This window comes from Mastacembelus armatus, chromosome 8, assembly GCF_900324485.2.
Source record: "Mastacembelus armatus chromosome 8, fMasArm1.2, whole genome shotgun sequence".
Lineage (NCBI taxonomy): Eukaryota > Metazoa > Chordata > Actinopteri > Synbranchiformes > Mastacembelidae > Mastacembelus > Mastacembelus armatus.
Window position 1 is genome coordinate 6,981,270 of NC_046640.1, and position 286,246 is coordinate 7,267,515.

A 286,246-nucleotide genomic window follows, 5' to 3' on the forward strand; every position below is an offset into this window, starting at 1 on the left:
GTGACATATTTAAAAACTTTCTTCTCAGTACGTGATGCTTTATGTATTAGTTCATAATACATAGGTGTGGAGTGTTTAGCTGAGTCTTCATCCACAAAGTAGAATGAAAAGAAAAAACAACTTAATGAGCAGATGTGTACAAACATGTCACTGGTATTTAAATCTCACTTGACAACATTCCAGCACCAAAGTCTGGTTTAAATTATCTGATCTCCTGTCAGATGTACCTGAACAGTTTTTACAACTTGCATTTTTTCATATACCTCTATTTGTTTTACCACTCAGATGTCCTATTTACACTTGTTCAGAACATAATGACTTTGGTTATGAACCGTTGCAACCAGTCGTCCTGTCCCTGCAGCTGAAAAACACCCTGAAGGTTCATAACCAATAATGACTTTCAGTTCATTATTGGTTGAAGTCGGAGTTTAAACCTGCCGTAGATACATAATACACTAGTGGTAACTTTTATTACTTTTATTTTAAGTTTGTTCTTTTTCATTTTATAAGTACAAGTAGTACTCCAAAACTAACTTTGGATTGCCAAATTAAATATCATATTACTGTAGAAGACCTGCTGTATAATAACTCTGAATGGGTATGAGCATGGGTTTGCATTTTCTCCCGTCTGTGTGGATTTTCTTCAGGTACTCCATCTTCTTGCCGCAGCCCAAAGACATGCAGGTTAATAGCTTAGCATAGATTAATTAGTGCCTGTGGTATGAATGTGAGTCTTTGTCTGTTACATCACTAAACAAAACACAAGCCAAATTCACTTACAAGTCTTTGAATGCAACAACTGGCCCCGGACAACTGGCAATGGACAGTATCTGGATCTGAATATTTTTTTGTTGTACACAGCTACAGTAATTACTGGTTGCTGTAATAATTCTTCCTGTTATTGGATAAGGAATCGTGGGTAAGTGTGACTGCCAAGTCACTTAGTTGCTTCCTCAACTCATGTTCACATGGTTACATGATGGGAAAATGTTCTTATTTACCTTTTCTAGCTCTTCAGATAAAACTGGTAATATGTTTTAAACCATTTTTCACTGAATGAAGAAGGCACAGGAACAGAAGGAATAAGTACTGTGTTGGTATACATGTGAGTACTGTATTAAAGAATTTTAAAAAAAATACAAGCACAAATGTTTAACTGGAAAACAGATCAGCCTTTTCAACAATGATCAGGTGAAGAAAATATGTGACTAAAGCTGAGGAGTTACTCACAAGACCGGCCAATCAGACCTTTATGGTTTCAGTCAACAGCCAGTATTTCCAGTATGCTGTTTATTATGTGTATGTGAAGAATGAACATATCACTGATCAGGCCCTGGACTGACACTGACCGGCAGAATGAATGACAGTTCACGTTTGACCGCCACCTATTTTCAATAGCATCTGGATGGAGACATGGAGAAATGTCTCAATGGGTCTGTTATCAGCTCAGGATTTAACTTGTCAAACTGCATCAGATTTCCAGTAAACAAATGACTTTGAGACCTTGTCAGCTTCATCCGTCACTGCTTTCAGAACAAGTGACACCAGAAAAATATGTTGAAACCCTAAAAGCCAAACGTCACAGTTTACATCTTAAAACTACTAATCTCTGTGTATCAGACATGACGAAAGAACATCTCAGGTGAGCATTTTAAATACGAAAAGTCTAATAACAGCTAACAAGCTGAATCACAGGCAAATGTAACACATAAGACATAGCCTTGTAATGTTTTACAAAGTTGAATCAAGGCAACATAAATGTGTATTTTGTGACATTTCTAAACATGAGGGGACCATGTAGTGCCCCAAGAGGGTCACCAGATAAATCTGAGGGCCAGATTACATATTTTCTCCACTTTGGACCTGAACAAGTTATTTAAATGAAAGTAAGGGATGACAGAAGTTGAGTTGGCTACAGGTAATAGATACAGTTGAAATGTAATGTATGATACAAAAGTTTGAAGCAGTGGAAGTTAAATAGTTTGCTAAAACTGCTGGCTATATTGTGCTAATGTTATAAGTAACTAATGTATAGTTAACGTAGGGCAAGATTAAAGGTAACACGTCCTTGAAATACAGTGTGTACGGAAAGTATTCAGACCCCTTTAAATGTTTCACTCTTTGTGTCATTGCAGCCATTTGCCAAAATCAAAAAAGTTCATTTTATTTCTCATTAATGTACACTCAGCACCCCATCTTGACAGAAAAAAACAGAAATGTAGAAATTTTTGCAAATTTATTAAAAAAGAAAAACTGAAATATCACATGGTCATAAGTATTCAGACCCTGTGCTCAGTATTGAGTAGAAGCACCCTTTTGAGCTAGTACGGCCATGAGTCTTCTTGGGAATGATGCAACAAGTTTTTCACACCTGGATTTGGGGATCCTCTGCCATTCTTCCTTGCAGATCCTCTCCAGTTCTGTCAGGTTGGATGGTGAACGTTGGTGGACAGCCATTTTCAGGTCTCTCCAGAGATGCTCAGTTGAGTGTACATTAATGAGAAATAAAATGAACTTTTTTGATTTTGGCAAATGTCTGCAATGACACAAAGAGTGAAAAATTTAAAGGGGTCTGAATATTTTCCATACCCACTGTAGATAGCTTTAAGTAATGCTTACATACCTGCAACAGTGAACTAAACATGTCAGATAAATAATAAATGCAAAAGCATAAAGTAAAAGTTGGGAAGCACTTACCCGGGATGTTCTTTTACCTTCATGGCAGACTCACCCAATGCTGGACCTTCCATATACAGGTGTAATTATAGTAGCTACAATCAGGTGAAACCGTCTAACTCCTTATACAGTAACTAAATATGCAATATGTGACCCCTCTCCAAATAAAACATGCTACAACAGTGCAACAGTGAATACTTAAGCAAATATGGATTTTGCATTTCTAATTAAATCAGAATATTCTGTAGAAATTTTCTTTCACTTTGATGTTAAATTTCTGCAGATCAGTATCAGGTGGTAATACTTTCAAAGGCTCTGCCATTAAAACATGGTCGTCTTACATAAGCATCATTCACTCAGTATCGGTGCTTAAGCATCAGCGCGAAATATGGGACGTCCAAAATGATTAAGGAATTTCAATGGCAGTGTTTATTCCAGGAACATGAGTAATGATCTCATATGTGAAGGCAAACTGGATCTGCCAGTTGACATAAGGAAGTTTTTAGCTAAAGTCTGCAAAGCACCAGGAAATGTCAACACGACAGGAGCTGGAAAAACCAGTGAAACCATTTACAGTAAATGGAACGAGGTCAGTAAAGCATCCACTGGAAATATTGTTCATGTTGGTCCTCTCATATGAAACCATTTATCCACATCCACTGTAAACCTCACACACCTACAAGTGAAATGCTCTTATATATACACCAGTGAAATAAGAGTAGAAAGAAATGGGAGGTGTGCAGTGTATAAACCAAGGGTAAAGTTGATCACAGGTGGTAGCCAAACAAGTTTATCAAAAGCCTCAGGCGCTGAGAAGGAAACTGTGCCAGTGTCATAAATCAGACACTTCTTGAAGCCGGTAATCTTTCCCATCATTTTAATAAATCAAAGTCAATTAGAATCTGTAGATTCCACATTTTGTTTTATTAACACATTCATTTGAAAACCAGGTCATGCACAATACAAAAACTGTAAAATGATTACATAACTAAGAATTCAACAACACATTTCTTAAATACAACCAGACACATGGGCCCTCATTTATAAAAGTGGATTTCAGGTGACAGCAAACTTTAGATGTTTTCCTATGACACTTTAAATATTGAGAACTGTTAAATGTACAACTGGACCTTGTGAAAGATTACTCAACACCTCAGGTTAGCCAACACTGTAACTGTAAACTCCTTTTGTCTGATAAATTCCAGTTTTGGTCTTATTCTTCATGTTCTTAATTGTTTCATTGTTATATTGAGCATGGTACTGTTTGTAAAATCTACCTTAATTTAGCATTTCTACTGGTCATTTTTACTGTTTTACACTTTTATCAACAGGCACCTTCTAACGCTGTTTGGAGAAATTATTAATATTATTATTATTATTATTACAACAGTTTCTTCACACACATGACTTCACAAACTAAAGAAACAGTAGCATTTATCGCCACACATTTACCATAAATTCTCAAGTTGTCAGACAGGTTTTTGAGTCCCCAGGTTACCAAACCTCAAAGTGAAAACAGGGATTAATGTTTTCATTTACATGCTATAATGTGTCTACAGTACAGCAGGGCAAAGATCAAGCTAGGTCTGACAGTTACAGCAACAGCTTTTGGGGGGGGGGGGTTTCAATTTGCAATTTCATTGTTGAATGAATGAATCCACACCAAAAGAAACTGCAGCAAAAAGCCAAATTTAAAGTGAAAATTCTTTTAAATCTGCAGAAAATGGAACTGGAAACATACCCTCCCTGCAGAGGTAATAAGTTATATTTCAAATGTTTCTGATAGTACATATGAGTACATTATTATCATAATCCTTAATTTCCCTTTGGATGATAAAGTTCGTTTTATCTTACAATCAAGTGGATTGTTGGTGTAAGTGACGTCAAATTTGGGTTTTAAGAAACAAAAAAAACTGATTGATTCTGAGCTTATTTTTCTAAGTGAGGCCCCAACAAACAGAAGGAATTGTGGATGTGAGAGACATAAGCATGAGCAAACACAAAAAAGCAGCAGTAACAATAGCCCCATTTTTCTACACACTTAATCCCTAAGGTCAAAGTTAGCAGAGGTTATATAAAAGATGAAAGGTGTGGGCTTGGCCCAGCATGAATGGGGTGAAACACACTGGTCTTTGTACTGAGGTGAGAAGGGGGAGTGTTTGTCCTTTAAGAATGATTTAGTAGGGGCGGCCCCGTCGCTCCTGTCTGCGGTCACCCCTGGAAATAACAACACAGCATTAACATCATCAGCATCCAATTGATGAGCAGAGTCTACTGGGTGAACAGGTGCATGTGTGTGTGTGTTTGACACAGCCGATAAGCTGATGTGTGGAACTCGTGCATCTGTCCATTCATGGAATATTCAAACATTTGCATCAAAATACTGCAAAAGAAAAGTCTGTATTTAAGCCACATGCCAAGATTTTCAAGTTTCCAGCTCACAGGTGATGTTCTGAAACTCAACACAATCTGCAATCTGGGAAAAAAAAATTCAAACAACTACAGCAGGTGCAGATGCTTTCAAAGGTCAAGGTGACACATAGCCAGCATGTCAATAATTTTATTTCTACTTCCAGTAGGTTTCACAGGTTCTAGCATGAGGTGGAGCATGTATATTGAAAATTCATGCTGGAACAAGCAGTTAAACAATGGCTTTAAGCTTATTCACAGAGTTTCAAATTTTGCATACTTTATTGTGTTATAAATGTAATTGCAATTGCAATTGATTCGACATTAGTTAGAAAGGCACACTGTGTGTAGTGATGCTACTGAAGAACCTTGCCAATTGGGGCAATGAGTGAAACCACATTTTCTTTTTACTGACATGTCTGGTTAACAAATGGTGGAGCAGTCAAAACCTCCGGTACGCCAAGACGGTGCCAAAGGGTGTGTTGACATTTGTTCATGGCCAAATATGAAAGAGGCAATTAGACTCAATCAAGTGTGCCCAGTTTCATGGGAACTGGTGTTTATACAATTTTATGAGTTTTATGAGTGAAGTCAGAGTTGGTTGAATCTGGCCTTCTGACTAGTAATCAGTAACCAGTGACCAAGAAGTCAAATACCATATTAGTCTTTAAATTAATGTTCATCAGTTTAATGCAGTAAATATATTAATATATCTATAACACAACAAAGTGTACAAAAATCAAGGGGTCTTCCCAAAGTTACTGTAGCTCCCCTTAACGTCTAAACGTTTGTCAATTAATCTAACCTTGCATCCATCTTTCCAGGGCCGTATCCCCCCCGCTCGCCTCCTCGGCCCCCTCGGAAGCCACCACGGTCACCACCACGGCCCCTGAATCCACCACGATCAAACCCCCCTCTGCGCTCTCCTCCATAGCCTCCTATCAGCAGAAGTAATTTGGTGATTTGTAAAATGCAGACAGAAACAGAGAACTTTACTATTTTTGAACTATTTGTACACATAAAAATATGATCTACCCACGACAGACTTTCAAATAAAGTGGTATAAAACATTTCATCTGTAGCTATAAATGCCTAACCTCTTTCCATTGGGGGCATCCCACCAGCATCCTCGGGTTTAGGAGCCTTGCACTGGTTACACTCATTACGCCATGAGAAGTTCAGGTTACCACAATTGCTGAAGAGAAAAGTGCAAAAAAGAAAACAGTCACTAAATAGTCACTAAATAATTACAAAACAATATTTAAAAAAATAACAATTGAATGCTTCTTTTTTGAATTTAGTAGTATATGCAGACTTACAAACATTGTACAAAATGTTAATGTCCAAATCCCTCTAGAAGTGAAAATCTATTCACAGCATTAGATTCTGACTCACGGGTTTGAACACTTCCAGTCTCCAGCCCTCTGCTGTCCTCCTCCTCCACCTCCACCATTGCCTCCTGGGAAACCTCCACCTCGACCCCCTCCAAAACCTCCACGTCCCATTGGCCCTTCACAGAGAAAACAACAGCACAGTCAGATGTCATCAGCGTAACACATGTGACCAGTGGTGTCCTCCCTGGAATCATCAAGCCTCTGCCCCTGGCAGCTACTAAACAGATACAAAACGTTGACATTGTGGTGACGTTGTTTTGCCAGCTACCAAAGTTGAGATGAATTCTCTGTCCCAGTTTGTCTCAAATGAGACAGAATTTCTATGGAACATCTGATACAGCCATTACAAAATGAAGTGGGCTCACCTCCTCGCCCTCGACTTCCCCTCATGCCACCTCGGCCCCCAAAGTCAGCCCTGCGGGTGGCAAAGGACACCTTAATAGGATTTCCATTGAAGTCCTTACCTGAGGAGAAAAAAAATTTATATCAAAGGTCATCAGGAACTGAGCAGAGACAAGACATAAATGTCTGTTGACTTGAAGATAAACAACCTACCATCAAACCAGTCGATGGCAGCCTTAGCTGAAGGGGGGTCATCAAAAGAAACAGTGGCCTCCCCCTTCAGCTTCCCTGTCTCTCTGTCTGTGTACAGATTTATCATGGGCAGGCCTGTTTTCTTGTTAACCTAAGTGAGTGGACAGAGGGAAGAAACAGAGAAAAATCAGAGTTGACTTGATGTCATACAATGAGATAATACACAGTCAGAAAGGTGTCAAATATATTGTGTTAGGAGGTAGAGTGGAGAAATTGTGCATTTATGAGTCTTCATTTCATCCATTGTTCTATTCATTCATCTCTGCCCACATCCCTGTAAGTACTGTCTTTAAGTTTAATCAAAATTTGAAATTCACTGCACCACAACAACAAATATATTTAAATGTTTTTTTTTTTTAAAGCCAGGACGATCTCAATGTGAGTCTCAACATATTAAAAGTGCAAGTTCATATTTAACAAATTCACATTTCTCCCAGATCCAAGGCTTCATCTGTGCTGGTCACCGTACTGTGGGCATGTTATTCATACTGTAAATACATGACATAAACGATGAAATGTATACATATACAAATGATTGATTGATGACTAGGGGAGATCAAATACTGGAGAGCTACCTTAATGATCCCAATCTGCTTAAAAAAGTCTGCCACAGACTCAACAGTGTAGTCATCTCCCAGGCCTTGCACAAAGATGGTGTTATTATCAGAGTTATCCTGGTCTTGCACTGTTAGAAGATAAAATATACAGATGTTAAGAAAACAACAACATGATTACTGCAGCTTTGAAGTACTAAAATCATAATCCTTTTGTTGCTAGCAGGGCAAAAATAAAACAGTCCAAGACTTACTAAAACCAGGTCCTCCATGTCCATGTCCCAGGTCTCTTGGTCCTTGAGAGGACAAAAACAGATATCAGGTTCTGGAAAATATTATCTGTTGAAACACACTTTTATCACCATGATCATACAAACTGTAAATTCTGTTCATTCACATCTTCCCACCAAAATAGTACCAGCATGACAGACTGCATACTGATAATAACATAACGCTTAGCTTCGTGATCACCGTATTTCACAGCACCTGAACGCAGACAACAGCAACTGATATCTTTAAAACGTATCAAGGCTGTCAACATTATTGAAATAGTGCTTTCATGTTGAGGTTGTGCCTCAGATAAACCACAATATATCTCATAGTACATCATTGTACTGGTTTAAGTACCTACTTTGCTCAAATATGTGAGTCTATAACATTTGACAGAGAGACACTCAGACTGGGCTCTTGGATCCTGATGTTAAACAGTCTACGCATTTGTGTTGCTGCATTTCCCAAAACACTATGAATCATTTCCTTTCACTTGAGATCGACAACTCTTGAACTCAAAAACAATCTCTTTTGAGCATATACACCTTCAGCTGTCATGTTAAATCATGTCATAAATTCACTCCTTTGTCTGCTTTAGTTGTCACATAACTTTAACATCAACATACAGATTGGTAGTATGTTGGTAGTTCTAAGATCATGACAGATTTCTAGCCGTTTTGTGATTTAGTCCCACACTCATTCCCAATCATCAGACCCATTCATCAGACCAAGTTCCAATGTTTGTTTTCAGAGGATAACAGAAACACCTCAGAAATGCTCAGGCATGATTAGTATCATTACCTTTGTGAAGGTGGACTTCAATATTGTGTAACCGGCAGCCTGATTTACCAGAATATATGGTACTGCATAAAATGTTACTCCTTTAAAATAAACTTTGCTTTGTTATTAGAAGCAAGAGATGATCACCTTTCAACAACATAACACGGCTTGGATACAGTGAAACCAGGTGAGACCTGGGTCACAGACCTCAGACCTGCTGATTCTTCTTACTTTGAAGAATGATGCTAAGAAAACAAATCACAGCACTAATCCTGGCACATTCAGTACCACATTCTTACAACTTCTTTGAATAACCTCAGATTTCACAAACTCCCTAGTGACTAAGTGTTTGATGCTGTAATGGATCATTTTTTAAATCAAGAGTTCATCTATATATTTTAAATGCAATGGCACCAAGTGGCTCAGCTCAGGACCATGGAGTGCTACACGTAGCGGTGTAGCCATCTTCACTCCCCGCTTTGCTGGACTTAGTAGTAGGTGTAAAACCAGAACTAGCAGGATTATAAAGGATTCTCACCATCCCAGCATTACACTTTTTCAACTTCTGTGCTCAGGCAAACACCTCAACACCACAAATCAATCACAGAATAACTCAGAGAAAGCTTCATGCCTCACACCATGAGGACGATCAACTTTAACTTCGTTATATCTAAGCCGTTCTCTAGCACATCGTCCCCTGTGAATCTTTTGTGAATTTATATATATATATATATATTTGCATTTGAGTTTATACTACATTTTATGATGCAGTTCTTACAACTGTGACTTGTTTATTCACTGAAAAAAAATGCTCAGCCTCCCTACACACTACACTGACATAACACACATTTATTAGTCATTCAACTATATTTATAACAGATTTAGGAAAAAGATTTTCTTATATTTTGTTTTCATTATTATTCTCTACACAGATTTCTGTATGTAAAGTAAAAACTTTTGAGTCCTTTGATCAGGATCACTGGCACAGACAAGAGCAACTGCACAGGTTCTGCTTCCAACACTAAACACTACAGCACTTTAACTGCTGTAATTCGACATAATCAATACTGTAAATCCTGGAGAGCTTTCTTGATTTGCTGTACATTCATGAAGAGCTTTATCTTCACCATCCTAATAATTTTCTGCTCATTCAAAAGACCCGTGTTCTTCTGTCTGTTTTCTCGTCTTCCTGTGCGTGCTTGGTATTCTTAGCATGTACCCAACTGTTGATTTTGGCAAACCAGCCTACCTTTGATCTGTCTTTGACATTCACTTTTTTTTTTATTTTACTCATCACAATGTTTGTTTGTTGTTGTTTTTTTTTTGTTGCAGTTACATCTTTACTGCTCATACTGACAGACAGAGCTACTTCAAACCAAACGGCACCTCTGAGTCCACTCTCAGCCACATGTGCGCTCTCTTGTCCGTGAACCCGTGCTAAAATGACACACAGCTGTCAAAGAAACATTGTGCCAGAGGCTACATCTCTCACATGGTTCTTTCAACATTGACAAAAGCCACCTTCTACTTAAAAGGTGTATCTGTAATTGTTTTTTTCAAATGAATGTGCTGACACTCATAACAAACATGTAACTAAAAAAAGCAATAATAACACACACGTAAATGCCAAATATTCCTGTCCCAAGAACAGAAGTGAGATCACACCATTACATAAAATCTTTTCAATTCAACCTACTTTGGATTTGACTTATTCTAACAACAGAAACAATCGTGTAACACCGAGCACATGATCCGTCTGTCCAAAGAGATTATCGGGCTGTTGCGAAACCACAAACCACCCTTTGTACAGTGTGTACTATATAAAGTGGTTTGCTTGACAACATTCCCGGTTTTAATCAGTCAAACCAGTTTTTACCATTAACCTCGTCTTTGAAAAGCAGAACCGACCCCTCCTTACTCAGGTTTAACAGTGTTGCTGCTACTGGTCAGCGTTCATTTCTTACACCTGAAGAGCATAAACATTATTTCATCCGCTGACGTGGGACTCACAACCTGAACCACGATTGCAAAGTCTGAAGAACAGAGCGTTCTCACACACTGCAGTTGAAAGGTCAGAGATGATGATACTTTTTTTTTCTTTTGTTGAGTTTGAACACCCATTCATCAAATTCCAACGCCAACAATGCAAAACAGAGAACTACAGCTGCAAGGTTACCATAAACCCCCATCTGCTCAGCAAAAGTACACTTGCAGTACCCTCAGGTTTTAGCCCATTCACAGAACAGAGCACGAAAGTCTCAAGAATACACTCGACCTACGCTGTCCTACTTCAGCTCTTGCAGCAGCTGAAAACCTCTTTACATGGCACATTTTTCGTTGCATGTGTTTACACTGTTCAGCAATAATCAGTTCAGTGTAATAATAAATAATTCAAAGTAAATTTTCTTCTCCCAGCATTTATGTTACTTCAAAAACACAATTACATTACCTTTTTTTTTTTACCCACTTTATGATTCCAGTATAATGATTTCCCTTCCCATTAGCTTTGACTCTTCAAACTCAACAAACCTTTTTGCCAAAATGTTTTTTTTTTTTGGTCACTTACCACCAAACTTATTGAATCCTCCGCGATCGCCCATTCTGATGAAGAGGAAGAGAAAAACGACACACATTGAAGGCTGGTGCTGACAGCGATTTGGCTTTACGGCTTGTGGGTAACCTTCACTCTCACAGTCTCTTCAATAAACCCACCCCTCTTCATTTGGCACTTGACTTACTGAGCCCCTACTTAATTTCAATCTGAGTCTGTTGAATTTAACTTGAAGAAAGGAGATCAGGTTAAAGAGCTTGTGTTTAAATGCTCACAAGTGGCTGAAATTCATCATTTTTAACCCAAATGTCCTATCAGTCCTGTCAGTGACTTGTATGTACCCATTTTATTGCATTATCCAACTTGGCTTTGTGTCAATTATCAAACCAGAACTTTACCATATTCGCCCCATAGAAGGATGTTGGGTATGTTTTAGGCTGCAGATAACCCTTACTCCTCACACAAATTGCAGCAAAGCCCAAAATAGGTGTTCTTTGAGGCTTTTCTTGTGTATCGCAAATTATCAGCATTTTTAAATCATTCTTTCTTCCAACTAAAAGAAATAAAAATAAAAAAAAGACTATTTTCTGTCTGTAGACCTCCCCCCATTTGTAATTTTCCAAAATGATGGCTTAAGAGCAGAAAGTCAGCCTGGAGAGAAGGTAAAGGCCTAGGAGAAGATTCAAAGATTGATTAAAGCAGGGCATGACACAGATATCTGTAAGAGCTGGTTGGAGACGAGGTGGTAACAGATTGTTGGCAGATGATGAGAATGTCTTGTGGCATGTTAGCATGTGGACAGAGTCAAGGCCCCAGTTTACTTGTTGTGGAAACACATTTTGGCAAGTTGCAAAGAATAAAATAAAATTAAATCCCACCATGTTGGCTTTGGACTTCACAATGTATAAAGGCTTTACTGGCCGAGCTAGCTGAATTTTTTTAAACAATATCTAAAACATAAGGTAACAATTTAACATAGCAAATAATTTGTTACTCAGTTCTTCATGTTGTGCTTAAGTTTTGGGTACATTTGTCCCTGCCTCCAGCTTACACTAAAACACTTGCTGCTTTTTAATAAAAAGCACATGCACTTCAGCATACTGGGAAATTGTGTTTGGTATTAATAAAAACAAAAGATGGGTGACAGGCAAGCACCAGTAGCTTTTTACATGTTCATTGAGAAATGACTCAGAAGACACAAACATTTTTTCCCACTGTCTGAAATTAAATCAGACTAAACAGACTAAACAGAGAGAGAATATTTTAGAGAGATTTTTATTACTTTCCTCGAAGTCAGAACTTTCCATACACAAAGATTACTATGTCTTTGGACATAGGCATCAGCTGCAGCTAATCCAGAATGCTGCTGCCAGAGTCCTTACTAACACCAGGAAACTGGACCATATCACACCAGTTCTCAGATCACTACACTGGCTTCCCGTTAGTCAAAGGATAGATTTTAAAATCTTATTGCTAGTTTATAAAGCACTAAATGGTTGTGGACCAAAATATATTCAAGATGTATTAGTTCCCTATGAGGTTTCCAGACCCCTCAGGTCATCTGGGACAGGTCTACTGTGTGTTCCCAGAACCAGAACCAAACAAAGTGAAGCAGCATTCAGTCACTATGCTCCTCACTTGTGGAACAAACTTCCTGAACACCTGAGGTCTGCTCAAACTGTCAGCTCATTCAAATCAGGACTGAAAACACTGTTGTTTACTGCTGCCTTCAAATAACTGTTCATCCTTGTTTTCTTAATGTGCTTTTATGTTTTATTTTAATTTACTTTACTTGATTTAAATTTATTTTATGTTAAATGTCTCTATTTTTAAATGCTCTTTTCAATGCTTTTAATGTAATTATATGCCTTGTAAAGCACTTTGAATTGCATAGTGTATGAATGGTGCTATACAAATAAATTTGCCTTTGCCTTTAAACAATGTGGGAAAGCCCAGATGATGATGATGACATGGCTTTAGAAGCTTCTGATAGGTTAACTGACAACATTTGAGTTAATTGGAGGCACACCTGTGCATGTATTTTTAAGGCCACACTCAAACACACTACTTCCTTGTTTGACAGTGTGGGAAAATCAAAAGAAATCAGCCACGTTCATCTGTTCAAACAATTATCCGCAAGTATAAACAACATGGGAATGTCCAGCCATCATACCGCTCAGGAAGGAGACGGTTTCTGTGTCCCAGAGATGAACGGATTTTGGTCCGAAACGTGCAAATTAATGCCAGAACCAAAGCTAAAGACCTTGCGAAGATGATGGCTGGAGCTGGTAAGAGTGTGTCATTATCCACAGTCAAACGAGTCCTGTACAGACATGGGCTAAAAGGCCACTCAGCCAGGAAGAAGCCATTACTCCAGAAGCAGCATAAAAAAAAGCCAGATTACAGTTTGCAAGCGCACACAGGGACAAACACCCGGAGTTTTTGAGACATGTCCTATGGTCTGATGAAACTAAAGTGGAACTGTTTGGCCATAATGACCATCGTTACATTTGGAGGAAAAAGGGGGAAGCTTGAAAACTTGAGAACACCATCCCAACTGTGAAGTACGGAGGTGGCAGCATCATATTGTGGGGCTGTTTTGCTGCAGGAGGAACTGGTGCACTTCATAAGATAGATGGCATCATGAAGAAAGAACATTATGTGGAAATATTGAAGCAACATCTCAAGCCATCAGCCAGGAAGTTGAAGCTTGGGCGCAAATGGGTCTTCCAAATGGACAATGACCCTAAGTATACCGCCAAAATAGTCACAAAGTGGCTTAGGGAAAGTCAATGTGTTGGAGTGGCCATCACAAAGCCCTGATCTCAATCCCATAAAAAATTTGTGGGCAGAATTGAAAAGGTGTGTGCGAGCAAGGCGGCCTACAAACCTGACTCGGCTACACCAGTTCTGTCAGGAGGAATGGGCCAGAATTCCAGCAAACTATTGAGAGAAGCTTGTGGAAGGATACCCAAAACGCTGTATGACCCAAGTCATACAGTTTAAAGGCAATGCTACCAAATACTAAGGATATGTATGTAAACTTCTGACTTTGAAGAAAGTAATAAAAATCTCTCTAAAATATTCTCTCTCTCATTACTGCAGCATTTAGCAAATTGAAATAATTTTGGCAATCCTAACTGACATAAAACAGGAGAAGTTTAGTCTGATTTAATTTTCAGACAGTGGGAAAAAATGTTTATGTGTCTTTTTACACAGTGTATGTAAATTTCTGGTTTCAACTGTAAATAAAAATGATTTACTCAGTGATTTAGCCAGTGTTTTGATGAGCATACTGTACAGCTGGATGTCAGCTGGTAAGTGCTCAGTGCCAATGGTCTAATTAAAGGATACTGTAATTACCCAGTGGGGGCTGGGTTCCATGTAATGCAGTGGTGAGGAAGGAAATTTAAATGAAGTCCATGATGGATGAGAAAACATAATGAAATGGCAAACTAATTTATTGGAGTTCATCGCCTACATTATGAAGTTACAAAGATGTGCATGAAACTATGTGCGACCTCCAGAAGGAAAACAAAACCATCAACTTACCATAAAACTTTCTGATTCATAGTTTCACTTCAATCATTTAATGATGATGATCCTGCTGTAAAATCTTTGTTGTCACTTGACTCTGTTCCATAGAATTTGCTTGTTTTCTATGGGTTTGGCCAACCCATGATCTATTTTTTATTTGTGCAAGTATGGTTCTTTCTTATGTTTGGACAGAAATGCAGTTTAAAGAACAGTCTGTTTAGTTAGTGAAATATCACTTTGCACAAATTCTAAATCAAAAAGTAGCTTGTGAATGCAGTGCTGTGCTGCGGACAGCTCACACTGGTTTTTCTGAGCCGCACACAAACAGCCACCCCAGTTTCATCCTCAATATGTGCTCAGAGCTACAAGTTTAGTTGACCTTTGGGTTTAACTGAAACTCCTCTCAAAAAAACTTCTGGCTTTCAGGCAACACCAAGTTTGAGTATCATCACACCATAATTTTTGCAATAATAAACTGAAAGTTTGGGACCAGAAATTTTGTCCTTTTCTTTTTTTACAACCTCTACCTTTCAGCATGAGAGCACCCTGCTCGTCTCTGTTTGGATCATCACACAGGCAGTGGAGTCTGCTGTACACAAGATTTTTGTGTTTACAGCAATGTAAAAAAGGCAAACAAGACCATTAATAGGACAAAGGTTTCATACCTCCTATTGTCATATGCATATGCTATAGAGGTAACTGCAGACACATCAACACAAACAACCAAATCATGTGGTCGTTTGTTGGATTTCAGTTCAAATGTGGTTTGCTTGCTGTTGATTTTACAGTGAGACACCGTTCTGATGCAGATATTTGCTGTTAAGAACCTCATATTTGTGCTACTGACAGTTCAAAATATAACTTTGAGGCACATATAATAGACCTGTTTATGGCGGAACATGTCCATCATTCCAGCCCAGAGTCTCTCTTGTTGTTGTATGTATAGCATAACTAAAACAGTGATGTCAGTGAAGGGAGTTTGAATACTTTCTAAATGCAATGTCTTTTTGTGAGGTCTTGGCAATTCACGTTTTCTGAACAAACATCTTCAAGAAAGGTGCAGAAGGTTCTGTTTCACTCACATGGAGAGTTTTTCCTGAAGCATTGCACATCAGTGGATCACAATTCATTGCATAACCATCAGTTTAAAACTTTTCACAATGGATTTATTTTACCATAATGTTACTCTAAATATTAATATTGGAAAGATATTCTTATTGAGGTTGTGATATTGCCTGTCCTCACCATCCAGGCAATGAAAGGTTTGTGTCAGCACTAAGGTTGGCCAGACTCATACCATATTAACAAAATTATGCCCTGCTTAGAATTTAGAGTATTGGTATCAGTGCTATAAAAACAAAAATTCAAAGTGTTAGAGCATGTTATGTGCACATGATGACTCTTCATAGTTCTGTTTCTCTGCATGTGTACAGCAATCAACATGTCAGGTTAAATAATTTATACAAGTCTGCTGTTTTTTTAACATGACCATGATTAGGACACTGAAAGAGTAAAAATAAAATGTCTGATGGTTGTAGAGTCACTCAGTTGATACAGAATTAGCCTATTCATGATGCATTTACTTTATAATGACAGATATGCTCTACCTCTGTAATGGTACAGTAGCAGTTTGTAATAATCAAAAATATTGGGATTGTTTTTAGTGACTCTTGCCCTGGTATTACTTACCAACAGATCATAACAGGTTTGGCAAAGGACTCTATCCCTGGAGTAAAGGTATGTGTTCACCCAAAGGTTCATGGATCAGAAAATCAAAATTTGCTGCTGTCCAGCCAAACAGAAACCCTATGAATAGCTTTGGGGCTGGGATTCATTTTCTTCAAAATCAAGTGAGAGGCAAAATCTTGATAAATCAACATACATTTCTCAACAGCACAAATGTAGGACAGTCTGTCCCCTCTCACATTTTACGTCAATCTTATTTTTACCTCTACTTTAGTTCCACCAACTGTAGCCAAGGTAAAGAAACATTTAGATGCACCACTCATATTCAGTGTAGTTTTGACAGATAACATGGACATTGGATGATTTTTAAACACTTACCCCATGCCTCCTCTTCCTCTTGGTCCACCTCGGCCACCTCGGTCAAAACCACGGTCATATCCACCGCCACCGCCACGACCCCCAAATCCACCCCCACGGCCTCTGCCGCCACGGCCATCCTGACCGCCATAACCTCCATCAGGACCACTGTACCCTCCACTTCCTCCTCCTCCACTCATTGGTGGGCTTTCATCTCCGTAACCTGAGATGAAGTTGAAACAAACAGATTTACCCTCTGGGACTACTTCTCTACTAAAGAAACTGGAAACTGACAGAAAAATTTGCAATAATAAGTCATGTATAACTTTGTCCATTGTTGAGTTCATATTAGCTTCATTTCACATGGACACAGAACATTTATATAAAGAGCAAACACAAAGCCATCCCTCACCTCCACCCTGACTGTACTGGCTCTGCTGACTGTAGGTTTGTGGAGGGGGGGAGTTATAGCTTGTAGGCTGGTTGTAGTGACCTCCTCCATGCTGCGATGGTTGTTGGTGGCACCCACTAGCCCCATAGCTTCCAGTCTGACCTCCACTGCTCCCATAACCCCCTCCACTCTGCCCACCACTGGGTGGCTGGTTGTAACCAGGGGCCTGAGAGTTACCTTCATAGCTGGTGAGAACAGGGAGTAAGAGAAGCACTTCAAAAACTGAAGAGCATTTAAGTGGAAACACCTCTGTCACTGTTGCATAACTGGTGTCTAAATAGTGCATTACCTTGCAGAGGACGAAGAAGGCGGCTGCTGCTGGCTGTACCCAGAGAAGGATGACTGCTGGTTGTAGGTCATGTTGGATGGCTGGTTGCTGCTGCTGCTGCTGCTGCTGCTGTAGCCTCCAGAGCTATAGGACTGACTGGAATGACTATAACCACCCCCACCACTCTGGTTAGAGGGTGGAGAACCATATCCTCCTGGGAGAAAAAAGGAAATGTAACTAAGCCATGGCACAATGTGTGGCTGAAAATCTGCATGTTTTTTGATATTTAATGAGTCTGCCTCTACCTGACTGGGTCTGTCCATAACTGCCATATCCTCCTTGGCTGTAGGATCCAGGGCTGCTGTCAGAGCCCTGGTTATATCCTCCATAGCCTTGCTGGCTGTAGCTCTGGCCAGAGGACTGACCATAGCCTTGGCTAGCACCACCAGCTCCACTATAAGATCCATAACTACAAGTGGTTGAAAAGAAAACTCACACACCAAATATATAAATAAACTGCTTATGAAATATTATCCACTAAAATTTACCACCTTTCATTAGGTTCCTAAGATAATAGGAATGAAGTAAACTGTAAGTCCTTTGGTTTCTCTTACATGCATACTGAGGCAGTTGAGGGTGAATCATATTGGTATATTCGTATATGGCAGTTTATTAGGGACACCTAACTAAAGTTAATAAGAGAGCCCTGCACTAAATCCCCCTTTTATAAAGAAGATAATGTTGAGTTTTTATACAAACAGCCTCAGAGAGGAGTTAATCCAACTGTATGGTGGTTCTGCAGGCTGCAGTGTGTGCTGTTGTTGAAGTGCACTGAATTATTCAGAGAGGTGTTTCTGTGGTTTAGCCCAGCTCCACTGACATGAATGGGCTGGACAAAATAACAGAAACAACAATCATATCAGTCGGTACAGTACACAATACAAATCAACAGCAATACAATCTACATCATCAAAAGTGATCACACGGTCTCAAAGTATCATTATAATTTATCTTTTTTAAATGTCTATTCTTGATGATTTTAACACAATGCAGGGACCTCTTGATGTGCTGTGCTGTACTGTACAGAGATGTTTCCAATCTAAACTGATGTATAGTTGTTGCATAAAAAGCCGAGAAACTGTTTTATGATTAGGTTAGTATTTGAATACTTACCCCGGAGCAGAAGATTGGGAATAATCTATGGAATAAACAAAATAGACGATAATATAAAATCATATTTTGTAGTTTCTAATAGCATACATCAAATTAGTTAGGTCCAAATGTTGCTGGGCTTTGTCTGGAAGGTACAGCAAGGATCACCAACATTAGAGAGATTCATTTATTGATAGTGAGGGTTTATTAGCTAGTACACATGCAGCCACATACAGTGTTTAACATCATGCTCTTTAACAAATATAAACAAAAACACATGTATCTATAACTAGTCTAATGGACAAACCGCAGACCGGAAGACACTGAGACAGAAACTGGGTCAGCAGTGACAGGAGACTGAACCGGATTATTTACATGTAAACAAATGAACCGTGGCAACAACACATCAGGTTACACCAGTTTACTTCTGTTTTCTCTTCCCGGGAGCTCTTTCTAAACCACACGGTGAATTAAAAAGAACACCACGCCTTTCGACACTAATGCTACTACAACACGTTAGACCTAGCAGCTAACCATCGACCATGAATGAGCCTTTACGGTAATTTGCTCACTAACTAACTAGTCTTATCTCTAACCAGTCAGCTGCATCTTTTCACGGTGTTTTCTAATATCTGCTAACCAACTCTGACCTGTACTGCTCGACAACCAAACACTGCAGAAATATCAAAGTGTCTGTTTCCTACCGTTAGACGCCATTTCACCAACGAGCAGCCTCGAACCGAAAACCGGATCAGTCTGTGAGACGGTGCAGTTACCGGGCTGACTGGACCACGCAGGCCGAAAATGGATGCTCAGACGCCGGTGTCGTGTTACCAGGCGTCCCCTACAGTTCCTCCGCAGGCCGCTGGGCGCTGACAAACACTAAGACGCTTTACGGCAGGTGGCGTCATCACGTTGCATCACGGCCGCCTACTGTTCACAGCCCAGTCCTCCTCATTCTGTTAAATAACTGTCCAGATGATAATTTACTTTTTAAACTCATCTCTGATCATCCTAATTCCTGCATCTGTGAAATCATAGCTTCCCTTTTCCAGAATTTGTACTGCATAATGACACGTTTCATTGTTCCTGCCTCTTGACAAATTAAATAATAATAATGTTAATAATAATTATGATGATGATGATAATGATGATAACTACCTTTAAAGTGTGTCCGTTAAATTGACAGATACTGCTTCAAAGAAATGAGGCCGTTCAGAGCTGTAAATAAAACATAATTTATAGAGCACATTTCGTTATTAGGCCCGAGCACCGCAGGGACTATTATAACTGCTCTAGACAGCGTCTAGTGTTGACCCACACCCCACCATGACGTGGGGATGCGCGAGAGCTTTCACGAAAATGTATGTGATGTGATTGTCAAGTGGCGCGTGGGTCTGGAAATCGTTAGGATTATTCTTCTTCCCTATTATTTAACGACCTCAGATTTGACCCCCTGTCGAGCTCATGTGACCAACAGGAAGTCCACCAGCTGGGAGTTTATCTTGAGGTCATTGAGTTCGTTGATTTTGCTCACCTCGAACTTGAACGAACTCCTCCTTGGGCTTTTGACCGAAAGAGCTCATTCTTGGTCAGCCTCCTCTATACGAGAGAGGCAGCTAAACTTATGCAAATTTCGTTTTACGGATTTCCTTTGGCGGACCCGACAAGTTGACCTATTTTTCGAGTTCATCAAACCTTCGAGTTGTGATAAATCGCACACGCATTGTCGGATTTGATTCTGACCAATTGATTAATTTTAGACCCCGGGGGCCTGAATGCAGATGATTGAACAAAATCACAACAGGCGTAATAGTGCCCCCTGTATAACGTTTTGAAAATGTGAATGGAGAGCCAAACATTTAGTTTTGTCAGAACTTTACCAAATTTGGCACATCAAAAAAGCCAATTGGCCCCATGCTCTATTTTCAACGCTGTTGCTTTGGAGATGACAGACACCGACCATTGTTTTCCAATGGGAGATCTGTACTGAAGGATGAAAATGCATGTAGAGCCAAAATTTAGTTTGTCAGAACTGTACCAAATTTGGCAGAAAAATTCTTTAGGGCATCCTGATCACAAAAGCCAATAAGACCCATGCTCTATTTTCCACTTTGTTGCCATGACAATGACCGAGAGCCACCATTCTATTTCAGTGACAGATGTACACTGGAAGATGAAATTGCTGTAGAATTGCCTGCTGCTGCTGCCGTCCTGCATTTCTGTGTGTCTGTATGTGCCTGTATCACTGTGACCTCAGAAATGTGCCCTCTGTGGCCAAAATCCCCCACCTCAACTTTCCGGGCCCAAATTCTGGTCTCATTTAAAGGGCTCCCAGTGAGGTGACTGGAACCACGGTTTCACCTTGGTACTGAATAAATCTTGTGGTTTTATTCTTCTTAATATGTGTGTCTGTGTGTTTTTGTGTCTCAGTACATCTGGAAATGTGCATCTAAGTTTACAACTGCTGCTCTGGTTACTATTATTATTATTATTTTACAGTAAGATGAAATAGAAGAAGAAAAGCAATCAATATTGATTAACATGTCATAAATACAGTCTAGTCAGACACACATCCAATTGCCAGTGTGATACACCAATTTTGCAATAAATCCTCCTTGTGTGAAGGTGATACTAATACTGATAATGAAGCTGATCAATAGAGAAGGCATCAAAACCAGAGATTACTGTAAAGTGCATTATAGGGACAAAAATAAATAAATAAATAAATGACATGATTTGTAGATATAAATCAGCATGCCCACAGTAAAATGACACCCAACAGCACCACTAACTTCATCCTTCATACAGTTAAATCAACAAAAAATCCAAACTATGGGCTATTACAGGGCTGTCGCATTTACTGTTTAGTTTTAATTAAATGTACCTAATACAACGACAACAGATTTTATATAACATGTATAACACATTAATATAGAAATTATCCATGTAAAACTAACACAATTTTTTTAGGTAAAGTTACTCTGTAAAGTGACTTTTCTTAAAATCCTTATTTAGTCATTGAACCTTGAGATGCATTGTCTTTTTCTACATTGCCATTATCAAAGAGGCAGTTACATAAACAATTACTTTACAATATTGACATTCAGCATATAGACTATATATTCTTCAAAGCAGTTCCAATATAAGTCTCATTTTCAATGCTTTTGTTTGACATTTGCAGGATGTAAATTCAAACAGCAGCCTTCTTTGTTTTCTCATCACCATGACACCAACATTTCCACAGAAGCAGCCTGAACACACACCAGGTAAGTAACAACACAGCAGATGATGAATATAATTAACTTCATTTCTTAATTTAATTGTTTCTGACTCTTCACTCTACATGGATCTTATTTTTACTTTAACATGTAATATGTTAGGTTTAATACGTCTGAGAGTCACATCTGTAGAGTATATGTTAAAGTGAATCTCTGAGATTTCAGCAGCCACTGTACAACATCACTGACCCACATGCAAATTAAAAAACTGAAAGAAGAAAAGAGCTGTGAAGATGATACTTTCTGGTCTTCCTGTTGTACCAAAAACAGGACATCATGAACAGCTTATTGAATGGTAACCAGACTTTAAACCACTGTAGTCGGCATTTCCAAAGTAAAGCAAAGAACTCTAGACCAAGGCATCTGCATCAGAGCACCCTAAACTTGGGTGACACAGCACCCTGCTACACCACCATCCATAGCCAGGTCAGCCTTAAAACTTCTCCACATCTGTAATCAATTTCATACCACATTTTACTTTATTTACTGTAGTGCTCAGTGTGCCCAATGTATTAAGTGAGGGCTCAGAGCCACCTTCTCAGGCCTTGTCTGTTCCTTTGATATTTGTCAGAGTTATTCAGGCAGGTCCACTGATGGACGTCCTCTCATCTTCCATCTTAGAGATCCCAGCTTCCCTTCCCAGCATCATACCTGTCTGGATCTCAGTAACAGCCTCACACCGCTGCAGTTTCCACTGCTGTCACACACTAAAGAGGTGCACAGCCCCAAACACATCACTCCGGTAAGATGACAGCATAATACAACTCCAAACATATAATATCACCCACAGAACTTATTCTGCGCATTCCTGTATTGTGTTTTTATGGTATTTGATAGTTCTTGTGTTGTTTTTATTTAGATTGTTTAAAGGATTATGTGAAATTCTCATTTAGGGGCATAATTTGTGTTACTTCAACTGGATTTTGCTGACAGGCCCTCTGGCCAACCTAGTACAATTAGTATGGCATTATGCTGTCTTAACTCCATGTCTTCTTTTAACAACTCCTTTACTATCACACGCTAGTATATTTCCATCTTTCACCAGAGAGTCGACTTGAAGGTGGAAAACTGGACCCGGTATCACAGTGGTCAGACTGTCAGAGAGCTCACCAACCCACAAAATCCATCTGAGTACTGGACCACCTACAAAACCAACCACACACCCCCAGGAACTGGCAGCCTGCCACAGTTGGCCAGCGGCACACCAACACAGTGGCATCAGCATGATATACTGACAGGTAGCATTTATTCCGCAGAACTTTATACATCAAGAAACAAGAAAAAATTTGGTACTGACTCTGTTGTGTCAGCTCCAACTACATTAGGTACATCAAGTCATACAGTAGGGATTTTAGTCAATAAGAGTGAGAATAGGACTTGTAGTTATATATGCTGTTACAAGTTGGCTCAAGTTTGTAACAAAGGAGAAATGTCCACACACAATAGTTAAATGCTCAATTCATTTATTTCACCTTAAATTATATTACAAAACCCAAAATAGAACATGTGTAAGTCTGTAGAATCAGTAATGTAATGTGTGATATAGGAAAAAATACTTAAAGCTGCACCCTGGTGTCCTCATGGTAAAGGCATGATGGCAATGAGAACTAGAGCAGGTGAACAACCCTCCTAAGCAGTTTGAGCGAAGCCACACATGAATTGCATCTAGTGACTGCTTCTCAACTCCATCCTCTGATTACCTGAAATAAACTAATCGGGTAAACAGGCAGACGTAAAGAGGACCGGCACAATGCTGAATTGAAAATACGACATAATTGAAAAGTGCTTTTATGCGATGTATAAAAGTTGACCTATCATTAACAGCATTATGTCATAATACCAATAATGAGTTATATTCTATCACTTGGGTTGAGTTTGTGTGCAGTTCCTGAGTAAGATCACTCGAGGGAAGCGAACACAAGACAACATGCAGGGAAACGGAAACACTTTCTCCATCTGAACAGTACATGCATGCAACAAATGCACAGGCCAAACACCAGGGATATGGCCTGAAAGCATAGGGTTAAAAACAAAATAAAGAATATTTTATAAAGGATTAGGGACAACGCACAAGACGAGGGTCATGGTGATAAGCTGACGCTGCTTTTTTCAATTTCTTTCTAAAGAAATACTTTTGTTTGCCTTGTTGAAACACAACACAGTATTGTTTGTACTTAATGTCTCTGGTTATCTAAAGTTGGAGTTTGCTCAAAAATTAGTTATGACAAAAACATGCTTGCAGGTGAAAAGAAGCAGGCGGCTGGTCCAGGGAAACCCAGAAGACAGTCGAGAGACAAGCTGCTGTGGGCAACAAGACGATGGGAGATGGATTACTCTGCACTTAGACTATACTGATACACGTCACAATTATATTTATATACAGCACTGACAGGAAGTGATTACATCGTCTCCATTATAAATATATGGAACGTCGATGACTCCTCTACGGTTCCTTGATGCTTTATTAACGTGTGAAAGTGATGACATACATGCTTATATGATTATCCATGATGACCTGGACCCGGCCAGGTAAATTATAAATCCAAACTGTATCAGAGGTGGAGCGCAGTTTTGAATCTTTAGCATGGCTTCTCAATAGACAACTTCTCTTAACGTGAAAATCAGTAACCACCATGGATCGACACTACATGGAATCCAGTTCACTCAAAAATGTGCAGCTACAGAAGAAATTAGACATTTAAAGATCAGAAATAGAAGAAAAGCAGTCAGAAAAGCCACTGTAGTCTAATTCACATGCAGGAATAGGACAACTCTGCAGACAAGTACAAAAAGTAGCCCACCCCATAAAACCGGTAAATATGCTTTTTTTTTTTTTTTTTTTAAATAAATATTGATACTGCAAGACAGGTCAGTCAAATCAAACCATTGAAACCTAATTTAACATAAACTTTATTCATTTTCATTAAGAACTCCAAAACAGACAAATAATGAAATGAATTGAAACAGCATGATCAGACTAAAAATCAGAAGACAATGAAAAAACACATAAATAAAGGACAGAGAAAAAGGATAAATGTGGGATAGGCCTATATAGGCCACAGAAACACCCCACACATGCAATACATTGATGGTTTTAATGCAAGTGCTCATAGACCACAGAGTCCAGCTAGCAGCGGTACAACAGTAGGCTAACAAATTCTGCTTTAAATCCAGTTTTCTTTTCAGCACTATGTTTAAACAACCAAAGCAGAATGAGCAAAAACTGTAAAACTTTCATGACCTATTGTGTGGCAAACAAGTCCTCAAAAGAAAAAAAACAAAAAAAAACCTCTTACTGTGAGAAATCTAAGAGATTACAATGATGCAGTAATGCTACAGAAACTGCTCAGTAGTCACTCGGTCTAAATAGCGGGAATGGCTTAAAAGCATTACTGCCATCTTAAAATGAAGCTCCCTTCCAAACAGGACGATTTTAACTGCACATGACCTGAATGTGTGTGTAGCTGAGAATTTAATGGTTGATTCAGATAACCTTCATTTGGTGGCTGCATTAATAAATTCCAAAGAAAAGTGGGTGATGAGGTTGAGCTTGGGAGGGAGAAGCTAAATTTAACAAAAGTGTAAAAACGTGGAAAAAAAAAGAAAAAAAAAAAAAAAAAGAAAGAAAGGCCTGTCTTCCCCTGTGGCACGGACAGAGGAGGCAGGAGACTTTCATTCTGCTATCTATTCTTCAAACAATTCACCTTCCATTTTATGTTGTGGTTCGTCTTTCAGACATGCCCATCTTTTTCTCGCTTTTGTCTACTCATTCTTCTTTTCCTTGTGTTTGAGCAGTTTGTTGATCTCTCTCTTGGCCATGGAGGCGTACTTGGTGATGACGCCGTGCTGGTTCAGGCCAGGCAGCAGCAGCAGGAAGCTCACTGTGACAAGACAAGCATTTTATCAGTGCTTCAAGACTTTAATCATGTAGTTTAAAGTATATCAAATTATACTTTATAGGGGAATTTTTCAGGGGTAGATATAAAAAGTGGTTGTGGTTTACTCATGAGACCTTCTACTCAGCCTAGAGAATCTATCAGCTGTGGTGATGCTGTCTTCAAAAGAAATGTGTCACTTCTTGTTTTTGACACAGGAAGAACACATGATATGCTTGGTGTTGAAGCAGTTATGGTGAGAACACTGCTGCTGTCTATTTTCTCACCAAAACATGTTTTGTTGCACTCCATGCTCAGGAACAAGAATAGTGTAAGAGATCCAAGTTATGAAACATGCCTAACTGCCAGAAAGCTCCAGACAAACATCCTCAACTGTGACTGCTTTATTTGACATAATCTAACTTTGAAACGCATTTGCATTGTTCACCGGTTATTGATGGCACTGTGGAGTTAAACTGCTTAAAGCATGAGTTGCTGGTGGAACTAGGTGAGTTTTAAGAGCACCTTAAATAAAAAAATAAAAAAAAATACATTCTACTCCTTGGTTTATGAGTCATAAAAACCTGACATGCCTCAGCTTATGCAATTGGTGTCTGGCTCCAAAACAACAGGCAGATCAGCTGACTCACCAACTGTTACATGCCCTGAGGCACTGCTGTGCAGCTGTAAGGCTGACAGGATACAACAAACATCTACATTCACTTTGAAGAGTCACAGAAGAGCTGAGAGAAGAGTTCAGTAGTTTCACTCCCATCTTGTGTCCAGTGTATGAAACTGAAGGGGTGCAGAACATCCCCACTGTATGCTATTAGTGAATGAAAACAATAGCTTACACTTAGTATTACAGCTGCCTGTCTGTCTGTCTCAGGGATGCAGGAATTGATTAACATTACTGCTGTACTTCTGAGTCACTGTATCAAGCTTGGAAATCACAGACACCAAAGCAGCTGAATTTAAATGGTAAAGCTACACACTGAGGAAATACAGCTAATAAAAGAGGACTGAGGGACATTTTCTGACTTGGCCTCATTTTTCAGGTGGACTTCTGTCATAAGATGGATATGAATTCGCATATTTATCCCAGCACCAAGATGTACAGCTCTGTAAACCATAGATTAGTGGAAGAAAAAAAGACTATCTGCTTTGAATATTGCATATGTATATCAACAAAAATATCAGACTTTATAAAAAAAATAAATGTAATCCTTCATTCTTAAAAAGGTGATGTTATAAGGGATATGTACAACAAATGATCAAATGTCAAAAGGCACACCCAGCCTAACCTGCTCATTGTCAAAATTATTACAGTACAGTGACTGCATCAGTAGTTTCGTATGTAAGAGTGAACAGCTCACACAAGTGACAGAATACAGAAAATAAACCCCCCAGCACATAGAGAAAGGCTGAACGATAGTAACAACTATAACAATGGCAACATGGAAACACGAGGCCCTCACTAACACAGGAAGATAAGGGTACAGTGATATACTTACCAATCAGGTAAGTGAGGAACAGGTTGTGCACCTGCTGTCCGATCCAGGCCACTGCCATCAGGCTGCTGATCACTGAGGCAAAGTACTGCAGAGATCAAGAGGCTGCATTAAATTCTACTCACAGCAGATCAACTAGTCAGTACACAAAGCAGAGCATTTGTGCTTTAAAAGGAAGGAAGTAAGGAAATTTACCTCATTTGTTGAACATATGCTGTCATTTTCAAGGAACCAACAAAGTTGAATGAATGGTATGACAAAGTGTGTCTCAGCATTAAGGCACACTGCCTGTAAGCCAGTTTAAGGTCCATTAAGTGAAGCGGCAAAGCCAAATCTGCTGAGGATATTCTCATCTGGACCAAAGTGAATGCTCATAATTGTAATAAACAAGACAGGATGGCTCCATTTACAGCAGTCAGGGCTGTATTGTGGGCAGCGCTCAGATTGATATCTAGAGTGTGATGTAAGCTAATTCAGTTTGTTTGTGTGCTGAGGACATGATTAAATTTAACATTTCAAAGTACCATTTTAGGCTTCTCCTCCTTGAGGGCACAGAGACGCTTCCACCAGCCCACAACCCGACGCTGGGTTTTCACGAGGTTACCACAGATCTCATGGAAACGCTGCTGCTGCTCCGTCGTCCTGCATGGGAGGAGAGGTTCAGGTCATGGGTTTGATTTGAAAGAAACGAAAAAAAAAAAAAAAAAAAAAAAAACACAAACATCTGGCAAAACAGTTTCTGTTCAATTAAAACAGATTATTTCACATTCCCAACAGTGTGCAATCTTGTCGACTACATGACAGCAAGTTTGATTTGAGTGGAAATTATTAGTCTATTTGTCAAATGATGTGTCGACACTGAAGTGAATGGGTTGGTTTACATAGTCGTCTCTTATAGTAAATATGCTATACTGGATTGTTGTGTGGACATGGTATGACAGCAAGCCATGTGATAGTGTGACAGTATGGTATGACAGTATGAGCTGTGTTACAGTGCTGTAAGATTAAAAGATCAAGGGGTCTGCTGCAGAAGGGGGGTAGCTAAGAACCTTCATTTTCTGCTTAGCCATCGTTACCTATTTCAAGCCTTGTTGTCAGGGAGCCAGAGACTGACCAGAATATGATAGCTCAATTTAACAGTCACAGACATTGCAGCTATCTGAAGTCTCAGGGAATAAGCAGCAGCCTGACCTACATAGCAGAATCACTACATTTTAGTAGTATAGATTCAAAAATCTAAATCTGCTGTTTAAACCCACTCATCCCCTCCAGTTAATTTCTCTCTCAACAAAACAGACGTTTTTAATGTTCTCAGACACCAGTTTGTGCAAAAGTGTAGCTAGGTAAAACACCATTTAAAAAAAAATTCTCTAAATAACCCACTTGCTGCTGCTGCTGCTGCTTTAGTAATGTGTCTGCTGCTGCCTGTGGAATGTGCAACAGCACAAAATGGTGCAGGTCATGCTCTGCTAATGCAGTGCTATATATTGAGAAGCTGATGGCGTCTTAATGGAGAACAGCCGGCCAGTATGCTTCTAACAGCAGGCTGATATTTTATCCTGTCCTGGGTGTCTGGTTCTCAACATCACATATACACAGCAGAGTCGAGGAGCACTGTGTAAGTTCAAAGCTCCAGGAGGTGGTTGGATACTCTATAGGGCTGGTTTCAGGTGACAACACTTAAGCTGTCAAATTACATATAGCAAATGTCTGCAATGAAAGAAAGAACTGCTCTTCAAGGTGATGATGTAATATCATCTTTCACTCAATATTATCTAGGATTAGAGTACATTTTTGCTGACTAGGTTCCAATTCACTACTGGTCATGGACTCTGACCATATCCTCTCAATGTACTAAGCAGGTACGTTTTCTGATAACACCACATAAAAGATACAAATCAGTCTTCATGAATACAAAGTCTCTAAATTACAAATCTCTTTTCATTAGTTCCTGGACTAGCAAAACCTGACTAAATCTCAAAAAACTCAGACAATAGAAGCAACGACATCCCTGTGACGTCAACATTTTATCCTGTCTGGTGTAGGTCTTACACAAAGTACAGGGAAATACCTTGACATCTAAAACAGAGGAATATGTTTTTATTTGTAGAAAAATACATCCATTCATTATCTATTGCCACTTATTCATACTTAAGGTCACAGGTTTCTGCTGGAGCCTATCCCAGATCCCTTCTGGCGAAAGGCAGAAAAATACACATCAAATCATTGAATTTTTTCCCCCATGTGACTTTTATTCTTAGCCTCTCACCACTTATTTGAGCCGAAGACCCGGGGTGCGAGGGTGGGCACCAGGTAGTCAGCCAGGCAGAGCAACATGACTGTGCAGGAGAGCCCAGTCAGCACCGATGGGTCCAAATAGTAAACCAGCCTGGAGAAAGAAGAAGACAAAGCAGTTAGTTGTAGTTGCAAATCTCTTTGAATTCAAGTGCTCACATGCATATTGCATCACTCATGCAAGGACTAACAGATCGAACAGGGATTTCAAGATAGCTGCTTGTTGTGAGAAAGAGGCCCCTGCCTATGTATGCTAGAGCTGTAATTTTAGGTCGTTTTCACACATAATAGTCCAGTAGACTCGTTCAATTGGGGACCAAGCTGCAACTTTTGTAACATTTTCAGCTCCGAGTTTGCTTTCGCACTGCACTTTGCCAAATGAACAGGACCTTTTGAATAACATACTACCCCCCTGCACAAAGAATTACTGAAGGAGAAGATGACTCAAACAATGAACAAGAAACCTCAATCATTTAATGGTCAATGTCTACATGCATGCTTGTTTAGGTTTATTTTACCCACAATTCCCTGCGTTGTAGTCCACTTACTGCTTTTGGTTCACTTGAATCGAGCCAAGACCTATGTTTTTAGGCGGACCAGAGTTCGCTTCCTGGATCCGCACCAGAGATCAATTGCACATTCACACTTCACCAAAATGAACCAGACTTTCCAAGAAAATGATCTAGAGTTCACTTAAAACAGACCAAACAGGGATGGTGTGAATGCACCCTTAAACATAATGAGTGTAACCAAGTGAACCAGAGATTAATTGCAAGCCTGTGTGTATTTCAGAAAATAAAAAAGGAATGGACTGTGTTTGCAAAAGGCATTCAGTCAATTCACATTCCATTAATGTACCAGCCTGAAATTTACACCTACACTGCAATTACCCTGAGAAACAAAAGAACAATACAACTTGAGTTTATTTAACAAACTGATCTAATCACCTACTTCCTTCAGGTTTTGTGTTTCAACATTGTAAAAAACCTCAAGCACATTTAAATCATGTTTTAGGACAATCCCATTCACCTGTGAATTAGATTACCAGTGTACAACAGAGTACTTCTTCTTTATCATGTTGCAGATATGCATGCGTCAATGCTGAGAGGGAGGAAATGTTTCTTCCTGTATGTAAGCATATTACACACCACCCAGTAAAATGGACTCACAGGAAGAGTACGGTGGTGATGCCCATCAGGGCTCCAGGGAACCAAGCCTTCTCCCAGCGCAGAACGCGATCCCCAGCTAGGATCACTTCACCCCATCCCTGCAGCTGCTCTTCCAGCTGGGCTGTTTCCTGAGCCTGGACATAAAGATTACACACATTAAACGCCAAACAAACACTGATCACTCTGTTCATGAAACACAATGTATGCAATACCAGCAGTTACCATCTAGGAGTGAAAGAGATATCTTTTTGAAAGTCGAGGGCCGACCTTTCTTCTGGGACACGCAATTCAGGCGTGAATGTGATATTTTTTTTCCATATCCATTCTGACATACAACCTCAATTTGCTTTATTGAAAATATATTGTAATTTAAAACCTAAATTAATATAAACGTTGAATAGTACAAAAGCAGTGGGTAGGCTAAAGTTGATTAAACTCTCTCAACGTTGAAAATACTTGTACTGCCATCGGTATTGTGCACTAAGGCTATGAACATGACTGTGCATTAACCTGACGCTAGCTAAGCTGTATGCCTCCATATAAGAGGAACTGATCAGTGCTAAATTAATCACAGGCAATTCACGTTAAAGCTACGTCGAATTAAAATGTTATAACTGGATTTAAGACGCTAAGATATAACCACTGTAAACGTTAGCGTTAAAGCTGCTAACAAGTGAAACGTCTGCATTGAAGTTAGCCTAACTGGAAAGGCATATTAACCCAGTTAGCTAACTGGCTAACTAGCAGCTAGCTGTCGTTATCTGCGGTCACGGTCACAGCCAAGCAGCAGCAGTTTCACGGATGATCGGATAAGCGAATGACGCAAACTCTCTAGTTAGGTTTCCTGCTATTTGGAGGTGCAAAGTTCATGCTAACTGCACAAACCTGCAAATGGAGGCCACCCTCGACTGCGCCAACACCTCGATTAACAGCAGCAGTTTATGCAAACGTTACAAACACCAAACAATACACACGGTTGTTTACACTGCTTACAAACAAATGGAGTTAACACTCACTAGTATGTTTGCGCTTTTGTTGTCGCCTTCAGCCATCGTTAATAAACCAACGTCGCTACTACGGTGTATTTCAGCAGAGACACGACCGCAGGGCTCAAAACGCCTCTCCTGCACTGCTTCAGCGTCACTAACGGTCGAGCTCTGACAGCCAGGATGTTTTTATCTCAAATTTTAGACAAATCAGCCAATGGCATCCTGGGAAATGTAGTTTTCTATTTGTTATGTCAAGCACATGTTCCTGTCAAGTGGGAGGGTCGACCGCAGCTGCTAAGTAGTATTTATTTAATTACAGGATAACAGGTGTGACGCTTGAGAATAAAAGCATTTTCTATGGTTGGTTCGGAATTGGTAGTAATTTATATGTTTATTTATAAAATAAAATCTCAGACCTCATCAACAAAGCCCAGGTTTCCCAATCCACATTCTCTATACATTCATCATACTTTACATGTATATAGGTCTACTCTTTAAATCTCCATAGTAAATGTTGATGATTTTTATTGCTTCACTCACTTTGTATATTCTAGCTAGTTTTGCAGCACATCAACAAGACAGATTCCTTGTACTGTATTTGGAAACCTAGTTGGCAATAAACCTATTTCTGGTTCTGATTTCCTGGGCAAAATCATATTAACACCTGAATATCTGATTACTCACAGCAAGATCTGAATTCCTCAACAGTACCTTCACATCATGACCTTGTACGTCCACCTGGCTCTATATTGCAGTTCCCTTTTTTTGCCACAAAAGGGCACTCTCTCTTAATGTAAGTCGAATCTTGAATTGCACTACAAAGCTACAGCTAGTGATGTTTGGGGTGAGGCCCACGACACATTCTTCCAACTCAATGTGCACCTCTCCTAAAACCAACTGTCATTTCTGCACTGGAACCAGGGGCGATTTTAGATCCATTATACGGGCGCGTAAGCGCACCTAAATTTCATATCAGCACCCACCAAAAATAAAGATTATTATTAATCATTAGGCCTATTATTAACTAATGTCCGATTTCAAGTAAGATGAAAAGCAAATACAGCTGCTGCCTATTCAGACTGTGAACACTGGATCGTTATTACTGTGACTGAGATAGTGTGCGGTTACAGCTTAATGTTGTGACTTCTGTCAAACAACAGTAGCTGCACCCTTGTCAGGGAACGAGCTCCTGAAACTGATGCACGTTACTATTTTAATGTAAGCGCTATGAAAAAGCAATAGCATGTAGTAAAGCACTGCAATTACTCTTCATTAACAGATGAAAGAAAACTCAGTTGTATGTTTACAACAGACATAAGGGTAATGTTACTCCACATGGCAAATTAACAAACCACAGTTACACACAGATTTTATGATGGAATTACACACTTTGGCTATGCAGTTACACAGAGAATTTATGTACCTATTTATGGACAGTGAATCCAGACATTGAGGGAACCCTCAGTAACTGGAAATCTGTTTTTCCATAGATGGATATACAATTCTTTTTCAAAGAAAGCTACCAGGTTCAGGTGAGAAAGTGAGGTCAAAATGAAATTACCTGACTGCATTGCTCATAGTAACACAATATTCAGTTGGAATAATGCTATAAATTGATATGGATCAATTCATACTGCTTATTAGATTGTATATTCTGTGACTGGATGTAAAGTTAGCTATTTGGTTGACAGCACATAGGACAGGGGAGGGTTTAGATAGACCCTTAGGAGAGAGAATAAGGCCCTGTGGTATAAATGCCACATTGTCCTTGGGGGCTGAACCCCCCTAAAAGTCTGATCCTACGAGGACCCCAGACTGGAACTCCATAATGTCGCAAGTTTGAGAGTTGTTGTTGATAATTTAGTTAAAACAAATTGTTTAAAAATATGAACCATAATACTAGTTAAACGACTGAAACTCCATTTAGATAGGCGGTCTTGATTATCCTATGTGGAAGTGTTAAGTTCAATTCTGCAATCCTCGACACCTAAACGCCTCACAGTTTAGACGTGCGTCCCGTGCGTATGACGTAATTAGATTTTCATCTGGCTAGTTCCTCCTTTGGTTGGAGAGCTGACAACATAGCTGAAAGCTAACTAGCCGTATTTGTCTGTTTTTAGTAGCTTTAAGTGCGTATTTAATATAGGGCCAGTTTCTGTGTCTTATTCGACAGGACGTTATTTATCGCCAGGTTCCTTCCGACATCATTTTCTCTTCGCTCCCAGAGGAGACGCTGGTACGTATCAAATACGCTAGCTAACTAGTTAGCTAGCGTTAGCCAACGTTAGGAATTTTTAGCTACGCATAAGTGTGGTTGGGCCTTCAGAAATGTAGTTCCACCATTAAGTCCTCAGAGATAACTGAAGAGTATTAAGTATTAGAGCTGGAAGTTTTAGACTCGTTAGTTAGTGATTCGGGTGCTTCAAATGATTGTTTACCTAATCTTTAGGCATCGTGATTCCACCGTTTTGCTTACAGTCGTAGCAACAGGCCTATTTCGGCGCACGTGTTAATGCGCCATTATCTCAGTCTATGTATAAGATAAATAAATTAAACCCATCAGTAGACCTACTTATAGACTCATCCAGTGTTTCACAAGCCCGTGATAAAATACGACGTGTTGAAAGCACCCCGGGCCACAAAACTGTGTCAATGAAAGGCTGCCTGTACAATACAATAGTTCTTGTTGCTGTTTCAGTGATTTCATGAAACTATTAGTCACAAGTGACTTTGTTAGCCATCTCTTTAGAAGAGTTAAGATATAGTCAGATATCTTTATTTAATAACATTTTTAGTCTACTGGAGTCTGCAGTTTTGTAGGAGTGATGCTAATTTTTTAAACATCAAATTGCTAAAGCAAGTTTTGTTAAATTGCAGTATTTTAACTGTATGTTAGACTCTGTGGTTTGTATTTCCTCTGTTTTCTGGACTTATACAGAGCCCTTATAAGGATTTGTGTTAAAGTAGTGCCTACTTTGTGAATTTATAAATAGATCTTTAACACAATACAGAAAAGCAAGGGTTAGAAATGTCACACCATTTTTTTTTTTTTAACTCTTGTGATTTGTTGAGACACTTCACCATTATTTTTGTTTAAATCCTATCCTATAGTCTGTTCAAAGCTTGACTGCACCCCTTTCTTCCCCCCCCAGAGCCATGTACAATGGGATTGGCCTGACGACTCCACGGGGTAGTGGCACCAATGGCTATGTACAGCGCAACCTGTCGAGCCTGCGGGTCAAACGGCCACGGGATGAGCGCGGTGGTGAGCGAGATGAAAAAGATCGGGAGAGGCTGGAGAATCAGCTCAATAGGCAGCCCAATGCTGAAATCCTGGAACACCAACGGAAGAGGCAACTGGAGGTCAAGTGTGCTGAGCTGCAAGATATGATGGAGGAGCAAGGGTAATTTAAAATAGAGTAGGCTAACAAAAGTTGAAACAATTCATGGATTACTCCATTTAATAAAACTGTCTACTAGTATTTTTTAATTGACTTCTTTATGTTGTTATATTTTCTTCGCTGTGTGGATTGTCAGGTATTCTGCTGAGGAGATTGAGGAGAAGGTGAACAGTTTCCGTATGATGCTGCAGGAGAAGCAGGAGCCGGCTCCTGCCACCACTGAGAGACCAACGTAAGTGAAACACAATAAGACAACCAGAATTTATGTCTCCATTTTAGAATAGTTTTGTTTATAGTATACACTGCTGTGATTGGTTGGGAGGAGAGTACCTCAAGAGACTGACTGCAAATCTCCAGCCACCTATCTTTTTAGTGCTGCAGTGAACTACTGCACTGCAATATTTTCTTCATTAACCCTCATGGGTCGACGAACGCGCCAGCGCGTTTTGTGGCATTTTCTCCTGATAACGCCGAAACAAACTTAAATTACTCCTTCAGTTTTGATCGTACAGATAAAAGCAATATATCATTCGAATCTGTAAAGGGTCTAGTTTTAGTTGTATACCATCATAATAACAAAACGCTGTGCTTTTGTAAAATAAAGAAAGCAGACAGGATGCGCTGTCTGTCTTCTCTCTCCACAGACACGTAAATAAAACAACCAGAATCTCAGCGAATACTTGCCTCATAAAAATAAGAAATATGATTAGAAAGCTTGAAGTGTCTTCTTTTAAATGAAACAATTCAAGTCGAAAACAAATCATCACTTTTTATTTAATCCGTATGAACGTAAGGAGAGGTATGTTTTCTCCTGTCTCACATCATTGCAGCTAATATGATCCCACCTCATACTGAGTGCAATGTTAATATGGAAATAATCTGAGGTGAACCAGGTAATTATGTGCACACCCCCGAGAAATGACATAAAACGTCAAACTTCATCATAGAATTTACTCACTTTTTCTGTGCATTTGGATGATGGCACGCTACGCAGGTGAAGAAGCGCTTTGTATGTTCCGCACAGAGACGAATAGTTTACTTTCTCCTCAGAGATAAAACACGAATCAAATGACGAACATTTGGATCCGCATTGACTGAAAGGCTCATTATGCGGTTCTTTGAGTGGGTCTTTTGTCTTCTCAGGTAAATCACATGACTATTCATCCTGAGACACACCTTCCTGCATATACCCTTTCTAAACAAAAAGTGTCTTTAGAAAATTTAAATCAGTGTATTGTTTTCTCTGAATGAGTGAACAAAATGACTTTCACATCATTGTGAAGTAAACACTTTACACTACAACATCCAGGTCTCCAAAGTCTTGTGAACCAATGTTCTGTTTGTTTTATGGTCTTATTTCAGTGACTAAAAAATTGTAGTTTTCACTAACCATGCATAAACACTATTTTCTCAAAAACACAATCATGTATAAACTTGCTGCTCACATATTATTGTAGACCATTTTCTGCTGATTATGGTGTTATCAAACTTTAGCCATTAATACGTTTAAAAGCAATGCGCATGTCAAGGGTGTATACTGCAATGTTTATAACAGAAAGCTCTTTGGCTTGTTTCCGCTCAGGGTGACAGAGACTCATGCCCTGGCTGCGGCCAACCAGCAGAAGAATGACCGTCTTCGTGCTGCTTTTGGTATTGCCAATGACTATGTTGATGGATCGTCCTTCCACGCTGACCGTAAGGAGAGAGAGAAAGAGAAGAGAGAACAGGAACGATTGGAGAGAGAAAGGCTGCTACTGCAGCAGCAGAAATATACGTGAGTGGGACACACCCAAAACACACCCAAAGTGCTGTTGTACAAAACAAATGAATGGGTCTTCTTCATCTCAGTCCTGCAAAGTAACAGTGTTAGACAGCTAAAACTAAAGATAATTGCCATTGTTTTCTTTCTTGTTTCAATACATTTAATATGTATTGAACAAGACTTTTGTGCACAGCATGCAACTTCAAGATAAATCTATGGTCAGACGATGTAACCCACATTTAGTTGTAGTGCTGAGAACTTTTAGCCCATAGTAACGCGCCCCCCCCCCCCCCCCCAGACAGATAGTGTGAGTAGTGTGTTTTGCTCGGTGCTTTATCACACTCATAAACAGATACAATGTGATAAAGGCTAAGACAAAAAAACAGCAGTACTAATTAGTCATGGCCAGTGTTAATTTCATTGACAAAGCATTTTTGTTATAATTTTCATCAACGACACGTTTTCACTGATGAAAACGAGACATTAACTAAATAAAAATTAAGTGATGACGACGAAAACTAAATAAAAATATACTGACATTTTTGTTGACTAATAAAAAGGAGACGAAAATGTGAGTGAGGGATGTTTTTCAGAAAAGATCCAATCAGAATCAATCTTCTTAGACGCACATGCACATTTGAAAAGTAACTGATTCACCTAGTGACGCGGGATGCGAGTACAGGACATCATCATAGCCTGCACTGGGTTTCTGTTTGACTTAAACTATAATGAAATGGAAACAGCTGGAGAAAACAAAGAAGATACATGGGTCAGTTTCACGTTTGATGCAATGGCTTTACTGCTAAATACAGTTTTTCTTTTAAATATTTTGGAGTTGCACTTTTGCTTTAAAGAATGAAGAATGTCATATGCAAGTTATAAACAATGCATGTCTAACTTTTGGTCTTTTATGGAAAGGCCATATTCCATATATGTTTAATTTTAATTTAGAATATTTTGTATATTACAATAGTTTTACTAAATTAAACTCAATATATTTTAGTCGACTAAATCTACAGTAGATTTAGTCAACTAAAGTCTTATGCTATTTAGTCGACTAAAACTAAAACAAAGCAGATGACTAAAACTAAAACTGCATTTTAGTCAAAAGACTATGACTAAAACTAAATTAAAATCTGCTGTCAAAATTAACACTGGTCATGGCACATATTTGTAAAACTATTTTAACTTCAGATATTAGGACTCATCAGTACCAACGTCAATAAAAAAACAAAAGACAAAATACACTTCTGGTGTGTGTTGTTCCTGTCGTTTTATTTTTGTATTTTCACGTTTTGCAAATTGCATATAATTCTTCCAGTAAATGTTACCAAAGCATCTGTCCACCAAATACAAAACTTACCAAAAGTTTCTTTCCCTCAGTCATTAGATTCTTGATTCAGTAATTTTTATATCTACTACTGTTCCCATTGACTTTGTACATAAAATTGCACATACACTTTTATTTATCTTGGACTTTTCCATACTTTATATTGTATTTTTGCTCTGGGTTTCTCACCTGGTTTCTCACAAGAAATTTCATTGCTCAGAATATCTCTGTTTTTACTGTATACATAACAAATAAATGTCTCTTTGATCTAATTTATGCCAAGTTTTAAGCCAGATTTGTGTTCCTGCAGTTGCTGTGTAAATCAACTTGCAAATATTTGACTTGCTTGAGTTACCCAAACTACTACAGTAAACATAAAATTAAAATAAAAAATACATAAAATTTTATTCAACAGTATTTTATATGAAAATGCAGTTTTTAAAAGGGCATGTTTAAAAATGGAGCTTCAAACGGTGTCATCCAATATTAGATCAAGCTTCAATTTCTGAAGAAGACTCGGTTTGCCAAATCATGATAGACCTGATGGTGTAAATTTTGATGTGCAATTGCTTTTTAATACACGGTAACTAGTGTTGTGTTCTTCATTCAGTACTGTTGGTCACAGATAGTCAGTTTTGCTTTGTGAGACGATTGGAAAAGCAGTATAAAGTTAACCATTTTGCAGTTAATCTACTAAAATGACAAAAATAAGTATACTCTAATCACTCCTCACCCTGCATTATTTCTGTCACTGACTTTGTTGCTCTTGCTATCTCAGGTTGGTGGAAGATTCAGATGATTCAGATTCTCCTCCCAAGAAGCGCAGCCGGAAGAAGAAAAAGAAAAACAAAAACAGAGACAGGTAAGAAGATGAACAGGATAGGAACACAAAAGGTGTTGTATATGACAAGTGGCTCTGACCGCTTTGTTTCTTCTCCCAGCAGCTCAGAGAGTCCCTCCCCATCTCCTCGCAGAGAGAAGAAGAAATCCAAAAAAAAGAAAAAGAAACGGTATTCCACTCAGATTTTTTTAAAATCTTTATTCTTTCACCTAATAATTTTATATTGGCAGTGATTAATTGAAAAATTGTCTTTCAGTGAGGCATCTGAAGAGGAGGAAGAAGACAGGTAGGGTTTTGTGTAATCTTAAATCATACCTTTTTTGATTCGTAAGCAATAAGTAGATTATCATTGCTTTGTGTATGTCCTGTCTCAGGTCATAGTCCAAATATGAAAATTTTCCAATAGCGAATTGAGTTTTGGCTCGAGGTAATATATGTCACCGCTATGCTTAAACTGTCATTTTTGTTACACATTTCTGACAAATTTGTGGGCTGTAGAGTGATTGGTACTGAATACAAATACCATGTGTAACAGTCTTTACTTCCAACATCTCACCCACTCCAGTTCCTCAGATGAGAAACAGAAAGTGTCAAAGAAGAAAAGAAAACAGAGCGCAAGTACAAGTCCTCCAAAAGCAAAGGCCTCACGACATAGGAGTGTCTCTTCCAGCTCTGCTCGCAGGTATTGGGGGTGTAAGATGTGTATATGAGAACAGACTTCTTACCTGATTTACAAGGGTGGCCATTTGGAACAGCTATAAACTTTTCTCCCTGTATAGACATTTTTGAAGTGAACTTTGTAAAAGCAAGTTAATTTGAATCATGTTGGAGCCTTTATAAAGTTTTGCCTAGAGCTATATCTGGTCAAAATGTATTTTCAAGACAGGAGGTCTGAGTATCTCTTTTTTTGCTCTCTCATCTCTATTAACAGTCAGTCTCCTGCTCCAGTGAAGTCACATCAACGGGACCAAACTTCAAGAAAAGCTGATGAAGGACGAAGGGGGAGGTCACCAGACAGGAGAAGACGAGGCTATGAGGAGCACAACCCATATCGTGAAGAAGGTGAAGGGGTAAGGCTGGTAGCAGTGCACTAATAACAGTCAAACTTTGAGCGGAATACACTTTGTTGCATATAATATCTCTAGCTGTATAGATATTTTACTGACTTATACTTTATTATGAATATAAGTGCGCATCAAATGATACCAATAAATCTTTTCTCTACAATCTAGAAGAGGCTGAATCTTGAGAGAGAGAAAGAACCAAGTGAGATGGAGAAGACCTCAGCCAAGAGGAGACATGACTCCTCATCACCTTCTCCACTACCACAGACAGAAAAAAGCAGTGAAAGAGAGAAAGAGCAGAGATCCAGAAGCAAACGGGAGGAGAGTGAGAAACAGAGGCGTTCAAGGAGCATAGAAAAAGAGAAAGGGAGGCATTCAAGAAGCAAAGAAAAGGAGAGAGATAGAGGAAGGCGCTCAAGGAGCAGACAGATGGACAGAGGAAGGCGATCAAGGAGCAAAGAATTGGAGAGAGGAAAGAGATCAAGGAGCAGAGAAATGGAGAGAGCAAAGAGATCACGGAGTAGGGAAAATGAGAGAGAGAAGACTAGACGGTCCAGAAGCAGAGACATCGAGAGAGGAAGGAGATCAAGGAGTAGAGAAATGGCCAAAGAAAAAGGAAGGCGCTCCAGAAGCAGAGGAGTGGAGAAGGCCAGGCGCTCCAGGAGCAGAGAAAATGAGAGGGAGAAAGTTAGGCGCTCCAGGAGCAGAGAAAATGAGAGGGAGAAAGTTAGGCGCTCCAGGAGCAGAGAAAATGAGAGGGAGAAAGTTAGGCGCTCCAGGAGCAGAGAAAATGAGAGGGAGAAAGTTAGGCGCTCCAGGAGCAGAGAAATACAGAGAGCAAGACGATCAAGGAGCATAGAAATTGACAAAGAGAAAGGAAGACGCTCCAGGAGCAGGGACGTGGAGAGAGGCAGGCGCTCCAGGAGCAGAGACGTGGAGAGAGGCAGGCGCTCCAGGAGCAGGGACAGGAGGGACAAAGGGAAAAATAGCATTCCTCAGAGGAAGAGACATGACTCCTCATCTCCTTCTCCTCCATCTAAACAGGAGACTAGGAGGGAAAGGAGCAGAGACACTGATGGGGAAAAAGACAGGACTAAACGGGACCGAAAGACGAGACATGATTCCTCATCTCCCTCCCCTCCCCCTCTGAAAGAGAAGACAAAGAGGGAGAGGAGTGGAGAGGCAGAGCGCAGGACAGAGAAAGACCCACACTCTAGGGCAACAAATGAAAGGGACAGTAGGAAGGAGACAGGGAAGAGACAGGAGAAAGAGGTGTCCCCTCGTCAACAGCAAAATGACAGGAGAAGGGATGGTCACACTTCTCGTGAATCCCTGTCCCCTGCCACTCGCTCACCTGTTGCCAATGGCAGTCAAAGTGAAAGGAGGGATGACAGGAGAAGAGACAAAGACAGAGAGAGCACTAAAGAGAGGGACAGGTCTCTGAACAAAGAGAGGGAACGAGGTCAAGAAAGTGGGAGGAAGGGAGATGGGGTTGTCCAAGCATCTGCAGAAATTAGTAGAGATGTATCACGATCTGTGGAGAAAGGCAGGCAGGAAAGACCAGACGTGAACAGCAAGCAGCAGAAGATGAGAAGCCCGCCTAGTAAGGAGAAAAGTGGTGAAAAGGCACAAGAGGCTGGGAAACGAAAAGAGAGTGGAAGCGGTAGTACTAGCAGCAGCGGCAGCAGTAGCAGCAGCAGCAGCAGCAGCAGCACTAGTAGTAGTAGTAGCAGTAGTGGTACTAGCAGCAGCAGCGGCAGTAGCAGCAGCGATAGTGACAGTGATAGCTCCTCATCTTCTTCGTCCTCTTCTTCTTCCTCTGCATCCTCATCCTCTGAAGAAAAGGGCAAAGTAAAGAAGGCTGGGTCAGCGGGGAAGGGAAAAAGCAGCCCCACAAAAAGTGCACCATCTGCCATTGGGGCTGCAGTTCAAAAGTGTTTAGCCAATGGTAGAAAAGAAGGCTCTGCCTCTGCTTCGGAGACTGACGTACCCAGACGGTCTCATAAGGATAGAGAAGGTGGAGGAGACAAGCATGAGGGGGAAATGCCTTCTCGCAAAGCTGCTGAGGAGAATTACCTCCCCAGAGCAAAAGGTCAGGAGCGATACAGCCCTACACAGATGGACAGCCCCAGTCCACCTCCTTCCCCACCCAACAGAGTGGAAACGAGCAGAGGCAGGAGCAGGTATTCTCCTCCTGAGTCTGAGACAGAGAAAAAAAAGGCAGAAGTGAAAGTTGTGGAGAGGGAGAGAGGGAGGGCAAGAGACACAGCCAGAAGGCCTCTGGGCTCTAGCCCCTCAGCTAGGAGGTCACGCTCTCCACCCCAGAAAACCTCCCCAGCTCGTCGCACTCCACCAAGGCAGTATCAGGAACCCCCGCCCAGATCCAGGAGAGTTTCGCCTCCTCCTGCCTGGTCAGACCGGGAGAGAGAGAGGCAGAGGGACAGAGACAAGGAGAAAGAGAGAGAAAGGGACAGAGAACGTGAGCGGGCTGCTAAAAGGAGCAAATCCAGATCTAGAAGCCCAAGAAGACGCAGCAGGTCCAGATCCAGAAGCCTGAGAAGGCAGAGTCCTCCCAGAAGGTAAGACAAGAACCTGCAGGTACATAAAATGGGTCTTTGCTGTTCTTTCAAATGTAACTTTTTGTAACTTTTTTACCTATTTACCCATGCGTAAATAATGTTCTTTAAAAAATTTGAATAACATTTTTATTTTGCAGGAAAAATATATGGATTACTTCTTGATGTGATATTAACATCATAATTTACGCTTACGCTATAAAGGAGCAAATTTTTTTACCAACTTAAAAATCTTAGTCTTTGTTTTTCCAGGTTCCGTCGCTCTCCCTCTCCACCTCGGCGAAGGAGGAGTAGTCGCTCCCTCTCTCGAGAACGAGAGAAAGAAAGGGAACACGAGAGGAGCCGGCAGAGAGCGATAGAGCAGGAGAGAGACAGGGAGAAGTTGCATCTGCACTCAAAAGCTGTTCCTCAGCCCAGCAGATCTTCCTCCTCTTCATCTTCCTCCAGCTCCTCCTCCTCCTCTTCGTCTTCACCGTCACCACCACAAGACAGAAAAGACATGAAAGCACTAACTGAGAGAGACAGGAGATCAGATCGAGAGGACAGAGAGCAGAAAAGCCGTTCCTCTTCTTCACAGGGTCCTTCAAGAGCCTCATCCCATGCTGCGCCGTTAGGGGAAAGAAGTTCTCAGTCAGACTCCAGGCGCCCTGATGTGACCTCCAGAAGGTCCCCAGCTGGCACCCAACCAGACACAAAACAGTTGTCGAGAGGTCAAAGCAGGAAGCAGTCACCACCAGCAGCCCCTCAACATCCAGACCAAACGGATAGAAATGCAAGCTCTATAAATGGGAAGGAAGTAAATGCAAACAAGAAAGCCAACAGGAGTAGTAGCTCCAGCTCATCTTCCTCCTCTTCTTCATCTTCTGGCTCATCTTCATCCTCCTCTTCAGACAGTTCTGACTCTGAGGTGGAGCAAGACAAGGGGTAAGCAGTTATAGCAATTATATGCATTGGAATGAGCATGAGCTCATATGTTTGCAGCATATTTTTTGTTAATCCTCTAATGGAGCTTTTCAACAAATACATCATTAGCAACACTATTTACTAATAATTTCCCTTTTTATACATGTTTTTGATCTTATAGGAAAACAGCCCAGGGGCAAAGCTCTCCCTCATCATCCTCTTCATCTAACAATGAAAAGGAAAAACAGAAAAACAGGTAGGAAGAGAAAAAAAAGATGAATTTTACAAAGGGTGGAAAGATTCATTCAGTAAATGACTGTTGCAATCACATGATTCAAAACCAATCAGTCAGAGATGTTTCCACAATGATAGTTTTTGTGGAAGTAATTTGATTTTTATGGCCATTTTGCAATGAATACATATCTTGTTCACAATAGTTCCAATTTTTATTCAAGTGAACTTTTTTTTTTTTCATTTTTTTTTTTTTTTTTCAAAATATGTATAAATTTGTAAACAGATTTCCAGGTTATATTACACTACTCACAAAAAGTTGGGATATTCAACTTTCAGGTGAAATTTATGGAAAATGTAAAAGGTTCATACAACAGTGATATTATATCATGAAAGTAGGGCATTTAAGTAGAAGTATGCAATGGTAATTTCTTCATCTCAAACAATTTGAAACAAAAGCTAACAACAGTGATGGGTATACCACAACAAAAAATTTCAAAGTCTCAATAACTTGTCAATTGTTAGGTGTCGTCTTGGTCTCATGATGTCAAAATGTGAACAGCATGATGAAGAGGACTGTTTAAATACGAACTGTCATTGAACCAGAACATTTAGTGGTCGATGGTCATGGATCAGACACTTGTTGTGATTTTTGTGGTTAATCACCTTGTTGGAGAAGGTCAAATTAAGTTCAGCTGGAAAGGTTATAGTGCATTTTAGGTGCATTCTGAAAAAGTCAAATATCCCTAACTTTTTGTGAGTAGTGTATGTTTGGACCAAGGGTTTTATCTTCCATGTCAAATGCAAAAAGACTAAAACAGAAAGTGTGCAGAAGTTGAAACAATAAAAAACTGCATCACTAACATAGATATGCATAATTTAAAAAATAAGTCCTATCGAATAGCAGTACAATCCCAGATATGCACTTTATTGATCAGTTTGGGCACAGACAGGACAGAAACTGAAAGGCTCGATGATTTATCTGTGCTGTTTATCAGCCTGATATCTGCAGTCAGCCACTGGCTACCATTAGCTCCTGGCGGCACTGATTGAAGTAGAATCCACACAATGTTCACTCTACGTCTGTAGCCTCACATTTTGTAGCCACAGATTTAGATTTGGAAGTCGCATCAGTTTAAATTCAAATAACTATTCAGCTTCTTTTTTTTTTTTTTTTGGATTGTTTTAAACATCAGGCAATCCAAAGAGAACCACTTGCAACAAGTGATCTCTGCCTGACATACTGACATAGACATTTAGTAAGAAAAGGCACAAATGCTGAGGTGCATCTCTAATTTTAAGAATTGATATGGAATCTTTCAAATAAGAATTGCAAATTAATTTGGAAAATTGATTTGTATCCAGTTCTATTTCAAACTTCTGAATAACCAAATTTAACTCATATGAAACTCATGAAATGAAAATAATTACAATTATTGGCTGATATATAATCACATTTTCAGGTCAAATAAGACAAAGCTGTGAAGATTAGTATCACCTTTGTTTAATGTTAAGACTCCTAAGACTTCAAATGACAAATATGGATTAATCAGAAGCAAAGGTTTTATAACCTCTTATTATATTTGACGTTTTTCTTTTAGTGGCCACAACAGTGTTAATCGAACACCAACTTTAATTTAAGATGTTTGTGAATTCAACGATTAAATACACTGAACCATATTATTGTCCTTATTGTCCTTGTGTAGCGTGTTTTGATTGTCCCTTCTGTTTTCCTCAGCCCTACCAGGCCTCGGAGGCCACCAGCTGATTCGCTGAGAGATTCACGCTCACTCAGTTATTCTCCTCCTAGATACATGAGATCGCTGAGGTCCTCGCCTAGCTCCAGGTCTGTACCCACTAAGAAACATTTATAAATGTAAATAATGACCTAACTATGCAAACATTTGTCAAATTTGGGCTAAATGATGCTGTTCTAAACAGTCTTTTTTTTATATACTGTATTTTCCTTACTATAAGTTGAACTCATTTTTAATTATATATATATATATATATATATATATATATCACTATTTGGTAGTGACTATACACTGGTATACATAATGGTTGGAGGTGAATTCGATAGTGCTGTTAGATGGTTCTCTTGGCACAACTGAATGTAATACTTTACCACCAAAAAAGTAAAAATATTTCAATTCACACTAAACTACAACTCCTAGTGTATCACGTGAAAATTCTGCCTAAAAAAAAGAGCTATGTTACAGAATTCACCTTCACCTTCTCCCTGATATTGGCGCAGATGTTTAACGTTACTTGATGCAGATAAGTAAAATTCGTAATGCACTTCTGCTTGTTGTTAGGCCTAGCCTACATTCTCCATAGGCTATTTTAGACTAAAACTGGTATAATTAGAAAAGCATACTTTTTTTTTTGTTTGTTTGTTTTTTTCTTCCCCCTGTTCATCAACACCGTTTTTACTCAAAGCAACCAATAGTCCAGAAAACACTACCCTTTTTGGCTAAACTGGGCTAGGGAAGAACTAATTTTTCTCTCATTCCATGTAACTTTCCATATATAAGGGGATATGTGCTGATAAGACTGGCTCTATTTGCTGGATGTCTTCTCTGAGAGAATTTCTTCTTAATAAGTTAAAATTGTGCACATATACAAGAACATTCTCAATACTGTTAATATTTTACACTAAGACCCAGAGTTAGATAGGAGGGACTACAACAGCTATTGAATTCTTTCATTTCTACAGTGCATTCAGAAACTATTCAGACTCATTTTTGTGTTGCAGCCTTATACAATTGTTTAAATTCGTTATGTTCTCATTAATCTACACTCAGTACCCCATAATGACAAAGTGACAACAGAATTTTAGGAATGTATAAAAACGTATTAAAAAGGAAAACTGAAATATCATGTTTACATAAGTATTCAGCCCTTATTGTTACTTTATAACAACAACACATGACAAATTAGCTCAGGCACCTCCCATTTTTTCTTGATCATTGCTAAGATGTTTCTACACCTTGATTGGATCCACCTGTGGTAAATTAAATTGATTGGACATGATTTGGAAAGGCACACACCTCCCTATAGAAGGCCTCACAGCTGGCAATGCATATCAGAGCAGAATCTAAGCCATGAGGTCAAAGGAGCTGCCTGCAGAGCTCAGAGAATGGATTGTTGAGGAAGACTACAAAACAATTCTGCTGCACTGAAGATTCCCAGGATCACAGTGGTCTCCATAATATTCAAATGATAGAAGTTTGGCATAACCAGGACTCTTCCATGAGCTGGAGGCCTGGGCCAATTGAGCAACTGTGGGAGAAGGGCTTTAGTAAGAGAAGTGACCAAGAACCTGATGGTCACCCTGACTGAGCTCCAGAGATCCTGTGTGGAGACAGGGACAAAGCTCCAGAAGGACAACCATCACTGCAGCCTCCACCAATCTGGACTTTATGGCAGAGTGGCTAGATGAAGCCAGTCCTCAGTGCAAAACACATGACAGCTGCTTGGAGTTTGCAACAAAGCACCTGAAGGACTCTCAGACTGTGAGGAACAAGAGTCTCTGGTCTGATGAAACCAAGATTGACCTGTTTGGCCTCAGTTCTAAACATTATGTCTGGAGGAAAATAGGCACCTCTCACCAGTTGCCCAATACCATCCCAACAGTGAAGCATGGTGGTGGCTGCATCAAACTGTGGGGGTGTTAGTTTTTCAGTAGCAGGGACTGGGAGACTGGTCAGGGTTGAAGGAAAGCTGAATGGATCAATGTACAGAGATATCCTCAGTGAAAACCTGTCCCCCAGTGTTCAGGACCTCACCTTCCAACATGACAACCCTACGCACACAGCCAAGAGGAGGAGTAGTTTAGGAACAACTCTGAATGTCCTAGAGTGGCCCAGCCTGAGCCCTGACTTGGACCCTGTCAAACATCTCTAGAGAGATATGAAAATGACTGTCCACTGACTGTCCCCATCCAACCTGACCAACCTGGAGAGGATTTGCAAAGAACAATGGTAGAAAATCCCATAGTTCAGTTGTGCAAAGCTTGTTGCATCATACCCAAATAGACTTGAGGCTGTGATTGCTGCCAAGGTTGCTTTAAGTAAGTGCTGAGTAAAGGGTCTGAATACTTAAATGTGATATTTCAGTTTTAACTTTTTAATAAATTAAGACATTTCTAAAATTGTTTTAACTGTATCAGGCTGCAACATAAAAATGAAAAAAGGAAGGAGGGCTGATTTTTTTTTTTTTTTTTTTTTTTTTTTTTTTTTTTTTTTTTGTTTTCCCCACCTGAAGGCACTGTATATGCATTTATGTTTTTACATAGTTTTGTTTTGTTTTTTGTTTTTTTAATTTAACACAATTCAGTATCAGTGGAAAAAATTTTGTTGCAACCCTATCTTACAGAAATGATGACTTGTACATATTTCTCTTTGGGTAGGAGTGGCAACAGACCCTCACCGAGCCGCTCATCAAGCAACAGACAAAGGAAATGAGCAGAAAAGTCACATCACAACTTCGTCCTCTAAGTTGTTTTTCTGTTCACCTCTGGCTGGTTTGAACTGGACTACAGCACAGACCTCTTAGCCAGGAGACTGTAGATATCCATCTGTGAATGTTAGAGGACTCATTTTGGTTCTGAGCCACCAAAGGATAGTCAATAATGTGTTTTTTAAGCAGCGATGACCTTCGGCTGGCTTGTATATTTCTTTTTGAATAAGAAACGTACACATTGACACACATTTAAGTAAAACGTAACTCTAACAATGTTCCTCTATACCTGTACCGTTTGTTGCGTTCAACCTGTAGATATGATCTGTCTGTATTTTGGTTATTATGTAACACAAACAATTTACATTTAATGTGAGCAGAAACTGAAACATGTGGTTAATTTCTTTGTTGGAAATGGTTAATGATAATAATAAAAGGCAATTGCAGATTTTATTTGCGTGGAATTTTTCGTTTTGGTTCCTATGGTACATTGAAGCTAAAGGATGAGTCGGATAGTCCTGGTTTTCTAATTACCAACAAACAAAAAAAAAAAAAAGGTCCTACTGTCCTACTGACAGGTGTTGTTAGAGTATCACCTTGTAATATATCTTATTTCGCTGTGCCATAAAGCTCCACACTTATCCATAAACTAAAAACATATCAGTAATTCATAGGTGCACTGGGTGACTTGATCTTACATTTGCAATGTACATTGACTAGTTTCTTTTGGCATAGTCCCATATAGTGGTCTACTGCACCAAATACTCCTACTGAGCAATAATGCAAATTAATCCGCTGCTGAGAGTAGTCCTCAACAAAATAACATGTCGATAAAGCTGTTGTGATGTTATCTTAAGTCGGTGCAAAAAACAGCTTAAATCTTACACAACTTAAACAGTGACACAATTGTCAGTGTAGAAATTTTGTGGAAACCACGTTTAAAGAGGTAGCTGCTCTAAGTGAGTGCTTTGTGTAGTTTTCCAGTCACTACAGGCCGAAAGCTAATCACCACAAATCTTTGTGACTTCATGAAGTTCGTCTTCATTTCGATCAAAAGCATTTCACTTGCAGAAGTAGTAGGCCTACATATTATATATGTGTAAGAAATTACTTTGTTGCTTTAAATCACTGCAAACAGTAGTGGATTATTTGGCTCCTTTGTTTTGTTTTTCTATTAGAGCAGTTGATATTTTAGTTGAATTTCCAGTATGTTTCTGACACTCATTGAACTTATTCAAATGGTGAAATAAGCAAGTGGACGGAAATATTGCTCAAGGTTAAAATGTGTTGTGGACATTAGGCTGCTGTTGCAATAACGAAACTGGGATGGCGACATCACTGTTTAGTGAGTCTTTACTGGTCATTTCATTTCACACAACTTTCAAACGTACAATAATTATGTTTTTGAACGCCTCTGTATTGCAGCCATTTTGGCCGTTCACAGCACCCATACAGTTTTGCCGAAAAAATCACCCCTGCCGTGAAAAGCACCCCCGTCACGGGAACGCGCATTTCAAGATAGTCGCCTCAAAACGAAACCAAACGAACAGTAGCCATCTCTTTCTTTAGTGTTATTTTTCTAGATCACAGTTTGTTCTCATTAAAGTTCATATATAACTAGAAAGTGTCATGAAATATTGTTTAGCAGCAGAGTGAGGACTAGGCGAGCTGGATAGACTGCAGTGCTGTTTATGTCCACTAGATGTCCTCAGCGTGTCAAAAACTGTTTGTCTTGATTACCTCAGCCAACAAAGAAGCTTGTAAAGTGGCATGTTGATATATTGTCACAATGTCACAGCATCATATAAAACATTAGTGTTTTGCCCCGTGAGCAGTTACAATAATCTAACCTGCTGGAAATAAATGCATGGATGGGTTTCTCCAAGTCTGGTTTAGACATGATCCCTTTCATTCTGGCAATGTTTTTGAGGTTGTAAGATGCTGATGATGTAATTAATTTCATATGGTCTGACTCCTCATCAACACAATACACAGGCCCAGCCTTTGCCACAGAGCAGGTGAGGAAGGAACTATCCAAACTAAAGACCAACAAAGCAAAAGAACCAGATGAGATCAGTCCCAGAGTACTTAAGGTGTCTGCTGGACAGCTTGCAGAGGTTTTTCAGCATTCTTCAACCTCTCTCTGAGGCTCAAAAAGGTGCCTAAGTTATGGAAAACTTCCTGTATTGTCTCATTACCAAAAAGAGGCCGTCCTCCTCCCGTTAGTGACTTCAGACCAGTAGCGCTAACATCACATGTCATGAAAGTGTTTGAGAGACTGGCCTTGCAACACCTGAGGTCTCAAGTGCCTGAATTCCTGGACCCCCTGCAGTTTGCATATCAGGAACACATCGGAGTGGAGGATGCCATCATCTTCTTAATGCACAGAGCATACTTCCGTCTGGAGAAGCAGGGCAACACTGTGAGACTCAAGTTCTTTGAGTTTTCAGGTGCTTTCAACACTATTCAGCCCCACCTGCTCAGTGTAAAGCTGCAGGAAATGGAAGTTCCCACAGACATGGTGGAGTGGATCACAGACTACCTCACTAGGCGACCACAGTTTGTTCGCTTAGATGGCTGCATATCTGATGTGGTGATGAGCAGCACCGGTGCACCCCAAGGAACTGTACTGGCACGATTCCTGTTTACATTCTACACCTCAGACTTCCGCTACAACTCAAGAACCTGTCCCCTCCAAAGTTCTCTGATCACTCTTCAATCATTGGATGCATCAATAATGATAACGATGAGGAGTACAGACACTTGATAAAAAGCTTTGTTAATTGGTGTAAATTCAACTGTCTAAAGGTCAATATCAAGAAAACCAGAGAACTGGTGGTGGACTTTAGGAGGAGCAGGAAGACCCCAGTCCCTGTCTCCATCCTTGGAGAGGAAGTGGAGATTGTGAACTCCTACATATATCTTGGAGTCTATATTAACAACAAACTGGACTGGTCAAACAACACAGATGCACTCTTCAAGAAAAGACAGAGCAGACTGTTCTTCCTCAGGAGACTCTGTTAATTTGGCCTGTGCAACAAGCTACTGAAGACGTTCTATCAGTCTGTAGTAGTGAGTTCACTGTTCTTTGCAGTTGTGTGCTGGGGAGGTGGCATCAAGGCTGGTGAGGCCAACAGACTAAACAAGTTGATCAGGAAGGAAAAATCTGTTGTTGGACTGGAACTGGACAGTCTGGAGGCTGTGGCAGAGAGGAGGATGGTGGACAAAACCAACTCCCTACTGGACAATTCTGCCCACCCACTTCATGAGAAACTGTGGAGAATGGGAAGTTAATTCAGCCACAATCTAATTCCTCCTAAAGCCAAGACTGAGAGATTCAGGAAGCCTTTTGTGTCCACGGCCATAAGACTCTATAATTCCACAATAACGCACCCCCCCCCCCCCCCCCCCCCCCACACACACAAAAAAAAGAATAACTGCTGTAACAAATGAATTTCCCCTTGGGGATTAATAAAGTATTCTTCTTCTTAAAACTCAAGTCGTTCGTTGGTTTCATTATAAGGCGACTGTCTTGAAATGCGCGTTCCCGCGACGGGGGTGTTTTTCACGACAGGGGTGCTTTTTTCGGCACAACACCGTAATGGCATGAAAAGGTGCGCAAGGCTGACCTGCTTGACAAGGCTCTTACGGCCGAGGTCTCATACCGCCGCGGTCCGTGAACGCAGCAGCATCAGATGATGAGAGCGGCTCATCAGCTGCAGACAGTCAGGTGTGGTCGGCAGGGAGACGTCACGACCGGAGTCGTGATCCAGCGGACTCTACCGGGACAAAAACAACATCTACCCCGGATCTGACTAGATGACCCACCTACCGAGCACCGAGAGCCGTGAAAGACAAACGTAAGTGGCTCTACAGTGGCTGCTTCAGACCTTCCCCGGGTTATAAGACGTTTTCAGACGTCTTGGTGTCAATGACTAGGCCGGGGTCAGGCCCAGACACCGTCACTCCAGACTGCGCAAGCGAAGTAGAGGATTTTAAGGTTTTCTCGCTTGACCGCAGCGGGACACACCCTATCAAACACAAACTAACATTTTTATAAACTTTTGCGGCTGATTTGTAACTTCGGCTGTGGTAGCCAAAGCTTAACATAAAGAGTTTTTATCCCGTTTTCTGTTTCATGCTGCTGGTGCATTAGTTACCACTTAGCTAACTACAACTGTCCCGGAGCTGTGAAAGTGTGACCGTGGAAATAAACTGTTGATTATCGACCAGGCGAGTCAGCATTATGTTAGTTCATGTTCGCCCTGTTGTAACTTCTTCTTGTCCACACGGGCAGAAAAGGCGATAGGTGTCTTACATTAGCGTCAGGAAACAGGTATTTTCGTGGAAAGTTTGGGGTGGCATTATTTCAGACCTAGAACTGGTATAGTTAAACCTGAAAGCAGCCTTTATTGCTTTCATGGGAATTTCAAGCCAAACTATGTTTTAAAATCTCAGCAAGAATTCGGTGCTACAGTGGGTGGTGCACACAGCGTTACACAGGTTAAATCTCTTTAAACAGCATGTGTTATTTTTAGTTTAAGATACGCTGTCAGTGCTAGCCGAATTGAAGTATGGGTAACATAAGACTCAATAAGACATTAGAAACGTCCCGTTATTTAGCCGCCTGTAGAGGCACCGACAGCCTTTCCTGTTTTCATGGAAACTGTCCCAGCATTAACTAGCCCTGGTCTGCTTTTCTGTGCTAGGCTAGAGAGTTGGACTGTCAGCTAAACCAGATAAGTTCTAGGATGTTGACAGACAAACCAGGATAAGGACAGTGTTACTGTGACTCAGCTATTGTTTGAGGACTAGGTAAGGAGGTAAGGAGAGGATCACACTGCGTACAACAAACAGAAACTGTATGTAGTGAGCCGAGTGATTGGTGTGATATGGTGTGACCTCTTTACTTTTTTCCTTTCTTTGTTTAGCTCCTTTTAAACCTGAGGGTGAAGCCAGAAGAAGAAAACGGAAGGGACACCCTTGTCGTATAATGAAATAAGGAACAGTCCACCCTTTACCCAACCACCAGAGAAACAGAAGTGAAATGAACTGATGAAATGAAAAGGAACCAGCACATTTAGCCACTTCTGAACTGCAGGGAAAAGGTGCAGTTTGCACCTCTTCAGAATAAGAGATGGCTCGTGAGTGAGAAGTGGAGGAGTTCAGGGCAATAACTGGCAATAACTGGAGTTTTGATCAGCTGTAAGTTCACCTGTCCATTAGACTGTCAGAGCAGAAACCACAAAACGCTAAATCCCTCTGTCTTGGATCCTTGATGTGTGACTTTGAAAGTTAAGTGAAAACATCACATTCAGCACTGGACTGCATCCAGAGGAAGAAGAAGGGAGTGTCCACTCTGCACTGACAGAACTGTGAATGCAAAAGTCAAAGTGTCGTCACAGGTTGGAAATCCCCTGCAGGAGTTTCATTGGGTGGAACTGGAACTAAGGTGGCAGCACACGGCCGGGCTTAGCTGTGGAGCATGAATCATAAATGCACAGCTCTTGGGAAATGTTCCGTATACTGCTGGCTACTGTGGTTTCACTATGAAACCAAAGAGCATGATGTGACCATTTGAACTGAAGCTTAAGGATAAAACAAAAATAAAAGTGCCGAAATTTAACGGGAAATGTTCTCTTACGGGTATGGGGATGCCTGCGATCTGTGGACACACTCTTGTGGTACTTTAAGCGTGTAGCACTGGGAGGTGAAACCAAGAAAAACACTGGGGAGAGTACAAATATCACCTCCTTCTATGAAACTGATTTTACTTTGAAACTCAGTAAGAGGCCATCCACATGGCAGGGAAAGACTACAATCATCTCTTTAAGCTGCTCATCATTGGAGACTCCAGTTAGTACATTTCAACTCATTTTAGATTCTTCAGACAGGAGAGTTTTGTGCACAGCCCCAGAAGTGACAAATGGCATAAATAGGCTACCTGCAAGCGAATACACTGAAATCAGTGATGGTCCTTATGGACGTCCAATGTATTTGGATGCTGTATTCGTGTGTGTTTTGCATATATCCACAGGCACATCCAGGCTTATGGTTACACTACCTGGGCAATTGTAGTGAAAGTCAATTCCACTCCACATCTATACCAACTCTAATAACCTTTTTATTAGAGCCTTTTTAAGGAAGAATCACCTCACAGCGGTTTTTGTCAGTGAGTTTCATTTCACAAACTGGTTCACAGCAAGTTGTGTATGTCTAGTACTGGGAATTTTTTAGATTTTATCAGTGACTGTGACAGATTATCACTCTGTCTTGTTAGCTGTGTATAAAAGGGCACGAAACATCCGCATTTTTTTTGAGATGTTGCCTATTGTCTACTTGTTTCTTACTTAACTTGGATGTCATTTAAAATGTGTGTGGTTTTATCTATTGAGAATTTACCACAGATCACTGTTCATATATTACATTGTTCACTAGCAGGCCTGAAGGCTCCAGAGGGTTAAACGTGCTGCAGGAAATACTAAATCCTTTTAGGCCACCTTCATCTTTGCAGGAAATTATTTTTTTTCAGCGATTAGATTCTCATTGTGAAGCCTAGAGTCTAGAGCTCCAGTCCAATTAATACCACTGAAACACAGACACTGTGTGTTACCACATGTCTGCGGTAACAAGCAAACTTCACTTCTCGAGGTGGTGTATGATGACTGATCTGTGCTCACTTTCCCTGCTACACATTTACTGTTTGGTACATTTGGAAGTCATTCCAGTTCAGGATATCATGACTCAACCCTGTCCGTGGCTTTGTTTTACATTGACTTGTGGATTTATTTGTTTAGTGGGTGGATTCCCAGTGATTATATCATTACACCTTTATGTTAATAATTCTACCTTTCTGTTTCAATAAGAAGAATTTTTTTTTCTCCACCTGTTAGACTTCGACTCATCAAGCAGCCTGTTAAGTTACATTTGTCACTTCTGGGACTCCATAGTGTGGAACAATTAATGTATATTGTGTGAAATGATCATTATTTCTGCGTAGAGTATAATTTTGATACTAACTTTTGGCACCAGTCATAGTTTTTGTTGCATCACTGAGGCAGAAATGTTTTCAGCCTTTTGCCAATTTATGGCAGAACAAATGCAAGAATTTAGCATTTTTAGCATCTCTTACATTTAATTTCTTAGCATGGGAGTAATACTGTGACAGCGTGAGTAATTGTATCTGCTGTTCTTTTCATTCTGGTTTGTCAAGTAACTTTCTAACAAGTTGGCACTAGTTTGTTCAGAGCAATTTATAGCACATCATTCTGGGATGTAATTCTCAGGTTTGCTCCAGATTCTTTTTAATCACGCGTTTCATTTGAAGTAGTTCAGCCCTTGCTTTGTTTCCGTGTTGCTAACCAGCTTCTTTGAATTTACAAAGTTACTAGAATGAGCTTGGCTCGCTGAGGGTAAATTTTAGACATAACTGGCTTGTCTCTTCCTGATTGGTCACATTCATTTCCTCAAAGTGAAACATGCTAATCTTATCCTCCTGTCTTCTGTCTGTCCCAGATGTGGGGAAAAGCAGTCTTCTGCTCCGCTTTGCAGACAACTCCTTCTCTGGTGAGTTACCACAGGTCTGTGCAAGTCGCATGAAAGTTGATACCACTGCTCATGTTGATCAAGCCTTCCCATTTTAGGAAAACACTTCAAACTGGACAAAGTTTCAGACTAACATACTTGAAGCTTCACTTTTAGCCGTAGACATAAAAGCATTTTATCAACACAAGACATCTCATATCAAGGGTTTGTCAGAACTGTCCTAACCTGTGAGGAGCTCCAGAGTGAGGCAGCACTTTGGACAACATTCAGACATTTTTGGTGCAAGGGTGGAATATGTGTGTGTGTGTGTGTGTATATATATATATATATATATATATATGTGTGTGTGTGTGTGTATATGCGCCTTGGTGTGGAAACTGCATGTTTTTTTTGACAAATGGGCACAGCTGTGAAGATGACAGGCCAGACATTAAATCAAATCAGTATATCTGAAGAAGATATATATAACTCATTCTCAATAATTCACACACACACACATAATGTGACCTGCAGTTTCCAATCCAAGGCACCACGTGCTTTCAGATGCTTTCACTTGTGTTTTTCTTATTGGACCTCTGCTCTAGTTGAATTTGGGTGGAGCTGTACTGGAAGTTAGTAAATATCCATTTCAGAAAACAGTGCTGTGACCCTCAGTTACAAGTGACAGCAACTGCAACACAAATCAGTGTGATCAGCAAACATTGCACAGTGGACGCATCAGATTCTGCTTCTATCAAACACCACATTTTTGCCATATGAAAGTATGAGGGTCATTTCAAAACATATCATAGCTTAACATCTTGCAGTGTTACAGCACCGGCCAATTCGTATAAGAGCAAATCTGCCCATTAGTAGTTTGCTTTTTTTAATGAGAAAAATCCCTGCATGCTCAACCATTGTAAGAATATAGGTCAAAGTTTAAATAAGTTGTGGTGCAGAATATAACAGACCTCCAGCACGGTCAATTTGGGTGTAATTTTTAATGTTAAACTTTTTGTCTTCCAAAATAACCCTCTGGACTGTCCAAAGGTTGTTTATGTCATTTATGTTGCTGCCCCACCTGTGCTTACTGATCCTAGATATTTTGTCAAATTGTAGAACTGATTGTTTAAAAGTGCAGCATTTGGTGTCTGTGCTTCCCGCTCTATGTTGGCTGTTTTCTGATGGTTTGCTGGTCTCCTATAGGCAGCTACATCACCACCATCGGTGTTGACTTCAAGATCCGAACAGTGGAAATTGAAGGAGAGCGGGTGAAGCTGCAGATCTGGGACACAGCAGGGCAGGAGAGATTCAGGACCATCACATCAACGTAATCATCATCAAATCAAAGCTTGTTTTGTTTTTTGTGCAGGGCTTTTCCTCGCTTATATTTTAGTCTGGTGGTGTATCACCCAGTTCATTCGGCTTCATCTTTTTCTCTTCAGATACTACAGAAACACCCACGGTGTCATTATTGTGTACGATGTGACAAATCCAGAATCGTTTGTAAATGTAAAAAGGTGGTTAAATGAAATTTCCCAGAACTGTGACAGCGTCTGCAAGATCCTCGGTGAGTCATTTGAGTTGATGTGTTTTTAAGAGAATTGTTATCTGCATGGTGGGGAGTTCAGACTGGTACATTTCTGTGTAGCAGCTCAGAGCTGCCTTAGAGCAGGTACAAATGACACCTTACAGAAATAAACATTTTTCTTTCCTGTTCCCTTTCTCAGTGGGAAACAAGAACGACGATCCTGCCAGAAAACAGGTGGAGACCCAGGATGCTGTGCGTTTTGGGGAGTCGGTGGGTGTTCGGGTCTTCGAGACCAGTGCCAAAGAGAACATAAATGTAGAAGAGGTAACTCTAGTGTTTGAAGTATTTGTACTTATAATCCAATATAGAAATCCTTTCCTTCAATACTCATATACACATTTGGTCTGCTGTGGAATTAGCAGAGTCACTGATGCATATTTTCATGTGCAAGTAGCTTGTTGTTTTTTCTTCTTTTTCTTATTCAAGTATCCAGACATCAGGGGTTAAGAGAAATTTAGAAATGATTCTAAAGGCTCAGTCTCTTTTTTGTTGCTCTGTTCAGATGTTCATGGCCTTCACCCGCATGGTGCTTCGGGCCAAGAAGCAGAGCCAGAACAGAGCCGAGAGGGAACGAGACCGGGAGAAGGACACTGTCAACATCAATGCCCAGAGAGATCGAGACCGCAGGAAGAAAGGGAAGAAATGCTGCTGAGACCCAGACACCAAAGCCACTTCTCACTCATCGCTTACACAAAGAGCATTCAGACAAGATTGGGAAACCGTGCCTTAGGAGATAAGTCTTTTAAACTGCAGATATGAATGTCAGAAACTGTGTGGTCCATTATTTACTATGCCAAGTTACAACACAACAGTCTACGGGTTATACTGCTTAACTGTTGGTTGTTTAGTAACTGAGGCTGAGGGATTTCAAGTAGGTCACTGCTGACTGCACAGGTTACAGAGTTAAAGGACCATTATGGTGTATTTTAGTTTTTAGCACATGTATTACATCTAAAATTTAAGGGCATGTTGTAGTTTTTACATTTCGCTGTACTTGTTATGAGGATGGAGGAGTTGTTCAGTCCGTCCAACACTCCAGAGTAAAAACTCTTCTCTAACTAACAAATATCTCCATTATCCATTAACATGTTTTAACCAATAAACTGTCCGAAAATAGGTCCCATTACAATTTCCTAAAGTCTGAGATGATGCCATGAAATTGCCAGTTAAATAGTCTGCTATAACATAATAAAGTAAAAGTAAAAGAACATCTTCACAAATGGGGGAGTAGATTTAAATAAAGTGAAGTTTGCCATTTTGCTTGAAAATTGATTTTGAGCCCCCAGCATGAGACGATGCGTTACACATCAAAGGTGAACAATCTGCACTTCATTTCTGCAAAGAAACAACTGAAAAAGTCAGGGGAGGCATTATTTAACCAAACTCTATTCAAGTATCTGCAAGTTGATTTTTTTTTTTTTTGTTTTAGTGGTACATACTGTCTGTAAAGTTAATAAATAACAAACCCTAATACATGGTGGTGCAATATGAAATGTATGAGTGAAAACATAAAAACACTGATATGGTCCTTTAACTGCGCACTAGTAAACCACTGTTAGGCGCTAGTATTCAGTGTTAAGTGTTTCACCACTGAGAGGGGACGGGTTGCAGTTGTTACTAAATTGTAACCGTGACACACTAACAGGTGTGATGAGTGCACTCTGTATGCCTTACTTCAGTTCAAAGGAGTTCAAATCCAAGACTACAGTGAGTATAACCTCAAGACAAATGTGAGCCTAAAGTGTTAAAAGTCATTACTATGTTGTTTTTAAATGTTACCTAGCAGATGTGTCCAAATCCAAATAAAGCAATAAACCCAGAGTTATTGTTTGTATAAAATAGAGGCCTGTGCTTCAGGTGGAACAGCGATTAATGTAAAATTCAGAGTTTCTTATGAATAGGATTATTCTGTAATGACTCAATTGTCTCCTGAATGTTGAAGGATAGTGCTGGTGCTGTGGGGAAACTGATAGACAATAACATCCCCACTTTGTCTGTTGATATTTGATTATGTACTTTGGTTTTTAGTAATAAAATCCTAATCTGAAAAGTTAGTAGTAGTGACAGTTGTCAGATATAAGATTTTCCTCTGCAGTATATCAGAGCAGTAGTAAAAATCAGAATAAGTTTCTGTTAGTATTTGCATTTTAACATACTTCAAATTCATGCTAGTGCATTAATGGCGTAAAAACAGCCCAACCCAAATCTGTGTGGAGCCCATCGTCCACAGGCCAAAGCAGCGTACTGAACTGTGTGGGGGTGTCAACATGAATGCTTCTGCTGTGCTTTGAGCCAGTGCAGCTGCACAGCACTGCAGTTTGACCTTGACAGTCACTCATTCTATAAACTAACACTTCTTTCTAAATTGTGTAACTTGTCTGTGTAAATAATGAAATCGCATGCAGAATATGAGGCTCCATGATGCACTGAACAGCTGGTCCTTGCTGTCAGGTCATAAAAACACTGATATGGTCCTTAAGAAAACAATCACAGAGGATTCAGCTGCAGCGTGCACCCGTTGCGTCTCTGAGACCGGAGGTAAAGATGTGGAACTAATGAAAGATGTGTCATTAGGAATGATGCACCAGTGTCCAACACCATCAAACCCTGCAGCTGGAAACCTGTCACATGGGGCTTGTGTCGCTCAAAATGGAACTGAGCTGAAAGTCTCACTGACTGAAACAGTTCAAACACAGACAGATGCTTTTTACGATGCACCTTATGCCTTTTATAATAAATATAATAAATCTCTTTGATGCATCAGTGTTCACCAGCATTAACACCATAATTTCCAACTGCAGCAAACACTTGTAACACTGATGCTCAAGAAGGTGGAAGTGCTTTTTTATTTTGAAAACCAAAGCCTACAGAGGAATAGCCTTCACATCACAGGAAAATCCCGTTTGATTCACTGGTGGAAATTGTCTTGGAGGCTATCAGCTACTGATATTTACTTGGGGCAAACTGGTAGTGTGTGTCTGCCAAACAAACAGTTCTTTGCTGAAAAAGGCCATTCCAGTTTCCCCACCCAAAAGCTGATGGGAACAACATTTTCTTAAGAGTTCCCAGAGCACATGAATGCAGCGTCACACATAAGCAGTTCATCATCCTCGTTTTTGCTCGCATGCGTTTCCACCATCAGCTGGATTTGGGGAGTCTGTAGACACCTGCAGAGACCACCAGCTGATGCTCCCGGACCTTCCTCTGCAGGAAAGCCTCCAGCTCGTTGACATCCATTTCTGTGACAACAGGTCCTGTGGCGACAAACATCCGGAGCATGGAGTGGATCCGTTCCAGAGTCATGCTATCCAGATTTGTCAGCATGGCCTGGATGTAGGCCCAGAACAGCTGCAGAGACAATGGCCGAAAATTTTAAGATGATTTTTAGCATCACATTTCATCCTGTTAACTGTTTGAAAGGGTCCGTGTGTGTCATACCTGAAGCTTTTCCTCCCTCTGCTCAGACTGCGTGGTGGTATTGGAGTCTCTCTCCTCATCACTGTCAATCAGCATCACCCCTCTCTCCATCTTCTCTTTGGAGGAGCCCTTCTCCACCACATAGTAGCGCCCTCCGGCTTCCTCCCTCAGCACACCATGCTGCTGCCAAAGTGCTAGTTTCCTGTGCACGAGCTCCTTCGGGGCGCCCAGTTTCAAACTCAGCTCCTCCAGCGTCCACGAACCTGATGGATGAGAAACAGCAGCCGTTAACACAGATCCGACTTTCTCTCACACGTTCCAGTATCTATCACAGGGATTTTATTGTGAAGCAGCTGCAGGAAGTGATGTCTGATGGTAACAATCCCTGTACATCCCAGCTGCTATAGAAATATAACATCTGTGTCTGGCTTAGGTGGCAAACAAGAGCATTTCCCAAAGAAGTTGGTTGTACTTTTTTCCTGGAAGTGCAGGATGATGGCAGCATGGATGGGGGAGACAGTGAGGTTGGGGAGGGTACGATCCTCCAGCTCAACATCCATAGTGACTGAACCCAGGTGAGGCTTCCAGCTCAACGTCCTCATAGCCTGAGACACGGAAGACAAACTGTTAACAGAAAGCATCACCTGCAGCAACTTACCAAGTGAATCCACCACAGAAACCAAAAGAAAGAGATCAGTATCTTGCAGCCTCCACCTTGAGTTTCTCATAGCGGTGAGTGTAGGCCTCCATGGCCTGGCAGACAAGTGGAGGCAGCTCCAGCTTCTCCTCCTTGAGTGGAGGCCAGAACTCGGACGACAGGATGATGGCTGACAGGGACAGCGGGGGCTGCTCCTCCTCGCTCAGCCTCGATTCCTCCTCACGAATGTTACTGTTGATCCTCCGGGAGTCTGCCATGTCCTGGAGAGGAGACAAACAGCACAGACATGTAACAAGTAATGTTTTTCACTCTTTATTTACACATCTGTGTTATTGTAATTCATATGATTCGTAAAGATTTTAACTGCAAATTCAATCTGAATGAATAAACAGAAACATTTGTAAAATTATGGGTTGTTTCCTGTTTTTATCCAGGTGGGTGACATTATCGACTGGGATGTTACAAGCCAAACATGTGGCCCTCGTGTTTAAACGTCAGTGCATTTGTCAGTGTTGGTTGTTTGGGGTATTTGTGACCAGTGACCACAAAGACCTATAAAGCTGGTTACCTTCAGCATGACCTCGCAGTAATGCATGTGAGACTCCCCGAACCTGAGCTTCAGCAGCTCCACGTTACGGATCTCCCTGCAAACACACAGAACACAATATCATACAGAAAAACAACGGATGATGACTGAAAATGCAAAGACGAACTGATTCATATTTGTACTTTCATTCATTAAGAGACCTGTGATTTTCTCTTTTTAATTTTAAAATTATTCATTTGATTATTTGATGGAATAATCAGTAGAATACTCAGTTATGTGTTTCATTGGCTGAAGCCCGTCGTTCAGTGTAATTTAATGGATGCAGTGCCCTGGTGTGGGACTGTTTCTTTTTATACTGCGTCCCATGTGGTAGGAATGTATCCAAATGTTCTGGATTCCTGATAGTCTTGTTTGTTTGCATGTACCTGGCAGTGTTGTAGTTGAGCTGGTGCAACAGTCTGTCAGCCAGCACGGCTCTGTACTCATCGATGAAGATGTCCTTACTGCCGTAGATACTGACCAGCAGGCTGATGATATCTGACGAGCGATGCTTCGAGCCCATTTTGTCTGACAAATCCATGAAGAATAAACATGTCAGACGCCAGTGATGCTCAGTTAATTCATCAACACCACATCACGGTCAGTGTGACAGAGAAATGAAGACATGACGTGTTTACTGACCCGGGACAGCGTCGGTTGGGTCTGGGGTCCAGTCCTCTGGGTCATTGCCTTCTTCATCGCTGTCCTGCATCTCCAGAGTCACTGGGTCTCCTCTGGACAGCTCCGAGGCCAAGTCAGTGCAGCCTTCTGCATCTCCAGTCAGACCAGCTACAATCTGCCTCACCGTGTCCTCCCGAGTCCTGAAACACAGCACAGCTTCTTGCCTGTATCCTTTTTATCTGCTTTTGGTTTGAACGGTCTGGTTTTATATAGCTGGAGTCTATTTATTTTGGCCATTTGTGCTTTATTCTCTGAACAAGTAAAGTCTTTTAACAACTGATCTCAAACTAGATCCCAAAGCTCAGGAAGAGATCGACAATATCAGCCATCAATGGTAAACTTCATTTCAAACAGAACTAAACCTGACCGTGTGAACCAACAGTAATAAATTCATGTCACATTAAAATTCTGTAAATAAAAAGTTCTCTAAGTGCAAAGAACTCACCTGAGGTACTTGCGGATCGGTTGGCAGGCGACCTGCAGGATGACCATAGACGGGTCCAGCTCTCTGAGGGCCTTGATGGCCGAGATGTACACGGTCAGGATGTCAGACGTGTGAACCCCTGATGACAGACGATATTAAAATTAGCTTCTTATCCTGCTCTTTTAAATGTCATCCTGCACAAATCCTTCACCTAGAGATATCATTAAGTGGAAAAATGAACTTTCTGACAACCTTTAAAACTGCTTCCTTCAGGTCTGAACTTATTAAAGTGTGGAATTATATATTCACACATCTGTGACAGTAGAGTAGGAGTGGGGTTCATGCTGAACTAACCTGGGTGCAGCAGGCGGCTTTCAAAGGCAGATTTCAATGAGGTGAGGAGCTGCTGTCTCTGGTTGGTTCTCTCCAGACAAAACTTGAGATCTTCAATAGCAGCTTTAGATTCTGGGAAATCTGAACACGATGAGGGTGAAAATAAACAGGAGGGAAGCTGAAGCTCTGTATTTAGCTTAGCTCAGCACAAAGAGCAGCACTGTCAGAGCTGAAAACAAGGACCTTTAAGAACAGACTTTTAGTTAAAATCAGATCTGTGACGGATCCTTCAAGCAACAAAAAAAAAAAAACTAAACTGCTGTGATAACATGCTGGGACACTTTAGACATAAAATATCTCCTCTCTTACCTCTAATGATGCTGAAGAGCTCTTCAATCCTCATGTTGACATAGATCCTACAGAAAAACTGGTGCATGTGGCATCTCCACTGTTTCAGGATGGAGCTGGTAGACTGACCGGTCTGGACGCTGGGAGCGCTGGGAGCACTGGGAGATGGTAGTGAACTGTCAGTGTGCACCTCGCTTGCAAACACTTTGCTCAGCCAGCCCAGCACCATCTCCAGCCACTGCCACACGAAAACAAAGTAACATTAGCACAGTATCGTTCCAGCAGAGATCCTGACAAGACTTCATGAAGCTGATCATCGGTGTGGACGGACTGACGGACAGATGCTTTACCTCCTGGAACTCCAGCAGGAAGGACCGTTCGTACTCGCCCCTGCAATGCTGCTCCATTCGCTGCTCAATGAGCTTGTGCAGGATGGAGGTGACAGCCTCAGAGCTGACCCACTCCAGCAGCTGTAGTTTGGAGCTACAACCACAAAAACAAACAAAAAAACCATTTAAAACATGCATGTGCTGTGTGAGATTTCTGAACTACTTTTGTTACACATCCTTTTACGTTTTTTTTTTTTTTGCTCCTGCTGCTGCTTTTTTCTGTTATAGTGAGTTTCATGTGGAAACATTTAAATTGCACACTATTTATTCATTTTAGGTTTGGCTATTCTGCATCACTTAATATAACTGACCATCATTGCCTCATGTTGTGTGTTTGCTTAATGTAAAGCTCTGGTCACCATTTTTTAGGTTTGTGTTTTCATTTTAAAGCCTGTTCCAGTGAACTTCAAACTCTCCACCAGCTCCTCACAAAAACACCCTTCTCTGAGTCCACTCACAGAATATGGCTGAGCTCCTGTAGCTGTTCCAGCGCCTCCTTACACCAGCACTGCTGTGTGGGGACCCCGCAGCCTGGGCAGGCCCCTCCCCCCGGACCATCGGTAACCTCGGCCCCGTCCTCAGCCTCACCCTCCTGGTTCATATAGACAGAAAAGGTCCTGCTGTAAAATTCCAGCACTCGCTCTTGGAGAACAGGGGAGGGAGAGAAGAGGAGAAGGGCCCTGATGACGGTATAGGCCCGTTCCTGGAGGCCCTTGGGTTGTAGACCGCAGAGACCACCACGGCCCTCGTCTTGCCATATCCCCAGCCTCTCCAAACCACCTAGGAGGAGGAAGAGGGGATGAATACTGTTGCTGTCCTGACAGACAGAGAAAACCAGAGGCTGGTACTGAACTTATGAACTGATCTTCCACTTGCCCAGGAAAGGATGCAGTCGTTCAAACAGTGTTCGGAAGGTGGTGAGGAGAACCCAGGCCCTGTCTCTCTCCTCCAGCTCGTTCTCTGGCTGTTTGAGTCCGCACCAGAACTCAGGAACCACAGAGGAGGACAGACGCATCTGCAGAGTCTCCAGCAGCCATCCGCCCAGCAGCTGGTCCAGCCCATGGCTACTCAGCAGGGCCAGGGAGTCCGAGAGGCTCCGCTCTGACACCAGGCATCGAGGAGACACCTAAAAAAAAAGGAGCAAAACAGAGATAAGTGATTGTGCTTGGACACATTTAGTTCACAGGTTTAAAAGTCTGTTTTACAAACTGATCTCAGCTGTAATTTACGTTGATTTGGCCTTACTGAATGTTGATCTAGGTCAAATATGTTTGTCATTCATTCAGTGTGATTTTCTTATATTTACAGCTGGATGCTTCACTGTGCTGCCAGATGTTGCACATTAAGAAGACACTGCAGAACAGAAAACAACCAGGGATAGAAAAAGACGAGGACGGTGACACAGATATGCCGAATTAACCCGAATGACCGTCTAATTAGTGAACTGTCCTTAGTCATATCCCACTGGGCATGAACTATTGTCCCAAACAAGAAAACATGCAATCATGAGATTTCTGAATGGACGTCTGCTCTACCAGTTCACTCAGTGCAGATTTCTATCATTGGGCTATAGCGCTAAAGCCTACCCACCAAAGCCGCAGTCACGGTTTCCCAAGCATCAGCAACCCCCTGTTGTGCTGCGGCTCCCGAAGTTTCCGCCGAGTCCGAGTCCATCACAGTTTCCTCCATTTTCTTACACTTTCTTCACAAACGACGAACTAGCTTGTGGGAGTACAACATTTAAAGTTCGGACAATCTTGTCGTGGTATTACGACGCATATGTCTGTGTACAAGTGCACATTATGTGTTATATGTTTTTAAATGATTATTTTTCTTATAGCAATACAATAATTCCAAAACCCATTACAGTCTCTGCTACTAATATCGCGGGGTTTCTTTTTTTTTTCCCTTCTTCTTCTTCTACTTTTTCTTCTTCTTCTTCCGGCAAACTGTACGTATTCCAACCCTCCAACGTTAACACAGTTATCCAATTTACCATTGAGCAAAATAGTTTTATTTTGAAAACTCGCAGGAAGTATTGTCCTGACTGTATAGTATCACACTTGACATTTTGTTGTCCTACAGGTTTTCTGCCCCCCGGTGGTCACAGTTGGGAACTACAACCTACCATTAAAATCTGTGGTTACACGGTGTTACGATCAGAATAACTGCTGTCGGTGTGGTCAAATCAATACTACAGTCAATAACTGCAGGATCAATATCTGTTATATTATCATTATTATCAAATTATCACAGTACACATACCAATTTTCTCTGTTGAGACATGCACTTAAACAGAGATCCTCTGTGTACAGCTGTTTTCTGCCCTCTAGTGGCCACAGTAAGTTATCACATTGCTATTAACGTAAATATAACTACATTGAGTGTAGTGCTACTTCCGGTTACTATTCAAAATAAAACTTACAATAGCGTTAGTTACGCAGTGTTACCACTAGAGGGCACAGTTTCACCAGTCAAGAGTAAAATCTATGGCACGTTCAAAATCTTCTTTTATTGAACCCAGAAATAACAACACTGAAAAAAACAAAACAAGATGTAAAAATGAGCAAAAATGTTAAAGAGAATTATTTAATATGTACCTAAGTTTACACGATGGCTGCATGTATTTTAAACACTGATATTTCCCACATGGTAAGAGCGAAAACCTACAACCACACCACCCCCTATATCAAGGTAGCCAAATTGAGCGTAATGCTACTTCCGGTTAAAATTTTAAAAATTAAATACTTTTTAAAATTTTAAACGTTACAATTCCAGCAGTTGTAGTCACGCACCGTGACCACTGGAGGTCAGTGTACACTAAGTCAATTATAGCTACTGAATCTTCGTATGAAGGCGTTTAAAACAGACTTTTTTTGACCTTTATTTGATCTAAACAAACAGAACAGGATATAACGATAGGTGCGAATTACTTATATTTAAGTAACGTATCAAAATAAATAAAGCGTGAATTCGCTTAAATGGGAAATATCTAATTTAGTTTAATTGATCATTTCAGAGAATGGTAACAAGATTTAGTCTCGATAATGATACTAATCCACAATATAATAGTGTTAGTAATCAGTGAAACCACTAAAGCCCAGTGAACTCTTATTTATTACCCAGTCACGGTGTGTGTCAAGGGGCGGCCGTAAAATCAGACGATTCCTAGACGTCCGGTGAAGGCATTTCAAAATAAAAGCCTCAGACTGTGTAGGTATAGTTGTGCTCTGGTTACAAGAATAGTGAAGTTACTCTGGCCCCAGACGGGCCGACCCAGGATTAGTTAGAGTGGTTACGGGGGTTTTGAGTGTGTTGAGTCGAGCTAGCGGTACTTGTGGCGCTGTGAAGGGGCTGCGTCCGGCAGAGTTTGCAGCAGTTTCAGCGGCGGCTCTCACTGAAATAACATCATGGCAGCGGAGTGCGAGTGAGTTTGTTAACAACATGTCTGATTTGTCCCCTCAGACTCACATAGAGCTCATGACAGCCCGTGGTTCTGGTCCCTGAGCTGGACCGCGCCAGGTCTGGTGTGGCTGATGTTAGCTAATGAGCAGCTCAGCGTGTTAGCCGCCACGCTAACGTTAGCCGAAAACAGCAGGGCGAGCTAACTACTTTGTGTTTTCTCCGCAGTGTGATGTCTGAAATCGAGGTGCTGCAGTCGATCTACCTGGATGACCTGCTGGTGGACAACACAGAGGACGGGTGAGATGACAGCAGAGTTTAGCTTCATTAGCTTTGGCTCTGAGGTGTGATCATCTGTGCTGCCCTCAGATCAGTTTATGTAGATAGGCCATCGTTTCAGTAGGTAAACACCAGATGTGTAATGTTCAGGACACTGAGCTGTCAACACTCAAACACACACTAGAGTCAGGGGATCTGACAGGTCACCACTTTGGGTGCATCAGTATTTGTGACTGTGGATTCACAGCAGGACACCACACAGTGTAACACCCTCACCAGAGCTCTATGCAGCTCAGAGCAGGTCTCCCTGTCAGTTCTGCTTCTGCAGCTGCACCAGAGGTTTGCAGGTGAAACAGAAATGACAAATGAACACTGACCTCAGGTCTGTTGTGATGAGCAGAGATGGAGGCCTGAATGTTTTCAGCACACACATGACTAACCTAATCTAAGCTCTCCTATCTCCTGGTGAGTGTGGCTTTATATTTTATTAAAATAATGTAGATTCTGAGCAAACTGAAATCTTCACAAATCTTTTTGTAACGATGTGTTTTGCAAGGAAATATTTGGCACAATGTGTCTCCGTGTTGTGTCCATCTGATCACTTCAGCCTTGTTGATGTCTGATGACACCTGATCTCGATTTTCGATCGATTTTCAGCTTCTGTTGGCTCCAGTTTTTGGTCTCTGTTTTTAAAAGCCGTTTGTGTTCTCTGGCCTCCAGGGGCTGGGAGGTGAGCCTGGTCCTGTACCCGTCCACAGCTGAGGACTCCGTGTCCCAGTTTGTCCGACTCACCCTGACTTTGACGCTCGATCAACAGGTCCACTCTCCGTTGTCCTCTCCTACTTTGACACTGAGATTCTGGTTAAGGAAAAAAAAAAAACATGCTTGAAACAAAATGTTGAGGATTAGATGGTAAAAATGTAAACACAGAAATAATAACCTGTCTGTGCCACGTCACAGGACACGGCTCGAGAATTCTGTTTTTTAATGACATTTTGGTTTTACAACAATGAAGCTCTCTGGCACATAGGAGTAATAAGATATATCAGTCTTTGGACACACACACACACACACACACACACACACACACACACATTACTGTTAGATGAGTATGTTCATTGTTGATTTAGGCTTTTTCATTTGATCAAGAAATGCTGAAGAAAATAAGTAACACCAGACTCCGTCTTCCTGCCTTTGTATCCTTAGTATCCCTCGTCCTGTCCAGCCATCTCCATTCATAACCCACGGGGGCTTTCTGATGACCAGCTCATCAGGTGAGAAACTGGAGCTCTGTTCTCTGTGTGTCTCATTTTTCTGCGAAGGAACTTTAAATATGCAGCGTAACATCCCACAATCCTTTGCAACTGCTCTCTCTTAGTGTCCAAAAGTGTCTTCAGTTGGAGGCTCAGTCCTATCTGGGTTCACCAGTGTTGTATCAGCTCATTGAGGTCAATATATGCAGTGGCTTTTTTTTTCTTCACATAATTAAAGAAATGATTGTTCATCTGTTAATGCATGAAGCCAGTGATCAGTAATGCAGCTGCTTTTCTGACCGTCCTCCTACAGAAAGCTAAAGAAATCCTGACTGAGAGCAACATTCCTCATGGAAATTGTGTCATTTGTCTCTACGGATTTAAGGTACATGTTCACCTCATTTTCCACCAGTCAGTCGTATCTTCTCTTTTTATGAAGAAAAGAAACACTGGACGCTCTTTATTTATTCACATAAGAATCTCTGAAAGTTTTTGCAGATTTTTCTAAGAATACCTTTTTTTAAATTTTTTTTTATTCAACTCTTTATCTCTGCAGTTGTATGAATTGGTTTTGTTTATATTTGGATTTTTGAGTAGGCATATTGAGATAATCTATATATCATTTTAGTAAATTTATCTTGTCTTACGTGAGCAGAAATTCAATATCTAGTAATGACGACATTACTTCAGGCTTTAGAAAGGTTTACTCTTTACTGATGTTTTATAGACCAGATAAATGAATCAACTCAAGTGAGAAAATATTCTCCAGATCTACTGATAAAGCAAAAACTTACTAGTTGCAGGCCTAATTTTTTGCAGCATTCATTTTGTAGGTAATAATATGTCAGTGTTGTGTTCTGCTGCCCCCAAGTGGGCCAGAAATCATTGCTGTTGAGGACAGCCTCTGATCTGCAGCTGCTAACGTGAGTAAACACGTACGTGCGTCTGCTTGTACTGCGTGTCCTCAGGAGGGAGAAACGTTCACCAAGACGAGCTGCTATCACTACTTCCACTCCCACTGCCTCGGTCGCTACGCCAGCCACTCTGAAACGGAGCTTCGCCAGAGGGAGAAGGAGCTGGAGGAGGACAAGACCAGAGAGAGGTCGGACTATCAGGTAAGGTATCAGCAAGCTGAGTTACAAATGAAAGGCTTTCAATCAAAGACCTTGTGAATACTCACATTGGCTCCTCTGACAGGAGCTGACTGTGGTGTGTCCGGTGTGTAGAGAGCCTCTGACGTACGATGTTGATCAGCTTCTGTCGTCCCCTCCACCCCAGCTGCCCGAGGTGAAACCACTTTCTAAAGTACAGGTTTGCTTCATAAAACCACCTCGGCCCGTGGTCCATTTGTACTGACTGCTGTTCCTAAGGTCAAGAAGGAACATTCAACTTCTACAGTTTCACTTCTTGAACAGGGTTTGTTTTTTTTCTCTCAGCTGGACGATGCAGCAGTTGGTTCGGATTTTCAGCAGAAGTGGGGTGAACTCCAGAAGCTTTTGGAAAGACAGAGGTCTAAAGGTGGAATCATTGACCCAGAGGTGGAGTCAAATCGTTTTTTCATCCATATCAACGAGGTAAGGATGAACGATATGGCCACACACTACAGATAACACCAGTATAAGAAGAGAAAGACACAAAAATGGTCTCAGTGAAATCCAGAAAGTATTTTTCATCTTGTCAGACAGAAATTCACACTGGCGTATTCAGACGTGTTGCATGTCTCACTTTTCTGATCTTGTATCTAAGCTGCTGGCCCTGAAGCTAGATCTCAGCTAGGTGCAGCATCACCTGGACATTTTAGTTGTTTACATGTTACAGTGTTAATGTACAAACTCAGAAAGAGGTAGGGATCATCTCAGAATGAAAACCTATTACAGTGCACCAAAAAACCAGGCAGAGTAAGGCGTCTTTGATGGCTGTTCCTGTGTGATGTGATGTAAAAACATTTGCAGCAGTACATGTCAACTCCCACAGACTCCATCCGTTGCTGAAAATGGAAACCTGGATGTGGATGTCTCTCCTGGCCCACCAGCTCCTTCTGCTTCTAACGTGTCCTGTGATGACACTGGCTCGAGAGCAGGCCAGTTTGCTCCCAGACCTGCCCACTGCAGAGGTGGCCAGGGCCACAGGCGCCAAAACCAGGTAAGGGGGCCAAGGACGGGAGGCAGATCCAGACCACAACATGGGAGCATTGCCCCAATCTCAGAGCAGCTGGACAAAATCTCTCTGGCCTCAAACTGCACTGAGGAACCAGTAAAAGACAAAGCTCAGGGTAATCATGGCCAGCAGCTGCAAGTAAAAGCAGAATTATGGCAGTTGAAGACAGACAGCGAAGTCTACGCAGAACAACAAAAGATGCATGTTTCTCCACACGATCAGAGAGTGTGCAAATCAGGGGTGGAAACTGAACACTCAAAAGACGCTGCAGACGCTGCAGACTCTGCAGGCAGCCTTGGTCATCGTGGAAGGAGAAGAGGCCATCACCGATTTGTCCCACACAGTGGAGGCCCCGGGTCTGCACAGTACCCCTGGGACGGGCGAGCTTCAAGGAGCAGGGGAGGGGCCGGTAACCTGTACAGCAGAGGACGCGGCTCCCACTGGGGTCATGGCAGGGTCTGCCAACAAAAGGTGGTGGAGCGAGAGAAGGGGAGGGAGGAGGTGTTATGACAAAGGGCAACAGTAGGGACAATGAACAAATGTATGTGTGCCTCCATTTTGAATTTGCATAGAATAAAGCCCTATGTCAGGACTGACGTTCACTGTAGAATCCTATCCTGCAGTACATCGCCATTATCCTGTTCCCCAGTTTGCACTTTCATGCACACTCATGTCAGATACAAGTGGTTGTTGTGTTTTGTTGTGATGCAATATGACTTGAATGAAACACAAATTAAATTTTCTCTGGATGTCAGTGTCAGATGTCGCCCTTTATTTATGTAGTGACATGAAAATATGCTGATAATGAGGCTGTAAGCCACCGGCAGCACCTCTTTAACTTAGAAAAAAAGTGTTCAAATATATAAAGAATAAAATCTGAAAAAGATGTATTGCAATATAGAAATACTCTTAAAGCATTTAGCATTTATTCAACTTTTTATTCATGCATTAGTGTCAGCATATATTTCATTTATTCATTATGTTATTTATATATTTATTTTTTGCTTACTTAAGTCATCCACCAACAGACAAAAGGCCATAGAGTCCTATGGGAGACAGAGTCCTGGGCCCTTGGTTATCAGGTCTGTAATAATCTACATTTGAATAGTTTAATTTTTGCTCCTGGCAGATATAGTTAGTACTTTGCAGATGAAATATTTAAACACAATGAGCTTATAACATGCACTGAAACATCTGCACTGCAAAGCCAAAGTTCCATGCCCCGGTATTATAACGAGACACGTTTCCAAACGTAGCGCTAAGGCTGATGGGAATCGTAGTTTCTAGAAGTTGAGAGGCGGAATCGTCACTGACGCCATCTTGGCACTTTCCGCTGAGGGCCAGCCCATCTGGTTAGTTGCGCAGGGTCGCAGAGGCGTGTAGTTGTTTTTAAAAGCACTGACGCTGTGACTGGCGGGACCGACTCACAACAACTACAGTCGCAGCGGAGATTTAAGAGCCTACAATGGACGTAGACCTGGACTCGAGTCACATCGACAGTGAGCGGGGGGAGCTGGACAGTAGCGTCCCCGCTGCTTGTTCTTCTAACGGCAGCTGCGGGGAAGAGGACGAAGCGGAGGCCGTCGGACGGTCGAGAGAAGCCGGGGGCTGTAGTAGTCAGCACGCCCCGGGCGGAGCAGGGATGCTGGGCTGCGGCAGGGAGCAGGAGGTGTCAGTCGAGATCGGAGAAACGTATTTATGCCAAAGAGCCGACAAAACATGGCGTGAGTTCTGACTCGGTCGTGGTCGTGACTGGTTCAGACAAGTTAAGAGTCCAGGTTAACGCTGCTCTGCTCTGGGAAAGGCTTCACGCCAAACTCTGTGCAACATGCACAACATAAAGCTTTCATTGATAGTCTGCTTGGCGGGAGGACGTAAGTCAGCTGTTTGTACGATACGAAGAGATCATTGGGACTTTCTGGAAAAATCGGAGGAACTTTTATTACCAAACCTAGTTGGCTGAACCATTAAAGCTCAAACAACAAGCGCTTACTTACAGTTGTCAAAGCGGTCATTTAACTTCTTAATTTAGTTAGAATTAAACGAGGTCTGGCGAATGATGGGATCGCCGATTTGAATAATGTATGAATTTGTATAAATCTAAGTTTTAACAGGCAAAATAACTGTACAGGCTTTTGCTAATTAAATATTGTATTACTTTTCTACAAATCTGAATGAAGTTTGGTTCATAGCTTTGGTCTATTCTGTATTATCTGTATTTACTGTTGCATCTTGTTTATTGTTTTACAGATACAGCAGAAGTTATTCAGTCTAGGCTGAATGAGCAGGAGGGCAGAGAGGAGTTCTATGTTCACTATGTAGGATGTGAGTTCATCATGTTATATGATCGAAATTGCTGTTTGTTTCCCATCTTCTGTGCTCCATCCTCATCTCTCTACTTTTCTAAATGTTTCCGTCCCGTATCTACACATCTCTCTCACTGCTCCTCAATGGTCCTGATGTCCTTGTTCTTTTGTCACACAGTCAACAGGCGCCTGGATGAGTGGGTGGGGAAGGGCCGTCTCGCTCTTACCAAGACAGTGAAGGATGCGGTGAGAAAGAGCACAGAGATCGGAGGCGTTGGAGATTTGGGTGACCAGCCTGAAAGGAAGATCACCCGAAACCAGAAGCGCAAGCACGACGAGATTAACCATGTGCAGAAGGTTGAGACATCATCTGTCACAGAGTTGTTTTCTGCTGTTTGTGGCGATATTCTCATGCATTCAATGGTTTTTTTATTATCTAATGGTGTTTTCCTACACAGACATATGCAGAGATGGACCCAACAACTGCTGCACTGGAAAAGGAGCATGAGGCGGTAAGGTTGGAGTGTGTGTCTGTTTGTTTCTTACATAGATGACTTAAAGTGTGCAGTTATACTTACCCTGGTATGCAGCCCATTATCTTTAAGTGCTTTTGTGTTGCCTGCAGTGTTTAAGTTGTTTATTGATTTTTGATATTTATTTTTCTGCCTGTTTCTCCAATAGATCACCAAAGTGAAATATGTGGATAAGATCCAGATTGGAAACTTTGAGATCGATGCCTGGTACTTTTCCCCGTTCCCAGAAGATTATGGCAAGCAGCCCAAGCTGTGGATCTGCGAGTATTGCCTTAAATACATGAAGTATGAAAAGACCTTCAGACATCACCTGGTCAGTCTTTCGTGTAATTTAGAAGAAACTCTGCTTTTTCTGACTCTCTTGTAACAATACATTTTCCACCCATGAAACCCAAGTTGTACAAAGTTTACTACAAAGATGAACAATGAATGGTGATAAAGTTATGTGCATACATCACTGCACACTGCATGCAAGAAGTCTGAGGTCTGACCTTTGACGTTTGTCTCCTTAGTCTAACTGTCAGTGGAAACAGCCTCCAGGCAAAGAAATATACAGAAGAAGCAACATATCAGTGTATGAAGTGGATGGACGGGACCACAAAGTGAGTACACCTGGAAAGTCACTGCCGCACCTGAAAATGTTGTCTGTTTAATGCGAAATTGTGTGAACTGCTCTAGAATCCAATTCCCACTTTGTATTTCTGATGATATTCTGATGATTTGGGGGCTGATTGTTGCTTTATTTTTGCAGATCTACTGCCAGAATCTTTGTCTACTAGCAAAACTATTTCTTGACCATAAGACACTGTACTTTGATGTCGAGCCATTTATCTTCTACATCCTCACTGAAGTCAACAAACAGGGGGCACACATCGTGGGCTACTTCTCCAAAGTAAGTCTCGTCGCTGGGGGCTGGAATGTGTGGGGTTTAGTATTGTTCCCAGTGTTTCTGGAGTAAAGTGGATTTAAAAACTATTTGCCTTCTATCAGATTCAGGGTTTCTTGCATCTCTTTGTACCTCTCTTGCGTAGAATACCTGTTAAATTTCTAAACTATATAAATTATTTATAAACTCATGCTGTCGTATGTATTAGGATCATATAAATTCAAATATGCTAACAGGATTGAATGACGTAACAAATGCTTCTTTGTTTTTCAGGAGAAAGAATCTCCAGATGGGAACAACGTGGCATGTATCCTTACACTCCCACCTTATCAACGCAGAGGCTATGGAAAGTTTCTCATAGCATTCAGTAAGTAAGAAAGCAGCAGCTTAAATGGATGGATCTGTGCCACAGCTGATGGTTATATTTTATTAGTAGTTTAATGTATTATTTAGTATAAATAAGTACTTTATTGAAATTCTAATAGCCAATAAATTATCTAGAGTAATAATATACCAGTGCTATAGTTTTATCTTTTGACTATTTATTTACAATAGCAAAAAAAAAATCCTAATTTGATAATAAAAAGAAATGGAAAAGTAGTTTAATCTTAGCATTTTTGAAGTGTTTAGCAAATGTTTGCAAGACCAGCTTTCAGGTGATAATCAATAGAGATGCACTGATTGACTGGCCAGTGATCGGAATCGGACAATTTTTACGCATGACTGGCCTGGATCAGTGACTGTCCGGTCAGGCTCACGTCTTACCGATTCCTAGACTATCCTCTTATTGTCAGCGGTGCAGGCAATGACTTCACAGCCATGCACACACACACTGTGTAAACATGTCATTGGTGTGGAAATTTTTTTTGTGAGTGAAGATGACACAAAGATCAGTTTGTAACATTTGTAAGGCCAAAATACAACCATTTTTGGTTACTTTTGAAAGTTTTATTTTATTTCTAACTTTTTCAAGGTGCAGAACACTTTTTTGTTGTGAAAGTTATTTTGTTATGAGAAGTATCGTTTAATTTCTTTTATTATAAAATAAAACATTTCATTAAGGAAAAGAAGACTTGTGTTAGTATAACTCTGTTATAAAATATACTAGTTTTATACCTTTTTCGAGGCCCATAGCACTTTATTTTGTTGTGAGAAGATCCTGTACTGTTTAATAATTTTTTATTATAAAATAAAACATTTAATTGAAGAAAATATTTTCTGTATATGCTTTCATTAGAGTTCTTTAAAAAAAAAAAAAAAATCTGAATCAGCAGGTCACACTTACTGAAAAATCAGAAATTGGAATTGGCCAAGAACATTGCAGTCGGTGCATTTTTAATAATCAACTGTTAATCTAAATTTTAGTCAAAGTTCAGGATTATTGGTTGAGTTTCAGATATTCTGTCAGTGTTACTAATAGACCGATGGTGTACTTTGGGCATTATGTGCTAGGAAACCGTTCAAAATTTGCAGTTGTTTGCTTCATTAAGCCTTGTCCTTAAACAGTGCAGGAAGAACATCACCTCATTTAATACAATTTTTGCATTAATGTACTTCAAATACTACTGACCTGGGATTTTGACTGCAGTAGATAGTAGTGGGACACCCAGATGATTCATCATTGCATTTTTGTAGTGAAGTTTCTGTTTTTGCTGCTGTGTGTCTGTAGGTTACGAGCTGTCTAAGCTGGAGAATACAGTTGGTTCTCCAGAGAAGCCTTTGTCTGATCTGGGGAAGCTGAGCTACAGGAGCTACTGGTCCTGGGTCCTGTTAGAGATTCTGAGGGACTTCAGAGGGACACTGTCCATCAAAGACCTCAGGTAGACCAACACACAGACTGCCAAAGCCTCATCATGTGACGACCATCAGCCTGTTTATCTTTGTTACCACAATCATAACTTCTGTTCATGATATTTTCAATTAGACTCCACATTTTGAGGTTTACGCTCTTTTTGTTATCTGCAGCCAGATGACCAGCATCACGCAGAGTGACATCATCAGCACGCTGCAGTCGCTCAACATGGTGAAATACTGGAAAGGTCAGCATGTAATCTGTGTGACGCCTAAACTGGTGGAGGAGCACCTGAAGAGCGCCCAGTACAAGAAACCCCCCATCACAGGTAGATCCAGGCTTCATGTGATTAGTGCAGACTTCTGGTCTCTACATTATTTTTTCTACCTCTTTTACTTTATATTCACAGAAGAGTATTAAAACCAAAACTAATGTTTAAAGAAGATGAATTTTAGGCATCTTTGTCCAACGCATTGGCAAGCAGTTCTGAAACCGTATCAATGAATTCTATATCAATCGACTGCTTCAGCTCCGAATAGACAAAATATAAGCTCAAAAATGTTTGCATAGTATAGTGTTGGTTGCACACGATCATTTTAATGTGGCAAAAGCTACAATACCTTCTGGCAGGAAAAACATGAAGCAGTAAGCTGAGTCTCTTGATTCTCTAACTTATAAGGTTACAATGTGTGGATGTTTCTTTCTTGTTTGGCATCTCACCTGATGACGCTCATCCCTTAGAAGAAAAAATAATCTGTCGTTCCTGTTGATGTTTTAACTACCAGTGCTGGTTTCAGTGTGATGCGTGTCTGTGTGTTTTCTTTTCTCCGATGTCTTACTAAAAGACGTGTCTCGTCTTCTTCACAGTGGACACTATGTGCTTGAAGTGGGCGCCCCCCAAAAATAAACAAGCCAAGCTGTCCAAGAAGTGACACCACATCTCTCAGCCTGTGCATTTTGATCTGCCAGTTTCCCCACTTTTACTTGCAAAAACTCCACTGTTATGAAAATTCTCTGTATATAGTCAATGGTAGCATCTGTCAGTATTTTCTTAAAATATATGTTTTAAAGAAACATGTCTTCTCATGCCTTATTTCCTAAGTATCAGCTGCAAATATCTTGTTTGCTTCTTAATGTAATTGAAGCCACAAAGAAATCTAAATGTCAGGAAGTGAAGATATTTACATTAGTGCTCTTGCCTTCAACTCATTTGGGAAATAGGATTATAATGATTAGTTCCTCATGGAAATAGCAACATTACAACCACATAATATAAAATATAACAAAACGTAAATAAAGCAGAGTATTACAAAATACCAGCAAAATGGAATACAGGATGTTAAAGCCTGAAAGTATAATCTCATAAGAAATTAATAACATAAATCAGTGAGCTGTTATAGGGTGTACAGTCTGATGAATTGTCTGTTGTACAGCCCCTGTAGAGTTATTAGGAAGTAAAACAAGAAGGGCAACAGCCCTGAACCAATGAAATAAATTGATATTTAGTTTCCTGAAACAACTGGACTAACCTCAGAAATACAATGGAAATGAGTTTTGGTGAAAAATGAATCCAGCAGGAGGCGTTAACGCAGTTTCCAGGATGCCAACTGCCTTAAAACGCAGAAGAAGAAGAAATAGGGACAACAGAAGAAGAAAGATGAGCTGACCTCTGTCCCAGCTGTGGCCTCAGAGCAATGCTGTTCTTCCTGCTGAGCCACAATTAATGATTATTAGTTACACCTGGACCTTTACCTGCTGAGGATGGCTGTGAGAAAGCTGTGTGTTTACAGAGGACAACAAATCAATGTAGTTGGACTGTTAAACAGAAGAAATGTAAAGCAGTTCATATCAACCAGAGAAGAAGAAAATGTATATATATATTTTTTCGGTGGGGACAGGCCACTGGTGACCGACTGTAGTGCAGGGTCCGCAGGACCAACAGGTGAGTTGTTTTTTCCGCATGAGCTGAGCATTGGTAGCAGTCACTGGTCCATTTTGTTAAGTTGGTTTATTAGTATTCAGACTTGTTTATTTCTAATGAAGTAATTTGCTTATTCTATGTTTAGAATATGTTGCTTATGTTTACTTTTCATATTTATTTGTTTAGCTTAAGGTGTGTAGTTTAGGGGTTTAGCATTTTTGATTAGTTTATAGTATTTATTATTTAGTCTTTTATTTCATTTAGGTCGGGTACAACCATGGGCACCCGGGTTATGAAGGTAGGGAAGGTAGGAAGCACAAGTAGACCAGCATGCACTGGGGCGGGCCTATGGTTTGTTACCAGTGATGGAGGCAACAAGTAGGCCTACCTCTATTTTTGTTGTTTGCTTGAAAGAAATGGAATAAAACACCAGAACTACATTTTTTTTGAATGAACAATGATGGTGACATCCCATGGTGCATTGTAGTGATTATTTGAACTATGTTTGGTCACTATGTGCTTGAAGTGGTCATGCTGGAGTTCACTTGTTTCTTTGACAAATAGACACTACAGTCATGTATTTCATTTTTGTACTGTGCAGTAGCTGCAGTTTTGGCCAGTTTGTTGGTGTCTGCAGTTTTGATTGTAAAAAATATATTGTATATCAAGATTTATAGATGTTTTTTTATTATTTTTTTTTTTTATTTTTTTTTTTTTTAAGTATGGCAGTGCAGACAGTGCAGGGTCTGATGCAGTCTGCAGAATAACCACAGGGGGGCAGCAGTGTCTCACTACAGATTAGAAAAGCAATTTAAGTCAAAAACCAATAATTTTTTGGTATTTAGACAAAGGCCCCAATTCCCCCCCCCAGTTACTCCATTGTAGGCTGTTACGTATACTCAAGTGTTACTGTTGATAAATGGAGGGAACACTGCTCAGAAAATATAAGTTGAAGTGGGCAGAGGCTAAATCTGGACTCTAATATATAGATATATAGGCGTAAAAATGTTATTTTAAATAAACACATTACCAATGTTTTGGCGACATTCCTTCAGTTTTTTTTAACATTTAAAGAGTTACAACAAAGAGGTTGAACCTACTTTGATATAAATTAATTAAAAAATAAAACCAGCACAAATATGTAAAATACAGACTGAGCAGTTGTTCTGCTTTGGTGTTGTGAAACCAGGGGCATCAGATTGACCCTTACTGATGTGTTAGTGATTAAATTTAAAAAACTTCCTTTATATAGCCATGGAAAACAATACAATTTGACCAAAGTGCCTCACAATCAATCAATAAATTAATAAAACAAGTTTTTAGTTGAGGCTTGAAAGCAGTGAGATTGTTGGTTGATCTGAAGAGGCACAGAGTTCCAGTCTGGGAGCCCCCTGTCAAGTGAGTCCTAGGTACTTTTGTAAGAGCTTTTAATAAGAAATCCCCAGAAGTCTGTCTGGCTGAGAAGATTAAGAAATAAGAAGGGGCTAAGCCATTTAAAACTTTAAAGCAAATAAAATCCTAAAAAGGATCCTAAAAGGAACTGGTAGCCAGTGCAAAGATCTCAGAACAGGACTGGTGTTCACATATTTTGGTGTAGAGGTTAAAAGCTGAGCTGCAGCGTTTTGGATTAACCGAGGTCAGGAAATGGAGGACTGGGTGACCCCAGCAGAGAGGGTGTTAGAGTAGTCCAAACATGAAGCAACAGCAGCATGAGTTGGTTTAGAAAGAAACAGCTTGGCCTTAGAGCGTAGGCCTCGCTGGAAACATGAACGTGCCTTAATGACCGAGTTAATCTGCTTGCAGTGATGTGACATTGGTGAATATTGTGTTGGTGATGCCAAACACTCCAGTATTGCTTTGGAGCTCTGACAGTCCACATCTCATTGTGATTTCTCAGGTGAAGCCACTGTGCGGCAGAGGACGGAGGGGATGGAAAGGCCGCAGATCCAGAAGCAGAAGGTAAGACATGAGCGCCTTCTCTCGCTCAGTTTAGGAACAGCCTACACAGATGTTTTCATATAGTAACATACATTTTTAGCCATACTGTATATTCACACCAAATGCAATCATAACAATTATATATTAGTGTAAAGTCATAAAGCTAGATCCTGTAACTCGCACTACAAAGGTTCAAAGACAAAACAGACTAGTAACAACATAGTATAAAACAAAACATTAACCAAAAGTGCAGGCGACAAAGACGACATTGAAAACAGTTTGAAAGTGTGTTTCCCAGCTGCAGCTGTCAGAGGCCTGTGTAAACACTGATATAAACACACGTCACAGGCACATGCAGGGTTCGTCTGCCTTTGTTTAGGGTCTGTGCTGTAAACAGGTTTCAACATCCTCATATGAACATACATTTAGACACAGCCCAATAGAATTAATAGTATAGGAGGAGCTGGAGGACACAGGAAATTTCAGTATTTATACTGGTGATTTTAGTGTTTGTAGACCCAAAATGTGGACCATGTTTGGGCCAACTACAAATAGACTGGAAAAGAAAAGAATTTTATTTCTGGCAGTGTGCAGATGGGTCTCAAATGACAATTATGTTTTTTTTTTTGTTTTGTTTTGTTTTTATAGAAAATATCAGCAGCTGTTTGAATAAATACAATCTCACAAATAGAAATAATTAGTAATAAAACATTTTAGAGACTTATTTTGTTGTATGGTACTAATATTCTAGCAATAACTAAAATCCCTTCAAAATACCCAAGATATCTAATGGGTTTTGGCCTAACATGATTCTAATGAGGTAAATATTGATGAATAAATGATTCTGATTACTAATACTACAAACTTCTTCTGATTTTTCATTAGTTTTTGTTACACACAGCAGTATAAATATTGTTTCGATTCTCATCCCCTCATGAGAGTTAGATTTTTGTTTGAAATCACAAATTTTTAGATAAACAAAACATTTCTATTGTAAATCCTTCATTTTGTCTTCCTGTAACTTAGATGTCAGTTTCATCTTTACATGCAGTACAGTTAGAGGCCCAACACATGTTAATCCAAGCTTGGCGTAAAGACTGAAAAGAAACTGCTAGTTTAAAAATTTGGTTGTATTTTAATAAAGATTGTTCTATAAACAGGGTGAATTTATTCCAGACATGATGTGCTTTGAGTTATAGTCATTGTCACAGGCTAGAGGACAGTTTTGCTGCCATGAGAAAGATAATCAGCCCTGACCTTTGCTGTTTTTATTGATCCACTGTATTGAGGATCCCGTCACAGTTAGTCATAGGTGACTAGTCTTTTTGAAAGTTAAGAAAATTCTCAAGATCTTTTTAGTGCAAAATAAGACAGGAGGGGCATGGATCAATAAATAAAATAATCACATATAGCCTGCCTATACAAGTCTGGCAATAGTCCATATGTTAATGATACTGTAAACAAATCCCAGGAAAAGATCAAAGCCAACAGTGTGTTCATTTGTCTGTCAATACTTCAGACTTTCAGACCCTGTCAAGTCACTTGGTTTCTTATGAACATTTACATTTTCTAAACGGCTCACAAATAGAGAATTATGTCAAAGCTTGGTAATTTCCTAAAACAGGAAGTCACTGTAGATCAATTTTAGAAACAAGAAATGGTGCATTTGTTGCATTGTGGTGTGTGTGTGGTCATGGTCATGGTAGGCAAATGAAGGAAGTCATCACCCCATTTATTAGTAGGTCTAATGTATCTGATGTTGGTTTTGGTCTTTTTGTGGAATTTCATGAGAAATAAGAAAAATCTTGAATAAGGTTAATTTATCTAAGCTGTGGTTCCCGTAATAGACACTAGGTGGTGCTCTAAAAAAAGTTAACTATTGAAGTCCCCTCTTTAAGTATAAAGATTAATGTCTGAAGAAGGGAACATATCACCTCAACTCTACCAAATCCTTGTCCCCTTTCCCCCAAACTCAATTTTCTGTCTTAATGATAGCAGCAACTCAATCATAAATATTATCAATATGTTTATAATTTAAACACTGTAACTCATTGTCTAAATTCTAAATGTTTATTATTTGGGATACTTGCAGGAAGTCCACATAGTTAAAACATAAGTTATGTGTAGAAAAACACAGTGTCTTAAACACTGAGCGTTCCCAGTTTATACAGTGGTGTGACCAATTTAAATATTGGTCAAATGTAAATTTAAATATTAGTCAAAGATAAGTAAACACATCATGCAGTTTTTAAATGAAGGTTTTTATTATTAAGGGAAAATAAAATCCAAAACTATATGGCCCTGTGGGGAAAAGTGTTTTGGATTTTGTTTTCCCTTAATAATTAAAACCTTCATTTAAAACTGCATGATGTGTTTACTTGTGTTATCTTTGACTAATATTTAAATTAGTTTGATCTGAAACATTGAAGTGTGACAAACATGCAAAAAAAATAGAAATCAGGAAGGGGGCAAACACTTTTTCACACCACTGTATGTATGTATGTATGAAATAAGTTGCTTGGCTACAACATAAAGGGAGATTCAGCTTTATTTCCAAAGTTATTTAGTCATTTATAAGGCATTTACATTTCTTTTCTTTTTTTTTTTTTTTTTAATTCTTTTTTTGTTTTTGGACATTTGAGAGAGTTCAGATGCTTTGAGAAAGGGTTTCATAAAACAGGAGCACAGCTAAGGCACAACACTACCCCCAGAGAAAGAAACAGAAAGTTAAAAAAAACAAAACATACAATCAAAAAGATGGGAAACAAAAGTCAAAAATAGTTTGTTACTGGATAGAGAAAAAATAAGTTATGAAAAGGACAAATCCCCAGTATTTGAATAGTTTTTAAATATCAGAACAATATAATTTGACGCAATTGACATATGTGACACCTTCACATCACTGTTTCCAAAAAGCTGAACTTTTCTATACTGTACATGAAAAAGGTATTTTACAAAATACGGTGGTATAGATTCACTGAAAAAATACATATTAGACATTGAGTGGCTCTTAATTTTCAAAACAAAAGCTTCTACCTCAATAAAAATAATAAATTTTCTATTTTTTAATCTTCTCTAAAGTTTTTTAATGCTTATGACCTTTTTGAGACTGCCAATATGATAGGTGTGATATAAAGCCTTCTGACATTCTGTATAGTCCCAAATACAGTGGTACTAAGTTATTGATGTTTATGCTCTGGACATGTTTTGATCCTGTACACCGTTTGTACGGATCAACAGAGAATGGCTCTGACAGGGTCAAACCATTAACACCAGCCATCTCTACTCATCAATAACTTAAACATCTGCTAACATCTGCACCATGCATCTGTAATTTCAGATAACAATAAATTATATACAATAGCCACAATCAGTTTAGAATAAATATAGCATATGTGTACTAAGTGCTGTCACAGAACAGTTCACTTTGACTTTTACCCTCATGGTTAAAATCCATTGGTGTCTAGTTTTGGTCCCAATGATATTACTGTATATGGAAACTGCACACACTCAAATCATTCATTCCAAAAATATCAAATAATAGTTTTTACAGTAATGAACAATATAACTGAGGATGGGTTGCACCACCAAGGATTTGCATTTAGTTTTAGAAATTCAACTCCCACATAGAAATAAATCTATGATTGTTAATATTAATATACTAATATGTTTGTAAAGTTGCTTTCACGTTTTGAGAAGTTTTCTCACATTCGAGCTGAGTTAGATAAGACTGATGCTACTTATTGCTTTCTCAGCGTAGCATAAAGACCTGGGAAGCAGCATGGTCCTGTCCCAAGGTAACAAAATCCATCTCCCAGCACCTGGAAGCTCACAAATGAGCCTGTCATATTTGTAAGTTATAGTCCTGGACTAAAATGTTAGTCAACAGATTTAACAGCTGTACCGATCGTGAAGTTGCCTTGTAAGTGATCAGTATTGTTTATGTTCAGTATTCACTGAAACCAGATTATTAAAATATTAAACTAGTTGTGTTTAGGTTTGCATTATTGAGAACTGAGTGTTACACATTATTGGGCAGGGTAACTTTTATCCTTGCTGGTGCAACCCAGACTTGGAAATATTTGCTTGTCCAGCTGTTTTGTTCATCATCAAGCAGCACAGAAATCTTAAGGTGCATCCAAACGTCTGGAAGGCCCTTTGTTCCTCCACTCCTCACCTGCTACTACGTCAGGAAATAATGTTACTTATGTATGGAAGAAAATCAGGTGCAATATTCAGAAATTAGGGATTAACATAAAATCAATCCAGGAACCACTACGTATTTGAATTGATATTTAAATACAGAGACCACAAGTTGTTTATTCAGTCATCACTTATACCCACCAACATGTTCTAGTTATTCATAAATAAAACTAGTATAGAAATATTAAATACTTGTGTAACAATGTTAAATTTCAACTTTGTACAAGCAGGAGTGTACGTTTTCCAAACAACTACTGATTGTAGATTCACAGAAAAGAAACTTTGCAAAATGTTAAGTGATAAACTATCATTTCCTAATAACTTCTTAAATATGTTTTGCTGCTTTTCTCAGTTTTTCAGATTATCAATTGAATAGCTTTGGGGTTCGAGTGCTGCCCCGAATACACAATATTCATTTGCAAACATTATACAATGCTGTTGACTGGCATTTGCCTTTATATTTTCAATATCCCCTTGATAAACTAACTTCAACAGATTAAAAAAAAAAAAAAAGATTAAAAAATAAGTGACAGCCCCAGAAATATCCAATCGAAACACGGTGGTTGTAATAAACTAGTTTGTCCAAACTGACTGACTGACTTGTCATCAGTTCTGACACTTGAAGGCCTTTAGAAATAAAGGCAGACATTTTTGTATTTAAAAAAAAAAAAAAAAAAAAAAAAAAAAAAATTCACCTGCTGCATCAAAAATCAGCATATCAAATATTAGTCACTGACTAAAAGAAAGATTTTTTCTGTTTTATATAAACTTGTGACTAAATTAGTCACGTAGCAGTTGTACGCTTTGACCTGGTCACATCATTTTCTGTAGCAAAACGCAAATAAAAAGCAGAGTAAAAAAAAAAGAAAAAAGAATAAATATGGAAGAGAAAGTAGGTGAATCTCTTCTGAGTTCCAGCATAGTGGACTTCACACTTTTCAAGTCTCAGGTGGTCTGAAAGGTTCAGACATGGCACAGAAAGAAACACACACAGAACCAGTCGGCACGAAAGGAGAAAACTTTCAATAAATCCTTAATAGGTAGTTTGCAACGGTTGTTTACTCAAGTATTTGAGTAACATTCTGAGGTACTTGGCTAGATAAGAGTTTTTAAAGTTACTAGGTGATTTTATTGTGGGCTATAAATAACCAAATTTAAGAACTACAAGGTGTATATATTTGATCATAATATATTTTGTCAAAGCTCCCCAAAAACCTGGCTCTGTATTAGAGTATCTATGGCCACAAATAACTTTTTAGGCCCATTATCTTGAAAATAAACATTTTAGAAGGCAAATGTTTTGAAGCCCCAATTTGTTGCACCTGTTGGATTTTTACAGGACAACCACTTACTCTTGTATCTTTCTCCATTTTCTAGGAGTTCTGTGTAGAAGACTGCATGAAATCATTATAATTCAGGGTTTCCAGGATGAGTGGGAACCTTGAAAAAAAAAGTAAATTAGTACTCTAAAATGAAATTTATCTAATGAAACTAAGGCTTGATTGCAAAAACTGTCTTAAGACAATGGGCCTAAAAATTTAAAACTGTAAATATTCAGATTCTCAACATATTAAGCACACTCACACCAGAGGTATAGAGCCTACGTACAAGACTTTGTAGTCCCAAATATCTGTCAGAGCAGCAGACTGAATGAGAACTGAAGACGTTTTCTCCTCAGCATCTGTTCCTCTTCATCCCAGTCACTGCCTCTGAAGAGCCATCCTTTTTTTTTACTCCCACACTGCCATCCTTCACAAACTTTAAATAAATAAATATCAAACACTGAAAGGACATTAGCCTTATGCCTTCATATGTTTATCTGTCCACTTTTCCTCCTCAGTCTGCCCATCTGCTACCTGATTCGTCCATCTTCTTTGGGTGGCGTCAGTTCAGATTTTGGGTCAGGGCTGGCAGAGCTCCAGACAGTGAGGTGGCATCGTTGCATAACTGGACAAGCACTGGGACCCATTGAGCAGACATCTGAGGCGGACCAGTGGCCTGCCAGCAGTTGGTCCAGCCAGCGATGCAATGGCGCCCCTGTTAGGCCAGCATTGGCCTCTGCCTCCTCGACAGCGCCCAGGCTCACGGGCAGCCGTAGCACAGGGTTCAGGCCATGGAAACTTTGCTCCATATAGGAGTTCCTGGCTGGGCCACTATGCAGCCGCAGAGCATCCTCTAGATCCCAGGATCAGGAGCAGGGGTAAGGAGAAGATGGGGGGGTAAAAAAAAAAAAGGAACAAAGACTTTAAGATCACATTTTAAGATTTGAGAACATTGATTAATGAAAGGCTAAAGACCAGTTCCCAAAAAACAGGCCTTTGGATGAACTTGGACCATGTGATGTCAGTCATTTGAAATACACCTGTTTTATACCATCAAATAACTTATTGAAAAATTACCACTTGTATACAAGTGACCATGATAACATATCTGGGAATCTTTCACATGGTCCATCTGTATATACAGTCTATGGCTTGGAATAAACAGTGTTAAATCAGGTTTCATCCTACGTGATTTTCCACATTTGTGACCTCTGTGTTCTGTACATTAGTCTGCAACTAAGCCAGATGACCTCACAGGTGTTAACATTGTGCTTGAGATAGAAACATCCTTGACTGAGGTGAAACCAATAATTAAATCCAGTATTTCCATGGACTGTGCCAAGTGTAAAGCTGGTACAGCAACTGCAGGATAACATTAAAAAAATGTTGTTTCCCCTCGAGGTTTGTCCTGATGACTCTGTGACAGTGTCGTGGAGTAATGTAGAGGACGATGAGGTCAAATGGGGCTTTTAATTTTCTTTGCTATGCTGTTCTAAAGAACAATCGTCCCATCACCCTCAAATACTCTTCATCTGATGAAAACATCAACCTGTTGTGTCTCTGGACTCCTGCTAAATCACTTTGTTCAAAGCAAACATCTGTTCTATGGATGTTTTCAGTACATTTTATAGCGTCATCCAGACGATTATTTGAGAGTTCTGGACATGTCTCAGAAGAGCAGTGGGTTTTGTTAAACACCTTTGTAAAGATCAGACTTAAGTGATTTTTAAAGGTGAACATACATGCACCAGTTACAGAGGCCAAGATCAGATCAAACCACATGCCTCCTCCACTTTGGAACACCGGCCTATAAAAATCTGTTTAGTCATGCCTGGACTTTACTTAGTCCTGCAGTTATCCCCTGTACACAGACACACGTGCATGTTTAGGTCAAACAAATGAAACCGTAACCCCAGGGGAGGCTAATTTGGATAGAGGTGACCTCGTGTGCGTGACTGGATACTGACACTATAAATACATGCATGCATGGTGTTGACAGCTGAGACAGGCGGGTCTCATGCTGTGTGTAATTTAAGCGGTAGATCTGCCACTGACATATGGTCCACAGTGATCCCCCTAAAGCTATTGAATATAATTTCAACAGGTGTTTCCATGAGTTTCACTGAAGGTTAATATTAATAATGTGCCAATGTTTTTTTTTTTTTTTTTTTTTTGGTTTTAAGGTGTAATTAGTATTTTACTGATGCTGCACAAAGTAAAAGTATGAGGTGGCCTATGATATTATTCAGTTTTAACGTTTCATTCTTTCCTTACTGGTAGAGATGTCCTGGCCCTGTGTATTTGCTGGAAACATTCCCCTGAACTATCCACTCTACTTGGTTTCATGTCTACAAAATGTGAGTACTGTAAATATTAATACATTCATACTTTTAATATTCTTTCAGGTCAGTAGTGGATTTGGAGGATTTTTGCACTGCTATGACGAGATGATTTGTCCAGTATTTACCACAGTGGATTAGACAAAAACATTACTGTCTAGTTATCTGCAGTATGAATGCATTTTCATTTGGGTTTAAAGTTTTAAATTCAATTCATGTCCTTGGAAATAACACTTTGATTTTATTATTCATTATTATTGTGAAGTCTACTTATTTGGTCTTTCATCAAGAGCTTTCATCTTGTGGCATCTATCAGTAGATGGAGTTTTTCACTTGTCATGAAGATGGTTCAGTTGTTACCATGAGGGTGCAGCTGGTGGTGGTAAGTGCTTTTTCTGATTAAAAATAGTTTTCTACAGTGGCTGTGATTATCACTGATATTCCTCTGTTCATCCACTGACTTCAGATTGATGTTCAGCTGAAAACTGATACTAAACAGGAGAAAACTGAAACATTGTCCATTTGAATTCATGTGTCTTTGGAATAAGTGTGAGAAGCTCATTCTTTTCATCATTGCCGGTTTCCAGATATTGTATCACCTAGATATGATGTGCTGAAATTGCAGTCAAATGTGTTAACGATTTGTTAGACAAGTGAGCCAAGTAACTGCTGATGAATGCTACAAGAAAAACTTAAATATGTGGATTTTTTTTTTTGTCTAGTAAATATGCTTCATTTTCATATACTGAAAAATTGGTGATATGGTCTATAAAGACTGCACTATAAATAGTGCAATGTAAAATATTTGTCTTTTTGAACTGTTCTCTAAAATGCTTAATAAATGTTCAAATACCCTTTTGATGCATACAATCACAGCAATACGATGACTTGATAAGAAATCATATACTTATGTTTAACAAATACATGGCTTAAAATATTTAATGCATGAATTACTGCATGATGTGTCATGAATTCCTGATTCCTGTTATTCATGTTAACAAATAATCAGGTCACTATGCTTTCTGTGATTAGTTCAATGGTAATTCACTTTTCATTCATACATTTATTGATATGTCACTAAATTAGCTGTGTTCTAGTTCTCAGGAAAATCTGAGAAACATTTATATGTGGCTAAATCATCCAGTCTTAATTATGCTCCATTTATAAACTAGGCAGAAGTATTGGAAGGCCTGTAACAAAAACCCAGCAACATGTCAATTCTTCTCTAATTTGTCATATTTGACCCTGCTAAATGTTTTGGTTTTAGTGCAGTATTTCTACCAAATTACACACAACTTCCACAGATCCTTTTTTTTTTTTTTTTTTTTTTTTTAAATTGCCCTCAGAGTATGACTTCTTCTGGGTCTGAAATGAGCCTTTGTGTAACTGGAATGCAGCTAATTTTGTGGCACATCACTCAACAGATGAGGTAAATGTGAATTAATATCCCTTAACTAATGATCTGTTAAGGTCAAACTAATCACAGAAATCCATAGTGACTTCATCCTGTGTTAATGGTAACAGGAATTCATAATACATTTTGTACATGTCATGCATCACCCATACTACACTATTTCTATACTATACACTGTCATACTATAGCCTAACACTGATAGTAATGTGAACTGATCAGTCTGCAGGTGGTGTGTCACCTGAACATGTAATGTTGAGCACAATGTTAGGATTGCTCACCTTGCTGTATGGGCTGTTGTTTATGAAACTCTAGGGGAGCCACGATGAAGTTGGTCTGACCCAGTAGGCTCCAATGGTGCAGCACCCTCAATGTCCACACTCCAGGCCTGAGTGGCGGGGTGAGTGGCGGCCGGTAGTGTGTGACCTCAGCAGAGGCATCCACCAGGATGTCATAGGTGGCAGCAATGACGTTGGTGGGGTCAATCCACACCACAGTGGCTGTAAGGTTGCTCTGACCTCGGCTCCAGCGCTGCACAGCCACTGGCTCGTCCTCCGGCCCTAGCAGACCACCCCAATTCCTGAAGAGACGCTCCTTAGGATCCCAGTCCATCCCAACCTAAAGAACAGGAAGAGATGACTTGTGACTGACTCTGAATTCCAAATTGCATCTCTGCAGGCTGCCACAGTTCAGCCATCAGCTTAGGGGTTTTCTAGCAATAGCAAGGTCATTCGAGGTTCTTCTTTGTTCTGGCTCCACAGTGGTTGAATGAGCTGTCAGCTGACATCAGGACAGCAAAATCACAAGCCATCTTCTGCTGCAGGGTCACATATTTAAAAGGGATTTACTTCCTGTTTTAGATGGTATCTAGCTCTCACTCTTGTTTAAATGCCCTCACTGCAAGTTGCCTTTAATGAAAGCATCAGCCTAATCAGTGTAATGCAATCTACTATAAACTCATTTTCAGCAGTGAACTGCAATTACATTTACTCAATGCTACACAAATTTGAGGTACTTGTACTTTACTAGACTATTTTGTACTTGTACTCCAGTACATCTGACAGCTACTAGTTTTCTAAATTTTTCATCCCATCATGTCCACTTAAAATTTCAAACATGAGATATCTTGTACAATATGATGTACTGCTGTAGATGAAGCATAAATTGATCCATACTTGCACAACTACAGCAGTAGGTCATTGTACACAATGCAGCAGTAATACTAATCCAAAAACAAATGGTGTTTTCATTGTGGTAATATGTTTTTCTTTAATTAGTACTATTACTTCTGATAGTTTAAGTACATTTTGCTAATAATATATAGACACTTTTACTTAGGTAGGACTAGGGTGCAGGACGTCTACTCGTAGTAGAGATTTTGAGCATGGTACTGATGCTTTTACTGAAGTAAACAATCTGAGTACTTCGTCCACCGCTGCTCATTTTTATAATCTTGTATTTCTGTTTTTAAATCAGTATAAGATCTATAGAAATAAAGGTTAACGTATGAGTTTTTTATGTAACTGCTAATAATTATATATTTTTAGATTAGTTTTCACACCAACTCGCTAATCAGTAACGATAAAAATTGAAATACAAAAACAGAAAACAGTTGAACTAGTCATTAAACTTGCTGTATCTGTATCATATGATGAAAAATCATATGATGAAAAACACATGAGCCTTGAAACCCGAAAAACCAACAATACAGTAAGAACCAATACAAATCATAATCAGTAAGAATAATCAATCATTGAAACTCATTTTTCCATGACAAAGTAAACAAACATGCTAGTGTTTCATTAAATATTATGTTTTTGGTTTAATATTACTGTATATAAATATATATATTTAATGCTGTATATTGGACCAGTCTGTGGGTAATTTAATCTTCAGCATTGCATCATGTCTGATGCTTTCACAGAAATGGACAGAAAATTTAACTTGAAAATTAACTACAGATGTAGAGGAGTAAAAGAATGAAGTTGCATAAATGCAGATTCTCAACTAAAGTACTTCTACCTCAAACTATCCAACCTGGATATACATAGTTTTCACTTGACAGGATTTAAAACTCAAATGCTTAACAAGTTGAGTATGATATTAAAATATGGTGACTAGTAACTGGTACAGTAGCCTCAGTTGAAATATCTAAATCCATGTTGCCAAATTAATATGGTGTGGGTGGGTGTGTGTGTGTGTACTTATTACTCTGACCTGGACGTGCTGTAGCCTGTTGGTGGGGTGGGGTGGGCTGGCCAAGGTGAAGTGGTCTCTGGGTGTTACCCAGGTCTCCAAGTTCTCTAGCTGGGTGGAGGCTCGATTAGTGGCCACATGACGCACCAGATAACCTTGGAACTGGTCTGACAGGAAGTAGAGATGGACGGACACTGGATGGCTCATGGCAATGTACCTGTAAGACACACACACTTCTGTGAAATTTAGAAATGTCTGCAATAAAGTGTCTACATTAACAAAATATCTTCTGTGTTGTATGCGGGTTGTCATTTTAGTCACTTAAATTGTGAGTCAATATTTCTGATCTTAAGTGTTGTCATTGACAGACAATGAGCAGCATGGCTCTGAGTCAGTCCACCAATCCACCACTTTGGTTCAGTTTAAAGTATCTTTTCCTCTAGCTCCAGCATCATATCTAATTTTGAATTTATCAAATATTTTGGTTCATGCCTAAATATCTGTAAAACCAGTGACATTCCCTTCCTGCTCAGTTGTACAGTGTGCCAGTCAGAAGTGTTAGCAGGCTAACACTAAACAGAGTGAACATGATAAACATTATGCTGTCCAAAATAATTGGAGCCTCACAGAGCTATTACAATGACTGTAAACATTTAGTCTTGCTATGTTTCTGTGGTCAGACAGCTTCATCAGTGCAAAACAGTGGTTTAATACAAGGTCTGAGTGCAGCAGCCCAGTAATTTACACTGAGCTAACACTTTTTCAAATCACTTTTTAAACCAGCACATCTGTGCAACAAGAGCAACACGACAATCTGAAAATAACAGCTGCAAAATGAAACACATGGAAAAGATTTACAGAATTGGAGCATTTTGAATGAAGCAAGAGCAGAAACAGCTCCTGTTTGTGTTAACTCTGTAAAACACTTAGTAGTTGGTGGCAGTGAGACAATTAAATTTAATTTAACACAAGAGAAGCAATTAAGTGGTTTTAATGTTAGCTGTTTTTAATTTAAGTGTTGACCAAAATCTGCAAACTGGAAACTCTCCCAGTACTGATGTAGACGGAGCCATGTTTCACATGTAGACGGTGTTTTTAAATAGATCCACATTAGGGTGAATGTGGTCTACAATACTGCTTGACTGAAGTCACAGGTTGAGGGGAACAGACTAGTCCTGTTTTAACCCCACCCTCCCCCCACCCCATTCACACACGCATTTCCCTCGGTGCTGCCCCCACCCAAGCCACCAATTCCCACCCCAGCTCCAACAAGTACCTCCTTGTACCTAGTGTGGGTCCCCACCCCACACACATACTGCTGGAAAAATCCTGGCTGTGCAGCCACTGAAGCCGAATTGTACCTCAGAACAAGTTAGCGTTATCTTCGTATTTTATTTGCACTGGCAAACATGCACAAACACCAATGATGTGAGTTTAGTGGGAAGACATTTCATGTCCCAGTCCTCCTCGCTCCAGTCAGACAGTGTTTGTGCAGTTTCCCCTCACAGCAAAAACATAAGGCTTAAATTTACTGACTCAACTACTAAATCATTTATACAAAACAGCCTAATACATTTAAGACAGGTGAGGAGGGGTGTGTGTGTGTGTGTGTATGAGGCCAAACTGGACCTTAAAGCCAAAAACAATTCCTGTACAGCTTTTTGCCCACACCTGTAGCATGGTTCTCTCCAAATCAAGGGAAAATTACTGTTGCAAACAAATCAAGCTGTAAACAGGTCAGACGGACTCACTGTGACTCAGACTGGATGGTTTTGGTGACTGTCACCATCAGTATTACATAGACTAAGCTTCTTTTGTCTGAATTGGTTTTGCCACACCAGAGTTGTTTGGTATGCATCAGAGTTTGATTGACAGCATAATAATAATAAAAATAATAATAATAAAGTCCTGAATGCCAACAGCAAGACTAGACATCTACCTCTTTTCATACATAAATGCCTAGTAGCTGTATTTGTACCTGCAGCTGTTGTCGTTGGGGTGGCCCTGCAGTGAGCTGGCAGCACGAGACAGTCCCATACGAGCGAAGGCGTGATAGTGGCTGAGCATGGAGTCTGATAGGCCAGCAGGGCCATCTGTTTCTTGCTCATAGATGTTCTCCCAGTACGCCTGGAGGCCCGGGGTGCCTGAAGGATATTCTCCAAACAGGTAGGAGTCTAGCTGACTGATAATTTCTTGACTGACACTGGCCTCAAACTTTCTGGCAAAGAAGGTGGGTCTTGATGCTTGCTGTGGTTGGGATACACAGGAGACAAGAAAGATTAGAGTAAGAACAAGTCCGAGTTTCAGTTAAAATATTAGCAAAGAGATTGATCCTTCCATTTGTTTTATAGTAGGATTACATGTGTAAATCACATATCTGCATTATACATATTTTAACTGTAGTCCCAGGAAGCAAGAAACAGACTTCTACACCTCATTAAATACATCTAATTATTAAAGTCCTACATTCAGTGTGGTCAGTGAATCATGCTGCCACAGACATGTTTATTCTCAGCATAACCACTTATGTTATTCGAATATATACCAGTGGTGGCCATGATAGAGGCCGCTGTTGTAAAACAACCCAGAAATAATGCTCACTGACACACCACAGCCTGATTCAGTGCTGTGTTTTAACTGCTTAGTTCCTATGCACCTGAGCACTAACTGTTGTGGTGGGAGACAAGTGTAGGACAAAGGATCTGAAGGAAAGGTCAGTGACCTCTGCTGCTGAAGCACTGCAGAGCTGATTCTTTCTACATGTTCACACTGACCTGTGGTAAAAAACTTTTGTATGCAGATTCATGCAAATGATTTCTTAAATGTTCAACATACTCAGTATTACACAACATTCACTACACTAATTCACTACACACACAGACACACTAGAAAAAGCAGGATTTTAGATTTCATCGTCTCACTCTGTCTACATGTCTAAACCTTATGATCTTAGAGTGACCACAACCTGGCAACACACACACACACACACACACACACACACACACACACACACACACACACACACACACACACACACACACACACACACACACACACACACACACACACACACACACACACACACACACACACATTCTGACACCATGTCAGAATATCAAAGGAGAAGTGAAAGGTTCCTTTTTTCCCTGAAATAACTTGGTGCAGAAAAAGAAGAAGGTGGAAATGACAGGGCAAAAAAATCCCCACTGAAACCAAAGACAGACACAACCTATAAAAAAAACCCCACACACTGAACAATCTAACGCTGTGAGTAAAACCTTAGAAATTAACATTTGGCTTAATTAACAAGAAATGTCTGTAGAAATCTTCCAGGTTAATTAGAGACCTGATCTCTTACATTAGCCCTCCAGAGTACAAGTTGATTTTGACACTGCAAAATGTTACTCTAGGGCTTCAACGAAGTCATTTTCATTATTACTTAATTTGCAGATGATTTTCAGGTTTTACAAATTCATTTTATGGCCAATAAATTGTCAGAAAATAATAAAAATGAAAATCAGAGTTCACATAATTAAACATCTTGCTTTATCAACAGATATTCAATCACAAATCATGCAACAATAAAGCCAGCCAATAATCACCTTTAAAGACATTTCTGAGTGTAAAACCACTAAAATAATGAATCCACTATAAAACTGTTGCTGATTTCCCCTCAACCAGTCCTGTAGTCGTTTCAGCTGTCAAGTGCACGTTATTGAGTTCATTCCAGGTCACGTGTTAATGATGTGGTTATGCTGCCATTTGTTTAAAACCTGACACCTCACTATGATCTCTACATTATATCTACATGAAATGACAGCACATCTAGGTATTCATAGACCCCTCACAGAAGAAAGATATACATCTAAAAACTCTCTATCCTGCTTCTTATGGGAACCTAATTAAATATTAGTCAGGTCCCACACACCACCACTCATCATGTGGCCCAGTTCGAGGAAGAAAGGGTGTGGTATTTGATGTAACCAGGAGGGTGAGGTCCCACCAAACTGACTAAAGACAACAGAAGGAACCTCTACTTACAGGGTTAGGAAGGATTTTGTAGCCTTCAGCATAAGATCAGAGGAAAGTTATATAAATGTGTTATAATGTTCTCTGCTCTGTCTAAAGGAAGTTACAGGAAAATATGATTTGAGGAGCTGCGCTCATGTTAAACAGGTTTTGACCTAACACGCTGCTTTGGATCGGACTTTCTCTCATTTTAGTTGTTTTAGGTTCTTGAATGCATAGCAGTGCTACAGCTAATCATTATTTTCATTCTTGATATGTCTTTCAATCACTTTCAGCGATCTTGAAAATGTCAAAGAAAAAGGTGTAAAATGCCAATCACAAATTCCCAGATTCCAAAGTGACATCTTTATATCATTCACACTGTCTGAGATAGTTTCAGGACTAAATGACCATTTCATTGCTGGTGAATCAGTCAGTCTTTTACAAGTCATCTACTTTAATCTATAAATGTAAAAAACAGAAAGATGGCAAACAGAAGAAGACACACCTTAATTTCACAGAAATGAAGCCAAATGTATTATACTGTATATACTGTACATGTGTGTTCCTGACCTTTACATTCAGGACTGAGTTGCCTACCCCGACATTATGATAATGACAACCTTAGAAACCTCAGTGGCTCTGAGCTAAAAAGCTCTAAAAATACTAAAGAGCACAGCTCTTTCCAGGATCAGCTCTCCTTATAGAAGCCATCAGTAGCTCAGTGGGGCCCGCCTCCAAGCATGGGAACCACTGGTGTACTCTAAAAATGAAATCATAGGGGTGGCTGTACAAAGACAGACTTTGAGTCTGAGTTAGACCTAGAAATAGTGAAACTGTCATCTGGGGCCACCTAATTTGCTTTGTATTGAGAACAACTCCTGAACAAACTGCTGGAAGAAACTTCAGCAAATGGTAAAGTGACTAAAAATGGGGAAAACATGTTGATCCATTGTTATTGCTTGCACCACACCATGCATCTATGCCAAAAATACATTATGAACCACATTTTCCAAGTATTTCGATCAGGTGTCGAAGCTCAAAGTACAAAGACGGGTACAGGATGGTGGCTCACTTTATAATAAAAATTGTGTGGAGTCAGTCATTGAGTCAAGAAAGTAAATTCACTGCTCTTGACTGGCCAGGTTTTAAAACCTCCCTCCAAAGGACATCAGATTTAAGCTAAACAAATTTGAAAAAAGTCACCTTTTCTTCACAGAGCAATGGAACAACATTTTATCACTGAAGAGAAACCAGGAGACAGACCTCTGCACTGGTTTGTGCTAAGCTAAACTAAAACATCAAGCCTATTTAGCTCTTTTATAGATTTAGTCACATCTTCATTAAGCCAGCACCTCATAATCAAGTCAAAAGCATTTGTTAGCAGGGGTTACTCCTGTATACAAGGATTTGGGGGCACCTAAATTTTGTGCTTATGCACCTAAAAAATAATAATAAAAAAGTGAGGTGCACCAGTGCAGCTAATGAAAAAGTTATTCTGGAGCCTTGGAAAGCTGTTTTTGGTTTGTCCCTCTTAGCTTGTAAATTTGAGAGATCCGCCTCAGATGTGGTCAAGACGTTCGAACAAAAACACGTGTCCCATATAGATTTTACATAAATCATTTTGCACACTGAAGCTCAATCATCCCGGTCAAAAGAAACAAGACTACATTCTGAGCGGAGGGGCACTGGGGTGGGATGGTTGGGACTCACCTGGAAGCGTGGCAGATCTGAAGGCTTAAAGTCATTTGGTGAGCAGCCACACCAGTCCACGATGTGCTTATACTGGCATTTACATCCCAGTTTGCGGTTCCAGTTGGTAAGCCTGAGGTTGTTGTCCACCATGGTCTCACAGTGGACGCTGTTCTCCAGCACAGTGTGGAAAAATGACTGGAAGCACAGAAACACAGTCAAGTTTATTCACATTTAATCTTCCAATCTCAAAGGCCCACACACAGGTGAGACAGTCACTACTTTCTCTGTATTTGTATAAAGATTCTGAAGGGTTACTTCAGCAGGCAGCAGTGTGTAGGCGTAGAAACGCTTCATGCTGCTGACCAGCTCGTCCCTGGCTCCAACCACATAATCCACAAAGGACCGGTTAAGCAGGAACCAATCGGAGCCTCCGTCCACTGCGATGCCTTCTGGGATTTTGCGGTCTCCCAGTCGCCACATGTGGGTGTCACACTCGTAAAAGAGACGGTCCAGGCCCTGTTTACGGATGAAACTGAGAAGACACAGGCGTTTTAGTGTCAACCTGAATTCTAAAACTGAGACACAAATCAAATATTCCCACTCAGGCACATTTACTGCCATAGTGTAGAAAGAGACAGCTAAACTCTATAACGTTATTAGTGAATTCAAGTTCACTATTAATCACCAATCAGTTACTAAACTAACACACACACGCACGCGCGCGCGCGCGCACACACACACACACACACACACACACACACACACACACACACACACACACACACACACACACACACACGCGCACACACACACACACCAACAGATCTGCAAAAATACTCCAGCTTCAACAAAATGCCAGGCTTCTGTCTATTTGGGACATTTTTACTACCAGTTTTCAAGACGTGTATAGTGACTCACTATAGTGACGCTAAAATGCAAATGCAAAAATAAGCGAGAAATGTAACCTGCAAATCGTGCAAACATTTAAATGTAAGTTTTGACCTGACTTTGGGGAAAATAATTGGACAATGTACTTTTCCATGTATATAAAAGAACTAGGCATGTTTCATTTATTCTGATTATTTTTCATTGTATCTACCAAAAAAAAAAAAAAAAAAAAAAAAAAAAGAAGACAGAGCTAATGACTCGTACCGTGCGTTGTCTCTGCCATGAGATTTGATGAAGTTCATGTTGCGGTATTTCGACAGGAAAGCCACCAGATGATCATTGGTCCTGAAGAGAGACAGCAGCTGTCAGTTACCAATTCTGACAATCAGACAGCACACACATCACCAGATCAGTCAGCTGAGGGTCATATGTATGAAGGTATGATACTGTGACTTTTCATTTAGCACCACCACCAGGTCAAATTTTTCCATTTGTCCAATACTGTGGTCTATGAAGAAGAAGAATAAAAACACAGCACTGAACCCTAAAATGAACATGTTGCAAAGTGCATTGCCAAAACATGTTTTCCTTCTGAGTGTGTGGAGGAGGATTTTTCCCGTTAATGGAGACATGTCTAAGCAGGATGCAGTTAAATATTTGAATGACGCGTCTCCTTATTTAAACAATGCAAAACAATCTTCCATTTAGGGCAGAGTTACTTCACATGACTCTGTTTGGGACAGCTGGGTCTCTTCCATCTGAGAGAAAACAGCGTGTGACCTGGGGCGGAAGCAGCATGTTCAAACAGCCAATCCCTGCATGTAGTGTGAGGGGTAGGCTTGACCCTGGCATTGTCCTAATGAGTGGACAGGACAGCAGACAGACCATTTTGATTACACTCATTAAGATGAACCGCAGGGATGCATGTGTGTGTTAGTGGGCATGTTTGTGTTCGTGAGTTACTGACACACATTAAACTGACTGAAACTGCAGCACTTTGCAGCTTTGTTATCTACAGATAGTTATATTTAAGATACTTATCTTTATTTTTGTTACAAATATTAATCTTTCAAATTGCCATAGTTTGGCCTTTTGACATTATCCCCTTAAAAAAAATGTTTGTGTGGACTGGCCAACACAGAGTTCAACAAATTGTATTTACATTCAGATAAGAGTATGAATTTTTTTTTCAGCTGAAAATCAAGAATAAAAGCTAAAAACTGGTCAAATTAATAAAGTTCTTCACTGAGTGTGACCAGTAAGACATATTCGTTAAAATGATCACATGAAAATCATGTGTATGCCTAGAAAAGTTCCAATCAGAGACAATTATTTAACCTGAATCTGCAATATAGTAAGTTAAAATCACGTAAATAAAATACATGCCAGCAATATTTCATGCAGTTTGGTGAACACAAACCCGATAATATTGTTTGACATTTTAAATGTTTATGCAACTTACTCCTACCAGTTCATGAAAAACATATCTACCAACACTCAAACATACACACATACATAATTCCTTTGACTCACACTGCACGTCACTGCTATTGATGGTGTGGTGCTAATTCTGTGGCTGCGCTATGGATTTTAGCTGGAAGGGTGTTCAGTCACTTTGATGGCACGACAGTAGAGAACAGATCAGTGTTTGCATGGATGTGTGAGTTACTGTGGGTTCTTGCTGTTCTATTCCTATAAGGACTCCAAATGTTAGAAAGATGAAGAAAATATCTAATAAAGAAAATATGACTTCAGTCTGTACCTCTTCAAAACGGCAGCTGGATGCTAGGACAAGCATTAGTTTTGAACTAAGTTTATATTAAGAAAGAGGTGAGCTCAGGATTAGGACCAGCCTTTTGGGACAAAATACCACTATCAACTTGATTTTAACTCAATTCAGAGTGGCAGGAGCACAGGTTGTCAGAGATTCATACAAAATCCGGTTCCAAGCTACTTAATTGTAAAGACAAAATACCAAAGGTCACCTGAGATTCTCTGTGTAAGCCTGCACTACATGCACATACATTAAAGGCCCAATGTGTAATATTTAAAGGAATCTATTAGCAGAATTGGAATATAGTACTCATAAATACGTCATTAGTGCTTAATCACTGGAAAATACTGACCATGACTGCATTTCTTAATCTTAATGAGCTTTTGAAATCTACAAGGGGAGCGGGTCTCTTATCACAGAGGCACCCATGATGCAGTGCCATGTTTCTACAGTAGCCCAGAATGGACAAACCAAAGACTGGCTCTAGACAGGGAATCATGTTTCATCATCATCACCTGCAAATGGGTGGGGTGGGCTGGGTTGATCAGAAGATTGCATTTTGCAATATCACCACTACATGCTGCTAAAATTTTACATCTTATGTTTATTTATTTATTTTCATATTGCACCTTTAAGATTTAAAAAGGTCATAGTTAAACTATGAAGTAGTTTTGGCAAATCTGATGGACAATTAGAACAAAGTTGGGTACTTATGTTTTAACAGTTTTAACTTTTCAGAATAATTTGACAACTAAAATTGGCAAAGATTTGCTGGTTGTTCTATAAAACTCTCAACTGAAACGTTTTCATTTGAAGAAATAAAACACTGGTAACTGTCGAAAAATCTGCTTCACAAAATGGCATAAATTGAGCTAATAGATTCAGGATTAGAAGAAAAAGTCTGGTCAATGTGAAATAAAGAAATTGGAATGGTCCTCTTTCCCTCTCTTCTGATATCCTACAGGACATACAATAAATAATGATAAAATAATCTTTGCTACCTCTGTAGGTGTAATATTGTTATCATTGATGGGGTGGACAAAAATAAGACCTAGGTTCATAAAAACAACGCACCAGAATTAGTTATAAATGGGACACACACAGAACAAATCACAATTATAGCTGCTGGACTCTAACAACTCCACAGAGGTCAAATCCAGTTCACAATTTATCTGCGAGAACACTGCCAAACCTACACTCAGAAGAACACAACCTAAAAAAAAAAAAGAATCAAAACATCTCTGCACAAGTTATAACAGATCACTCAGTGGTGAGCCAAACACTGACCATATCCTCCACAAACCTTTTTACTGTTGCAACTACAGTGAGTAAATCAGTCAATATCCACTGGTCACAGCCACATTTGTCTACAACAGTATAAATCACCCCAAATCCCCAAGCAGCATGACAGCCATTAATAAGCTCTTTTTCAAAGCTAGAGATTCTTAGTCAATTCAGAGTCGATGCACTCGTGGTCCTTTGGCCACGTAACCTGATTCATAGCACCTTAAACAAACCAAACACACCCAGCAGGCTGTGAGGCCACCGGGCATTGGCCATTAGCTGATGCAGTGCTTTAACAAATCAATGTGCTGTGTGTTTGACAGGAACTTGACATGATGGGTGAATCTCCTACAGTCTTCTGCAGCTGTATATACTGCAGCTGTATATACTGCAGCTGTATATACTGCAGCTGTATATACTGCAGCTGTATATACAGGGAAAAATAAAGGGATTTTTAACAAAACTGATGCCAATATATGGAATATGTTTCAGTAAGAAGACTTCTGTCGTTTGGCCCTTTGTCTTAAGCAAATTGTCAGGGTTGCAAATAATACTGTGTCTAGTTATCCAGATTTATCACAGCATCTTGTCCTCAAATGTAACTTTTTAAAATAAGGTAAAAAATAATCATTTCAACCCGACCCTTTCCTTGAATTTCAATTTCATGTTTACTTAATATTTGATTTGAACCTTTTTCAGTAAAATTAAGTGAAATTAATCTAATCGCCAACAGGTGACCCCTCTGCTTTTTGTGACTGACCCATTCTCTTACCTGATGGGGTAGTCAGCAGCACTGAGATTGATGAAGAAATCCCAGGACCAGTCGGTCATTTTTAGAAGGTCCTCCATGCTGCGTAGGTACATGGTCAACAGGCTGGCCCCACCCCAGATTGTGGCCATGCGCCATTGGCTGACCCGGACATTCGGATACTGGCTGGCCAGAGACAGAACCTCTCTGTGAAGGTAGTTTGACCTCTAAGAGCAGAAGGAAAGTGTTTTCATTTTCTAAGGACTTTTTACATCAACATTCAATTTCAACATTCACTATTTTGATATCAATATTGCATCAAGTATGCTCCCTGTTGTGCTCACTGGTGTCTGCATGCCCCACTTTTTATAAACCCCACACCCCCACGGGGGGTATCTAAACATGAGTGTTATTTTTGACATAGTAGCCCTTAGTTGTAGTGGTTTGTGGGAGCAAGCCTAACCTATATGTCAACTAAAGAAATATGAAACAAGTTCTTAATGACATTCAGCAGCCTCACCAGGTCTACATGGATGTAGTAGTAGTGGGAAGTATGGTAGATGGCTTTGAAAAGACGATGGAACTGACGTGAGGCTCGGCCATGGACAACCAGAACAAAGGCAATCCGTACAGGCACAGGTGGGGCAGCTTCTGAGTGGTCCTCATCCCACTGTATGTTCACGTTAGCCTTACCTAGACAGGGAGGACAAAGATGTCTGCTGATGAAACATACTGCACTGTTCAAGGGGTGGTTAACATGATTTAAATTGAATAATTTTGATAATGCCTTCATGTCCTGTTCCCTGTCTACAACGTTTCTCTCTTCAATTTCTTTACCTCAGACGTTGCATCAAAGACATATCTATAGTCTAGGATGGAAGAGGTTTACTGATTAGTGCATACACAGAACACTGACCTGCAGCAATTTGAAACAGACTATTTGCTGGATTTTTCTTTCTTGGTCTAAAGTGTGGGTTCTAAGACAGTGTTAATACTTCACTTCCCCTGGAAATATTCTGTCTATGGCTGGGCGAGTTCAATCTGCCGCGTGTATATACAGCACACACTATCTGACAGCCTAATGCTTTTCCATCATCATGCTCACTCTAAAGATGGTGCAGGTTGAAGCCTGCTTGGTCTAATTAGTGTGGGGGACACTAGAATTGGAGTTTTGAGGAAAAATCACTGTAATCAGACAGCCCAGTCAAGCATCGCTGTGCAGACAGAGGGAGTCAGAGGAGGGAATGGCCAGGGAGAAATGTGTATAGCCTGGGTGTGCTCTTACAGAAATACCAAACTTTGCTTCAACAACCCTTTTGTTCTCTTTAAAAGACACAACTTGTCAGTCAAAGTAGAACATCAGACCAAACCAAATGATCTGTTCCTACTCTTCTGTGGATATAATGACTAGTGTATCATCAAAGCAACCTATGATCATATAAATTAACCCTCAAATGGCCCAGGGTGGTTCCAAGAGCATGGCTACAAGAAAATCATTAGTCAGCCCTTCCAAAAATAAAACTACAAACCACTTGTATAATTAGGGTGTCATTAAGCTGCATGAGTTTCATCCTTGTGGTCAGCAGCCTCACTGTGTCCATTCATGCTTTAAGTTCTAAAAATAGAACAAAAACCCAATGGGATGCCTCTTCATAATGCTGGCACGTGTCAGATTAAAAATGTTTCTCAAAGGATAAATATTGGGAAAAAAAGACTTTTAACTTTTTGCAATCTGCCACTTGCAATGTGCCAACACCCGCCTCTTCTTCCCATTCCTTTGCATTCTGTCTTTCAGGTTGTCAGCCTTTCATTTGCTAGAGTACTCCATCACCAGTGCTTATTTTGTAAATCTGAAGGTGCCAGAAGACCAAGTGCACATGAGAGTGGTGGGGTGATGAGGTGGGTGAAGGTCCCAGAACATGTATAGAATATGGTGCTGAAAACAGCTAATGCCCACTTACTGGGCTGTGGGGCTTATTTGTCCATCCATTCATCATCTATACCCCCTTATTCATAACCAGGGTCACGGGATCAGCTGGAGCCTATCCCAGCTCTCTTTGGGTGAAAGGCAGGGGTACACCCTGGACAGGTCACCAGTCCATCACAGGGCTTATTTGATTCATTTTTTAATAATATGCATGATATAAATGTCACAGCAATAATTTAAAATGATTTAAGGCAACTCGAGCGTGAGTGTGTGTGGTTGTTTGTCTTTGTGTGTCTCTATGTGGCCCTGTGATGGACTGGTGACCTGTCCAGGGTGTACCCCTGCCTTTCACCCAAAGAGAGCTGGGATAGGCTCCAGCAGATCCCTGTGACCCTGGTTAGGAATAAGTGGATAATGGATGGATGGATTTAAGGCAACTCTGCAAAATGCATGTAAATTTTGAATTGAAATGCCCACATCACCACTTAACTGTGGGACTTGCACCAGTGGCAATCAGCAATTCATTTCCCAATGTATACAGGATAATGCTCAGCTGTGGTGGAGTATACAGTCTACTTGTCCCATGTGTTTGGCAAGGAAGTACTTTCTAGGAGAACGAAGATAATAACATTAATTAGCTTGGTGGGAAGTTACATTTGATGAGAGCAAGATACCAATTTACTTTGACTACCCCCAATCCACCCCCTGAGATGGTGTCTTCCAGCTTCTGATTGGCTGAAAAGACCTGATCCAGGTAATCAGCAGTGAGTAGGGCAGCGAGAGTTGGAAAACAAGCAGCACAGTGGGCCTGGAGGACTGGAGTTGTCCACCCCAAACCTTGAGTGACTTTTTGCACAGAAGGATAATTTTTTAAGTAGTGATGTTCCAAGTGGTAATATTCCCAACAACCTTCAGGCTAACAGGAACATATCATTACAAAGACAATATGATATCTGCAAGTAACCTTCTATAATATTACATACTAATAACTAGATAAATAAGAGTTTATCCCCCTAACTGAGTTAAACAGCTCATTTAAGTTCGTACAGAAGCTCTTTCACATATTACACAAATAATGCTAAACTGTGATTGGTGCATATTAACTGAGGTCATCTTTTTTCTACAAATACAAATCAGTCAAGTTAAAATACCAAAAAAGCATTTTACATTCAAGTAGGGTTCAGTTTATCTAGAAAATGGAATTTCAGAGTTTTTGAAGCTTGAATTAACTAGATGAACTTTGTTTAGAGACACTAAAATGTTACTTTATTACATCTCCCAATACAAAAATCCAACAAGTATATCATTAAGTTATTATTTATCTGTATTTTATATAAAATTTTGCCTCTATAATGCAGCCTATAATGCAGTCTGCTGATCTCACCTTCTATGGGACAGTACCGAGGCACTTTCTCAGGCATCAAAATGCCCTCTTTGTGTTTGCAGTAAACCTCCACTATCTGCTGCCGACACTCTCGGCTCTTGGCTCTGGACAGAGCAGAAATGGCTTCTTTCCCACTGATCTCACACTGCAATGGCTCCTTCTTCAGCTCCAAACCAGGTGGCGGTGAACTGGCCGATTTCTTCGACTGGTGCAATGGTAGGTCCTGATTGGACCCCTGGACTGGAGTTGGGATGGTTGGCACCTGGGGGTGGGATTTCCGAATGTGGGTGTGGTTATGGCCTATCCTTCTGGGATGGATGGGAGGGTATTTCAGAACCTCGTTAGCAGATTTTTCCAGGATACTCTGTGCTTGGCCCTTATCCAGATTGTGTTTGGCATTTCCGATTGGCACTCGGTGTTGGGATCGTGCACCCAAGTTGCTGTTGCTATCAATGGTGTCAAAATCTTTGGGGACCGAGTTCTCGTTGTTGTTGCTGTCCAGGCGAAGTTTCTCTTTGGGGCGGTGGGAGTGGTAGACATCCTGTGAGGGAGAAGGCAAAATTAGCGTTAAATCCCAACAATGACAAGAACTTTACATAGTGAACAAGTCGGAAGTCCAGTCTGAAGAAAGCATGAAAACTGCTGACATGCTAGTACACAAATAATCTGTGTATGCATGTGAGCCCTTTTATTTCCTTTGGACTGAACAATAGAGTTGTTCCTCTCCTTCACATTATCAATTCAGGCTCAGAGACTGGAATGCAGCTCCAGCAGCTCAAGAAGAAAATTGATGTTGCTACAGAGAATAATCACCAATGTGTGTCTCTCAAGCCACTGTTTGGTTTTATAGGAGACAACTGTAGTTTTTGCTCTCATCAACCTTATTTCCAGCAGCAACAGGCAGCTAATTTCAGGTAATAAGTTCTGTAAACTAACTGTGCACTACTCATCAACAAACAGCAGACAGACGGACAGAGTTAGCAACTAGTTGCTAGAGCATAGTGGAGCATTTAGCAGCTAGAGACCCATATATTTCCTCAGTAGCAGGTAGAGAACAAAAATGGAGCTAAAAGAGAGACACTATGTTATGCTAACAGCTCACACATGTCCAAAATCTAACTAAACCATGTTTTATCAGCCATAAAAAGTTGGTTCCATTAAAACCTGCACTTTTCGGTAAAGAGTTATAATTTTATTCTCACAAAGGTTATGATATAGTCTATCATCATACAATCATACAACTACTTGAATTCCCTCATAATCCCTAATATGTCCATACAGAGAATTAACTGATTTGCCCTTTATAGTTAAAAAAAAAAAAAAGGAAAAAGTTAAAAAACAGAAATCACATCGTCCTATATCTTCTCTCTCTTCATCTGTATTTTCCAGGCATAGTGTGAGTGCAAGTGAGTGTGTGTATGTTTGTATATGAATCTCTCACACGTGCACACTCACACACACACCAAGTGTCTCTGGGAAGGCAGTAATATCAGCTCTTGCCACCTGCTCTCCAGACAACCTTTCATTATCTCATCTGTAATATCAGCTTAGAGGAATGTGTGCGCGCGCGTGTGTGTGTGTGTAAACCTGAGTGGCTATTTTTGTGAGGACCAGTTTCAGATTTAGATTCTGGGAGTGAGGACATTTTGGGAGACTGACAACATTTTGGCCAGGCTGTTCAAAGGGCTGTTTGAGGGTTAAGTGCAAACCTGTGCTTGTGAGAATATTTTCAGCTCTCTTGTCACTGTCTGTGTAAACACACAGAGGAAATGTGAAATACAACCTCCAGTGTAGAGAGAGATAAAAGGCTCACACACATCAATACATGCACACACCTTGGACCAAATCATCATACTGAGGGGATTTGTCTTTTATTACAGCCTTACCAAAGGTGGTGTTAAAAAATAAAGCATGTCCTCAGGGTGGTGTGAGAGGAAAGTGGAATTCTGGAAATCTCGTAAATTAGTTGTAGTTGATAACCAAAGTTTAAAAATCTAGCAATATGTTAATCAGTAAACTGTTTTATCTATAAAACGCCAGCAAATGGTGGCACCTGTCCCTCACCACTGTCCACAGCCAAAGTTCACTTATTAACATATTTTTTTGGTCCAAGCAACAGTTCAAAGCCCAAAGATCCATCTCAATAAAACCAACAACTAATTACCAACTTGTTACCAGTAGGGCTGCAGCTATTCAATAAATGAATATTCTACCAATTATTTCACTGATTAATCAGAAATTAAATCATCTTACTTTTTTGAGCAATACTAAATATACAAAAAAGAATAAGTCTGGTCCCTTGAACCATACCAACTTTTTATTTAATTGCATACAAAAACATTATCTGTCAAACTAAACACATTTCTGATTGCGCTCGATGCTGCGGGACTGGATGTTTTCTACTGATAGGCTGAAGCTGGTGCAGGTCAGTTCAGCTTTACAACAGATAAACTTTCTGTCATCTTCTCTGGCCTGTCTTCTTTTCACTGCTCAATGTTTTCCTCTCTGTGTATTTTACAATCAAACCCACCGTCACGTCACGTGCCCACAGTGTGTTGTGTGAAGGTAAAAACCATCTGTGAGAAACACAGTGAACTGTATATAGTTATATAGATTTGGTAACTGAGTCACTCGAATTTCTCTAGGAATTGTTTCTGTCCTAGTTACCCATGAACACAAAGTTCATCCAGTAATCCACTCCTAATTTACTGTGTGCTCATAATGAGACTTGCCAGCAGCAGTGAGTGTTTAGTGTTTTCTTTTTTGGCTGTTTATCTTGCATTTTATGCTTCAAACAAATGGTTGCTTGAGGTTGATAGGGCCATAAGTAGCCTAAGAGAAAGATCTGCAGTCATGACGCAGGAACTGACAAGCATGTTTTTCAAAACAGTTTTTCCAGGAAACATAAAATGAGAAGTGGGATGGCGTGCCACAATAGTGTCTGGCCTGGATCAAATTAAGAACTTTACAATTAGATGCTAGGCATCTTAACTACTAGGCTATCGTGATGCCCCAGGGACTCAAACCATTTGTACTGGTATCTTGATTTAAGACAGTGTAATTACAGTATTGTCCTAAAAAGATGCACAAATTTAAAAATGATCAGAGACAATTCATGAAAGGACAGTGCATTTTCAGAAATTACTATTGCTTATAGTTTACTGCTGAGTATAGTTTGAGAGGGGGTTGGAGGGTACTGTGTTATAATAATCTTGGATGCTTGAATTTCCTCTGGGAAGTAATTATTAACGTTATTATTAAAGTAACACCTGCAAATTATTTCTGTTTTTTGTTATATATCATTGTAAACTACCTATTTTTGGTTTTGTGGTCTGTTGGTTGAACAAAACAGTTTGGGAGATGTCACCTTGGACTTCAAAGTTGGATAGGTACTTTTTCAGAAATTTCATAGATAAAATAATTAACCACCAATAGGCAGATGAATGAACTATGAACTATATACATGTAGAAAAGCGCTCCCATAGTTTGACGGGTTTCTTAACTATTTATTTATTTGGTGGACAAACACTGCACTTTGTTTTTCCTCTAATTGGGCAAAAACATTATCTGGCTGAAGATCCTGAAATGTGAGGATTTGCTGGTTTTCTGTGTTTGGACATTATTCTAAACAATGTGTTTTGGAGTGTTGGGTGGACAAAACAACATCTGGTATTCCAGAAAGCGGTTTGTTAACCATGGGTTAAAAGAAACTGTGGGTTTTCAGTTCTATAAACAGGAATCACTTTAACTCTGTGGCTCTCCTCCATTCCTGCTGTGCCATACAGCCCATATTAAAACACCTATTGTATCGCATAAAGCCTAATCTGGAGAAGCTTACACTGGGAGAAAATAATCAAAATCCCAGTTGCAGGCTGTAATCCAAAGTACTGCTTTACTGAAGTTATTTCTTTTTAAATCAGTGACTAATTAATGTAAGGACAGAGACACTAGTCTCTAACCTTACATTAGGCCTTACTGGGTTGAACTACAGGTTACAACCACAGGCCTATAAATAAACTTACATCTTATCTGTTTGTCCCATCAGGCTACAACAGATGACGAATTTCACATTTTAATGTCACACAGCTGCAGTAATATTAGAGCTTTATAATCTATTAAGGATATTCAAGTCTGCCATTATATTAAATAAAATGTAATATTGCTATTGACTGGTCTGCAGCTCAGGCTCTTTCACTGCTGCTATGGTTTTTAAAGCTACAGTACGTGTGCATTATCACACTCCACTGGATTAAAATAGTGGCCCTAATCTTTATTTACCCAATGACATGATGGATCATAGTATGAGAGCTCTGTTGATGGAGGGTTTTTATAGTCATTATGACTACACTTAACATGTTCAGACATGATTTAAATGACCCTGACTGGGAACCAAAAAACTGATGATTCCCACCTCACGGTCAATCGACCCAGAAGTTGTTAAACCTGCTAAAATACTCTCTGAACATTTCACTCTGGGTTCTGGGAAGTTGTTTCTGTTGCCCATCTTCCCCCTTTTTTGACATTCAATAGATAATTAAATAAAAGAAGTGCTGAGGCTAGTGAAGCTACTCGCTTAAGCAACTGGTAGGCAAGACATTTTTCTTAGTATTCTTTGGTACTAAACTGAGCGTATTTGGGTTTTGGCCTGTTGGTTTGACAAAACAAAGTGTCACCTTATGTTCTGAAAAACTTTGGTGGAGTATTCAATATTTCTGCACACCCCAAAAATGAATTGATTTTAAGGATCATTCACAGATGAATGAATAATGAAAACATTCACTAGGCAATTTATTTTAATAGTTTGGAAAAACCCACCCATCTCTTATTGACACCCACCCCTACAGTAATTCACTGCTCCTAAATAATGTCTCATAATACTAAAACTATCAAAACGGCCTTGAAAACTCTATAAAGCTGTGCGTTTTTTCCCAGAAGCCTGTGCATTCCGTGGAGACTGGCCATAGCTAAAATACCACTGCTTACCTACAAAGACATCATTCTTTATACTCATGCTCACACACACACACACACACGCACTGAGTCATTGCTTTCTTGCTGTGTTCTTTTGAGAGTACGTTTGCTCTCAGCCTCTCTCCTCAGCAGGTTCTTATTGAAGCTGTCTATGCTGCCTTCAGACCTCCTGCTGCTTGATGATAAAGGCGACAAAAAAGAGACAAGAGAGCCTGTTCTCTCAAGCGCCTGGGGTGAGAGACATTAAAAGAGGTGAGAGAGAGGGAGGGGAAGGGAAGAAAAAAGGAGACCCGTTGCTCTGACATCTGTTGATTACAGGCCAGGTTCATATTGCCAAGGATAAATCTGGAAATTCTAGCATTTTAGGCTTTCCTTAAAAAAAAAACAAAAAACAAAAACAGGTAAGCAAATGAAATGTGGTGCGTGGCTGTGTTCTCTTTGCGGTGACAGATTAATATTATTTTTACAAAAATAAGCAATAAATGGTGCTGTGTATGTAAGAGATGGAGAGAGAGAAAAAAAAACACCTCTGTATTGAGCAATAAAGAGCTCTTTCACCAGGCAGTTCACATCATCAAGAGGCCACAGTTATGCATTAATCAGACACTTGTATATGTGTGTGTCTCTGTGTGTTTGCACTCAGTGTACCTGCGGAAACAAATATCTTCGAATTCATTGCTGTTGTCAGAAACGGCACATTCCCAAAACATCAGGTTTTCAGAAAACACGGTGAAAAAGTGAAGTCTATCTTGATCTTGTTTTAGCAGATTTATGAATCCAAAACAGGTGGGAAAGACTTCTCATGAATCTATAGCATCTGAGAATTTGCTTGCATAACTACTCAAATAATCTAAAAGCTACAACATTTACACTGTCATTTAGTCTGTTTTCTCCTGGGACATTGGGATCAGTAACTTCAAACTGTGAGTGTAACTGATAATCAGATCCCATTAGGCCTGGTCTATGCAGTACATAAGTGTATTACTCACACAGCAAACCTGACTGGGCTGTTCCACTGCTACTTACTGCAAAGAAAACATACAGTGTGATCCATTACCCAGTGAGATGAATCAGTCAGTTCCTGAAGCATTTTATCTCTTTATCAATCGGGAAGTATCAGGCCCTTACTGAATGTAACTGCCAGTACCAAAGCTCTCTTTTCCCACATACGACATTTGCATACCTCACTGTGTAGAAGTCAGTTGTAGCTAATTTAAGGGCAGGGCTTCCTGTGGTGTTAAAAACTGAGTTGGTGGCAGACATCAGCCATGCCATTCAATCATGGCTGATGTCTGCCATAAAAGGAGGAATTCTCATATGTCCATGTCATAACGTGAAACAAACCTAAGAATCTAATCATCTCCCAAAGAAAATGGATGAAGTTACAGCAAAATGTGAAAAGCAGAAGTGAAGAGAGAAGACAGATGGACAGAAAGCTAAATAGACCATTATGAGGGACAGAACAGTGCTGTGAAACCTGGCTCTGGTCACCCAGGAACCTACAGGCAGACCCGGGATTACAGCGGGGATTTAAGCCTATATGCCAGATTTAGCGAGTATTATCTCCAAGAAAATAAAAACATAAAGCAGCTTTTTGGTTTTAACATAAGCGTGTTGTGGCAAACTGGGAACAGAGACAGTATCATTCTCATATGATGTGTGCTGGGCAGAAACGGAAACACTACGCCCTCCGATTATTCACTTTTCGCTAAGAAGAAACACATAATTTGTAGTTTCATTTACAATAACAGACACGTGACACTTGTGTCTGTTCTGCCTATCTCTTATCTCTTAAACTTCCAAACCTATTCACCCTATGAACAATGCTTGTATAGGCTAGCTTTGTATTGAACCTCATATAACACAGTGCAAAAGTAGTGATACCCCAGTATCTGTATCTGCTACTGGTATGGGCAGATTTTTTTTTCTGTTGATAGTGAATCCTTTGAAGTTTACCAGGACAGTATTTCTATGACATTTTCAAAATAAATTTTCAGTGCTTCCAAGAATTTTGGTAAATATTAACCACGACAACTAAATGTCCTCACTTTTAATCCACGTTCTCACGCTCAAGATTTAAAACTGGTCCTCACAGAGATAGAACAAGAGAGCACAAACACACACAGTATTTGGGGATTACTGAACAATCTAAACTAGATTATAAAGTATAAATCCCATCAGAGAAATCTGATCCAAACCAATCCTCTAATCTAATCTGACCTGGCTGATGTATGTAAGCTCACACACATGTGGTCAGCACAGTATGTATGTGTGTGTGTGTGTGTGTGTGTGTGTGTGTGTGATCATCCCCTTCAAAGGTGTGATAAATGTGAGAGTTGTGTAACCGTGGCGCCATCCACACTTGCTGTAAACACACTCAGCTGGACATCAACAGTCAGTACACATGGCGCTTCAGTATGAGGGACCACCACAGACACACACTGGGAAACTCTCACCTCCAGTGGTCTGGTTGCTGGAAAGTTGCACACTGTTGGTATTTTAATCAATATTTATGTGAATGTGAGAACTATGGGAGCCACTGCAGTGAGCTGAACTGAAGCTACGTCTCATTCTATCTAAGACCATGTTTTGGCCCCTAAAGTTCCCTTTTGGAAAAGGGCAAAATATCCTCACTTCCAAGGTCTAAAACTCACCTAAAATTCAATGATTTACATTTTGCAGACTTGCATTTTTTTCCCCCACAGTCCCCACAGTGTGACTGTATAATCGAATTTAAGTCCCAATAACATGAGCAACACATGCCATTTATGACAAGAGACCTTCAGGTGTCCCTACAGTTTTCTGCCTGGCACATATTTTGTAGTAATTTAATGGACAAACAAACAATAATTGCAATTTGAGGGACCAAAACATATTCAACTCACAATCACATGAAACTGATAAAAGCATGTTAATGACACCTTCCACAGACCAACCTGAAACTCAGTGTCTAAGTCCACCTATGTTCATTCCCATTCATACAAATTCGACCCACTTGAGACCAAAATCTTACTCGGACCAGCTTTATCAATTCTGGCTCTGTGTCCATACCAGACACACAGCATCAGTAGCTCTCTGTGTACTCACACACCCTTCCAAGACTAATAACACATTGTCATTGTATCTCTGTTCAGCCATGTCCTCACATCTTTCTAATTACTCACTTAGCTCTGACGTTGACCTGCTTCACCACCGCTTGTTTCATTTTATCCTTGTTTATGTCCTTTTCCATCTCAGCCTGTCTTCGCCTCCCAAACTCCTGCTATAAAAGACGTGCTGGCACGTATGTCTATGGTTTCAAAAGCCAATAACTGTCAGGACATATCACTACTCTCACACACACACACACACACACACACACACACACACACACGGAAAATCACAGGGCATCCAGTTAACTGTAATGAAAGGACGTATAAATGGCAATACAGCCCACATCTCTGCGTCTTTTCTGTCTCTCTCACAGAGAAGCAGAGCACATTCATGTCTTAACAACACGAGAGAACACCTGGATCCCAACATACACAACATACACACACTTTCTGAAGATAAAAAAATCTAGGAACCTCCTCCAGATGATCTAGGTGTACTGTACAGTAGTTAAAAGATTTCATACAGGTTGAAAAAGCAGGTGACAGGCGACAGTAAGTCTGCAATCTAATGGCAGTAAAACAGTAAACCATCTTGTTGGGATTTTTCCCTGTAAGTAAAAATCACAATTGTCTTTTTACAAGCTAATGTCAGCACTGATTAGTTTCAAATTTTCCTCAGTGCAGTCCCTGATTTGAGGCCACCCCCTACATCACAAACCTAGGAACAGACTTCTTTGCAGGTACCTTAATTTGAAAAGCCAAAATTGCTTAAGTATATAACTACATGAACCTTTTACAGTGAAAGTGATGAAACTCATTTTCTACAGGAAAGATGTTCTGTCACCAAAACTCCCTTAACAAAAGAGAAAACCGTAAAAGTTACTGCTTTTAAACGAATGGACACATATATAAGAACATGAATGAAGATATTTTTGAAACTATTCGTTTGACTCTTCACTTCGGCCTGTATACTATCAATAAATGGCATTTAATTAAACAAATATCAATACTTTTTAATTGTACTGCTTAGACCCATCTTCCACTGCATTTAAAATGAATGGACACTGTGTAATTGTTTCTAATGGCTTGTTTAAAGTTTTTCTTTTCCTCAGTACATTGGCAGCACCGACACGATGCCAATCAGCAGACACTGAGTAAGTGATCTGGCATATTGGCCAGAAACCTTAAATTGACAGATTTTGAAACTAAGTTTGGCCAGTACAGGAGACAACAGTGGGAAACTGTATTGATGCAGAAGCCAAACAACAGACGAGCAGCCGCTCAGTCAGTAGCGTCTCCTCTTTAGCTCCCATGCGGTTTCCCACTGGGAGACACGCTCGTTTCCCAGCTGATGAAGGAAATGCACGTGTAAAAAAATCTAATTAAGTCCCAATACACCTGACAAACCTGTTCCCCATAAATAATAAGGCAGACATCATCTAAACCTACCGCCTGCAGCTTGTGCCGAACGGCCGCCTTCCCGAGCGACAGCGGCGGGTCGCCCTTCTTCTGCAGCCCCCTCCCCGGGTGCTCCCTCTCGGCTTTGTTGAATCCTCCGGCTCGGTCCTCTCTTTTCTCCCGTCTCCTGGCGCCTCCGTCCCCGCCGGCAGAGTCCAGGCTGCTGAAGTTCCACACGATGAGAGTCTGGACCAGCAGGACGGCCAGAGCGGCGATCAGCAGAGCGGATCTGGACCGCCGGGCCAACCTGCGGGCACACGGGCTACTGCTCATCTTCCTCCTCCTCCTCCTCCCTCCTGCTCAAGCTGAGAGCCCCATCCGCTAAACGCCAACAGCGGGGTATGAATCCTCCCCTACGCCACCGAGAGAGGCTACTGGCTGGCAGACAGGAGGAGGAGGAGGAGGGAGGAGGGAATCTGGCAAAGGCATGAAATGAAGAAAGAGGTTTGCAGGTTAGCAGCAGCAGAGAGGACTCCGATGCCCTCATGTGGCCATGGACGAGTCAACAGCTTAGAGAAAGCGTCTATTTTCACATTGAGAGCACATGACGTCGCTGCAGTTTAAGATCCAGCCTCAGCCAGGGTGAGAAACATCAGGCAGGGCTGCACCCAGCATTCCTACAGACCTGGGCAGCATTTCCTATCCTCCCCTAAAGACATGCAGTTAGTACTAAACACCCTAAGAACACTTTTATTGACACCAACCCAACCATAAATAAATCAACCCTCATTATACTAAATTAGTTTCATTGCACTTTCCTTAGTGTTCTTTGTGAATCATACCATTAAAATCAAACACACCTTTAACCACGCAAACATGATGAAATGCATAAAACCAAATAACTTCACACACACAACCCAGAAATGTCTTTAGTTTATAAATATCTCTTACAAGAGTCATTTAATCAAATCTTCTTTCAGATAAACCCTATTGTTATGAACTCTGTTATCTTGATATATAAAATTCCTATCTGGACTAAAAAATGGGATAATTTCCTTTGTCTTTTTTTGGTAGGAAATTGTTTCAGAAATGGAAATGAACAACAAAGACTCTGTATTATTTTAACAAACTGGGACAATGCTTCTGAAAAGGCAACAACCTAAATAAAATAGTTTTCTCTCTAAATTAGAGAGGCAGCAGGTTTTCTTGGCAAAGAAATAAATACTCAGCAAATCAGATTTAACATGATATATTTATTTTGCAGGTTACAGGGACACAGTAAGAAACTACAGTGTCGTTTACTTGAAATCCAAACATATAAAAATACATTTGAACATACAAAATAAATTGGACAGAACTTGCTCACATGTAGCCCTCTGCAAAACCTCCAGGTTGGACTGGTTTTGGTTCGATGATACTGAGGATTTTGATTTGATTAGGATCCCAGACACAATCCTCCTCCAAACCACTTGGAACCATTCCACAGTTGGGTGGCACCCAGGCGGTGTCGAACACTGGGCCATACCTCCAGTCATGCCAGGTCTTCTGACGTGGGTGGCCTTGGCGATTAATGGCAATCACTCTCCCCACGTTGACTATAACTTTAATGACGACCCTGTCATTCTCAGGGTGATTGAGGGGATAGCGGCTAGCTTTCTGCAGGTCTCTGCTGAGGTAGACACCACAGCCAAGCATCCCATCTGGAGACTGGCGAAAACCTGCGGCCTTGATGGACCGAGCATGCATCCTAGTGGTGCCGTGGTACATGACGTAACTTCTATTATTAACTGGGGCAGCAAGGCCCAGTCGAGTTACTTCGCAGGGCAGATCAAAATCATCTTCAGCCCACTGGACCCTACTCATGTTGGTATCAGTTTCTCTGTATGAAAGAAGATCATTTACTTCATTTACTTTACTTACTTTCCTTCCATGGAAAACAACTAAACATCATTGCAAATGAAACAACACAGAAACAAAAACCACAAAATGAAGAAATAATTAGGCTGTGGATGTGTTAGCTTAGCACAAAGACTGGAAGGAGCAGTGGGAATGTGTTTGCCAGCTCTGTCAAAGTGAAACAAGACCAACAGTGTACGACCATGGTAGCAGCTCTGAGAGGGTCACTTTGTGGGTATTTAGCCAGAAACAGGGCAGGATGGTGGGTGTGTGTTGCCTCAGGTACCAGTGAGACATGAAATACAGTTGAGGAAGTCGAATTTGAGGAAAAATATCCAAGAGTTGGAAGGTCCATCATATACACAAATAGAGTTTTATATCAGAATGTAAACAACATTCAGTGTTAATGTTACAAAGTAATTTACTAAGTAATGTGTTGCTCAACATAACTAATAATAAATGAAGACAATCCCTGTTTTAATGCGTCTGTTAAGGCCTGAAAACACTAGTGTAAATCTGAGTCAGGACGTTCATAGTTGAGTCAGATACATTAACATATTCCACTGAAGAGTTTAGAGCACACATCGTCACACGTATAGTAATGATAATATTTACTGTAGAGATGTACATTTCTATAAACAAAAAACAACAAAAAGGGAAATACAAAGCACATACCTCTCTCCAGCTTCAGCCAAGAGTGCAAACTGAGTGTTGACTTCGTTATATATACGGGCCGACAAACTTTAGGAGGGAATTACTTAAATATTCTTTCACTTTCGTTTCACTCTTTGTTCCGTTTAATGACTGTTGTCTGCAGTCAGAACAGATGTGTTTACTTAGGCGTTGTCTCCTGTCCTGCCAGCCAGCAGCAAAGGATCAGTGATTTTTGACAGATGTGAGAATGTGACTCATGGGACTGTGAAAGTCTCCTTTGTCATGGCATAGATGCATGTTTTATCTCTGGGTGTCTAAAAAAGAGTTTAAAGTATAATTTTGGAGAAATGCTCAGGTACAGTGGCTGATGAGCTGCACAGCAGTGAACATGATTTAACAAGGACATGACTATCAAGAGGAAACCAGAGTGGCAGCTGGGAACTCTGTCCAGAAGAATATTCCTGCTATTTCCCTTACTGCTGCACAACGCTTTTCACATAATAACCTAAATGAAATCGATGTTATTTATCAGCCTGGTGTACTTCCTATGACTATGGGTCTGTGGTAACTTTCCCAGGGCTGCACAGATTGTGGACATCTGGAAAAACAAGGAAAAATACACTACAGTCATTCTGTGCATCTTTGTAGTTTTATTCTCATCTGTGCTCATTGTTTCTCTACATAGTTTTGATTTGCGCTGTGGTTGTTGTGTCTCTCTTTAAAGAATTTTTGTTTCTTTGTAGTTTGTAAATATTTGTTTTTTGTTTGTTTGTTTGTTTTTTGTTACATATTTGTAGTTGTTTTGTGTCTCTGAAGTCACTTTGTACATCTCACTGGCTGCTTTTTGTCTCCTCGTAGTTTAAAAGACGTCACACTCCTGTCAAAGTGAATTTACCTACAATCTTCATTTAAAGTCTTCCAGGTGATACAGATGTGGACTGACCAAGAGGAGACCAGAGACCAGGAGGAGGAGGAGAAAAAACATAGACAGGTACACCCTGTAGTACTCCTGTGTTACAGTGTGTACCTTTTTAATAACTCAGAAGCAGGTAAATGTTTTACTGCAAACTTTGTGTCATCATTGACTTTGAATAAACAGAATAAATATCCTTTGCCTGTACAAGTTAGACAGGGTGTGTAACTAAAAGCAGCAGGTACAGATGTGAAGATGAACTCAGATCATCAGAGTTGGGACAATATCTGAAAATAGAGCTCACCTTCCAGCCAATCAGAGTCTAATAAAAGCTAAGATAAGAATGGGAGCATCAGTGATTATAGAAAAATCCCTCTGATGACGACCATTTCCTGTCTAGTCTGACCTGATGCCTGTAAAGCGTGAAGCCTTAAAAAAACACACAGGAAGCCATGAAACCTGTTTGTGGTTTGAAGCTAAACTGAGAAGGAAACAGCTGCAGGTGGACTGACTTCATTCTTCAGTTTTTTAAATTGTAAGACTGTTTGTTTAATAGTTCATTTGAAACTAGTTTCTCTAATTTACTGATAAATCAATAATAATATCAGCTGATATTAGTTTTAAACAGTAAATTAGTATCAGCACATAGGTGCACCTGAGAGAGGCTACTGGCTGGCAGACAGGAGGAGGAGGAGGAGGGAGGAGGGAATCTGGCAAAGGCATGAAATGAAGAAAGAGGTTTGCAGGTTAGCAGCAGCAGAGAGGACTCCGATGCCCTCATGTGGCCATGGACGAGTCAACAGCTTAGAGAAAGCGTCTATTTTCACATTGAGAGCACATGACGTCGCTGCAGTTTAAGATCCAGCCTCAGCCAGGGTGAGAAACATCAGGCAGGGCTGCACCCAGCATTCCTACAGACCTGGGCAGCATTTCCTATCCTCCCCTAAAGACATGCAGTTAATACAGTTAATACTAAACACCCTAAGAACACTTTTATTGACACCAACCCAACCATAAATAAATCAACCCTCATTATACTAAATTAGTTTCATTGCACTTTCCTTAGTGTTCTTTGTGAATCATACCATTAAAATCAAACACACCTTTAACCACGCAAACATGATGAAATGCATAAAACCAAATAACTTCACACACACAACCCAGAAATGTCTTTAGTTTATAAATATCTCTTACAAGAGTCATTTAATCAAATCTTCTTTCAGATAAACCCTATTGTTATGAACTCTGTTATCTTGATATATAAAATTCCTATCTGGACTAAAAAATGGGATAATTTCCTTTGTCTTTTTTTGGTAGGAAATTGTTTCAGAAATGGAAATGAACAACAAAGACTCTGTATTATTTTAACAAACTGGGACAATGCTTCTGAAAAGGCAACAACCTAAATAAAATAGTTTTCTCTCTAAATTAGAGAGGCAGCAGGTTTTCTTGGCAAAGAAATAAATACTCAGCAAATCAGATTTAACATGATATATTTATTTTGCAGGTTACAGGGACACAGTAAGAAACTACAGTGTCGTTTACTTGAAATCCAAACATATAAAAATACATTTGAACATACAAAATAAATTGGACAGAACTTGCTCACATGTAGCCCTCTGCAAACCATCCAGATTGGACTGGTTTTGGTTCGATGATACTGAGGATTTTGATTTGATTAGGATCCCAGACACAATCCTCCTCCAAACCACTTGGAACCATTCCACAGTTGGGTGGCACCCAGGCGGTGTCGAACACTGGGCCATACCTCCAGTCATGCCAGGTCTTCTGACGTGGGTGGCCTTGGTAATTAATGGCAATCACTTTCCCCACGTTGACTTTAACTTTAATGACCACCCTGTCATTCTCAGGATGATCAATAGGATAGCGGCTAGCTTTCTGCAGGTCTCTGCTGAGGTAGACACCACAGCCAAGCATCCCATCTGGAGACTGGCGAAAACCTGTGGCCTTGATGGACTGAGCATTCATCCTGGTGGTGCCGTGGTACATGACGTAACTTCTATTATTAACTGGGCTATCAAGGCCCAGTCGAGTTACTTCGCAGGGCAGATCAAAATCATCTTCAGCCCACTGGACCCTACTCAACCTCGCAAACAAGTCATTGTTGACTTGGACTGGTTTTGGTTCGATGACACTGATGATTTGGATTCGATTAGGATCCCAGACACAATCCTCCTCCAAACCACTTGGAACCATTCCACAGTTGGGTGGCACCCAGGCGGTGTCGAACACTGGGCCATACCTCCAGTCATGCCAGGTCTTCTGACGTGGGTGGCCTTGGTAATTAATGGCAATCACTTTCCCCACGTTGACTTTAACTTTAATGACCACCCTGTCATTCTCAGGATGATCAATAGGATAGCGGCTAGCTTTCTGCAGGTCTCTGCTGAGGTAGACACCACAGCCAAGCATCCCATCTGGAGACCGGCGAAAACCTGTGGCCTTGATGGACTGAGCATTCATCCTGGTGGTGCCGTGGTACATGACGTAACTTTTATTATTAACTGGGTTATCAAGGCCCAGTCGAGTTACTTCGCAGGGCAGATCAAAATCATCTTCAGCCCACTGGACCCTACTCAACCTCGCAAACAAGTCATTGTTGACTTGGACTGGTTTTGGTTCGATGACACTGATGATTTGGATTCGATTAGGATCCCAGACACAATCCTCCTCCAAACCACTTGGAACCATTCCACAGTTGGGTGGCACCCAGGCGGTGTCGAACACTGGGCCATACCTCCAGTCATGCCAGGTCTTCTGACGTGGGTGGCCTTGGTAATTAATGGCAATCACTTTCCCCACGTTGACTTTAACTTTAATGACGACCCTGTCATTCTCAGGATGATCAATAGGATAGCGGCTAGCTTTCTGCAGGTCTCTGCTGAGGTAGACACCACAGCCAAGCATCCCATCTGGAGACTGGCGAAAACCTGTGGCCTTGATGGACTGAGCATTCATCCTGGTGGTGCCGTGGTACATGACGTAACTTCTATTATTAACTGGGCTATCAAGGCCCAGTCGAGTTACTTCGCAGGGCAGATCAAAATCATCTTCAGCCCACTGGACCCTACTCAACCTCGCAAACAAGTCATTGTTGACTTGGACTGGTTTTGGTTCGATGACACTGATGATTTGGATTCGATTAGGATCCCAGACACAATCCTCCTCCAAACCACTTGGAACCATTCCACAGTTGGGTGGCACCCAGGCGGTGTCGAACACTGGGCCATACCTCCAGTCATGCCAGGTCTTCTGACGTGGGTGGCCTTGGTAATTAATGGCAATCACTTTCCCCACGTTGACTTTAACTTTAATGACCACCCTGTCATTCTCAGGATGATCAATAGGATAGCGGCTAGCTTTCTGCAGGTCTCTGCTGAGGTAGACACCACAGCCAAGCATCCCATCTGGAGACCGGCGAAAACCTGTGGCCTTGATGGACTGAGCATTCATCCTGGTGGTGCCGTGGTACATGACGTAACTTTTATTATTAACTGGGTTATCAAGGCCCAGTCGAGTTACTTCGCAGGGCAGATCAAAATCATCTTCAGCCCACTGGACCCTACTCAACCTCGCAAACAAGTCATTGTTGACTTGGACTGGTTTTGGTTCGATGACACTGATGATTTGGATTCGATTAGGATCCCAGACACAATCCTCCTCCAAACCACTTGGAACCATTCCACAGTTGGGTGGCACCCAGGCGGTGTCGAACACTGGGCCATACCTCCAGTCATGCCAGGTCTTCTGACGTGGGTGGCCTTGGTAATTAATGGCAATCACTTTCCCCACGTTGACTTTAACTTTAATGACCACCCTGTCATTCTCAGGATGATCAATAGGATAGCGGCTAGCTTTCTGCAGGTCTCTGCTGAGGTAGACACCACAGCCAAGCATCCCATCTGGAGACCGGCGAAAACCTGTGGCCTTGATGGACTGAGCATTCATCCTGGTGGTGCCGTGGTACATGACGTAACTTTTATTATTAACTGGGTTATCAAGGCCCAGTCGAGTTACTTCGCAGGGCAGATCAAAATCATCTTCAGCCCACTGGACCCTACTCAACCTCGCAAACAAGTCATTGTTGACTTGGACTGGTTTTGGTTCGATGACACTGATGATTTGGATTCGATTAGGATCCCAGACACAATCCTCCTCCAAACCACTTGGAACCATTCCACAGTTGGGTGGCACCCAGGCGGTGTCGAACACTGGGCCATACCTCCAGTCATGCCAGGTCTTCTGACGTGGGTGGCCTTGGTAATTAATGGCAATCACTTTCCCCACGTTGACTTTAACTTTAATGACGACCCTGTCATTCTCAGGATGATCAATGGGATAGCAGCTAGCTTTCTGCAGGTCTCTGCTGAGGTAGACACCACAGCCAAGCATCCCATCTGGAGACCGGCGAAAACCTGCGGCCTTGATGGACTGAGCATTCATCCTAGTGGTGCCGTGGTACATGACGTAACTTCTATTGTCTTCTGGCACAGAGCTGCCCAGTTGAGTTACTCCACAGGGCAGATCAAAATCATCTTCAGCCCACTGGACCCTACTCATGTTGGTATCAGTTTCTCTGTATGAAAGAAGATAATTTACTTCATTTACTTTACTTACTTTCCTTCCATGGAAAACAACTAAACATCATTGAAAATGAAACAACACAGAAACAAAAACCACAAAATGAAGAAATAATTAGGCTGTGGATGTGTTAGCTTAGCACAAAGACTGGAAGAAGCAGTGGGAATGTGTTTGCCAGCTCTATCAAAGTGAAACAAGACCAACAGTGTACGACCATGGTAGCAGCTCTGAGAGGGTCACTTTGTGGGTATTTAGCCAGAAACAGGGCAGGATGGTGGGTGTGTGTTGCCTCAGGTACCAGTGAGACATGAAATACAGTTGAGGAAGTCGAATTTGAGGAAAAATATCCAAGAGTTGGAAGGTCCATCATATACACAAATAGAGTTTTATATCAGAATGTAAACAACATTCAGTGTTAATGTTACAAAGTAATTTACTAAGTAATGTGTTGCTCAACATAACTAATAATAAATGAAGACAATCCCTGTTTTAATGCGTCTGTTAAGGCCTGAAAACACTAGTGTAAATCTGAGTCAGGACGTTCATAGTTGAGTCAGATACATTAACATATTCCACTGAAGAGTTTAGAGCACACATCGTCACACGTATAGTAATGATAATATTTACTGTAGAGATGTACATTTCTATAAACAAAAAACAACAAAAAGGGAAATACAAAGCACATACCTCTCTCCAGCTTCAGCCAAGAGTGCAAACTGAGTGTTGACTTCGTTATATATACGGGCCGACAAACTTTAGGACAGAATTACTTAAATATTCTTTCACTTCCGTTTCACTCTTTGTTCCGTTTAATGACTGTTGTCTGCAGTCAGAACAGATGTGTTTACTTAGGCGTTGTCTCCTGTCCTGCCAGCCAGCAGCAAAGGATCAGTGATTTTTGACAGATGTGAGAATGTGACTCATGGGACTGTGAAAGTCTCCTTTGTCATGGCATGGATGCATGTTTTATCTCTGGGTGTCTAAAAAAGAGTTTAAAGTATAATTTTGGAGAAATGCTCAGGTACAGTGGCTGATGAGCTGCACAGCAGTGAACATGATTTAACAAGGACATGACTATCAAGAGGAAACCAGAGTGGCAGCTGGGAACTCTGTCCAGAAGAATATTCCTGCTATTTCCCTTACTGCTGCACAACGCTTTTCACATAATAACCTAAATGAAATCGATGTTATTTATCAGCCTGGTGTACTTCCTATGACTATGGGTCTGTGGTAACTTTCCCAGGGCTGCACAGATTGTGGACATCTGGAAAAACAAGGAAAAATACACTACAGTCATTCCGTGCATCTTTGTAGTTTTATTCTCGTCTGTGCTCATTGTTTCTCTACATAGTTTTGATTTGCACTGTGGTTGTTGTGTCTCTCTTTAAAGAATTTTTTGCTTCTTTGTAGTTTGTAAATATTTGATTTTTGTTTGTTTGTTTGTTTTTTTGTTACATATTTGTAGTTGTTTTGTGTCTCTGAAGTCACTTTGTACATCTCACTGGCTGCTTTTTGTCTCCTCGTAGTTTAAAAGACGTCACACTCCTGTCAAAGTGAATTTACCTACAATCTTCATTTAAAGTCTTCCAGGTGATACAGATGTGGACTGACCAAGAGGAGACCAGAGACCAGGAGGAGGAGGAGAAAAAACATAGACAGGTACACCCTGTAGTACTCCTGTGTTACAGTGTGTACCTTTTTAATAACTCAGAAGCAGGTAAATGTTTTACTGCAAACTTTGTGTCATCATTGACTTTGAATAAACAGAATAAATATCCTTTGCCTGTACAAGTTAGACAGGGTGTGTAACTAAAAGCAGCAGGTACAGATGTGAAGATGAACTCAGATCATCAGAGTTGGGACAATATCTGAAAATAGAGCTCACCTTCCAGCCAATCAGAGTCTAATAAAAGCTAAGATAAGAATGGGAGCATCAGTGATTATAGAAAAATCCCTCTGACGACGACCATTTCCTGTCTAGTCTGACACTCCCCACAAAGACCCTGTAAAGGGTGAAACCTTAACAAGACACACAGGAAGCCATGAAACCTGCTGGTGGTTTGAAGCTAAACTGGGAAGGAAACAGCTGCAGGTGGACTGACTTCATTCTTCAGTTTTTTAAATTGTAAGACTGTTTGTTTAATAGTTCATTTGAAACTGGTTTCTCTAATTTACTGATAAATCAATAAATTTGCAGGTTAGCAGCAGCAGAGAGGACTCCGATGCCCTCATGTGGCCATGGACGAGTCAACAGCTTAGAGAAAGCGTCTATTTTCACATTTAGAGCACATGACGTCGCTGCAGTTTAAGATCCAGCCTCAGCCAGGGTGAGAAACATCAGGCAGGGCTGCACCCAGCATTCCTACAGACCTGGGCAGCATTTCCTATCCTCCCCTAAAGACATGCAGTTAATACAGTTAATACTAAACACCCTAAGAACACTTTTATTGACACCAACCCAATCATAAATAAATCAACCCTCATTATACTAAATTAGTTTCATTGCACTTTCCTTAGTGTTCTTTGTGAATCATACCATTAAAATCAAACACACCTTTAACCACGCAAACATGATGAAATGCATAAAACCAAATAACTTCACACACACAACCCAGAAATGTCTTTAGTTTATAAATATCTCTTACAAGAGTCATTTAATCAAATCTTCTTTCAGATAAACCCTATTGTTATGAACTCTGTTATCTTGATATATAAAATTCCTATCTGGACTAAAAAATGGGATAATTTCCTTTGTCTTTTTTTGGTAGGAAATTGTTTCAGAAATGGAAATGAACAACAAAGACTCTGTATTATTTTAACAAACTGGGACAATGCTTCTGAAAAGGCAACAACCTAAATAAAATAGTTTTCTCTCTAAATTAGAGAGGCAGCAGGTTTTCTTGGCAAAGAAATAAATACTCAGCAAATCAGATTTAACATGATATATTTATTTTGCAGGTTACAGGGACACAGTAAGAAACTACAGTGTCGTTTACTTGAAATCCAAATATATAAAAATACATTTGATCATACAAAATAAATTGGACAGAACTTGCTCACATGTAGCCCTCTGCAAAACCTCCAGGTTGGACTGGTTTTGGTTCGATGATACTGAGGATTTTGATTTGATTAGGATCCCAGACACAATCCTCCTCCAAACCGCTTTTCACCATTCCACAGTTGGGTGGCACCCAGGCGGTGTCATACACTTCACCATACCTCCAGTCATGCCAGGTCTTCTGACGTGGGTGGCCTTGGTAATTAATGGCAATCACTTTCCCCACGTTGACTTTAACTTTAATGACGACCCTGTCATACTCAGGATGATCAATAGGATAGCGGCTAGCTTTCTGCAGGTCTCTGCTGAGGTAGACACCACAGCCAAGCATCCCATCTGGAGACTGGCGAAAACCTGTGGCCTTGATGGACCGAGCATGCATCCTGGTGGTGCCGTGGTACATGACGTAACTTTTATTATTAACTGGGGCAGCGAGGCCCAGTTGAGTTACTCCCCAGGGCAGATCAAAATCATCTTCAGCCCACTGGACCCTACTCATGTTGGTGTCAGTTTCTCTGTATGAAAGAAGATCATTTACTTCACAAGGCGTCCATGGAAAACAACTAAACATCATTGCAAATGAAACAACACAGAAACAAAAACCACAAAATGAAGAAATAATTAGGCTGTGGATGTGTTAGCTTAGCACAAAGACTGGAAGGAGCAGTGGGAATGTGTTTGCCAGCTCTGTCAAAGTGAAACAAGACCAACAGTGTACGACCATGGTAGCAGCTCTGAGAGGGTCACTTTGTGGGTATTTAGCCAGAAACAGGGCAGGATGGTGGGTGTGTGTTGCCTCAGGTACCAGTGAGACATGAAATACAGTTGAGGAAGTCGAATTTGAGGAAAAATATCCAAGAGTTGGAAGGTCCATCATATACACAAATAGAGTTTTATATCAGAATGTAAACAACATTCAGTGTTAATGTTACAAAGTAATTTACTAAGTAATGTGTTGCTCAACATAACTAATAATAAATGAAGACAATCCCTGTTTTAATGCGTCTGTTAAGGCCTGAAAACACTAGTGTAAATCTGAGTCAGGACGTTCATAGTTGAGTCAGATACATTAACATATTCCACTGAAGAGTTTAGAGCACACATCGTCACACGTATAGTAATGATAATATTTACTGTAGAGATGTACATTTCTATAAACAAAAAACAACAAAAAGGGAAATACAAAGCACATACCTCTCTTCAGGTTCAGCCAAGAGTGCAAACTGAGTGCTGACTTCGTTATATATACGGGCCGACAAACTTTAGGACAGAATTACTTAAATATTCTTTCACTTTCGTTTCACTCTTTGTTCCGTTTAATGACTTTCGTTTAGAGTCAGAACAGATGTGTTTACTTAGGCGTTGTCTCCTGTCCTGCCAGCCAGCAGCAAAGGATCAGTGATTTTTGACAGATGTGAGAATGTGACTCATGGGACTGTGAAAGTCTCCTTTGTCATGGCATGGATGCATGTTTTATCTCTGGGTGTCTAAAAAAGAGTTTAAAGTATAATTTTGGAGAAATGCTCAGGTACAGTGGCTGATGAGCTGCACAGCAGTGAACATGATTTAACAAGGACATGACTATCAAGAGGAAACCAGAGTGGCAGCTGGGAACTCTGTCCAGAAGAATATTCCTGCTATTTCCTTTACTGCTGCACAACGCTTTTCACATAATAACCTAAATGAAATCGATGTTATTTATCAGCCTGGTGTACTTCCTATGACTATGGGTCTGTGGTAACTTTCCCAGTGCTGCACAGATTGTGGACATCTGGAAAAACAAGGAAAAATACACTACAGTCATTCTGTGCATCTTTGTAGTTTTATTCTCATCTGTGCTCATTGTTTTTCTAGATAGTTTTGATTTGCGCTGTGGTTGTTGTGTCTCTCTTTAAAGATTTTTTGTTTCTTTGTAGTTTGTAAATATTTATTTACATACATTTATGTGTTTTTTTGTTACATATTTGTAGTTGTTTTGTGTCTCTGAAGTCACTTTGTACATCTCACTGGCTGCTTTTCGTCTCCTTGTAGTTTAAAAGACGTCACACTCCTGTCAAAGTGAATTTACCTACAATCTTCATTTAAAGTCTTCCAGGTGATACAGATGTGGACTGACCAAGAGGAGACCAGAGACCAGGAGGAGGAGAAAAAAAGTACAGGTACAGGTACACACTGTAGTACTCCTGTGTTACAGTGTGTACCTTTTTAATAACTCAGAAGCAGGTAAATGTTTTACTGCAAACTTTGTGTCATCATTGACTTTGAATAAACAGAATAAATATCCTTTGCCTGTACAAGTTAGAGAGGGTGTGTAACTAGATGATTTTCTTCAGATGAATTTCTGAAGAAATTGCGTTGGGATTGCTGATCGCCGCGAAAAGGTCGAGGCAAACCACGTCACCGAAGTACGTTTTGAATCGACTGACGCAGTTGCAATAATCGAGATATACGAACTGCAGTGAGGGTGCTTTTATTTTGAGAAAATGCTATAAAAAGGCTTTTATTTTGAAAGGACAAAAAGCTGCAGGAGACTCATGGGAATTCACAAAAGAATCTGGACTTTATTTTGAATATTCCTCATACTTTACAAAAATGTGATATCTTCCTATAAATAACTGTAGACTTTTATTGTAAAAGAAAAATGGCCTCACCTGGTGCCTGAAGCTGTATGCCGATAACCAACATCCGTTTTAATACTGAGTAGCTGTTTCAGGGCTTTTCTATTGAGAAAATGCTATTTCTGGGCTTTTATTTTGAAAGGACAAAGTGCTGCAGGAGACTCTTGGAACCTTATACAAGAATCTGGACTTTATTTTGAATATTCCTTATACTTTACAAAAATGTAATATCTTCCTATAAATAACTGTAGACTTTTATTGTGAAAGTCTCACCATGTCAGAAACTATGGCTGACATGGAAAATGGCCTCACCTGGTGTCTGAAGCTGTATGCCAATAACCAACGTCCGTTTTAATACTGAGTTGCTGTTTCAGGGCTTTTCTATTGAGAAAATGCTATTTCGGGGCTTTTATTTTGAAAGGACAAAGTGCTGCAGGAGACTCTTGGGACCTTATACAAGAATCTGGACTTTATTTTGAATATTCCTTATACTTTACAAAAATGTAATATCTTCCTATAAATAACTGTAGACTTTTATTGTGAAAGTCTGACCATGTCATAAACCATGGCTGACATGGAAAATGGCCTCACTTGGTACCTGAAGCTGTATGCCAATAGGCAACGTCCATTTTAATATTGAGTTGCTGTTTCAGGGCTTTTCTTTATTTTGAATATTCCTGTTACTTTACAGAAAATGTAATATCTTCCTATAAATGACAAGACTTTTATTGTGAAAGTCCGAACATGGCTTGCTGGGAGACGACACCATGGCTGACATGTAAAACAGCCAGAGTAAATTGCTCTAAATAACTGAGAATGGCCACCATGTGTAACAGCAGTGGACATAAGGCAGCCAGTCATTCTTAATTACCAACCACAGACAGCTGTTGTTCTGCTATTGCTATGGTGACCTAAGCCCAGAGTGGGGGGGGGTACATTTAAAACAGCCACAGAGTCACTTGCTCTATATAGCTGAGAATGGTCACCATGTGTAACAGCAGTGGACATTAGGCAGCCAGTCATTCTTAATTGCCAACCACAGACAGCTGTTGTCTCTGGTATTGCTGTGTGAGCTGTTGCTATGGTCACCTAAACCTAGAGTGGGAGGGGGAGTGACACAGCACTTTACACACGCAGATTGGAGAAACTGAGAAAACTTCACCTTACAAAATGGAGGACAACAGAAAAACTACAAGTGCTATCAATATAATTCTTTCACTAACAGTCCCAGGAGGCTTCAACAAAGAGACTGATCCACTTTTTGTGAAGATATTCCAAAAGATGAAGGATTGGTGGCGAGTTAGATACAGCCTTCATTTGTGTTTCTCACCAGAAATAGTAGAGCTCCATATAATGGGAGTGAATGAGAGATTGAGCAGTCACTCTCTGTCTGTTTGGCCACCTGGTGGAAAAACCATAGGACCTATCAGAATGAGAACAGCATTGCCTGAAAGAAGACAAAAATCTCTACTACTTTTGAGAAAATTGTGTATGAAGAGTCAAAATTGTGGCCGTGACAGTTAGAGAGAAAAATTTTCCATAAACTTAACAGCGTGGGAGAACCACTCTAGCAATGACATCACACACTCTAGCTCTCTCCCATACACACCAATGTAATATTCAGAAAATTCCTAAAGAAACCCATAAAACTTAAACTGCGATTAAAGAAAAACTGTAATAGATATCAAAAAGCTGAATACAAGACTTAGAGATTAATGCCTTCTGACCCGTTTAAAGGTTGAATGGTGTTTCTAGCTGAAAGTATACTGACACAGTTAAAGCTGAAAGAGGACAAAGTTGAAGGGTATTTTAACGTTCTCTCCATTCATTCCTATGGGAAAAAATTCCGACAAAACCTGGAATATCTCGGAAATTATGAAAGATATCGCTGGAAAAAAGTAGAAGCACCCCTCTCCTCATCGAGCTGAACGCGACGCGGCTTTGCACAGCAATCCCAACAACTAAAAGCAGCAGGTACAGATGTGAAGATGAACTCAGATCATCAGAGTTGGGACAATATCTGAAAATAGAGCTCACCTTCCAGCCAATCAGAGTCTAATAAAAGCTAAGATAAGAATGGGAGCATCAGTGATTATAGAAAAATCCCTCTGACGACGACCATTTCCTGTCTAGTCTGACCGGATGCCTGTAAAGCGTGAAGCCTTAAAAAAACACACAGGAAGCCATGAAACCTGTTTGTGGTTTGAAGCTAAACTGAGAAGGAAACAGCTGCAGGTGGACTGACTTCATTCTTCAGTTTTTTAAATTGTAAGACTTTGTTTAATAGTTCATTTGAAACTAGTTTCTCTAATTTACTGATAAATCAATAATAATATCAGCTGATATTAGTTTAAAACAGTAAATTAGTATCAGCACATACGTGCACCTGAGAGAGGCTACTGGCCTAATCATAAATAAATCAACCCTCATTATACTAAATTAGTTTCATTGCACTTTCCTTAGTATTACACCTAGAGGCACAACCATGCAAATATGATAAAATACATAAAACAAATTTTAACAATGAGCTATATAACTAAAACAAACTAAAACAGAATAAACACAAAATGCAATAATAAATGTAAAATTAATAATAAAGTCCATTCTCCACCTGTGTTTAACCAGCACAGTCATGAAATTGCAGATTAACATGAAATGATTCATTATGACAATTTTCCCACCTTTTGTCCTAACACACAGACACACACACACTGTGCGCAGTAATGTTTTAGGCACTAAATATATACAAGGGATGCTTTAATTATAAATTACATAAATTGTGTTTTTATTTATAAATTAACTTCACTCCAAATGCAGTGAATGGAACCAAAACTACATATTATTAGTATTTGTAGTTCTCCCCTTTGGCCTTAAACCAGCAGCAGTTCTCTTTGGTTTGATCTGCACACTGTTTGTCCACCTTGGAGAAGCTGCTGCGGTTCTTCAGTTGATTCAGGCTATCCTTGAGTCTTCTGTCTCTTCATCTGATCAGGGCTCTGTGGGGGTCAGACCATCTGCTGCAGGAAACTTGTTTCTTCTTGCCTCCTAAAATAGTTCTGCATGACCCCTAGTGGGTTTTTGTATGGGCTTGTTGTCCTGCATAATGACCATGGGATCAATCAGACACCCGATAGATATTTAAAGTCCCTAAAACTTCAACACAGTACTGTATGTATACACACAAGACTCTCTTTATGTGATCTAAGGAAATTATCCCTTCAGCCATACCGAAAACACACACACACCCCATGTTTCTGTCTCTTTTTATTAAGTCTTTCTTGTTCCAATTCCCGTATTGCTGATATCTTGGATATAGATCTTCATCATTTAGAGGATAAATGTTTGTCTTTTTCTCCCTGTATGTGAGTCATTTCATTCAGGTTTTGTCTGCTGTGTTGTTGTGTAGTTTATCCCCTTTCCAGGTCTTCTAGGTGAAGAGAAAGTGTGTCTCAAATCTTACCCAAGATATTTGTCACATTTCTATTATCTATCTATCTATCTATTATCTAATCTTAAATGCTAAATATTTCTCCATAGTGTAATGCTATTATTGTGATATTTACTCTTAAGGAGATTCATCTATTGTATGTCTATCTCATCAAAGCCTGAAGCAAACATATCATAAAACCCAAAATGAGCAACCTCGCAAACAAGTCATTGTTGACTTGGACTGGTTTTGGTTCGATGACACTGATGATTTGGATTCAATTAGGATCCCAGACACAATCCTCCTCCAAACCACTTGGAACCATTCCACAGTTGGGTGGCACCCAGGCGGTGTCAAACACTTTACCATATCTGTGATCATGCCAGGTCTTCTGACGTGGGTGGCCTTGGCGATTAATGGCAATCACTTTCCCCACGTTGACTTTAACTTTAATGACCACCCTGTCATTCTCAGGATGATCAATAGGATAGCGGCTAGCTTTCTGCAGGTCTCTGCTGAGGTAGACACCACGGCCAAGCATCCCATCTGGAGACTGACAAAAACCTGTGGCCTTGATGGACTGAGCATTCATCCTGGTTGTGCCGTGGTACATAACGTAACTTCTATTGTCTTCTGGCACAGAGCTGCCCAGTCGAGTTACTCCACAGGGCAGATCAAAATCATCTTCAGCCCACTGGACACTACTCATGTTGGTGTCACTGTCTATGAAAGAAGATCATTTACTTCAGAAGGCTTCCATGGAAAACAACTAAACATCATTGGAAATGAAACAACACAGAAACAAAAACCACAAAATGAAGAAATAATTAGGCTGTGGATGTGTTAGCTTAGCACAAAGACTGGAAGGAGCAGTGGGAATGTGTTTGCCAGCTCTGTCAAAGTGAAACAAGACCAACAGTGTACGACCATGGTAGCAGCTCTGAGAGGGTCACTTTGTGGGTATTTAGCCAGAAACAGGGCAGGATGGTGGGTGTGTGTTGCCTCAGGTACCAGTGAGACATGAAATACAGTTGAGGAAGTCGAATTTGAGGAAAAATATCCAAGAGTTGGAAGGTCCATCATATACACAAATAGAGTTTTATATCAGAATGTAAACAACATTCAGTGTTAATGTTACAAAGTAATTTACTAAGTAATGTGTTGCTCAACATAACTAATAATAAATGAAGACAATCCCTGTTTTGATGCAGCTTCTCACTGGGTTTAAATATAGTTTAGTCTTACTATAAGTAACTATAGTTACTATATAGACTTATATAACTATAGATCTTCAGTCACGTTAACTGTTAAGTCACAAGGTTCACAGTTGAGTCAGATACATTAACAGATTCCAGTGAAGTTTAAAGAGCACACAACCTCACACATAATATTATTCACTATAAAATATTGACTTTCTACATACCTTTCCAGGTTCAGCCAAGAGTGCAAACTGAGTGTTGACTTTCAGGGCTGTGAAGTTTTTGGAGGAAAATATTCTTTCACTTTTGTTTTTAGTTCTTGTACCCTTTTGTGACTTTTGTTTACAGTCAGAAAGGAATATTTCCTGGGGCGTTGGCTCCTGTCCTGCCAGCCAGGCCGTGGTAACTTTCCCAGTGCTGCACAGATTGTGGACATCTGGAAAAACAAGGAAAAATACACTACTGGGACAGTAGGCAGTTAAAAGTTGAGAGCAACACCGTTGAGAGCTTTAGTGAAAAGTGAAGTGAAAGTGAAAGTGACTTATGTGGCTAAGTATGGTGACCCATACTCGGAATTTGTGCTCTGCATTTACCCCCTCCCAAAGTGCACAGGCACAGCAGTGAACACACCCGGAGCAGTGGGCAGCCAGTGCTGCAGCGCCCAGGGAGCGCAGGGAGTTTAAAAACAAACATTAAAAATTTAAATCAATAGCAAACTGGGAGCCAGTGGAGAGTGTGTAGAATTGGGTTTGAACCTGAATGAGCTAGTTGCAAAAGACGAGCAGCTGCATTTTGCACAAGTTGCAAACGATGGCGTGAGGCCTGTGTAATACCAGTATAAAGTGAATTGTAGTTGCAGTTTTAATTCACTGTCAAAAATCACCCCTAAATTATTTACTGCCTGACTGACACTTTGGGTGGACAGTACATTATGCTGCAAATCAGTGGAACGAAAGAGTATTCACTCAGTTTTACTTACATTCGGATAAGAAAGTTTTGGGATTGTTTTATATCAGATAGGCAGCTATGCAGAGAGTCAAAAGCAGTTACATCATTTGGGAGCACTGGCATATAGACCTGGAGGTCATCGGCATATAGATGGAAAGAAAGATTTTGTTTATCAAAAATAGATCAAAGCGGTACCATGCACAATGAAAAGAGGACATGGCCAAGAATGGATCTTTGTTGCACACCAGAGGACAGAGGGGCAGTGGAAGATGAAGTCATCAATCATCAACCTGACATACATGTTTTTGTACTGTGGGATCAAACTGGACTAACTGGAGAAAACCCACACAACTCAGTCATTCTAATTTCTTGGATTTACTGCTAAATTAATAATAAAATCAGCTGATATTAGCTGATAACAGTACATCACTACATGGCAGATGGTAGGTAAGAAGAAATGAAAGCAGTGTTGCCAATTACACAAATTTCAGGACCTAGGTAAAGTGTTCCTTATTTTAGCTTTGAAATGTTCAAACATTAAATAAAAAAATTATAATTTAACTATTGAAATAGTTTAAACTTGTGGTGTTATATATTTTATGTGTTTTACTAATTAAATTAACATAGTGTGGTCAGTCTGCTGGGACACTAGGTATTTATTACTGTTACTCCCTGACACCACTACCTGCTCCTGATGATCATTATTATGACAGAAAATACACATCCATCCTTTATAGGAGTTACTCTACTCTTAGATGAAGATTTAATTTTACAAGTGATGTGAGCTGTGTGTGACAAAGTCAATCCATTCTCTAAACCAGTGGATCTCAACCCTGGTCACTGCACTGACAAGGGGAGAACACGCAAACTTCACACATGTTCAAACAGGTTTTGAACCCAGAACCTTCTTGATGTGAGGCAACAGTGCAAATCACCAATCCACTGTGCCACCCCATGACAAAGTCAATAAGTAAAGGTACACAATCCATCAATGTCAAATTATTGAAAATTTAAATGATAAACAGAATTTAAAATGTTTCTGTAACTTACACTTACCTGACTAAATCAAATTTTTTCATACATGTCCATAGAAAGTAATGCTACATGTCCAGGAAATGCAGTTCAGTGTTAGTCCCATTGACGTGCTAAATACGGTTGCTAGCAGTTCACTGCAGGAAACACTGTAAGTGCCAAAGAGGTTGTCATGCTGACATACACCTGTTTTCTCTGCTCTGTGACCTCTATGTCAACGAAACCTCAAGTTACTGCCAGAGTGCACTGAAGACATTCACTTGTTGCTTGTTATAACTTTAGGTGACTCAAATAATTTTTTTTCTATCAACTCTTATGGAGTAGCTTCTTGTTATAAATTAGAAAAGTGAGGAAAACATAAATCACACCCCCCCCCCCAATCCCCAGGGGAATTTATGCCTTTGGATCTTAAGTTCTGTCAGCTCTCGTGTTCCTCCACACCTATCTAGAGTCTAGAATCTGTCATAGAGTGAAAGGTTTATTGAAAATGTAGGAACAAACCACTTTATTCTCTGACACAATGGCAGGGGCTCACAGCTCTGCCAGCAGGAGATTCCAGTTTCACTCCACCGATCCTCAATTCTGGATATTTTTGGTATAATAAATATGTTCCAATGTCATGAGATCAACCTGCTATAAATGGAAGGATAACAGTCTTATATTTCAACCTTCACCACATCATTACATTGGTCAGAGGCATGTTGTGACTACACTGTATTGCATAAAACACCAAAGTGGCTGTTACTTCCTGTGCAAATGTGTGTTGACATAAGCTGAAAAAAAAAAGTTATTTCTGAGTGGTATGTAAGGGAATTTCTAACAATAACAGTGAAACTACACCATAGTGTGTTATAACAAAGGAATGTGGTAGATAAAACCTCAAAGTAAAATAATTACAGAAGTATATGAATGGATAGTGACTGGAAATATAAACACAGAAAAACACATAAGAAATTAGAAAAGTTAGCCCTGCATCTCTTCAGTATCCCATGTCAAATATATATTTTTTGAAATACTGAGCCTTAAAAAATAAAACTACTGTGATGTGATTTTTATGTCTTCTGTTGGAACCAACGGGCTCAGAGCTGACACATCAGAAGACATCAGAAAGCATTGAGAGATTGATTATTAAACTACATTCTTCTAGTTGACACAAACAACAGTCCAATGCAATAACGGCGCTCTGTTAACAATTGCTCCTTTGACATATTAACCAGAGTGATGATATGCTGAGTTTATAGTTTGCTATGCTGCTCTAAAGAGGCCAAAAGATATTTTTTTAAAATCTGTATTACTTGTCGCAACACCTCTCATATTACAAAACAAACAGATCATATGTGCTCCCAACTTATCAAGGGCCAATGACACATGAAACTTTCCAGTTTTAATAGATGACAGAGGTGAATGCAGCACGTTAAAAAGTTCCATTCAAAGTGTTTCTGCCACATGTACAGAATAGTCACTTCTCAGTGGTGTGGCTCTTCATGTGCAGTCTCACATATGTTTTTCGGTGGAAGCCTTTACCGCAGATCTCACAGCGGTGGGGTTTCTCCCCTGTGTGCGTGCTGCTGTGCTGTTTCAGAGTAGAGTGGTCGCTGAAACTTCGGCCGCAGACATTACACAGGTACGGCTTCTCTCCTGTGTGCGTCCTAATGTGTCGCATCATGTTGTGCCGGCAGTTGAAGGATTTGCCGCACTCGCTGCAGAGAAACGGCTTCTCCCCCGTGTGGATCCTCATGTGCATCTCCAGGTTTCCCTGGCTGTCGAAACACTTGCCACACACTTCACAAACCTTCCCGTTTTTGTGAGTTTTCAGGTGAAGTTTTAAGTTTTCCTGTGAATCGAAATGGGTCCCGCAAACACCACAGAGGTCTGTAGCGTGACTTTTGGCGTGGTTCACCAGAGAAACCATGGAGTGGAACATTTTCCCACAAACTTCACATATGGTTCCAGTCTGCTGCTTTTTTGTCAAAGATGTTTTTATCTTCTTTTCACTGTCATTGCCATTTTCATTGTCGTTTGTAGAACTATCATTTGGATCAAGGTTCGTCTTGTGGATATGAATCCGCAGGTGGCGTTTCAACGTGGAGTAGTCGTTGAAGCATTTGCCGCAGACAGTGCAGGGATACGGCTTTTCCCCTGTGTGTATCCTGATGTGTCGCATCATGTTGTGGCGACAGTTGAATGATTTTCCACATTCGCTGCAGTTAAATGGTTTCTCTCCTGTGTGAATCCTCATGTGCGTCTCCAAAGAGCTGGAGGTGCCGAAACATTTTCCACAAACGCTGCAGATTTCAGCTTTCACGTGTGTTTTCAGGTGGACTTGGAAGGTCTCTTCTGTCTCAAAACGTTCGCCGCACACGCCACAGACGTCCTTAGGGTGAACTTCCATGTGGTTCACCAAAGAGACGTTAGCGTGGAAGGCTTTCCCACATACTTTGCAACAGATGCGCCATTTTGTTTTTTTAGTAGGATGTAGTTTTGGTGCTGTGGGTAGACGAGCCCCCTTCTTCTTCTTCTTCCACTTGCCCTTGCTGTCGCTGTCGTCACTCTGAGATCCCATGGTTCCCCTCCACTCCTCGTCACTGTCGGTGTGTTCGGCTGTAGAACAGCTGGAGGAAACCTCGTCATCACTATCAGCCTTCGTCTGGTCCTGCCCCACTGAAGTGCTCGGCAGGTGATCTCCTCCTTTTGCACTGTGATAGCTGGACTGAAACTGATCAAGCTTGTTCTTTACATATGGGGGAGTGAAGATGAACCGGATGGTGTTATTGTCATCCAGCTCTTCAATCTGATGGCATTCCTGGCTGCCTGGAGGTTCCTCCTGATTTCTGTCAGTCTGTGGAGGCTCCTGGTCATCCTGGTCCAAACTGGAGCTCCAGTCTGGCTTACAACAATGTGCCTCCTGGTGCTGCTGCTGATGATCAGAGGGGAAGTCCTCATCCCAGACAGAGAGGGCCAGCTGTGGTTGGTCTGCAGTAAAAACAGGGAGAAATGTAATTATACCTGTCATACAAATAAAAACTAGAGAGTGATGCCAGACACCACACGATGTGACAGTTCATTTAATATTTAATCTACCACCTACTAAAATCATGGAAAATTTCCAAAAGATTAAAATGCAATCTCTAAATTGGCAAGCTTGCCAATGGACACATGTTGAAATATACTTTTTTATAACACTACACCTCTTCCATGACGACAATATAACCGCTGCTGGTGGTTGAGAAAAAGTGTATTTTATTTGAACTAAGAGCTGCTTGGGGGAATCAGTTATATGCCGAATATAAGAGTATACCTTTGCAATCAAAAACATATCTTAAATAGTGACATAGCACAGACATACAGTTGTAGAGAAACAAGAAAACATTAGATTTTAAATAATCTAGACGGAGTTTCAGGGGCTCGCCGTTTGTGCCATTAAGGCAGATATCACCTTACCCCAGAAGGACCTGACCTGCCGGATGTAAACCTGGTGATGGACCTGCTTTAGCTTTCAGCAGATTTAACCATCAACTTATTTCTGACTTTCTTCTTCTTCTTGTTAGAGACCAGAGGACACTGCTACTCTAACTTATCTCTTCTGACTCCACCACTTAGCTAATGTTCACCATTAGTCTGTGCAGAGCGATGCAATAACTTATTTAGTCAGAGCCAGAGACGTATCCACGCATGCCAATGATTCACAAACCGTCTTTGCTTGAGTTTATTTCGGGTCTCAGAGCAGTTTGCAGCATCCTGCGCTGTCGGCGGATCTCTCGCTTGGAGAGCAGGATCTCCTCCTCGTAGCCCGCGATGGTTTTTTTAACAGCCTCGAAGATTTCCTCGGCGGCCGCAGAGAGCCGCTCGTTGACGATCACTCTGAGCAGCTGAATGCTGGACATGATGCAAGCGGACACTCGGCTGCGTTAACAGCCCAAAGCGGAGAGATATTTGGTTGTTTTGTGCGTTTTTACCGCGCTAACAGCAGCAGCTCGACAGACATTTGGCCATTGGCAAGTTGGCGCCAACGAGCAGCTCGAACGAAACATTTCCGGTCACATATTATCCTTTTCAAAATAAAAGCGAAATCATCACAAACGTAACTTCCAATCATCAACTCATGTGCAACTGTGACTAGATGGATAAGCTACTGCATTGTCTCACCTAAAGATGTGGAGAACCACGATAGAGATTTCAGATGGTTAAATTGTATCTCTCTCTCTCTAGGTATATATGTATTCATGAGTGTGTGTGTATAGTATAGTATACTGTAGTTTTTTTCCCCAGTTGCTTTAGCTTTCTTTAGTACACTACCTAAAAGCACTATTATAAGCACAAACAAATAATATTGCCAAGGAAATGTTTTATTTGTATTCTAACTTATTGTTAAATTACATTTATGCAGAACCTTGAAATTGTATGTAAAGTAGTCCTGAGCTCTTTTGTTTTAAAAGAACAATGATATTTAAAATTCATATTTTGCATAAAACATTTGAAGGACCATACATTTGATAATAAACGAAATCAGAATGTCATACTCTTCTGTGTTGGTTTGTTTTCAATAAGAAATGTGCTGCCAAGTACAGAAACACAGATGGGTGTGTTTATCCCACCCAGCCTAGTTGTTAGAGATATCACTGAGAAGTATTTGAGCATTTAGTTGTATTCCTGCAAATTTTAAAATTAGAAACATGTGGCTTTAAGAGTTTTTTTTCCTGTGATGTGTATGTGTGTGAATTCCAGTAGATGGCAGCCTTCCTTATAAAAGCACATCAGTAGTTTTAGACATGCTTGACATGAAAAATATGCAAGGAAACAATTAACTGAACTAATTTCTTTGGGTGTTTTTTTTTTTTCATGCTGTTCAGTTGCTGTAGTGATTGTGTGTAACATGCTTTTCTTTTATGCAGCACATATGCTGTGGGCCAATTTATATTTGAAAAATCAAAACAAAATCTTACAAAAACAATCAGCAGAGAACATTCAATAGTTTTATTGTGAAAAAGCCTTTCTGTTCATACCCTCACCTTCAAACTGTACAATCAATAATTTAAAAACAAAAAAGAAAAATGTTCAGCTTGGTGTCTGAACACACACATACTCACATACACTTGCTTCAGATTTCTCAGCAGCTTTAGCCAAAAACAAGAATAGTGTTTTACAGGTGCTTTTTTTTGTCAAAGTTGTCATAATTATCACAACAGTCTGTTCCTTTAAACACTTCCATAACAGGCAATATAAGAGGGCAATCCCTGAAGGATCCCTAATCCAAAATCCCACTATCCTCTGCAAACACTTCCATCTTTAAAAAAAAAATGTCCATGGAAATCCAAAATGGCATCTTAGTTCAGGAGTAACACAATTATGTCTCAAACACTGAGAAAATCCACAAAAACATAAAGATGCAGAACCAAAGCAAGAAGAAAAATGGTTATTACACAACACAAAGGAACTGGATGTACAACACAATACAATACCAATACACCCAGTGAGGATTAATATGCTGTGAATGAAAAACAGCAACAGTGGTCACAACAACAACAACAACAAAAAAAAAAAGTATTTTCTTGCTCGTCACAAAGAGGGAAACCTCGTCTTAAAGCCTTGGCAACAATCTTAAGATTTTTTAAATTTCTCTCCTTTTCATAAAACAATGGTGGCGATTAAACAATGGCTCAAACAACATACAGGCTGTCGGGTATGAGTCAGCATTTCTAAATGTGTCTCTCGGGGACACACGGACAAAAATGGTCTTCAGGTCAGGTACATCAGTTCATTTTTAGCCTCTAGAAGGACCAAACTTGTGTTTCTGCAGGTTTTAACCCATTTACTACTAATCACATGGGAACAAAGTCACATTGGAAATGTATTTCATATTTATCCCTGTGAAATATGAGAGACAAAAACAAGCCTTGGTCAGAACTCCACATTTAGGGCATAATCTGTGACATGGGGTCACATTTTATCTCACATAATGCTTCATTTCAAATGTGTCATGAGTCAAAAAGTCTAAAAGTATAATAAAATTTGTCACAGGGCGGGTGCTAGAATAAAATATAAGGGGCTCCATAATATCTTCAGGATGCATCCTTAAGGTTCCACAAATATGTAAAGAAATTGAATAGATATGAGCTATTTAAGTTGTCAAGAAATTATTGGTGCACAAGATTCTGTTTTCATTTTAATTACACCCAAAAAAGCATTCATATAAAACCTGACTGCTGACACCCAGCAAACAAATGTTTGTGTCAAGCCAAAATGGCTGAGAATCACTCATGTAATGTCTAACAGATTTGTAGTAAATGGGCAAAATTGCATAAAAAATAAAAAATAAAAATAAAAACAGTGTCATGGTCCTTTAATGCTGCAGTAATTTGACTCTGGATCTGTGAAAATCTCCCCTAAAAGCAAGAGGACTGACTGTGTAAGTTCATTTTCAGGTGTGGAAGGCAACACCACTGAAGCACACACAAGCCAAACACAGAGCTGAACGGACTGGACCAGATTTCAGAGAACACATCTACTAAACACCTGCGGAGAAGCAAAATAAAAATAAACTGTAAAAACAGGCTAAAACTGAAAACCTGCTGCTCACCAAATTATTTATATTATAGAGGCAAGAAATGAAGGGAAGCAGAGAAACAAACCACACAGAAAGCACAGCTTCAAATCTGGAGGATGAAAGAGCAGCAAGAAGACACAGAGCAGGGGTGTACTGAAGAAGCCCTCCAGAGATATATGAAAAGAGCATCTATTATTTAGCGGCTATGAATCATGGGACAGCATGTGGAGGGGGTGGAACGGATCAGATGGGGAGAAAGGAAAACATGCTGCATTTATTCTTGTGGGAGATCCACCCTGAGCAGTTTTGTCGCTTAAAAAGCAGCAACTCGGAAGAGGTCACACGTCCGACTGTTTGCCCTGACTCATCACCTCCTCTCACATCAGCCGGGTGAGTGACCACAGCAAAACAACAGATGTTTCCATGTTGCTGAACATTTTTTTTGTCTGTCTTTTCCACAGAACATGCATGCAGCAAGTAGTGAGAACAGGAGGAGAAAACATGTGGTTGCTGAGCTTTTTTTTTTCTTAAGACCTTCTAACTGTTAATTACTTTGTTTAAAGATGACAAATAGTGCTTATGTGTAAGATCTGGTGATAGTTATGTTTTTCTTATTGTCAACAAATCCTATGAAAAGATACAAATCGACCTCTGAATATCTCCTACTAACAAGTACTGTGTGCCATGTTCCTTCATTACTGTAAACACAGACATAGACTACTGCACCAAATGTGGATTAATACGCCACTGAAAATAGTCCCCAACGTATGCACTATTTCTTCCTATTAATAATTAGTCTTAACCTGCAAGCTGCTCCAATCCTACACAGGTCCGCTAATTCCAGCATTGTCTCCATATGCAGTTACATATTTTACGTCAATGTCAGGACAAAGCCAGCCACACTAGTCAACTGCAAAAATGTTGTTAAAAACTGTTACGGTGATAGTGTAATGAATGAACCTTACTGTGCTTTTTCAGGTTTGATCTTTAGCAGGTGTCTAATACAAGAAGAAATGCTGTAAATCCTCACAGACACTTGATGTTTAGCATTTTACTACAATGAATTAATAATGGGTGACTAATATCAAAGAGATTTGAATGCAGAAATAAAACCAGCAGCTGCCTGGAGGAAAGGCCATGAACGACCTCTTTGGAAATCTACCAGCAGGAACGTAAAGTAAATGCACCTACGGGATAAAATACGTCTCAGCACCAGTTAGGTCCTTTTAGTTAAAACTGTGGGAAATGAGCAGCTGGTCATGAAGAGGAGTGTGTGGCATTCAGAGAGAACTGATAAACATGGGTTGCTGTTTAATATCAACACTGTGAATATTCCACTTTACCTGAAGACTTTGCCTGAGCGGTCCAGCTCCTCTAACTAGTTTCTATCTACACTCATCAGAGCTTTGACTGTGACTCAGGACAGGACAACAACAGGGGCAACACTGTTCAGCCTCACATATCTGTGCTTCCTTTCCCTCAGGGGGTCATGCCTGCTCCATGAACACTAAAATTAATAAATGTGTAATGAACTGGCACACACCAGGGTGGGGAGGAATGGGACACTCACCAAGGACTCCACCTCATCACATATTTTGCATGGATTATCACTATGAGGGAGCAGACAGATGGGAGTGTACGTGCCTGTGTGTGTTCGTATGGAGTCATCTTGGACAGATGGAGGAATGTGCATATTTTTTGACAAAGATAAGCAGAGACATGTTTCTCCCGCATGTAAGGGGTGAGGTGTGGGATGGAAAAAAGAAAGAGGCAGTGAGAGTGACAGTAAAATTCATCTCTGCATGGATCTAGACAGCACCAGGGTGATGCAGACGTGAAGCTGTCCTCCTCCATCTCATCTCCAGACTACAACTCCCAGAAGCTCCTGGGTTAAAATGACATCAATAGCTCAGAGACCCCAATCCAAGACGGACATGTCGATGTGAAGCATACACCTGCTAACGAATGTATCCCATTAAACAGTATGGTGTGTTCCGAACCTGATGTATCTTGTTTTTCTGTGCTCCATGTGACATATTCCTTCATTACCATGAACACACATTATAGTTTCTTCTGACTCCACACACACCAACCTGTTGCACCAAATACTCACTACAGCACCAGATGTAGACTCATCCACAGCTGAAAATAGTCCCCACAACATTTGTTTTCTTAAAGTATAGTGACCTGTTTTTTTTTTTTTGTGTTTTTTTTTAATGAAATTACTGAGCCTTTTTCAAAAATGAAACCATGTATTTGAGAGGAAAGGTTTAGGGCAGAGATCTGGTTCAGGTTGTGTCCTTCTGGGCTTGTGTTTGCTTGAACACACCCACTTCACTTAAACCAACACGTGGGAACCTTCACTCACCTTGTAACCAAGATTTCACTTCAGCAAGTGTTTCTTGTAGATCAAATAAGACATTTAACTTCAAAAGCACAGTGAATGTGCAAACTTTACTGTTTGAGCCAACTGTGCACAAACAGTGGTCAACAGACGACTGACAGATTCATAGTGTCTTGATCATTAGCTTATTGGTCATTAAAACAACAAATGAACAGAGGCGTGGACAGAAAAAGGGGGAATTATAACTGGACAGACAGAAGAAAGAAGGAAATATGTGACATAAAAGTGTAAGTATTGATCTTGAGGTGACGACTGATGCACGCAGGGGGCGTACATCATGTAGAGTAACTAAATATGAGTTGGTGAGGGATTTCTGTACATGTAGTTAACACTCCAGCAAACAGCCGTGAATCTGAAGTCTTTTTTCATTTTAGCTTTTGTAGTGACAATCAGTTCTGTGGAGACCAAAATGTTTGTAGCTGTTTTCCTCTGATATCCTGAGGCACCATTCAAACCACCCCCACCTGGAAAGTACTGCATACTCACAATCTCTTGAATGTGGTAGGTGGTACTCATTCATCCCTGTACCCTCATTGCTGCTGTTCAGGTCTACAGGGTCAGGGATGTGCTCTTGTGATCCAATTAACCTGTACATTCATCTCCTGGTCCCAAGCCGTCGACCATTCATTGTCTCATATGGACCACCCATTGAAGCTGTTAGGAGATTTTACAGTTGTTGCGGGTGCAATTCTGCGGTGGGCTCTGTGGTGGACGGATGGACTTGGAGCGCTTCAGGCTGTTGCCTTTGGAGCCGCCAGCAGGGTTGGCCAGCGAGTAGGAACGTCCATGCATCATGACAGCGTTCATGCCATTGGCCATGGAGAAGGATTTGAGGTGGGACTTGATGGCGACGGGTAGTGGGAGCTTGTCTATGAGGTGAACCGGTGTGCATGACACGATGGCTCTGCAGCAGAGGTCCTGGAGGCTGAAGACTATGGCGAGGACAGAAAGGGCTCGTTATTAAGGGACTTGACATTTTGATTCCAGCTGTCATTTATTTAGCACTAGATACAGTGTTTTTAAACCATTTAGAACAGTTACACTGGGTGGAGAAATGTCACAAGCCCAAATATCAAAATGCAAAACCTTCGAAAAGCCAAACTGGTCTGACAGCTGGAAAAAATGTTATATGGACCCCACTAGCTCAAAGAGCGTTTTCCCTATTCAGCAGTCTTGAGAACAAAGTGCCAGTGTGAGGTAAACAGGCCAATGCACAGAGAACAGATAGAAACCGACTAGTGCTAACATGTTCCCTGTTTGCTAATCATTATATCTCCAGTTACAGTCGTTTGCCAACAAGCCCTGTAAGCGATCGCTCTATCACCAAGCTTCTTATTTCACACAGAATTTTGTTGTTCATTTATGGTGTGAACAGGCCCACACATCCCACACAGTTTTCTGGGAACAGTTTAGAAAAAGTTTGATGTTTTTACAAACGCTGCTAGAGTTTCAGTTGCAAACAAAGACCAGTGGCAGCTCAGCTCGGGGTCCTTTTGTTTGTTTTACTCATAGCATACAGTGAGAAAACTAAGCAAAGATAAAAAAAACACTATTACCATTTTAAAAAAACTTTAGGTCTGCTTGTTTAAGATGGAGGATGACTTCAAACAGCTTCCTGGAGAAAAACTCAGACTTCTACCCTTTTGCTGCTGACACTACAGTCATTTAATACATGAAACGACTGGGGTTCTGCACAGCGAGCCTGCGTCTGTTCACTATTAAATTTCAGAGAACATGCAAAACCATCACTTCTACCTTCTTCCCTCTGTAATTACAGATGAGGGAGACAGAAAGATGACAGGAATGTGTGAGAAGAATTAGTGAATAAAAGAGTGAGTCTTGACAACTGCAGTGCAGCACATTAGCTCTCATTAATGTGTCAGAGACTCTCTACAGCACAGACCTCTTACTGGGCTCTCTGTTGCATTGAAAATCCACCGCAGTGCATTCAGATAATGCGCTTGAATTTTCTCCTCAGTAGCCTCTTTCCCACTCTGATACCCTGTGCTTAAGATTCTCTCACCTCTGTTGGGCCTCCAAAACTTCTCCATGCCGTGCCGCATCAAAACGATGCGTGACAGCTCCGTGAAAGACTCGATGACGTTGAAGTTGCACAGAGGGCTCACCTCGAAGAAAGTCATACCGTTCTTCTCAGCATACGCCCTTGCCTGCTCAGTGGGAACCTGCCGTTTGAAGGCCAGATGAAGCCGGTTACCCACAAGGATTCGAGGCACGCCTGGTGCATGCTGGGTAGAAAAACAAAAGAGAGTTATCCATGGCTGACAGCAGTATTTATGGAGCAAAGGTTCTGACAGTATTTTAATATTTAAGACAGTTCAATATTAAAAATCTGAAATAAATAAAACACTATATTTGCTTTTTGCTTCAGAATAAGGAAATGTATGCTGAGAAAAACTCTTAGATGTGCTGTGTTTGCACATTGAAAGGTTAAAAGCATCAGACAGAAAGGAAATGAATGGGAGACATTAGATTCATGCAAAGTGACCAGAGGAAGCTTGTTATTAATTCAAGTCATCCCCATCTGTCTGCCAAAATGAAGGAAACATAAAGGCAGTGAGAGGCCAACCTCACTCCTCCTTCATTCCCTTCACTCCTCCTGATTGCCACCACTAATTTGCCTCTGCTCAGTTTCATACCTCGGCTTTTCATGTTTAGAGTCGCTCAATCAAGTGTGGCTCCGTACTGACAGCAGACAGCCACAACAGCGGTGATGACGGTGGAAAAAAAAAAATCAATAGCAGCAAATACTAGGGATTTCTACAAATGTCTCAGTTGCTAGTTGTATGAATCTAATGTCTACTCTCATGCTACTAGGCACTAAGATCACTGCTGTTAAACTGGCTGATCTGTCCCGCATTTTCCACCAGAAAAAGAGCTTGATGGCTTGGGTTGTTCCGATCTACTGATAACTGGGTTGAAATTGATGTTTTTTTTTGCTGTCGCTAATGTACCTTGTTCTATGTGGGGTTGGTTTTTGCATATATTAATTTATGTTTTATGTATTTTATACAGTATATGTTCAGCTCTGTCTGTGTTCTGTGCTTCTCTCTGGTGACAATAAAGTTAAAGTTGAAGTATTTGTAATTCAATTGACATGTATTTGTATTTGAATAAAATCAAAAGTTTGTGGATGCATGTTTTTGTCACTGCATGACATATTTCTATGCATTTCAATCATTACACTGGACAACAGTGAACTGCAGATTTCTTTCTTTCTTTCCATCCTTCCATCCATCCTGGAGCCCAACCCAGCTCTCTTTGGATGAAAGGCAGGGGTCCACCCTGGACAGGTCACCATAGAGACAAACAACCTCACACACTCACACTCACTCCTATGGACAATTTAGAGTCACCAATCAACCTGACATACATGTTTTTGGACTGTGGGAGGAAACCAGAGTACCTGGAGAAAACCCACACAAGCACAGGGAGAACATGCAAACTCCACACAGAAAGGCCCCTGATGGGTTTCAAACCAGGAACCTTCTTACTGTGAGGCAACAGTGCTAACCACTCAGCCACCGTACTGCCTACCACAGATTTCCCATCTATTTTGGACAAAAATATTATTACATGCAATATATTCACTGACAAAAACCCAGGCTAGCAAGGTTTCAAATCTCTGCAAGTAGATTTTATTGGAATCCAGAAATTAAGGAAAATCAGCAGCTGTAACTGTAGCTATGGAAAAGTACAGGCAACTATTTATAGCACAGCTCTGTGCTTTGGAAAATATTCAACACTAATAAAAAGAATCTTTGATGTTTCTATTTGTTCTTTAGGAGACAGGAGTAGTAATAGAATAATAGTATGTGTTTTATTCATCTCGCTATATAAATACACATTCAAGACAGAGCTAAAAACAAACTGATTCAGTGACTTGACAACTGGCAGAAAAATGAATCATTTTGCTAATAATTTTTGTTATTTATAGAGTAAAAAATATTTTTGTGACACAACAATTGATGGTCACAGAGTAATCCCTAGTACATAGAGAAAACTGAAAACATAGTGAAAAGTAGTATCTGGAAGTGCTCTGTCCTTTTACATATGTTTCCATCTACACATCTTAAAACCTTGAACAGCCAGAGATTCTTCTCCATCTCCATCTCCACTCTATGTGGCCTTAAAACAAGTGGCCAGCCACTGCATGTCTGTGGAGGTGGAGCAGGAAAGACCAAACTGAAACATACATTCCACAGGCCAAAAATATCACCTCAACACACAACTACATGCAGAAACCTACAGACATGCACACAAACACAACAGAGCGGACATCCTTTTTGTTAGGAAGCACACGATGTGAGTAGCCCACACACACACACACAGACACACAGACACACAGACACACAAACTTTGTCTTTAGTTATTTACTACCATTGACCCTTTGTTCCATGTGAGTGTTTAATAATTGCTGAAGTAAAAAGCACATCACAACAACAATCCAGCTGGATCTTTCATTGATCACTGCAAAATTAGTACTACAAATAAATATTTGTAGTTGTACTACAAACAATACTACAAACAAATTTAGAAACACAAAGTGACAATGCAGCTCAGCCACATTTTTTTTTATTTTTAAAAACATAAGAGTTCACACCAGGAAAAATAAGTCCAACTTAGACTGGCTTTCTTATGGTTTCACTCAACCTAGCGTGAGTGATGCTGGACAGCTGCTACCTGCTCAGGAATGCTGTCAGAAATGAAAGAACCTAATTATAATTGCCTCTTATCTGATTGTTAGAAGAACTGTTTTAAACCCAGAGTGAACACATGGCTGTGTAAAAAACAAACAAACAAACAAACAAACAAACAAAAACCTTCTTCCCTCTATGACACAATTATCCTGGACAACAAAGAGACTATACTGAGCTACAATCAAATAAACGATCTCTATTGTCAAAACGACTTTTTTGCCAGTGATCTAACTGTTCAGTAGGCAGGCTGCAAATAGGTTTTAAATCTGGTCCTTTGGACCTCAACCTGCCTTGCAGCGCAGGTTACCATTACCCCTTTTTTGCAAACTTAGTGTTAGTTTAGAGCTGGTGCTAGAGCCAGGTCAGAGCTAGTTCAACTTGCGAACCTTTTGTTTTTCCACGGCTAGACAGCCTCCACAGTGCAATGTAATTATGTCACTGTTCCAGTCAAACACGCTCTGCATCTTCTAAGTTAAAACAGAGACGCAGAAATTTTGTTTGAATAGCTATAAACACTGCTCCATTTCTCCAGCATGATATGTGCAATGGTGTGACACACAGGTTGACCGAGCTGTGAGCACAGTGTGTAGGTGAATTAGCTCACATTAACATCTCTGCATCTCTAACATCTCTCTGCAACAACAAAGGACAAGGGGCTATGTCCTACCCCCAGTGAAAAAAAAACTATGTTTTATATGTTTATAATATAAACTATGTTATAATAAACTATTTCAGTAAACCAATGAGAAATAACATTTATCACAACAAAAGGGGGCGTAGCAACTCACTACGTTTTACCCATATGTCCAGTTCCTGCTCTCTCTCTTCTCGTCTTCCTGCACGTCATACATAACACAAATACACACGACAAACTATTTAATATCTTTTTTCTTCTCAAATACAAATCATTTTAACAATATTTTTAAAAAATAAATATTTGTAAAAACCCACTATCAGTTCTTTTCCAAATACTGAATTCGGATTCAGCTCTTATTGGTCGCCATAATCCCGCCCCCCCACTCCTGAAGTGGTTCTTACTTCTAGATCAGCAGAGAGTTGGTGCCAAGGTAGCGCCAGTTTTCCTGGCCCAGAGCCAGTTCTTTGGCTGCCTAAATGCAAAGACCTTTGACACAGGCCTGGAACTGCCTTGGTGGAAAAGGGGTACATGTTGCTCTACCCTGTGCTCCTGGAAAAAAAGCCCAAAGATGCCGGGATATCCCACTAATCTCGCTTAATAAGACAGACCCCTCACCTTCCTAAGCTTGTAGATACCAGCCTAGAAATCCTCATCGAACTCTCTCTGAGACTCACCTCATCAATCTCTCTGATCCACCTGTCAATTCCATCAAACGACCATCGGTTGGTGATGTCATACACCAGCAGGATCCCCTGAAAAGAGACAAGCACACAAACAAAATCAATCGTGAGTCTAACAATGTCATGTTAGCTGTTTCTTCAAGTATTTTTCCTCCACTATAAAATTCGATGTGGCCCATTAAGGTCAACACAGAGACATGCAATATCGAAGCGCTGGACTTTTAGACTCCAACGTTGTTGTTTTATATTTATTTTCTCACCTGAGCCCCACGGGAGTAAGAGCGGAAGATGGTGCAGAACCTCCCCTGTCCTGAGGTGTCCCTGAAGAAGAAAAAGAAAAGTCAAACAGTCACACAGTACATCTGTTGGCAATTAAAACTGGCCTAGACGTGGAATGGGTCTCAGCCTCCTCCTCCACTTTCAGAAGAAGTAGCACTGATCAAACTTTTATATATTATGGCCAATGCTAATGAGAAAACATAATTCACTTCCATCTTCAGTACCTTTGGAGTAAAATCCTATAGCAGTCAAAATGTGTAGTCAAAATCTCTCTTGTGATTTTGTGGAATACTTATAAAATCCTAAATTATGAATGTTTACAAACACGTATTTTCAACTTCTGGTTTCAGCTTTGACACAGAAAAATTATTATGTGACCTGGAACCTCTCAAACCTCTGTGACTTTGTAAACAGCTACTAAAAAAAAAAAAGTTACAAATACAACAGGAAACATAATCTGTAGGCCTTCATAGCCTGTTTCCTTCTCAGATTTATTTAGAAACTATTTTAGTGGAGATTTTGGAAGAAATCTGACAACAGTTTCAAACCAGCTGGCATGCTGTTCTGAAAATTAAATGCAAAGACTAGAGAGAGCCCAGTCAAATGAAAGAAGTGTTCACATTGTTAATGAATCCCGTCAATCATTGGGCAGTTTAGCAGAAATGACCCTGACCCTTACAGACCCTACCAATGAAGTGTTTGTGCTTCTTCGGGTGGGTGCAGCACTCGCTTTATGAATGACTGTTTAAGAGATAAATGATGCTCGACTGTCTTATTGATACTGGATAAAACTGACAGGCCGATATTCAATTTTTAGTAAAAGCTGCAATCAGCCTTCAAAATCAACAAACCTCTACATTAGTTGTTTTCTGACTTTATTATCTCTGTTAGAATGAGGTGTAAGATGGTAGAAAAAAAGCCACATAAAAGAATAACAGTACCCCATCACCAATCGGCCAAAATGGAGGCTGCTGGTGAATTGATTCCTATTACTGACCGTCCCCATGCTAAGTGCTTATATTGATTGTACCTGCACTATAAAGCCATTATTCTATAATTTTGGTACTGTCCAAATCCCAAAATAAGACAAAAACCAATATCTTAGTTTATCTCTTCAAACTTTCTGACTTCCCTGCCCTCTCTGTGGCTTTCAGGTTGAAGCCAATTTCAACTGAAGAAATAAATCTTTAGGAACAGCTCACAAATAGTTTCATTTTGAAAAAAAGTTCAGTAAGAGGATTCTGACTCATGAGGCAGAAATGAAAAGGAAGTCAAGCCACAGAAAAAGGACAAGGGATAGAGTATGAGCAAGAGGAAAAGTTGATATGTAGACAGTAAAATAGTGAGACAATGAGGAGAGGAGGAAAGACTGAGGCAGCAAAAAATAAAGACAACCCTGCATCATAGAGCTGCATTTAAACCTTTCTCTCCATGGGAAGACAAGGCGTTGGTTCTCCCCTGAGCAGCAGAATTCCTTGGCCTACTTTCACCGAAAAGGCCTCGCCTAGCACAGCAGCGCGTTTTTATACAATTACATGCATTCATTGTAGAAATGTGAACTGCATAAGGACTTGTACCCATAATATTGGCAGTAAAGTGCAGAACAACTTTAAGATGGACAGTTTTTGTGGGCTGCCTCCCATTCACTTTTGTGAAACATGCTCATGTAAAATATTTTCAGTCTTGAGTCAACAATACACATATTTAGTACAGTTTGGTGCTACTGGCAAAATTCTTTTACATGTATTCAGGTCTTTTGTATGTTTTTAAACATGAAATATGTCATAATATGAAAAATCTAATCAGATGCAAAAATCTTTGTCCAGAGGTTTTCAATACCAGAAGGATTTTAAAGATCTCAGACTGTAATTTATTTTACCTTTCATTGTAAAATTGCAAGAAAGAGTAGAAATATAACATTTTTATATTTACCAAGATGGTGAGCCTGCACATATTTGTAGGAGCACAGTCAAGCAGACGCTGAGCCAGATTTAACTTCTAAGGCAGGTGACCTAGAGACCTCGACACCAACATGATGACTACCCATTCAAATGAATGACCAGATGCTGCTGTCTGTCTGAACGTGGCCCACTATCTGTGTTTATGTTCAGTCAGACTCAGACTTAGTGTGGTTTGAAATAAAATCATATTGATTTAGGAAGCTGGAAGAAGCTCTAAACAAAAACTTCACAAGCTCCTGTTTCTGCCTCAAACTGATAACTGGGCGAACAACCCTATTAAGGTCCACCATGGTGCTGCACTGAGGTATTGAAGCACATACACCAGAGCATGGCAGAGCAGTCACACTCTTTTGCACAGACAGCAACGGGTCATATGTTCAGCAGTGACGTGTACCTACCAAAGCTCCAGCTTCACTCTCCTCCCATCCAGAAGAATGGTGGTGGTTTTATAGTCAATACCTGGATAGAAAAAGAGAGAGACACAAACACACACAAAATTAACATCAGTCATGATTACAACACCTCAGACAACGGCAAGCGGATGCCCAAAAAAAAAAAAAGACTCATTTGCTGAGACACAACACACTACAGAGGAAGATGACTTAAAAATGTGACAGCCATATATTTTTAGGGTGACAAAAAAAAAAAAAAAAAAGCTATCACAGTGGAGGTCTTTCACCTTCCTTGGTATATATTTTTCTGATGTAAATTTCTTGTTCTCATCAAGGGGTAAGAAAGTGCCCTCCAATTCCTGATTTTACAAATGCTGCTGAGCTACAGGGATTAAGTGTCTGATCTTGGAAGCTAAATAGGGCCGTGCCTGGTTAGCACTTGGATGTACGTAAACCGTGTCTAAAATTGATTATGCGGATCAGTTGATCCATTGTGGTGAGCCTGAATGGGAGCAGCTGAAAAAAAAAAAAAAAAGAAAACAGCTATAGCAATGAACAAATTGAGTTAATGAGAGGAAAACATTGAAATGAGAGCCACAATAGGTTATTTGGGTAAAGAGACAGTTTTGTTTGGTGGATGATTATTTAAGCGTTGACACAGTCCTTTATAAGTGTACACTGAACACAAGAAACACAAGAAATACACTCTTATAAAATGTTGTTACTTCTGAAATCTAATGAGCGTTTACTGTTGAACTGTCAGGATGACAGCCCACAGCATCAGCTGTCTGTTCTGGCCTATTGTTGGGCTCATCTCTGACAAACCTGTCCAACCGCTACACCTGCTGCTCCATGACTGAACATGTTTACTTCAGTGTACGCGCCAGGTTCCTATGGTTGTCAATGACTATGATAACACCTAAGGCTAAACAGGCGAACCACACAGCAATAATGAGTGTGTTCTGCCTCTGATAAGATCTCAACAGTTTTATATATGACTCTTTGGAACTAGTTAGGAAATGTGTGAGTAAATGAATAGACACATGCCTGTTATAAGTTGACAGACCTCAAAATGAGGTCTAAAAAAAAAAAAAAACCACAGAAAATCAAAAAAGTCATAAGAGGATGTAGGAAGAGATTCAGGTTGCATCTGAAGCATATGATAAGAAGTTATTTTTATCTTTACCCAGCAGCTGACAAAAAGGATTATCAAACATGTCACTGATTATTATCCAACCATACAAACTCTCAGGAACTGCAAATTAGGATTTCTAGAAGAACAAAACAAAACATTATGGTATTAGTATTATGTTAACAGCAGCACACCAAACAATTACCCTTCCCAGTTCCCAGACTCTCACACATGACTGCATCAGGCTCTGGCAGGTAGCAGCTGCTGGCTAACAAAATTAGCAATATCTTGCAATTTTCCAGGCAACATTAAGCTGCTGCTAAAGTGCTGAGCTCAGGCTGGTCTAATTGAATTGGAGTGAGTGCAGGGCTCCGTACCAAGTGCTTCCTTTCCTCTTGTTGCCAGGGCTCATTTAGATATCCTAGATAATCAATAGCCTCTCTTATGTCTTAGCTGAAAACTGCTGCTTCTATTCTGGGAGTTGGCTGACTTTGTTCTCTGGACGTGCTCAAAGCTGTGTGAAGCTTATAATGTTCAGCATTTGTTCAGACTGTGTCAGAGGGGTGTTAACTCTATGGTAAAAACTGATGACATTTTCTTGCCACAACAGTAGGCAGTATGGCTACAACACCAATACTAGCCTACTGCAAAACAGATGACAATGCCAGAAATACGTGACGGTTATTCAGAAATAGCTTCTTCATGACATTACATGCCTCCAGAAACACTAACAACTTTACTTTTAGTGTAAAGTTAGTTATCTGTGTCACATTTCTTTGACAAAATACATCTTGTTTACGTTATGCGTTAATGTAAATGAGTGCAACCATCGGGTACCACTGAATATAAAATTACATCCCCAGGGGGTAAACAGCATGTAGACTGTGAAGGGAGAAAATATATTGGGCAGGAAAAAGAAAGAGTGCCAAGTGCAGAAAATCTGATTTGACAGCAGTGAGGCTGCATTTCTAGCTCGGCTCTGTGGTAATATTAAACAGCCTGTGTGTCAGTCTGCGCATCTTTCAAGAGGATTAGACCAGGTTCAGCTTTTCATTTACCTTCTAATTCACTCTCTAACAAACACTCTAAAGCCCCTCTCCTCCAGCAGGGCAGTAAGGGGGTTATCTGTGAGCTGGCCTTCATCCAGTGGTAACTGTAGTGCCACACCACTGCATACAGAAACAATGGACTTCCATGCCTGCTCGAGTGCTGGGGAGTATTCCTTTGTTACTATATGCTGAATGAAAACAATATTTAAAAGTCTCACTTGTCTAGTAGCAGCCATCAAAAGTGTCTTTTATTTTCAACCTGCTTTTGAATTTTATTTTGCTTCACTCCTCCAAAGCTGGTGTTATCTGATGGATTACATCAAACATTATCACAGCGAGAAAAATTCCTTTTGAAAATCATCTGTTCCCAACACACCGGTGCACCCCCCCACCCGATAAAACTGAGGAAATTGTCAAGACATGCCAGTCATTTCAAAAAGGAACAAAAACAAAGCATAAGCTAAGGCTGGGCCAGGTACAGGTACACACACTGAGATAACAGAGCTTTGTCAACATGTTCAAATTTAGTTTTACTGTTAGCGGCAAGAAACATAACCCTTTAATATCTATTAAAGGTATTAGGCATTATGGGCATGTCAGAGCTCAACTGATTAATGCAATAAGGGAGTTAAAGGTTTGGGATAAAGAACTTCAAACTATGACACATTTAATTTCTTGCATAAATTGGTTATTCAATTTATACAAATTTTTGTACTGAAATTATAGCAAGTTTACTTCACCATCTGTGCTTAATGATGGTGTTCAGCTAGCAGGCAGGGCTACACCTGGAGCTGCAATAATTATTCAGTCAAACAAGAAAAAACAGATGGGGATTAGCTCTTTGTTGATCAACAACTTCATTAATATCTAATTGTTCCAGATGTTGTGTTAGTAATGCAAAACTACACACTACATTACAAACCCCAAAAAATCCATCTCTAGAATGTGCAGGTTCAAACCCTAAACTCACTTGATGTGTGGTGACAGTGTTAACCGCCAGACTACTGTGCCACACAGTCAACAAATTTATGATCAGTATATCCAAAAAAAAAAAAAAAAAAAGAAATAGATCACTGATAAGGAAATATGACCGTTCTGTTATGGCAGTCCCAGATTATCCAGAAAGCCAATCACAGCCCGAGGACAATGTCATCCAATCAAAATCTGTTCTCCTGTCCTGATTTCCTCCGCTTAAAATATTTAGGTTCCTCACAAGCATTCCCCATCTCCCCAGGCTTAACTCTCTTTGCCACAGGGACAGAAATCAATAGCAAAGCTTCTGTCTGCTCAAACATCCCAGTTGAAGCGCGTTTCACTCTTCCCTCCATATTTAATGAAGCTGTTTGAAGGCTTTTGATCTTGCTTTCATCAATTAGGATGGCTTCCTCTTTTAGAGACTTATTTGAGAGATGCTGGCTCATAAATTTAGCAAACACTTGCCTTTTTAAGAAGTTCTCAACGGGTTTGGTGTTCAGAAACTTCATTGCAGAGGAAGTTCACTCACATTGGGTAATTTCTATACTAATTTCACATAAATATGGAAAAAGCTGTTTATCTCTCAAATAGGACTCCTTCTGTCTGGGGTTGCAAATAATTTAGGCACCCAATTGACTTATTCATTATGTGGCCTAAAAAAATGTCATAAATAGTAAAAATCCATCACAATCTCCTAAAACTTGAGGAGAATTGATTGTTAGTAAATGAAATATACTGAATTTTATTATCAGGAAGAAGAAAAAGAAAAGCAGCAAATAATTTATATAGCAGTTATTTTGACGCCAGTCGACTAATTATGCGATTAGTTGATCATAAACATATGTCAATATATTGTCATTTTGAGTGGCTCAACTGATAGATTTACCAACTTATCTTTTAGCAATAAGCTGATGACTTAACTTCATAAAACCTTTTAGCTTCTCAACTGATGATACCGGTGCCTAAAGTGGATGAGCGGGTCAAATTTGACTGCATGCATGTCAAGGATGTACTAACTTTCTCTCTCCTCATTACTGTTTATTGACAAACACATACAAACTATATTAGCATATTCTCTGTAGCTACCTCATTTCAGTACATTTATAAAATAAAATTACAGATATTTGAAAACTCTCTGACCTTTACTTTCCTTTCTTATAAAAAAAATGCAGTGAAAGCTTTTAATTATTTAAAGGAGAAATAATACCACAACAAAGCAAATCACTACCATGCCCTGTAACATTTCAAGGCTTTTGTTATAAAAAGTACAGGAAGTCAACTATGTAATGGATTAGTTTGTGAATGTGATGTTGTGAAATGATTCAAACTTATTCTTAACCAGCAGAAACACTGGGTAACAAATGTGGAACAAAATCTCCAACAGTATGGAACAACTTGATGAAAATGGTAACTAATGTGTGTATGATTGTTATTACGCAGGCTAAAACATACCGCAAGAGTAGTAATGTGTGTGTGTGTGTGAGAGAAGAGCTGCAAAAAAGCACCCTAGTGCAGCAACAGAGTGATCACACATGGCTGTCAGCCCTGGAGCAATAGCAGCAGGAAAGACAGGTGATCTGAGCTTCATGGATCATCTGATTGGGCACAGCTCCATCAGCCTTCCCTTCTCTTAGCTAAAGATATTGGAGCCCTGCATGTACCTACTTTAACTCATACAGATAACTTATGAAATGTAATCTTTCTTATAGGTCTGGCCACATGTTTACAGAGGTATTTAAGCAGCTGTCAATCAGCTAAAATACATGTATGTACAAGTAGCAGAAAATACAACAGCTTTTTTTTTTTTTTTTATTCAGTTGGACAGAAGTGAAGCTGCTTAGAAAAAAAATGAGGAACCACCATCACGCTGGGTAGGATGTTGATTTGAAATAGTCAATGTGTAATACAAACATGAGTATCATGTAGATACAACTATTATTTTCTTGTTAGACTATGAGGTCATGAAAAGCACTGTTTAGCAAGGGATATAATCAACTAACTCAATAACAATCCACATTCATGACTGAGTGACTCACTTCCATATGAATGTTTTGTGTTAGGAGTGCCAGTGTATGTCAATGTATTGTTAAAGACAGTGAAGAGAGCTCATTGTGTATTCTCCAAAGTTAACACAAATGAAATGCAGCTGGTATGTTCAGGACCATTGCAATGAGCAACCATGGCACAACATGAAGAGCTTATCATCACAAGAGGACAAATCATCCTGATTGTTTGCCAATCAGCTGAGACAGTGACTCACCGCTACTGTAAGCGTAAGGGGACTCAGCCGAGCCATCCTGCAGGCTGTCCAGGATCTCTCCTTTGCCCACATCGCTGTCTCCAACCAGAAGAAACTTGAGCAGGTAGTCATAGCTTTTCACCGGGCTGCCCTGGCTGCCCATAGCGTCTCACCTCTGAGTTCAGGGGCGACGGAAAGTCAATGAAAACTTCTCGTGCTGACACAAGGATGGGTCACCCAAACAGTGTGTTTTCCTCGTCTCTTGGATCAAAACAAAAGCAGTGTTTGTTATGCCATGAATTGTTGAATGGGGGTCCACCAGCGTAAAGTCCTTGTTCAGTTCGTCTTCCAAACTGCGTGCAAGTAGCTAATTTTCCAAATAAAGGGTCAGCAACACAATCTCACAAGAATGTCTTACTCGAAAAACAAGGCGAGTGCTAAAAATGAAGCTGTGAAAAGCAACACAATCATGTGCTCACAGGTTGGGCTCACTGTCACAAAATAAACTTTTCCTCATCTAATCAGCTGGTACTGTCTTTCCAATTAATGATTAACAACTAAAAAAAAAAAAAATTATGTAACCACAACAAAGACCAAAGTTCTTCCTTAAGTTAAAAACCCTTTATCTTATTGATTAAAAACACCAATAACCAAAGTGAACTGAAGCAGTAGGTTTGGTGGCAATAGTCTATGTAGAGAAGAAAAACATGCTTATTGTCTGAAATATTTATAACAGGCTGGGTGGCAACTGACACTTTGCAAATTTTATTAGCAAATAAACACAGATATATTTTATATTGTGCAAAAAAAAAAAACAGACTAGAATTATAGGCTGTTGGTTTCTTTTTGTTCCTCTTTAACAGACCATTTGCAGCTAACTTAGCAGGGGCAGAACAAGCTAGCCATAAGCCAGCTAGCTTAGCTATTATCACCACTGCTAATGTTGCCAAAAACACGTACAATAATAATTATCTGACGACGGCGTCACTGGCAACAACATGCTACGCTGCACATAACAACATATAGCGTAATAAGATAACTTCGCAGTGGTTTAAAGTCTCATGGTATTTGAAAACAAGCTACATGCTAACTTAGCCACCGTAGCCCGTAGCTCAACTTCACCCGACGTCTGGGTAATTTCAGGCCCCCTTGTCTTTCTTCAGTCCGGGATGACAAAGATTCCTGTAACTTCACTGCGCTACGTCCAGAAAATTCCCACCTCTGCGGTCAAAAGCATGTGGCATCAAAAGGACGCGGCGCTGTTACGTCCAGTCCAAGTCTGTGTAGGTGTACTCAGTAATCTCAGCCGGTGATGTTTCCATTTTTCTCCATTATATTCAACCATAATCACGACGCTGCTGCTCTGCTCCGCAAAACAACACTGACTGACTGTGCTGCTGACAGATCGGCTGCTCTCTCCTCTGACCCCGCCCCCTCGGACCAAGCCCCGCCCCCTATCACGTGTGATTGGACGCTGGGTTCGCGGCGAGACACCGAGTGGCTGGGGAAAACGTCCATCAAACTTTGGTATCAACAACACGCAGATGGTGACAGGAACGTGGACAACAAAGGTAATTCATCAGTGTCTGCATATGTGCTGGGAATTCACACCTAAAACAGCCTAAACTGAGAATAGAAGGGATAAAAGACTTGATCATAATCATTTATATTTGACTCATGCAACAAATGTTCTATACAATCCCGAGCCCTTATGACGACAGATGCACACATTGCAGAGTGAACACAGTTGTATAAAATTTAGAAGTACCAGTCAAAATGTGAAAATCATTGTAATCTCTCTGTTAATTAAACGTGACATCATGAAACGCCTTTTAAGGGGAAAAATTACATTTGGACCCCTCCCTTTAGTTTTAATGTTGCATAATAGCAATATAAATAATATTATGAAATATGAAGTACAGTAGCTGGCTGAGTGTGTATGGTGGTGCTATCTGTGTAAGATCTGTTTTTGCAACATCACAGATCACCTCTCACTTCAGCTTTTCCAGCAATCTCACAACACCTACACAGTAACATACGGACTTGGCTGCACCAGCTACAATGAGATCATTAAATACGAGTCAAGTACATTAGAGTGGTTGCATGTTTGAAATGTAGGCAATCAGGCTTTATACAAAAATCCAAATGTCAAATGTGCTTGACTGATTGAAAGATTGGTTAAAAACAGAAAACAGAAACAGAAAAGAAATCTACAGCTTTACAATGTATTACACTGAAATGTTAATCTCCTGGAGCAACAAAACTTGAGTTGTAAAGCAACATGTGAAATCTAATCTTGTGCACATATTAAAAAACAAAAACAAACAAACCAAAAAAAAAAAAACAACTGAAAAACAGGATCACAGGGTTATTCAGTAATGCGTGCTCCAACAGTGCCAGGGGGATTCTCACTGCACACTTTATGCATCAGTGCAGTTAAAATAAATCCCATCAAATTTAACCACATACATTTAGGAATGAATTATTAACAGAGCAGCTCAATGTTTTGTCTCTTGTTACTTTACAGATTAGATTAAAGCATAGACTGTCATAAGCTCTACTCCAACTCTTTCGTTAGCAGTTTATGCAGATGAGCCTTATATCCAAAGCACAGACATCAGAATATTAAATACACATTAGTTTTATTAAACGGTAATGAAACATTTTGAATTAGACACTGAAGGATTAAAACACAAAAAATTAAAGGCCGAAATGGCAGGGGAAATAAAACGGCAGTAATTCACACAATATGCGTTGGAAATTATTAACCACATAAGTTTTTTTGTTTAAACAACAGCTGTTTCAGGTTGATTGTTATAAAGATCGTATGAGCAACACTTGACAATTACATGATTAGGTACATAAATAAAAAAAATGTCAAATGCTGACAAACTGATCCTGACGAGACTCAAACACACAGCATTAGTCATCTCCCTCTGTAACCAACTCTGTCAAACAGTTCCAGTGTATGGAGGAAACATGAGAACAAAATAAACTAAAATACAACATCAATCATTTCATTTAGATTAAAACTCCACTCAAAACTAAAACATTGCAGTTTAAAAAATAAAATAATCAGTTTTGTCAGTTAGTATCATTTGATGTAGGTTAACGCTAATTGAAAATTTAAATGATTTAGATTATCTATAAAGTAGTGCAGTGAATATATAAATACTTAATTTCTAAGAGTAAGTTTCCCCATTTCTTAGTTGACCTAAAGGAATAATTTGTCCATAAATGAAAATACTGACTTTTGTCTCACATAACACTTCTTTCTGTGCCAATGTCAGTATACATACATACATAGTGTTGCTTAACAGACACTACTGAGCACTTTTACAAAACAAGGTCCCACTTTCTAGCCTTTTTATAGAACCTTCACCTCTGTTTTTTTTTTTTTAATCCCTGATGGTACATACCAATGCAAACTGCCATATTGTGGTGGAGGACAGCCACACTGAGCACTGGGACATGTCACGTGTCAGCGGGTAGTAATAAGGTTTTTCAGGTTGGTATGTCAGCTGAACTGAACTAAGTCGAAGTGTCTTAGTGAGTAAATTAAAATGGGTTTTTTTGTTTTGGAATGCAGGTAGTCCTTTAAAGATCATTTACGATGTAAAGACATTTTTGGATCTTATTTACAAACTTGAAATCAATTTATTGAATGTTTTTTCTATTTTTTGTCCCTTGGTGATTTGTTTACCACCACATCTTATGTGTCTAATTAATTATAAAAAAATAAAATACCTGATGCCATGTAAAGGGAATGATTTGATTTCAAATAAAAGAATTTAAAAAAAGGATATTAAACAGTCATAGTTCTTACAACAAAACAACAGGACATGACCACTTGCTGGCTTTTCGATTTGAGGTTGACACAATTGCATTTGTTGAACTACAAAACATGAACTTACTCCTCATTGACCTTCAAGCTAATGAGGAAACGTCAAATGTGGTGAGTTAAAACACATTAACGTTCTTCCTCAACTCAGAGATCATACTGGTTTCACCCTTGCTTCACCCTTGCCCCATTTTTACCTCCATCTGTCCGTTTCCATCTTATTATTCATTTAGTCTCCCTTATCTTTCATTTCTGGCTGGTGTCTCTCAGTCAGTCTTGGTGCTTTTGTGTCTCCAGGGATAAATCAACTCCCCAACAAACAGTTTCTTGACCAGGGCAGCCCACGAGTCTTTGGGGTAACAGCTGTAAGTCGGGCTGCGATAAGTCTGAACCACTGTGCCGCACTTCAGAGGGTTAATCTGAGGAAGACAATAAGTACAGTATATGTAAAAGTGAAAAATGAATTGCTTACATACTTATATACCATGTTGCAAAAAATACTTATTCTTTTCCTAAAAAAGAAACACAAACAAATAGACAAAAGCTCTAGGGCAAAAATGTAATTGCCAACATTAACTGACATTAAAATTTAATTTAACACAATTAGTTTATCCTATTTATTTATTACTTTATCATTTCATCTGTGGCCTAGCCACAAAAAAATACAAATGAACATCAGCCAAGCTGTACAATGCTAACAGTGTTTCTTCCATAATACATAAACCAAACTAAATTTATTGTACATAAATACTACCATGCTTCACTTATGAATTAGAGAGAGGAAAATAGCAGCAAAACAACAGACGCCAAATGTGGCTTCTTACCTCCATCAGCAGGTGAAGTGCTGTTCCAGGTTCGTCACACAGCACCCTGAACTTTACACCTTCTGTTAAGTATAAAATAAACAAAGTCATATAAAAGGCCATGTTCGACTGTGACCTGCAGGCACCCTGCAATGTGCTGTCACTCATCTGTCTGTCCAGTCAATCTTCAATGTTTTTTTTTTTTTACTATGAAACTTTTATTTGTGTGCACATGAAAGGTTTTCTTCTGAATATGTGAAAAAAAAGCAAATAGGAGTGCAAAGAGAATTCAGTCCAGTATTTAACTTTTTTAAAAACATTATTCCATAGCATAGCTTTCAAAGTTCATCTTGGTAACTCTGACTAATGCACTAATGAAATGGACAAATGATAAAGACGCTGTACCTGCCAGTCTGTAGGGCCGACAGATACGGAGGCCCACAGCAAACAGTGGAAAGGAGTTGATGAAGTCCACACTAAGGTGGATGATACCCTGGACAAACACCACCACTAGCCGCAACTGTGCAAAACAGGGACACACAGGGGTTTCACATCATATGTGAAATTATCAACTTTGCTCTTTTGTAAAAACTGGATATGTATCAGGCAGTGTTGTGGATTAAAAAGAATGGCTTGTCAATTCAACAGATTTTGTACATGTTCCAAGTTTGCACATGAGCAATTGTCCAGTTACATCAAGCGAATATTTATTAAAAGATACTCCACCCAGGATCTATTTCTATATCAAACACACCCTGTGCATATTTAAGAAGGCTGTACAATTTGTACCTAGTGGTGTCACATAAAAAAACAGCTGCTCTTAGTTTGAATTTATCTTACAACATAAATTTCAATAGTGACAGAGTCAAGGTGAATTGTAAGTACAACAATGTCCACCGGAATAAGTAAGAAAAATGAGCCATCTTGTCATTTGTGACATTTTTTTCTTTCACTATTTTTCTGGCTCTGCCACAGGAAACTGATGACATCATTCTTAATGGTGCCTACAAAGCTCTATTGTTTGTCCAACCTGAAAAGCAGCCGTCAACAGGTATGCTCTGAAACCCGACTGGCACACTGATTGTATCTGTCGGGCATGATTTCCTCGCCTTTACAAATCAGCACTTTATTTGTGCTAATGACGTTTGTTTTGTTTTGTTTTGTTTTGTTTTTTATTGTGAAAAAAATGCTGAAAAACCAAATGATAGTTTCTCAGAATCCAGGATGATATCTTCAGCTTGTTTGTAGTATATGCATAAGCAAACTGATTCTATTCTTGTCATTAACTTGAAAACCTCCTTACTTTATTTTAGTGCCTCAAACATTCGCACAGCATTATTTATTTATTTCACAAGGCTTGTTGTGGCTGAATCTACATGGAAGAGGTTGCTTCTCTGTCAAAGCTCTGAAGACTGACCAACCCCTGCTGCTGGAGAGATTCACCTCCTTACCTTTCACTTCCTGCACGCCACATAATTAGGCGTCATTGTTCTTGCCAGTATATAACAAACAGAAAACTGACAAAATGCCAAATGAACGGCAGACAATGAGAACAATACCAGACCTGTCACTATTGGAAGCTGTTGCAACTGAGATAAACTCAACCTGGCACTTTCATCACTTGTGGCTCGTCTTACCAGCGTGAAGACCAGGTAGTAGAGAGCTGTGGTGGGCAGCAGGAACAGCAAGATGGTGAACAGCAGCGTTCCAATGAAGAGCTGAAGCATTACAAACACACACACAGTAAATCTCTGTGATGATGATTAATATGGTGTGTGTGTATGTGTGTGTATGTCAGTCTGTGTGTGTGAGACCTGGTCCAGGTCATAGGAGCAGGAGTCCACTCTCTGCCGCAGGACATTCCACTTCTTCCCTCTGAAGAGCCTCCAGAGAGATGACAGGCCGTAGATCTTCAGACAGTATAGCCTGACAACGACACACACACACACACACACACACACACACACAGCTGACAATGTCGTCATGAACACACCAGTACACACCATAATTGAACTCAGCAGGGGCTGAATTAGAGAGAGAGAGAGAGAGAGAGAGAGAGAGAGAGAGAGAACTCAGGTGGGAGACAGTGGCAGAAATGGGTTGAGGTGTTTTTAGAAATTTAAAGAAGTCTGAATTTAGTTATATACTGTGAGAAACCATCTGAGAGCCAGATCAGTCAATTAAATGTTGATCACAATACTATTTAAACTGTATGGATTTCAGTGGTTTGTGTTGCATTATGTCAAAAGGTTCATCTGAAGGATGAAAAATAATAACTCTCCACCTTCACCTCTCATCTTAACAATCTTCTATTTTATTTCATTTTTAATTTACACATATTTCTCTCGCTGCTTTGATAATTACAAAAACAGGTATAACTTTTAAAAAAACAAAGAGTATAATAACAAGCGTATAATAACAAACACCTAAAGTATATTTTCTCTGACATTCTTTTGTAAGAACAGCCACCTGAACTGAATAGATTATAATTTACTCTTATTGTACTGTAGCACTCACACCAGTTCCCATTTTAGATCTGGTTCCCAGCAGACAGAACAGCTTGATTTGTTAAGTTCCAACATACCTTCTGTAAAACCTTTCTTATTGCTCAGCCTCTGTTATTATCAACGTGAACAATGGAAAATATACATAGCAGGCCTCTGACCTTTAACTGCTTGACACATTGGTGACAGATAGAATAGGGGGGTGAGCACTGGGGCTATTAACTGGGTTTAAAGAACAAATGCTTAAAATGTGGTCACAAAATATCCATAAGCTCTAACCTAAACAAAAAATAAATAAATATCTGCATCTGTTTACATCACATCACATTCGAGGCATTACATACTACTTTAATAAAACCTGTCATTTACATAGACAGAGCAGGAACATTTCTAAAGCTAACTCACACATCTTTTTGTCTATTCCTTTTCTCTAGTGTAGACAGTGAAATGTGATCACAGCAGAAGATATTTTTAGGTTCAGGCATACAGATTTAATAAGTCACTCTGACAAAGATTCTCAAACTGAATTTAAATGCACACTTGCCCAGAAGAGCTGATGGAGCATAAATATGTAACAAGTAAAGGAGGTAATATTTCATTATGCACCACAGGCAAGAGAGCCAAGTTATATTCAGAGCAAATGCATAATTTAGTCAGTCCTTTCTCCTCTAGCATGCAGGACTATTAGCACAGTGTTCAGACTTCACTCACACTGCGCGTCAGACTCAGCAGAGATCTACAGCAAATATTCCTCCTGCTTAAACTAGGACTGAAGGGAAGTAAGTGTACCTGAGATTCAACTCTGGAGCTGTCCTTTAATATTAAGAATTAGAATATCACCGGACTTAACATTTAATCCCCAAAACAGGACTTTCCAGTGAAGACATATGGGGACATGTTATTCCACCAGACTACAGAGTAGACAGTCCACAACCTAGAATAAAACCACACTGTGTGCAGCTCTGTGAGGCTGTACTACACATGTTTTTTTAAAAATGCACTTCTGGGACAGTGCAGAGAGTGACAGGAAAATTTCTTCCTTAAAGTGAAAACTTTGACAGGCTATAGAAAATTTCAGGGGATCAACAAACGTATTTGGATTTAACATCTGGGCACCCATATATAGCAGGTCTTTCAATTTGACTGCCAACATGCTAACATGCTAATAGATTTCACAAAAAAAAAAAAAAAATTCAAGACTCATCTCTACAATCTCTAAGAGATTAAATTCTTTGCCACTGTGGTCTCAGTTTGCAACTCACTTTTAGATGAGCGCAGGCAGCTAATAATCTTTGCCATCTCTTATTGTCAACGATTACATTGTTCCAAAGAGCAGAGGAAGAGCAAACATCTTGTGCAAGCTTGAGTGTGCACCAACTGAAGTAGACTGAAGTAGACACAACTCAAAACACACAAAAACATCCTGTCCTGCAAGTTGTGCTGCTGCACTAGATATAATTAAGTCGACAATAACAAGGATCATATTCTGTGCTTTTTCCATTATCTTGCTGTTGCAAAACTAACAATAAATTAATAAATTCTGTTGTTTGAGCTTTGGCTGATTTTATCAACTGCATGTCTATGTTTTGTTTCCCCATTTCCCAGTGTATGGAATGATTGTACATATTTTAAGACAATGTTTTCTTAGACTATACAACTTACTCTTTTCATATTGTAAGATCTTAACAGTCTGAAATGCTGTTGTATTTATTACTAATACACTTAATAATGAAAGGCCAGTGAACGGCAGGGATCAACCATGGTTTGTCCGGCCATCATTTCAGTCCACATAAAGATAGTTTAACAGCTATTTGCCAACTTGCTATGAAGTATACTATGAATAGTCACCCTTACAGAAGATGACTCCCACTGTTTTAGTGAACTTCTGATCTGAACACTAAATCACAGGTGAAAATATCTAAATCTTAGAGCAGACTAACATGAAACCCAGAGGGTGATCATTTTACATTTTGCATATTTTCCCTCCTGGTTCAAATGTAGGCAGTGTAATGGTTGTCATGTGCCCCTATCTCTATTCCAGCCCCACAATGACACTAATGTGTGGGTCAGTCAAGAACTGTAAATAAAATGTGTTCAGTAAAGCAAAAAGGAAAGCAAAAATTTGAACACAGCTGCCCTCTGCAGGTAAACAACAGTAAGGTCTCACACAAACCTTCAAGGTGTCAACTGAATTCTCACCCTAAGCATTTCTGTATTTAGTGTGTTCACACTGGAAATGTGCTAAAATTAAATAATTTTTAAAACTTAGCATGCATACTAAAAAAGTTGGATTTTTGAATGTGGTGCTGATGAAAAAAAAAAGAAATTAATTTTGAATGGTGGTGCTCTAGAGAGATTTAAACCAAAAAGTTTGAACTATTTGGGAAAAATATTCTGCTGTGCTTATTTTAATATGCATGTGCATTTCTGGTACACTTTCATTAATACATGCAATGATAAATACTGTCTACAGAAATAATACCTGAGAAATACGAGGATAAATACGATGTGTTTCAACTGAACGAGAGCCGAATTATCTCAGGGGATGTGTTACCTTTACACTGCTAGAACACTGCTCTTTGTATGAACTTGCTACAAGTTAAAATAATCTACATTGTATTTGAAGTGCTTGAGTTCATTCAATCTTTAAAAAACAAATACGGTGTCATGAGGTAGATAACCTGCTAATGTAAAAACTGTATCTCTGAAATGCAGTGTCAATATTTCAAACAGCCAAAATGGGGACAAACATGTTTATTTTTAATATAAGATTACTGGTTCTTTTGATTTTTAGTAGTGTGAAAACTAAACACAAGTGAAACATGAAGTGTGTGCTAAGCTCTCACCTGGCTCCATAGACGTAGAAGCAGTAGATGTGAAAGGTGAGCAGGGCCACCATGTCAGAGAGCAGCGACAGGGCAAAGGTCAGGCCAAAGCAGGCTGACAGGCCTCCGTACCAGAGGATCCCCTCAATGAATGGAGACATCAGGTGGATGTAGCCTGGATGGCAAGATTAGACAGGATGAAGATCCGACCAGAATACGCTTTTAAAACACCAATGATAAAGTCAGGATTTGGTATGAAGTTCGTTTTGTCCACTACTTTCATTCTGTCAGTTGGAATTACCATTCAAGCCTCTAGGGGCCACAATCAAAAGTTCTCATTTTAGCAAGAAAACATGAACATAGGGAATGTGAGTAATGTGTGCAGTTTGTGTGTTTTGTGCTGTGACTCACTGATCCAGAGGTGAATGTGGTAGAGGAAGAAGCGGCCCAGAACCTGGTCCAGGGCTCGGTTCATCTTCAGCCCAGCAGGAGCTCCCATCAACCACTGCAACAGCTCATTGAGCTCTTTAGCCACATGCTGCAGAAACAACACAGGAGTTTAATGATAGGAACAAGGAAATTTGCCATTATACTAAATGTAGCTGGGTTAAAAAAAATTCTACTCCCAGTGTGTCTGGAGAGTTCTGTTTTTTTGGAAAAAGGATGTGAACCCCTCAGCTAACGACATCAAATAATCAAAAGTACACAGTTGAAGACAGTTTAGTAATGTGGCTAAGCTCCTTAATAAAAAAAACACAAACATATCTATTATTAGCTTATAAAAATTACAGTGTATTGTTAGGTGATGCAGCAGGACAATGATCCTAAACATCAATATATGTCTATAAAAGAATGACTTCAAACAAAGAAAATCCACCTTCTGGAGTCCCCAGTAAGAGCCCTGTGAATTTTTAATGTGTATGTTCAATAAAGACACAAAACATAATTACTTGCTTGCTTGTTTATACTTGGATGAAGATCAGATCATATCTTAAAACCAATTAATAGAAAAAGAAATCAGATTATTCCAAAGGGAATGATGAAATCAGTCCCTAAACAGGATTTTTAAATTTTCAGTAAATATCAGATTATTTTGAAAATAAGTTTTGAGACCCATAGTGTGAGATAATGATGTAAAACAGTTTGAAAAGAGGTCAAAATGTGGCATGTGCTCAGTGTAATTATTGTTTTATAGAGTGTATTCATGCACACAAATGCACACACACATGCACGTTTGTATTTTTATCTCGTCAACACACTCTTTGTATAATAAGATTCAAAACTCAAACTGGGCCTCATAAAGGTAACAACACACACTTACATCAGCTGCAGGCACCAGTGTATTGGCTAACATGGTGATGTGGTTGTCTCTGTAGAGCCACGAAATGAGCAACATGCCGAGAGCCACATCCACCAGAAAGGACACCAACATGTTGGCTTTCCTACACACAGAGAGAGAGAGAGAGACGTGAAGATGACAAGAAGACAAGTAAAACCTGAAGTGAGCCACTGCTGTCATGCAGTCCCAACAGTAACCCATTAGACTGACAGCAGAGTTCAGTGGAGAAAAATCTATGTCTACATCTCAGAGTCTAAGCTCTGGTCTACAACATGTTTCCAAAAATTCTTATGGAAACACAGAGGAACCACAAGCATAGAAAACACAAGCAGGTTTTTCCACATACCCACCTCATGAACTCTGTGTGTCCGATGGCTGGTGTTGGTGAGCTGAGTGTTGTCATGTGTTCGGTCCTGTAGTTGAGCTGAACACATGTGGACAGTTTACTGGACAGGAAGCGCAACGGGTACAGACTGAAGATCCTGGAGATGAAACATAATAATGACAACAATGATGGTTCTTAAAGGAAATGTGGAAGTTTGGTGTCCTGCTATGTCTGAATATGAGTGAATCTAATATGGGTCAGACATTTTTATCTACTTTTGATATAGGTGATATGACGGTTTGAACACATATCTGTTCCAAAACTGATTAATACTACATCTAGGCTTAATAAACTACGATAAACTACTGGCTATATCCACCATTTAATCCACCAAAAGGTCCAGATGTTCTCTATAAAAGTGTGTGTTTCCACATTACAGACTATTATATTCATTATTTATTTACTGATTGACCTATTCACTGATTAATCATTTTATCAAAAAAGTAAAAATTGTGTGGGCAGCATGGTGGCTGAGTGGTTAGCACTGTTGCCTCATAGCAAGACCTTTCTGTGTGGAGTCTGCATGTTCTCCCTGTGCTTGTGTGGGTTTTCTCCAGGTACTCTGGTTTCCTCCCACAGTCCAAAAACATGTATGTCAGGTTGATTGGTGACTCTAAATTGCCCATAGGAGTGAGTGTGAGTGTGTGAGGTTGTTTGTCTCTATGTGGCCCTGTGATGGACTGGTGACCTGTCCAGGGTAGACCCCTGCCTTTCACCCAAAGAGAGCTGGGATTGGGCTCCAGCAGATCCCTGTGACCTTGGTTAAGGAATAAGCGGGTATAGAAGACAGATGGATGGATGGAAGTAAAAATTGTCATATCTGTAATCCAAAACCCTTTGGAGATTCTCATCTCATATCAAAGAAAAGCAGCAAATCCTCACAATAAGAAGGCTTAAAAAAGATAATGACAACTTTTCCTTAGCTGATAGACTAAATGTTCTTCTCACCGCATGTTACAGATCCAGGTCCATATGGACAGCAGCCAGGTGATGAGCAGGCAGAGCGGTACAGAGGCCTGTTTGAGCAGCTCCACAATGATACTGGCTTCTCGGCCTTCAGACTGCCAGTGAGTCGACCTCAGCGGCCCGTCGTCATATTTGTCTAGGAAGAACAGAGGCTGGCTGTGGGCAACTGTCTGAAACATCTGGACCAGAGGAGACGTGGCATGTTAGGCATAAACATGTCAACACTGACCTGACACATCTCACAACTCCACTTTATACATGCTCTATATTATACTCAAAATGTATTCTTGCTAAATATTAAAATTTATTCCACAGGCCCCTCACACATACAGCTTGAAGCCCACAAGTGTAAAGTTTATCTGAAATGTGTAATAAGCTATTTTGGTCATCTGGTAAATAAAATCTAGCATTATTACCTATCATTATTCTTTTTTTTTTATAACTTTTTTGCGGAATCGTAAAAAAGCAAAAAAGAAAATTGCATCCTATGAGCAGAGCACAAAGGAAAAAAAAAATCCACATTCAACAAGACTTTTTTCTTTGTCACTGCTATTTTGTACCTGTCTCAGCTCAGATGGTGCATCAGTTTTGGGACTGGGAACTCCATTCTCGACAGGGTGAAGCTGCGACAGCATCACCTTTCTCTGCTCGTAGTGGATAAAAATCACCTTCTCCTCCACCTCCTCCTCTTTTTCCTCATGTTCAGCATCAACGTCACTTTCTGTATCCTCATTATCCTTTTTCTTTTTTGCCTCCGGCTGAAATGCTTTTAAATCTGGCAATAACAAAGAAATTTGATGTAAATTCATGTTCAGTTTCTTTATTTAAAAAAATGAACAGAAACAGCCTTCTTTTGGTTCGTAATGCTTCACCATAGACAATAAACCAGGCAAACTTTATATGAATCAAAGGTAACTGATGAGAATTTAACATCTGGCATTTTTCTATCCTAAAGCAACCCAGCAGAGGACTCCAGTACGGTCTAAATCTTACTCTGATCCCAGGTAAGGACCTCGCAGGTAAAGCCCATCTTCCCGATCTGGCGGCTGATCTGGAGCCAGCGATCCTGGGGGAAGATGGTGCTGAGGTCTCTGAGGAAGCTTTCCATGCCCTCCTGACCCTCCTTGGGTAAACTCCACGAACCGAGCACTGACAGTTCCACTCCACTCTGATCCTGCATCTGGGAGATTGGTGGGAGGAGGCCCAAATGGTGATGAACAACTTCTACTAACCTCTGGGTTTTTCAAATATCATTCCAAACACACCACTCACTGAACTCGAACTATTAACTTGTTGAAAAATCTAATCTCTGACATGAATGTAATAATACGAGAGGTACAGTTTGAAGGTAAATTAAACCTCCATCCAGACCTGTTGCAGCACTGACCTGCTGGATGTACCGTTTGACCTGTCCAGGGATGAACGGATAATGAATGACAGCCAGCACAACGGCCGAGCCATGTCCGGGGATCCATTGGCCGACCAGCAGCCCACTGTCAGCACGGTTACAACACTGTGGGAAGAAGATCTTCAGTACCATGGCTTCACTGCAGCTCGATGTTCAGCCTCTGAGCAGCTATAATGGTCTGAGAGAGACAAGAACATCATCACCAGGATCAGTACCATTTCTAGACACACTAACAATAAATACTACAACAAAATAGTAGCATTACACAGTTAAAGAAAAATAAATGACTTAAAGACTTCACTATTTACAACTATTATCACAACTATTTATACTTTTCTATGATGCATTTGTGCAACTTACTCATATTGTTTCCAGACCTGAAAGCGAACAAACCGAATAAGTATATATATAAGTATATATTAATAGATAATACCTGCTGTATGCCGAATCAACCAGAAGATCCTTATCATTCATAAAGTATATTCCTATTTACGACGGTGTTTACGAGATAGCGCTGCGGTCGACGAACATACTGAGTTTCTGAGATTTTGTACAGAGTTTGGAGAATAAAATAAAAGCAGCGAGGCTACGCGGTTGTCTCCTTTTTGCCCTTCACACATTGAGTTTGCAGCGTGTTGTGACAACATGCAACGCCCCTGGCAGGATAACCATTGATTTTAGCGACAGCATGAAAGTGGGTTAGCTCTAGTGTTAGCTAGAGAAAAACAAATGACTGACAGAATAAGACAAATCGACCTAACAGTGCATGAAAAACGATGAAGAGTTAATGCTGGATGTTTCTCTAGTTTACTGGTTCTTCATTCAAAATAAAGACATAAAGACAAAAAAAATGTCTAAATGCGTTTGAAGCGAAAGAGGAAAACAGTAGGACGGCAGTGTGGACGCAGGTTATGGATGTAAAAAAACAAAATTACCTCTTGTTAACACCAACACAAGCTTTCACCTTTCATTTCTATCGCCGACCCTGCGATACAGAAACCCCCGCCATATTCTTTGTTGACAGTCCATTGCATTAACTGCTCCGGTGGGAAACAAACGTTCATGTGTGTTCCTCTACTCAAAAACACCCTGCAGTGAAACTGCGTTAAGATTGGAAATCTCAGTTTTCTAAGGCAAATTCTAAAAAGTAAAATCCAGTGAATTTTTCTATTTATTTATTTGAATCTACTTGACTTGAATCGTCTCTCACAATTGTGTTTCAAACGTCGTCAGTCTGGTGTCTTTGAGTTCACAGGTTACATTGACTTTCAAAACAAACAAACAAAAAACAATTAAAATAAGTTAATAATTTTGATGTATATGCATAATTCTACTTTTTATGTTTTGCATTTCATTTTAAAGCAAAATACTTTTGCAACAGTGAGGATATACAACTACTTATTTGTTAATAGTAAGGTAAACAGAAATGTCTGTATTTATAAGGCTACCACTGTGAGAGTACACTAACTCTGTGCCTGATAAACACGAACGTAAAAATTATCTACTATTTCTAAAGCAAACTCAAATAATGCAGCTACTCACCAGTGAATGCTGAATGTGTAAGTTGCTGGAGTTGGGTTTGTGGTGAATGAGGAGTTGACCCAACTGTAAAGAGATTTATCTTGTCCTGCAGTGACTCAGCAAGAAAAGAGCGGGATGAAAACCTCCAGTGTACTAACCACAACAAAAATGTTCTGCTGATAACACAGTAATAGAATTAAAACCAGTCTTAATTTTGAAGGTATCTGTAAATGAAATAGATTGTAGCCTGTTTACACAATGAACTTAAATACAACAGTCCAGCAAGAAATCCTCCGTTAAGGCGATAAGAGGTCATTTTCATTGAAAACACTTAGAAAGATGTTGATTTAACTGTATGGCCATTTAGGAAATATATAGAGTTTGTGTTAGGAATTGTTTTGTGTTAAACAAATAAACTTTATTTGTTGTACTATTGCTGAAATTATTAAGTGCAATTACAATAGATCTAAATATAAATACATAAAAATAAAAATAAATATAATCTAAAGTTGAATATTTGAAGATAATAACTTAATACTGATTACTTAATAAATACAGTACAGCCACAGTATCTGACCAGCTCATTGCTGAAACTGTAATAAACTAGCCAATTTCAACTTCTGTTATCTTTAAGATTGTTTACAGGGATTTTAGAAGATAAATGTTTTGCCAGGTGTTTGTTTTTTTATTTTATTTAAGCCTGTCATTAGAACTAAGGTGATGAAGGTGAACTACATTAAGTTTAATTTTAAACTACATCATAAATACATCAGGTTTTATACATAAGAACATCTTTATATTGTTTTTTTTTTACTTAAAAAGAACTTAAAATGAAAAACTACAATACCCAGTAGCTCTAACGAAATACGCCCGTGGTAGATTATGGGTAAGCAGGAAGTAAACAAACACACGTTGAAGATGGAGCACTCGGAGAAGGATCAGACCGCAGAAGACCAAAGAAGAGTGAAAAAGACGGATATTTTAAGGAGTTTCCAGGTTTCTTTTTTCGCTATGAGTCGTCTGGCGTCATTGCCGTGGACTGTGAGTATAAGACATCCTGTGTGGAGACAAAGGCCAACATTAAAAATGTGTCTGTAATGCTAAGCTCACCGGCAGAGATGCTCATTGACAGTTTGACAGATCTGTTCCGTAAACCAGCGAATCTAAAACTAACCCATGAAAAGTTTGAAGTAGAGAAGAGAGAACTGGGTGAACTGCGTGAAGGAGAATCACAGTCACTGATCGTTTCTTCTCTTACAGTTTTTAGAAGAAGACCTTCGGAGCAACAAATCATCAGAACTGGTTTCTGATATCTTGAAGCAGGTGAGTGTCTGCACATAAACCCCCCAGAGTTCATGTCCCTATAACCCAACAGAGTCCTCATGTGTCTGTGAAACTAACAGCGATGAGTCTTTCAGACATGTCTTCACTCACTGTGCAGAAAGTTTCCACCGTCAGGCAGATACAGGAGGCTGTTCCTCTCTGAGCTCATCAGACAGGTTAGTGCTCTGCTTTTAAAGTTGGTTTAGTTTAGTTATTTTGAGTTTAAATGCTAAGTTTTGAAATATTTATGTATTATTCATTAGTAGTTAAAATAGTTGCTTGTTATTATTCTGCCAGTCAAACTGATTAACTGACTAACGTGTCAGCCCTATAGACCAGATGATGGGATTTCATTAGTCAGTAGGACCATGAATGTTTCTATAAAATATGGCAGTCCATTACTTTGCTGTGCTAACGTCACACCAGTAACATGGCTAACTGGTCACAATATGCAAAATGATATACTGAGAAACATGCAGCATTTTCTCACAGCAGGAAGCCGCAGACGGTGAACCTCTGGATGAGCTGTACGACGCTCTGGCTGAGGTGGTTGGAGCTGAGGACTGTACTGAGTGCTACAAGAGCTACATACTGGTACCAAACACACAGCACTCCCTGTGCTTAGGCTCTTTTTTTTGTTGTTGTTGCTGTCATGGCTTATTTGCTTGTTTTTTTTAGCTTATTAAAAAAAAAAAGAAAAGTAGTTGAATCATAGAGATCTATTTTTCCAAAGAGCTCACCTTCACTAGTCTCTCTCAGAGTATCCTGGATACTCTGCGCCAAGCCCTTTTGTTCCTAATGAGGACATGAACCTTAAGAAAATGCCTCACAAATGTATGGGTTAATTTTTTTTTTTTTTAAGCCCGAGTAATTACCTCAAACAGGAGGACAATTTAGTTTTTATCAAAAAAAGGAGAAAGCCATGCAGCAGATTAAGTCACACTTGGTGCCCAAAGTAGTATTTGGAATGAGGAATCAAGACACTTTCTGCTTCTCGTTTTTGTCTGGTCATTCTCCAATTTTGTTAAAATGTCTAATATAATATAAAACAAAACCGCGTCAGTCCTGTCACTAACATGTTGCTTTGTGCCGTGCAGCCTTGTGGTGATGCTGTCAGCCTGTTGGAAAATGTTGCTTTGATCTCAGAAGGAACTACTGGCCTGGTGACTTGGGAGGCTGCCCTCTATCTAGCAGAGTGGGCTCTGGATCACCAGCAGACCTTCCTGGGAAGGTATCCAAGCCCTTAAACTACAACAAGAACTTCATTTTATGAGAGAAAAGCCCTCCACGATTTAAAAATTTATATGATTTCATCCCAGTACTGTAATGGGAGTGATTTCCCTCACACAGGTTCATTTCAGGTGTAAATGGTGTATAAATCTGCCCGCAGGACGGTTCTAGAGCTGGGCAGCGGAGTGGGGTTGACTGGTATCACCATCTGTCGCTCCTGCAGTCCAAACAGATTCATCTTCAGCGACTGTCACACCACAGTCCTGCAGAAACTGAGAGACAATGTTCAGCTGAACGGTCTGACTGAGCAGCTGTGTCCTGCAGTCAGAGTGGAGCAGCTGGACTGGACCACAGTGACGGAGGAGCAGATTAAACGGGTCAGGGCTGACACTGTCATCGCTGCAGGTCAGCGTTCAGTTGTGGTAACGTGCAGTTAAATATCCAGGTTACAGTCGTCTTTATCCAGCAAGCTGATCTCTTAACTGAGAAGCCTGTTTTCTTCGATCAGCAGTAGGGCTAAAAATGCTAAATATCTGATTCTGCTGACTGAAGATCATGAGATATGATAAACAGCCTAATAGTTACCCATAGACCAATAGACCTTGTGGTTCTTAAGGGTAGTTATCAACTTTTACACCAACATAGACAAGAAGTCCTTAAGTCTCAGTGTTAACAGCCTCCTGTCTCATTCAGCAGTGGAATGAGAAAAGCTAACAGGTGTCCCTCCTGTTTTGCAGATGTGGTGTATGACCCTGATATCATAGAAAGTCTGGTAAAGCTGCTGTCAAAGATCATGAGATGCTCATCTGCTGAAGTCCTCCCCGAGATCCTCATCTGCTCCACCATCAGAAACCCAGAGACTTACAGTGGCTTTAAACAGCAGCTGGGTAAGAGACCACTGACAGCAGGGTTGGTTTCTTTACTGTATATTTCAGGGTGACATACTGGTTTGACAGTATTGCCAGTCGTAGTTTTGATCTTAGATGAATCCGATACAAGTCCAGACAGCTGCATAAAAGTAAAAGCCTTGTTAAGAGACCGTGTTATTTTTAGCCCTAAACACAAATCCATTTGTTTGTCAGTAAAAACAGTCTGCTTAGATTAGATTCATCCTCTGAGCCACAAGTCTCAATTGTTTTAGATAAGTTCTTTAAAAAGCACTGCTTTGTGTTTTCTTCTAAAGGGAACTCTGAAGTTTTTTCTGATGGTTTTGTTTTGACAGAAAAGGCAGGAATCGGCCATCGTGTGATCACAGGACCTGTCAGCCATGTGTTTCCTTACAACAGAATCTCCTCCATAGAAATGATCAAACTGTATAGGTGACACCACTGTAGTGCAACAAAGTTGTATTTACAAATGTACATGGTATCAGAGTTTTCTTTGTACCTTCAAGTGCTCTGAGTTAGGAAATACTGGAATGAAAAGTTCTGTACAGGGGGACTTGTCCCTTAATCCCTTGATTGTTCCATTTTACCCTGGTTTGTAAATGAAGTCCTAAACTGAAACTTATCCAGTCAAATGTTAGTTTCAGATGGTTAAAATGCTGAAGTTACAGATCAATTTTACATGTATTAAGGTCTGAATATTTTGGAATTGGCCTCTAGTGCTACACTGGTGTTTATCATGGAGCAGTGATCAAAGGCAGGACGTTCTGGTTCCAGTTGTCATCCCAGGACTGTCCTCTGCTGGCTCGGAGGTTTCTCCTGAACAAACCCAATCTGCCATCTGAACTGGGAAAATCTGACAGGAGAGACTAAAAACAAAAGGCCAAATCCACATCAGTCATTCAAAAGAAGTCAAAGATTCTATAGATCAAAAAACCTCTTCAGTGATTAAAAGGAGGTGCAGAAACTATAACCATGTATGTTATCTAAACAATATGTCCCATCCATTATGAAGCCTCTGTTGTCGTCTTTGTTTCTTGTTGATCTTCATGCACATGCTCAAACATCAAACAACAACCAGTATTGCTTAGGCAGACATCTCTCACCTTGAACTGCTCGGCAAGCTCATGAGAGTCTTTGAAGATCAAACCATTCTCCTCGTGTTTCACCAACTCATGTAAACTGAGGAGCAGAGACAGCCATGCTAGCTCAGACACTGATATACACTTCAATTTTAAAAATGAATGGAATTCACAAGGACAACATTATACTTATTGAGTCTTTCAACATCTTATATGTGTATGTAGTATACATATTTACAGTACGACTATAACCTTAAAATATTATTTCCATTAGGTTTGTGTATATGAGTATGTACAATGTCCCTCACTGTACGCTGCTCACCAGCTGAAGTGGATGGCACACACAGGCAGACAGCAGCCAAACATGTCCACAACCTTCATGGGCAGATCCAGACCGCTGGACGACTTGTGGAGACAAACACCCAGATCTGCTGAAGCTGCAGGACCAAGCACAGTCTGATTAAAAAGGGGTGGCTGGAGTTTTGCAGTTCAATGAGCAAATATTTCCTATGTATGGTATTTTGCTGTGAAATAAAACCACAAAGTGAATTGTCCCCACTTTGAGGGAGATGTGTGCAAGTGTAAACACCATATGACTTAAATAAACGTTAAATGCTGATTCCAGATAGAGTGTGGAAATGAAATTTTCTCTAACTAAATGCTCGATGAAGAGAAATTGTTTGTTTAAAAAGTTTAATCACCGGTTAACACACTAGTACACATTTAATACTATAATACTGTAAACACCTTTACAGACATCTACTGTTAATACTGCTGGTTAAAGTCAGTTAAAGTGGTGTGCTTTTTATTCAGAACCATTATGAACTGAAATAACTGTTTGACAGAACCTTATTCTGACTTTCACGTCTTTAATTAATGATTACAGTGGATGATCACCTAATTCATTTTTACATTTGTTTGAATCACAGATAAAAAAAATAGCTTTTCATAATGTCCAAAAAACAAACAAACAATGACTAGAACGTTGGATTCTGATTAATTCTTATTTGGCCACATCATCATCATCATCATCAGTCTTAATTACTGTGTCTGTAGTGAAAAGGGCTAAACACAAGCACACAATAAGTACAGTATGGAATATATGTCTGTCTTACCTAATAAAACTGGATAGTCTTCTGCCTCCAGCCAGGGAGTGCAGATCTTCACATGTTCTAAATGTAGAGAGTCTATCAGCTTCCTGTAGTGCTCTTTTTGAGGGCCTTTACCTGCACGCACGCACGCACGCACGCACGCACACACACGCACACACAACTATGAAACTAAAACCAATTTGAATTAGAGATGTAGATTTAGAGTGAGGCAGCATAGGAGTGTACCTGTGATGACACAGACTAAAGATGGTAACAAAGCTCCTCCATTGATGAAACCTTCATACTCTGTTGGAAGAAACAGGTGTGAGAAGATGAAACAAACAGGTCTGTGTTTTAGGCTTTGTGTGTAACAGAAGCTAAACAGCAGCAAGTCTAAACCTGTCGTACCTTCAAGAGCCGTCAGTAGGATGGAGAAATCTTCATCTTCTGTAGAAAAAAAGGATATGTTTTTGATTATAAACATTTAAATACAGTGTGTTGGATTCATTTAAAGTAACTGTCTTACTTTGATTTAAACATGTTTCATTTACATCTTGCTCCATTTGCAGAGCCCAAAATCCCCAAATATTGTTTATATATTAGAAAGTGTTAAGTGCTGAGATTGAGGAAGGTGAAATGACTAAAACACCGCTGTGTGACTCATGTACAACATAAAGGAAGAATTTCACTTTACTGTGTTGCATTTATTAGTTCTTCTCTATAAGAACAGATTTCCTGCTGACTGTGTTGCTCTTTATAATCCTTACCTGTTACTTGCATTAATTTGGAACTGCAAACACACATCTATGCTCTCCAGTTATATTCTTTAGTTACTAAAACTAAGACTTGAGAACCTCAGTGGTGATTGTACAATTTATTTTATTGATTTATAGCTTAAATAAATGATATACAAATTACATGTGAATGCATATGCATGTTTAAGTCATCTCATTGGATTATCATCATATTTTCCTCTGACCTGTCCAGCTGGTGCTGCTAAGCAACAATGCTGGCCGCTCCGCCCTCAAGGTTACTGTGTTGTCATCAAGGTCACGGACTGAGAAGATTGTCCTCTCAACCCTGACATTCTCAGAGCTGGAAAATAGCAGTCAAGGCAGCATGTTTACTTCTGTGTGGCACTACAGCTAATGGAAAATCTTTACCCTCTAAATTTCCTTTAACTGAAAATTGATATATATATATGTGTGTATAAAAAAAATATACCAGTGTTTGGACAAATATCTTTTTTTAAAATACTGTAAGTTTGTGGCGCTAAACAGGAATTATTTGTCGGCACAACGCTTCAGTCATTTGTAATGTCGCAGGGTAGCTTATGACTGAAATGCTTCGATGAAACTTTCACAGTTAAATATGAAATGTTTTTGTGGTGCTTTTCTTTAACCACTCACCTACTGTGCTGGAACTGAGGATATGCGTTGGCCAGTCTCATGAAGAGCTCATGCTGCAGCTTCAGTGGAGTCTCCCTGAAGATGGAGGCTGGTCTGTCATACAAAGTTGTCGCCCTGCAACATTTCAACACTTGCTAAACTGTGGTTCAACATCACTGAATCTTTAATTTGCTACAGTGCTACTTATTATTGTCACTACTGTTTTCAGTAGTTTTTCTGCCGCACTGGTCAATCAGCAGTGATTATGCAGGTCCAGTAGCTATTTGTATAAATTTTCCATTCCACCTCATGTTTGTTATGCCCCTGTTGTCCTACAGCATGAGCTCAAACTTTCAGTGAGGCTACTTTTCTTCTATTCCAATTGCATAAAACCTCAGGTCAGTACTTTGGTGAATCAGGACAAATGTAATTAGAATATTTAGCACCTAAAATATGACCATAAATCATTATCAGTCCTTGTTTATTTATTTATTTAGCTTTAAAACCACTAAAGCTTTAGAAGGCAAAACAGATCATACTTGATGCCCCAGTTTTTCTGCAAGTCGTCCTTCATCGCGTTGGTAACACATAGGTTGTGAGTTGCCATTGGGCCAAAGAAATGTTCATACCTAGAAGACAGGAATAAACATTTTTTTGAAATTTAGTCAACTATACATCAATTTAAAATCTTTTCAACCCAATACACCCATTGCAATCCCTGGGATTATCCAACATATTCATAGTAAGCCTGACTGGTGTAGTACTGACCACTTTGCCAGTTGGACCACCGGGTGTCTCTGGCCGTGGTTCAAGGCCATGATGGTGTAGCCATAGTTGTGCCAGTCGATTATAAGCCTGCTGCCACGCAGGATACACACCAGCCAGGCCACTGCAATGCTGGGTAAACCAGGGGGGTTCTGTGATACAAACATTATCATTACATGGAACAGTGACATCTGCCAGAAGCTAAGTGACAGTACATATCACAGTTTTTACAGATAAATCCTGATACCAAGTGGTAACAAACCTGCATCAGAATATGAGACTGTAGCTCCATCCTTAGCAGCACATAAAGGAGTTGCAGAGACTGAAAGATCACCTTTGTCACATATGTGAGGATTTTTGGTCCCACTGAAAATCAGCACAGCACAATGGGTATAATCACTTTTACTTCATTTTTTTTAAATCACCCATAAAAGGATGGAGTATCAAACAGAAAACACAGCAAAACATGGTTCCAGTTACCTTGAGCACCTTTCACCTCCGTTATCGGAGCAATCCTGATTTTCTCCTGTCTCAAGAGGTCTTGATGAGGTTTGGTGTCTGAAATGAGAATGTTTCAGAGTAAACAACACTCATTTTTACAGGCCAAATAATCTGGGATTTTTCAGAATTCTTAAAATAAAGATGAAATTCAACCAACAACATCATCTGGATCTGTGGACCATTGGTCCGCACACCTAGATCAACAAAACCCTATTTTTTTTTGTGTATTTCCAGCACTTAAAGCCGAACAATATACTGTTAGTGAAGTATTTGTATGGGTTTTGTACACCTTTCCACATATTTATCAGAATCCAAAGTGTAAATTTGAAGTATAAAGTTGCAGAAAATGGAAAGTAAAGTACCTCATAACTGTTTTTAAGTAAATCTAATACTTACCAGGAGTTACATTTAACTCCATTTAGCATTCATGGTACATGTACATGTACATTTAGCTCTACTGCTTGTATGTGTGATAGCCATTTTGGAAACAGTGCATTTCATTGTGTTATATACATGTTTTTTTGTTTTTTTTTTAAGTAATACATATATAACCTGTTGTAGTTTTTGTACTTCGGCTGCTGTGACACATTAACATCCTCAGATAGTCTAACATGAGAGAATGAGACAAACGAATCAAAAGCAGTCTGAAAGCCTGTGGCTGTGTGATGTAGTCTCACCTAAAAACCCGACGAAACTAACATAATATCCGTGTTTGCTAAGAGACAAGCAGTGATACTGCATCCGAGGACTGCGACCGACGTCCCCTAAAACCAGCACACATACCCGCCGCTCAGTCCCACAGTCCCGCTGCCTCAACCTCCGCAACCACAGCGACAAGAGCACGATAAAAATATTCAGACACACGAGGGTCCATATCACATTTGAACCAGTCAGATAGAAGAACCAACAAAAAGCCACAACTAGAGCAGAAAGTGTCAAACAAGCCGCACCGGCGCCGTGGGTCGCCATATTTGTTTGTGATGACGTGGCTGAGATGGGGAGGAGCTTTAGATTTAAAGGGGCAGAGTTTATGATGCGTTCAGGGACAGTCTGAAAACGTTACACTTTGGTGCATCCATCTCTTTTTATTTTATTGGCCTCCACTTTGAATGTCAGTTTTATTATTTCCCCAAACACCCGAGAGCAAACAAATGGTTACACAGTTAATGGGCCATTACTGGTAAATCGTTTAAGGTGTTTGGTTTACTTATTCTGCCCCCCCTAATGTGAATATTTGATGTTTTCCTTAGCTTTAATTTTTTTGAAATTTAATCAGGCAAAACAAGACATCTGAATATGTTAAGGGAATATTCTATGCATTTTCCACTAACATTTTACTAATATTTTTTTTAGTGACCAAACACTCCATTATTTAAAACAATATAATGAAAATAATTGTTGAGTGTGTGAGGTTGTTTGTCTCTATGTGGCCCTGTGATGGACTGGTGACCTGTCCAGGGTGGACCCCTGCCTTTCACCCAAAGAGAGCTGGGATAGGCTCCAGCAGATCCCTGTGACTAAACGGAAATAAGCGGGTATAGATAAAGGTGATAAAACTATGTCAAAGCTTAGGAAATAACACTACTATTGTCAAGTTCAGTTGCACTTTCCCATTTAATTCATTGGGAAAGGCACTATACTTTATCCAGATGAGGATGAACTAACACCATCTATCCTTACAAGATGTCTGATATGAGAAGAATCTTCACTGTCCTGGTCAGTATCTGGTTCCCGTTTCCCTCTAGAGAGGCTGCACCAGCCTGCTGAAAGGCGACACTCGAGCATCCAGAACCAACATGACTGAGCGGAATTATGAGGAGATCTTCTGCTCCAACATGATGAAGAGCAACCAGGACATCATCAAAGATGGCTTCGCTGAACAGATGGCCGACCTCTTCATTGAAAACAGTGGGCATTTCCAATTCTGGTAGTTTACATGCTTTCAGAAGAGTAGGAAGATAACTGAAACCTCTGTGGGTTTTACAAACACCTAGGTTTATAAAAATAACTGGAGAATGTAAAAATGCACCGTCCAGTTAATAATGCTAAGAAAAGTTGACCTCTTGTTGACATACTGAGGTACATCTCTAGAAAAATTCTAAAAAATACGAAACAGCTCTGATATCAAATGTATTTACTGACTGGAAGGATTTGTCTTAAATTTTTACATGTGTAATGAGAAGCTAAACAACATGTTTAAACTGGATGACTGACTTGAGTTCCTTTGCTCTTTGTCTGCAGTCATGTTTTGTGGATTGGCTGGTTTCTCTGACTTCTACAATGCTGACTGGCTGCAGCACATCCTCAGGCTGCAAGATGAAGAAACTGGCTGCTTTGGGAGAGACAGTGAGAATTATGATAATCATAAATAATCATTTAAATCTGTGAAACCTGTTGCTGAATCTGAAATCTTTTGTGGGTGAATCTCCTACTAAGCCACATTGCCTTAACAACTCAGTTAGTAGTGAGATTTAAACACATCACCTTGTGTTGCACTGCTTTGACCTGCTCTTGACTGGCAGCCTGTGCTCACACAGATCTGCAATGTAGCCCAGTGGTTCCCCATCTTTTCAGTGTGATCATTTGTTTAGATCACAGTTGATGTCTATACATAAATGAGATTCAAAACAAGAAGAATATCAGGAATACATGGCCTTTTACTAAAGTGAGCCAGACTCTAGATTGCAACAACTAGTGAAAATCTAGGTTTATTTGTTACTGAGCAGGTGAGAATAACCCAAGCCAGAGTAAGAACATTATTTGAGATGCTCTATGCAGAAGTTGGATGGATTCTGTTGTTTCTGTCCTCAGGGAACATCATCTCTCAGATCATTGGAGACGAGCTGCTAGAACAGCTGCAGCCTCACAGGAGAGTGAAGAGGAGAGAAAGAGTACTTCAGGGTACGCATAGTTTTCAAGTTCATTTTGTAGGTTACATACAATGGTAAAATGGCCACTTCACTGAAATTCACAGTGATGATCAGTCATAATCTCAAAACAATCAATATGTGCATTATTACTTTGGATTTAGTTTTGTGACATTACTAGTGTGTTACTGGAAGGTTGTGACTATGGTAGGTAGATTTGCTTCTTCTCATTTTAATCCTTTCATTTCTTGTCTCACAGATGGTTGTTCCAGTCACACTACAGCAGTGGCGGTTGGTGCTCTGGGAGGATACCTGAACTACTACCTGACAGAGCAAGACATAACAAAGAGGCCGCTCTCGTGAAGGCCCCCATCCACCCTTCCTCACCCTGCTGCCACACAGCAGCGGTGCAGTCACACAGTGTTGTATATTATCAGGTAGAGATTTATTTCATGGCTGGAGATTGACCCCGGACATGAATATGATCAAATAAAAAGATGGGTTGTGGCTCGTAATGAATTTTATGAATGCTGACAATAAGCATCTCTATAGACCCCTGTATTGTTGAAAATAATTACAAGCCATGTGCCTTTTAAATAGCTTCTTGAAGTTTATCTTATCTTTTTAATTCAGTGATGCTCTAATTCTAAGAAAAACAATCTGAATCCAGTGATACTACAGGTAACTTCAGTTAAAAAGGGTAAATCTGATTTTCAATAAAAAGCTCTACTTGGACTCCAGATGGTGCTGTTGTTTCCATATATAGTCAGAGAGGAAGAATCTTCAGATTGTTTTCAGACTCCATCCATCCATCATCTATGTTCGCTTCTTTCCAACCAATGGTCACAGGGATCTGCTGGAGCCTATCCCAGCTCTCTTTGGGTGAAAGGCAGGTCTCCAGTCCATCACAGGGCCACATAGAGACAAACAACCTCACACACTCACACTCACTCCTATGGGCAATTTAGAGTCACCAATCAACCTGACATACATGCTTTTGGACTGTGGGAGGAAACCAGAGTGCTAAGCACTCAGTCTGCCCTTGTTATCAGAAACTCAAATTCTTAAATTCCTTACACCCACTGAATCTTTGACTGGTACTTCTGTATTTATACGTTTTGTGGTGTGTATGCAAATGAAAAATATTTATTTTAGTTTGTAACTAAAGTTAAAGGCATACACAAAATGCAAATATACAGAAAATAACATACAATGTGGTTGATGCTGCGATTAGCACTATCGCCTCATAGCAAGAAGGTTTCAGGTTTGAATGGCATTCAAACCTGGGGTCTTTCTGTGTGGAGTTTGCATGTTCTCCCCATATCTGTATGGGTTTTCTCCAGGTTTCCTCCCACAGCCCAAAGACATGCCGTTTGGGTTAGGTTAATTGGTAACTCTAATATGTCAATATGGACCAAAATCTCTATTCTAAAGGCAAAAGGGGGTCCAAATTGGCACTAACAAGGTGTACCTAATAAAGTGGCTGGTATGTGTATATTTACTTTTGATTCAGTTTAGTAGAAAAACATCCTAATAAACCTGTAGGATTATGAATAGCATCTTTCAACATCTTATATGCATATGTAGTATACATATTTACAGTATGACTATCGTTACAAAATATTATTTTCATTCAACAACACTTTCCAGATTGAGTTGAAGTTGTTTTGAGTCATTAGGTTTGTGTATATGAGTATGTACAATGTCCCTCACTGTACGCTGCTCACCAGCTGAAGTGGATGGCACAGACAGGCAGACAGCAGCCGAACATGTCCACAACCTTCATGGGCAGATCCAGACCGCTGGACAACTTGTGGAGACAAACACCCAGATCTGCTGAAGCTGCAGGACCAAGCATAAACACTGTCTGATTAAAAAGGGGTGGCTGGAGTTTTGCAGTTCAATGAGCAAATATTTCCTATTTATTAAATTTTAATTTTCAATTTATTTTATTTGTATAGCTCCAAATCACAGTACAATCATCTCAAGGCACTTTACAAAAAATAAAAACAAACCCAACCGAACCCCAAAAAATCCCTTATGAGCAAGCACTTGGTGACAGTGGAGAGGAAAAACTCCCTTTAACGGAAGAAAAAACCTCCAGCAGAACCGGGCTCAGTTTGGGCGGCCATCTGCCTCGACCGGTTGGGGTGAGTGGATAGAGCAGAGAGAAAAGAACAGCAACAATAAACAGCAAATAGAAACTGCAGGTTGGTGGGACCAGTAACTGCACATCAGCAATATACAGCTCCAGGACCAGGGACACCTGCAGAAGGTACAGAGAGAACAGAGAGAGAGGGAGAGGGGGAGAGAGCACAAACTAGGGGAGAGAGAAGGCACAAAGTTTGTGACATTCAATGGAAACATATGCATGAGAGAGAGAATAGAGGAGAGGACTGTGTCATTTATAATCTTTACCTACTTGCATTAATTTGGAACTGCAAACACACATCTATGCATATGCAGGTTTAAATTTATTAAGTCATCTTAATGGGTTCTTAAATATTTAAATTTCATCGATTATGGGCATTTTTCACAAATATTTTCTTTACTGGCCAAACAATCAATGATTAAAAAAATAGTATGCAAATTGTTGGTTACAGTGTTACAGTGGAATAATTGAACGCAGATCAAGATAATTAACTAACATGCAGAAAAACAAGTGGAAACAAGTTGAGAAAACATGAACCACTTCAATATAAAATACAACGAAGGTCTTGAAACGAGATTTTGACACAGTCCCTCTACAAAATCAAGACTATAAGATGGATTAGAGATCACCTGACATAACTGACTTTGTATTCAGAGGTACAAATTTCTAAAAAAATTGATATGGAGTAAATGTAGGGCTTTTGGGGGCTCTGAGGTCTGGGGCACCTGAGCAAGTTTCTTCCTTTATCCAGCTGCTGATTCATTGTTGCTAGAAACCAGCTATTCCTCAAATGGACAAACGTTTGATAATAACTGTAAATAAATGTAGTGGAGCACAGTGAGGTACAACAGTTCCATCTGAACTGTGTGTAAAGTATAAAATTAAAATGCCTACCTCAAAACTGATATATACTGGGATTTCATAATAGCAGCACCCTCTGACGTCACGGTTGTTTCCTCCCTCCGTCTCCTCACTTTACTCCCCCATTAGAGGAGAGGCAGCAGGACTTCCCCGCTTCTCTCCTGTTTCTGTCAGAGAAAACTGTCCCGCTTCTTTCAGGCTGGATCTGTCCGAGTGAGGACATGCGGGGTGCACGGCTCCAGCTGGCCGCGGTGCTGGCTCTGTTTGCCGCAGTGTTCGGGTCGCGGGCGGAGGTGATCGATGAGATCCTAAGCAGCCTCTCCAGGGGAGCATCCTTCCTAGAGCGGCAACATGAGCACATCAACCTGGACGGGGTGGTCGGGTTCTTCATGCTGCAGGGTAGGTTCCCAACTCCTGCGCTGTAAGCAGGCTGCAGCTGCACAGGTCCCCTGTCTGAAAACAGACTCCTTTCAGCTGCAACCTGGCAAATGTCTGTTAGTTTGTCACGGGTGGGTTCAGCCAAAGTGGGTGCGAAAAGTAAATGAGTAGACCTACATTTACTGAGGTTTTATACTGTGCTTATTTCTGATGAGGTACGATTTACAAATGTCCTGCAAGCTGTAAATGATGGCTTCACTAGTGGTTAATAAAACATTAATGCATTACATATCAGTTATATGCCATTAAAACAACTTGTGATGAAGAAAAGAATGACATCCGCACTTTTAAGCTAGAAAAATAAATATTTCACATTTGTTCACTAAAATCATTATTTGATTGGCTTTGACTAAATCCATTTCACAACAATGCATCATACTGTGAATGTGAACAATCAGTTTACAAATGAATTTTGGTCCTGATGTCTTTCAGACCTTTACCAGAAACAAACAGTCCAACAGTCCCTTGGACAGGTCTCCCTCTAGTTCTGAAAAGACCATGTGCCATGCTGGAAGAGGGTTTTCTACAACCTGGCAACCTAAACACTGTTGTTATTAGCTATTATTAACTGATCTGGAAGGCATTAGCAAATGATATTTTTAACCAGCAATACAGACATTAACCTCAGCATATAAACCTTTTATGTATTTCCATTTATACAATGGAGCAAGTTCTGAGCAAAATCTTGTAGTTTCTACTGCATTACATTTATTGGTAGATGTAGTTTCTGGTTCCTTTTGAGATAAAGATTTTACAGATGTATAAAATATATAGTCTATTTGACAAACTTATGAACTACAATGCATGGTTTAGGGATTAAACCAGTGGCTTCCAACCTTTTTAGCTTGTGGTGAAATCTTAGTAATAGTAGCCTACATTTACTCAAATACTGTACTTAAGTACAGGACTTTACAATACTTACTTATCTCAGTATTTCCATTTTACTATACTTTATGCTTCTGCTCCACTGCAGTTCAGAGGCTGAAGCACTGATGACAAAACATCTAAAACAATCTAACAAAACAAGCCAATAATGTTGTCAATAAACAGAAACATTTTACTGCGGAACAATTTTGTACAGTAAATAATCAGTATGTGTTAAATAAAAATGTGTTTTTGTTTGACCAACTGCTTCTGACTCTTGTCTGTTTTGTGTCATAGCTGAACTGAAAGAAGCGGTTCGGACGTGGCCTCACACTGACCCAGTCAGTTGGGCTCAGAGAACCTCCACCGTTGCTCTGATCAAACGTCTTGAGGAAAGTCTTGACAAGGCTGTTGCTGCCCTGCAGCAGGATGACCCCAAATATTACAGAGGTGAGATTTACAGCTTCATAGATTTCCCAGAAATCCTGTGGTATTGTGTCAATTGCTTTGGGAAAAGGCAAATTCATTATCATATTAAAGTATACGTATATACCTTAGAGTATAAACAAGTTAAAGACTTGCTACGTTTTCTATAGTAAATATATTACTGTAAAAGCTACTCAACAGTCATACAGGAGAACACCCCAAACTGGAAATACATAAGAATTTAAATAAGTGGAAAGGGCTAGTAAATCCAAAAAACACAAGTAAATGGTGGCAGCGATTTTCAACCAAGTCACAGTAAGTCATGCCTTTTTTGCAGTGAAAAATGGTATTAAACTGTTTTTTAAAGGTATTGCGTTATGGTCCAAGCCCCTTTCTGGTCCCTGGCTTTTATCTACCCATCCATCCATCCATCCATCCATCCATCCATCTATCCATCATCTATACTCGCTTATTCCAATTTAGGATCACAGGGATCTGCTGGAGCCGATCCCAGCTCTCTCTGGGTGAAAGGCAGGGGTACACCCTGGACAGGTCACCAGTCCATCACAGGGCCACATAGAGATAAACAACCTCACACACTCACACTCACTCCTATGGGCAATTTAGAGTCACCAATCAACCTGACATACATGTTTTTGGACTGTGGGAGGAAACCAGAGTACCTGGAGAAAACCCACACAAGCACAGGGAGAACATGTAAACTCCACACAGCACTTAGTTAAAGCAACCTTGGCAGCAATCACAGCCTCAAGTCTATTTGGGTATGATGCAACAAGCTTTGCACAATTGAACTATGGGATTTTCTACCATTGTTCTTTGCAAATCCTCTCCAGGTTGGTCAGGTTGGATGGGGACAGTCAGTGGACAGTCATTTTCATATCTCTCTAGAGATGTTTGACAGGGTCCAAGTCAGGGCTCAGGCTGGGCCACTCTAGGACATTCAAAGTTGTTCCTAAACTACTCCTCCTCTTGGCTGTGTGCGTAGGGTTGTCATGTTGGAAGGTGAGGTCCTGAACACTGGGGGACAGGTTTTCACTGAGGATATCTCTGTACATTGATCCATTCAGCTTTCCTTCAACCCTGACCAGTCTCCCAGTCCCTGCTACTGAAAAACTAACACCCCCACAGCTTGATGCAGCCACCACCATGCTTCACTGTTGGGATGGTATTGGGCAGCTGGTGAGAGTTGCCTATTTTCCTCCAGACATAATGTTTAGAACTGAGGCCAAACAGGTCAATCTTGGTTTCATCAGACCAGAGACTCTTGTTCCTCACAGTCTGAGAGTCCTTCAGGTGCTTTTTTGCAAACTCCAAGTGGCTTTAAAGTTTTTTGCAGGACTGGCTTCATCTAGCCACTGTGCCATAAAGACCAGGTTGGTGGAGGCTGCAGTGATGGTTGTCCTTCTGGAGCTTTGTCCCTGTCTCCACACAGGATCTCTGGAGCTTAGTCAGAGTGACTTGTTCTTGGTCACTTCTATTACTAAAGCCCTTCTCCCACAATTGATCAGTTTGGCTGAGAGACCAACGTTTGGAAGAGTCCTAGTTGTGCTAAACTTATACCATTTGAGCACACTGTGTTCCTGGGAACCTTCGGTGCAGCAGAAAGTTTTTGTAGCCTTTCCCAGCTCTGTGCCTATCAACAATCCTGTCTCTGAGCTCTGCAGGCAGTTCCTTTGACCTCATGGCTTGGTTTTTGCTCTGATATACATTTCCAGCTGTGAGCGCCAATCAAGGTGTAGAAATGTCTCAGCAACGATCAAGAGAAATGGGAGGTCCTGAGCTAGTGTAGATTAATGACCCTAGAGGTGTACAGGCCCTCGATGGTAGGTAGGTTGGCAGCAGTGATTCTTTCTGCAGCCCGTTGAAGTCTGTTTCTGTCGTGTTTGGATGCTGAACCAAACCAAATAGTGACGGACGAGCAGAGAACAGACTTAATGATTCCCCTGTAGAACTGTACCAGCAGCTCCTGGGGCAGGTTATACTTCCTGAGCTGACGTAGAAAGGACATCCTTAACTGTGTCTTCTAGATGGTGGAGCTGATGGTGGTTGTTCACTTCAGGTCCTGAGAGATTGTGGATCCCAGAAACTTGACGGTCTTCACTGCTGATACAGTGTTGCTGAGTGTGGTGGTGGTGGTGGGATTGCATTAAGGGGGCTCCTCCTGAAGTCTACTGTCATCTCCAGTTTTTTTTAGCGTGTTAATCTCCACATTGTTGTGACCACACCACAGAGCCAGCTCTTTAACCTTCTGTCTATAAGCAGACACATCACCATCTCAGATAACACAGATGATGATACCTGCTGCCTCTGGTCTGTCAGAAAGCTTGTTATCCATTGACAGGTGGGGGCTGGCACAGAGAGCTGGATGAGTTTGGACAGGAGGATATTCGTTGAATGCCAACCTGAAGTCCACAAACAGGACCTAAGCATAGGTCCCTGGGGAGTCAAGATGTTGCAGGATGTAATGCAGTCCCATGTTGACTGCATTACACCGACCTGTATGTAAACTAGAGGAGGTCCAGCAATGGGCCTGTGATGTCCTTCAGGTGGGTCAACACCACTCTCTCAAAGGACTTCATGACCACAGATGTCAGGGCAACAGGTCTGTAGTCATTCAGTCCAGTGGTGGAGGGATTCATAGGAACTGGGATAATTGTGGATCATTTGAAGCAGGATGGCACTTCACACAGTTCCAGTAATGTGGTAGAGCTATGTGTAAAGATGGGTGCTAGCTGGTCCTGTTTCAGAAAGGAGGGGGACCATCCAGTCCTGGTGCTTCCCTGATTCTCTGCCTTTATATATTGTCAGGGGTGAGCTTCCAGAAGTAGGGGGAGAGGGTGAGAGATGTTCCTTCCCAAATCTACAGCAGAACTCATTCAGGTCGTCTACCAGCAGCGTGGAGGACAGAGCAATAGGTGTCCTTTATTACAGTGTAGCCTTGGTCCAGTCTGTTTTTGTCCCTAGTGGGACAAATGGTGTGTTGTTTGCATTTGGTCAATTTAGGAGTGAGATTTGCTCTGTAAAATTCCCTAAAACAGTGAGCAGGGAGTCTGAGTGTTTTTATTCCATCCATGTAATCTGGTCGGCCAGGTGCTGTAATGCTGCGCTAACGCAGGCCTAAGGCAGGATGTAAACACCGACCTGAATGAATGAAGAAAACTCCCATAGCAAATAAAAAGTTAAAATTAATGGAAAGGGCTTCCAGGTTGGTGCTACAGATTTTTACCAACATTGTGATATCAAGTGTCAGGGGAAGATATTTTTCAACTGTGTGTTTTCTCAAGAGAGCACATCACTTGCAGAAAAGAATATTGTTGAGTTACAGTTCACTGACAATTTTTCCACCCCCGTGTCTTGCGCAGAGTTTGAGCCACTGCTCTCATGGGATTTCTGGTTGATGCCTCAGGAATGGAGCACAACAGATCACAGTCTGGTCTACCCCTCCACCATAACCAGTGACTGTTATGACGAGCTGCTCAGTGACAAATGTCTCACCCTGCTGCTGGGAACCTGGTACAAACACACACTACCATCACAACAGTAACACAACAACACCTCCAACGTGTTACCTGCAGAAATAAAAAAGCATCGGCTATAGATATTGTTTGGAGTTTTTCTGCCATCAGTTTCACTTTAAACAGTGTTTTCTACTTTATAACTTTTTTAAATCTCAACTTTAGCTTGATGAGACTTCATGCAGTATAAGAGAATTTGCACATGCTAGTAAATAGTATACTAAGAAAATCCACCCTTAAGTATATTTTCATTTATAGATGATATAGCTGGTAACTGCAAAAAGATTCCATTAATATAATAAAAATGTCAAATGTGTCAAAAGTAAATATCAATTGAAAAACAAACAAAAAAGTCTGAATGAACTCACCGGAGTGATGTGTGTACATATCTGAGCAGGAAAATTAATGGAACACCCTGCATTGTCACCAAGCCATGTCGGGACCCCATGACTCGTTTTGGTTGTCCACGCTACTCTCTGTCCCACCAGCTGCTCTACTTCATCCTTGGAAAAATGGTGAGTCTTCCAACAAAACAAGGCAAAAAAGACACATAAAGCCATCCAGCCTCTCCTGACCAACATGTGTGTTATATCTTAATCCTCTGTTGCACAGAGCTATAATATATTGATCTCTTTCTTGGAACATTGTGTGAGGATCAAAGGTGCAACCTTGAAGTGGTTCAGGTCATACCTATCTGAGAGGAGTTTTAGAGTAAGCCTTGGGGACCCCACCTCATCCACTGTGCCACTCACATGTGGTGTACCCCAATGCTCGATTCTTGGGCCCATCCTGTTTTCTTTGTACCTGCTTTTCTTTCGCTCTGTTTTAAGAAAATATGGTATCTCTTTTTATTTTTATGCTGATGACTCTAGGATCTATGTACTTTTAAAAAAGAATGACAGGAGCTCTTTTAAAATGTTTTAGATTGTTTTAATGATATTAAAGCCTGGCTGGCTCCTAACTTTTTAAAGTTCAATGAGAGTAAAACAGGTAATTGTTTTTAGCCCTAGGAACACCTCCTCTGTTTCTCTTTCGGACCTGGGCCCACTTAAGCCATATGTCAAGCCTATGGTGACAAACCTTGGTGGATGGACCCTCACTTTAAACTGGACAAACAGATTAACAATGTTGTTAAAGCTGTTTTTTTATCAACCGTGACTTTTGTACAAAGTAAAACCATTTTTATCTATGTCAAATTTTGAATCTGTCATACATGTCTTTGTCAAAACATGGCTTGACTATTGTAATGCCTTGTATACAGGTGTCAGTCAGTCTCCACTCTCTGACTTACAGCTAGTACAGAACGCTGCAGCCCAATTCTTAAGCGGTACCCTAAAGCATGAGAATATTATACCTGTCCTTGCTTCTCTTCACTGACATCCAGTCCAATTTAGAGTTGATTTTAAGATTTTATTGTTTGTTTTTAAAGCTCTTAATAGTCTTGCCCGATTTTATATCTTGGAGCTTTTAAATACCCACACCCTTGCTCAGTTCCTCAGGTCAACTAATTAGCTGCTCCCAGAGATTCCAAAGACCAGAATCAGGAGCAGAGGAGACCATACATTCTCAGTCATGGAGCCTATGCTTTGGAATAAACTTCTCCATTTGAGATAAGCCTCTAGCCTGTTTTTAAAAAACATCTCAAAACCCACAAAAAATTCAGCGGGTTCATTAATTGGAAATAATTGGAAGTGAATATCCACAGTAAAGTTTATAGAACTTGGTTATCGAAATGTCAATGCTGATTATGATTAAAGATCATAAAACTATGTCAAAGCTTAGGAAATAACACTTCTGTTGCCAAGTTCAGTTGCACTTTCCCATTTAATTCATTGGGAAAGGCACTATACTTTATCCAGATGAGGATGAACTAACACCATCTATCCTTACAAGATGTCTGATATGAGAAGAATCTTCACTGTCCTGGTCAGTATCTGGTTCCCGTTTCCCTCTAGAGAGGCTGCACCAGCCTGCTGAAAGGCGACACTCGAGCATCCAGAACCAACATGACTGAGCGGAATTATGAGGAGATCTTCTGCTCCAACATGATGAAGAGCAACCAGGACATCATCAAAGATGGCTTCGCTGAACAGATGGCCGACCTCTTCATTGAAAACAGTGGGCATTTCCAATTCTGGTAGTTTACATGCTTTCAGAAGAGTAGGAAGATAACTGAAACCTCTGTGGGTTTTACAAACACCTAGGTTTATAAAAATAACTGGAGAATGTAAAAATGCACCGTCCAGTTAATAATGCTAAGAAAAGTTGACCTCTTGTTGACATACTGAGGTACATCTCTAGAAAAATTCTAAAAAATACGAAACAGCTCTGATATCAAATGTATTTACTGACTGGAAGGATTTGTCTTAAATTTTTACATGTGTAATGAGAAGCTAAACAACATGTTTAAACTGGATGACTGACTTCCTTTGCTCTTTGTCTGCAGTCATGTTTTGTGGATTGGCTGGTTTCTCTGACTTCTACAATGCTGACTGGCTGCAGCACATCCTCAGGCTGCAAGATGAAGAAACTGGCTGCTTTGGGAGAGACAGTGAGAATTATGATAATCATAAATAATCATTTAAATCTGTGAAACCTGTTGCTGAATCTGAAATCTTTTGTGGGTGAATCTCCTACTAAGCCACATTGCCTTAACAACTCAGTTAGTAGTGAGATTTAAACACATCACCTTGTGTTGCACTGCTTTGACCTGCTCTTGACTGGCAGCCTGTGCTCACACAGATCTGCAATGTAGCCCAGTGGTTCCCCATCTTTTCAGTGTGATCATTTGTTTAGATCACAGTTGATGTCTATACATAAATGAGATTCAAAACAAGAAGAATATCAGGAATACATGGCCTTTTACTAAAGTGAGCCAGACTCTAGATTGCAACAACTAGTGAAAATCTAGGTTTATTTGTTACTGAGCAGGTGAGAATAACCCAAGCCAGAGTAAGAACATTATTTGAGATGCTCTATGCAGAAGTTGGATGGATTCTGTTGTTTCTGTCCTCAGGGAACATCATCTCTCAGATCATTGGAGACGAGCTGCTAGAACAGCTGCAGCCTCACAGGAGAGTGAAGAGGAGAGAAAGAGTACTTCAGGGTATGCATAGTTTTCAAGTTCATTTTGTAGGTTACATACAATGGTAAAATGGCCACTTCACTGAAATTCACAGTGATGATCAGTCATAATCTCAAAACAATCAATATGTGCATTATTACTTTGGATTTAGTTTTGTGACATTACTAGTGTGTTACTGGAAGGTTGTGACTATGGTAGGTAGATTTGCTTCTTCTCATTTTAATCCTTTCATTTCTTGTCTCACAGATGGTTGTTCCAGTCACACTACAGCAGTGGCGGTTGGTGCTCTGGGAGGATACCTGAACTACTACCTGACAGAGCAAGACATAACAAAGAGGCCGCTCTCGTGAAGGCCCCCATCCACCCTTCCTCACCCTGCTGCCACACAGCAGCGGTGCAGTCACACAGTGTTGTATATTATCAGGTAGAGATTTATTTCATGGCTGGAGATTGACCCCGGACATGAATATGATCAAATAAAAAGATGGGTTGTGGCTCGTAATGAATTTTATGAATGCTGACAATAAGCATCTCTATAGACCCCTGTATTGTTGAAAATAATTACAAGCCATGTGCCTTTTAAATAGCTTCTTGAAGTTTATCTTATCTTTTTAATTCAGTGATGCTCTAATTCTAAGAAAAACAATCTGAATCCAGTGATACTACAGGTAACTTCAGTTAAAAAGGGTAAATCTGATTTTCAATAAAAAGCTCTACTTGGACTCCAGATGGTGCTGTTGTTTCCATATATAGTCAGAGAGGAAGAATCTTCAGATTGTTTTCAGAAACTCAAAATGTTAAAAACCCACACCCACTGGTTTCTATGTAATTGTGCTGCTGGTGGAGCACTAATGGAGTCCTGTCCACAAATCAGGACAGACAGGGTACTACAGGACCTTAACTAATACTTCTATCTTTGTAAGGTTTGTGGTGTGTTGCACTTATAAAGGAAAAATGTTACTTTTAAAATAAGAAGTTGGTAACTTCAGTTAATGGCATTCATAAAATGCAAATACGGAGACAATAATATACAGCGTGGGTGATGTGGTGGTTATCACTTTCACCTCATAGCAGAAAGCAGTGAGTGTCTGTCTCTACATTGGATGGTGGATGGATGAATAACACACAACATGATTCACAGTGAGAAAAGGAAAGTGACTCAGGTTCCTGCTAGGTTTCTGAGTTCAGTCAGAAACTGAGCTGTCACTTCAACACATACAGGCACATTCACACATATACATTGTTAGCTACAGTATCCTACATCTTTCTTACAGGACCTGATTTTTTTCTGTACCTTGGTACTGATATTGGTCACTGAAAGCTTGATTGGAAAATCTATATTAAAAATTCCACTTTTGATTCCACTAAAAAGAAAAACATCCTAATAAACTGGTATTTTAAAGATAAAACTTTGGGGCACTTTTTAAAATTCAAAATAATAATCTTTATTTTCTTTATGTGTTTTTTACATTTTATGTTTTTTTTCTTATCATTTTATGTATTGCATATAAATATAAAGGCGGCTATACAAGCAGCAGTGACCAAAGAGGGGCTGCATGAACCCTTAATGTACTGTATTTGGTGTAGATGAAATTGCAATATACAATATACTTTCATGTACTACAATATGTTAGCAGAATAAACACATCTAGAAAAGCTTGAAAATCTGCTCCATTTCTTTTTTCCTCTGTAACATTGAGTTTTGGTGATAATTATCTATGATTACATTAGTACTCACAGGACTGCAGTGTAGCTGGGGTCAAAATGTGAAAAGAACACAAACTGATTATGTAACATGCTGTTGAAGCATGTGAGGATTTTATACTTCAGCCCAAACTTCCCCCAGCAGAATTCAACTTCTCTGGGTTGAGAGACAAAATTAACCCCAAAGCTGCTCAAAGGAAGAGAGTAAATGAAAATGGTTGAGGTTCTAAGAAACATAATGTTGCAGAGCAGGTCTGACTCATATCAGCAATTTTAAGTGATACAATCATTACTGATTAAGCTGATTGATTCAACTTTAGTTCGCTTACCCTTTGAGTTGAAGACATTAAAAAAGTGACATTACTGATCTAATAAATGAAGGTCAGCAGACCTTAGAAGTTTAAAGTTTATTAGAAGTTGACACCTGTGTGTCACTTGTTCCAGCCAATGACCTCATAGAACAGTGCTTTGAGTAGTCGCGCCTCATAGGTGACCGTGTTCTTGCCGATGTGAATGCGAATATCCTCAAGAGGCTGCTCGATAATGGCTGGCACCTCCTTACCATAAACTGCAGGTGAGACAGAACAAAACCCAGAGTGTTACAGAAAAATATGAAATATCTTAAGGCCCAGTCAAAGGCTCCTGAAATCATCAATATGTAGGCAGACCTAGACGTGTAATGACTGGCCTAAAGGTAGCAGTAGAGGAAAGGTCACACACACACATATACATATATATATATATGTGTGACCTTTCCTCTACTTTCCTTTTCTCTTATATATATATATATATATATTTTTTTTTTTTAATTTATTTTTTCACTTTTTTCATCTTTTGAATGTAATATTATGTAATATTAAATAACATTTATGTGTGTCAGAGACTGTTACTCACCCTCGCAGTGCTCTAGGAACTGAATACACTCCTGTACCACAGCATCTCTCAGCATGACCATGTGTTTGGACATGTTCTCCAGCAGAGAGAGGAAACAACGCTTGGCATAGAACCATGTGTCTGTCCCCAGCTACACACGCACACGCACGCGCACGCACGCGCACGCACGCACGCACGCACGCACGCACACACACACACACACACACACACACACACACACACACACACACACACACACACACACACACACACACACACACACACAAACTTTTTACTCTCATGTAATCTTAAAATAACAGGACTAAAAGCCTGTCTTTCCTGTGTCATTGTTTTAACTAATTTTTCTACAAGGACGATATGTGATAGTGCCATTCGCGAAACTGCCTGATGGAACAAGACATGGTGGTCAGGAAAAGTTGGCGTGACTGTATGTCTCATCAGGATTCACATTCCTGAGCTCCTCTCAGCTTTGACTGAATGCAGCTCTATGGTGGTGACTGTTGTGAGGATAAAAGGGCAAACACTCAGAATGACGGCTTGTGTTCTCAGCTGGAGCTTAGTGGACTCAGCTGCAGCCAGAGTTGGGACTGGATGAGATTAAAGGTCCCAAAAAGAGCAGCTCAACTTTGGAGAAAGCCCTTGGTGAGAGGATCATGGCCGGCTCAGATAGTTATTTCTTGTTCAAAACTGACATTATCTGATATTCATCTTTCAGATGGAACACTGTAAATCTAAACACTTTTGATAAAATTATTTTTGTATTCATTTATGATCTCCTGTCCATCTCGCAGCCTGTTCAAATACTGCCTACAACTCTTGAAAAACAATGGCCTGAAAATCCTTAAAAATGTGTTACTGTTGCGACAAACTTTTTCGGGAAAAAAATCTCACAGAACAATAAAATGGCTGACCTTCTTATTGTATGGCTCCAGGCTCTTGATCACACGAGATATACCAAAGTCATAGTTCCCCTTGGCACAGTACAGTGTCCTGAAAGAAAAACACAATTTCAGAATGCTATTTTTATAAAGCTCCTATTAATCATCAATTTGCTCCAACAGACCTGAACTGAACTAAAAATTGAACTACTTACAATTCCCTTTGCAAGAGCAGATTTTCAGCATAGAGTTACTGTATGGATTCAACTTTATACCACATACTGTACATTCACTTTACAGGTCTATCCAATTTGCCATTCTGTTATGTGGTGCATAGTGTTTTCTTGATTTGCCGCATTTGCCATTTCCAGGTCAGTAAAAGTGACATGCAGTTTCATGCGCTGAATTTAAATGGAGCAGTGACTATGTCCATGCAGCACAAACTGGCAATGTGCCAGTCTAGCTTTGGTATTTACCCACCTTCATTGTCCAAACGTTTGACTGGTACTGTACACAATGTATAAAGAGTGGTCTGTAAAAGTGAGTACTGATATTTCATAATTTATTAGAGTTATGAGGATGAAAAATAGGAATGAAACAGAAAAGCAGAAGCAAATCCCAAACAGCTTCCATCATAACCCTCTGCTGCCAAAACGTGTGTAATCAGGCCCTCAGTTAGTTTTTACAGCAAGATTAGCGAAAGACAGCAGCTGGAACTCACCCAATCACCAGGTTGACAATGCAGAGGTGGAAGACCTTCTTATCTGGGTCATCATAGGAAATCTGCTCCTCCTCTTTCTCTATCTTCCTCATCAACTCTTCAGCCTGTTAGATCAGGGCATGAGAGGAAAACAAAGAAGTGAACAATTATGACATTTTTAAAACTAAATGACCACCTTCCCCAAATTCACCCATTGCACATAATGTACCAATGTCAGTGACGGCTGCCTGCTTGTGCTGATACAAAGCAGATTGGGTTTAGCAATTTCTCAGCAAATTTTGTCACTCAGCATATACAGATTTAGACTCACCAGGCTAATGGAGTGCATGTAAACATGTTTACATGTGTAACCTGGTTTCTCTGATAACCTGATTTGAGTGCATATAAACCTATAAAATGAACTAAATATGAAACAAATGAACAATACAAGAAGACTAGGATAATAAATTTACTGCTCCATAGTCTGAAGCTTAGCAGCACCACACAAAGCAGAATGATACTTCATTTCTGTTAATGCCTCAGTAAAAATGCTGTTTTTCTATGACCAAAGACACAGGTACAGAGTGGCCATACACAACTGCCATTGTCTCAAATGGTAGCAGTATTGCACATTACCTCTTCATTCTGGCTGGTCATGATGTAGGACACACACAGGTTGGCCAGGACCACAGCGCTAACGTTCAGGATCTATACAAACACACAGAGGAAGACACACAGATTTATCAACATTTCCAACATCATTTGTCAAACAGTACCTACATTTCTAATGCATGGCTGCTACCACTTATTTTTGTGTAATTTATTGTATATTTTCAGTCAGCACAATCAATTTTCTCAACATGGCTGAGATCTTTTGAGCCCTTTCTTACTTACATTAATTTCTTTAGTGACAATCATTCACATTAGAAAATAAAAGCAGCTGCTGAGATTTTAGAAGATGCAGTAGTTGACATGACTGTCAACTGTTCTCCAAAGAACAGCAAAGAATCAAACCACTAGAAAAAAACTGAAAATGTAGATGTTAGATGTAAAATGCAATACCAAACTCTGACCATAACTTCACAGATATAGGAAAACAAGGGTGTCTGAATAATATTAGTAATTTTCTCATTTCTTGTGCCTTTTCAGTGAGGAAAAGAAGCCTCAGTTTGTCGTGACTTGATTTTATGTCAAAATTTTCAGATGCAAGAAATTTAAGAGGTACCACAGCAAACAAACCAACAAATTAAAAATCCCACACAAAAACATCAAAAACAGAAAATCATGGGCACAGATTTCATGCACAGATGTGAAGACACAGCAGAAAATTTAACAAAGAGCTGCCTGTTCTCTAGTTTTACCGAGGGTTTACACTTGCAGGGACATTCCTGAATGTTACACTGCTCCACCTGAACAGAAGGGCAAACTGTCAATGTTTAGTTGTAGTTCAATGACAGTGGTGTTGACAGGTAAATGATCATGAGGCACTCACATTATCGTAATGCTTCTTGACGATGGGCTCGTAGAAGCCGATGGCCTCCTTGTACTTGTTCTGCATGAAAAGCACGTGTGCCACGTTAAGCTTCCAGGTGTCATCCTCATTACAAACCTCCACCGACTTGCGGAAAATCTTCTCCACCATCTGGAAGTTCTCCCGATTCCAGTAGATCTTGGCCTGAGCCATCAGGACTGCAATGTACCTGAGACAATGTCAAGACAATCAGAGGTCCTTGGTGAATTTCCATCTACATGTGACTGTGGATAGAAAAACCAGGTGAACTGATTTTTAAGTTAAGTTCCGCTATTTGTCTAATGACAAAATTATCATCTGTTATTTAATTCAGTGGACTGAACACACCAAGAATATTTCTTATATTTACTATTTTTTGCAGGGCATGAATGCTTTTTATGTTTTTGTCACCTGCCTGTGAAATTGGTGCCATTAAATACAGGGTATACTGCTTTTGAGGCTTTGATAAAAAGACTAGATCGGAAAACATAAAAATATCTGTGCCTCCTTACTTCTCCTGCATCAGGTCGTAATCCTGCAGTGCTTTCTTCTGTGCTTCGTCATCTCGAGCCAGTCTGGCCTCCTGCACCTTAGATAAGAGCAAAACTAATTTGAGCTAAAAATTCTGAACTTCTCCTCATCAAATAGAGTATTCATTTTGCCTTATGAATCAAACCTAGTGAGTGTTTTTTAAGAAGTACACTTCAATCAGCATATAACAGTTTCCTGCTATTACAACTCAGAATCCAGACTAGTGTTTCACTAAAAGTTTTCTGGAATGGATAAACTGACAGATTAGGCAGTATTTGCAAAGGTTTGCAGTTGATTATAGGACAAGACATATTTGACATACATCTCAAAATAAGAGTATTTACAGTAAACAGACCTATAGAAAAATAAACATATATACAGTACAATACATAAAGAAACAAAGAACGTTCTATAAATGTGCATAGTGGAAGGGGAGGGGATAAACAACCTGTTTGGCCAGCTTGCGTAGCTGTTCAGTTAGTTTGGCATTCATCTCATCAAACTTCCTAAAAGCCTGTGAAATAAACAGAGAAATACAAAGATTGCCATTATCGGAGTCAAGATTAATCGATGTTATAAGTGGATAGAAAACAACTAAACAGTTACACAACAAGGTTTAAGCAATTTGATTAGATTTGATACACAATATAGAACTGAACTCTTGAGTTAAATCTGCATTGTGCAGGTTTTTATGATGTAAAAATACTTATCAGAATACATATACAGGTATAGGCATAAATAATGGGCTATGAGCAACACCTTTTAAATTACATAGCCCATCCTCTGTTTACATTAAAATAGTTATTAACACTGCTGTAATTTTAAAACATTTTCACTTTGCTATACCTCCTCTGGTGCTGTCTGGCAGGTCAACAAGGCATCTAGAAATTCATACATGTACTGAAAAGGACAAAAACAAAAGGACAAAAAAAGAAAGATTAATATTTTTGCTAGTTATAAACAGGAAAAGTAAAGAAAACAACAAAAAATGTATAAATCACAAATAATAGGCCATGCTGTGACTTTTTATTAAACACCCTAGTATGAACGCAGAGTGCAACTTACTGGGGCGAGGAACTTGTAGGTGAGATGGGCATTTTCTGCCAGGACATCAGCCGCGAGGTCAAAGTACTGGAGAGAGTGATTGAATGCAGCCGAGACATTAATACCATTTTAATTAAAACTCACACCTCTCTGCAGTTCTCTGTGTTTTGAGGTCTTTCCACTAAGACTCACACCACATGAGTCCAAATCCTTTTAAAAACATTGCTACTCCCTGCAGAGACCCTCACTGGTGTACAGTATGGTGGAAATAGTGCACTCAGTTCCTCATGTACTAGAGGGTGTCATGTTTTTGAAGGAGAAACCCAATGATAAAACTCTGTATGATGAAGACAGCTCTACAGTGCTGACACTGTTGTGAAGTCCTGTACAATCTTAAAATAACCTGTATAAACACAGTTGTTTTTTTCAGTTGCCAAATGAGATTAATTGAATGGAAATTTTTTTCTTTATTCACACTAATTAAAGAGTCTAATAAAACACTTTAATAACGTACAACAAATAGTGTACAACTGTATACTTTTTATTCAGCAGAGCAGAAGTTGTTGGAAGCCTCATTAGCATCCGTGTGAAAAGTTTGTCCCGTATTCAATAGAGACAACACCCATTTAAAACCACCCCAATATTCAAACACTTTGACCTAATGAAGATCTAACTTCAAAAAGAAAAATAGTCTTTTTGTAGTAAGTGTGCAGGTGTCACTTTTTTTACTGGTGCTGTTTTTAATAGCCTCAAACCTACAGTATATATGATGTGCATATAATTACACATCTAGTGTTAAACACAGTGACAATGAAAGCATAGATGTTATCAACTGCAGTTAGTAATGACCATTCTGACAGAAGATATGAGATGTGTGAATGAGGTGATTTGAAAAAACACTACTGTGAATAATACTCAAACATTAACAACGTTTGTTGAGCCTCCACAGCCTGAATGCAGAAGTTCTGAGTAGTATTTAAGACCAGTCATGTCTGTTTGCTTATGATTATAAATTATCAATCCTGATTTACTATTTTTTAATTACTGTAGATGAAATTAATTTATTCATTTACTAGAATATCAAAACATATGAAACTGCAAATTTGACTGGGCTGACTACAGTTCAACATCTTCCTCTGCAGACAGGTTGCTTGGTCTTCAGTAATGAAATGTGGAAAATTGATTTCATTGGCAGAGAACTTTTGCTTTTCTCTTCTTGTTAAAGATGATGTTTATTATTGGAGCCTAGTAGGTTTAGTTTGGTGATGTGGAGATTTAAAGGATGCCTCGTGCCTCGTACCTCGTGCTTGCAGTACAGCAGCAGCAGGTTTCCAAAGGTGACAGGGGGGAAGGAGGGCTGCTGTAGCAGGAATGCCAGCTTTTCAAAACCCTCAGATGGCTTTGTGTCCATGTTCAACAGAGCCTGATTGTGGAGTGTCACTGGGTCTAGTTCCTGGCAAAACACATGCAGGCATCAAAATATTTAGCATGGGAACACTACATTTAGTGGCCAGTTAATTAGGTACACCTAGCTAAATTACATTACAACATCCTTCCATCCATCCACCTGCTTATTCCTAACCAGGGTCACAGGGATCTGCTGGAGCCTATCCCAGCTCTCTTTGGGTGAAAGGCAGGGGTCCACCCTGTACAGGTCACCAGTCCATCACAGGGCCACATAGAGTCAAACAACCTCACACACTCACACTCACTCCTATGGGCAATTTAGAGTCACCAATCAACCTGACATACATGTTTTTGGACTGTAGGAGGAAACCAGAGTACCTGGAGAAAACCACACAGAAAGGCCCCTGGTGGATTATGAACCCAGGGCATTCTTGCTGTGAGGCAACAGTGCTAACTGCTAAGCCAGCGTGCTGCCATATATAACAACATTATAATTATAATTATTAACACTATAATCTCATGAGTAAATCCAGTGCATTGCTTGGCTGTTATAGTATGGGTGTACCTAATAAACTGACACTCACTATATGTTTGGCAAAAAAAAAAAAAAAGAATTCTCTGTAAACGTACTAAAAAAAAGTGTTTGATTTAGGCAATTATTTAATTTTTTATTTTTTGTTTGGCAATAGATGACTCTGAACATTAAGTGAACAATCAATGCTTATGACACCGACAGACATAATAAAATCATTAATTTCTTTTCATTCTCCTTACAAAGATGCAACTAAGTTCCACTAGGGGGCACTAGTTGTGCACCTCTCTGGTTGAAAAGAGTCATGAGTCAGAGGCAGTGACAAACTAGTCTAAGGACAGTGCCCCATCTGTACATTATAATTTTAATGAATCACTTTAAAGGCGATAACTATCATCATTACTTCTATTTAAGCCTTCACATCATTGTCTCTATTTTAGTATTCTATTGAGATTCCTTATCTCCAGGCATTCAGTGGGGCAGGTCCAGGCAGGTTTAATGCAGATTTCAACAGAATAATCACACAAAGCCAAAGGGTGTAAAGAATCCAGATACACACAAGGAGATACAGTGGAAGTAAAGAGGTGATGATTGTTACCTCCTCCGATCTTGGAGGCATGTCTGTCAAAGCTTCCTGAGCTCCTTTCACTATAGGAATACACAAAAGCAAACAGAAAATCAGTGTTCATTTTAGCACACATAGCATCAATGTTTCACCTACAAATTACTTTAATCCACTTAATCTGCCATTAATCAAAACTTATATGAAGGATTATGGTTTTTTTTGTAAACAAAAGATATTGTATGTTTACATTCACAGGTTCTCACCAAAATACACTGTGTATCTTTGAGTTCTGACAACTTGTTGAGCACATTTCCTTCCTCGTGAAACATTTAATGTTTTCCTGATTACTGACTCACCGCTTTGTTTATGTCCATGTGCGCCAGCCCACAGACTTCTGCCTTAGCTCATAAAACATTTCACTGCTAGTGTTCAGAGACTTCACAGAGTAACTTTAAATTGGTGATACTTTAAGTAGAAGGTTGAATAAAACAGATCAACGCAAAAGAGATTCTGAAATTTTTAACACAATTTAAGATGAAAATTGAAATGTAAACTATAAAACAATGATTGTAAACAGAGCAAGTAATTTGGAAAGGGACTGTGCAGTTATAGTTAGTAAGCTCCTTAATCACTAGATTACCATGACGTTTTCTTCTTCAACTTCTTTTAAAATCTACATCCCTAAAGCTTGGATTCAGATCTAGCCTGGCCTCAAGCACCTTTATCTTCCTGTCCTGTCTTAGAAAGAACATATTGCAGGTGATGTACTGTAGCTCCCTGTCATTCTGACAAAGCAGTTGTTTGATGTGGACTTCAGACACCCTCCTTTCCTGCTAGTTGCCCTCTGATCACTATTCTTTAAAGCTTTACTTTAATAATGTGTCAAAGAATTGAGCAAGGAGGGAGCACAACTTCTCTTTTGAAGATAAAAGTATGCGGTACAAGCCCTTTTCCACATGATTTCTATCGCTCTCTACCAGTTTCTCTCTTCCATTTACAAACTTCTCAGTTCTGTGAAAATGGTGGGATTTGGGCTTGAATGAGAAAAAAAGAATTTCCATGACATGCTTGACTAGCTACAGGTGGTAGCATATTGTGAGTACAGTCACTGAGGATAAGCAAGTTCAGCTGACATGTGTAAATTAAATTTGTTTAAATTGCTGCTGGAAATCTGTGAGCGGTACAGTGGCTGTAGAGTTTTTCTTTAATAAATAGGTTGCTTTATCTTCATCAAAATCATAGAGATTTTGATGGAGATTCCAGTGGGAAGGTATCTTTTAATTTAGCAAAAGATTATTTTTTCTGGGATTTCACATATAAATTTGTAATTGCAGAGAGAAACTAAAATATTATACAGGACCTGCAGGACAATTCTAACTTGGAAAGGCCTTAAGGAAACTGAGACCTTACTTTGACAGTCCTATTTGACTAATTTCAGGTGGATCTGGAGATTTCAATGATGAGTGGCTCTGCAGTGCAGAATTATGGATGAAATGTTGGAATTCATTTTAGTCACCAAAATCTTATCCCTATCTTTAGTGCTAACTGCTCATTTATGTAGCAATTCTGTAAGTGATGCTCTTTTTAATTCCCTCTTTAGGTATGACTATCTGTGCTAATACTCCTCTGCAGCATAATGCCACAAAGTAAAAACATCCAGCACCTAGACTCTTACTTAGTAAGTAATAAAATGTAAGAAACTACTATCAGCAAAAATAAATTGACTAATCATTATAAGCATCATATTTTATAGACATTACACATTTTTGTGTGAAACATCCTTATCTTGAAATACTGAAGTAAAGTCCAGGTTCCCCAAACTGTACTGTCCTGGAGTGTAAATTACTTTATGGAACAGTTTGTTGTTCATGGTAAATAAAGCAGATACATAAAATATGTCCTACCCTACAGTTGTTTTTCCCAAGAAAGAACAACCTGATCCTTAAGAATAACAAATGTACAAGCACTCAAGACAAGGCTATAGATTAACTCACTGCTGTGTTGTGTTAGCAATGAGGTTTACTCAGAATTATTAAGTCTGAGAATCAAACAAACTGTGACTGTAACTGTTTTTGCATAGCTAGCATATTTTAGAAATAATGAGCCCTCTGTTCTCTCTATCTATTTCTCTGTTTCACAATGCATGCCAAGTCATAGGCATTGAGTGGGGTTCTTACAGTTCTTCAGTTGGTATTCAACTGCAGCTTTGAGGTTGAATGCTTCAATCAGGGCTGTCTGATGGAGCACCAGAGTGTTGCCCACACTGTGGACATCAATGCCTTCAGTTGTCATCCCAACGCTCAGCTCTGGTGCAGAGAAAAACAACATGGGTCACAAAGACATGAGCAAATAATGTAACACAAACAGACTGCTAATGTTAATCTTCCACTGAGATGTAGATTTTACCTGGATGTTCCCTGATGCCTCGTTCAATGATTTTTTCTATGTATTTAAGGGCTTGATTGTAGTTCATCAGGCTGTAGTAACATAGGGCGATGTTGTAGGACAATGCTGAGAGAGAGAGGAGCAGACAGACCAAAAAAACAATAATAATATTAAATGGTGTCTCTAACCTTGTCAATGTCTAATCCAATTTTGATCTGACAATCTATCAAATTTCTCCTTAAATTTTGATAAACAATTTAAATTACAAATCATATTATAGCTATTTTGTGTTTTTTTCCACATTTAATAATACATTCTGACGAATGTGGTGCATAACTTAAAACTTCATTTTGATCTTTGAAGAACTAGAATAAATACATCTGAGTTCACAGCCATAACATTAACAATAATGAAAGGCACTGTATGGGAAACAGGAAAATGAAAAACTTTATAGAACTACAGCATAAATAAACAGTACAATTTTTGGGCACTACTAGATGTTTTTAGTTTTATACATCACATATTCACCACCAGTGAGGCATCTGTCCAGTACAAAATTCATTCTGCAGCATGTCAATGAGCCCAGATATACAGCCAGAGTCATTAAGAACTACAACTTTTGCAAAGCACTGTATTGTTTATCTTTAAATAAACAATATAAACACAAATACTTAAAACATAATTGCGGTTAAACTGATAAACGGTTAATTGTTTTCAGCTGGTGTGTTCAGATTTCTACAGCCAGGTCCTATATTCTGTCTGTGTGACAGGTGGTCGATTCACAGGATTTTTGAGAGAAGCAGAAAAAGCTGTAAAATTAACTCAAAGACCTGCTTTGCTGATATTACCTAGTTGATGGCAGGTAGTCAGCTGATTGCAGGTGATCAATACTACTGTAAACTTTAAACAGAATATCAACCTAACTTCAGCCTCATATATGACTGTTTGCACTCTTTTGTCTGTGTGCGATTAGCTTCTCCTCACACACCTCCTACTGAACAACAGACTGAGCTGTTTGCCGACAAGTTTCCAAGACTACAAAATCATTCAATGAAACAATCAATCATTGTCACTTCAGCTAAATCAGATCCTAAATCATCTTGTCTTGTTATCAATTTAGTAATACATAAGGGTGTATGTGCCCATCCTTGCGTGATGTAGCAGGTCTCTGTCTCTGTGAAACATGGCAACTTTCTCATATGAACGTGACTCCTCCACAGTGGAGCCAGCAGCAACATGTTGCAAATGTGGAAACAGCCAGTAACACTGAACGTGTATTTGTGTGTATCTTTGGCATCTACCTGGCACATATCCCAGCACTTGCATGGCAGACATGAACTTCTTGCAGGCCTCTTCATATTTTCCATCTTGGTACAGTAAACAGCCCATATTGTAGACATAGTCTGGATCATCCTGGGGAAGCTGCTCCAACAGTGACTGTACGCATACACACCCACACGCACACAAATGCACGCACACACGCACACACACACGCGCGCGCGCGCACACACACACACACACACACACACACACACACACACACACACACGACGTATGTCTAACTATCCATCCATCCATTCATTATCTATATCCACTTATACCCATTTTAGGGTCACAGGGATCAGCTGGAGCCTATCCCAGCTCTCTTTGGGTGAAAGGCAGGGGTACACACTGGACAGGTCACCAGTCCATCACAGGGCCACATAGAGACAAACAACCTCACACACTCACACTCACTCCTATGGGCAATTTAGAGTCACCAATCAACCTGACATACATAAAGCAGATCAGGAGACTTGGTGGTGGAATGAGGAAGTTTATGAGTGTGTTAAGTGGAAAAGGTTAGCTAAGAAGAAGTGGGACACTCGGAGGACAGAAGACAAGAGACAGGAGTACAGGGAGATGCAGCGTAAAGTGAAGGTAGAGGTGGCAAAGGCCAAACAAAGGGTGTATGAGGATTTGTATGATAGGTTGGACACTAAGGAGGGGGAGGTGGATTTGTACAGGTTGGTGAGGCAGAGAGACAGATGGGAGACAGACAGGATGTGCAGCAGGTTAGGGTGATTAAGGACAGGGATGGAAATGTGTTGACAGGTGCCACAAGTGTGATGGAAAGATGGAAGGAATACTTTGAAGAGTTGATGAATGAGGAAAAGGTCAGAGAGCACAGATTAGAAGAGGTGACTGTTGTGGAGCAGGAAGTAGCAAAGATCAGTAAGAATGAAGTGAGGAAGGTGTTAAAGAGGATGAAGAGTGGAAAGGCAGTTGGTCCTGACGACATACCTAAGGAGGTATGGAAGTGTTTAAGAGAGGTGGCAGTAGAGTTTTTGACTGGGCTACTTAACAAGATCTTGGAGAGTGAGAGGATGCCTGAGGAATGGAGGAGAAGTGTACTGGTGCCCATCTTTAAGAACAAGGGAGACATGCAGAGTTGTGGAAACTACAGAGGAATAAAGCTGATGAGTCACACAATGAAGTTATGGGAAAGAGTAGTGGAGGCTAGGCTGAGGTCAGAAGTGAGCATTTGTGAGCAGCAGTATGGTTTCATGCCAAGAAAGAGAATCACAGATGCAATATTTGCTTTGAGAATGCTGATGGAGAAGTACAGAGAAGGCCAGAAGGAGCTGCATTGTGTCTTTGTAGATGTGGAAAAAGCGTATGAAAGGGTGCTGAGAGAGGAGCTGTGGTTTTGTATCAGGAAGTCTCGAGTGGCAGAGAAGTATGTTCGAGTGGTGCAGGACATGTATGAGAGCTGTAAAACAGTGGTGAGGTGTACTGTAGGGGTGACAGAGGAGTTCAAGGTGGAGGTGGGACTGCACCAAGGATCGGCTTTGAGCCCCTTCTTGTTTGCTGTGGTGATGGACAGGCTGAAAGATGAGGTTAGACAGGAATCTCTGTGGAGAGGGACTCAAGTAGAACGGTGAGGTCACAGGGAGCAGAGGTGAAGAAGATGGAGGATTTTAAGTACCTAGGGTCAACAGTCCAGAGCAACGGAGAGTGAGGAAAAGAAGTGAAGAGACGTGTGCAAGCAAGTTGGAACGGGTGGAGGAAAGTGTCAGGTGTGATGTGTGACAAAAGAGTGTCAGCAAGAATGAAAGGAAAGGTGGACAAGACAGTGGTGAGACCAGCAATGTTGTCTGCTTTAGAGACAGTGGCACTGAGAAAAAGACAGGAGGCAGAGCTGGAGGTAGCAGAGCTGAAGATGTTGAGGTTCTCTCTGGGAGTGACGAGGATGGATAGGATCAGGAATGAGGACATCAGAGGGACAGCTCATGTTAGATGTTTTGGAGAAAAAGCCAGGGAAGCCAGATTGAGATGGTTTGGACATGTTCAGAGGAGGGACAGTGAATACATTGGTAAAAGGATGCTGAGGTTAGAGCTGCCAGGAAGGAGGCCTAGAGGAAGACCAAAGAGGAGGTTCTTGGATGTAATAAAGGAGGACATGAGGATAGTTGGTGTGGGTGTGGAGGATACAGAGGATAGGGTTGAATGGAGGCGGATGATTTGCTGTGGCGACCCCTGAAGGGAGCAGCCGAAAGGAAAAGAAGAATCAACCTGACATACATGTTTTTGGACTGTGGGAAGAAACTGGAGTAACCAGAGAAAACCCACGCAAGCATGAGGAGAACACACAAACTCCACACAAAAAAGCCCCTGATGGGTTTCGAACCACGAACCATCGTGCTGTGTCTAACTAATACAAAATAAATCAATATGTGTCCCTAGAGACAGATAATAATGATTACAACGTAAAAGATTTGTATCATTTGTATGGTTTAACAAATATTGTGTGAGAGCTTGTCACCTTGGCAGCAGAGTAATCTTCCTCACAATATTTGATACAGGCTTGTAGCTTGAGCATCTGTGGCAGAGAGAGAGAGGTTAAACCAAAGGAAAACAAGGACTTGATGTGCTGGTTTGGCTTAGGGGCAAAAATGTAAGCACTTACATGACCGACAGATTCTAAGAGACCCAAACTGTTATACATAAATCATTTTCATTAGCTTGAACCTGAGAATAAATTAACGGAAATAACAAAATGTTTCTACTTAATTTGATCCCATTGGCAAGATGAATATAGATATCCTCTTGATTCAACTTGAAATCAGTATTATTTTGACTTAATAAAAGGTAGTAAAAGGTTAATAAAAGGTTGCTCACTATTGCTGAGCTATACACACTATACACTGCTCTCTTTATTTCTTTTGATGTGCATTTATGGTCCATCTGCATTTGTCAGAGCACTTCTGTTGAACAAATGCTCGCAGTGATGAAAAGTGTGTAACAGATGGAGGGAAAAGTGTGAAACATTTCATTGTAAAATAAGGTGTTTTTTTTAAACTGCAACTTTAAAGCAGGCAATGATTGAACACCTGGACCAAAACAGTTTCAGATTCTCCATAAAAGCACAGCAGTATGTTTGTGCTGTACCTTGGTGTGACTGCCAGGGTTGTCCAGTATAAAGGAGGCCTTTGTGGCCTCAGGATAAGCACCAGCTTTGTACAAGGACTGTGCGTAGTACACCTTGTATTCCTCAACATCTGGGTGCAGCTGAGTGAGCTGCTCGTAGCACTCTGCAGCATTGGTGAAGTCCTGGATGTGATAGTAGCAGTAACCCAGGAGAGACAGTGCTGCCCTGGACTGAGACATAATTAAAAGCAAGACTGAACTATACTCACTGTCATCTGTGGTGATTTGTAACAGAAGAGTGGTTAAGAAGAGTATCAATGTCACACTTTAACATAAAAAACAAAGTATAAAATAAAAAATATCAAAACACATAATGTACTTTTATAAACATTTGTAAAATAAATGTTAATCTAAATAATTTTATAAACATGAATCCCCATAAAAATGACATGATCGTTTTTATAATTTAAGCAAGACATGGCAGCTTTATCTATATAGCACATTTTAAACATTTTAGGCTATTCAAAGTGCTTTACATAGGTATAATAAAACATTTCATGTTGTAACATGTCTGTAAACACAAACCTACCTGTTAACCATGGTTACTAATTAGAACATTTCAAGGGAAATATTTATTTTGTTTATTCACTTATTTTATTATATTATATTGATATTGATTAAAAAAATGTTATATCACTCTTAAATATTTCATCTGTGTTTATTGTCTTAAATCTGGTCTTAACTCTAGTTTTATATTTTATCTTTTCCTCGCTTTTTATAATGTTCGATTCCTTACATGTCTTTTTTAAAACCTGTCATGTGCATTAGTCTTTAGTCTTGTTTGTACAACTTGGAATCACATTAACATGTAGTACAGATACTACAATACAAATTGACTGATTGATTGACATATTACAGGCAACTCAAAGACATACAGATAACAGATAACGGTGTATCTGTCCATATTTAGTCGCTTATTTCAATACTTTTGTCGATGAAATGTCAGAAAGCAGAGCTTATCAGTAACTGAAGATTAATTTTCGGGCAGATTAATTTCCACATAGTTTCAGGTCTAGTATACTTACTGTATGTTCATACATGTTTTACATGAACACCACTCCAGACACTTACCTTAGTGTGTTTTTGAAGCTGGCCGTTTAGTATGTGGATTGCTTCTACATACTGGCTGTCTTTAATCTAAAAGACAAGTGATTTCGTTTTTTAATAACATATTATCAGAGTTATCAAGCGAAGAATACACTACTGCAGCCAGCTGTTGTCAACAAGCTGTTTAAATGACGTTACTGCGTTTAACGTTAACTTTAGTTCGTTCACCAAACATCATTAGCTTACTGTGATGCGTGCAACGTTACATCAATGACAACAACAGTTTTAAGACTAGCTAGTTAGTAGATCCAGTAATGTAGAGTGAAAATCACAGTGAAAAGAATCGAAATTGTATTACATTTCGTTAAGTCTGTTATATTACACTTATGCCGAATTTATTGACAGTTTAACGTAATGCCAAAGAAGTCTTATGTGTCACTAGTTTCTTTGTCAATAAACAAGAACCATTAAACTGAACTAATTTTAAGTGGAGATTCGGTTAGCCTCAAATACATCATCTTGCTAGCTAGCTAGCTGAGCTAGGCAGCAAACCGCAATTAAATATTCTCACCAGTTTGTAGATTGTAGCTGTGTACTCGCCGTCTTTTATAGCAGTCATGATTTCAAACGGGTAGCTTTAAGAGCGACAGTGTACTTGTAACTTTGTGTTTTCCCAAGCTCTTAAATACAACATTTCACTGGCTTGTAGTTAGCTAGCAGACGTAGGTAGTGCATAGGAACTGTTACTTAGCAACGGTAAAGCTCGTGGGATTAACAGACGTGTCTAACAGCCAATCATCTTAGAGGATATATCTACGTAGACCAGACCCTTATTTTTTTAAATTCAACCTTTATTTAGAAACTGAAGACTTTCTTTCTTTCTTTTTTTCTTTTGTTTGTTTGTTTGGTTCTCTTTCTTGAACAACCCACTTTGAAATAAATTACATGTATAGGCATGAAAATAGACAAAATATATAACACATTTTTTAAATAGAGGTTTTCACATTAAATATTTAATTCTTTGCTGCTTCATTGTTTTTGGGGACATAGTGTCATAAAAGTTGCTAGAAAAAAATTGAAATTTATGACTATGTTGTGCTTTTTATGGTCAGTGTAATTAGTTTGTTGCAAATACAGCAAGCCAGTCGGACAGAGTCCATCACTGGCTAGAAAATTATTACAAATAAAACTCATCATTGGAATCACTGAAGTTATGAAATAAATTGGGGGAAAAGAACATTTATGATAAAGTCTGCTGAAAAGGTGCAAAATAGATCTGCAAAAAACTTTAGTTCTGAAGAGAAGCAGAACATTTTTAGGCTAACAGTAATGAGATTTTTTTGTATTCAATAACATCTCAGTTTTCTTATTCAGAAGTTGTTTATTTTATAATGCCTACAGTTTTCTTTTCTTTCTTCATAATATCAGAGCACAATCACAGACTAGTAAAGTCCATCAATGATCTCATATTATATGAATCCAAAATGTGACTTCATGCAAGGGTAACAAGAAAAACACACACGCACACGCACGCACGCACGCACGCACGCACGCACGCACACACACACACACACACACACACACACAAACAGATGAAGGTGATGGAGCTGTGCCTCAAACCTAAACCACATTGTGCTGACCACAGGGCCTCCATAATGATGGGGAAAAGGGTGGATGCTGTGTGTTATGAGTGTGAGTCTTTGTGTGTGTGTGTGTGTTTGAAAGTGAAAGTGTGAGTTTTTGTGTGTATGCATGTAGATGCATGCTTGTGTGTAGGGGTGTGTGTTTTCTCTCACTCTCTGCAAGTTTTTTATGACTGTCCCTGCCTTCTATTCAGATTATTGCGAAGCTTTGCAGCAGAGGAGAAGCAAAACAACAGGTACAACACACTATCATCACACAGGTATGCACAATCTAACCTGCTGTTTAACAATTTTTAATTTTGTAGACTTGTAGATGAAAACGCAGGGATATTGAGAGAAAGAGAGAAGGGTCTGCTTACCTATGATATGAAGTGTAATTTGTATTACTTTATTTCTTGTCTTGATTTCTTAGATTTTCCAATTTACAAAATTGCTCCATTTTGATTTGAACCAAACAAAAGCAAATCTAACAAGCTCAAGAAAAAAAAATCTCCACACTCTAGCTCCAGTGGAAAATATGTATCTTTAACTTTGCTGCTGTTTTGAAAGAAAATATGAATGTATGCTGCATTAAAAACACATAAAACACTTTTAGTTTAATATGTGCTTGAGATGAAACTCAATGGAACTGTTTATTAATGTTGAAATGAATATGAATAAGGCATCTGCTGTTTAAATATTGAATGACTCTAGGAAATGTGCCGTCTTCCACTGCAGGGCCAAACTTATCTCATGGTTTCCAGATTGTGCATGCTTAGAGCTGATGAGATTTTGGCTGTTTAAAAAAATTAAAGATCCTTTAGAGAAACTCTGCTGCAGATAATACATAGACTACTTGGTAAACAAGTTTTGGGGTGATGGTTAATTTGGCAATAAGTACTGATATTACAAACACAAAAATCATCTACATGTAAACTACAAATATTCAGCATACGTTGTGTTCAGTAATAACAGGAGGCCAAAATCAGCAGAGAGATGATTTTTGGCAGTTTGCAATTTTAATCATGCTGTACATATTCATAATATGATGATTATGGATATTTTAGTATGGTTGATACGACCGGGTTTATGTTTCGATAACTGTGAAAGTCCCTTGTAGTTCTAGTTGATGCAGTTGTGACATACTATCATTAAATCTGATTAATAGATTTTTTTTGACCACTTGTGGGCAGCAAAATCTATAAACACTGCCATATTATCACCTTAAAAAGATATTATGAAGAAAGGATCTGCATGCTTACTATACTTATACATCCAGGAGTTATGGTACAACATTGATTTTGAGTAGTGTTTGTGTTTCTCTGCTGTTTGGTGCTGAGCAGGTGGTGTAGAGTATTTTATTCAAACTTTTTGTGCAGACAACAGTTACCTGCTGTGGAAATTATTCTGCTCTGTTGAAGTGAAACTGCAGAGTTAGGTGGTATTGTTCTGAAGTTCCTACAGGGTTGTCAGTCTAAGTCACGCTTTTCACGTTACACATAGTCATTTGATCAATTGTTATCACAGTAAAACGATATTGATCAGTGCAGCTTGACATAAATGGGAAAACACCTGTCTTAACATACAGGGTTACTGTAAAGTTGTAGAGGGGAAAAGTGTTTCGAATATAGACAGCACATAGATGGACAACAGAAATCTACTATGCTGCAAAAGTGGTTTGAAAAGTAAAGTTAAAAAAAAAAAGTTAAATACTTGTTATTTCTAGAGTACAGAAACCACTCTCCCTTTTTGGGAAAACTATTTACACTGTTTTTCTGACAGCAGAAGGATTCTCTCATCACAGTGCTATCCCAGCTTGAGCTGACCAGCAAGTCCATGTCTTAAACACACAGCCCCAAGATAACCAACTGTATAGTCTACTAGAGAAACTGTGTATTATTGTAGGTACAGTATGTGTCTGATCTTGTGTGTGTTAGTGTGCATCACTGGAACAAACATAAACCTGCTGAGGTAGTTTGTACTCTGCATGTCTCTGCAGCTCTCCACCCAGTTTTCCACAGTTGTGTTGTTTCAGTTTTGTATATTATCTCTCTGACTGGAGATTTTAATGTGAGTTGACTGCAGAAGTCGAGAGTTTAGCCCCCAGGTTTCTTCCTCTGCTCCACCCTCTGACATGCCTGGAAGACTTAGAAGTTTGTATGCCTTGCTTTCCTTTTTCTCTGCTTCATTAGGATTGACAATCACAGTAATAGCAATGCCAAAGATGTTTTTACTGTGGAAAGTGAAGTCCCTCCAGCATTCTGACCCAGACTGCACAAAACAACCGTTTTAAACTAAAAGAAAGACTTACATACAGAACGCAGTTGATTTGTTATACTAATTTAGTAATATACTGTAGTACAAATAACTAAACAATAGAATCACCCTGCTTATGGTCTATAGAGTCTGATAAAGATACTAGACATGTTGACTCACTGGTTTGTAAGTGATATATCTGAATTACTCTAGTGCCTTTGGGTGGAAACAGTGAAAATTCTTGAAATCAACTAACCAGGTTTTACATAACACAGTTTATGATATAAAGATGTAATGACAATATGTAGTAGATAAATAAACTGGTAAGCCAAGGCAAGTTTAGTTAACTCACATTGCACATTTCAACAACAAGGGGATTTCTTACAAAACATATTATTCATTTAACCAGTTAATGGAGCAACAATGTTATTTGAGCGATAGAGCACCTTTAACTGATGCTGAAAATAAATTTGGTTTGACGCTGATAATAATATTAAAGTACTTTCTCTACTCCAGGTACTGGTTTGACCATGGCTTCAAAACTGAGCATGATTCTGGTGTTACTGGCTGTCACCATGGTAACAGTGCTGGCCCAAAGGAGGCGCCCGACGTCGACAACAACCGACGAGTGGAACCACAAGGATGGCTGTGAGCACCCAGATTACTCTCTGTTTACTCTGGGTCAAAGGTCAAGTTCAGGGCTCATCTTGATGATGTCAAAGCTAGAGGTGAAAGATTACGCTGTAACCTCGCTCTTCAGAGCCAAATTGTCTGTAAATATGTGAATACCTCTGTTTTGATTTAAGCGTTATGGATCCCCCTGAGATTTAGGGTGTACAGACACTGTCAATACTGTTGACAGAGATGCTTTTGGCAGAGCTATAGTAGTTTCCCATTATGTTTGTTGTCTACCAGAAGACCTTATATTTTCAGTTTCTATAGAGCAACTCCGTAAAAGAAATTTGACATTTTGTGGAGTTCACATCCTGCCATAGAAGTGAAAATCAATACTACTGTCTCTGCGAGTAAAATGCTACGGCCATCATTTGGGTAGCTTAGCAAAACGCCTGGACTCAGGAAACTTGTCTAAGTTTGTTCAAAGTGAGAGACTACACTTACCAGCACCTTTAGGAAATATTGCAGTCCGAAGTTACAGTTTTACAGTTGTCATTTCTCTGCAGTTTAAACAAATGAGATGGTAATTAGGGAGCTTTACAGATTCCAGTAGGTGCATTTTTGAACTTCTGAACACAGTTAAATTAAAGTTGTGTGACTTGTGGTGTGTTGTGTCAAACACTCATTAGTTGTGTGTGACCTCTTTCTGTCCCAGCTGACAGAGTGAGCATGCGTGGTGTGGCCAATTTGACTCAGGTCCTGGACAACTGGAGGTTTGACATTGTTAACCAGATGAAGGGACTCCTGCAGAATGATCACCAGTCTCTGCTACCCGACTATGCCAGGTATGGAGAGAGAGGAGGGGGGCACAAGGTTTGAGGAAGACGTAATAATTCAACATTTTGGGAAATATGGGTTTTGTCGGTAGCATGGTTGCCTCACAGCAAGAAAGTTCCTGGTTTGAAACCCAGCAGGGGCCTTTCTGTGTGGAGTCTGCATGTTCTCCCTGTGCTTGTGTGGGTTTTCTCCGGGTACTCTGGTTTCCTCCTACAGTCCAAAAACATGTATGTCAGGTTGATTGGTGACTCTAAATTGCCCATAGGAGTGAGTGTGAGTGTGTGAGGTTGTTTGTCTCTATGTGGCCCTGTGATGGACTGGTGACCTGTCCAGGGTGTACCCCTGCCTTTCACCCAAAGAGAGCTGGGATGGGCTCCAGCTGATCCCTGTGATCCTAAATAGGAATAAGTGGTTATAGATAATGGATGGGTGGTTCTTGTCAAGTTAGCTGAAAAGATCTTTAATGCACATTTATAGCATATATATCTTTGGTTACAACTGTCAGCTGTAACTTTATACTTCATTAGCTTAGCATAAAGACTTGAAGTCTTTCACTTCATTGAAAGTAGGGGAAAATAGCTATCCATAACATAGATACATCATGAACAGGTTAGTTCTTCATTTTCCAACAATTATTTTTGTGACAGTTTAGCAACATATATGGTCTTTAGATTGGAGGACTTGTTGTTCCGAAGCTGCACTGTCTGTAACAAAATCTTACTTTATGGAGTCAAATTATTAGCACTTCGGATTTCAGCAAACTGAAGACTATCTATTGAGGATTTCAGTTTTTCAACATAGGGATTCAGGATGATTAATGTTAGGGTAGCTGAAAACACAGCAAGAGGAAGCTTGATTTTGAAAACAGATAACACCCACCCTTTGGCTCTGACTTCTCTCCAAAGCCACTCCTCTAGAACGCTATTCAACTTCTAGCTATAGCTATAAAAACACAGCAGTAACCGATTTGCCTGAAAAGCCTTTTTGGGAGACTCTTGGCTCATGCACTAAGTGCAAAGAGTTTGCACAAGTAGGAAGTAGGTTGACAGGCAGATGGGCCACCCATTGTTTTTGTTTGGGTTGAGTAAAAAGGTTGGTCAGGCTTTTTTCAGCCCTGCTGTTGTCACTGAAGAGTCTCTAAGTGCATTTAATTAATTCATTTCCATTGTGATGAAATTCAAGAAACGTAACAAAAGAACAAAGACGCCAACCCTACCTTTAAATTCACAATAAGGCATTTAGTTCAAATCCTAATGGTCCCTTTTTGCTACCCAGCAAGACACACTGTATGAACCATTATGGGAAAATGTGAAGAGCAGGCAGTGCAGTAAAGGCAACAGCTGGGAGTTTAGTTTAGTGTAAATCATCTAAGAGATCTTTATAACTTTCATCACAAATGACACAGGAGACGTCTTTGTCCTCCTGCATATCCATGAGTAAAATTAAACAGTCTGGGTGTAGAGAAATGCCACAGGAATTTGGTTCATGCTTCAGGCTGAAAATAGTCAAGAGTTTCATGGGTACAATCTGTGGCCTATGTTGTCATAAGAAACTGCAGTTTTAAAGTGAAAATAGAAACATGCTTTCATCCGATGTGAAAGAAAAAAGCTTGCGTTTTCCACAAGGAAGTCTGGTGTTTCCTCCTCCTCACCACAGTTTAGATGAGATGTCATTAGTTACATAAACAGATCGGTAGCTATGTTTAAAGTGAGGATCTCTCACTTGTTTTTACTTGGTCTCTTAGACTATAGTTCTTTTAGTTCTCATGATTTTCTCTCATCTTTCTCCAGTGAACTACATTACATCAGGGTTTAAAATTTAGACATGATCTCGAGTATTATATTTTTGAGCAGTTTTGTACTGAACTGAATAGACTAATACATTGTTCATTGTGTATTTGTTCAGGATCCAGCCACTGTCTGAGGCTTTAGATGACCTCTACAAGGAGTTTAATGCCCTCAAATCTCACCTCGGTGACCTGACTGAGAAGTTCGCTGCCATAGAAACCTTCATTGATGAGATGAAAGCTGCCCGTACCAACAACCCCAACGCTGATGCAGCTCCTGGCCTGACTCCTGCTGCAGCTCCGGCCTCCATCCCCAGACTGGGCACTAGGAGGGTGGTGAGGAAGAAGAATGTCACCCCAACCAGCCAGTGACATGCTACTTCCATACTCATGATTGCTTCTTCTCAGGCTTTTCTGTGCCTTGGTTTGCCATACCTGGCTGTGCTAGCACTTTGAAGCTAATCCTCCTTTAATTTCATCATTATCATAATAAATGAAAACTAGACTTGTAGAGCAGCATGTACTAACTTTTCAGGGTTTTTCAAGGAGATCCAAAAACATCCACTCTTAACGGTTATACATGTGCAAACCTGAGTAATCTATGTGTACAGTTAACTAAAGACTGTGCACATACTATTTTCATTTTCAGTAATGTAATTAGTGGATACCGGGTGGTAAGACAATTGGTTGCCTGTCTAAACTTACACCCACTGTCACTTATCCACTGCTCCCTAAATAAAAGACAGTTTTCTCTAGAGTAAACAATAAAGAGAGAGATTTAAGACACTTATTTTACATAATCACTGTGTGTGGTGAGTTTCACACAGCTGCATTTGTCATATCCCTAAAATGCAGCATTTTATTCATACACTATACTATAGACACTACTTTTTCATTCCATTGTGGGATTTTTTTTTAAATTCCAAATGTAACAATGCAAATAAAAATAAAATGGTGAACAGTAAATCTAGTGCACTGTATAGTAATAGGGAGTGGTATCAGGCACACCCACAGTTCCTCTCATCTGAATGTTTTATGGTGTGGCCTCTGAATTTGCATCACACCAATCTACAGGCCAACTCTACAAAAGATTTCAGGACCTTTTTTCCTGATTACTGCCCCTAAGTGTGTTTTACAGCATTTGACTGATGTAAAACAACTTCTCTTTCTGTTATTTCTGTTTTGTTGCATGCTTGGTGGACAAATAGCCTACTTGGTTTAAGGTTACAGTTAACTGCGCCGTTATATGAGCTGCAAATAAATTCACTTTTTGCATTCATCTTTTTCTTTATGTGATGTTTCTCCAAAACATCTTTCAGTTTGACCTGCAGAGCTAAAGCTGGTGAATGATTGTCAGCACATCCATCCATCCATCCATCCATCCATCCATCCATCCATCATCTATACCCACTTATTCCTAACCAGGGTCACAGGGATCTGCTGGAGCCTATCCCAGCTCTCTTTGGGTGAAAGGCAGGGGTACACCCTGGACAGGTCCCCAGTCCATCACAGGGCCACATAGAGACAAACAACCTCACACACTCACACTCACTCCTATGGGCAATTTAGAGTCACCAATCAACCTGACATACATGTTTTTGGACTGTGGGAGGAAACCAGAGTACCTGGAGAAAACCCACACAAGCACAGGGAGAACATGCAAACTCCACACAGAAAGGCCACTGATGGGTTTCAAACCCAAGACCTTCTTAAGACAAACAGTCTTAACCACTCAGTCACTGTGCTGCATATTTTCATACCACTTGTAGTAAAGTCACTAGCAACTCCAGCTGACAGATAAATGTCATGGATTTGACAATGGAGTAGACAAATAGAAACCGAAAGTAGCAGAAATTGAAAATACAAGCAAAGTACCTTAAAATTGTACTTAAGCATAATACTTGAGCTCTATGACAAGGAAAAGGGAAACATTTAAACATGTATTTGATTCACATACAGACATTTTATAGGAACTTCACAGATAGACGTCCTAAAAGTATGTCAAAGGCTTCATCTCAAAACTCTTACCAACAAAAGCTGAGACAAAACTCCACTGTATCCAAGTCTCTGAGCTGTGACCCAGTTTGTATTACATCAGAGGCACTGAATGAAACATCATTAATCCCATATATTGTACTGCAACATACAGTGTGTAATCTCTCCTTGCTCTCAATTCTGATTTACTGCCAGAGATGATGTGGGACAGATCACACAGGGAAGCGATGCACCAGGGGGAAAATACTGTGACATTGAAAAGACACAGCTGTTGAATAAATACCATGAGGCATCACATGCAAATTACAGGCAAAACATATTATAGTCTAGTCTATTTTAATATTTTAGTAATTTACTATCAATTATTTGTAATTGTTGATCTGATCTGGTGATGTGTCCAGTCTGCGTCCTGCCTCTTGCCCATTGTCAGCTGGGACTGGCTCCAGTGTACCACCACCTTGAACTGGACTCAGTGGATGGATGGATGATATACCAGAAAAGCAAAAGATAATTCATAAACTGATGTCACAATCCATCCCAGAGTTTCCCAGAAACACAACTAAGAAAATATATCAAAGTGTCTAGACCTGTCTCGAAAATATCTTTAAAATTTACACCTACACTGGGAGGACATATGAGGAAGGTTTAAGGGAAATTATTGAAGAATAGGGGACCTGAAAAATCAAGCAAACAGACCTGTCTTTACACTGCTATTTGCATTTGTTTCCAGTGAAGGACATTAACTAACCAGAGTATCTCAAAAGATGGTAGATTAGTCACTTTAAAAAATACAGTTAAGGAATTACTGATAATTTGTTGATAAAAGTGACATTTACTGTCCGGTTTTGGCAATAATAGATAATAAAAACAAGAAAAAATCTGCTGGATCAGCTTCATAAAATCGGAAAATCACCTTTCATCTTCCAGCAAGATGATCACACTATACAGGAAAGTCTCAAAAACCAGAGTGCTTCTTCTTCAGGCCTATCATCACCAGGGCAGTGCATCACTGACACTAGAAAGCATGAAATTTGTTATTGATCTGAGTGCACCCACTGACACAAAAACGTGAAGAGGACCACAGAAGCGGTGCAGTCAGTGTATCCACTCATGAACTGGTCAAGTGAAGCAGACCAGTAACACAATGTGATGATAAATTATGGCATGAATGTGATCCATGGTTTGGAGTTTTTTTTCCCCCACCACCTCCTCTCATGTTGTATTCATCAGGTGATTCACTGTACAGTCAGCTTGTCAATGAACCGAGTGAGTCTGGGGTTCATTGCTCAGTTTGGGAGTTTGGGAGCATTTACACACAAATCAATAAATCAGCACAACATTTTGATTCAGGGTGATAACCTCAATTTTAATGTCAGCTAAAATCACAGGCTTGTTTCATATTTTTGCTGAGAAGAGTTATGTGGTATTTGTACCACTGCCTGTAAAACACAAATTTCAGTCTTAGCTGCCTGCGTGAAAAACAAGCTGATTGCATCATTTTTCCCTGGTGACGGAGCCCTTTGCGTTCACCGGATTTAAGAACAGAAACCTCGGCTGATAGAGTAAACAGACTTTTATTAGCTATGGCTTGATGGCCATATTTTTCTTTACAGCTTGTGTTATGATTTAACAGAAAAAAAAAACAACAGAAGAAAGATGAGAACACACTTTCATAAACTCTAGCAGGGGAACATTAGACTGGAGTTAGATTTTTCATCTGCTCTAAATGTAGTGTGTACAGGGAGGTGTGTTAGTGGAGACCAACATCTATCTAAGGTATTCTGGGTTTCTGAAGTGTTAAATTTCAGCATCATCTTACATTATAAATTAAAATAAGACTCATTAGGACTATGCAGGAAAAAGACAGCTGCTGACTGTTTCTGTCTCTTCATGGTGCAGTATCTTCTGCTTGTTCTGTTTGATTCCTGCAGTTTGAGGATGATGGAGCTCTTGGCCCATTTTTAGGCCACATCCAAATCAGAGGATAAATCTTCAACGTTCTCTGGGGAGGGATGTGACAAGCTTGCCTCCTCCCCTTAATTTTAAGATCTTAATCTGCCAGAGCTTGAAAATGCTTTGCAAACTGTTTGCAGAGTAACTGACACAATCTCTCTATGCTGACTTAAAGTGACATGCCTGCTCAAAGATGTGCAGCCGCAGCAGAGCCACAATGAAACCTAAGTGGAAGAAGAGCAGTTAATAAGCCAGCTGTCCCTGATGCTGCTTTTATCCAAATTCTACTTGATTCAGTGGTGGAACTGAACATGTCAAATTAGTCAAAGGAATTAGAAAAAGTAGGACAGGAGAGGACCTCTGTACGCCACAGTTCAGTCACTTGGTGAGGTCGTGAAATTAAGTCTGATTGTATATACATGTATAGGTAAACTGAACTGGCCCAGTGTTTATTATCTATGTATTTCATATCATCTATTAAAAATTAAGTTTTACTCCAATTATATATATGTATAGCATATAACATATATCATATGTATATCATTATTATGAAGAAATCCAGCAGTGTTATTGGTGCTTGCAGTGAATGATCATTGTTTTATAGCTGAAACTTGTAAAATCCAACTCAAATCTTAAATCAGTTTACCATTACTGCAGAACTGCAGAACACAGCCCACCTTTAAATATTTTCCTTAAATACTGTGCACATACTATAACATGTCAAAGTCCAGAATACAGGCAATAAACCCTCTCATTTCACTTTACTCATTTCACGCTATAACCTCATTATCAGACTGGTTATAACAAAACTGGCATGAAGAAACATGTTCACCTGTTGCATTTTCATCTTCAAATTGCTTTTGAACAAGTAGATGCCATTGGTGGTGTAGGTCACCTTTAAATTTTCTTAAATTTTGCCACTGTCCCGCTCTGTCCCACTGACACAGTAACAGCAGCACCATGTTGCCACTGACACTGCTTCTATTTATTAATGATCCAAATAACATAATTTTTTACTCATCCGACGAGGGTCTCTATCTCAATGTCTGAAGTTATATATCTTTGTTCTTTTCTCACTAGTCACCATGATTCACCATAACAAAATAAGAACAGCATGGCAGGCTCATTAATCTGTGGATTAGCATTCATGAGGGGCTTTGCAATGACTGTAAATGGATTAAAAAGGGTGGTGGGATGTGAGGCTGATTCACTTGCGCTCAGTTCTTGGTGATCTGTGAGTTATAAAGGGAACATTGGGTTTTATAAATCTGAATATTTTTTGGTGCATATGCCATTATTACTATTATTATTGTAGGTTGTTATTCTCTAACCTTTTCATACCGTGTTAGTTCTACTGAGATCCAAAGTGTCAGTTTCCAGAACTTCAGTCCTCCTCTGTCAAGCTGCAGTAGCATCAATTTCAAAATGAGTGTACCTTGTTTGCCTTCACTGCAGTCAGTGGGCGTCTCACTGTGGTAATATTCACTCAGTTACTGCATGAAGCACACCTCTGTGCTTCCACTGACTGTCCGTCCATCTCTCCATGGATATGTTTTTAATCCCCGTGTTGTCCATGTTAGTGACGTTAGCCTAGAGTTATGCAGTAAGCCTGGCTGAATACCATATTTATCTCCACATTCAATCATATCCAAAGATATGACGTATGGCAAGAAGGATAAATATGGAATCATAGTTTTATTATTGCAATTTCACTTTATGCTAACTTGGCAAGTGTGGTGAAGCCCGGCCAGTGGTACTGACATTGCTCTGTAAGCTTGAAGACACTGGGTGCTGATTTTAGCAAAGAAAAATAAGGTACCAGGGCTACCACAGTGACACCTTCTCATAGCATGACACAAACCTGGGAAGAATAATGCCAGAACTTGCATCATATTTTCATGGCTAATAATGAGAGAGGCTCGCCGTGTTGCACAGGACTGAAACTTTTGGAAACATACTACTGGTTAGCTCTTTACCACAAACTATTTGATAAATAACTGAAGGTTCACTGGAGAAAAACATCAGCTGCATTTCTTCTCCGAGAGTCCCAATCTACATGATTTCGTGAAGTTAGTGAAGCCTACACAGTTTCTGCAGAAACATCAGTATCCTGCTGATTTCATTATTCATCAGGTGGAGATTTACAGTTCTCTTTAGTTCTGAATTCACACAGTCTGAGATGTCGATGAGCTTCTGAAGCATTTTTCAAGTAGTTCCCTGTGTTACCATGCGTATGGATACTCACCAAAAAGAGTAATAAAATATGCACTTTAAAAACTTGAAATAATCAATGAGCAACCTCAGCAGTATGGTTAAAAAAATAATTAATCTCACTTTGGTGTAAAAAACAATTTGGAGAGACTATTTTAAATTCATTACAGTGAACATCAGGTCTGCTTTATTGACCTGAGATATATAAAAGACACATCTGTTCCAGACTAGCTGCTGTACACTGGTTTCTCAATGCAGTCTCTCATTCTTTTTGTAAAACTGAAGTGTGTTTCACTCAAGGATCGCTCTCCATATTCAGAGACAAATGACTATATATATCAGCTATATAACCATATACCATTTTTAATTGATGATATGAAATACATAGATAATAAACACTGGGCCAGTTCAGTATACCAATACATGTATTAATACATTATTTCCTGCTATTACTTAGGTATTTTTACTACTAAATCTTATCAGCAGCATCAATGGAACTGATACCAATGGTAGTTTATCCACCTCATGTTACCCTGAAACCTGTCATTAGTGCATGCTCTCTGCTGCTGTGGTGTGCATTGGTCACCTCATTAGTTCAGATAAACCATACAATAAATATCTGCTATTTACAATTAAAAGGGCTGTGTATTTTAAGTAATAAACCAGACAATAGGGACTAGATCAGTCAATAATATCACAGAGTTTTCAGAAGGAGACTTTCCATTAGCCCCCCCTGACACATCTCTGTTCCCTGAATGTTATCACTTTAGCCACTTTTAAAATTAGTATTGATTTAAATATCCTTGGCCTTGAATTACTTGATACTGAGTCAGAACCAACTTCTCTGATGTTGTCAATCCATTGTTTAAAGCTGTTCAACCTGTGGTGGTCTAGGTCTTGTGGGAAATAGTGTTTGTTTTTAAAGGCCACTAAACTGTCATTCTGTGGACATGATCACGTGGAGATTATTTCTCTTGCTTGTTCATCACATGAGGTTGGTGGTCCTGCAACCTTTTCTGCTATCAGAAAACAGTGATGCCCAAAGCCGCTCTTCCAGTTTGTTTTGGCATCTGTCAGATGTCTTCAAGCTGTTCTGCTGAATAATGAGCACTGTGGCAGTGTGAATGGTTATTAAATGGTTATTAACACAACTTCGGATCAAAATCCCACATATCCTCAGCCACTCGTTCCTTGCGGAAAACATGGGCTTGGCAAAATATTTATCCACCATACAACAGAGTAATTAAATGTTGATTAGCAGCCTCATTCAAACAGTTACACACCATTTTTTCTCATTATTCACAAAGCTGTTTTGAAAAGGAGCAGAAGCATCCTAGAGGAATTTTGTTATTATAATGGATCATTTGCAAGTATTAGCATTAATATCTTCCATAAGGAAACAAAATTTCTGCAGCTTGGTTGAACAGTGTAACACTCCAATAACAGCAGGCTTTATTAGAATGAATAAAATGAGAGAAATTATATGAGAATATTTTTATGGAAGAAGTGGCAGGAACTTGAAGAACAGTTTTTACATTTCTCAAAAACGGATTTGACTTCACTTTCTAACAATGAATCTTCTACATATGCACACACACACACACGCACACACGCACGCACACACACACACACACATATGCGCGCACACGCACGCACGCACGCACACACCCACACACACACGCACACACACGCACACACACACACACACACACACACACACACACACACTAATGCCTATACTGACTGTTCCTTCTGTCTAGTTCTTTCCTAACCTGAACCATACTGCAGTGGTCATGATCAGATACGGTACAACATAGTTTCACTGCTGATCAGCAGGGAGGGGATTTGGATGTTGATGTTGTTTCACTGACAGATCATCTACACTAATGTTGAGTTTAAACTGTTTGAACAATGCTGTTTCTCAGCTTCAGTTTGTTTTTTCTCATTTTCCACTAAAGGAGCAGATGCTCAGGCCAATGTACTCAGTTTCTCTCATTTTTTTTCTTCTGCTTTCTGATTCATGCAAACACACTGAGGCAGGAAAGCTGAAATAAGCCAGGCAGAGTAATCCTTCCTCCATCTCCCTGTCATGACTTCTAATCCAAGTCCCAGATGCCCTAGGCTCCTCAGCCAACTTTGTGTGCGTGGTTTGCTGGTTAGGATGCTGCAGCTCAGCACAAGCAAATAAAGGGATTTTGTCTGGAAACAAAGCAGGAAACAGCTGGAATTGCAGAGTGCCTTGTTAATTTGTTTAGAGCCTCTGCTGACGTTTGGAAGTGAGTCATAAGCAGCAGAAGGTGTTGCAGCTGATCAGAACAGCTAATGGCTTACTTTCATGTAAACAAGTTGGATCGCTGTCAGGCGAGATGAGACGAATTGTGGAGACAATACACAATGCAGAAAAAGAAAGACACTGTAGTGGATGTTGTGGTGCAGTATGTGGATCAATTGAGCTGGACAGCTGCTAAAAACGGAGACATCTCCTCTTTGCAGCTAAACAGTACACACAGTCCAGCATCCTCATCTTGGATCTGAGACTTGGATCATATTTGCTAGGTCTCAGGTTTGTATAACATTTGATCATAAAGGTTAATTTGCAACCTGATGTCTCCTTGGCTATTCAACCTTGGCAGGCCCACAACCTCAGTGGTCTCTGTTTTCACAGTTACAGTTCAGTTTGTGTGGTGGAAGAGAAAATAAAAACATTCACAAATATTGGTCCCTTAGATGTTGTCTCTAACTTTTACACTGAACCAAAGAATTAAGTGTCATACAGACTGATGGACAAATCCCTGTTTGGTGTCAATTATCAGCACATCATAAGGATCCATGGGATCCACCTCCCAAACCAAATCCAGTCAGGCCACTCTGCACTTTAATGCATCTTATGTGTGTATTTATGTTTTCTGGTGACACATAGAGGTCACCATAAAAATAACAGATTTGAAAGATTATTACTATTATTAGTATGCAAATCAATGTTATGTTATTAAGCAGGGTGAAATAACCACTAATGGGCATATATGTGTTACCATGGTTGCCAAATGATTGAAATGTATATGTACTTTGCTAAATATACACACTGATATAGAGCGATAGTGGAACTATATGGAAATGTAGATATATTCAATAAGTAAAGACTGAATTGAAAAAGGGTTTATGGGCAATGTGAAGATACTTTATTATAACGGAAAAAGGTGAAAAGATGAGTGTGGCAATTACACGCCATTTTAAAGGGTCATGGAGTGAAGAGGAAGAGGAAAGTGAAGAGGAAAGGAAGAGGAAAGGCTGAAGATGTGGATAAATGTGGACCTGGTGTGAGACTTCTGACTTCGGCTTAGCAGAGGGACCTGTGGATGCTGGTGCTAGTGAAAACTGGAGGTTTGACTACAAATCAGACCAGAGGTGAATTCCCTAATTCCCTTTTTGTTTTTATTTGTCCTCGGTCGACCTGGAAGTCGTCCCGGGTCCTCTATGGTGAAGGACGTCCCAAAGCTCATTTCAGCTCTGAAGAGTGATGACTGAGGAGAGAGGAGGTTGCCTGGAAGACCTATAACAGAGGAAACACACATAATTGGAAATCAGTTTGTGATTAGATGCTTCACATTAAGCATCGAAGGAAAGCACGTCTTGTGTCTCTTAAAACATGTTTCCTTCTGTCCTTGTGTCTTTTCCTTGCATCTTAGTCCTGCCCACGTAAGATGCAAGACCCAAGTGAAAGGCAATTACTGGAGTTGAAAACATCCCAGGATTAATACAGTATATTCTTTCCCTTGGTCTAGATGATACAAATAAAAATCCAGTAGCCTGAAAAACTTATCTTGTGGTTAACTAGTAGTTTTTCTTTCCTCTAAAACAATGTTTAAACACTTTGATTTGATGCTTTCTTTGAACTGATGCTTTTATGAAATGTAGAACATGTTCACACTAACCGATGAATCTGTTTTATGAGCAGGTTTAAAGCTTTGGTAGCTATAAAACATTCACTGCAGTGATTTGTTTTCCAAGCATTTTTTGACATGACAGGCTGTCTTTTTAAATGCTGAGAACACAACACAAGACATCTTTCATGGGACACTTAGGAGAAATGTCAGATGACAGAGGTGAGGCCAAAGTATGAAGGAAGCTCTTTTCATTGGCAGACTCCAGAAAATGTTAGGAAAAAATAAAACCGTATGTCATGTCTTTGCCATCAGGATGATCGGCCCCTGACGGCTCTGCTGACATTTACAGAAGCCACAGTGACATCAGGTCACAGCCTGTCTTTCAGCAGGAGGTATCTGTTGCAGAAAATGTGGGGGACAAAGTAAGTGCAGGATGTGGGGATGTGGAGACTTCACAAACCAAATTGGCTGCACCGACAGACTGGTTAGTGTGATTAGGAGCCACGGACGATGGCAGCTCCATTTTCTTGTGGAGGCAGGTTGATTACAGACACTCTGATAAACAAGTGGGTGTCACCTGAAGCGGAAAATTTCCCTTGTCAATTTGACTCTTTCATGTCTGCCCCCTCTGCACCACACACACACACACACACACACACGCACGCACACCCACGCACACACACACACACACACACACACACACACACACACACACACACGCACGCACGCACGCACGCACACACACACACCATCTAATAATACCTTAACTTGGTCCTGATAGAAAACTTTTCATTGTGACTACTACCATAATCCCCTCATGCACCTTTTCCTGGTAGCTGGAGACCATTTGGGATGTGAGAAAACTATCAACTTAGATATAACTACTGCATATTGAAAGCTTGGGAAAAAATATATGTTTTCAAGAAGGATTTAAAAGTAGTCAGATCTGTGACAGATCTAAGCGTGAGACGTAGTTTCAGGGTGTGGGGACTGCAGTTACAAAAGCCCATTCAGCCCAATGTTTGTATTTAGCTTTCAGGACCTCAAGTAAAAGCTGGTTGGATGACCTTAGAGATCTTGGGGGGTTATACCAACAGTAGATCGACAAGATAACAAGGTGCAAGGCCATGTAGAGCTTTAAAAACTGAGACTGCACAGGAAGACAATGCAGGAGGCCAAGATTATTGTTGTGCAAGCAAATGTATGAGCATTTTTTTAGTATGGGCTGTGGCATTTTGCAATATCTGAGGGTAGACAAGAGCATCAATGGCATCAATAATAATGATACAATAATGTAATGTGCTAAACATTTTACTAATTAAACAAATTCACATATTTCCAGGCTCTTACTTTGTAGAGCAGCAATGCTTTCTTCCACCAGAAAACCCTGCATACGTCATTAGATATATTTTAATACTTTGATGCAAGGTGCAGAATTTTCTTTTAACCTTAATAAATTACAGATGTGACAATGAGCATGCAGTGTCAGCCGTCAGCACACCACTTTTATTCTGATTAACTCTGGTGTTTAACTTTAAACTCACAAGGTCAGGCAGTAATTGACCTGCCAGGGATTCACTGCATTTGATTTAGGACAGGCCTGATAGGCTGCATGCACTCCTCTGCTAGGTTACAGAAAAAGAAGCAAATGATGTTGCTACTACTGGATGAAAACCCTTCGTCTTGAATATATACAGCAATAATCTTTCCAAGATGAAAGAACTGTGGCTGTGTAGTGGTAGGATGTAGCTCATTTTTCATTTTCAAATAAACAAAAATCCATAATTTTCTTAGGGGGATTTGGTTTCAGCATTGTTGTCATCTGTTTTGAGTTACTTTTCTTTTTTTTTTCCCCAGATATTTGAACAAATAATTGCCTTGTAGCTCCATACAAAGTTTTGCATTTTTGCATCTTGTATTTTCCCAGCACATGTATAATTTAGTCTCAAGCCAGGTTTCTTAAGATTGTGTGCCAGGTTGGAGTTGCCTGTAATTTGTGTGCAGGCAATGAGGCTATACAAATGAACACAATGTAATGCAACTCCAATACACTATGCCACTCTCACTTATGTTTGTGTCCACTGACACATTACGATTGTTTCTTATTTTCTAACATCAGGAGAACCAGGAGAATGTCATGTCCATCCATCCAAGATGAAGAAGATCTAAGATATTCAACTGTCACAAAAAGTCTAAAAACCAACAGGCTGAGAGGATCCAAATGCAAACATGCAGTTAGATGCAGAGAAGAGGTCATCTGAATAGTCACACTGACAGTCCAAACAAGCAAATCCTAAAGACACAAAGCAAGGAAAAAGAGTGGGTGGGGCAAGGTCGGGTGACCAGGAATGGAGGGAAAACCCAGGAAAATCTCCAAATCAGAAGCCTGAGGAAGTGAAAGTGTGAGTTAAAGTAAGGGCAGCTTAAGGAGCAGAGCTGGAACACCTAAAATGCAAACTTTTAGACTTTGATTGTGACTGATACTGCAGGTTAAATAAGCTTGCATTTAAAACCTGTTAATAAAGTTTCTAGAATAATTTTGAATCTATCATAACTTTTTTGTTTTATTCACCTGTACATCTGTTTCCATACATTTCAACTTATTCTTTGTAAGTTTTTTCATTAACTTCCCATTTAGCGTCATAGGCAATACTTCTCTAAATGTAAATGCTGTTCCATATTTAGTCGTATTGTTGTTTAAAACTGGTTTTAGTGCCATTAAAAATTACACTACTGAAGTTCTGAGGTTTTGTGAGAGATCAGAGAGATGGGATCACGGTTTTGTCCTCCAGGGGACATCTCCATAATCCAGTTAGCTTTGTTCGGAGCCTCTCCACAGGGACGGACTTATCCAAGTCCAATCAGTCCAAACTGAAGCTGCCGAGTCCTTCGAGTGTTAAATTGGGTGAACTGGGAGCACCACAAATCCCAATCTGTGATCAATAAAACTCCCCTGTCAGTCAACCAGGAATATAAAAATTGGTTAACACACAGAGCTGGCTCTAGTTTTTGTACCAGTTCGGTGCATCAACGCTGGAATAAGTGGTTGTCCTTTTGGATCATTAAATAGTCATTATTTCTTGAGGGGAGGTGGGGCGATTTTTTTTAACCTGCTCTGATCAGTGTTTTTAATCCCATCTGGAGCATCTATGTGGATCATTTTTTAAATAAATTGGTTGTTATTAGGATTGATGAGATGAACAGGGAGATTTTTTATTTTAATTATTTTATATATTTTTTTGTTAGAAATAAAAAAAAGAAAAAGCCTTCCATATGCATCAGAAATTGTCCATTATAATTAAAATAAGCTAAAATCACCCTGAACCAGTGTCTGTGTGTGTTTGGAGAGAATCGTCCCTGCCAGTGGGACACAGAGGAGCCTCTATTGTCATCTGATGCCAACAGACAGATGTACTCACACACACACCTGTGCTGGAGCAGACACCTGTAATTCATGCTAACTGTACGATATGACTCCACATAAACAAAGCACCTGCTGCCTCCAAACTGAAACACACAGAAAAGGTCATTGCAGTGACACTACAAACACACAGTCATGCACACACACACAAACACACACATGCACACACCTTTCATTCATAGGACAGTCACGAAGAGAGCAGACGGTGGAGGTTGGCAGTGATGTTGAAGTGTGTGTGTGTGTGTGTGTGTGCTGGTGCTACTCTGAAGGCCATGTGAAAGCTTCAGGCACTGGGACCACAGCCCATCCACAGGCCTGTCTCCATGTCTGGGTGTGTACATTTTTACAAATGTGTTTCACAAATACACAGAATAATGTAAGTGTGTGTTCATTCATGTATGGGATCAGATGAGAACAAACAAAGTCCCAGCAGACACACACAGCTTAAAGGATCACTCTGATTCTTGGCTCTTCATTTTTTCAGTTTTACTAACTGCTAATAAATGATGTCAAGGGGTGTATTAGGATTTGTTAGAGTAGAATATCTTAGTATTCCCTATATACAATACTTTGTGAGAATACATTTGTTGCAAGGCTTAAACTGCATATGGATTTATTGATTACAAAAAAAATATATAAAATACCTTTTGTAACAATTGTTACAGTGTTTACTCTCTCAAGTAAAGTAGAGCATCATCCTGCTTAAGTGATCCACTTTTCATCTTTGGTCTCTTTCTCATAATCAGACTCAAACTCTGTGGCTTCTCTCCATAGTTCTTCATGGGCTTCTTCTGGGCCTTACCGCTCTCCACAGGGAAATGCATTTATTTTGCTGATGAGAAACACCCTGCATGTACTTGAGGCACTATAGTACACTGACATAGAACCACATGTGGTTTGAATATGCTGAGGATGAGTCATGTACAGAGTCCCACAGGTCTTTCTCTCACAGTCCCACATCAGTCACCAATCTACATTATTTTCCATTAACGCTGGAGCCCTGGACACTGGAGTCCCTTCATATGACTCACACAGGCAAAATTGTCTCAACTCTCACCCTGATGTTTAATTTTAATCAACTGGGTGAAGTGTTTGAAACTACATGTTTCATTAAGCAACCTGCTAATAATTAGTGTGGCACCTATTGAATCTGGCCTCAAAGGATCAGCACAGGCTGTGATGTTGTCCATTCGTAAAATTTACGATGTTAGTTGCATCACGCAAACAGTGTGATCTTAAAACACCAATGAACTCCACATGGTTGTGGTGTACGGATTTTTTTGTTATGTAAATTCTGTTACATTGCAGGAGATGGTACATGATATGAGTAAAACCCCCACACTGCCTCAGGGTCACAGGCATAAACACCATGAGACATGGTGTACAAATCAAAAAGAAGAGTTGGAAGTAAAATAAGATGAATAAAAATAAAGAGCACAGACAAGTCAGTCTACAGCAAAGGGGAAATAAAATAGAAACAACAATAGAAATGATCTTTCATTAGATTCATTCTGTGGAGTCATACTGGAGTGTGACAACACTGCTAAGACATTCAAATATTCCCTTTAGTTTCACAAGGGATGAATTACTACTTACAACATATGTTAATTTACACAAATGTGACCCTGTGTTTCTCAATTAATGTATCTCTATAAGACATAAAAACACCTTTATCCAGAGCTCTAATAATGTATGTACTGTTAGAATACAGCCTGCTTCTAATACAGATCATTTTCCAATACAGCTAGCAGGACAATGCAATAATGAAGAATATTTCTATACTTAGTGTGACAGGTTATACACTACACATAGAGTGGATAAGAAATTTGTTCCATTCACTGAAAGAATCTTGCATTGGTTATTGAGCATAACTAAATCTCAGTGACTATTGGATTCATTCTTATTTCAGGGACTGCCAGGATAATCTGGGGTCTTGTAGATTTAGGCCCCCTTTGCTTTAGCTGCATATACTTTGCATAGATTAATTATTTTCCCTCCCTGTAGAAACTATTTAACTGTATCAAACTGAACCTCCTAAAAATAGCAGGTGGCATTATGATTAGCCCTATCATATCTTTGTAATAGGAATGAAGGCTACTATCATTTTTAATATTATCTCCCACAGCGTACATGTCATCTTCTCATGTTTCTCTAGATTAGGTTTAATTTTTTTTTAAATATTCGGCTATAGGTCAAAACAAAAAAAAAAAGCTTATCTGTTTGATCAACACTTTGGCATATCAGTATAAAAGAAGAATAATTCCTGGCGGCCTCCTATTTGTACAGCATGTGCTATTAATTTCCCCCTCATATATGCTTTAGAAGCCTCCCAGACCTTCTTCTGTGTTTCCAATATTTAATTTAAAGATTTGAGATGATCTGAAGGATTTATCTAGTAATAATGAAGTATTCATGCACCATCTAGCCCTCCCGCCTGCGTCCAGTCATACATAATTCTACCACCACATGGTGCGTATTTCAGAATATGATATTTTTTCTTGTCTTTTGTCATTAAAAGGCCCCTAGACCAGTCACCTGGTTAATGTTGCCTGCCAGTATTATCTCACACAATATCATTTATCTGATGTTGGTCCCCCTTATTACAGTAGGTGCAGCACTATCACATATTCCAGTAACTCTCCTGTTAATACTTGATTACATACCACCAGGTTTACAGTCCTGTTAACCAAAATCATTACACTATTTCATGCACTCAAGAACAAGCTATGAAAAATATTGCCTAGCTCTCCAGTTATAAATTTTACTGCCTGATCCTCATTTACTGTATGTGACCCTCATGCATAAAAAGAGCATCTACAGATAATTTTCAAATGTGCCAATGTTTTCCTTCTTTTAATACTCCGGCATAATACTTCTTATCATTTCATTGTGAATGCTTGAGTAATATTTTCATCATCTCTATACCTCCCTGAATCATCACTTAAAAATACCATATACCTTTACAAAACATGATCTTATAAATGAAAGAAACAAATAAGAAAACACATAGGGGGAACGAGCGCAAAAATAGACCTACATCCAAACCAGTAATTGTCTGTAGCTGCCAGATGCAGCTATAAAACAAACTAAAAATCTTCTCCGTGGGTTACTGTTCTTGAGATTGTATTTGATGGCAGCTTAAACAGGCCCAACTCCAGCCCCACAAGTCACATAAAGTCCATAACTTGTCTGTGGTTCTGTTATCCATAACATAATTCTGCTGTGGGGAAAGTACAACTACACACACACACACACACACACACACACACACACACACACACACACGCACACGCACACACACACTTTCACCTGGGCAGTTCTGGTCAGTGATAGACAGGTGTGAGCTTACAGAGAAAACCCAACAGGTGTTTTAATAAACAGCCTCCACAGGACGAGAGCTTTGATAAGATCACATACACACACACACACACACACACACACACACACACACACACACACACACACACACACACATAATGCCATTCATTTCATCTATAAAAGGATACTTAAAGAGTGCCAGGTGGTTGGTGTCACACTCCACCACCTGTGTCATCGCTGAGACCAGATGCTCCCATCCGTAAGTGGCACTCTGTATGTGTGTGTGTTTGTCTGTGGGTGTGTGAGACTGCAGGAACTTCACTCACCTAGAAATCATCTCACTTTATTATTGTACATGTGTCTGGAAGTGAATGTTTTTATCCTCTTCTAATAATAGGAGGTGTCTCATTAACGTAGAAAGATTTTCTCAGCTGCAACACTTCAGAACAGGCAGACTGTAACCAGAATATCTTAATGTGTTTATGGTCCAGGCACAGCGACGCACAGATATTTAGTTTGTCGTGACTGAATTATCTGCATTAATAAATGTTTCTTGTCTCCCCAGGTATGAAGGTATTACCAGAGGTGGAACACCAGAAACTGTCTATGCAAATAGTGTTTTGAGCAAAGCAGAGTGTGGGTTGTAACCTTTGTTCTTATTTGTGGTCGTGGTCATAAACCTGATGTGATGTGGAAAGCCTGACAGGAAGGAGCTTGGTGTTTCCCTGCTGGGACTGCTCGATGGGTCCCAACACCCCACAGTCCTGCCTTCAGCACCTCAGACTGGGTGAAGTCAAACATCCTCCTAGGGCTTTAGTCCTTCAGACAGTGTTACTATTGAGTGTGTCTGAAATATATACACATGCAACACATGTGTGTGAATCATGTCAGGCTGTCTTATTTCAGGCATCTCTGCCTGTGTGTCTATGTTCTGGGGTTTTTGCTGCCAATGTAACTGTCAATCAGTCTGTCTAACACTCCACAGCAAAAGGTTGAGTCAACTACTGTCAAAATGTGTGTGAAATTTGATATGAATGTTTATAGTGTCCAAAATATAAATCTTGAAATGCACAGACCTTGATATTAACGCCACAGTTTCAACTTCTAAACAGATAGTAAAAATACCTCATCCCTGCTCTGCTGTGGAGGATACCTTCATGATTTTAATGACACTGTGATCTTTCCTCTAAAGACAAACTATTACAGACACACTAGTATTTTTTGCCTGTTACTGTTAAATCATCAATACATTTGTGTTGTTTTGTTGTTTATTGGAATACAAGTGTAACAAACATTGCAACCTCTAAGGGATGCTAGAAGATCTGCTAATCTCTTTTTTCATATATATTTTTATCCCATCAGTTTACAGTGCACATGTGGGCATATAAGAAAACAGAGAGGCAAATGATCAGTATCTCAAACATGATTTTCTGTCCCAAGTATAATTATCCTATAAATCCCTTCTGTCTCTCCTGTTTTCTCACAACACTCGTGAGGCTTCGTTTTGGTTGCTTATGACTTACTGATCAATTCAGATTGATTCTGTTACCAACATTTGTTTTTAGTATTTGATTTCCAAGAAATTTATTCAAAATTTCTGGGGAGTTTCCAGGGAAGACTAATAGGCCTAATAATTGATCCAAATTTCAAACAGCGATAGTAGTTTAATTGTATATAACCTTTGTATTGTATATGATAATTGTAGGTTGTTAACATAGGACACAAGAAACAAGTTGTTCCATCCATCCATCCATCCATCCATCCATCCATCAACTACAGCTTATCATGGGGTTGCTGTGAAAGTGAAAAGTGAAAATAAAACTGACCAAAACACTGAACATACAATTGCATAAAAAAATCTAGTAAAATCTTAAAATAAACTGGAATTAACATATAACAAGTGATGATGAGTTCTTTGCAAAAGGGTTGTGGGAGTACATCTGACAAAACTGACTGGATCCTCTGTTCATGGTGCTAACCGTCTCACAGCTCAGTGTATTGTAAATAAAAGCGTGAATGCTGCTGAACAAAAAATCAACAGCACTCATGAAACAGTCTATTGGCATGTCCTTCACTCCAGCTTCAGCTGGTTAGACTAATGATCAGAGTGGAGCCTGATTTAATTTAGAAAGAGAGATGGGGGAGGTGTGTGTGTGTTCGTACTGTATGTAAGCAGTGAATGTATTGTGCACCTAAAGACAAAGTGGAGGTCATTTGTTCATCGGACATCTCAGCCCTAATTTGATTAATCTTGCCCCTATGGCACTGGAAGATCTAATCTAAACAAGGTGAAACAGGAGTTGGAAGGATACAAAACAGTCTCACGCACACACACACACACACACACACACACACACACACACACACACACACACACACACACACACACACACACACACACACAGACACACACTCACAGACACAGACACACATGAACACAACGTCTATTGAAGGCTGGCCGATATGAAGTATGAGTGTCAGCTGTGTGTATCTACCATGGTGACATAAAGAGGAACAATGATGGACAGTGAAGGTTGACAATCTCCACTGATTTGTTTCTGTGCTTAAGCCCACCAAGGTCACTGACACCAGGGTTTGACAGTGATGACATTCAATCAGGACACATGTGATCCTGACTGAACACACCTGAAGGAAACATCTCCCCTGAATCTTACATGCAACCTGTGTGAATCTTTGTGAAAACTTTGTCAGAACCTCAGGAGTAGGTTCCTCAAAGGTACAAAACTTTAAATGAGTGTCTGAAGTGTCTGAAGAAATGTGCTGTTATATTGAGGAGATCAGGATTCAAGCAGAAGCATTTCCTTTAATAAAATAAGAAGGGCATGTCTAAAAGTTCGATCAATAATCGATAAATAACATAAGGACAGGTCCTTCAGTTATATATCCTTCAGGTCCTTCAGTAAGAAGTTCATTTACCATCTACTCTGTAGTTCATTTCCTAAAATATTCCACCTACACCACCTTGAACACATTCACAAAAAAGTTCTCCGTCTCTGTCTGTGTTTGAAAAAGTCGATCTCACCCTGGTCAGCTCTCTAATCAATAACATCCTGATATTACTGGTGAGGTATCCCTCTCAGCTGCAGCCGGACTGAGATAGGAAGCTGGAAGAGGGAGAGAGTTGCTGTTGTTCCATTACAGACCTGTGATTAATATCCACTCTAGAAAAAAAAAAAAACAGATACATTTTTACCTGACCTTACCTAAGTGTAAGTAACCTAACCATGAAGCACATTAGTCCAAGTAGCGTGTCATCCATCAGGTGTTTCAGCCATGCTTCACAGTCTGGCTGCATGTGGCTACCATAAACATGAATTGATTTTCTCATGTAATTAAATAATATGTTTGATTCAAAGTCTCTGCTGCAAGGTTTAATTGAATCCACTGAACTATTAAGATCATGAATATAAATAGCATAATACTACTTGGTTTTTAATAGATATCTGAGGTACTTTTGCATAAAAGTCGTGGTTTAAATGAGCATTATATGATTTGTATTATCAAAAAAAAAAAAAAGATAATAGTTGCAGCCCTTGTAGAGATAATTTGTGATTGAGTGTTCAGTCACACTGAGAACAGAAAGCAGTGTGGTGAAACTACTGTTTTTATGTTCAAGACTGAATAATGTTTACTCTAACTCCAATATGGTATAAAATCCTAAAAGTGCAATGAATGAACCCATGACAACCGACCCAACCCAGGGTCAGATAGGCAGCCATGCAAAACAGCTGAAAGCTCCAGAGTAAGCTAATAAGTGACCCCTGAGTGAAATGGTGTTACTGTATGTGAATTGGTTTTACGCTGTTTACACTGTGCTCAGATGCATTTTAACCAGGCAGCTGGCAAAGTTCTCAGCTTACTCCCTTTTAAAATCTCTGTGTTGTTATCATCTTCTCATCCGATCTCCATCTCTCTCTTCTCTGTCCCTTCAGTCTGAGATAAACTGTCCCTCAGTCTTCCTCTCTGTGTGCAGACTCTGCTCTGGTGCAGGCATTAGCTCCTAAATTACTGTGGCTTTTCCTCAGACACAAATAATGTTGTTCTCTTCATAAGGAAGCAGCCGGCAGCAGGGAGGGATGGAGGACAGATATGATGTAAACCGAAGACACCAGATTAAGCTCAGGATTAGCTATCGATCTTTCACTCAAACAGTTTTCTTTTTATTACACTCTATTTCGTTTTCTCTCGCTTTATTTCTACATATATTTCACTGCTTGCTGTCTGGTTTCACGCTGACATGTCACAGACCAAAAGGCGATAAAGTCAGGTCAAAAGTAAGAACTGATTGCATGTCCTTCAGCTAATGAAGCCATGTCTTATCCAATCATCAGCAAAGATCTGGCTGTCTGGGTGCTGACAAGGAGGGAAGGCTGTAATTGAAATTGACCAATTGGCCATCTGCTCTGTCGAAACATGCTCTCACACTTCAGATAGTTGTGCAATGGCAGAGAACAGATATTTGTGCTTTTTGCTCTGAGTTGTAGAATTACAGTATCCCAGCATCCTTTGTACCAAAGGCAGATAAAGGTCAGAATCCATCTATTTTCTGTGAAGGCTTGTTTCTTTATCGTCAAGGTTTTTGTTTTTAGCTCGGTTTATTTGATTCTTGCACAAAAGATCAAAAGGTTGGCAATATTTTATGTTTTTGTTTTTGCCAATAAATCTAACAAAAAGACCAGAAAGTCAGAAAAGTATTAGTCCACCTCTCTGTATTTTATGACAACTCACTCTCTCTGGGCTCAGCTCAGTCCATTGGTGTCTACTGAAGATGTCAGTCTTTAAAAACAACTCATAAATATGTGGGATTATTATTATGTTTTTTTTTTTTACTGAGTCAGAATAAACTACAGTGTGTGTTCATGGCAATAAAGGAATATGTTACGCAATATAAGCGTGACTCACTGATGTGTAGCTCTATGGCACAGAGGGATAGGATATTTCAAGATGTTTATACACACACAATATGTCTTAGTTGGAAACAGTCATTGGTCTTTTTATTGGTTTATAGGGGAAAAAAAATGAATATATCACCAGAATTATTTTGTCAGACAGTAGTTTCCACTCAGTTTTGGTGAAAGGATTTAATCATTATATCTTGTGTATAGTGCGTCATAGTGAAAAACAGCTATGTCCTGTCATACAATCTTCCAACAAAAAGGAAACTAGGTCTGAATTTTAGTTCTACAACTGACAACTTGACTACGAGGATCACGTAGTGCAAAACGACTTCGTCTTTCAATTACGTGGCCTTGCAACACTAAATATAAAACCAAATTAACATCATCTTTAGGTGTGACATCACCCTCCGCACACATGCTGCTCACCAACACTCCCTCTAAAAAATCCTACTCTTGAAGAGTTTCAAATAAAGAAGAAAAAAAAAAGCAGAAAAATATCAAGTACTGCCTGTTTTCCTTCACCTGCCAGTTAAAGAACCGTCCTTGTCCAAATCAAAAGAGGTGAGCAGAGACAGGGCAGATGCTGTGAATAAAACATCAACTCAGCAAGCAGTCGGCCCAGCACAGACAACCCTACCCTGTTCTCCCAAGGTAGGAATTCATGCTGCATCTCCTCCTTTTCACATCCCCTGACAATTTGATTATAAAGTAAAATATAACAGAAATTGGACATTTCTCAATCCTGGAGATCAGGTAGTTGGATGGCAGCAGAGAGTGCGGTGAGCAAGACAGGCGAGCTTTTCAATAACAAGGCCCACCTCAGTGCCTGACTAATCCTGACACAGGCGAGAGAAGCCCTTAGGAAAGAAGACTGGCCCTGATTCATGCTGGGTCTCCCCCGGGGTGAGGGGCTTTTGAATTGGACTTGATCCCCAGGTGGTAATGGACCCTGTGAATTTCAATTGAAGCTCAAAGGATTAGGAAGAAGCTGAGATTTTCTCCAGTGAGATTTCTCATGCATGCTGCAGAGAGTTTCAGCAACTTCCACACTTGACTGATGTAGGACCTTTTCCACAATACAGGACACGTGTTTTTATCCTAGTACACAACATTTAGAACCTACAATAGAGCATTGAGACCAGCTTTTTTTTTAGTATTTTCAGAACAACATATGCAATAACAATGCTCAAGAATTTGAAACAAAAGTCATGGCATTACAGCCTTACAATCATAAGGCTGTAATTTTTAAGAAAAGATGTAATCTCACCAGAAAAATTTAATATTAGAAGACTATGGTCACACTAGATCAAAAAGAAAACATCTTCTGTTATGATAAAGTTGGTTGATTGATTGGCCTATTGACATTGATGTTAATGTTAATGACATGTTTGATACAGTGTGAATACACAGTTATGGTAGAACCTCACACGGTTGATTTGAATGACTTTCATACTATTTTATTCTGGCTGTGCGCTAATAGAGGACATGCTTAGATAACTCGGATCAATAGTTTTGTTTATTGTATTGCTCCTCTCAGCCACTGAATATGCATTTTGATTTACTATCATCTGATTATCAGTGTAATACTGTGAGGTTCATACTTGTTTGCTCCCACAAATCATTGTAGCTGGTTTGTGCCATATGCAGCATTTGTATTTGCATCAATTAAGCGAAGGACTCGCTGATAAATTTTGTACCCAGTGAAACCAGAAGTCTAGATACTGGGGCAGACACATTATTAGCTTTACATTAGACACAGTGCTGTGTTTTACCACTATGAAGTTATGTAGCTCAGTCTAAGACTAATCAAATAATTACATTTTTGGTCACTTTCAGGGATGTACAGTACAGACAGGGGCCCCTTTCACAGTATCATGCCAATATGCCAGTCATAAGCTTGATGCCAATGTATTTATTCTGCTGATTGATAGTTGATGCCCAGACAGGACCACGATCACACAGTGCACTTGTTTAAAACTCCACAGGCTATCTTAAAGTCCAAAGTGGCCACCGAGTGAAGCTTAGGGCTCCTGGGAGCTTCTGTTTCAATATTTGCTTCTGCAAAATTCTAATAGTTTAATGTCATTAGGACGTCTGGTGTTCCGACCAGATTCCTGTATGCAAAGCCTCTGTCTCTGCACAGCTCTTGGGAAAAAAAAGGAACTGAAAAGCAGCACAGAAGGGCGATCTATCTGCCTTCTAGTTCCTGCTGTCTCTCTCTTGTCTGTCACGTTCCCTCTCTCCCCCTCCGGAGCCGCGACCATCAATCACATCTGCCTCTACTGTAATGGCCAGATTGCTGTGTGCACCAAACGGAGACTGCAGATTTACTACTTCAGCCTTGCTCTTCAAACTTCAGATGCATTTCTCTCTTTTTGAGTCACACAAACAGACAGACAGACACACACACAAAGATCTGCATATGATCTGAAAGTCACTTTTACATTTTTTCCATGCAAGTTTTGCATGTTAGGGCCAGTGTAAGTATTAACAGAGTGTACGTACAGTCCATGGCATATACCACCATACCCACAATGAAGATTATGGGTCTAGTCTGGCTATAGCGTCCTCTACAGGCTTCAACACTCATTCCATTCTCAGTGATTATCCTATTTTGAGGGCCTGTTACATTTGTCTTGATGATGGCACTAGAGTAAATAAAAGTTCATGAGGTTAGTAAAACAAACTAAAAAGGTTTATCCTATTCGGGGCAGGAATGTGCTAAGTAAATGTAAGAATTAAAGTTTAAAGTTTAAGGGAATGTGGTTGTTGTTGCCAATAACCAGATGATATTGACAGTTTATGCATCTGTGTGGTACTTTGTTTGTGTGGAAGCTTTGAGTAGGAATGTGTGTGAGTCTAACTCATTTACCGTCTCATTCGGATATTCTTAGTTACCCGTTTCATTCAGTGATTCTTAGTTCCCGTTTCATTCGGTTCTGTATTTTTTCCCTATTCCCTGGTGATCCCAGGAAGAATAAATCCTTTTTGGTTCTGCATTTGAGTCCTACCTCGCCGTTCCTTCTCCGACGCACCGTCACCCTTACACATAACACATGATATAACACGCTTATCAATAATAAATTTACAAGCTGCTGGTATTCATATATTTAGTCTTTATAAGTTTCAAGTTTCAGCTCATAGTCATAGCAGAGCACAAAAACCTCCCAGTGTGATATGAGATGATTATCTTGCTTCACTGAGCTCCAGGACAGGAGCAGCCTCACAAACATCACCAGAGCAATGCAGTGATGCAGCTGGACTATATCCTTTCATTCAACATCTCTGGAAACAATACTTTCAGGCCAACAGCTTTGAGGGAAATGTGACTGTTGTTATTTTGGGAAAACTAACAAGTTCTCTCCAAATCATCAGTTTAGTTTGGCACGATGGCAGGGCGGTGCTGCGTTTGGTCTATGTCTCTTCTCTTTGGAGGATAACAGGACAATCAGACCTCACCAGCCTGGGATTCACAGAACAAACACAGTCTATATCATGTTTTGGTGGCTGCAGCTGTAATCTGGCTCAGCTGTGAAAACGCTGCTGTAATTAGGATATGGTTACTTCACAGTGAATGTTATTTAAATTTACCAGCATCGTCCATCATCGCTAAGGTGATAACACACTGTTTTATTATAATGCAGTTTTCATGATTTACAGAAAAAATGTAAAGAAACAAGCCTGAAATCAGCTCCAGCTCATAAAAATAGCTTAGTTAATACAAGATCTCTTAAAATGACTTTATATGTAGTTTTAAACTCACCCCCTTATTAGTGTAAACGCATCCCTCCACATTACTGACTGATGAAGCCATCCTGCCATACTTCTCATGACTTGATCTATTTGGTTCCCTTAAACTTACATGAAATGTATGTTTTAATCAGTTCCAGATTTATTTATTTATTTTGTCCCGCTAAAGACTCTTTGTGGAGCGTAACAACCATTTACAAGAACAAATAGAAATGATCTAAAAATCTAAAACCAGGGAAGCTGTTTTTGTTTTGTTTTGGAGATCTAAACTACAGTAGGTGCATTGGAGTGATCAGATGTTGAAACACATTGTTAGTGTTGACTGTTGACACCCATTGATTGTTATTACCACTTGCCATTTTCTGTTTTTATGCGAGTTTTCCTCACATCAGAGGTTACATCAAAAAGATTCAACCATGAAATTAAAACACAAATTAAATTCAAATTTGACATTAATGCAACCTGCTCAGAACTTTAATATCCACAGAATGCAGAAAGTATCTGATCTAACATTTTACAACAATTATTATAACCCTGGTGTATCAACCTCCTGTAAATTAACACGTCTCTGGTCTCTTTCTTCTCTTAATAAACCCTTTTCATACTTTCTTTATCTTCGTTGAAAATGCTAAAACAAATGATGGAAATGTAGGGAAAATACAGTGCAAAAGAAAAAATGAGGTAAAATTCTTTCAGATTATTGTTTACTTACTGTATTGAAGTATTTGATTATAAAGTATCATTAAGCTTAGGGCTATTTCTTCCACTGCTTCCACTGTTATTTAAAACACTGACTTTGTGTTTCCAGTTTACTGATATGCTGCTCCAACCTGGGTTAACACCAGTCCTTCAGGGATCTTTCTTACTCAAGCACCAGTTCTCCTGTTGTGGAGCTGAATAGATGACTTGAGTCTGAGCGATTTGAGACGAGACGGGGCAGCAGGTGCTCAGCCTGTTCAAGTCCCATTCCAACAGCTCATCTGTAGCCCATGAAAGCAGGAGCAGGTGTGAAATTAAATTATGACTTCAGTGATTTGAAGTACAAGCATGGGCCTGTTGTGCCGCTCCGCTCTCTGAAGGTAGTCTGCACGGTTGGATTTATTGCTGGACTTACACTGATGCCACAGTGCTTGCGTCACTACACAACCTTCAAATGACAGTATGAGCAGTATGAGGCAGGTTAAGCTGTCAAGAACTACACAACGTGCCCAAAATAGCTGTGCAAATACAACGTGCTGCTTTAAAACACAGGGGCCATGGGAGAAAAGTGATGATGTCACATTCATCCAGCTGAGGGTGACAGCACTAACCACCAATCCATCATATACCAGCCAGAGGAAAGACAAATTGATGATATTTATGCCAACCATGAAAAGATTTTTTCCCCCTTGGCCAGTTAAACGTCTTTAACTGAAATAAATTCAGATCCACTTTGGAGAGTTCGGCTTGTAATTCTTATAACTCAGACCCCCCCACATCCACCTGAACATGTAACAACTGAAGCTCAAGAATAGTTCTGACCATAACACCACTGACCACAAATCAGGCCACAACCAAGCCGGTAAGTTGGTTAGTCAGTTATATTATTGACAGAAAATTGAATTCAGGTATTTTGTCATTTTATAAACAAGATTATTAAAAAGATTAGCGATTACTGGATAGGAAAATGAAGCAGTTGAAGTCCTACTATCCGTTTGTACTCTGTGTGTGTGTTTGTGTTTTCAGGTTAATAAAAAGTTAAATCCAATAAAAAGTGTCCACATTGTCTGATTCTATCAATCCACACCAGGCAATTCAATTCAATTCAATTCAATTCAATTCAATTTTATTTGTATAGCGCCAAATCACAATACAAATCATCTCAAGGCACTTTACAAAAACTAAAACTAAAAACCCAACAATTCCCTTATGAGCAAGCACTTGGCGACAGTGGAGAGGAAAAAACTCCCTTTAACGGAAGAAAAAAAACCTCCAGCAGAACCGGGCTCAGTTTGGGCGGCCATCTGCCTCGACCGGTTGGGGTGAGTGGATAGAGCAGAGAGAAAAGAACAGCAACAATAAACAACAAATAGACACTGCAGGTTGGTGGGACCAGTAACTGCACATCAGCGATAAACAGCTCCAGGACCAGGGACACCTGCAGAAGGTACAGAGAGAGAGAGAGAGAGAGAGAGGGAGGGAGAGAGCACAAACTAGGGGAGAGAGAGAGCACAAGGTTAGTAACATTCAATGGTGGAATATACATGAGGTGGGAGGGGGGGGGGGGGGGGGGGGGGGGGGGGCTCAGTGCACCAATGGTCCTCGGGCAGTCTAGGCCTATAGCAGCATAACTAACTAAGGGATGGTTCAGGGTTGCCTGAAGCCAGCCCTAACTATATGCTTTGTCAAAGAGGAAGGTTTTAAGTCTAGCCTTAAAAGTACAGAGAGTGTCTGCCTCCTGAACCCAGGCTGAGAGCTGGTTCCACAGGAGAGGAGCTTGATAGCTAAAGGCTCTGCCTCCCATTCTGCTTTTGAGAACTCTGGGAACCACAAGTAGGCCTGCACTCTGAGAGCGAAGTGGTCTATTGGGATAATATGGTACTATGAGGTCTTTAAGGTATGAAGGAGCTTGATTATGAAGGGATTTGTATGTGAGAAGAAGGATTTTAAATTCTATTCTATATTTTACAGGGAGCCAATGAAGAGAAGCCAATATAGGAGAAATATGATCTCTCTTGCTAGTTCCTGTCAGGACTCTGGCTGCGGCATTCTGGATTAATTGGAGGCTTTTTATTAAGATATTAGGACATCCAGATAGTAATGAGTTACAGTAATCTAGCCTTGAGGAAACAAACGCATGGACTAGTTTTTCTGCATCATTTTGAGACAGGATGTTCCTAATTTTGGAAATGTTGCGCAGGTGAAAGAATGCAGTTCTAGAAATTTGTTTTATGTGTGAGTTAAAGGACATGTCCTGGTCAAAAATAACTCCAAGGTTTTTTACAGTAGTGCTGGAGGCCAGGGCTATGCCATCTAGAGTAGCTATAATTTCAGAAAAGTTATTTCTGAGATTTTTAGGCCCAAATATAATGACTTCTGTTTTCTCCGAGTTTAAAAGTAAAAAGTTACTGGTCATCCAAGCCTTTATGTCAGTTAGACAGGCTTGAAGTCTGGTTAACTGGTTTGTGTTAACAGGTTTAATAGATAGATATAACTGAGTGTCATCCGCATAGCAGTGGTAATTAATAGAGTGCTTCCTAATGATATATCCTAAAGGAAGCATGTACAGGGTGAACAGAATCGGTCCTAGCACAGAACCTTGTGGAACTCCATAACTAACTTTTGTTCGTGTGGAAGGTTCATCATGGACATGAACAAACTGGAATCTGTCCGATAAATAGGATTGGAACCACTTTAACGCTGTTCCTCTGATACCAATCACATGCTCCAGTCTCTGTAATAAGATGTTGTGGTCAATGGTGTCGAATGCTGCACTAAGGTCTAGGAGGACAAGTATCGAAACAAGTCCATTTTCTGAGGCTAAGAGAAGATCGTTGGTAACTTTCAACAGTGCTGTTTCTGTACTATGATGTGCTCTAAATCCTGATTGGAAATCTTCAAATAGTTCATTCCTGTGTAAGTGGTCTGATAGCTGCTTAGCAACAGCTTTTTCTAGGATTTTAGAAATAAATGGCAGGTTGGATATTGGTCTATAATTAGCCAAGACACCTGGATCAAGACTAGGCTTTTTGAGTAAAGGTTTGATTACTGCAGTCTTAAAGGCCTGTGGTACGTAGCCTGATACTAGAGATAAATTTACCAAGTCCAATAAAGATGAGTTCATTAATGGCAGGGTGCCTTTAAGCAGTCTAGTCGGGATGGGGTCCAAGAGACACGTTGATGATTTCGATGAAGCAACTACTGATGTAAATTCAGAGAGATCTATAGGAGAGAAGCAGTCTAAACATAACTGAGGTCCTACAGATGATTCAAGAGCTACTGTAGTAAAAGATTCATTTATTGCAGGTATAGGAAGCATCTGCTGAATTTTATCTCTAATAGTTGTGATTTTATTTGTAAAGAAACTCATAAATTCATCACTGCTGAGAGCTAAGGGAACACTGGGCTCAACGGAGCTGTGACTTTTTGTCAGCCTGGCTACAGTGCTGAAAAGAAACCTGGGATTGTTCTTATTTTCCTCTATTAGTGATGAATAGTATGCAGTTCTGGCTTTACGGAGAGCTTTTTTATATGTTAGTAGACTGTTTTTCCAGGCTAGAAAAATTTCCTCTAAGTTTGTGGAACGCCACTTCCTTTCCAGCCTTCGTGATGCCTGCTTTAAGGTACGAACATGTAAATTATACCATGGGGCTAGTCTTCTCTGAATCACTAACTTCTTTTTCAGAGGGGCTACAGAATCAAGCGTTTCACGCAGTGAGGTTACAGCGCTGTCAACAACATGATCAATTTGGTAGGGAGTAGGATTAAGGCAGCTGCCCTCCATTATGTTTATACTTGGCATAGATGCAAATAAAGATGGAATCATTTTCTTAAATTTATTAACAGCGTTGTCGGATAAACATCTGCTGTAGTCGAATTTTCTTCCAGACGCTGCATGATCCATCATTTTAAATTCGAAAGTTATTAAAGAATGATCTGACAAAACAGGATTTGGGGGGAAAATTATTAGATGTTCAATTTCGATGCCATAGGTCAGAACAAGATCAAGGGTGTGATTAAAACAGTGGGTGGGTTTATTAACGTTTTGAATGAAACCAATTGAATCTAATATAGAATTAAATGCAATGCTGAGGCTGTTATTTTCAACATCTACATGAATGTTAAAATCTCCCACTATAATGACTTTATCTGATCTAAGCACTAAATCAGACAGGAAGTCAGGGAATTCAGTTAAAAACTCTGAGTAAGGAACAGGTGGACGGTACAAAATGACAAGTAGAACTGGTTTTTGTGTTTTCCAGTTTGTATGTGAGAGACTAAGAGTGAGGCTCTCAAATGAGTTATAACTGTTCTGAGGATGAAAGTTTAATAATAAGTTTGAGTGGAAGATTGCAGCTACTCCTCCACCTCGACCTGTGCTTCGAGGAACATGATAATTTTTATGACTGAGGGGGGTTGATTCATTCAGACTGACATATTCATCCTGCTGTAACCAGGTTTCAGTAAGATAAAGTAGGTCAATTTGGTGATCAGTTATCAAATCATTTACTAACAAAGATTTAGAAGAAAGGGACCTAATATTTAATAATCCACATTTGACTGTTGTGTTTTTCTGTTCAATAAGAGGAGTGGTCTTAATTTTTATTAAGTTTTTATGAATAACTCCTCTTCTGTTAACTTCTGATTTGTTTGATTTATATGTTCGAGGGGCAGACACAGTCTCTATGTGGTTTGAAGGGGGCGGCGGCTCTAAGGAAACTGCAGAGAAGCGTTTTAGACTGAGTCTCTGCAGGCAGCATTTAGTTCCGTCATTAGTTTACATTGGTTTGTGTCACTGGTTTGGGTTACTCTTAAAATGACCGTGCACAAGCCCCTGGTCACAGTGATACATACATTCATTTATGAAGTTTTAATGTCAGATTTAGAGGATTTTTCCTCTTCAGCAAGAATGCCGATTCACATAGAAACACATAGTGTGTCATATAAGGGAACTGTTAGAATAAACCAGTCAAAGATAATGACTCAAGATAATGAAAATACCTGCAACAGCCTTCGGAAAGTGATTTCAGTAGGTCTGTGATACGGATGGCTGCTGGAGACAGATATACAGGCAGAAAGTCCCATTAGATTAGGAAAGGTAAGCATGAAGAGGAGGTTCAGCCGAGGGTATAATGAGCTGCAGGTCAGCACATAGCCACAGTTCTTACTGAGGAAAAAGTGGGAATGAGTAGGAAAAGGGGTGTTGTAAACATGCACATAGGCTACACATACACACACACACACACACACACACACACACACACACACACACACACACACACACACACACACACAGTGTATGGACTGGCCAACAGACAAATGGACTGATATTCATGCATATACACAGAAGTCAGCAGTTGGCCAGGGAGAGGATTAATAAGCCGTCTGACTGCCATTGCTCTGCTTCTTTTTTTAATTTAATTGACAAGACAGTCACATTCACATCTGTTTCTGTCAGTAAACACTCTCCACAACCTTCTTTAATCTTAAAGATGCTTTAATTTAATTTTTGTTTATTAGGGGGCCGGCAAACTCCTGACAAAACAGACCGACACTCGGTCCTGACGTGCTATTACAAAGTTTTATTATAAACACCAATCAGACTCAGAGCAACATGATGATCCTGTTGTTGAGTTGTGTTTATGTCCATCCATTAGTGTGGTGGTCTCACAAGTGTTCACTTTTTTTTTTTCTATCTAACTTGCATTGAATTTGTCTGCCATGCAAGCCATTTCTTGTCTAAGTGTTTTGAGGAGACACTGTTGGAAAGCCTTTGCTTATTGCTGTGAATGATGCAGTGCATCAAATATACGATGATTCACAAAACAGCTTTAAACAGCTGACTTTAGAAGACGCAGTTCATATAAATTAATTCACTTCTATCCTTCTTTAATCATAACAGGAGTTTGTCCTAACCTCAACCAATTTGTTGGAGTTGCTGAAATTCAATCAGACCAACCGTGCACATCACACGGTCCTTTCAACGCCAGGTATCATGTAGTTGAAGACTCAGCACTGCCTCCGTTCCATCACTTCATCCGACCCATACACTGAGATCCAGAGGAGCGAAGTGATTGTTAAAAACGCCTGCATCGACATACCACACACCTCTGTCAGCAATTCATCCTCAGGGAATTTGCATAAATGTCATTAACTGCCCAAAATAAACAAGTTACCTCCTCCAACCCAGACAGTTAATTGGAAAAACACAACCAGGAAGAATTTGCTGAGCGTGGAATTGATTCACAGGTCATTTTCACTGTAAGCTGCTGGCCTTTTGGGTCTTTTTTTTTTCAGTGTTTGAGAAGAGTGTCAGTGGCAGCTGCTGAATGTGAGAGGTATCACTGTGTACAAGGTGACCAACAACCGTTAAGAGGAATTCAGTCAGGTAGAGGCAATGGCAGCACCATAATACTGTAAAAGCTGTGCAATCAAAATGTATGAATGTAAAAGTAAAAGTAAAAGTAAGTATGAAGTAAAAGCAATGCTAAAGATTAGATACAAATAACAGTTATATTGATATTTGGTTTATTATGATGTATGACAAAGACAAGCTAGATGATTAAGAGTTCCTAATGAATATAACGTCAGCTTGCAGTGTGAAACTATGGATTTAATTAAACACAAGTGATTAGATCTGGATAAAGAAAATAACTTTTATCCAACACACAAGGTGTTATGGGACTGCAAAAACCTGGGCCTGAATTTACTCAGCTACAAACAACAAAGTCACATACAGTCTGTTGTTTTTACCATCTCACACTATGAATCCTTGTTTATTAACAAATAAACTTTCTTCTAAACCTGAAGGTTCAGAAACTAATATGTGCTGTGACAACGTGCCACTTCATCTGCTGCTTTAGTGACTTTACGTCACAGTGATGCATATGAATTTATCAACAATATGGCTCATTTCCTTGCTTCAGACAGTCTGGGTGACTGTAATAAAACATGTTTAAGTAAAAACACGCTGAGTGAATCATACCGACAGCACTACTCACAGAGAGCCTGTTCATCTTGTTTCTGCAACAGAGGGAGCATCTGCAGATCATAAACTGAGCTCTAGATTTGCTTTAGCTCTGAATGAACTGTATGAAGATTATTTGAGGAGATTTTATTTCTTGTTGTTGTGAATACAGAAAGGATGGAACCACAATTGTTGCAATCAGTAGCTAGCGTACAACCACTTGTTCCAGATATAAGAAACTCACTGCCATGACAGCTTATGCACATAAAAAAACATATTTTGTATCATGTTCCTCAAAAAGTGTGAGCACTACTTTGATAATATAGCACTATGCAAAGGTTTTAGAGACCATTACCACCAGTGAGGCATCTGGCCAGTCCCATTTCATTCTGCAGCATGACATTCAGACATGCAGCCACAGAAAAACAAGGAGTCCTGCTAGTGTGACCCCCCACAGAGCCCTGATCGCACGGAGTCAGTCTGGGATCACATGAAGATACTGAGACAGGCTAGATTAATCGAAATACTGTGGCAGGTTCTCAAGATACTTGGAACAACCTACCTGATATATACCAAGTACAAGTACTAAGAAGAACTGGTGCTGCCATGAAAGTGGTCGCACAGAATATCCATCCAAATTGCAGGGGCACTGGAGCCAATTTATTTACTTTAATATACTGTACATTACATATATATTTAATACATATCTCCATACACTGCAAATTGTTCTTTTATTTGAAGAAGCATCAAATGAGAAATGTACAGTTGTGCTCATAAATTTACATCCTCTTGTCTGACACAAACTGAACATACTAAAGATGTTTCTGCCCTTTTCAAATCATCATGACAACTGCAATTATTAAAGACACTACATGACCACTTTCCTTTTAAAGAAAAGCTTTCTGCATGATCATTCATATCTTTTTAAAAAAAGGGCCAATACTTCTCAAGCTGTGCCAGGGCTATGTAAATTTATGAGCACAACTGTAAATGAAAACTTGTATTCAGTATTTGTAACTTCACAGTGTCGAGTAATGAAATCTGGTTTCGGTCGTACACAGCCACTGAGCTGAACCACTGACTTTGATTAAACACAACATCCACTTTAGTTCACAAGCTGGAGTCAATTTCAGCTGTTGACAACACTCAAATATCAGCGACGTGGCTGAAAGCCAGCTGTGTGTTTCCCTGGAGAAACAGCCATTCCTGTCTCTGAAACTGTGTGTGTGACTATGTGAGATGATTTTTTTCTCAAAATCACAGACACACATGTGACAACTGGGTACAAGGTCAGAAGCTGTAGCTGTGCCTCCTCATCTTTGACATCTCCAGCCCAAGTATTAATTGCTACTGAAACATCTGTGTGACAGACCGCATCTTTTTCATGAGCAAGATTCACCTCCAACAAACCTTCAACTGATATATATAGATATATATATAAATATATACATATATATAATAAATGCATATACATATACACACACACTTTTTATTTATATGCCTTATAGGGAGATCAGGCTAAAACAACTCAGGATTTTTTACTGGTCAAAGAGAAGATGAACCTTTATTTGTCCCACAGTGGTCAAATTCTATGGTGGCCCAGGTAGCTCAACACACTTCAGTTAAAAAAAACAAAACACATAAATAGACAAAACACAAGCAAATTAAGAAAACAACTTCACCAATTTGACAACAAAAATGTAGCATTAAAAAAAATCCAGCAAAAAGAGAAAACACAACCAAATGCAGAAACACGATGCAAACAGAAGAGATGACAACTGAAATATACGTATAATAAACTGATATTCAAAAATCTTTTTTAAAACTAAGCACTGAATTGCTCAATATCAAAGTTACTGTAGTTTCTGGCCATATAATCAAAAAAAACAAACGTTTTTTAAATGTTACACTAAATTGAGTTCAGTGTGCAGGGAAATCACTGTGGCCAACATATCTCAGCCTGGAGTTCCGATGACATTTCAGGTTAAAAATCTGCCCTTTCACATAAATATTATCAGTCGCCTGCAGAAGACAGAAAACTGCACAAACAAGAAGAAACTGCCAACAAAGACCTGCATGATATTTAACTAAATCCTGCACTCAGCAAAATATTTCACAATCCTCAGTAAATGAAACAAAGCATGTGCAAAGTGCTTTAAGCATGGTGTTCCTGACATTTACAAAGTCAGACTCGAAGAATAGTTTGGAGCAGTGTGGATATAGCAGTGTATCTTGTTACCGGACGCTGCTGCAGTGAGCTGTGTTAACTCGGATGACGTGATCTACTGGCTGGTGCCAGGATTTAATTCAGACTGCAAACAAAGCTGGGGCGCACCCACAGATGGTCCCATATATCCAATGGGAAATCTTGTCAGGGGCATCCGTCCAAAAACACAGTAAAATATATGTGTGACTGTGTGTGTGTGTTTGTTGTGCGTGTGTTTTCAAGTCAAAAAGGGGGGATTCAGTCGTCACGCTCGTTCACAGATCTATTTTAGGATGCTGAAACCATATGCTGATGTATAAGCAGAATCCCAGTAAAATACTTTTTATTCACTCCTGTTTCGTTAAAAGCGCTAAATACTCCCTTTAAAAGTTTTAGTGGAAATGAAACCAATTACAGTTTAAGAGCCCAAAGCACCAGAAATGACTGGAGCCGGAACTAGACAAAAATACTGACTGATATATGCTACAATCCACTCAGCACTGTGATACAAACCAAAAGTACATTGGACTGTTTGAGAACTGCATTCATCTGCAGTTAGAAAAATATTTAGAATTTGTGGTTTAATATATATTGCATTGTTCTACTGTGACAGTGGTAATTAGAAAAAACTGTCCCTGGATTTTGACAGTTTAGTTACAACCCCGTTCTGGACTGTCTCATTTCCAGACAGCTTCACAGAAAAGTTCAAGTAAGTGACTGTGTGCTGATCTTTAAGAGAGTTGGTAAACCAGACATATTCTAACAAACCTACCAAACAACCTTCATTCTTGAGTTTTGTTTCATTTGAAAACCTGAAAAAAACTGCAAGAATACACATATTGTCAAAATTGGTGGTTTTCACAGCTTAGCACACCCCAAGAACTTAGATGGACCATCAACACAAAAGTGAAAATTAAGCTTTATCTGAAGTGTTTTCTCTCCTGTTTATTTTGCCTGTTATTTTTCTGTCCGTGCCCTCAGCCATGCTCCCGCTTCTCCAGGCAACTGCATCTTTATGGCCTTTTCCAGTCCCCTGTGCTCACCCCCTGACCACCAGATGGCCATCACCTGACCTCCCTGCCGACCTACACACCTGCTCCTATTCCCTCATTAGCCCTGTCTGTGTTTATACCAGTCTGCCTGTAAAACTTTAACATCATCACTTTCTCCGTTAGAATCACTGAGCTGTTCCTGTCCTGTCCCCATACACACAGCAGCTCTGTAAGACTGTGAGGATGGCAACTCACTGGGTTGCCTGGTTAATTTCCCCACCTCTGTGGAAAAGCAGTGCACAACTGCTGCTTCTTTTCTGGTTGGTCCAGTCAGTGATCTCGGTTTTTTCTACAGGTTTATTTTGGGGATATGAACCATGGTCTACCTAAAGAGAGCTGGGATAGGCTCCAGCAGATCCTTGTGACCCTGGATGGATGGATGGAAATAATGGATGGAACCATGGCTTCTAGCATTACAGTGCTGACAGAGCTGCAAATTTGTTGTACTCACAACAAAATCCCATACATGGACATCCATAATCAATGAATCCCACTCCCTACAAGCAAGTCAGATGGAGCACCAACAGTATTTCTGCTGAACGAAATCAACAGCAACAAACAGACTTATATATGTAAACAAATTAGCATGCAGCTCATACGGTTGCCCAGCAAGTTGCCCCACAAGTAGGTCCCTATTCTGTCAGGATGTCGGGATTACTCTGCTAGTTCCATGGGCCTCTTATAGTATTTTGTGTATTTTGAGTATAGTTGTTTCCTTGCTTGTTTTTTTTACAATGATCTATAGTTTTGTTATTGGAGGTGCTGATTAGTCCTGTCATTGGAGTTTTCGTCCTATCTGGACTGTTTTTAGTTGTGCTCTTGTTTGGATGACTTTGTTTATTGTATGTATTATTTAGTTTCATAGTTGGCCTTGTTTGGTCATCGTTAAAATTGGTTTTGTAAGTTTTCCCACACTCTCTCCACCGCCTCCTCTGTTCCTAACCTGACTAGCACGTAACAAACATCTATGAAAATAAGACCCAGTTTGAAATATTCCAGACAAATCTTATTGCAACATTTATCAGCAGAGAGGTGATCTACACTGTATATTCTTTTATATTGTATCACAATTTGCCTCTGAAAAAGATTAAAGGACCCTAAAAATGAATGATGAGGCTTAAATGTATACTGTAAGCAGGAATTAATCCAAACAAGAACATTTTGTTAATGTGTTTTCACTGCTGTGTGTAAACTACACAAATAAGCTGAAGTGGACTGCAGACATCATATTTCCTAAGCATGAATATTGTAACTGTTCAGACGCCGACTGCAGATAAATCCAAGAGTATTATCACACATTCATCAACGCACCATTTTGTGCTGTTTAATGACATCACAGGAGTGTTTTGTCACTCTGAATCATACTGGGACACCATACATCACACATACAGCACACACACACACACACACATAAATACACACAGGCAGTATTGATCTGGAGGTGGGAGCCATAAAATTAGAGGATTGGTGTGGTGGGTGATGTGGCCTTGTTGTTGGTAATTTTGATGCCTGAGATGTTTTCTGCTGGCTGAGGAAAGGTGACTGACCAGATTCTAGACTGTCATCAAGCACGACACACCAGTAAAAACAATAAAGAAAGAGGTGTTCATTTTAAGAGAGATGTGCATTATTATTAAAGATATATAACGTACAAAGGTGAATAGCAGCTTCCCCGAGAGCAGCAGAAAAAAACAATTTCTCATGCTTATGAGAGACGTGAGTAATATATTTGAAAACAAAACTTTCATTTTAGTATTGTCCCTTTAGGGTCAGACTGATAGAATATTATATACACATAACAAAGTATAAACTGTAAAGCCCTGCTCATATCCAGTATTTCATCCAAAAAACATAATCATATAACCCCTGCAGCGAACATTATGTTAGATTCTTATGAATCACACAGTACCGTTAGGGCTGGTGCTAAATTCATTCTGCATCATGACAACAATCCCAAAAGTACAGCCATGGTCTATGTTCAGAGTCAAGAAGAACTAAATACATCCTGGTGTTGTTTTAAAAGTAAAGGACGGTCACAGCAAATATTAATTTGACTCATTTCTTCTCTTTACTGCACTTTAAATAAAGTTAGCTGATGAATAAAAACTGTTCTTTGCACTATTTTTAAAAGTATCCTCACTTGAGTTTCAGTGCCCACAGCTATTAAACAGTAAACTCCAAACATCTACTTTGAAAATAACGCATTTAGACGTGTCTTAGGTGGTAGTATTATCTCTGTGGGTGTTTTCCCCATAAGATCACGTTAATGCAATGACGCACAAAGAACCGAGAGAGTGAGGGTGAGAGAGAGAGAGAGGGAGAGACCGTCTCAGCTCTCCGTATCACGTTTCCTCAGTGAGCGTCCTGCTCCCTGACAGGGAAACGGGGAAACAGGTCTCAATTCCATCGCCGTGGCTGGAAGGTGTCAGTGCTGCTGAAGTAGATGGAAGAACATATTTATAATTTGCAGTTTTCTCTGTTCCCTATGAGAGGGCCAGCAACCTGTCCTTTATCTGAGCTCTGAGGATACATTGGCACAGAAGAGGAAACAGGCAGAGACGCGCGTAATTCCTCTGTGCGTCTTTGCCGCGCCATGCCTCCCCTCCTCTGACCGCCCTCCTGCCTCTCTCCTTCTTGGATGAACTTTCTCACTGCCCGCGGGGACGCGGCTGCTCGCACTGAAATCATGAAGACGACGCGGAAATGTCGCGCGCTCCTGTCGGTGGGTCTGAACCTGGTGGCCCTGTTCTTCTCCACCACCGCCTTCATCACCACGTACTGGTGCGAGGGCACCCAGCGCGTCCCCAAGCCCAACTGCAGCAAGCAGCGGCGCCACAACTGCATCGACTACGGCGTGAACGAGACTGACCAGAGCAAGGTACACTACAGCTGGGAAACCGGGGATGACCGCTTCCTTTTCCGCCGCTTCCACACCGGCATCTGGTACTCCTGCGAGGAAAACATCCATGAGGCAGGTGGGCACATCCGTCCCGGAGTCGGTACCTTAAAAGTTAAAAATACTCAGGACTGATCCTGCAGTGAAAGGCAGCGATGATAACCTAAAGTTGTTGCTCCTGTCCCAACAAATGTATACTTTATACTTAGATTCGAGTGTAGAGTCCTTTCAAGGTGATTTATGTGGATCAACACTGAAGTTCTCTTCAGACAAATATAGTAAGTGGAAAATGCACAAACCCGCTGGCTTGTCCTAAAAGGTCCATTAGTTAATAATCAGGAAATCAAAAGTTCAGGTCAGTTTTTAAGCAAAATGCTTCATTCTTTGGATCCAGCTACTTCAAATATGAACAATACTGAACTGAATAACTGATTATTTTTTTTAATGATTTGTGACTTAGTCCAAAAACAATAAACTGTAATCAGCCTCGTCTGACTGCCAAACTGTGATGGGCATTTTTAATCATTTAACCAACAAAACAATAGATCAATTCATCAAGACAATAATAAGCTGATTAGTTAATAAGGAACCATTAGTTGGTCTGCAACCCTCCTGAATGTATTGCTTATTTTTCCCACTATCAAACAATCCCATCTAATTAACACTTGTTGACCACTGAAGCCCATGGATTCCTACTGAAGATGCTGAGTCTTTAATAGCATCTCAAGTTGAATTTTAATTTTTCAGGCTCAGTCATTTTCTAAAATATCTGGACACTGTAGTTTTAAAAAAAAATAAAAAAGTAGTGAATTTCTGGGAAATATTTTCAGTGATGGGTTAGTCCCCAGTTTGATGCTCTAGGTGCAGACACTGTGTGCTGTGTACCATCGTGCAGTTTGTAAGTGTTTCTGCTACTGTGTCCATTAGAGGTTTTATTTGATAATGCATCTACAGATGGCACTTCAACAATAGACTGAATCAGCTGCTTCTGTTCTGTAAAGAAAGCGACTGAGAAAAGAGGGAAAGAAGGTGGTTGTGAATGAGCAAGAGAAGAATGACACACTCACTGTGTGTGTGTGTGTGTGTGGGTGTGTGTGCATGTGTGTGTGGGTGTGGGTGTGTGTGCACGTCTCATATTGCTCACCTTATGAGGACTGAAACCTGTTTGCACTTTCACAGTGTGGGGGACTCATGCCATTTTAATCACTGACTTATTTTCACAGTGAGCTTTGAAAAGTGATATTTTAATTATGTCATGTCTTTCATTCATCCTTTGGAATAGTTTAATAATACCTGACTGGAAAAATTAGCAACGCCAGCTATTTATCTTGACAATCAAACTACTAATAGTTGTATAATAGTAATGGATGGAAAGACACAATTTGCTTTTCCTTTGAAGTTTTTTTTTTTCAAGTTTAGGTTAAAATTTGCACCATAGTTGAATGGAACCATCCATCCATCCATCCATCCATCATCTAGACCCCCTTATTCCTAACCAGGGTCACAGAGATCAGCTGGAGCCTATCCCAGCTCTCTTTGGGTGAAAGGCAGGGGTCCACCCTGGACAGGTCACCAGTCCATCACAGGGCCACATAGAGACAAACAACCTCACACACTCACACTCACTCCTATGGGCAATTTAGAGTCACCAATCAACCTGACATACATGTTTTTGGACTGTGGGAGGAAACCAGAGTACCTGGAGAAAACCCACACAAGCACAGGGAGAACATGCAAACTCCACACAGAAAGGCCCCTGATGGGTTTCAAACCAGGAACCTTCTTGCTGTGAGACAACAGTGCTAACCACTAATCCACCACCTCTGAATGGAACCATAGCTAATAAAGACGTAATGCTGAAGAAATATTAAGAAAGACCTTGCACACAGAAGACCTCATCTCAGGCCTGTGTATGTCTGTACAGTCAGTGTCTGATTGATTCTCCCTGTAAAGGTGTAGCACTTCACACCTTTCCCATTGTTACTGGGCCTAATAAGTGACCTAATGTGCTGCCACATTACTGGACTGTGCTGGCCTTTTAAGAATTTTTGTTCCATTTTATTTTTCCCTACAAATTTAAAATTAAAATACTATTTGTACCAGCAGCAGAAAAGACACAGTATAATAAACTGACAACTTGTTACAGTCACATGTAAAGTATTCTGTTAACACTTAAATGCTACCATACCTGCTGCCTTACAGCTCAGCAGGCCAAGTAGAGCAGAGCTACAACTCCCATCACGACTCTGTCCATCTGCAGCCTCATATCAGGTACAATAAGCCAGAAAAACTGCGAGCCTTTAATGAACATCTTCTTCTACATGCAACAGAGCTGTAATACCTGAGTAATTACACATCATAATGCGTCTCACTGCCTGTTTAGCGGACATTTGTATTACAGAGTGATGAACTCTACAGAAAAGCCCAGCAGGAGAAATATGTTGATTTCCTGCTTAACTTAATCTTTTATTCAGCTGTTGCCCCGATGGGAAACAAATTAAAAAAATATGACACAAATATGAAGCAAGTATGCATAGTTTATTTGTTTGCTTGCATATATGATTGATACACATCTCCCAGCACATGGCCTTCAGTTTCTAAATGTCATGATTGTTACACACTGATAGGACCGGATCAGAACATATATTTTGTGTCTTAGCGATGACATTAATTTTATGGTTCTTGTGGATTTTTTTACTTTTGGTTTCCTATTTTAGAGTTTATGTAGGAGCAGCCCTTGAGCCAAACACATCACTATATTTTTATTACTGTTTGGTATATATGGCTTTGCAGGATAAAGAGGGGTTTGATGTCACTCACATCACTAAGCAGAGTTATGTTAATTATCATTTTCCAGTGTGACTCCTATCCTCTCTCTCATTCATTCATCGTTCCTGTCCTACTTCTCTCTCTGTCACTCTTTGCTATTATAGAACAAAAATACTCCAAATGACAGACACGTACCAGCCATCACTAACATTCGTTAACTTCCATACACATTATGGAGAGCACAACTGCTATGGATTTCAATCATCTTCTCAGTATTTTATAGATATTATAACTTGGACTATGAAATAACTTTTATCCAGACTTTTGGAAATGTTCTCAAAATATTCAAATGAACCAAAAAAAAGTTATTATTTTTTATAACATATGCTTCTAATGATGGAGTCTAAATGCCAAAAAGGTCAAAAACACAGATCTATTTTTAGTATATGAGAAGTGACAAAAGCAAAAGTAATAAACTACATAAGAGAGAGACACCAAACTAAGAAATACACTGGAGAGAATCTATGCTGTAAAGATTTTACAGTGAGCTTCACTGGACCACTGTTCCTGGTCCACTTGTTGCTTCATGTATCACAACTTGGATCCTATTTACATATTGTTATTTCATTCATTCATTATCAGCACAGTTGCCATTGCACTCACCAATTTAAACACAACTCTCCCAGTCTTTGCACGGAGTTCAGACAGAATGAATCTGCCTTGGATAACACGTTGTTTATGGCTTTGCAGTCATGTTTGTGAAGTGGCACTGGAAGATAGTAAAATGATTGTGGCCTTTGTTAAATACTGAAAAATGAAACGCTAAGTTAAAAATGTGATTCAGGACATGACTGATGGTGTTAATCTGCTCTGTGCACACACTCAAGCATCTATGTGCTTTAGCTACTCGCAAGTGAAATAATCAGGGCATCATTACATTCAGAAAAACATATTGGTGAGCATGAATTTTAAATGAATAGGTATCTGAGGCACTCCAAAACATGAGAGTGTTGTTTTCACTGTTGTTTTGTGTTGTGAGGTGTAGTTTTTTTTATTTTATTTACAGGTTCTTGTTCTTCCAGGGTAAAGTGGCAGTTTTGTTTGCAACCTCTAATTTATCAGTGATGGCCCTGTCTGGTTCAGTTCTGGTCTATTACCAGGACCTGGAGAAAAAACACTAAGATGTTAAGTGACAGAAAACAACAGATGGCTGATGTTATATCAAGCAGTGACAATCAGCCGAAGGTTGAAAGCTCCGTACTTAAATGGACAGATTATTAAAAAATTGACCCCCAGATGTGGTTCCATTATTTGTAGTAGTGTTTTGTATTTTTGTGACTTCAGTTTTTTTTTTTGTGGCATACCACAATGAAAGCATAAAATGTCTATTTGTAGTAAATTTGTGTATATATAGGAATTTTGTGTTTCTAGTTGTTTTTTATATCTGTGATGGACCGGTGACCTGTCCAGGGTGGACCCCTGCCTTTCACCCAAAGAGAGCTGGGATAGGCTCCAGCTGATCCCGTGACCCTGGTTAGGAATAAGCGGGTATAGATGATGGATGGATGGATGTTTTGTATGTCTGTAGTAAGTTTGTGTTTGTAGTCATTTTATGTATTTTTTGTATTTTTGTATTTTAATAATTTTTGTGACTGAGGTTATTCTCATTCTAGTTGCTTTGCTTTGTAGTTATTTTATGTCTTTATCGTTCATTTATGCTTTTAACTGAGCTCTACAATCTGATTCTCAAACAAAAATGACTTTAATGCAGAGGCCCCTGTGCCTTTTCCCAATAAGCTTCTTCATGCGTACAGACAATATATTTGGGCTGTACCTGGTCGTGATCCTCCCTCACAGATTCTGTTTTCACACACTGACCTGACATAAAAATGTATGTTATTTGGCTGATTAGACTTCTCCTCAGAAATGTGTGTGTTACTCTTACAGATTGTTGCTACTTGTAGCGGTCATGACGTGCCATTTGTTATAATCTTCCTTAAAGTAAGAATGTTTTTGGTTTGATACCAACAATGGCAGACTTTCCTGTTGGTTAATGAAACTTCTTATACAAATCTCTAAAAAGTGAATATGTTGCACGTTGAACAAAAAAATCTAATATGGATTATTCCGGCTGATGCTGAGGAGGAATCTTTTCCACTTGCCTGAAAATACATAAGCAGGATGTACAATGAAAACACAGTGAAAACACTGTACGTCCTAAATTTCCCTTCAGATATTTTATCTTGCTTTTTAGCAGTTTTCAGTATAGAGAGTTTATCTATGTGGGTATTGGAAAGTGTGGGAAAACAAGAAAGTTATAGATCAAACGGTGAGAGAGGATTACCTGGTCTCAATTATTAATCATCATTCTGACAAAAACACAGTGCTGTTTTTTTCATATACAGCTATTAATTGGCATTGACTTCATCTTTTGTCAGTACAGACAGAAATGTACTATAGTGCTATTAAAGCCTAGTCAGGGTGATAGATGTTGTACAACTTTACTTCCTGTATTTATCAATCCCACTGTCTCTGTTCTCCTGTTCAAAAAGCAGAGTGCTGAGAATGTGGTTTTACTTTACAATGTAAAAAGGATAATTGAACAACTTGAGTCAGACCTGCTGTGGGAAAATCTGATTCTCTCAGCCCATGTCCTGATTTCACTCTACTTACCAACCTTTGTTCTTCAGGCACTTGTCTTTGCTTGACATCAGGATTCATCCTGCTTCTGTCACATCGGTGTATAGTAACTACGGTGGTGCCAACTGGGCAGTGAAAGGTTAAATTAAAAAACACTGTCTATAATGATCACTTCAGTGAGGCTTACTCCCTTCATTACATCACTACAATCTGGCAAAGAGACTCATAAGCAGCTCAGCTTGATACTGTTTTAACAGCAGTAATTAGAACAGTTGCTTCAGGAAGAGGCTTTAGTTTGCACAGGGTTTTACATCAAAATGGCCTTTTTGTAAACACCTCATATTTACTAGTTTTAGTTTAGTTTAGTTGTGGCAGTGTGAAAAAGTCATTGTGTTAATGTGAAGCGTTCAGGCAGAGCTCAGTGGATCTTATAGTGTATGAGGTGATTTTGTATTGGATTGAAGTTTCCACAACTGATCACAGCAAGTCAGAGAATCTCATCGCTTTATCGATATATTCGGTAAATCACATTTTGTCACTGCTGTTTTTGGCAAAGCAGGCTGAAGGATTGTGGAAATCTGGCACGTATACCTGCTCTCAGATACGGCTGAGTAGTGCAGGCTGAGACAGAACTGTAGAAGTAGTATTAGCGATAGGTTTACCAAACCTTCTACATTCATTACAGCTGCAAATAGCTTCAAAAGACATTGCATTACTGAAGAAACCAACTGCAGAGCTGCTGCAGGGAGAGGAAATAATGCTGTGAAAGTGTGAGATAGGACTATGAAACTAAAAAATAGAAGAATCAACACCTTAAGCCTGTTTGAAATGAATCCATTTCCATTACAATCCTATGAACCAGGAGCGTGATGGCTGGGATTTTTTGGTTAATTGACATTTTAGAGGAGTGTCGTCTCCTGTGTGCAGTAGGAAGTTGTAAGAATATTAATTGTGCTGTTAGGTAGTCCTGTCATCAGGTCACAGACAAGCCTGCTCACTCTTTAATTACATTTTAGATTCATGTCCTAATCAGATGCTACTCACCTTTTGGCAATGGCATATTTTCCGTGCAGCTCACCAAGTCATGAACACAGTCGTCTGTTTCTCCCACTCACTCACACAACTTCCCTCGAGTTTTAAGCTTGGAAAGAAGAATATAAATGCATAATTATAATTTAAGCTTGGAAAAGATCAATTATAACTACCTCCAGTTGGATTTTTGCCAAATCACATGCATTTTTAACAGGCAGGTCAGAGACAAAGTTGTGGTTTCAGTCATTTTCACTTTAATACTAATACTGATTTAGCTTAGATGAAGTTTGGTGCAAATGGTAAACAGGAAGTAGGACTCAAACGCAAGAGGATTTAGAGGATGCGGGTAAACAAAGAGAAGAATCAGCAGAGAGGCAAAGTATAGAGAAAAAGGCAGCAGGTAATAGACAGAGCCAGTAGAGGCTGGACCAGTAAAGCAGCACGACATAGACAACATGAAAATCTGGTACCGACAACTTGTCTCTTTTTATGTCTGATGACAAGTTGACCAAAGGAATAATAGACAGCAGAGCACTTTGCTTTGGCACCGTGTTGTGCAAATGACCATTTAAAAGGAGATTTCTACCCTACCACACATCCCATATGATGTTGACTTTATTAGTTTGTTTTAGTGTAAAATGTCCGATAGTCTAGGAACCTCTAATGTCTAATGCCTAATGTCTGGTAAGAACTTGTTATATTTCTACAACTGATTGAACTTTAAAAATGCTTGTATCACTAGGTAGCACAGATACAACTCTGTAAACAGCAGTGGCAATATTGTAGCTTTCAGACTCAAGCTTCAGTTCAAGCTTCAGTTAAATCATCCTCATTTCCAGGAGACAAACAGTGTATCTTCATCTGTTGTTTTGCGGGCTGTGGGTTGGAGTTCAGTGTATACAACAGGGTGAGGGCGTTGGTGCCCATGCTGGTTATGGATGGATCTGCCTGCTGCCTGTGACACCACAGAGGCTGAGTTATGGCTCGTGTTATGGCTGCTGATCTGTGACCTGCAGGGTCCCACTGAGCTCTGATCGACTCTGCTGCAGCCTGAAGAGGCCAAAAATGACTGTAATAAGCATCCAGCGTAACTGCTGAGTATATCATGAGTGTGGATATAGAAAAAAGTCTAACATTTACAGTTAAGTAAATTTGTTAAGCACATCGGCTACAAGGTGAAGACGTGAGCATCATACAATGTTAGTGGAAGAGACAATGATAAACATAAGAAGCTACAAAATAAAGTGTTGACAATGACACAACAGCAGAAGGCACTGCGTCATTGTTAGCTTCTATTTGTCTAGCTGTTTGACACACTGACACTAATGCTGTTTTTATGCTCTTTCCCACCATGGGCATTCATTTTCATCCTTACATCACATCACACTCACTAATCACCTCCTCTGCAACTCTCCAACCTTTTTTTAAAACCTTAATACCTTAATACCTTTATTCCCTCTCCCCGTCATTTTCCTCACTCCCCGCTCTCTGCTTTACACCCCGCTCATTTCACCTTGAATTCTTCACCCCTCCCCCCCACTTCCATTGACCCCCCCTCCCCCTCAGGTGAGAAGTGTCGGAGCTTCATTGATCTGGCCCCTGCGTCAGAGAGAGGTGAGTGATGATGCTCATTAGGCAATACTGCCACTCCCTGCCGCTCCCCACCTGTTCACGCGGTCCAGGGAAAACCATAGAAGAAATATGTGCATATATCTTTTTTTCTGGATTCTTTCAGTGTTTATTAGGAATTTTCAGATGGTTATTTCCATCCACATCCAACACTATTCAGCCACCTTCACACTGAGACAAGGAAATACGGTTTCTAATGTCATGGTCTGGATTTTGTAACAAATGCTTTTCTTTCTAAATACACTGATCTAATCCACTTTATCACCTGCAGGGTATTCTTTACACTTCTTGTTAAGAATGTTTAGAGTAACAGAACAATATGAAAGGTTCCTGATAACTAATAGCTCTACTCAGTTTATCCAAAAACAGTAGGGTGAGAGTCATGCATCTTTAATGGGTAGTTTTGCCTCCGGCTGTATGGATGCATGTCCTTAATGTAGCCTAAGTCTAAATGAACAGCTTTGTTCAGTGAGTAGAAATTATAGTAGTTAGTGGAGTTTCAGTTGAGATGATGGAGCGGCAGCTTTTATGTCCTGAAAATCCAAAACACCGCAAATACTGTACATGACATATTGTCCTATTAGGTTGCCGATGCTACCTTTGCTACACCACAGACTTTATAGATGTAGCTTTAGCGGTGTTTTCTTTCTGTCACTTGGCTACAGTTAGCTCACTCTTCAGAGCTGCGTGCGATACAGCTCAAAGAGTACAAACACAACTGTAACGTAGAAGCACAACATCATTATTAAAGACACTTATTCTGTAAGCTTGCAACCGGTTAATTTGACTGACTGATTGACGAATGGAAAAACAGCTACCAGGACAATTGCAAGGGGCTTAACAGGATTATGGCATGCATATTTCTTTGTATTGTATATTTGGTGTTAGTTTACTAAAACTTGTGTATTTCAATTTCAGGGAAGGGTTAGAGGAAAAAAGTCAGCAAATTCAGGCTTTAGTCAAGGTTGATTGCCGTTATCTGTGCTGCAGCTTTCACTGGATTAGGCTTTGCTGCTTTAGCTCTGTATTTCAGGGAAATTTGTAATTTGTAAAACAATAAGTTCAAGAAGTAAATTCAAACACGTCCTACTTTTGCAGTTTACCCAGTCAGCCCAAAAACCTTTGAACTCCAGCTTTACTGCAGTTACAGCTGTTTGCCTTTGTTGGTTCTGACCAATCAGGAACTGAGTTATTCCTCATCCCCATAGATGGATCAGTGAACAGGCCTACTGGACACATACACTGGCACAAAATGCCAACCAAAATATGAAAAACCTCAAAAACACAGACACACAACAAATAAATATCAGTGAGTGAGAAGAATAGGAAGAGATGTAAATGAATTCAAATGGTGAGAAAATGGCTAAAAAAGGACAAAACAACTCCAAGAAGACACAAACTCTTGACAAATATAGGAGGAGCTATAGGGGCCTTTTGTATGTGTGTGCCCATGGGTCCAGTTTCTCATGATCCATGCATGCTCATCCCTAATTATAGCTGCTGTAAACAGCCACACTTGAAAACTGAGTGCAAAGACTTCTGTCATAGCTGTGAATCACTCAGATTGAGACAGCGCACCTACTTGCAGCTGCTTTTCATAGACATTCATAATACCACACACAAAAGAATCAGAAATAGTTGTGACGGAGGAAAAAAACAGAGCTTAAAAGAGAAGTTCAACAACTGCCCTTGGTCCTCACACACTTACTCTGTCATGTGCCAGATTGTCTTTCAAAGTGTTATAAAAAATTTAAGCCACACCCTCAGATTCCATCATCAGACATGTATTTCCAGACTCTGAAGCCTCCTCATCATCATTGTATGTTTCCCCATGTTCTTTATTGCTATAAACAGATACAATAATGTTACCTTCCTGAGTTCTGACAGATACTGTACATACATCTGTGCATCAGGATGCTGGATAATGAGGAATATCCCAGGCACCTAATTAAGATTCCACCTAACTGCACATAGGAGCAGCTTATTTCTGAGAGCACTTGGTGTTTATATCCTGCAGCTCATAAAAGAAAAATTTGACCATCCAGGAGAAAGGGAATATTAGGTGCATGTGGGCGTAGCTTCTAATTCACTGTTTCATGCTGAGCAGGTAGTTAATAATGAAAGTTCTCCAATGGTTTCATCTGTTAATGCCATCTGGACTGAAAGCAGGAGTGTTGAACGGAGCAGTGGTGGATGATATGATGTATTGAGCAGGGTGACCTTGCTCTCACACAAGGATACGATATGTTAATCTGCCTTCCTTTGCAGCCTACATGCTTGCTGCTGTGTTTTATAACACCCAGCTGCTCCTTGGTCAGATCCAAGTCTGTTCTTAATGAAAACCCAAACAAAAGGCCTTTAATTTGTTTATAAGAAAACACTCAGACAGCCAGGGTGGATGCCAGGGTTTTAAAAACACTGGTCATGAGTGTGAAGCCCCTCGATAGAACCAGACTCACCTGAGAAATGTTTAGCCAACCAAATTTGCTTAATATAAATAAATAAATAAATAAATAAATAAAATACAAAACACGTAATTTTTTTAATTTATTGATTTAATTCCAAACTTGTGCGGTTTAAAAATAAACATTGCTTTTGTCATCTGTGTGACCCTGGTAAATAACCTACCATGTTTTAGCTGCAGACAAACAGACAAGCAAACAAGAGGGGCACTAAACACAACCTCCAGGTATAATTAAAGAAAGTGAGACTAAAAAAAGTGAGACTAGTGAGACTAAAAAAAAAAAACAAAACATAAAATATATTTGAGGGTTAGTTAATATACACTTTGAAAGTTAAGCTTCTTAATCCAGCATTTATGAATAATTAGCTAATTAGAATTAAATAAGAATTGATTCATTTTCCAAGTAAAAAGCATTATTAATGATAATTGATTATTTATGACTTGTCCTAAAATTGAGGAGTTTCAGTTTTCACTCAGAAAACTTTTAATAAGCACTTTCCATTTTTTGGCAATCTGGAAATTAAAATATTTATTAATTTCTAACTGGATTGGAATTATTAAGAAGTATTGGTATAAATCACTAGTTACAGCCCTAATAATTCAGTAGAAATGACCTCAGTGTACGATATTGACTTCTCTGGCTCAGTTTTGTTTCCTAAATCCAATCTACTAATCAACAATCTTGTGAATCTTGAATTTCCCAGTGGGTCTGAATCTTATTAAATCTGTGTTCTTGACATGGAAATGTTTTGTGAAACCCCGGAAAGCTGCTGTCAGAAAGAGAAAACTGTCTACCTCACACCACTGGCACACTTATGAAAACACACCCATGCACACAGTAATTAAAGATGTAATTAAATCCATTTGAGATGAGACTCGGTCTGATGAGCTGTTTCCTTCCTGTTATCAGTCCTGCTGGCTGAGTCCCTCAGAACATGTTTCATTTACTTCAGTTTGATTAAGTCTCAGTCTACTGATACATATTCAGTAAGATAGAAAAAGGAGACAAAATGATTTTGGACGATATTGTTGCATTGTGAGTTTCTCTTAGAGGCGATTTATATTTCTGGAATTTGAACTGACTGGTTGGAAATGAAAGTTTATGAGCATAAGTGGATTAAGTATTGGTGCTTTTTAAGCACTGAGACATGGGCATCTCAGTGAAAACCTGATGGGAGAAATACGAATGTCTCATCATTACTCAGACTCAGGCCAGTGTTTAAAACCACTATGTCCATTTACTATGGTTACCATCTTAGTTTAGCACAACGCACAGTTGATGGGGATGTCATTAGTTTTTTATTTGGCTATAAACCAAAGCACTGGGTAAAGCAAATGTGATACTAAATGATGGTATTAAATAAAAAGTTTGAGCATCACTAAAGTTATTCCAGTTCTTAAATGTATGAGCATAGGTTATTGTACAAGACTTTGTTCCATTGTGCACTGGACGCTTTTGTAGTTTTAATTCAATATCTGTAAAGGCAGATCTCTGCACCTCTGCCAAAGAAACGACCTGTGATCCAGATACTATATAACTCATGCTGCCATTGTAAATATGTGGAATTCCACTTGGGTTGGGTTTGTGTTGATGGAAGTGTTCAGATTCTTTACGATATTTAACTGCATTGTAATTTTTTGTGACATTTTTGAGTTATATCCCAATGTCTCATGTAAAACTCTGTAAATGTCTCAATACAGTGTCTTATTCTTATTCTAGAGAGACGTGTGACCCAAAATTAGCCATCAGTATTGGCTTTTCAGGATTCCTGTAGCACGGCCCAAATTCACTGATGTTCAAATGGAAAACTCAGCCTGTAGGTTATACAGCACTTCCACCTCATCTACATCCCCGACAGAGCAGAGCACAGCAGATAATCCTGTTTAATTCTGGGATCTTCACCGATTCAAGTGGAGCCTCTGCCTTTTAGAAATTATAAATGTGGAGCGTAGTGAAGAAAAAAAAGTCTGGAAGTGAGAGTGGATCCCAAGGGCAGCTTCAGTCACAAGATGACAACTCCTCTCTGCTTTAAAAATGTTCACATTTTCCGAGTATGAAGAAGTACAGTGTGGTTGTAAAGCTTGTTCATCATCCTGCATAATGTCTTTCACTGCTCTGATGGGATTTTTTCCTCTGTGTGACCGGAGGGCCTCACTGACACAGTAAAGAGCCAACAATTAATGTGTCTCAAACAAGTGGGTGGCAAAGTCAAATACACCATCCTCTCCTCCCGAAGGCCGATCAGAAGCAACCGTCTCACCTTGTTTTCAGCTCTAACTGCCATGTCCTGCCTCTAGAGGAGAGATTTATCATCATTCTCCAAAGATTCATCAAAATTTCATCAGGAGGTCCAGAGATATCGAACGCGGGATAAATGAATGATGACAGAATAAATGGAAGGACAGTCAAATGTCACCTCCCTCTGTCTCTATCTTAAAGAACAAAAATTGAATGCAATATTGTTTGCACATCACAGGCATAATGCTATTTTATCCCAAAACAGCAGGGAAAGTTTACCTGTAGAGCACATAAGTAACTAAGAAGTAAACCCAGCATGATGCAAAATATCACAACCCTTTCTGAAACAAACCTACACAAAAACAAAGAAATTATTACAAAATGAGTAAAAAGGTGGACAATTATGAAAGTTTGCATTTTTTAATAATTGGTGAAGAAAATGATTTGACCTGTAGAAGCCATTGTTAAGTTAACCCTTTCATGCAAGTGTTTATATTACTCTTTGGCTTTTTCAAAGACGTGTCTCCTCAGGTGGACTACATGTTTTTAACTGAAGAAACAACTTCACAAAAATATAAATATATATATAAATATAAATAGAAAAATATATATGTGAAAACTATGAAAAATATTTGCAATTTTATTACTTATGTGTTTATATATTTGAACAAATTCTAACACTGTTCAGTGCAAAGCAAAATCCCTCCTACTCCCAAGCTCCTGAGGGCTTCTGGCTTCCTGTTGGCCAATTTTTTCTTACAATGGGTCACAGAATATTGGATGACACACTCGCATCCACTGAAGTGGGTGATATGCAACTACACAATCACAACCCATGCACATACTGGAAAATTGAAAAGAAAACAGAAACAGAAGACCTCTTTTAAATAGCTGCCCACTATAGTGACTACTATGCATGAAAGGGTTAAAGTCAGAGCGCGACTTGAGCGTTCAATGTCAAATTCAAATTGATAGTGACTGTAATATTAAAGCCATATGGTATTGGACGTCTAGACAGAGCGTCTTAATTCTTTGATTGTATATTCCCTGATCTGGGACACCAGAGTTCTGTTAATTTATGTAGGTCTTGTACAGGAGCTTGTCAAAAAACTGCATTACGCACTGAGACATGTTGCCAAGTTTTGTTAAATGAAAAAAGGATTTTTTTTTTGCTCCCATTTCTATTTATATTCTGCCCTCTGTGGTGCTGAAGAAAATTTTATTTTTGAGTTAGTTGCTGAAACACCCCAGATTCACTTCGCATTTGCTTTGACACACTGCTGAGCTGCAGGTGAGCTTGTTTCTTCCTAACTTATCACGTCTTCTCTAAAATATGCATCATTGTCAATAAATATAAGTGAAAAGCTTCAATCCAAACTACAAGCCCTCTGAATCCGGTCTCTGTTTAAACCTACTCACTTATTCAGTTCACCTCCTGGTTCTTCAGCAGGTCCCAGTGGTTTCACTCCCTGAACACAGAGTCGAAAAGCTTCAGATGTTTGACATGTGACCTCCAGAGTCCAGGAGCTCTTTCAACACAGCCTTGTGTTAATTTTTGTGAATTTCCGTGTCAGTGTGCATGTTTGAGAAAGCGACCAAGAACTAAAGGAGACAAGAGGACAAGAGGAGAACAATCCGACATGTGACCACTGCTTTTAATTTGATATATTTTCTCACAGCAGCGACCACAGCTGGACAGCAAAAACTGTTTCCACCTGCAGATAATGTCAAAGCTCAACTGAGCTGCTGTGACTTTATGGTTGCTGAACCATGACTATAAAATCACTGTGTGGCAGAGAGGTTTTATGTTTAGTCATTAGAAAAATTACTTAGACATTTCTTTGACATAGGTCAAGTTTAAAGAGACATTTGAAGGTAAGGTGCTATAACTGATGATGCAGGGCTTGTGTCTGAGTTCACACACTTTCATCTGTGTGTGTTGCATTTGCAGGGGTGTTATGGTTGTCGGTGGTGTCAGAGGTGCTCTACATTCTGCTGCTGGTGGTCGGCTTCAGTCTGATGTGTCTGGAGCTTTTCCACTCAAGCAATGTCATTGACGGACTCAAACTGAACGCCTTCGCTGCCGTCTTCACTGTGCTTTCCGGTAAGATTGGATGCCAGATAACACACGCAAAAACCTTTTTTTTTTTTTTTTTTAAAGAAAAATGTACATATTCTGAGAAATGCTTTGAGAATTATAACGGGAGTGGAGAGAGACTGATGCAGATTTGTGAGAGGTCAGTCAGGGTCAGAGGTTATCTCCTGGAAGCCTTTGCTGTATCAGGTGCCAGGGATTTTTCTCCCAACTCATGTTAAACCTCTTACACAAGAAGTTGGCTCTGCATACTGCAGAGTGCTTGCTTCCTCACGAGGTCTCTTTAAGGACTCATAAGAGCAATGATATGTTTTCAAGCACATCTTTTCCATGCATTCATTGCTGACATGAAGCTTTTCCCCATCACAAGTGGCAGATTTAATCTGAATCATGTTTGTAAATGACATTGAATTGTTAGATGACCTGTTCACCAATATTGTGAAAGTCAGTATCCTAGCACCATGTGGGGTTCATTCTTTACCAGAGAAACAGGATTTAGGCTCAAAGTGACTTTAAGACTTTATAGCACATGCAGTTTAAAAAGCCTTGGATCCTACAAAATCTGTTTTTAAAATTAATTTATTAATTATTTTGTTTCCTAATTTCTCTCATCTCATACATACATTAAAACATACTAAATACTTAATGCTACATTCAAACAGAATCAATGGTAATGATTTTTTATGTTTAGGTTTTCATACTGTTTGACAGCTGAAGAAGAAGATGGCATGATTATGGAGTTGATTGTTAGAAGATTAAAAACTCTGCAGCCATGTTTTATTTACTGAGGAATGAGTAAGACAGAACAAACGACACTATGAACCCTGATACACCATGTGAGACACACACACACACAGAAAACACACTCTGACTGTGGGGCTATGATGTATAACGTCTGCATTAATATCTCAGTGGCTCATTTACACTGTGGCTTTTTGATTTGCTGTATATTTATGAGTGATTATATTCCTATCCCTAATTGATTGGAAGTCTCATTAGTGGCATGTTAAATCAATTGATATTGTATGATGACTAATTATAATAATTACACAAGTTATGATTTATTACTGATAATATGCTGAGCTGTAACTCACACATAAAATGATTTATTATTGTTTTGTTTATGGTAATTATCATGGCAGATTAGTGCTGTTGTTGAAGAACAAGAAAAATATGCTGATGGTTCAGCTATCCTGTCCTCAGGGCCTTTTCATTTATTTGTCCTGGAACTAGAGAAAAGGTCATGTTATCATTAAAATCATCATCTGGGTTTAATCCCTACATTTTATGGTAGCCATCAGACTGTGTGACATAAAGATTTTTGCAATTGCCATCAAACCATCAGGAGCAGCATCTGTAGCATCACATAGAGACAGAGACAAAATGAGTATGACTACATGCAAAGTTACTAAAAATACTCTTAGAAAAATCAGAGTCACAAATCTGCTACGAAGAGGAAGAGCATTGGTGAAACCTGACAACAAGAAGGGCATATAAGACACAAAGTATGACTACTGGACAAATTGATTTTTGACCTGCTCTGATGGTGCTGACAGTAAGTGTCTGAACCAAATTTCATGGTATAGCAATCCACTCTGTAATTTTCACTCTAGACCAGACTGAGTATTCGTAGAGGCAAGAAGAACTGCTAAAGTTTTTCATTTTGTTCAGGGGTAACAGTGAGTAGAATAGATGGCTCCGCCAGAGGCTCTGATAAAAGTATGCTGCTTTTGCCAGCCTGCAGGCACCTTGCTCTTTGTGTACCCTGCATATGCTTTTAGCTGAAATTCCACCATAACAATGTCATAAATTAGATGTTATGATGTATTTCTAATCCACAATGTGTTAGTTCAGCTTGACTCTGCCAGCCAGCACAGTAATGGGACCTATAATCCTGATGTATAACCCAGCTCAGGAACACATGATGTCAGACATGATGTCAGGGTAATAACATTGTGTGTGTGTGTGTGTGTGTGTGTGTGTGTGTGTGTGTGCGTGTGTGTGTGTGTGTGTGTGTGTGTGTGTGTGTGTGTGTGTGTGTGTGTGTGTGTGTGTGTGTGTGTGTGTGTGTGTGTGTGTGTGTTTGTGTATGTGCTGCAGGTCTTCTGGGTATGGTGGCCCACATGATGTACACTCAGGTGTTCCAGATCACAGTCAGTCTGGGTCCTGAAGACTGGAGGCCTCACAGCTGGGACTACGGCTGGTCATTCTGGTCAGTTCATGCACACACACACACACACACACACACACACACACACACACAATTTTAAAAAACCAAAAGGGAGTGTGTAATAAGTAGGGACACTGTTGGATAAGTCTGCAAGTACACAAATATACCCCTAACATAATTTCATAAAATCTATTATGTTAAAAAGCCCCTGCATCTTCAGTGAAGGACAAATATTTCCCTTGTTTTAAAACAACATACTGAAATACATAATTATCCAGGCCTATGGTGTCCAAAACACACACGGACAAAAGGACCATTGAACAAACACACCCATCATCCCTCCATTTAGCCAATCAGAAATGACCTCTTCAGGCTGCAGCTGCAGCAGGTGGTATTCAGGTGGTATTGAGGTGGTATACAGGGAGCAACAGGGTTGTTGTTGTTTCAGGGATAATTAGCCAGACAAGACTCATCTTGACCTTGCCCACTCTCTGCTCGAAAGTAGAGCCAAGCTGCAGCTGTCAGTCATTTGAGTGAAGGACCCTCATTTACTGTAACAGCACAAGGGAGACGTCCAGGGTTGTTAAAATAGAATAAATTCAGCAGGAGTAATGATTAACGTCCACTGGAGCAGAATGCCAAAAATCTCCTTCAGGATAAATAATAAGTGTGATTTTGCTCTGTCCTGAGGATGAATGGACAACTGATGTGCAGTCACATGAAAAACAGGGTCAGTGAAAACATTTTTTAAAATTTTCACCCTGCAAAGATGAGATTCCTCACACAGTTAATCATAATTAAAACAGTGCTATGGGTGTACATTGAAGAGCTAGATACCGCTAACATTAATCATTATGAGAAACCATAGTAACAGTTTTCTTTCCAGCAGAAAGGTAATTATAGAAACACATAACACAAGGGTTAGATTTCTGCCTTACTGTGTATATAATTCAACTGTATTCCATATAACAACATGTAGGTGCAATTAAAAAGACAAACCCCTTCAGTGCATGTACAGCACTTTAACATGGGGAAATCTAAAGTCTGGCATATGTTGGCTATGCGTTTGCAGAAGAGGTTTAGTTACATATATTAGAAAAGCTTATGACAATGTTTACTCCATGGGAGTCTAAGCTGAAATAATAACAATAACAATAATAATTATTATTATTATAATATCACTAAATGATATTGTGATATTGGACTTTTAAAACTAAACTCAAATACAAATCAAGTTACAAATGTCAAGAGCTGGTGTCGGAGTGGAGGTGCAGGAGAGAAGGTAGGACCCAAATGCAGGACAACAAAGGCTTTATTTCTCCTGGGACTTCCAGGGCAAACAAATACAAAACTCACGGGAACCGTGAGACGGTATACCTACTGAGACTGGATGAGACGGTCATCACAAAAAAACACACTCACTCATCAATCATCAGTTCTATACTGACTAATGCTTCAGCAGGGAACAGGTGAGGAGGTATATATAGGGAGAAACACAAAGATAACTACACATAGGTGAGGAAATATCCTAGTTTGGAAATGAAAAGAAAGTGACTGATCAAACTACATATGAAGCTGTATGATGGTTTGGATTCCTGTTTTATTAGGTAAAGGGTGATATACAGTAGAGTAAATTCCAGTGTTTCTTCCCTGCTAGTGGAGGAGCCAAGATTAGTTGCTGTGTAATATCATTCAAGTTGCCCTTCAGGGGTCCTACACTTTGGTACATATCAAGATCTTAGCCAACACTGGCCAGATTACCTCAAAAGTTTGGAAACTGATGGTAAAATCACTGTGATAGCCCCCTGATCTTTCAGATATTTTCCACATGCTCAGTGGCATCACAGCAATGCTAGACAGATGTATCATACTGTACATTATCAGACCATGTCATGTTATTGTGTATTAATGGACAAAACAACCTTAAACATGAAAACATACATTTAAAAATATGTGCCAGTGTATTAAAAATCAAAAACTGAAATAACAGCAATTAAAAATCTGAGTCTTCTAATGCTATTTTAAAAACTGTTAAAAAGAACGGTGGCCATGGTTAGCCAAAGTCTTGCAGAGCAGATGTCTTTTTGTGATGGTTGTTGTTTAAAAAACAGTATCTGTAATGCTTCTTTATGGCTTTATTTTGTAACGTCTCCATGATCATCAGAAAGATTTGGGAGAAAACACAAGCTGACTCTGTTCACTCCAGCAATCAGAGGATCAAGGATCATGCAGTCTCTCTGTACCCGCATTATCCTCGATGTGTACTTACACACTATGGGACCTATGGGCATGGCGTAGCATTTTACTGCAGAAACTTTACACTAATACAGCCCAGAGGATGATCCATGACCTTCCTGCTAGAACCAGCCTCTGAACAAGCTTTATATTTTTAGTTTTGGTGAGAGCTGCACTCTTTTATACAAGAACCAGGGGCATGGGGTGTCCATGCCCCTGGATAGCATCTAGAAAGACAGCTAATGGCAGAAGGAAATTATCCAAAAAATATTGTAAGTTGTTTGCAGCCTAAAATCTGAGAGGGTAGCATAATATTGAGGCCTATTTGTAATTTTAAATATTCTAATAAAATTAAAGTTAAAAAACATCCCTATTTGTTTTTAAAAAAATCTTGCTCGTTACATTTTGATTGCTTCACAGACATTTTTTCCAAACTGAACTCCAGAAATTTAACAAAAGATTCACTTCTTCTTATTCTCTCCATTCTCACCTCATCAACAACATGTCTCTGTATCACTCTCTAAACCAGCATGGCCTGGGGTTCCTTCACCTGCTGCATGGCTGCCTCCGTCACCACCCTCAACTCCTACACCAAGACGGTGATTGAGTTCAGACACAAGCGGAAGCTGTTCGAGCAGGGCCTCCGCGAGGAGCAGAACTACCTCGACCAGGAGGCTTTCCACTATTTCCGGGACCGCTCCCTCCAGTCCATCTCCAGCACTGTGGAAGTCTACCCTGGCCACAGTGGAGGCAGAGCTGGGCTGGTTGTTGGGGGCCCAGGTCCTGGTCCAGGCCCAGGTCCAGGTCCAGGCAGGGGCAAGATGAGAGCCACATCAGCCTCTGTAGACCTTGGGGAGAATACAGACTCTCTCGGAGAAGAGCAATGCTGAGGGTTATGTGGGATGAGGTGTGATGAGATGATGAGGCTGACTGCGCTTCCATGTCTGGGCTCAGCCAATGGCTTTCCTGCCAAAACTGAAAGCACATCTGCCCTTAATTTCTGGTTGCAGAAGATGATTAACAGATCTGTTGAGAAGAGATGTGGCAGAAGTAAATAAATAAAATTCAACTGATGTGTTGTGAAAATCAATATAAAGTGTGAAAAACAGAATGAGCTTTGAGTTCTGTGACTTTGTTTGAAGTTAGGTATTCTCAGCATATTACGAGGTGCTATGTGTAGTATTTTACCTTTAAATAATCTCAATTTTAAATCAATAGAGCCTTCTTAGGTTTTGCTGAACAGTGGCATTGCAGACCCAGGTTTTCTTGTGTGTGTATGTGTTCTGTCTTCTAATGTAACGTTATGGATTTTTCTGTGTAGAAACCAGACTCCATTTGATTCTCTCTGTCTTGCTAACCATGTTTCTATGCTGTGGTTTGTTGTATTCAGGCAAGCTGAGGACTTATGGTTTCAGGCTTATGAGAAAGAGTGTTCATATAAATCAGCTACAAGACAAAATATAAATAAATGATAGTTGCTCCATTCTTCTCGAGACAGACGGAGTGAACCACACAAGATGCTGTTGAGTAAGGATAGATAGATAGATAGATAGATAGATAGATAGATAGATAGATAGATAGATAGATAGATAGATAGATAGATAGATAGATAGATAGATAGATAGATAGATAGATACTTTATTCATCCCCCATGAGGGAAATCCAGAAGGGAAATATCATTGGTTCTCAGGGTATGGTTGCCTGTTTCTCCCAAACTTTATTAATTCGGGGTCTGATATATTTCATAAATAAAGGTCAGATAAAAAAAACTCTTTTGGTAGATTAAAAAAAAAAATCCTTTTAAACAACAATAAAAAACACCACCGGTCATATGACAAACTATTGTGCTGCTTAGACCACAGAAGAAGAGAGCCTGCCTACATTTTCCTGCACCAAATGCTTTAATATTTGCAAATTTAAATCCACCACTGGTTAAGTATTTACCAATTATTACAAAGGTTAATGAGATACAAACAATGTTTTCTTATTTTTCTAACAGAATCCTTTTTTTTTTGACGCCAGGATCTTTTGGAGCACCATCTGCTTGGGGGTAACAAGTGTTTTTTTGGGCTTTCTGATAAACAGAAAATACTACACATAGCACTTTTAACCAGGTCATATCCAGGCCCTGCAGTATTTATAACCCTAAATGTGAAAGAAAGAGTTAAGAGTTCTGTTAGTCTTTTCAACTCGTAAGAGAAAAACAAAGCTCAGTATTTTGGGGATTGCTGTATTTTTTGAGTCTAGGTGTGAATACTTGCCCATAATCATTTGACAACTGTAAAACAACACTATCTTTTCTAAGCCTCACTGCTAGCAGAAAGGTCTCATTAGCATTTCATCGCTTCATCAAATAAAGGTTTGAAAGTTGAGTTTGCAGTTGAGATCATTAACGCTAACCAATCCCACTAACATTGATGATATGGGACTGGTTTTAACAGCACACTGGGCCTCAGGCAAAAAGGACTCTCAGAGTGGCCTGACAGACGAGTGGTGACGGCGGGTTCACCATGTGTGGGAGCACACTTTGTCTTGGTGGCTCAGGTCTGGCCACCAACCTGTGTTGCAGGTTTTCCCCATCTCTCTGCCTCTGTCTCCCCGTTTCCTGCACACATCCCTGCAATCTACTGTTGAATAAAGGCAAAAATGCCCAAAGAAGAAACAACAGTTTAAAAAAAACAAACAATCCTGACCTGTTGCACAGTATATCAGTCTGCCTTTATCCCACAGTTTGACTGAAGACTCATAATGCTTTAACTGAAGGTCATTTAATGCTTAAATATTTTACTAAAATAAACAAAAAATGGAAATCTAAAAACAAAAAGACTCAATGTGAAATTCATATTCTGTACATGGTATTATTATGATGTGTGGGACATTACAGAGTCACATTGACAGATTGTACTGATAGGGCTAAATTTATTGTTGTTTTTTTTTCTTCTTTTGTTAAGCTCTGAGCACAGTTTAAAGTTATTTCCTAAATAACCTTCTAGTGAGTAAACTTTGGAATATAAGCATCCATCCATCCATTATCTATACTAGGTTAGTCCTAACCAGGGTCACAGGGATCTGCTGGAGCCTATCCCAGCTCTCTTTGGGTGAAAGCCATTGGGACACCCTGGACAGGTCACCAGTCCATCACAGAGAATATAAACATAGTAAGATGAATTTAAAATACAAAAATGTTCTTGCATGAGGTCCAATGTATTTTTCATATATTATAAAAGGGATAATAGCACACATATCCAATCTTCTGGAAGACGTTCAGTGCTGCACAATTGCTCATGTGAAAAACTGGTTCTCATTTGCTTATAGTCTTATCTCCGCACAGCTGAACAGTCACGGAGGGAAGTGGTCGTAAATGTCACAGTGACAAGTGTTGGAAAGTTACAGAATTAGTTGGACAGAGTCTAGTCCTACTGTGGAAAGGTCCTGGGGGGGTGGTAGGTTTCTGAACCACTTATCAGGCAGTGTTGGAGAAGCATTCTGGCAACTTCAGTAGCATATTAAAAGGTGGAGGAATGTATATGTGTGTGTGTGTGTGTGTGTGTGTGTGTGTGTGTGTGTGTGTGTGTGTGTGTGTGTGTGTGTTCAACAGTTGTTAAAGGGGTTTGGGCAAATCTTCACACCATGCTGCTGTAAAAAACATGATTAACGTGCAGACTATGAAGCATTTCATTCTTCTACTAAACTTCACTTTTATCCATAACAAATATTTCATGGATGACAGTTGTGCTAGCAGAAGTGTGGATTATACATTTACACTAACATGACAGACAGCCCCATCACCCAAAGGTCAATACTCTCAGAAAGTTAATCTGCTCCACAGTCACACCGTCCTTGGTGTCACTGCTGCAGGGAACAATTAACCTCTGACCTCTCTGGAAATTAACTGCATTAATGTCCTTTATGAGTCTCACAGGGATATACCAAGGAAATAAATCCTAGTTCTAAGTGAAACCTCCAGTATTCAAAAATAAAAGGGTGAAATTGAGCAGCTGAAACCCAGGAGTCACAACTGTGACAATGCCACAGTATTGAATTTGAAAAGAAAACATTAGGGCATATTCCTACTTGGTCCCAAGCACCAAAAATACTGAACCACTGACCTAAAGTAAAATGGACATAGTGACAGAAAAAAAGTGAGACTAAAACACAGCAGCAAAGTTATGAAATTTAAAACTAAAACAATTAGCTGAAACACACTAATGTAAAATCAATGAATACACTCATTGACTGAGTAAACCAATTTTTAAAGTTCAAGTTTTCAAAATATCACAGGTGATAAACTGCAGCACTGACATTTGAAGATAGTTTTACAGTGTATGATGCTTTATCACAGATGGGCAGGTGCTGTCCTGAGAGAACCTGTGGTCAAACAGTGTCTCTGATGATCTTTTACTGTTTGTGATTTTGATTTTGAGTGTTATTTTAATATTTGAGGGCCAGCACGGTGGTGACTTAGTGGTCAGCCCTGTTGCCTCACAGCAAGAAGGTTCCTGGTTTGAAACCCAGCAGGGGCCTTTCTGTGTGGAGTTTGCATGTTCTCCCTGTGCTTGTGTGGGTTTTCTCCAGGTACTCTGGTTTCCTCCCACAGTCCAAAAACATGTATGTCAGGTTGATTGGTGACTCTAAATTGCCCATAGGAGTGAGTGTGAGTGTGTGAGGTTGTTTGTCTCTATGTGGCCCTGTGATGGACTGGTGACCTGTATAATTTAGAAAGGCACACAACTGTGTAAATGATGTCCCACAATTCACACTTCATGTGAGGATAAAAACCAAGACATGAAGTCCAACAAACTCTCTGTAGGCCTCTGCAATAAAACTGTAGTGAGGCACATTAGGGAAAAAGTATAAAATTATTTTAAAGGCCAGTACAGAAAAATGTTATTCTCCTTTACTCCAAGCACTATGTCTGATAAACACCAGGCTCTGCTCATCACCTGCTAAGACCATCCCTATGGTGAGGACCAGTGGTGACAGCATCATGCTACCAGGGGCTTCAGAGCAGCTGGGACAGGGAGACTGAGAGAAGGATGAATGGATCCAGATACAGAGTAAACCTGAAGAAAACCTTCTCCAGAGTGCAGTGACCTGAGACAGCAGCGGCAATAACCTAAAGTGTGCCAAAATTGATTTTTTTACATTTACTGCCATAGGGACCAAAAACTTCTATTTTAAAACTGAGCAGTCTGATTGAAGACCTCTGAATTACTGCCCACATCCCCAGTGATACTCAGTCTGTTTCTGCAAGTTGGAGAAACAACCAATCAGTCAGGCTTTTGCAAGTGATATTAGATACAGCTTGTTAGTGAGCTACAGTCATTAAAACAATGACAGAAAATGGATGTATATAATGGGAGTAACTACACAGGTTGTTCAGGAGTAAGAAGTATTAAATCGGTATATTTCTTTGATTGTTGTAAAACTATAACTTTTAAATGTTTCATTTATCCCAACACCTGCCCTCACTGCTTCTTTGTTAAATTCAAATGACTTTGGAAGGATGAATACTGTACATCATCTAGTACTAGCTGATTAGGACACAACACAAAGAAAGTAAGCCCCTCAGAAATAATCTCACAGATGGGAAATGTGATTTTTGAGAGGATGACCAGTATCATTTCCGCTGAGTCATGAAAATGATGGCCAGAAAACCAGCTGCTGCTGAGGGCACTACAGTTTCTCCTGGATGCTTACAGTGTGCTATACTTAGCCTGAGGATGCTCTGTGTGTTACGTAAGGCATTGGGATTGTAAAGAGCAGGGATTAAATTGGCTGGGAGTTGCAGTGACAGGGAGGTTTTGGAGTCAATGTAATCCAAACACAAGTTTCAAATCCTCATGTTGCCTGGCTGTAAACTGGTGGATTGTGGTGGGTCCTGAATCATCTGTAAGCTGATGGTGATAAACGGAAAAAAAATTCCAAATTCTTTTTGATTGTACTTACTTCCATGTTTGACCTATGTATTGCAGATCTTGGGTACTATATGCCCTGCATATTCTTCTTCTCCTTTGGGCTGCTCCCTTCAGGGGTCACCACAGCGAA

General features: G+C 39.8%; 20 protein-coding genes and 1 pseudogene across 32 annotated transcripts; 10 read left to right on the forward strand and 11 right to left on the reverse strand.

Moving 5' to 3' along the window:
- Positions 1–3,581: 3,581 nt before the first annotated feature.
- Positions 3,582–19,534, reverse strand: fus (FUS RNA binding protein). The gene is made up of 15 exons (XM_026325412.2): positions 19,384–19,534; positions 18,701–18,725; positions 17,833–17,996; positions 17,549–17,741; positions 17,221–17,444; positions 16,830–17,031; positions 11,244–11,278; positions 7,882–7,923; positions 7,649–7,758; positions 7,035–7,164; positions 6,845–6,943; positions 6,481–6,595; positions 6,183–6,280; positions 5,891–6,023; positions 3,582–4,893 (listed from the first exon to the last, which is right to left on the reverse strand). Exons 1-15 carry the CDS (start codon positions 19,394–19,396, stop codon positions 4,854–4,856), a joined length of 1,623 nt encoding a protein of 540 aa, XP_026181197.1. The 5' UTR covers positions 19,397–19,534; the 3' UTR covers positions 3,582–4,853.
- Positions 19,535–21,666: 2,132 nt separating this feature from the next.
- On the forward strand, positions 21,667–24,315 carry LOC113140539 (uncharacterized). The gene is made up of 5 exons (XM_026324409.1): positions 21,667–21,948; positions 22,231–22,386; positions 22,532–22,702; positions 23,006–23,249; positions 24,203–24,315. The coding sequence occupies exons 2-5, from the start codon at positions 22,237–22,239 to the stop codon at positions 24,313–24,315; spliced, it is 678 nt and encodes a 225-aa protein (XP_026180194.1). The 5' UTR covers positions 21,667–21,948; positions 22,231–22,236.
- A 490-nt stretch (positions 24,316–24,805) lies between these two features.
- Positions 24,806–31,983, reverse strand: arl6ip1 (ARL6 interacting reticulophagy regulator 1). Its single transcript, XM_026325680.1, has 6 exons — positions 31,827–31,983; positions 30,811–30,944; positions 29,616–29,735; positions 27,871–27,988; positions 27,350–27,434; positions 24,806–25,841 (listed from the first exon to the last, which is right to left on the reverse strand). The coding sequence occupies exons 1-6, from the start codon at positions 31,860–31,862 to the stop codon at positions 25,723–25,725; spliced, it is 612 nt and encodes a 203-aa protein (XP_026181465.1). The 5' UTR covers positions 31,863–31,983; the 3' UTR covers positions 24,806–25,722.
- A 1,849-nt stretch (positions 31,984–33,832) lies between these two features.
- Positions 33,833–48,824, forward strand: srrm2 (serine/arginine repetitive matrix 2). Of its 3 annotated transcripts, XM_026324856.1 has the most exons (15): positions 33,833–34,035; positions 34,952–35,203; positions 35,337–35,432; positions 36,783–36,974; positions 39,071–39,154; positions 39,234–39,302; positions 39,390–39,419; positions 39,699–39,815; positions 40,065–40,203; positions 40,366–40,967; positions 41,007–42,776; positions 43,026–43,697; positions 43,858–43,932; positions 45,646–45,753; positions 48,322–48,824. In XM_026324856.1, exons 2-15 carry the CDS (start codon positions 34,956–34,958, stop codon positions 48,374–48,376), a joined length of 4,257 nt encoding a protein of 1,418 aa, XP_026180641.1. In that variant the 5' UTR covers positions 33,833–34,035; positions 34,952–34,955; the 3' UTR covers positions 48,377–48,824. The 3 variants fall into 3 exon arrangements, with proteins under 3 accessions (XP_026180641.1, XP_026180639.1, XP_026180640.1); XM_026324854.1 differs by having other exon boundaries at positions 40,366–42,776; XM_026324855.1 differs by having other exon boundaries at positions 39,237–39,302; positions 40,366–42,776.
- Positions 48,825–51,984: 3,160 nt separating this feature from the next.
- LOC113140753 (ras-related protein Rab-35) lies at positions 51,985–59,307 on the forward strand. Its single transcript, XM_026324737.1, has 7 exons — positions 51,985–52,231; positions 53,303–54,227; positions 55,887–55,937; positions 57,102–57,225; positions 57,341–57,465; positions 57,626–57,750; positions 57,989–59,307. Exons 2-7 carry the CDS (start codon positions 54,173–54,175, stop codon positions 58,136–58,138), a joined length of 630 nt encoding a protein of 209 aa, XP_026180522.1. The 5' UTR covers positions 51,985–52,231; positions 53,303–54,172; the 3' UTR covers positions 58,139–59,307.
- Positions 59,308–60,309: 1,002 nt separating this feature from the next.
- anapc2 (anaphase promoting complex subunit 2) lies at positions 60,310–66,238 on the reverse strand. Its single transcript, XM_026324736.1, has 14 exons — positions 65,913–66,238; positions 65,199–65,448; positions 64,781–65,102; positions 64,284–64,416; positions 63,955–64,171; positions 63,607–63,726; positions 63,274–63,391; positions 62,790–62,968; positions 62,534–62,675; positions 62,130–62,205; positions 61,618–61,821; positions 61,376–61,508; positions 60,925–61,166; positions 60,310–60,834 (listed from the first exon to the last, which is right to left on the reverse strand). Exons 1-14 carry the CDS (start codon positions 66,009–66,011, stop codon positions 60,625–60,627), a joined length of 2,445 nt encoding a protein of 814 aa, XP_026180521.1. The 5' UTR covers positions 66,012–66,238; the 3' UTR covers positions 60,310–60,624.
- Positions 66,239–67,530: 1,292 nt separating this feature from the next.
- On the forward strand, positions 67,531–72,167 carry rnf25 (ring finger protein 25). 3 transcript variants are annotated; one of them, XM_026325739.1, is made up of 10 exons: positions 67,531–67,749; positions 67,953–68,024; positions 68,724–68,820; positions 69,210–69,277; positions 69,382–69,451; positions 69,570–69,641; positions 70,225–70,371; positions 70,454–70,567; positions 70,693–70,830; positions 71,231–72,167. In XM_026325739.1, exons 1-10 carry the CDS (start codon positions 67,733–67,735, stop codon positions 71,921–71,923), a joined length of 1,488 nt encoding a protein of 495 aa, XP_026181524.1. In that variant the 5' UTR covers positions 67,531–67,732; the 3' UTR covers positions 71,924–72,167. The 3 variants fall into 3 exon arrangements, with proteins under 3 accessions (XP_026181524.1, XP_026181525.1, XP_026181523.1); XM_026325740.1 differs by having other exon boundaries at positions 70,454–70,543; XM_026325738.1 differs by lacking the exons at positions 67,531–67,749; positions 67,953–68,024 and having other exon boundaries at positions 68,497–68,820.
- Positions 72,168–72,733: 566 nt separating this feature from the next.
- On the forward strand, positions 72,734–78,004 carry kat8 (K(lysine) acetyltransferase 8). Of its 2 annotated transcripts, none has more exons than XM_026325741.1 (11): positions 72,734–73,137; positions 73,664–73,738; positions 73,898–74,076; positions 74,178–74,231; positions 74,401–74,565; positions 74,765–74,854; positions 75,004–75,144; positions 75,412–75,505; positions 76,808–76,958; positions 77,104–77,258; positions 77,798–78,004. In XM_026325741.1, exons 1-11 carry the CDS (start codon positions 72,879–72,881, stop codon positions 77,860–77,862), a joined length of 1,428 nt encoding a protein of 475 aa, XP_026181526.1. In that variant the 5' UTR covers positions 72,734–72,878; the 3' UTR covers positions 77,863–78,004. The 2 variants fall into 2 exon arrangements, with proteins under 2 accessions (XP_026181526.1, XP_026181527.1); XM_026325742.1 differs by lacking the exon at positions 72,734–73,137 and adding an exon at positions 73,162–73,287.
- A 7,782-nt stretch (positions 78,005–85,786) lies between these two features.
- LOC113141580 (xylosyltransferase 1-like) lies at positions 85,787–115,806 on the reverse strand. The gene is made up of 11 exons (XM_026326089.1): positions 115,481–115,806; positions 105,969–106,509; positions 103,178–103,350; positions 102,682–102,884; positions 99,116–99,196; positions 98,279–98,495; positions 97,982–98,158; positions 94,239–94,507; positions 92,282–92,477; positions 90,346–90,682; positions 85,787–87,167 (listed from the first exon to the last, which is right to left on the reverse strand). The coding sequence occupies exons 1-11, from the start codon at positions 115,760–115,762 to the stop codon at positions 86,845–86,847; spliced, it is 2,799 nt and encodes a 932-aa protein (XP_026181874.1). The 5' UTR covers positions 115,763–115,806; the 3' UTR covers positions 85,787–86,844.
- A 4,562-nt stretch (positions 115,807–120,368) lies between these two features.
- Positions 120,369–123,473, reverse strand: LOC113140540 (uncharacterized). The gene has a single exon (XM_026324410.1). It carries the CDS (start codon positions 123,471–123,473, stop codon positions 120,498–120,500), a length of 2,976 nt encoding a protein of 991 aa, XP_026180195.1. The 3' UTR covers positions 120,369–120,497.
- Positions 123,474–126,421: 2,948 nt separating this feature from the next.
- LOC113140543 (uncharacterized) lies at positions 126,422–134,304 on the reverse strand (annotated as a pseudogene).
- Positions 134,305–136,349: 2,045 nt separating this feature from the next.
- LOC113140484 (gastrula zinc finger protein XlCGF57.1-like) lies at positions 136,350–139,777 on the reverse strand. Its single transcript, XM_026324308.1, has 2 exons — positions 139,468–139,777; positions 136,350–138,749 (listed from the first exon to the last, which is right to left on the reverse strand). The coding sequence occupies exons 1-2, from the start codon at positions 139,658–139,660 to the stop codon at positions 137,236–137,238; spliced, it is 1,707 nt and encodes a 568-aa protein (XP_026180093.1). The 5' UTR covers positions 139,661–139,777; the 3' UTR covers positions 136,350–137,235.
- Positions 139,778–140,735: 958 nt separating this feature from the next.
- rab40c (RAB40c, member RAS oncogene family) lies at positions 140,736–160,158 on the reverse strand. 3 transcript variants are annotated; one of them, XR_003296651.2, is made up of 7 exons: positions 158,808–160,158; positions 153,398–153,458; positions 151,020–151,080; positions 150,754–150,831; positions 146,748–146,970; positions 145,211–145,656; positions 140,736–142,289 (listed from the first exon to the last, which is right to left on the reverse strand). XR_003296651.2 is itself a non-coding variant. In XM_026324311.1 (7 exons), the coding sequence occupies exons 2-7, from the start codon at positions 158,947–158,949 to the stop codon at positions 145,382–145,384; spliced, it is 840 nt and encodes a 279-aa protein (XP_026180096.1). In that variant the 5' UTR covers positions 158,950–159,047; positions 159,886–160,158; the 3' UTR covers positions 142,872–145,381. The 3 variants fall into 3 exon arrangements, 2 of the variants coding, with proteins under 2 accessions (XP_026180096.1, XP_026180094.1); XM_026324311.1 differs by lacking the exon at positions 140,736–142,289 and having other exon boundaries at positions 142,872–145,656; positions 158,808–159,047; positions 159,886–160,158; XM_026324309.1 differs by lacking the exon at positions 140,736–142,289 and having other exon boundaries at positions 142,872–145,656; positions 158,808–159,047; positions 159,878–160,158.
- A 1,253-nt stretch (positions 160,159–161,411) lies between these two features.
- pigq (phosphatidylinositol glycan anchor biosynthesis, class Q) lies at positions 161,412–174,485 on the reverse strand. Of its 2 annotated transcripts, none has more exons than XM_026325503.1 (14): positions 174,400–174,485; positions 172,837–173,035; positions 172,443–172,629; positions 172,010–172,224; positions 171,432–171,628; positions 170,449–170,580; positions 170,081–170,201; positions 169,171–169,297; positions 168,781–168,934; positions 165,245–165,356; positions 165,068–165,148; positions 163,836–163,950; positions 163,452–163,513; positions 161,412–163,046 (listed from the first exon to the last, which is right to left on the reverse strand). In XM_026325503.1, the coding sequence occupies exons 2-14, from the start codon at positions 172,987–172,989 to the stop codon at positions 162,894–162,896; spliced, it is 1,809 nt and encodes a 602-aa protein (XP_026181288.1). In that variant the 5' UTR covers positions 172,990–173,035; positions 174,400–174,485; the 3' UTR covers positions 161,412–162,893. The 2 variants fall into 2 exon arrangements, with proteins under 2 accessions (XP_026181288.1, XP_026181289.1); XM_026325504.1 differs by lacking the exon at positions 174,400–174,485 and adding an exon at positions 173,793–173,915.
- Positions 174,486–175,260: 775 nt separating this feature from the next.
- Positions 175,261–178,825, forward strand: eef2kmt (eukaryotic elongation factor 2 lysine methyltransferase). 2 transcript variants are annotated; one of them, XM_026326233.2, is made up of 8 exons: positions 175,261–175,419; positions 175,639–175,701; positions 175,797–175,877; positions 176,194–176,295; positions 176,799–176,932; positions 177,092–177,336; positions 177,669–177,818; positions 178,154–178,825. In XM_026326233.2, the coding sequence occupies exons 1-8, from the start codon at positions 175,261–175,263 to the stop codon at positions 178,252–178,254; spliced, it is 1,035 nt and encodes a 344-aa protein (XP_026182018.1). In that variant the 3' UTR covers positions 178,255–178,825. The 2 variants fall into 2 exon arrangements, with proteins under 2 accessions (XP_026182018.1, XP_026182019.1); XM_026326234.2 differs by having other exon boundaries at positions 175,265–175,419; positions 176,197–176,295.
- On the reverse strand, positions 178,261–183,614 carry alg1 (ALG1 chitobiosyldiphosphodolichol beta-mannosyltransferase). Of its 2 annotated transcripts, none has more exons than XM_026326231.1 (13): positions 183,320–183,614; positions 182,622–182,699; positions 182,404–182,507; positions 182,145–182,293; positions 181,916–182,005; positions 181,398–181,511; positions 180,968–181,083; positions 180,397–180,435; positions 180,235–180,294; positions 180,013–180,123; positions 179,220–179,334; positions 178,922–178,997; positions 178,261–178,684 (listed from the first exon to the last, which is right to left on the reverse strand). In XM_026326231.1, the coding sequence occupies exons 1-13, from the start codon at positions 183,609–183,611 to the stop codon at positions 178,553–178,555; spliced, it is 1,476 nt and encodes a 491-aa protein (XP_026182016.1). In that variant the 5' UTR covers positions 183,612–183,614; the 3' UTR covers positions 178,261–178,552. The 2 variants fall into 2 exon arrangements, with proteins under 2 accessions (XP_026182016.1, XP_026182017.1); XM_026326232.1 differs by having other exon boundaries at positions 183,426–183,535.
- A 671-nt stretch (positions 183,615–184,285) lies between these two features.
- LOC113141352 (UPF0764 protein C16orf89 homolog) lies at positions 184,286–186,302 on the forward strand. Its single transcript, XM_026325713.1, has 4 exons — positions 184,286–184,550; positions 184,884–184,988; positions 185,454–185,543; positions 185,769–186,302. The coding sequence occupies exons 1-4, from the start codon at positions 184,439–184,441 to the stop codon at positions 185,870–185,872; spliced, it is 411 nt and encodes a 136-aa protein (XP_026181498.1). The 5' UTR covers positions 184,286–184,438; the 3' UTR covers positions 185,873–186,302.
- Positions 186,303–188,656: 2,354 nt separating this feature from the next.
- Positions 188,657–198,536, forward strand: LOC113141525 (UPF0764 protein C16orf89 homolog). Its single transcript, XM_026325999.2, has 8 exons — positions 188,657–188,921; positions 190,122–190,274; positions 193,634–193,784; positions 194,184–194,301; positions 195,742–195,904; positions 196,233–196,337; positions 196,803–196,892; positions 197,118–198,536. Exons 1-8 carry the CDS (start codon positions 188,744–188,746, stop codon positions 197,219–197,221), a joined length of 1,062 nt encoding a protein of 353 aa, XP_026181784.1. The 5' UTR covers positions 188,657–188,743; the 3' UTR covers positions 197,222–198,536.
- Positions 198,537–198,965: 429 nt separating this feature from the next.
- ift70 (intraflagellar transport 70) lies at positions 198,966–215,280 on the reverse strand. Of its 2 annotated transcripts, XM_026325997.1 has the most exons (20): positions 215,110–215,280; positions 214,563–214,628; positions 213,453–213,662; positions 212,827–212,883; positions 210,323–210,458; positions 209,043–209,147; positions 208,814–208,942; positions 206,670–206,719; positions 205,433–205,585; positions 204,154–204,219; positions 203,935–203,988; positions 203,537–203,602; positions 203,070–203,146; positions 202,540–202,747; positions 202,409–202,456; positions 201,684–201,755; positions 201,069–201,172; positions 200,381–200,459; positions 199,470–199,599; positions 198,966–199,143 (listed from the first exon to the last, which is right to left on the reverse strand). In XM_026325997.1, the coding sequence occupies exons 1-20, from the start codon at positions 215,155–215,157 to the stop codon at positions 199,007–199,009; spliced, it is 1,995 nt and encodes a 664-aa protein (XP_026181782.1). In that variant the 5' UTR covers positions 215,158–215,280; the 3' UTR covers positions 198,966–199,006. The 2 variants fall into 2 exon arrangements, with proteins under 2 accessions (XP_026181782.1, XP_026181783.1); XM_026325998.1 differs by lacking the exon at positions 202,409–202,456.
- Positions 215,281–216,320: 1,040 nt separating this feature from the next.
- On the forward strand, positions 216,321–222,935 carry LOC113141132 (uncharacterized). Of its 2 annotated transcripts, none has more exons than XM_026325364.2 (4): positions 216,321–216,441; positions 218,933–219,064; positions 219,747–219,876; positions 221,774–222,935. In XM_026325364.2, the coding sequence occupies exons 1-4, from the start codon at positions 216,351–216,353 to the stop codon at positions 222,024–222,026; spliced, it is 606 nt and encodes a 201-aa protein (XP_026181149.1). In that variant the 5' UTR covers positions 216,321–216,350; the 3' UTR covers positions 222,027–222,935. The 2 variants fall into 2 exon arrangements, with proteins under 2 accessions (XP_026181149.1, XP_026181150.1); XM_026325365.2 differs by having other exon boundaries at positions 216,350–216,417.
- A 37,765-nt stretch (positions 222,936–260,700) lies between these two features.
- Positions 260,701–281,088, forward strand: gsg1l (gsg1-like). The gene is made up of 5 exons (XM_026325532.1): positions 260,701–261,004; positions 268,933–268,980; positions 275,650–275,802; positions 277,894–278,005; positions 280,728–281,088. The coding sequence occupies exons 1-5, from the start codon at positions 260,716–260,718 to the stop codon at positions 281,086–281,088; spliced, it is 963 nt and encodes a 320-aa protein (XP_026181317.1). The 5' UTR covers positions 260,701–260,715.
- Positions 281,089–286,246: the final 5,158 nt, after the last annotated feature.

Coding starts and splice junctions, on each gene's coding strand:
- fus (XM_026325412.2), bottom strand. Junction 17,742..17,832: donor TTATGGACAGACCCAGTCAG/GTAGAGGCAGAC, acceptor TTTTTCTCCCAG/GAGGATATGGTTCTCCACCC. Junction 4,894..5,890: donor CCTGGAAAGATGGATGCAAG/GTTAGATTAATT, acceptor TGTTATTTCCAG/GGGTGACCGCAGACAGGAGC.
- LOC113140539 (XM_026324409.1), top strand. CDS start 22,237: ATGAACAGCTTATTGAATGGTAACCAGACTTTAAACCACTGTAGTCGG. Junction 22,387..22,531: donor ACACCACCATCCATAGCCAG/GTCAGCCTTAAA, acceptor GATATTTGTCAG/AGTTATTCAGGCAGGTCCAC. Junction 22,703..23,005: donor GCCCCAAACACATCACTCCG/GTAAGATGACAG, acceptor ATCTTTCACCAG/AGAGTCGACTTGAAGGTGGA.
- arl6ip1 (XM_026325680.1), bottom strand. CDS start 31,862: ATGGCTGAAGGCGACAACAAAAGCGCAAACATACTA. Junction 27,989..29,615: donor GTCTTCGGCTCAAATAAGTG/GTGAGAGGCTAA, acceptor CCTCCCATGCAG/GACGACGGAGCAGCAGCAGC. Junction 27,435..27,870: donor AGGAGGAGAAGCCTAAAATG/GTACTTTGAAAT, acceptor TGATCTCTGCAG/TACTTTGCCTCAGTGATCAG.
- srrm2 (XM_026324854.1), top strand. CDS start 34,956: ATGTACAATGGGATTGGCCTGACGACTCCACGGGGTAGTGGCACCAAT. Junction 39,420..39,698: donor GAAGAGGAGGAAGAAGACAG/GTAGGGTTTTGT, acceptor CACCCACTCCAG/TTCCTCAGATGAGAAACAGA. Junction 45,754..48,321: donor AGGTCCTCGCCTAGCTCCAG/GTCTGTACCCAC, acceptor CTCTTTGGGTAG/GAGTGGCAACAGACCCTCAC.
- LOC113140753 (XM_026324737.1), top strand. CDS start 54,173: ATGGCAGGGAAAGACTACAATCATCTCTTTAAGCTGCTCATCATTGGA. Junction 57,466..57,625: donor CAGCGTCTGCAAGATCCTCG/GTGAGTCATTTG, acceptor TCCCTTTCTCAG/TGGGAAACAAGAACGACGAT. Junction 57,751..57,988: donor AGAACATAAATGTAGAAGAG/GTAACTCTAGTG, acceptor TGCTCTGTTCAG/ATGTTCATGGCCTTCACCCG.
- anapc2 (XM_026324736.1), bottom strand. CDS start 66,011: ATGGAGGAAACTGTGATGGACTCGGACTCGGCGGAAACTTCGGGAGCC. Junction 65,103..65,198: donor ACGACTGCATCCTTTCCTGG/GCAAGTGGAAGA, acceptor TCCTCCTCCTAG/GTGGTTTGGAGAGGCTGGGG. Junction 63,727..63,954: donor GCTCTTCAGCATCATTAGAG/GTAAGAGAGGAG, acceptor CATCGTGTTCAG/ATTTCCCAGAATCTAAAGCT.
- rnf25 (XM_026325738.1), top strand. CDS start 68,626: ATGACACCTGATCTCGATTTTCGATCGATTTTCAGCTTCTGTTGGCTC. Junction 69,642..70,224: donor TTTGTCTCTACGGATTTAAG/GTACATGTTCAC, acceptor GCGTGTCCTCAG/GAGGGAGAAACGTTCACCAA. Junction 70,568..70,692: donor AACCACTTTCTAAAGTACAG/GTTTGCTTCATA, acceptor TTTTTCTCTCAG/CTGGACGATGCAGCAGTTGG.
- kat8 (XM_026325741.1), top strand. CDS start 72,879: ATGGACGTAGACCTGGACTCGAGTCACATCGACAGTGAGCGGGGGGAG. Junction 76,959..77,103: donor CTGTCCATCAAAGACCTCAG/GTAGACCAACAC, acceptor TGTTATCTGCAG/CCAGATGACCAGCATCACGC. Junction 77,259..77,797: donor CAAGAAACCCCCCATCACAG/GTAGATCCAGGC, acceptor TCTTCTTCACAG/TGGACACTATGTGCTTGAAG.
- LOC113141580 (XM_026326089.1), bottom strand. CDS start 115,762: ATGAGCAGTAGCCCGTGTGCCCGCAGGTTGGCCCGGCGGTCCAGATCC. Junction 98,159..98,278: donor ACACACTGCTGCCTGCTGAA/GTAACCCTTCAG, acceptor CTGTGCTTCCAG/TCATTTTTCCACACTGTGCT. Junction 92,478..94,238: donor CCCAACGACAACAGCTGCAG/GTACAAATACAG, acceptor TGTGTCTTACAG/GTACATTGCCATGAGCCATC.
- LOC113140540 (XM_026324410.1), bottom strand. CDS start 123,473: ATGAGTAGGGTCCAGTGGGCTGAAGATGATTTTGATCTGCCCTGTGGA.
- LOC113140484 (XM_026324308.1), bottom strand. CDS start 139,660: ATGTCCAGCATTCAGCTGCTCAGAGTGATCGTCAACGAGCGGCTCTCT. Junction 138,750..139,467: donor AATAAACTCAAGCAAAGACG/GTTTGTGAATCA, acceptor TTTTTACTGCAG/ACCAACCACAGCTGGCCCTC.
- rab40c (XM_026324311.1), bottom strand. CDS start 158,949: ATGGGCAGCCAGGGCAGCCCGGTGAAAAGCTATGACTACCTGCTCAAG. Junction 151,081..153,397: donor AGAGTGAAGCTGGAGCTTTG/GTAGGTACACGT, acceptor TTTCTTCTTCAG/GGACACCTCAGGACAGGGGA. Junction 150,832..151,019: donor CTTACTCCCGTGGGGCTCAG/GTGAGAAAATAA, acceptor GTCTCTTTTCAG/GGGATCCTGCTGGTGTATGA.
- pigq (XM_026325503.1), bottom strand. CDS start 172,989: ATGGTACTGAAGATCTTCTTCCCACAGTGTTGTAACCGTGCTGACAGT. Junction 170,202..170,448: donor GGACACACAGAGTTCATGAG/GTGGGTATGTGG, acceptor CTCTGTGTGTAG/GAAAGCCAACATGTTGGTGT. Junction 163,514..163,835: donor TCGGCCCTACAGACTGGCAG/GTACAGCGTCTT, acceptor TATACTTAACAG/AAGGTGTAAAGTTCAGGGTG.
- eef2kmt (XM_026326233.2), top strand. CDS start 175,261: ATGGGTAAGCAGGAAGTAAACAAACACACGTTGAAGATGGAGCACTCG. Junction 175,878..176,193: donor TCTCTGAGCTCATCAGACAG/GTTAGTGCTCTG, acceptor ATTTTCTCACAG/CAGGAAGCCGCAGACGGTGA. Junction 177,337..177,668: donor TGACACTGTCATCGCTGCAG/GTCAGCGTTCAG, acceptor CCTGTTTTGCAG/ATGTGGTGTATGACCCTGAT.
- alg1 (XM_026326231.1), bottom strand. CDS start 183,611: ATGGCGACCCACGGCGCCGGTGCGGCTTGTTTGACACTTTCTGCTCTA. Junction 181,512..181,915: donor CAGAAAAACTGGGGCATCAA/GTATGATCTGTT, acceptor GAAATGTTGCAG/GGCGACAACTTTGTATGACA. Junction 178,998..179,219: donor TGTGCCATCCACTTCAGCTG/GTGAGCAGCGTA, acceptor TCTGCTCCTCAG/TTTACATGAGTTGGTGAAAC.
- LOC113141352 (XM_026325713.1), top strand. CDS start 184,439: ATGACTGAGCGGAATTATGAGGAGATCTTCTGCTCCAACATGATGAAG. Junction 184,989..185,453: donor TGGCTGCTTTGGGAGAGACA/GTGAGAATTATG, acceptor TTCTGTCCTCAG/GGAACATCATCTCTCAGATC. Junction 185,544..185,768: donor GAGAGAAAGAGTACTTCAGG/GTACGCATAGTT, acceptor CTTGTCTCACAG/ATGGTTGTTCCAGTCACACT.
- LOC113141525 (XM_026325999.2), top strand. CDS start 188,744: ATGCGGGGTGCACGGCTCCAGCTGGCCGCGGTGCTGGCTCTGTTTGCC. Junction 193,785..194,183: donor ACCCTGCTGCTGGGAACCTG/GTACAAACACAC, acceptor ATATCTGAGCAG/GAAAATTAATGGAACACCCT. Junction 196,893..197,117: donor GAGAGAAAGAGTACTTCAGG/GTATGCATAGTT, acceptor CTTGTCTCACAG/ATGGTTGTTCCAGTCACACT.
- ift70 (XM_026325997.1), bottom strand. CDS start 215,157: ATGACTGCTATAAAAGACGGCGAGTACACAGCTACAATCTACAAACTG. Junction 205,586..206,669: donor TGCCTCCAAGATCGGAGGAG/GTAACAATCATC, acceptor GTGTTTTGCCAG/GAACTAGACCCAGTGACACT. Junction 202,748..203,069: donor TACGACCTGATGCAGGAGAA/GTAAGGAGGCAC, acceptor ACATTGTCTCAG/GTACATTGCAGTCCTGATGG.
- LOC113141132 (XM_026325364.2), top strand. CDS start 216,351: ATGACTGTCCCTGCCTTCTATTCAGATTATTGCGAAGCTTTGCAGCAG. Junction 219,065..219,746: donor GTGGAACCACAAGGATGGCT/GTGAGCACCCAG, acceptor TTTCTGTCCCAG/CTGACAGAGTGAGCATGCGT. Junction 219,877..221,773: donor CTGCTACCCGACTATGCCAG/GTATGGAGAGAG, acceptor GTATTTGTTCAG/GATCCAGCCACTGTCTGAGG.
- gsg1l (XM_026325532.1), top strand. CDS start 260,716: ATGAAGACGACGCGGAAATGTCGCGCGCTCCTGTCGGTGGGTCTGAAC. Junction 275,803..277,893: donor CGTCTTCACTGTGCTTTCCG/GTAAGATTGGAT, acceptor TATGTGCTGCAG/GTCTTCTGGGTATGGTGGCC. Junction 278,006..280,727: donor GACTACGGCTGGTCATTCTG/GTCAGTTCATGC, acceptor TCTCTAAACCAG/CATGGCCTGGGGTTCCTTCA.